Source organism: Lampetra fluviatilis, chromosome 12, assembly GCF_964198595.1.
Source record: "Lampetra fluviatilis chromosome 12, kcLamFluv1.1, whole genome shotgun sequence".
NCBI lineage: Eukaryota > Metazoa > Chordata > Hyperoartia > Petromyzontiformes > Petromyzontidae > Lampetra > Lampetra fluviatilis.
The window spans coordinates 13244424-13476542 of record NC_136286.1 but is presented as its reverse complement, the minus strand read 5'-3'; the positions used below and the strand labels follow the sequence as shown (position 1 = coordinate 13476542).

The 232119-nt window shown below is 44.2% G+C and overlaps 3 protein-coding genes across 10 annotated transcripts; 2 read left to right on the top strand and 1 right to left on the bottom strand.

Moving 5' to 3' along the window:
• The first annotated feature begins 67320 nt into the window (after positions 1–67320).
• PROM1 (prominin 1) lies at positions 67321–125612 on the top strand. Of its 8 annotated transcripts, none has more exons than XM_078861695.1 (28): positions 67321–67561; positions 78858–79317; positions 86238–86296; positions 89874–90079; positions 91431–91551; positions 92272–92335; positions 94520–94609; positions 96436–96644; positions 97520–97594; positions 97769–97832; positions 100162–100321; positions 101961–102113; positions 103303–103426; positions 105896–105993; positions 106582–106666; positions 106961–107107; positions 110198–110269; positions 110768–110857; positions 112881–112898; positions 113365–113418; positions 113737–113817; positions 114201–114269; positions 115109–115198; positions 115613–115728; positions 117755–117778; positions 118588–118656; positions 119088–119179; positions 122587–125612. In XM_078861695.1, exons 2-27 carry the CDS (start codon positions 79086–79088, stop codon positions 119167–119169), a joined length of 2652 nt encoding a protein of 883 aa, XP_078717821.1. In that variant the 5' UTR covers positions 67321–67561; positions 78858–79085; the 3' UTR covers positions 119170–119179; positions 122587–125612. The 8 variants fall into 8 exon arrangements, with proteins under 8 accessions (XP_078717821.1, XP_078717820.1, XP_078717819.1 ...); XM_078861694.1 differs by having other exon boundaries at positions 119088–119182; XM_078861693.1 differs by lacking the exon at positions 122587–125612 and having other exon boundaries at positions 119088–120501.
• A 2099-nt stretch (positions 125613–127711) lies between these two features.
• On the bottom strand, positions 127712–133157 carry HPS6 (HPS6 biogenesis of lysosomal organelles complex 2 subunit 3). The gene has a single exon (XM_078861692.1). The coding sequence runs from the start codon at positions 132278–132280 to the stop codon at positions 129359–129361; it is 2922 nt and encodes a 973-aa protein (XP_078717818.1). The 5' UTR covers positions 132281–133157; the 3' UTR covers positions 127712–129358.
• A 1575-nt stretch (positions 133158–134732) lies between these two features.
• ARMH3 (armadillo like helical domain containing 3) lies at positions 134733–223900 on the top strand. The gene is made up of 27 exons (XM_078861681.1): positions 134733–134782; positions 138455–138538; positions 143022–143157; positions 143819–143875; positions 145283–145429; positions 146659–146766; positions 150481–150573; positions 153210–153284; positions 156827–156913; positions 158376–158432; positions 159878–159921; positions 161769–161829; positions 162452–162498; positions 169062–169137; positions 175167–175269; positions 176990–177091; positions 186215–186273; positions 186603–186668; positions 190164–190233; positions 193765–193825; positions 194364–194452; positions 197125–197207; positions 200888–201014; positions 203444–203519; positions 205235–205313; positions 214243–214359; positions 223016–223900. Exons 3-27 carry the CDS (start codon positions 143056–143058, stop codon positions 223106–223108), a joined length of 2079 nt encoding a protein of 692 aa, XP_078717807.1. The 5' UTR covers positions 134733–134782; positions 138455–138538; positions 143022–143055; the 3' UTR covers positions 223109–223900.
• The last annotated feature ends 8219 nt before the right edge of the window (positions 223901–232119 follow it).

Genomic DNA, 232119 nt, shown 5'->3' with positions numbered 1-232119 from the left:
ACAGGGCTACAGTGTACACACATTTATATCCCCTCTTGTAAAACCAACTTGACCTCGGGCAATGAGCCAAGGGCAGCCTTAAACCCAGCCGTGAGTGTGGAGGGGATTCTACACTGGTATCCCACATTCCTCACACCACGTGGAAGCTTACTGCGTTAAGGAAGGAACTGTAGTGTGCATTGAGTCTTAAACAGTCTCATTTGGCCACGCTGGATGTGTACAATATAAAAAAAATAGTGGCTGGGTTTAAGGAATGACCCCAGAACCAGGTGCTACATACACAGTTGTTAATTTTCTCACGCCTCCAGCCTCAATGTCCCCAGGCCTTGGATTTGCGGCTTCGTTTGCCACATTCATCTTAGTCTTGGCTTCACTTGGTTGACTGCATTGTTGTACATACACTGCTCTTTGGCAATGCACTGCTGGATGAAGGTACCACTCTCTGCCGCCCACCATAACGACACGAAGCATGTAAACATGTTGCACGTGGTGGTCACCATGTTGCACGTGGTGGTCACTATATTGCACGTGGTGGTCACCATATTGCACGTGGTGGTCACCATATTGCACGTGGTGGTCACTATATTGCACGTGGTGGTCACTATATTGCACGTGGTGGTCACCATATTGCACGTGGTGGTCACCATATAAACATGTTGCACGTGGTGGTCACCATATTGCACGTGGTGGTCACCATATTGCACGTGGTGGTCACTATATTGCACGTGGTGGTCACCATATTGCACGTGGTGGTCACCATATAAACATGTTGCACGTGGTGGTCACCATGTTGCACGTGGTGGTCACTATATTGCACGTGGTGGTCACCATATTGCACGTGGTGGTCACCATATAAACATGTTGCACGTGGTGGTCACCATGTTGCACGTGGTGGTCACTATATTGCACGTGGTGGTCACCATATTGCACGTGGTGGTCACCATATAAACATGTTGCACGTGGTGGTCACCATGTTGCACGTGGTGGTCACCAATCCGAGCACTTGTCAGGCTCAACCCTTCTTGCCTTTAAGATCTGCCAGGATTTGGCACATTCCGGGTCATTTAATTTTGCATAGAAAAGTTGCCGAGCAGGACCCGTGCATCTGTTAATTGTTGTGTGAGGCGGATGGGAGGCTGGACAGTGCTTCAAAACCTTATTTGGACCATGTTTAAACGATTCTGTCAAATGACAAAGGCGCGTGTGTGTGTGTGGGTCAAGTAAAAGTCGAGGTGTTATCTACTGCAGCTGCCAAGGCGGTGGCATTCATTTCCTTTTGGTGGCCATAAGCCAGTGCGGAAAATCGCAAATGTCCATTGCAGGGTCCGTTCTCACCGTGGGGATGACCACTGTTAAGTTAGCACGATATGGTACAATTTTTTTTTCAACCGTCAGAGATGATGACGGTCTGAGTGAACATCTCAACCTTCTGATTATGAGCCGAGTGCTTTAACATTGGTGCAATGTGGATATGAACGTGTATAATCAAATTCGTTCAGTGGCTTATAGATTACTGTTGCAGATGTAAATAAAATGAACGTTAACATTCCCTTCGTGTGACTTCAGTTGCAGTGCTGCGTTGTGCGTGGGAGTTTGGGATATGCCCGGCTCATAAAACCTGGGTATTCGGGCTGCCCTCCTCATGAACTCTTCAGCTGCCATCGTTCTCTGCTGCTAACTCGTGGCAAGCTCCATTTCGAGGTTTTGACGGACAATGACTCAGACCTGCTTCAAGAAGCACCTTCACAGCCTGGAGCTCAAGGTCACAGCACAGCACGGTAAGGAAAGTCCATCCATTGATACAAACATCCCCAAGCAGCGAGCCCCAATCCCGTGTCAGCCACAACAACTTAGCGGAAGGAAAGACGCGCGTACACGTGCCACTCTGAGGGTTTCGTTTGTTGTTCATACAATCGTCGAGTGCTCATTCAGGACCCAAAGAGTGACCAGTGTAGAAGTAAGAAACGATTGGCACAGAAAAGAAGACCTGATGATGCAGACAGTGATGAGTACGAAACTGGCAGCACTATTTGGACACGTGTGCTGGATGGGCAACAACAGGAAGATTCATCTTCTTGGTTCTTTCGGTAAAGTCACGTAGAAGGGAAGACCTGGTTTTCACCTGAGGACGGCTGCTTGAGTTGTGGCCGAAAAGTCGTGAGAATTGTTTTATTATGTTTTATTTTTATTATTTTATTACTTCCCTTCTACGTGACTTTACCGAAAGAACTAAGAAGATGAATCCCTGCAGTCACGAAAGCTTTAAATCGAAACATGAAGATTATTAAACGTGTTTTCTTTCTTCCGGAAAAATGGAAGGAATCGGAAAGAAAGGAAGACCGAACAGAGAATGGCTTGCTGACATAATAATTTGATGCCAGAAAGACAGAGGAAAGTGGAGACAAATGACGAATTGTGCATTGGACATCTCGGGGCTATCTGCCCAAGGATCATGATGACGATGAGAATACTAATTCCGTGTTCATCCCGAAGCGAAGACATCGTGGTACTCCCACATTCACTCCTCCACCGCGATATCGTCGAGAAACAACGTAGCACAATAATCCATTGTCCTCCAGGCGTTGATATTGCTCGTGTAATGTGACGTCCCGAACGTTTCACTCCAGGTTGAGTCAGTAACTCGTTTAGTGGCGTCAACTTAAAACGCACAACACTAATTGGCACATCGCCTCGATAGGTTTTTCTTGAACACGCATTGCTCGCATTGCCTCTGAAATCCGTGGCACCGATTGGCTAGCCTCAGGACAGAGATGGCTAGATTCGGTCAATTCTAAAGCCACGGTCATGCTGAGTAATTTCTTGCATTCAACAGAAGGGATTTTACAGCTTCAGGGGTGGGAAAAGGGCTGCAGTGGCCACCCAGACAGAGAGCTGCAAGCGAGATTCTTGTGCAGCCCATCCATGCTTTCTGGCCACGGACTCCTAAGTATGCCACGACACATTTATTACTGAGAATGTTCACTCCTCTTCAGTTTAGCGAGGTCAGACCAAGGCGCCCTTAAGCTGTGAACCCCTGGAAGGACTCTGCTTGCGGGGTCACGAGGAGTTGGATTTGGCAGCTCACGGATTCAGTTTATGGAGGCAGCAATCCCCACGTCTTGTTTTCCCTGTCCGAGGCAATGTGGCAGGTAGACTCATTGTTGTTGTACTGCAGAGGCAACGTTTGATAACACTGGTCAACACACTTTTTCTGGCATAAGGTATTCCAACGGGCTTAAGGTACTTTTGGGATGCTGATTCCAAATCTGGCATCAGTTTTTGTTTATCACATCAGGTTTTTGACATATCAAATATTGCATTTTCAATCAAAACTGCAGAAGAAAAATATTAAATAAATGTGGATATCTACATGAAATTATAGTATAAACACACTATCCTAAAAATACAGCACCATATTTTAACACTAAAGCAGTCACTGACTCGCAACAACTTGCAATCATAAGTGACAGAGTTAATTTCGGGTAAAATCAATGAAAATGGGGTATGCCGATAGCATAAAAATGAGATGTGATTTAGCAAATCTGAGATCAGATTTGGAATCAGCACCCTGAAATTAGTCTAAAACAGCTGCAAAAGTCCAGGCCAGAATTTTGTTGTTGTTGTTGACCAGTGTAATCTACCAATGCCGGGCACCCACTATGCTGGGTTTCATGTAAATCTGCCAGGAGAACGCTTTGATGAAGCTAAATGTATTCCAATTCTGCACCCAATCATCACCTGCACTCGTTAACCCAGACGAGCTCATTCGAGCTGCTGGACTTTACGTCTCCTGAAACCGAAGCCGCAACCCATCACCGCTTTGTCGAATGTTGTCCCCCCCAAAACCCATGTATGTAAACATGTTTACAGTAAAGTAAACATGTATGTTTGTGTGAATGTGACTCGTGAAGCAACACGTATCCTGGCCAATTGTGGGACCGGTAACGAGAGACCCAAGACAATGCGTGGGCACGTGGAGCCAACCCACAGATCATAATCGCCAACACCTGTGACGTCTCGTGGAGCCTGCTGAGACACGAACAGATGATAGCAATTATTAATCAGCAAAGCCATTTATACCGGAGAGCGTGATTGTCACGATTGCCTCATCTACAGTTGCAGCTCTGGTCGCTTTAACTCTCCCTTTCATGAATATTTGCAGCTGCCCGCCAGCCATCCAGTGTGAATATCATTATCTTCAAACCAGCAGATGCCTTGATGATAATCACTTTCAAATCCTCACCTTTACTCACCTGCAATGTAAAGGGCTCATCCGTTTGAGTGTCTCCCCCTGCTACGGGTCAAGGCTGCCAGTGTACAGTGCTGTATATGACAGCTACCCCCGTTGCTTGTGTGCGCAGAGAAATACTATTTACTGGTTGGATGCATGAGGAAAAGAGGTGCAGGAGGCAACTTGGGTGGGTGTCATCTCACCAGCATATGGCTGGTCGTAATCGTATGAATATGATTGTTTTCATTCGGGCTGTAGGGTGGTGCAGCTATAACACTTGTGACTCACGGCAAAAAGGGCACGTGTTCGATGTCTGACAGGGGGAGACTTTCTGTGTGGAGTTTGTATGTTCTCCCCCTGTTCTGCATGGGTTTCCGTCAGCTTCTCCGGTTTCCCGCCATAGGGAGAAAAAAAATCCCCATTCATTGCTGAAAATGTACCTGGAAATGACTCAACTGGGTTTACACGCAGCAGCAACATTGTCCCCTGCCGTGAAAACGTAGCAGTACCCTCCTGTAAATGAGTCTCGAGACTCATTGAGTATATATGGCGCGTTGTAAATCTTGCATTAATTGAGTGAACGACATATATTGTAGCAGCAAAGGGACTTTCTTCCAAATCGCAGCAGAGAGACACCAACGTATGTTTGATAATGATCCCTCAACACTTGAACAGCTCCGACCTTTAAATTCAATATAAATCGATTATTCGTGATCCGTTTGGTAAGTGCATTGACCAGAATGCCACGCAGCATCCTCTAATTGATCATTTTCATCGTCACAATATTGTGATGTGCAGAACAAACAACAACATTTGATGACAACTGAATGAACCGTCAAATGAATGAATGAGTGAATGACCATGCAGTAAATCCACAGCGCTGCGCGGCTCTTCACAGAGTGCTGCTACTATGCCGCTTTGCTGATTGATTTAGGGGCCCGCTTGACCGACACTTTCAGTGAGCACCCATTCTGTCGTTAACGAGAGCTGCCATTGATACAGATTAATTATTTACCCATTGCGCTTCTGAACCAGCAATTAAAAGCCCCGTGGTTATGTCTCGCAATGCCCCACTCGGCACTCGGGTGAATGTTTAAACTTGAGCAGCTGTTTTGTGTCATCGTCCTGTGGGGCCTGACCTGTCCTCACCTGCCGTCGATGATGCCATCAGTGACAATTTTACATTACAAAAATAGAGATGTTAAAGAGGTTTTATACTTTACTTTTATTCGTAAAATGTTCACGTTGCAAATTAATGAGAGATTCATACCAGTGGGCGTAAATTTCACTTAAACTAATTCTGTTTCGTTTTAAATGTTTTAAATCGCATCATCTCAGCGTGATGTATGATCTAGATACAAATAGTAAATTGAGATTTTATCACACAGGATACGTTTGATTTTTTTATATATTAGCGCCAAAGCACAACGCACACTGATAAATGATTGCATCACTTTAAATGACTTCGTTTCTTTATTAACAACCATTTGAGAACCCGCGAATACCACTTTAATTATTAGCAAATTAAAAGTGGCTATCCGATAGACAGACTGACTTCTCTGATGACAATGTGGAATTTCTCCCTCTGACTTCAGGATGTTAATTAGATATGAACACTGCCCCGTTGCTTGCTTGAGCTGTAAGACGTTTTAATGATCAGAAACATCGGGGTCTCGTAGCTGTACTGTACTCGTATTATCCTGTACCTGAGTGCCAACCTCAGATGGCGGGTTTATCAGTGAGGCAGGGAGAGGGAATGATTTGTCCCATGGAGTGAGAAGGACGTCTCAGACCTGGCTGACTGTCGGGCGATACTGTAGTGATATAGTACATTTTTTACGCAAATGTTGTATGTCCTACGCTGACGTTACATCGTTTTACAAGACTGACGGGTAAATTACAGGCAATATAGTCCAGGCCCTAGGGTTATAACTGTAGCCCATGCTGCGACTGGGACAGCGCTGCATGTTATCCACTGTTACAGACACAGGAACGCAAGAAAAACAAGTGCGGGTGTAAGGAAAGTGAGACCGGGTGAGTCTATTGAAATATAAATCAGCGGTGAACGTGCGGGATTTGCTTTTTCGAGATAAATCGTCGGTAAAACACTCGCTGTCCCCCCCGGCAGAGCAACGAGGTGAACGTAAATTAACTTCTTCTGCAACTGCATCGAATTGTGCACAGAATTAGAGCGGTGCCTTCAGGCAGCGTGTCACGAATCTGCGTGGCATTACGCAGGGCCTGACAATTGGGCTCGCTCGTTCATCAACGCCGAGCGTGTTGAGATGATGGCACACTTTTGGATTGTTATCTAAACTATGTAGGCTGGAATTTGTGAGTGGGTTGCTAGGAGCGAGGCTGCGTCTGGGTCATTTTAAAGTGGCTGGCTCCCGTGAGAGTTCGCAAAATGGCTACACGCGCAGTACAAACCCTCGGCTACAAAACAATATATATTCTGTAACCCGATCGGTTCTTGAGGGAGCTGAATATCTCATGGGGTCACGATTTGCGGCAAGCACACCAGGAATTCTGAATTTGAGCCTCAGCCACTCGAGATGAATGCAGGCTGTGAGGTGTTTGTAGGTTTAATGGGTTGTGGCTGGCCACAATTTACTTCACAGAAACAACATGAAACCCTTTTATATAAGTTGGTGTTGTACTCATTGTGACATAGGCCATCTCAAAGCGCTTATTTGTGAAATTGACAGAGAGGAAACATATGCATGCATGTTGAACTTCTTTCGCACCGTACGTAGCCAAACGTGCTAATCGGAGTAGCGATTAGCACGGCTGTGCATGGCAGTGTGATTTTGTGTCGGTGCAAGATCGACCAAAAAGTGATATTAAATTAATGCCTATCATACAGTTTATGTTATTTTCAGAACTAAAACGATAGCTGTGCAGTCATAATACATTTTCGAATGGTCGGTTCTCTGTCTGCATCAAAATAACACAACAATTTAGATTCAACTGGTCAGGCAGTACAATGATTGGAATATCACTACTGTATTCATCTATATTGTTGATGAAAGTGACCTGTCTGCAGCAATTATCAATTGGGGAAGAATTCCCTAGGGTGATGTGTTTTAGCCATTTAATTACAATGTGAATCAATCTGTAAGTTTCGATAATAGGGTTTCCTTTTTCTGGCAATAAAACAGGTGTTAGGATGTTAAAACACCAAATACTGTCAGATGATGTTTTTTTGTTTGCATGTTCACCACAAGTATTGTGGTTAATGCAGTAACATGATTCCTTGCAAAAGGTTTCAGTTTGGTGTTTTAACATCTTAACACCTGTTTTATTGCCAAGAAAGAGGAAAACCTATTATCATAATTCAATACTGGCAAAGGAGATCTCATGATGAATCTGTAAATTCACCAACCTCAATAACAGAAGCGGGTACCCCGTTCGCCGCTGTGATACTGCATGTTCCGCAATGAATGGGTCTATCTGTTTAAATGATTCGCGTGGCTTCACTCACACCTGTTGGCAGCTCTGAGTCAGTGGTGCAAATTGCATTTCACTTCCACCACGGTGAGGGGTCGCCATCACTACAGGGCAACCACTAATAATGGGAATAGTTGACGGGTCCCCCGCGTGTTATCTTGAGTACCTTAATTAGCAGCTAATCTACATAGCATGCATTTAGTTGATAAGAAAGAAGACACAACGAGGTATTGAATGGAGCTCGCGGGCCACACTTTAAAATTAGCTGGAAATAACCAATCTTCATCCTTCCCTCAAGATTGCTTTGCCCTGAGGGAAACCATTAGTTCTCCTGAAGATTTTAATTCAGATTTTAACAAGGGCACGGTGTGATTAGTCGCGTCGCAGGATTGCTATGGAACTCTTTGTGTGTCACTGTCTGAGAAGTCAGCGTGATTATTTTTGTTTTCTAAGATTGAGAATGGCAAGAGATTCCACAGTCTGGGCTGAAATGCCTCAGAATGCTCGGCATCGCCTACCGATTCCGTCTGGACACGTGCACATTGCTGCATTAGCTCGGCAGCATGGTGTCTTCGTGAAAATTCAGACTATTGTCATGGCCACGTGAATGTCATGCGCGAGTCCTTTCTACAGTCCGGAATGTCTTCTCTTTTTTATTCATGTGCTATGTTTGTCTATGCCGTCAGGTGTTTTGGAATAAAATTCTATAAAATGATTGTGTCCATACTCATGTGTGAATTAAATAATGACTTCATTTGTGTGGAGAGAGATTAGGGCCTCCTTGCAAAACAATGTCCGGTTGGAAGGAAAATCTGAACGTAAACATTAAGAACCATTGTGCACAAAATCTCACAGCATGCTCATGAAAATAAACAACACGTCAAACATAATACTTCGTAAAATCTAAACAGACCGTGTTGCTTTATTATAAAAAAAAATATTCTCTTACTGATATAAGTAATGGCTTTACATTCCATTACTTAACTTCTTGGTTCTTTCGGTAAAGTCACGTAGAAGGGAAATAATAAAATAAAATAAATCATATTAATATTAAGACAGCGTCTGTCTTTCCGACAGACCTGTTCTTCACCTGAGGACGGCTGCTTGCGTTGTGGCCGAAATGTCGTGAGAATTGTATTTTATTATGGTTTATTTTTATTATTTTATTATTTCCCTTCTACGTGACTTTACCGAAAGAACCAAGAAGAGTACGAATTAACCTTTGCATTGTCCACCCACAAGTGAACATTGGTTCGCTGCAGTAGATTTGAAGCTTTCGTGACTGCAAGGATTCATACTCTTAGGTTGTTTTGGTAAAGTCACGTAGGTAAAAATAATAAAAATAAAATTATAATAAATGAAAATAACTAAAATAAATCACGACGTTTCGGAAGCAACGCCTACGTGACTTTACCGAAAAAACCTAAGAGTATGAATCGCTGCAGTAGGTTTATTTTTTTATAGATTAGATTTAATTTTGGCACAGGTAAACCCCATTGGGCAATAAATACAAATATCCAATGGGGACAGCAAAACATGAACAAAACAGCCCTAAAATAAAACTGTATATGGCCAAGTTCCGAACGGCAAGGTCGTGCAGTAAGTCTGTCGCTGGATATCTTGTGGCAGGGCAACGTGTTGCTACCACCACTTTCACTTCCAAATTTGTGGCCCATTTGTCCAGTGTGGCAGAATAGGCCGAAATTCTCCTAGCAGACGGACTCCCAATCCTGCCCGCAGGAGCACGACCGCTGTGCACGATGGACCTTTGCTTACTTCTAAAGTCAAAGCGTCTTCTCGTTCCAACGAGCAGAGTGGGGGGGGGGGGGCGTCACCATTGGTGTCTTCGAGCCAGTGGAGGAAATTCCCCATTCCGATGACGGGAGTTGCTTCGTCCGTCGGAAGACAATCGTTGACTTCCTGCAGAATGGTAATTATCGTACGGACGGGTGCGATGAACGGTGTCTGTGGGGACCACAAGTAGCAATTTGTGAGCCAGGCTCCTTTGAACACACGGCCGTCTAGAGTAGGGTTGGCATGGCTGTGGGAGCGTGCGTCACAGCGCTATTGAAGCTGTGTAGAGAGGAGCACTCGTGTCTCCTCTCTGAAGGCCCCTTCTACGACGTATCGCTGGTGGTGTTCAAGTGACTGCCTCTTCCCGACAGAAAAAGTAAACAAAACAAAAATAAAATATTCCAAATTACACTTTGGTGATTAATTGTGCGGTTTTTTTTAAATGACATACCACCTATCTGCAGGGTACTAAACCCAATATGATTATGGTATGCATATGTGAGTGTATACATGGGGAACGGTAGTGTAGCGGTTAGCACGCTGCGCTATGAACCTGGTAACCAGTGACGGTTATCTATACAGGTACTGGGCCTCCTCTAGGTCGACTCAGCCACAAATTGAGTACCTGGTGGGGGTGTGTAAAACATTGCCACTTGGAAGACAAAGGCGGCCGGGCGTGGTGCTCGCCACTCACCGCCTTCGTGTGTCGTTCCGGCCTTCATAGGTGCTCGCGAACAGCACTTGCTCCTACAGTCTGTTAAGGCCACACGGGGGATCGTTGTCTTTGAACCTGTTTATCCATTACTTCTAACAATATATACGTTCATGATTATAGGTGAGAGTGTGTGACATTGTGACTAGACCACAAATCATGCGCGTTGCCCTCGGAATCCCCCTTTGCTACGTAATTCGTCATTATCGTCGGCACTGAATATTTGATACCGTGCCAAAGGCTCCCACATGGGCTACTGCTATTTGAATATAACCCGACGCGATTTTGACCATTCGCCGTGAAGCAGATGGCGTGCATTTCACGGTCAAGAACACTTTTATTATATTTACTTATACATGTATTTTGGTAAGGCTCCACCGAGCTATGTAGCTATCACAAATGATAGCTCGACGCAGTCGCTCGTCATCGCGTGGAAATGTGTGGCAGCCAAAAACGCTAAACGCGTGACGTTGATTCTAAATGTGGAGGGGAAAACCCCCACGCGAACACGGCTACACCATCCAAACTCCAAATTGGCAGCAGGCGTCAGGGTCAGGATCGAATCCACGACCTCCTGTATACCAGGCGAGGTGGTTAACATCTCGCCACCGTGGATATTACTCATACATACATACAACCACCCATAGTATTAACCAGGGCAGTTGCTGATTTAAAACTGCGAACCTCTAGCAACGCATGTTGACCATGTCTCGGCCCAAAGAATCAACATGCACACGAAGAATGAGAGGCATGTGAAGATAATGTATGCAGTTTGATTCCCAATAAGGGTTATGAATAATGCTCCCTGCGTTCTTCAAAGGCCAGTCTAGTTCCGAGTACCACCTGGTTCGTATTTTGTAAGTCAATTAGGATATATACACACCCATGGTGAAATGAACCAACACAGACACACATCCCCTATGTATCTGCATGGCTCATAGGAAGAAGTGCTTTCATAAAGCACCTATTGAGGCAAGTATGGTTAATTGTAGATCCTTGTAATGGCTACGTTAATACTTCAAGTCAAAGTTCTCCTATTGAGGCAGTGTGTGCATGATCTGTTTAAAGAATCATATTTTTGGTTGTGTCGACCTAGGCAAGGCCCAAGGACACGTCCATCCTCCAGTCACCGCTGGCGCTGTGCATGCCGCAGACAAAGACAAAGATCCCGCCCCCCGTGCAGCAATATCAGACTTAAGGGGCAAGTGCTGTTAGCGAGCACCTATGTGAAAGCCGGAACGGCACACGAGGGGGTGGGTGGCCAGCACCACGCCCAACCGCCTTTATCTCCCAAGTGGCGATGTTTACACACCTCACCAGGTATTCATTTTAGGCTGAGTCGACCTAGGGGAGGCCCAGGACGGGTTCAGATAATCGTCACCGATGTTGGCCGTGAGCGGGAATCGAACCCGGGTCGCCGGGTTCATAGCGCCGCGTAGCGCTAACCACTACACCACCGCTCCCCACTACTCCTCAAAAGCCTCGCTCACACGCAAGCATGCATGCACACACACTTTATTATGTTATATAAACACATATTGTATAACACAGATGGATATTCACCTTTGCCCTCTCTTATCCAAGTGTTGGAACATTATAAGTCCTCGGTGTGTTGTGTAGGTGCACACATTACACAGAAGCTAATGAAAATAAACAACTTCGGGGGGAAATTACGTCCTCTTCCCGTGCTCCGCTCTAATGGAAATACGACAAATGGCTCCGTGCATTGTCACCAGGAGACGCGGTTTTTTTTGGTTTGCCGGGGCACGCGTGCGGGGATGTGTGCACGTGTAGGAGCAGGTTTAAGGATCCGTGGTTTCACCTTCACCCACAGCCCTCCAGGGAACAAAGGTCGCGTAATCAAGGTTGTTCGTACGAATTAAAACGTGTGTGCTGGATGCTATTATTTCTCACCGCTGGCAATGTCTACATTGCAAGGTGTTTATTTCTCACCGCTGGCAATGTCTACATTGCAAGGTGTTTATCTGGTGGAATGTGTCCCGCAGATGACCGGCAAAAGTCGCGAGAGAAATGTGGAAAAAGTCTCAATTCGCATTCATTTGTATGTTTGTGTGTGAATGTTCAACAATACGCCGGACCTTGGCAGGCACTGTTAGCGATCAGCAAGATTGTAATTTATAAACTTTGATTCGCTACCGAATGCAAATCACGTAGTGCACTAACAACGGTAATATGAACGCGACCACGTAACAATTGTTAAACGCAACATGGATTCTAGATTTGAAGTTTTCGTAAAGTCACGTAGGTAAAAGATAAAAGAAAATAAATGAAAACAACTAATTTAAATCACGACGTTTCTGAGGCAACACAAGCTTCCGTCTTCAGGTGGAACCGTTACAGCGACTTTATTTTGCGCTGGCATTCTAGATGGAAACATAGCCATAGAGTTGTCTTTGTGATGATATAAGTTCATTAATGGCTTGCATGGGCAACTGAGCACTAATTAGTTTATGTTTTTAAAATGCGCCAGCGCGTCTTGTGCCTTGCATTGAGCTCACTTTTGCATCGGGTGCCCAGGATGGAAACACGCCAGCTCCCTACTTGACACACATCACGCACGGTCTAGGGCAGAATGAAAATAACGATGTATAGAACCATCACATCTCAGCGCAGGTTGAGACGCAACGAGTGATCGTTCCGTCAGCGTGGCTGGACCAGGAAATGGCGTGTCGACCCGTGAAGGTCTGGAACACAAACCACCACTTTGTTAGAGCTGTGTGGCCTAGCAATGACATTCTTTGCCAAAATCAGGGCATCGCTGAAAGGCGATCCTGTCTTATTTAACCCTGGAAGATGGCGCGGTCAAACGTGCCATTGTATGGCGGGCAGCGGCTGCTCGAAATTCATGGAAGCAGTTTACACATTTACCTACATTTATATTGATTTTAAATGCATGTATGTGTGTATGTCATCAGCACCCGTTATATGCTTTTGGCTTCACGTCATGAGGCGTGAAGCCAAGACGACCTGTCACAGCGAGCAGTGCACCACCCCGTGTCATAGAAGGTGACATCACCGGACAGGAGGCTTCTTTGTCCACGCTAGGGTCACGTGGTTTATATGCCCTGAGAGCAACATTCATTGCAAGGCATTACACATCGAAACGTTGTGTTTGAAGAACTGGAAATTTCCATGTTAAGTGGAAAAATGTAACGTGATTTTGTATTTACGTGTAATCATTAGTGACCTTGTAGAGAGTTATCTCAAGCTCGCTCTAATATCGACCCTTCCACCAGCAGCGGCATGAGCAAGGTCTTCCAAGGCTGCACCTTTACCTTTGGTGACCGGGGTGCGGATATCAACTGACTCAACTAGATAATTTGTATTTATTTCGATTTAAAGCTTTCGTGACTGCAGGGATTCATCTTCTTTGTTCTTTCGGTAAAGTCACGTAGAATGGAAATAATAAAATAACAAAAATAAAACATAATAAATAATTATCACGACGTTTCGGCCACAACGCAAGCAGCCGTCCTCAGGTGGAGAACAGGTCTGTCAAGACTCTGTCTTCTTGTATTTAATCATGGGCTACTCATGAGTTTTGAAACCGGGATTTCAGTGATGCCCACTCAGTGCTCTGACATGGGCCCTGCTGGGTCTGCTAAGCCACTCAATGTGCCCTCCTGAAGCTGTTTGAATGAGTCCAGCCCAGCCACATGCACCCACCTCCTCGATTCTGTTGTCGTGGAACTCAGAGGAAATCTGAAGGAAGTTCGTGACGTGGAATTGTACGAGGGACGAGTTAAAAAAAAACACTCATAACTGTAAATTCCATTCAGCTCAAAGCCTTTATTACATGCGATGTTATCAGTTAGGTACAAGTACCTCATTTACTAGGCAGTCCTGTCAAGATAGTTATCGTGGAAAAGCCAATTATACACAGGAGAAACAATGCATCGCTGCTCTGAGGTTGTGTATGCACTCCTGCATATACAGTCCTCAAATAAAAAGATCCAGATTGCCCGTGACCTCGGTCAAGCAGTTTGAGTGGTATAGACGGTAACGCACAGTGTGTACGATTATACAATAGCATTGCATTAATGTAATATGCTCTGTGTAGTAGTATAGTAGTATAAAGTGATCGTATGAAGGTAGAAATACACTTCACGTATTTATCATATATTTGACAATAAAAAAAACACATTGATATCCTAAGCAAGTATAGATGTACGACACAGTCGTAAATGAGTGTGAAAACATATCAATTGATCTCCATCACAATAACAAGACGACGCAGGCACACGCAGAGGATTTGATATTAGATTGAGACCAGCACAAACACATTACGGATTACAGTGCAATGGATAAATGTCGAAACCGCATATTTCAATAAACTGTTTCAATAAACTCTACAACCCCCTCCTGGTGTCTTCCTAAGCTCTGATTCTCCTTTAGGAGAACAAGATAAACAGGGACGGGGTGCTTAAATGCCCTAACGAATGTTTTTAAGAGCAAAGGGAACATTTTTAATGACATAGTTTGTGTATTTGTGGCCCCAGCTCTTAATTCGAGCTCACCAGGTTAATATATTGGTTGAGAAGAGTCAGTTCACCCTGTTGTCTCACTCAGATTGGTAAAATAGGGCACCGTTTTGTGGAAAGTCAACCGTGCTTGTCCTACGAATAGACTGCTCCTGGCATGGCACTGTGGAATGTCCACCACAGGATCTGGGCCATCAACAGCGGTGCGCACTGCCTGTGCTACATGAAGCTGGAAGCAGCTTTTAATGGCACAAGAGGTTTAATTTTGAGAATGTGTTCTACAAGCACCACACTGCGGCTGTGTACATCTCGTCGCTGTAGAAGAGCCTGCTTCTTGAGACTGCAATCATCTGTGTGGACACTCAGCTGCGGCTTTCACTCAGAGGCAGTGTTCTCTATTTATATGTAAATGAGCCAACGTGCATTACTCGGTCTGTCTGTTTGGCTAGGCAGACCTCAAGGATTGGAACTTTGAGAAGCTAAAGCCATTAGGGAATAAACAGCAGCAAGACAACTTGGCCAGGGAGGGACATGCATGTATGTATGTTGAACTTCTTTCGCACCGTATGGAGCCAACTGTGCTAATCGGAGGTGCGGGGGAAGGAACAACAAACTTAACACAAAGAGCAGTTATAAATAAATGAGTGTTCAATCTAGTTTTGAAAGTGTATTACTCCAGTGGCTTCCTAATATCGGAAGAAAGAGCGTTCCAAATGGTCGCAGCAGCGCCCCTCTCGAAATAAACATTCATTACAAAGCGAAATTGAAGAGAAGAGTGGTCCCGGTGTGTGTCATGCAGAATCGTGGAGCACTAACAGAATCGGGTGGTATTTAGCATACGTGCATGTGCTGAATAGTATGCACTTCAAGGTAGAGGATTAACAGGGGCGGTGAAAAATGCAATAACGTTCATGAAGCTGAAAGGGGAAAACGAGATACACGGATCAACAATTCTTAGGTAGTTGCTTCACCAACACGACATTTCAACATGAATATATTTGTGAGCAATGGATCATTCCTTTTTCTTAAACCAAGCACCCACATTCCCCAATGCACAGTTTGTTGACGAAGGGCAAACACATATGAATTAAAACCTGGGAGTGTATTTTTTTCTGTAAGTGAGAAGGCAATTTGCTCTGGCTTTATATCTGTGCCCTGTTCCACCTTCACATTGCCGTGAGTGGCCCAGTCAATGTGAATCCAATATTTATGCAAATAGAGCTGCCTTTTGCATGCACGCAGAACCGTCGCTGCATTTAAACACATTCCTGCGGAGGGAGCTGGTAGGAACGTTGAGTTGCTCGGTCAATGGCCAGGGTCAACGGCGGCGTGGTGTATTCCGCCGGCGTGAGTAGGTTAAACGTTGAGTTTTATAAGGGCACCACGGGGTGACCAGCCCCTCCACACCCAGCCCCACCCCTCCCCACCCAGCCCCTCCCCACCCTCCCCACCCAGCCCCTCCTCACCCTCCCCACCCAGCCCCTCCCCACCCTCCCCTCCCCACCCAGCCCCACCCTCCCCACTCAGCCCCTCCCCACCCTCCCCTCCCCACTCAGCCCCTCCCCACTCTCCCCACCCAGCCCCTCCCTCCCCACCCAGCCCCTCCCTGCACGACGGACACAATAATCCCCTGCGGGCTGATGTAACCTGGCGGTTCCTACCAGTAACAAATGTTTTGCTTGCGGTGACGAGGTGCAAACAAATTGATCCTGGAGGTGTTTGGTGCGAGCACACGCGCCGATTTATTTGTAATCGCAGCATTTTTTTTTTGGTCACAATCCCTTTTTTTAATTCATCGTGACCAAGAGGTTAACGATGACTCTTAGGTGAGGCATTTGTGTGGGCAGACTTCCCGGAGCAAGTTCGAGTGGGCCCGTGAAGTGGAACGCGCTGTGTGAAGCCCGGCTATTGAAGCAGACAGCCGGGTAAAATAAGTTTCCTCCTTTTCTTTTAAGGTCATCCATCACCCCGGTCCCCTAAAGGGAGCAGAGCATCGCATAACATCGTGTAATCACTCCCAGAGGGCCAACTTTAGCAAGGTCTCTCTTATCAAGAACGCGTCAGTGCTTCTTCCCTTGTGTGGATGGTGGGCACGTTGCTGCGTGCCTTGCTATCAATATCTTGTCTCGGGAGAGTCAAGACTCAACATCTTTCAGTGATGCTGAAAACCGTCAATTCTCTGTACAGCATTGCAATCTCTGAATTGCAATTCACCACTGACACGTCGCTGCCTGGCACCCAGTCGCGTGGCTTTAATGGTTAACACACGACGCGTGCATTCATCCAGCGATCGCCGGTCCCGTTTCATCTCTTTGCGTGATAGTTGAAATGAGGGTGGAAATGTCTTAAATACCCCCTCCCCCCCGCCGCTTCGCCTTCTTAAGCTCGGTAAAGCACAGCTTGCTGTCCTCCCCCCCGGCACCTCCGACTGGCGCGGTTGGCTACGTACGGCGCGAAAGAATCCCAACGTGCACGTCACTTCAACAGATCATGTGTGGTGGGGCTAAAGTGTGGGGGGTGCGTGGCCAGCAAGGAGGCCAAGCCGCCTCGAGAGGGGCTCTCTCTCTCTCTCTCTCGAGCTCCCTCTCTGGAGGTCCTTCCGCCAGCAGTGCCGTGTGGTCGAGCAGTTTCAGGGGCCGCACCATCTTTAGAAGCGACCGGCCGCAACTCCCCGTTTATCCGCCGCATTGCACGGACGGACGCTGCGTGCGACCAAAATGTTAAACCAGGAAAAAACAAACATTGGACATTCTGTAACGTGCATTTTGCGCGACAATTTTGTTCGCGATTTGTTTGACCAGAGGCCAGGAATTGATTGGAAATGGTACCGAAATTACAACTGGTAATTTGGCGCAATCAAATTCACTTGGAGACGGGATAGTGGTCCAGAGCAAACATTTGTGCGGTTGTTAGTGACAGCATTAATGTAAAACAAAATTGTTGATGGAATGGAGCAGTGGTGGAGGTAGGGGGTGGGGGGGTTAACAATCGTGTGTGATTTGTGACATGAGCAAATTCATGCGATTCGACCCACATTGCCAACCCACATCGCCACGTGTGTAGAGCGAGAGAGCAAGAGAGAGAGCGATGGTGAACAGCTGTAGCCAGTTCTGCGATTCCCAGGCGTAGCGATTGGTGTCCGGGTGGGCAGAGTTCACGACAGCACCTGGAGATGCGTTTTGCGTTCAGTGTCCTTCTTGTTACAGTGGCCGTGTGCTTGTGGGGATGTGGTTTGTTTTACCATCCAGTACAAACAGGTAGACATTCAGACTCGCGGAGAGGTGTACAGACTAACAGTTGGTGTACGTGTGTATGTTGAAACTTCTTTAGCGGGGAATCGTTTCTTTTCCCACTCACATGAGTCCTTATACCCCTGGACTGGCCAGCGACCTCACGGAAGCAGTACAGAGACTCCTCTACTTACGAACGGGTTAGGTTCCAGAGGTCGGTTCGTAAGTCGATTTGTTCGTAAGTCCAACTTTACTCCTGTCGATTCCAAACATGTTGTGCGGCGTGTGTTGTACAGAAGATCATACAACTGTAAAGTATTTTGATCTCCTGTAGATGTAGATGCCACTGGGTCTTCAGGTTCTGCAGATGTAGATGCCACCACCGCCATCTATTGCGCTGCGGTTGAACTTACGACTCTTGGTCCGGACAGGCAATTGGACATACGGAGAGGTTTGTTTGTGTCTCTGAAAGTTCGTAAGTCGAATGTTCGTAAGTAAAGGAGTCCCAGTACTTTCGCATCTAAAACAAAGAGCTTCATAGCTCATCGGATTCCTCCTGCAGTCCAAATACAGATTGTCATTCTGACTTGTTCGCTGTGCCATTAACGGCTGTAATTCCAATTATACACTGAGACGTTGGCAGGGATGTAGGCAGCTGTGGTTACGGACAGCCTCTGAAAGGTTGAATCGATCCTTTTTATATTTTCATGAAACAAGAACAAGACGGGGAGGAAAATCCCGTGGTCATTAGGGCTGCAAGAGTGCACAGTGATAGGGGTTGCTTGTTGTGCAGAGGAAAAGCACCTCTAAGGCACCGGCCATGCCGAACGATGTTTTGTTTTGTGGCCCATTTGTGTGGAGGTGGGGAGGAGGGGGTAAGGGCATGCCGGTTGTCAGGAGAAAATAAAAATCTGCGGAAGCAACCAACATCTAAGCTTTAAGTCAAGACTTAAGTCAAGATCTAAAACCGTACGTACTCAGCATGTGTAGGAGGGAAGGATGTAGCTGGGGTGTGGCGGTGACATGTGCCCATAGTCCAAGAACTTGGAGGTAGAGTTGGTGGATTACGAAGAGATGGAATCTTCTAGTGCTCCATCAACCACAACGTCCCAAGCAAGAAAAAAAAATTGTCTTGAGTAAAGTTTAACAAATCTGGTCACACAGACACACACGCAGCTACCGGCTTAAGAGATTCACGCCCACCTTTTGCCCTAAAACATAGGGAAAAGTGCATCTCATAATCTAGATAATTGGGTATTTGTTGTTCTTGTAATTCGTTGAAAAGTGTGGTATAATTGCACGTCTTATGGGGTCAAATTAACGCGTTGTGACGCGCGCACACAGGCGTGGCACAAGTGCGCTGGCTGGCAAGTGAGTCCAGAAGAGGGCACAGGATCCTGTTGCCTTTCACACTTTCTTTTTTACAAATTTCAAAAATAACAAATCACCCAGCAACAACAACAACAAAATTTTGTTGTGACGTTTTACAGGTCTTGTTAAAAAGTGTGGCGGCCGCGGTTTTTGGGAGAACCAATTTGCGCGATGGCTGCTCGGCCACAAGCTTGCAAGGCGCCGGGGCTCCGTGCATCGCCAACGTACCCGAGCCAGGAGCCACTTGGCACCACAATTACCACGCCTGTCCACGATTTGCACGCACCATGGGAACACGTGGCCGCCCGCCCCCCTCCCTCCCCCCTCCCCCACCAAGATGTATTCCAAATTCGTGCGATCCGCGCCCGACACTGAATAATGTTCCCAGCCACAGGAGAAACGTTACATTCGTGTGGAAAATGAGTGCAATGCCAACGTTGCTATTCGATGTTGACGTCTTTCCGTTCGGAATACTGTGGGCAAATAAATACATTAATAAGCAGACAATACATCTCCTTCACGTAAAATATATATATAAATGATTTCCTCTACAGCCTTCTGGGAGTGTATCATTTCAGAAGCACTGTTTAAAAACAAAATAACTCTGGACCCGTTTGATATGCAGTGTTTCATCAGCAGAGTTGGGGAATTGACAATGCAGGCAACTAAAGTAATGTATGGGAAAGATATAACTGAAAGGTTGATTTGTAATTGAGTGTTCTGGCACGTGTTATTTATATTGTGTTGAAGTATAACATTTTCGATCTAGATCTGAAGTTTTCGTGACTGCAGGGATCCATACTCTTTGGTTCTTTCGGTAAAGTCACGTGGGTAGAAATAAAATAAATCACGACGTTTCGATCGCAACGCAAGCGACCGTATTCAGGTTGAACAGAAACAGCAGGACAACTGCTGTTGTCAGCTGTTTATTTTATACCTACGTGGCTTTACCGAAAGAACCAAAGAGTATGTAAAATATTTTTCTTTCATCTTTGTTTATTTTACGATTCTGTTTATTTATTTTCTGTACTGGGATATGTTTGTGCTATGCACACTTTGTATTGAATTGCACTATACTGTACCTTGTTTGTCTCTTTTGTCCAAATGAGTTTGCACCTGGCCATAAATAATACGTACATATGTTGCAGAAACTAGAGCATGCCATACCGAGGTGGGGCCTTACCATACAAAAACACCAGCCTGGGTACGCTGTGATATTAAATACTCCGCTCCCTTGACTCGACATGATTCATGGGGTGGTTGTGGAATGGGTGGAAATTTTATCAGCAGAAGTCTCACTCCGAATTAGTTGACCACTACATCCTTTTCATCAACTGCATAATGCTGCATGGAAGCTGCCTGGTCTATCATTCCACACAAAACGCTGGGTCTTCTTGGCCGCAGTCATACCTCTCTTCTCTACATTTGGAAAATGTGGATCCCTTTACATGAACACGTGTACTGGCTTAAAATATTTGCGTTGACCTTGGGTTTGACCAGTAGTGTAAAGATTTACTTCTGTGGAGATGTCCCGTAAAAAGATGCCACAGGGCATTTTGGAGGTACTGTATTCAACAACAAAGGAGGGCTTAGGGGCAATGCCCGCCACAATAAGAGTAGTGAGTGGCTCAAACACAGGAAGGCGGCACAGTGGGGAGTGCAGGTGGTGCGTCTAAGTTCATCTCAGTAAGAACCCATAATACCTGGGCCTGTCCCGTGAACTTCTGCCAGCGAGGCTTTGACAATTCACGCTGCCACAAAGTGTACCCAGCCTGGCACAGGCACCATGGAATGTCACCGCCTGTTAGTGGCGAATGGCGTTGTTGTTGCTTAAATATTCAACTAATTGTCTTTTAATTAACCCAGTGAGGGCCCATGTCACACCCATTACCTGTTTAGTAATACAGTCCTAGTTACCCAGTGACTTGAGATGTCATAGTTTTCATTAGTTAAATTAGAATTCTTGACTTAAAGCTTTCGTGACAGCGGGAATTCATACTCTTTGGGTCTTTTGGTAAAGTCACGGACGATTGCTTGTGTTGCGATCAAAACGTCGTGATTTTTTATTATTATTTTTCTGTCTACGTGACTTTACCGAAAGACCCAAAGAGTATGAATGATAATTACAGTCAATCCACTGCTGGATGAAGGCCTCCCCATGCCGTATTGGTCATGGAGGTTGGTTGACCATACTTCACCATGCTGTTCAGTGTGGATTTGGCGAAGGCGGGAGGGGGGGTCCAAGAGCGGTTCGTATATCACTCGCCACCGATATTAGCCATGGCCTGGAATGAAACTCACATCAGCTGGCTCATTGTACACGGCACCATTGCTCCCCTCCCTCTAAATTAGACACCGCAGTCAGTATTCAGAACTCACCACAAGTGCTGTATTTTGAATTAAACTTCAGACATTTCTTAAAATGTGAGATGTATGGCTGTGGCTCTTGCTGTGCAACTGCACCCCCCCCCCCCACAGATGGTGCACTTTTGGCAAATCCCTGCAGAAATTATCGTGCGCGAGCACTAATCATAATGTCAACCTCAATTGCAAGCTGGCTCGTTGTAAAGCACACACCTCCAATGGTTCGGGATATTCAGTTACTAAATTCTATATGAGTCATTACATTTTCTGCTAAAAAGTTAATATTTCCATACGGCCAATATTAATATGTTAAACGTTTGGTCTCTTGAGGGTGGCAAGTCCGAGGTGAAGTTGCTTTACTGGATTTTATTTCACAACTTGTTCAACATCCATCTCATCACGTTGTGTAGGATTCAAGTGATCATCTTAGTGACAGACTGGTATTCGCCACGGTAACGTGGAATTGTCATAACCAACTGAGTGCTGGCGAAGGGAACGAGGACTTCTCAATACTCAGTTGAGTATTGACAATGACATCTTTAAAAGACAATTCTGCATCTTGACAAATTAAATGCCAAGGAGACCGAGTTTACAAAATCCACACAAGGCAGCAGCTTACAAAGCTTCCCAATCCCCTCCCGTACGGCCCACTCGCCATTGAGTACAAACGCAAGCGAGCAAAACGCACAGGAACGACTTGAATGTTCACGCCAAATCCTTTCCTGTTCATCCACTCCGTAGACCTTGCGCGGGCCTGGCCACGTGACTTACGTGCACGTGAGCCTCGCTGTTGGACGACCTCACTTGAATGGCCCACCGTGGGATTCAGCCACAGGTTTCGGCTGATGCCGGCCGCGAGCTGCTGCTGCTGATGCTGCAGCTGATGCTGCTGATGCTGCTGCTGCTGATGGGCCGTGAGGGCAGCTACACGTGGAAACTAACAAACACGACCAGACCCACTTGCCCCCTCGTGTTCCGTTCAGCGCAACCGCATTTCACGTGAACAAATAGATAGTTCCCGCAGGCGATGGGAATTCTCTTGCCTGTGTCTGAAGGCTCGCCGTTGATGACTTATTGAGCGGGCTTGATGGAATGTCCCCAGGAATAGGATGATGTGGATGGCCTGGGTTTTGAAGAAAGGTGTTGGGGGATAGAGGGAGGGTGGGTTGTGAATGGGAATGTGGGGGCAGTGCTCCAGGAAACTACCCCCCCCCGCAAGTGGTCTCAATAAATGACCTCCTATCTGGAGAATGTTGGATGATATAACTTATAGCATTGCACTTTTTTATTATTGCGTGTTTAGTTACACAGCGGAGAAGGACAAACGTTTTTTTTTTCGATTTTCCTTACGGAGTTTTAGGGGCAACCGTTGATGGTGAATGAGCGCTGGCATGTGAGGAGGGCCCTGTCACGGCCGTCTTTGTCTCTCCCGTGCTGATTTTGTCACAAGGCACCGCGCAAAGGTCGCAGAACAAACGACGCATTCACAATTATAACTTTAACCTAACGGACATTTGATGAGACCAGCGAGGGGAGCGGACGAATTAAATGTGTAACAAAAATAATACCTGTACTCCATCAATACACTGCACAATGTCCAATGCGAATGTACATACCATGCAACAGCTAGGGTCAAGGAGGGCATTGGAGGTGAATGTCTCGCCCTCAGTGTCTGGCACCTCCAGACGACGTTGCCTGTGACCTGTGCGGTGTCGTGGGTAGAGCTGTCAACTCAACATTGCGAGGTTGGCAATTGAATCTGGGTTGGGGATTGACTCAACCTATCATCCATCCGGGGATGAGAATTTGGGTGCAATAAATGTCCACGTGGTAAGCCACTTCGTTGAGCTATCATTTGCGGCCAGGTCGCTTCCGAAAACGAGCTATATTGTTCAGTGGGCCGACAGACCTGTTCTTCACCTGAGGACGGCTGCTTGTGTTGTGGCCGAAACGTCGTGAGAATTGTATTTTATTATGTTTATTTTTATTATTTTATTATTCCCCTTTTACGTGACTTTACCAAAAGAACCAAGAACATGAATCCCTGCAGTCAAGAAAGCTTTAAATCGAAAAACAAACATTGTTAAGTTGAATAGATGATAAAATTATTATCGATTTGTGAGATCTCATTGGTTGGCTGGCCTATGAAGAGACTGGCTCCCAACCATGGACTGCTGGCTTAGTGTAGCCAACACAATTGAGCAAGACTCCAACCCTCATGTTCGAGCATTAGACATGTGACTTTGACGTTCCTCTCCACGCGCCCGTCTGTAACACCTTCGTGTCGATGTGTCTGAAAATGAGTCTCGGGATGCTTTCCTGCAGAGTAAAAAAAAATCCCACATTATTATCATTATTGCTTTAAAATATTAATCATCTCGGGTATTGATTGCCCATTGACGGCGCCGTAATGAAGACGAGTGTGCAGTGCTTGCCGTGCGAGTTCATCCGCGTTCGAACGACGCTGACGAACGGCGCGATGAATGGGGTCCCCCCCCGCCCACTCTCGCTCCGCTCCCACTGAGCGTGGCAGCTGTCTCTCTGCTCAGCGACGATCTGGCACGGGCTCTTTTTTTACGATCAGTGGAAACAAGAAGATGCTCGGTGTATTCGGCACTTAGCTTCGTTCATCATTTCGTAATCTTTTTTTTGATTTGCTTTATGTAAACCCCCACCTCTCGCTCACTCTCTCGCTCACCCTCTCACTCACTCTCTCGCTCACCCTCTCGGTCACCCTCTCGGTCACCCTCTCGCTCACCCACTCGCTCACTCTCTCGCCCACCCTCTCGCCCACCCTCTCTTTCGCTCACTCTCTCGCTCTCTCTCGTTCTGCACGCAGCCCTTCTCGCAGTCCGACGGCCCCCGACGGGTAGCTCATATCAGCATGCAGAGCTCCCCGTCATCTGCCACTGGCACGGGCTCAGCGCAACGATGAGCACACACGCGGTGGGGAGGGGGTGGGTGGCATGCGTCAAAGCCGCGAGTGCAGACGCGAGAGAGTCCAGCAAAATAACCGCGGCGTGACGCGGGGCTAGGGAGTTGGGCCGGTGCATGTCTATGTACGTGAACTTTTTTCGCACCGTACGTAGCCAACCGTGCTACGAGTCGGAGGTGCGGGGGAAGGACAACAAACGTAACACGAAAAGCAGCGCTAGAGACATTCGTTTTCAAAGTTCGTCATGACTGGGAAGCAGACCCGGGTTGCTGGGGTCATAGGGCAGTGGACCAGTCGCTGTATCAAAGCTCTCCACGCACAAACACAGAGACACACGCACCTGGCTTCTCACCCACCGTCTGTAAAACAAAAACACCGTTGGCTATGTACGGCGCGAAAGAAGTTCAACATTACAACATACACACGTACGTACAACTAAACCAACCCTTTTTTCGATTTAAAGCTTTCGTTACTGCAGGGAATCATATGCTTGGTTCTTTTGGTGAAGTCGCGTAGAAGGGAAATAATAAAATAATAAAAATAAAACATAATAAAATGAAATTCTCGCGACGTTTCGGCCACAACGCAAGCAGCCGTCCTCAGGTGAAGAAACAGAGCTGTCAGAAAGACAACGTCCTAATGAACACTGCTAAGCTGCCAAGAATAAAAACCAACCCCACTTATAGTTCACACGTAAGAATGTCTGAAATTACTGCTGGCCTAGAGTGCGATAAACACCACTCGCTTAGCTGTGAGCACCCTTCCTAGATCACGAACCCCAACAGCCAAAGAAGCGAGCCGCCAATGGGACCACCAAGGCTCGCTTCACGAACTCCATCGCCGTACACCTTGGGCAAGGTGTGGGACTCTTCACTTCTCCAGATGGCGTTGGGAAGGATACAAATTCCCAAGACGTCAAACAAAAAAGAAAATAATAATTTTAACTGTCCGAAAGTCCCTCGCGGTTAATGCACGGAGCTGCCATCCGGTACGGGGGAAGCTGTGAAGGGAGCCGGAGACACACGGCGAATGAGATCACGAAATGCGGCCCCGTCTCTCTTCACTCAGCACGGCGTTCTCATATTGACACCCGTTCGCTTTGAGACGTCATCGTATAAATGATACAACCCTCATAATAAAGGTTTTTGGGTTAGATCGTGTCAGTATGAATGTGCCGTGACCCTCCACCACCCGACACAGCCAGTAAGGTTTGCCACGTAGAAATTATTGTAAATGTTGTGGGTTTACTGAAGTAGTCGTTTTGTTTACGTGACAAACCTGACTTGCTGTGTCGGGTGGTGGAGGGTTATGACACATTGATACTTACACGACCTATCCCAAAAACCTTTCTTGTGAATAATATTGGTCGTGAAATCCTCCAACGTGTTAATACAACCCTCGTCAGAAGCTTGTTGAAACTTCTATTGCTGATGTATTTAATGTCAAAGGGTCCCGAGGTCAAATTCGTCAGGAAATTAAATTGTGGAGGAGGCTGACTGAACTTGGGAAACTCATCGTACTCGTTATCAGCATTGCTGAGACAACCTCACCGAGGTTTTTATGCCACTATCATTAAAAACGATTCTCAGATGTAGTGATAAGTGATCGCCCTAGATAGCCACAATTGGCTGTGCAAACAAACAAAGTAATAGATGAACTTTGTGACAAGAATTGGCTTGTCAGCTTTTCACAGCTAAACTTTATATATATAAAATAAAAAAAATATCAGATCGCTGGCATGTGGCAAACCATTCGTTTAGGGGAGGAACACGTCAGCACTTCGTGTTGGGCCAGAGGGTCCAACCTTAGCGATCCCAGAAAACACTTTGGTGTTATCTTCCAGGGCTATTCCTCGGAGTGGTGAAAGCCTCTCCTAACTGAAGATGTTGCTGCGGGATGCATTTTTACCTCGTGGCATTGCTTATAAGTAAACGTGAAATGCAATTGGTTACAGCATATTTTTTACGCAGTAATATAATTAAATATTAAACCTATAATAATGAGTTATTATTTCCATCTACAAATGTAATTATTCGAGTCCGTTGTCAATACACTGTTGGATGAAAGTCTCCCCATAAGCGTCTGTTCAATTTACAAAAAATATCTATAGAGTGGGTTGGTGAAGGAGGCGCTCAGAACCAGTTAATATATTACTCTCCGCTGACGTTAGCAAATGTGGTAAAGAAAATCATATAATCAAGCTCATTGTGCAATGCGTTAATCACCGCGCCACCGCTCCCCTACTATTGATATGTACCCTGAAATCAATTGTATTCGCCTCGTAATGTAACGTCTCTGAAATACGACGCACTTGCGTATTTATCAAGCCCTCTTAAAAAACACACACACACACACACGCACCTATGCTCTGTGTAAGCTTGCATAATCCGAGGCACTAATCCCTAATCACGTAATCAGAGATATTTTAGAGTCAGGCAAGCGAAGATGCTGGCTGAGAGGGAAGGGGACATTGGTTTGGGCCAGGGCTCGTATCGTGGGTGGGGCTAATTGTGGGGGGAGAATCCTCAACTGATAAATAAGCTGCATGCGTTGCGCTGTCTCATTAGCTAATTGCTTTATTGTACAGAATGCGAAGCAAGGATGATTACTACATTTTCACGAGGCCACAGAGTCCACGTAACTAAACGTAACTTGTGAAATTGTATTCATCGGGGTGCTGCTGTGGCAGATTGCCCACCTCGTGGCGATTAGAAAGCTGAACGTTAAACTCAGCCCATCAATATTTCGCGGTCGATAAAGTGAGTGCCGCCTTGTGGGGGATATCAACAGTGGCTGTGCCGTAAAACGACCGACCCCCGTGCCATATTAAACGTGGGGGATTTCCATCACTGGGTGAGGGGCTTCTCTCGGCGGACAGGTGCGCGGCACCATCGCTCATTAGAACGTAGAGACACACATTGACTTTTGACTTCTAAATTCAGAGCGCATGTTCAATGCGCCCTTTTGTGTATTTAGGAGGAGACAAACGGCCACATTGTACGACGCGCCTGTCCGTGAGTGAGAGTAATGTTTCTTAGCCTAATAACAAAAGCAGAGACGAAACGAGCAAAGTGGCTCGTTGTTTGTGATCGGTGAGACACAAGTGAAATTAGACCGAGTGAAAACTGTTTCTCGGCAGTCGGTGTCCAGTGCTATTAATGTGAGCTCCGCTTTTGTTTGCCAGCTTTTATTACTCTGTTTGGCAGAATGGTGTATTGTTTTGCGTTTAACTCGAGAGGCTTTGTTTGCAAGCTGGAGTTGAAATGGGAATGTGGCCATAATGGCCAGCTTGTATCCAAGGCTGTATTCCTGCAGAAATTACCAAATATTGACCAACCCGACCTCACTGGAAACCAATCAACTGTCGTCAATTTATAGGGCAGTGAAGTTGGTTTGGTTGGCTTTGAAGTAGTACAAATACATTCTACAGTCTGGATCGAGTTAAATGACTTCAAAGATGATAGGAAATTACTTTGTTGAGGAGTATTCTTAATGAATCCACCTTTGTTTCCATTATTGCTGGTCACAAGCATACCAATGTGGAATTTCCTCCATCCAGCTCTGGACGGCCAAGTGACATCAGTACACTCATTTGAGCATGGAAACACTTTTATTTTACCTCCCTAGAAGTGTTATGAATTTGCAGCATTATGCATATTACAATTGCGCACATAACACAATCTCACATCGTTACACAGTGTATTTAACTGTGTGCAGTATTAATGCATGACCGTGTTATTGCACAAACCATGGCTGTAGGAGAGGCATTGTGAGTAAGCGTTGTCCCTTGGAGGTCGACCCCGCGGGTTCTCGCGTCGCTGACAGGAGCTGTCACTCCGATGCAGCCCGAGCAGCCCGGTGATCAGGTGACATTGGCACCGATCGAAGTGGCCGCAAGCGGCAGCAGCAGTGAAGAGTATCAGTCCTGACTTCGGCAGTGATGTTCACCGGGTTATGCCAAGCCGGCGCCACTCTGTCGAGATGTTAACTACCTCGCCAGGTATACAGGAGGTCGTGGGTTCGATCCCGATCCTGACACCTGATGTATTTTTGGAGTTTGCATGTCTCTGTCCCCGTGGTCGTGTGGATTTTTATCCGAGTCCTCCCGATTTTTCCCTCCACATTTAGAAACACGCGTTTAGAGTATTTGGCTGCTATAATTTACACGCGATGAGCCACTTTGTTGAGCTATCATTTGTGGCCAGGTCGCTTCTGAAAAAGAGCTACACAGCTCAGTGGGCCTTACTTGGTCAAATACAAAATAGTTTCGTTTAATGTTTACACTTGTCAGTATATTCATAACAAATGTCCAGTTGTGATCAGGGCACAGGCAATGGAGAATTACCCTGTATGTGCGTAGATTGGGTTTGTGAACATGTGTTCATTGCTTGTCAGGAAGCTAAACCAAGTGGATGTTCCTTGGTTAGTGGACTCCATCACACTCTCTAGAATGACAGAACGGGTAATTCTCTACATGGTGGTCAACGTTCTCTACACGACCCTTGGAAAAGTGGAAGCGATTCTTAGCGAGATATAACCTGGCACGGTGTCACGCTCCTGCGCAGGCAATACGGGATTGGGTGGATCTCATAGAAACCTCGACTTGGCTAGTAGAACACAGAAAAGCACGTAGGTTGCCGACTCAAACTTGTGGACTTTTGTGTATTATCCCCTCGCATGTGTGGGGGTTTCCTGGGTACTCGAGTATCCGCCCACATACAAAAATTTTACTCCGAAGGGAATTGACAAAACACCCGAAGGAGGATGTTACTGAAAAAATATATATTCTTAAAACTTCGGTGAGGCTCTCCTGGGTTAATAAGCAACATGTTTTTATTTATATGTTTATTATCACGGACATTGATTTCCATAGCAGGACAGTGGTTCGTACCCATGCCTTGATAATTTCCCATGACAATTGTTTCTTTGAATTAACCAGAATGTGGTCATGTCTCGCCGAGATGCCGATCATGGTCCGTTCTTAACTCCACAGGGAACTCTCTGAATGTGCGCTTACCGGCGATGTTCACGTCCACTCGAGTCCAACCCATTAACCCATGCGGGAATATCATACAGCAGATTGCCTTCTTCACATTTAAGAAGGCTGCAACGGGAATAATTGCATAGGTCAGGTGCTCCATTAGCCTTTTGTGGAAAATTATAGCCGCTCCACCGGGATTAAACCCCCGTTGACTTCCAGTGACCCGTGTTCCATGCCAAGCCCCTCGTGCTTCTGTTTGTTTTTTAATTGGACAGAGAATTGTGCTCCGGAGGGCGCGATCATCGCTGACTAATGACGGCACTCGCTCCTGCATCCACGGTGGTGGCGGGGGTGGGTGTCATGGCTAAACCCAGAGCATCTTTGTAAGTGGTGAAAGAGAGAAATGTATTTCCCTTCGCGGTCGACTTTTGAAAATTTCATTTGTTGCCCTGGTTACTCCGCCGTGTCGTTTAGGAGAGGACATTCTGCACGGTTCGCTCATCCGTCTCACTCAATGGCGAAGACAATCCGTGGGCGTGCATTTGCATATCTTACTGAACTCATCACTCCGTACTTGTTCCTTGACCAATATGATTGTAGAGGCATTCACTTTTTAGCATCTTGGTGAATCTCTGTTCTTTGAGATCCCGGTCCAAGTGAGAATGTTTCTGAGCCAGCTCGTCTCCGGGCAAGCCTCTCTTCCTTCTGCCTTCAATTTGCCCCATTGCAGAATTGGGTTCACTAAGCCTGATGCTCTTTTTTTCTATATGGCCAAACCACTTCAGCTTCCATCTCTTCACTGCTGATAACAGAGGCTCATGGGAGCCATTGAAGCCATGGCTCCCAGTGGACTCTGATCTCCCGGCAAACCTGCCAAACCCTCTTGTTGGCACCGGCTGAGAATGATTTTGATCACATTTGCTCCAACACCATTTATCCATCATCTTCCATTACAACGCACTTATATGTATGGTTTTAATACAGGATTCAAGTTTATTGGAGCCATACATTTACACATAATCCATACAATTATACAAAACACATACACTTACACGGGACCCTTACACTTAAACACAGCACCCATATACTTGCAGAGGTCCCATATAATTTAACAAGGCAATATAGACTTACATCGGACAGCATACATGACCTAAGCGACGTTGTGGGTGAGGCCTCGTAACGTGGCCATTTCGTAAGAATCTTCAATCCGAGCACGGCACCACGGAACGAGCGCGTGGCAGCCGGCCGATGGGATATGCAGCAGCTGGGTGAATTTGTATGAACGGCCGTTGAGTGCGGTGCGCGCGACGGCAAGGTTCCACTGCGGTGCTCCTCGGGGCAATTTCGGTTTGACAAAAGGCACGGCAGAATTTAACGTGATTCACGATTATGAACGATCCCGCGAAGCTTCGCCCCCCCCCCCAACAGCGATAACCGTGGTAGAGACGAGTCACACGTCCGTCAGGGCTTGAGCTGAGTCAGGGCAGGAGGCTGTGACGCTGCTGGATTGCTCGTTTTTCTTGGGCTCGGGCAAATCTCAACGCAGGGCTGCACCTGGCCCACAGGGATTCCTCCCCAATGCGATGGTCTATATTTCGTTTTTGGGTTCGGCCACGTATGTATGTGCGTACGTATGTTGGATTTATTTCGCAACCGTGCCAATCGGAGATGTGGCAAAACCCCTGCCATTGTAACGCTCCACCACCGTCCGGCAAGAGTTTCACATTTACAACGGCAACTATTTTTGTATAGGAGCGTTATTGGTCAGACAGGTTGTAAACCCGACAATGTTGTCACACGTCCATTCGTATTGTGTGGTGCTCTCTCTCTCTCACGCTAAATACTCATTTGTAAAACGTCCAAACAATCTCAAGTGGGAGCATCCTGAAAATAAAGCATTTCAACGTGTCGAGGCTTTCTTGAACAAGTAAAAGTTTATTATAACGAATCATTATTCAGGGTCCGTGTGCGTTGTATGGGCAGGAAGGAAAAGGACACTTTGATTTCAGGAAATGGGTGAAAATGAACTGCTTCTGGCTATTTTGAGAGAATTCACTAAACCTTCACATATTTAGGTCGAGTAGATAAACATTTGCAGACTATTTTTGAGAGGTGACTAACACGTAAGCCGACTATAAATAAACACAATCTGCACTGAAATTTCCGCCACTATTGTTCAATCCTAAACACATGCCAAGTGTATGTTTGTGTATCTTCCTTAGACAAACACCGCGAATGGCCAAGACCAGAACTAATCCTGTGGTGGCTGGGTGGCTGGAGTCTGGGTTTGTTTGTCCTCAGACCCGAGTCATTTTGGATGGTAACCAAAACTCAACATGGCACCTTTCTTGCCAGTATCAAAGTATAAGAATTGGTTTCACCCTTTATGGCAATAAAACAGGCGCTAAGATGATCAAACACCAAACAGAAACCTTTTGCAAGAAAAAGTGCACTTAGCCTGGCACAAGCACCGTGGTGACGTGACCACCACTTAGTGGCGAATGGCGGTTGTTGTTGTACTCCTCAAAGGCAAAGATAGCCTGTAACAGACTGTTGGGGCAAATGCTGTTAGCGAGCACATTTTGACTTAAAACTTTCGTGACTGCAGGAATTCATATTCTTGGTTCTTTCAGTAAAGTCACGTAGATAGGACATTTAAAAAAAATCTAATTACAAATAAAAGCAAAAACCACGACGTTTTCTATCTACTTTCACTTTACCGAAAGAACCAAGAATATGTGATAAATTAGTCATGGATCGCTTAATTGCGGCTAATTACTTATTTAACCACGTCGCAAACATTGCTCCACTCCTGGCAGACGTGCCCACTTGCAGCCCAGTGCAGCATCATTCACCATGGTGGGCTGTCACTGAGGGTGCCCTTGGCTAGACTGCAGCAGGGCTTTGGAACGGTTGAGACGAGATGTGAGGTGCTTTGATGTGCCGAGGCATTTCAACGCCATGTTAATGCAAATCCTTATCCTTTTCAAGCTTAAATAAGTGCAGAAAACAGCACATTCCAACATGTAGTAGTAGTAGTATTCTTATTATAAAAAAAATAACACAAAATCCCCAAATCGGAAATCATTAAAACCTTAACATTATGAAACATTAATCTATGAAGTAATCCACTTTATATTTTAAACATCCTTAAACGGTCGCAAACATTTTTTTTAAATCTACAGAAATCAATCTGAGCAGTGCTGTACAGACCGCGTGATGTACAGGCCATATGATTTACAAATCACGTGGTTTACAGGCGAAATACCATACACGTGACATGCAATTCACAAGGTAAGAAAGGTCTCCCAGAGATCACCGTGCCCTCCCTGCCATGGGCCACTGGGTGCAGTTCATGTGGCTGTGCTCAATGCGAATACATTATTAGTAATAGGTTTTTACCCTTTCAACTGGTACAAAAACTGACACCTTTATACAAGGGATCATGTTTGCAATAACCACAACACAAGCAGTCAAAATGCAAACAAAAAGAAACAACTCTGATAATGATAATGATATGCACTGTCCTTGAAGTTGATTGGTCCACACCCGAGACAGCTTTTCTTAGAGCCTAGTCTCCAATCAACTTCAAGGACAATGCATATCATTATCATTATCAGAGTTGTTTCTTTTTGTTTGCATTTTGACTGCTTGTGTTGTGGTTATTGCAAAGATGATCCCTTGTATAAAGGTGTCAGTTTTTGTACCAGTTGAAAGGGTAAAAAACTATTACTATATTTTGCCACTGGTAAAGGAGGTCTCATTGAATAAATTATTACTTGTGCAGAGAATGTCCCACTAATGAGTGTTCCACTGTGCCACACTGAGTCACTGCAACCCAGTGCGTGAGGGCAGTAAAAACAATACTGTTGATTTAGAGATGGTACAGACATATAGACGGATTATTTATATTCGTGTTATGCTTATATTCTGCATATATTGTACAGAAGAGCTGCTTAAGACACAACAAGAATATAATACTACAAATGTTGCATGAACCTTTCGTTAAGTCTCTTTTGAAACCCCAACGTGATGTGTTTATAATTTGTTTACGTTATATGTGACTCTTATGGTAATTGATCATGCAGAGACTGGTACCTGTCGTGGGAATGAAACATTTCCAACACTGGTTCAGGGCCACCAATGGAGATAGATGGGTGAAGAAAATATTTTTATTTTGGCCTTTATCATTTAAAGTAACTACAGTACAGTAAAAAAATATATTTTAAAAGGTGTCTTGGGATTATTTCCACATAAACACCGACACAGTACACATGTTTGCTAGATCATTAGATTATTTATGAAGCAATCAATACAATTATTTTGAGCGTCTTGAAGAAGGCCAGGGATCATTAACGTGCACTTCCACTCCAGCAAAACACAATTATCATGTTTATTTTATTAATAATTAACCTTTAAATGAGCGCTGAAGCAGCAACATTTATTGCAACTACTGTGTACATATATATAGAGAGGGGAACAATTAAATGTGCTATATTTAGTCAGGTGAGAACCAATTTTAATTAATTTTCCGTTGTTCAATGGGGCACGGAACATATATTTTATAATTTTACTTTTCAAATCACGTGCATGTGCTTTGGTTAATGGCACTAATCCTCAGTGACCTCCTCATATGCGTGGCATCACAGGTCTTTTAATTTTCGATTTAAAGCTTTCGTGACTGCAGGGATTCATCTTCCCTTCTACGTGACTTTACCGAAAGAACCAAGAAGATGAATCCCTGCAGTCACGAAAGCTTTAAATCGAAATTTAACCGCCTCTACGGGGAGGGTTTCCACATAACTTTGAGATCCTTCAACAAGCTCCGTGATAAGAAGGCTCAGCTAATCGAGTCTCTCACCTTTCTAAAGAGATGCCGCGACTCTAAGGTAATCTCCAAGCATGGTGCTGTTTCATTCAGACGCTGTCGCCTCGATAGACCTGGTTTTCACCTGAAGACGGCTGCTTGCGTTGTGGCCGAAACGTCGTGAGAATTATTTTATTATGTTTTGTTTTAATTATTTTATTACTTCCCTTCTACGTGACTTTACCGAAAGAACCAAGAAGAAGGTATTTTAATGTCCATTGCACATTAGGGGGTGACATTGACAGTTTATCAGGCAGTGCAGCAACACGAATAGTTGTACTGCACGATGCTCCAACGTCTATGCTCCGGGTCTTTAACCAAACCAAAACGCACTCGGCCAGCACTGGTGTAAGCGTGGTCAAACAACCCCCACGACCCTCGTTCAGCCCTCTTCCAGCTGTGTGTTCACAAAGCACGGTGCATTTACATTAAAATATCTTCAAATGTTTTCGCTCCTTTACCAACTCCCTGGGGGGAAACGGAAAGCCACGACGGAAAAACTTCAACTGCCTCCATGACGACGCCTCATCACATGCACACGCGGTTTCTCTCCTCCCCGCCTCCCTTCTCGTCTTGAGACGTGGCTCCTCCACCCCTCTGCCCCTTGGTGCCTCTTGCTAAGGCGCCACGGTGGCTAGGAGATGTTAACTACCTCGCCTCGTATACAGGAGGTCGTGATTGCATGGAATTATCTCAAGGTTTCATCTTCTTGGTTCTTTCGGTAAAGTCACGTAGAAGGTAAATAACAAAATAATAAAAATAAAACATAATAAAATACAATTCTCACGACGTTTCGGCCACAACGCAAGCAGCCGTCCTCAGGTGAAGAACAGGTCTGTCGGAAAGACAGCGTACGTCGTGAGAATTGTATTTTATTATGTTTTATTTTTATTATTTTATTATTTCCCTTCTACGTGACTTTACCGAAAGAACCAAGAAGATGAATCCCTGCAGTCACGAAAGCTTTAAATCAAAATTTTCTCAAGGTTTTCCGATTATTTTCTCTCTCCACGTTTAGAAACAACGACGTGCATAATAAAGTATTTGGCTGAAATAAAGTTCCACGTGGTGGGGCCACTTCTTTGAGCTATCAACTGTGGCCAAGTCGCTTCTGACAAAATAACTTTAACAGCTCAGTGGGGCCTGACCTGGTAAAATAAAAATAAAATAGTTCATTGTTTTAGTTCAGCTAGCTGTGAGCAGCGACTAAAGCGGGACGCAGTCGTGAAACGCTGTGAAACGACTCCTACATTCACGGGACGTTATTATTATTATTTGTTTTATTATTCATGAGAATGCTGCCAGTGGTGTAATGGCTAACTCACTGGACTAATGTCCCAGAAGTCGTCGCTTTGACCTCAGTTGAAAAAGCCCCCCGCCCCCCCCCACCACCACCGAGCAGTATAAATAGGTACACACACCACGTTTAGTCAATCGGCAGGTCGCACTCACGGCGGGGTCAAGTGGATACTCACCACCATTTCTAAGACGTTTGGCCAGCCCGCATGATACTCTCTCGGGGGGTATTTGGCCTACTCTTCTCCTGAGCTCTGGGCTCTGGAGAACCCCTCTAGCGGAGGCCCTTTGGCCAGCAGTGGCGTGAGTGTACGTTGAACTTCTTTTGCACCGTACGTAGCCAACCGTACTAATCGGAGGTGCGGGGGGATGGACAACAGCAACATGTAGGGCTGCACCTTTACCTTTGTACCCTCTTACGAAGAGACTGGCGATTGCCTCCCTTCGTGGCCATGCGAGTTTCCCCAACTCGCTTTGATTCCGGGCTGCCAACGGAGATGGGCACTGCCCAACTCCATCAACGTCCACGAAATGTTTTTAGTGTCCGCGCACTGAGGGGGACACTTCATCAGCGAGTCATTAGGGGCCGTCCATAAATGACGTCACGCACCTAGGCAGGGTCAGACATTTGTGACGATGTGTGACGAAGGGGGGGGGGGTTGAGAAATGTGACGTTACATCAAAATGCGCAACTTTAAATAAATATAGACAACACGTTCTACTTAATTAAATATACTTTTTAATAAATGTTTTCTCCTACAACATCAGAGTGCAGCGGCACATTAAATACGCACTACAATGACAATAGTTTAAAGCGATTTGAAGCATGTTTTATTTTTTTGGGGCACTCTAACCACAGCACCACGTGGTCTTATATCGGCACACACAGCTAATTAAGGCACGCGTGCCTATTACATGAAGGTCCACTCAGGGAGGTCACGATTATGTGTCCTCACGTGTGACCGTGTGTGCTCAGACTCAACATTTCTGGCTCTAGGATTCATCAGTAGCGGTTCTTATCGAGCGGTCTGATTCCTCCGATAATGATAACGTGCCACTGGGAGTCGGGTTAAATGAGAGAGCACATTTTTTTTTGCTGGAGAGGTCAGCGTTGTTGTTGTTAACTCCTGGAGCTGATGAAACAACAACAATCCCTTTGGTGTCACGTTCAAAAATGTCGACCATTGTGCGCGAGTCGTGAAACATTTCCTGTCGAATGTTATTACCTCAGTCGACCGAGAAAGGGTCTCGTCAATGGGCTGTACGCATGCAAAATAACGAATAGGCCGTCAACGATCTCCTTCACATACGTAATACATGCAGATGGTGTAAATACAATTTGCACATAAATATAACACGAGATAAGAGATACAGTATTAGAAAAAAAAACTTTACTGGCTGGATTCGTGCTTGGGATACCTATTCCTTCCATTCCACCTTCAACCTTGGGCCACTATCATGCTACATTAGAACAAAGTTTTTCTCGCTGGCTGGAGGGGTTAAGCAACGGCTGCCAGTGTAACATAAAATTCAGTGACGACGCGGGGTTTGCTGTGTGCCTGCTTTGGGAGGCTGGGATTGATACGCGCGTAGCGCTGATCTGGCGAATGGCTGGGGTCTGTATTTGTGCATGCGTCAGATAACCCTGGCACCGTCAGTCAGTCCGCTGTATGCACGAGGGGGCGTGATTTTGTTCCTGTCTCAGATAACGGGGCATATCGGCACCTCGTGCTCAATCAGCAGCGCCGTTCGTGCGTCTCGTCTTGGACAGCTTCGGAGAGTGACTGAGACATTGGTCGGTGATGAGTCGTACTGACAGACAGATGAAGGTTACGGCTGCCTTTTGAAGGAGAATTTTGAAAAAGGACCCCCAGAGTTCTGTTGTAGCTAAACGTAGTTTTACTGTTTCAGTTATTTGGTGTAGCCCTGTGAGCCATTCGGCTCTCGAATCGGGTGCAACCGCAACAAACAAAAACATGAACAAGAACATCTTAAAGTGCATACGCGCAAACAGAAAGATCCAGTTCTAGATTTGAAGCTTTCGTGACTGCAAGGATTTATATTCTTAGGTTTTTTCGGTAATGTCACGTAGGTAAAAAATTTAAATTTATAAAATTAATAAAAGTAAATTAAAAATAAATAAAAAATCACGACGTTTCGGAGGCAACACAAGCGTCCGTCTTCAGGTGGAACCGTTGCTGTGACGGTTCCACCTGAAGACGGAAGCTTGTGTTGCCTCCGAAACGTCGTGATTTTTATTTTACTTTTATTAATTTTAATTTTATTTTTTTACCTACGTGACTTTACCGAAAAAACTTAAGAATAGAAAGATCCAGGACAGAACAGAGATTTCACACGGGCTCGGTAAGCATTGCAGCCTTCAGCGCCTGGTGCTCCCAGATGGCTCCTCTCATTGCAGCCACTAAATAGGCTCGAACCTGCTTAGCTTTCGAGTTCAAACCAGGGCACAGCGCCTGCAGTGCCAAAGGCTCACTTCTAACTACAGAGCGACGTCCTTACTCGATTGCAGTGGTTCTCAACATTGTTTGGCCACGACTGTGACCCCCTTGTTGAATTTTGTTTCAACCATTGCCTGACCAAAACATGCTTCTCAGAAATAAATGTCCGAATAATGAACATCAATATTTTAACCCATTGTCAGTGTTGCGGGGCATCCCAACTAGTTAGTAACCGCAAGCGAACTAAAAAAATCAACGGACGCGTGACGTCGTTTGTTTGGGCTCGCCGGTAACTCTTACACACCCCACATTGTGTCCGATCAGTACGTTAAGAAAGGGCTTTTAGATCGTTCTCCGTTACCACCTGGATGGAAATGTTGTCGTAGATATTTTATATTGGCAGGTTCACACGTGATTATTCACCAATGACTCTCGTCAGTTTGACACGGAGGCTTTTGCGACACGCTGGCTGTCGCCTGATGAAGCTGGTTGTAATTACTGGCGAAACGTCGTACTCAGATTGTAAATGTTGTGGCTTGGCTCTTCAACAAACCGGTTAGTGCTGTACTAGTGACGAATTGGCACGTTCTGTTTACGTGACAACCCTTACTATATTTCGATTTAAATCTTTCGTGACTGCAGGGATTCATCTTCTTGGTTCTTTCGGTAAAGTCACGTAGAAGGGAAATAATAAAATAATACAAATTGAACATAACCCTTACTAGTTGGCTGTGTCGGGTGGTGGCGGGTTTAACGACACATTTATATATTTATGCCATCTAACCAAAAAAAAACCTCTATTATGAATGACTCCCGTGTATGATATAATTTCACACAAATCACCTCACGAAACCCCCTGGGATATTGCCACGTTACCCCCGGGGTTCTCATACTCAGATGGCATATGTCACATGTTCGCCTCCATCGGCAGACCTGAGCACGTGCTGTAAATGCCACAATACTGCCGTTGGGAGCGCGCATCTTGTGTGCGCGTGACTTGTCGCACGCAAATGTGTGCGTGTTGTAACTCGGACGTCAAGAATATAGCTTTATGACAACATATCATTGCGTGAATGACCGTCACAAATCAGCCCTGACAAATTCACCGCCCGTGTACACCCAGCGCTGTGTCATGTGCAAGGTGTAATGGTCACGTTCAACTTGCCGTGCCTGCCGTGATTCAGAACTTCACGTAAACGGGCAGGCACACTTATATAAGAGGATGTTTATATTTAATACTGCAATTGTGCTTGTTGCGAAATGCGCGGCATGTCAATTATCCAAACTCTGCGCATGCTGTAATATACGCCTCCATCTCGTGTATATCCGCTTGCTAACAAAGCACAGTGCAGCCGCGCATATCCCCGTGTTTAAAGCGGGTTGCGATTCATTTTTGGCCCGTATCTTATCTGTGCATAACATAACAACCACTCAGTGGCGGTGACGTAACCACGGCGCATGTGCCAGGCTAGGTGCACTTCGAGGACACGTGCAGTGTCCAAGGAACCGTTGGCAGGAGGTCACGGAACAGACCCTGCAGGTGTCATGGGTTGACTGACTGAGATGACTGGCAGATCCACCAACTCTGCCCCCTAACACAACCTGCAACAAACGCAAATTGCTTCATTTTAGCCGCACGAAATCCCACTGCCTCCAACTGCCAGTAGCTTCCTTCGCTAATAAGAATGTGTGTGTGTCAAAGTGGAACGTCTCTATTTGAGCATGCCGTCAGTACGCTTGTACTAAATTGCCGCACCAAACAGAATAAACGACACTCCTGATTAAAAAAAAACGTTATTTTTTATACTCGGCGCAGGCTTTCCTGGATGATCAAATTCCGTCATTAGTAGCACTCTCATCCTCATATCACGGTAGATATCCCAGTAAGCATGCTGACGTTGGCATGCGGCCAGAATCGTCGGACCAACGGTTGCATGTTTACTCGGATGATGTTGATAGGGAATGCGTTTTTTTCAAACTTGTTATTTTTAAAATACTCATCGATATGTGGATACCATCTACGTGTACAACATACCGATCCTCATCATCTGCATTGCAATGTCTCCATTGCGATTCGTTATATAATGCGCGTGTGTGTGCCCATCGCATTAATAAATGAGATTTGTTTTATTTTAATTCAAGGAAATATTTGTGGTTGTTGTGAAATGAGTGGAATTTGAGTAGGTAGACCACAGCTAACTTGTTTTCTTAAAGGTTACTTAAGTTATTTGGTGATGACATGCTGCCAGTGGTGAACCGGCGTAATTAACCACAACAACAACACACTCAAAGGAATTAATCAACAATTGTGCGTTTTCATTAAAATTACAGGTCACATTATGGGCAATGACTTGTCTTCATAGTACATAAAGGTTTTCTTAAAATTACATGTCGAGATATCAATAATTGGCTTATTATCAAGTTCTACTTAAAAAAATTCCATGGGGTGTTTGGCCAATACCTATTATAGTATGCTGTGCATTTGATATGAAAATACCTCTAAAACCCATTCATTCAAACCGCTCTATGGATAGGTCAGCAACTTAATTAATTTACTATACAATACTAATTATAATTATAAAAACATATAATACGTCTCCTTCACGTATCCACCGCATGTCGAAACAAAGTCAAGCTGCTGTTGAGACGATTTATTTCGAAACGGGTTCAGTCTTTGCCTGTATTGAAACAATACTGCTGAAATGTTCCGGGGCTGATAGTTGCGTATTTGTTCATGTTTCATGCGGAGAGACATATACATAGTGTGTGTGTGTGAAGGAGACGTGCTGTTTGCTTGTCAATTTTACTATTTGATTGACTGCATTCTTCAGGCCCTTGTTGCAGCAATACAGCTTGGGAGTATCCTACACACGATGACCTCTGCTGAAGTAAAAAAAAGCGGTGCATGCCACGGGTAGAATGTGCGGTTAATCACTCGACTGAACATTTTTTTTACAAATCCACAGGCAAGTGAAGCTGATTTGTCATTCTACAAAATAACTTTTGCAAGATGGAAGGCAGGCACACCACAGCCCCTCGTGGGCCCTCCGACTCGCGCGTGAGCTCAACGTTCAACCCCGTCGACGGCTAAGCGTGGGCGACAGCTGCCGTGGGAAGGGCTCCGTGCCCGTTCGTAGCCTTCTGACGGCGAGTCGCCGCTGCTGTGCGTGCCTTGCTGTGCGGCGATGCACGTGCGACCTTAGTGGCGTATCCCAAGGTGCCGCCGCCCGATCGTCCACCGGGACAGAAAGCAAGGCGCTTCCAAAGGCTCGAATTTCTAAGGTTTTTACCCGGATACAGACTTAAGTGGCAGAGCGCAGCAAGGGTCCGCACCGGTAGCAGCCTGCGCTTGTCGTGTGACGAGAAAAACAAATGCACCTCGCCCTTGTCGTCGCAGGCGACGCACGCCGGTGTTTAATGTGTAACTTTAACGCAGAGGTGACGTGCGATAATAACGAACAACATTGCACAAAGAGCGGTGTTTTCAACTGGACTGGTTGTTTTCCCGCTATGAAGCTGAAATGATCTCAATGTGACTGTGCAGTGGAGAAGGCCTTGTGGGAAATAAATCCACTGACATCGCACGTGGATGGGAGTGGGATTGGAGTCAGTGGGGTGTGTAACTTAGCGAATGGACCGTGTCTGGGCTCACCTGACAGTCGGCCTTTGCTGGAGTATTTGTCTCCCCGTGTGTGTTTCTCTGGGCTTTCCAGGATCCACCGAAAAAAAAACCCTCTTTAAAAAAAACTCAATAAAGTAATTGGCCAAATATTCCAATCGCCAACCACTTTCAAAAGTCTTTAAATTCAAGTTCTCATCGGTAAACAGGACAATACTACTACTGCAGTAGATGTATTAATTTGTGTTTAAATATGCTGCCTACACACATTGCCTATTGAGGCGAGGAAACCTGAAGTAAAATGTGTTGCCTCTTCAGAGCGCCCACACCCCAATCGTGCAGCAAGGGACACTGCAGAGCCGTTTAGCTTCTCTGGGTGAAGGCGTTGTTGCTGTGAAGTAGATTGTGCCAAAGGCATGTTGAATTGCCAGCACTGACTGTATTCTACTCATGAAAATGAGAGCACTGCCTACGGTTGACACCCCTCTGGATTTACCCAGGATCATTCTGTTTTTAAGTGGATGTCCCTGGAAAGGTGCGGTTTTTTTTTGAGACGTTGAAAGTCTGGGTTTTTGACAGTGGCACAATAATCCACCATAATAATCCACCTTAATACATCATAATAATAACACACCGTTCAAGACAATGCACTTACACGTAGTTCTCCGCTCTCTTGCTATTGTGAGATACATTTTTTCCCCACGAAATCTCCCACCTTTTGGTACCTCAGAAGTGGCAACTCTAGCGCTGCCCACGAGGTCCATTTGAGAAGTGAGCCAATTTTGATTTGACTTTGATTTTTTTTATAAGAGTTAAGACCAAGCCCACAGAGCCTTGCATATGCAGCGGAGCGAAATAAACCATTCACGGCCTAATGCCAATCCCAATCCCACCGAAGGTGCTGGCGCGGTGGCTGTGACCTCACCCGCGTGCAGAGTGCAAGGTCACCTCATCCCTGATGCGAACACAAACGTGCACATTTGCATGCGCGCATTCACACGGCCACTCACAGCCACTCCCCAGGCAACCGCGACGGCTCTTTTTGTTGTCCTAGTAATTTCTTGCATGCTTACTCATTCCCACCACAAATCTTCCACGTCTGCCTCTTTATATATCTTAAGGTGTCGTTTGAACTACGTGGGTCCCGCTAGGCCAACGCTAACGGCCCTGCTGCATTGTATCGCCTTGTCCCGTTAATCACAAGCCTCTTGGAAACGACTCCCTCGCTACTGAGGTCTGTCCCCCCGTGACCCGCGACCTCACAGGTGATGAGCGACAAGGCCGATGATTCTCTCTGCCTTGCGGTGGGTGGGTCAGCTACCAATGGGCCGATTGCCACGGTTTCTCTCATTGTGTTAAAATGACAATGTCACGGGATGTGTCACGAATCAGGAAATAAAGCGTGCACATTGCAGTAATACGGTATTATAGTGTGCTTAGACAATGATTATAGCTAATGTGGACTCTAATAGAAGCGTGAATCTTCAGAACAGCTTCGGACAGATGACAAAGGCGAGTGGTTAGGAGGTGGCCTCTGATAGAGGACACGGAATGGTGAACTCTTTTAAAGAGTCAGGTAATGTAGGTTGCAATTGCATTTTGGACAGCTGAAATAACAACCAGTCTGAGTTAGAGCGCGCTCAGTTGTTAGCATCGCAGCAATGAGGTCCACTCAGCAGCCACTGCTCGTGAACGTGGAGCGAATTTTGCAACCACTGAAAAGATGCCCGTAGTCTTAAATCACGCTTGATTTGCAGGCTCCGGTTCACCGGTCCGTATCGGAAAATATAAACCACCTCAGACACTTGCTCAGCTGTCAATGTTAACTTCTGGGGAGTTGAAAATAACGACGTCTTTGTGATTTGTCAACTCGGATGTAATTTGCCACGCCGGAGACATAATGGGTTTGATTTTGGGTGACAAACGGCCGCCACCGCACTGCAAGTCACCGCGAGCGTCGCACGGCTGCCGACAGCGTCACACGGCTGAGTGTGCGACATTCCGTCCGTCCGTCGCCTGTGTTGTGCGAGCCGCTTCTCACAGTTCCCGTGGTTGGGAAGACAGGTGTGGGATGAGTGTTCTAACGCAGCGTAAAAATTAACTGATTGGCAGAAGCCAAAAAAAACTGCTACTGCACCTGCGGTGGGTACATTTCATGTCCCAAAGCAGAGTTTTGTGCCAGTCAACTTAGTTGCAAAGAAATATTTTGTTTACGTGTTAACAAAGGCTGGATGTGGCTGCATGTTTATATTGCAGTATAAAGTCTTGAGCTGCCATAGCCGCTAACAAACACTGCCTACCTTGTCACTGAAAAGTATATGGCAAGGTAACATTTTAGCCGGTGTCCCTTTGCGAAATCCAAAGAAGCCATATGCTTTCAAAGTTCAATGCCCTAATTTACATTTGAATGGGCTAGATTGTATAAATGTCAACCAGGATCCATTGGGGGTGGCACGGTTTTTTGGGGGTGGTGGCAGGGTACGAATGAAATTCATGGAATTTGGGAAGCTGTGCTTAACCCATGTTTGTTGTATTCAAAATGTTGACTGTTGGACATTTACGGCCGATGACAAGTAACTCCTTGTTCTACGCAACAAGCATTCACCCAGTGGAAAAGTACCACAGCTTTTCATATTCACAAAGGCTATGTTTTGTATGAAGCTGAGATAAAAAAAGGTTTCCATAATAATTCAATGACTTGTAACTTATGTAAAACAAAAGATAATCCCATGCCAACTCTTGGCTTTTCAAAAACCGGTCTGAGCAGGTAGCAAGTGTCATTGCACTCTCATCACGTAGCCAGTGACGAGGTGAGCAGTCTGTGATGCCAGGGGATTGCAGACTAATCATTGCAGACATAATAACCTGTTTTTCAGTAAAATCGCATGAATATAAATGTGGCATTAACCCACCACCACTGACACAACTAATTCAATCAAGTTTGCCACGTAAACTAAACGTGCCAATTATTTACCACTTCAGAAAATGGGTGTGTTAGAGATGAAACCCACAACGACGTTTCGCTGGTGGTTACAGCCAGCTTCATCAGGCGATTTGCCAGAATTGTGAAGAAGTTCTGTTTCGGGCTTAAATAGAATAAAGGTGATGTCATCACTGTGAGATTATCAGGTGCGAAAATCGGTGGGGGGAGGGGATGCGGGGTTAATGTAGTCAAATACATCACAATGGACCATGCTAGTCTGAGATTATGCAGAACCTATTTATTTTCGGTTGGGTCAGTCACAGTTGGTCAACATAACGGTGGACTGCATTTTGTGTTGAGTTTTCAGACAGTTTACAAAGTCAAGTTGGTGGGCAGTGACCATTCATTGAAGCCTCCTGCCTATCAGAGGCTTGTCCACAGCCACATAATCCGAAGCCTTGCCCCTTGTGTGACAAGTGGATAAGAATAGCACCGGCACGTTCCGTGTTGTGGAGCTGCAACTCCCGTGAAGCAAAATGTGACCCTGTGTTTTAGTCGCGTCACTTGGCTCTAATTATACCCCTTAACTCCATGCATAGTAGATATAATTAACCGTGAGGAGTGGCGCAAAGCCCCCGTATTGGGTGGTAGGTGTGAGTGTTTTTTTTTTGCTATTAGCGATGGCCGCTGTCTTTGGGAGAGTCGTCTCACGAAGATGAAACACACACACACACCCAGCACGATCAACTCAGCCAACTCATAACACTCACACCTGTTTCGTGACCTCCTCCTGCCAGTGAGCCTTCGCCACGGTATCTCAAAGTACACCCAGCTTGGCACATGCCGTGGTGACATCACCGCCACTTTTTGGCAAAAGCAGTTTTGTTTGTCTGTGGTATAAACACAGCGGTCTATCTGGATCAACAAGAGGAATATTTATCTTAGTATGTGTGTGTAAATGTGCAACTTCGTGGCATCTGAACGTGTTCTTGCCCTCCCCTAAGTCAACTCAGCATCGAGTACCTGGTGCAGTCTGTCAACGTCAGGACTTGAAGAGACAAAGGTATCCGGGCAGAGCGCTAGCCACGGCTATTCATCGCGACGAAGACAGAAGGCATGACATCTTCTGACCTGGATTTGAACCCGTAACCTTCTGACTTGTAAGTCGAACGCTCCAGAGCAGGGGATCGGGTAACCAAAAACAACAACAACAAGAGCCCTTTTTTCACTTTCGGTAAGAAACTCAATATGTAAAGAGCCGCCCAATGCACTTGCATACGAGACGTCCATTAACGAAACACGTCACGAAGTAGAACTTTAAAGAGCCGAAGCTGCGGCTTTGCCGAACCCTCCAGCCACCTGGGCCGGACATCTAAAGGGCACCAGGTGGCGGTTGCCGAAACTGGTTTGATATTTGGGCACGCCCGGATGGGCTTGCTGTGTCAAGAACGGCGAGCTAGCCAGTGGGCCTGACCCATTTGTCAGGGCAATTGCGTTATTGTGTAACACTCACGGTCATCCACACCCCCACGGGCTTAGCCAGAAGTTCGTTCACCCGACTGTGTTGCATGAGGTGTCCTAAGGAGAGTCACCATTTCGTCATACAGTACTCTGCAATAACCGTGTCATTTAAATAGTTGAGATCTGTTTACAGGTGATTTGATTAGTGACGTGCAGGGAACAACTATATAACCGCAGAGAACGGATGTGAGTTTTCTGTGATAGATTGACAATTCATAATATTGTACATACCAATATGATACATCGATGAAAAGCCATCTAGTTTCTGACACTATATGTATGCTGTATTGTATAAATCCGAATTGACAACGTTTGTACACCACGGTCAGGTTATACATCGTGGGAAGAAATAGGTGTATATATATAGGGGGTTTGAGTTTGTATCTTGAGCGAGATAGTCAGTCATAGGCAGAGGATGAAAAGAAGGCCCTGGACCTGGACAAGGACGAGATCCGGCAACGGGGATGGAGCCACTGCCTCTGCTGCCCCTGCAATGAGGAATGTGCGGAATGTGGAATTCCCACGACCGGCTTTACCGCACATAGCACCGCATCACGCCCGTTTGAGGAGTGGACAGACAAAGTTTTACCTTATGGGTGTAAATATCAAGCTGCATCGACAAGGGTTCGAACTAAATTCATAGTGGAGCACTGTATCATTAAAATGAAGAAGATACGTAGAAAAAATTCTCGGGAATATGATAAGTACGGTTGGCTAGGCTACGTACGGTGCGAAAGAAGGTCAACGTACATACATACAATCCTCGTTATTTTATTTTGCTTTTGTAATTTCACTGGCCCAGGTCACACCTGCAAACGAGACTCGAGCCGGGTCTCTGGAGTTCTCACCTGGGTTAAACTAATACTCGTGGTCTGACCAGAGAGCCTTCCAGAAAGATGGTGTACATCTCACATGGGCGCGTCAGTGTTGTCCCCTCGCTCGTGTGAGCGTGTCTCCCATGTGCTCTGGGTTCCTCCACACTTATTCGTACTGGGCTGAAAACATCTTTAAACGAAAACAAAAAAGCCAACGCATGACCTTACTGAAAAAAAAGTCCTGCAACTCAGTGTGGCCTTCCCGGATAGATGGAAAGTAAAGTGCACGTACTGTGAATGTATCGGTGTGTCATACGCGCACCATATATATGTGTGTGTGTTTTTTAATATGTGCAGATGCAGTGTTCACCACGTAGATGACTAGATTGCTCTTATTCTTGGTTCTTTCTGTAAAGTTACGTAGAAGGGAAATAAAAAAAAATATATATAAAACAATAAAATTCTCACGACGTTTCGACTGCAACACAAGCAATCATCATCAGGTGTGAAATCCACAGCAAGAAATAACCAAGAATATGAATCCCTGCAGTCACGAAAGCTTTAAATCAAAATTTAGACTGCTCTTGTTGCATTATATAAAAAAGCTAAGGCACCACACAGACTTGGGAACGCGTTTACTTGTTCAAGTAAACGCCTTCAAGTAAACGCGTTCCCAATGTACTGCACGCCCAGCCTGCTGGCGTACAACGACACGCAACACTGACTGCGTGAAGAAGAGGTTTGTATGTGTGTGTGTGATTGGGCGGTAGTGTAGCGGTTAGCGCTACACTGCGCTATGAACCTGGCGACCCGGGTTCGATTCCCGCTCATGGCCAACACCGGTGACGATTATCTGAACCGGTCCTGGGCCTCCCCTAGGTCGACTCAGCCTCAAATGAGTACCTGGTGCGATGTGTAAACATTGCCACTGGGGAGACAAAGGCGGCCGGGCGTGGTGCTGGCCACCCACCCCCTCGTGTGCCGTGCCGGCCTTTACAGGTGCCGCTCGCTAACAGCACTTTCCCCTTCAGTCTGTTAAGTCTATACGGGGGATCTTTATCTTTGATGCCCGTGGATCTGCCTGTCACTCACAGCAACTCCTCGCAGAGGCTGCGAACGATAACAAATCGTGCAGCCGAATGAAGCCAGAAGCGTTCTCAACTGGTTTCATGGGCGAATTCAAAAGCGAGTAGCTTCCTCTCGGATCACTGGCGGGCTTGGCCTTGCTCTGGACTGCAGCAACATTTCCTACAAACCTTCCACTTACATTTCATATATACAGTAGGCGATGTGTGTCACCTGTTTAATGTAAATGCTACCATCAGCAGTATTTCTCTGTCTGCCACTTTTTGTTAATGTGTCTATCAGAATCATCGTGAGACATTTTCTATTCGCTATTTGATGCCCATCACCATCTTGTCGCTCCTTCTTCCCATTGGCCACCCTGTCCGGCGTATTCTCTCCTCCTGCAGCCACTCCATCGCCAGTCTCACCCATTGGCCATCCATCCATTCAATCTATGACGCTCTGCCCATGCCCAATTACTTTGCCTGGCGGTCAATATTGCATGTGATCAGTGCTTGTTCCCTGATATGCATTGGTTGAACACATTCATCTTTGGGGACATGAGTACGTTGCTTTACATTAGTTTCCAAGAGCGAGCGCTCCATCCTGCGTTTTTTGTGTTATATAATTTTGATCCAATCCGCCTTTAAAAAAAAAAAAACGTCCTATGTTTATACATTCTGTGACAATTTTCTAATTGTGTTCCTGCAGCAATTGTTTTTTTGTTTGATATTGCTTCACTGTTGTGAGTTATTTGTGACACAAAGAACATATTTTGCACAGCGATATGTAAAGTTAATTCAATATATGATCTCAATATTCGCAACAGTCATTGTACAGCACCGACAGCCCACGCGTGCGCTTCAATGCAGACTTCTTCATGGGGGCGGAGGGGGGGATTTACGGCGATTACGGACACTGTGACGTTGCTACATAGCAGCAAAGTCCTGGGATTACACCGTTTAAACTGCGCGACCTCGGCTTTGGAGGCGACCGTGGTGCATCTGAACTCAACGTCAACATCAGCGCATGAGGTCACGAGCAACGCAGCAAATCACGCGATGTGAAAATAAGGCACGGGGACGGGGTCAACTCGGATCATCATCCCACTATGATCAACAAATTGAGTACTACATTGTGGAAAGACAATCGAGACGTTTGCCTCCACGAGTCTCGGGGTTGCTACCCGGCAGAATATGGGTAGGGCTCCTTTCTTTTATGAGGATGAAGGCATTTTTGTTTAAAAAATTTGGCTTCGCAGTGTTCACGTGAGCGTGCCCTTATGTTGTGTGTGGCAGTGTGGATGCCGCAGTGTTTCCAGCGGGGTAGCGGTGCTGTCACGTTGCTCTCTAGCAGCCTCGACTGTTGACGATACAATTCATTTGGTCCCAGGTAATCGCAAAGAGCCATGGGCCAAAATAATTACATCTCTCCGTTACCATTCATTTTCTTGCGCAGAATCAAGTCGCGTTTTTTTGTTTTGTTTAATTAAGCCCCATTACCTTGTGACGCCCCTTAGAATTGGCACCAGGAGATAAAGTCGCTGTTTTCATGAAATTAGAAGCCACCTGATTTTTTGTTAAAGAAATAAAAGAGAGCTTTTTCAGGAACCTTAATTATTTTGAGTTGCTCTGCATGCTCTTCGGCAAGATGAGTTCTTCAATTCAGCGCCTGGAGAAGCTCCCAGCACGCGGAGCGAAACGTTGGACACCTCGGCGAACAACACGGGGTAACGTCCCGAAAACCACATCTGGGAGCCATGGTTCTCTGAATATTCTTAGGTTTTTTCAGTAAAGTCACGTAGGTAAAACATCAAAATTAATGAAAATAAAATAAAATAAAAACAAAAATCACGACGTTTCGGAGGCAACACAAGTCTCCGTCATCAGTCTCCGTCATCAGGTGGGACCTTTTACCGAAAAAACCTAAGAATATGATTCCTTGCAGTCACGAAAGCTTCAAATCTAGAATTAAGGTTCTCTGAATGTTCAGCGCTGCCGGTGAACCCCAAGAATCTGTCCGTACAGGTTCATGGGGTCACGGGACGCGCTATTGCGCTTGGGACGTTCGCCCACTAAAACAATCCGATGGGCGTTCCAACGTCTACAGGTAGCGACGTCGGCGGCGGCGGGGGTGAGGTTACATACCGAGGGGATGGGAAGAGTGCGATTTGTTGTCGTGTCAGATTTAGTCTCTACACAATGGGCTTGTGCTGTGACGCTAGCTTTGACGTGTGTGCGTGTGTGTGCGCGTGTGTGTGCGCGTGTGTGTGTGTGCGTGCGTGCGCGTGTGTGTGCGCCTGTGTGTGTGTGTGCGCGCGTGTGTGTGCGCTTGTGTGTGTGCGCGCGTGTGTGCGTGCGCGCGTGTGTGCGTGCGCGTGCGCGTGTGTGCGTGCGCATATGTGTGCGCGCGTGTGTGTGTGCGCCTGTGTGTGTGCGCGCGTGTGTGTGCGCGCGTGTGTGCGTGCGCATATGTGTGCGCGCGTGTGTGCGTGCGCGTGTGTGTGCGCGCGTGTGTGTGCGCGCGTGTGTGCGTGTGCGCGTGTGTGCTCTGACAGCGTTTTTATTTATCTCCCGTCTGACGTGTGCATTTGGCGTGAGAGAGAATCGCGTTGGCTCGCCTGGCCTGCTCGCGCATTCACAAAGGATTCGCCTTTTGAACTGCGTACTCCAATTGCACTTGAATTGCACGTGGGATGACAGCAGTGGTTGTCATCCTGTGGACAGCACGCTTCCACCACCGTGGGGAATGGTGGTGGAAGCTTGAATGGTGGAATAAAGAATGTTGCCAGAGGTGGCACGGTGGCTCAGAGGTCAGAGCCACGAGCTGGCACCACTGAGGTCGTCCTGGGTTGGAACCCAGGCGACCACCTGTGGTTAAAGCGGGTTCTCAACTGCAGTAAGTTGATGGTCTCAGCCCTGTCACCAATGACTGCATGACAAAAAATAAACATCAAGTTTAAACATAGTTCTGAACATACATGAGCAAAATTCCAGCTCTAAAGTTTAAAATATCGGTCTGTCACGCCACAAACATTACTCTCGTATGCAGAGTGGGCGAGAAAGCGCTGCTATCTACTGTGTGTGGGCCAGATGTCACTAAAAGGGATTTCAGAGGTATTATTTGTTTCTTTCGGTTAAGTCACGTCTAAAGATAAAATAATAAATTAAATTAAATAATAGAATACGACGTTTCGATTGCAACACAAGCAATCATCATCAGGTATAATGAAATAGCGACATAAAATCTAACCAGAAAACTATAGACAGACATATTAGCAGACAGATATCACCAAGATACATAGCGAGAGCAACACAGGTAACAGAGAGGGGTGATCGTCTCTGTGTGGTGGCCTTAAATTTAATTTATTATTTTATCTTTAGACGTGACTTAACCGAAAGAAACAAATAATAATTCCTGCAGTCACGAAAGTTCTAAAATTAAGATTTCAGAGGTAATTCTGTGATAACTACTTCCACGGGCCCATTCTCCACAACAAAGAGTTGGATTGCTCTGCGAGAAATTAAAAGTTTATTTTTGTGTCATGACGTGACACCAATGGCACAATTGGAATACACTCTAATATAAAAACTGTGCACGAAAAAAGTTAAGTGGAATACTGTGTACGCAGCAAGCTGCGCGGTTGATTTGATTTCCACCGTGGATTCAAACATTCCTCGGGTGTGAGGTCAGTGATAAGTCCCACTGAGCTGGCACGGATGCGCTGGCATCAATCGGCCTCAAGGCACTCGTACTGACAGTCTGTCCAGGCTGCGCTTGTACGTTAGTTTGTGTGTGTGTGTGATATCACAAATCCTTGAAAGATCTGGGCAAAGTCCCATCGGTGAGCTCCTCCGGCAGGCAAGGCTGCGTTGGCTGGGTCATGTAGCCCGCATGCCCAGCTACCGCATGCCTAAACAGCTATTGTTCAGCCGGATCGAGGGGGCTAAACGGGCGCGGCACGGGCTAGAGAAGAGATGGAGTGATGTTGTACAGGAGGACGTGGAGCTGAGTGGACTTGCCGATGACTGGTACCAGCGGTGTCAAGATCGGCCTCTGTGGAGGAGGCTCGTGAAGGACGCTACTGGGCAGTTGGAGGCAGTCGCCCTCCAACAACAACGGAGGGCGGATGAGCGACGCTCACAACAACGAGCGGAGCGCCGAGTGGCTAAAGCACAGCAAGTTGGCACAGTAGGGGGCACAGGTGGTGCATCAGCCAGTCATCTCGGTCATCTCGGTCAGTTGACCTATGGCACCTGGGTCTGCCCCGTGACCTCCTGCCAGCGGGCGTTCGACACTTCACGTGGCCTCAAGGTGCACATGGCCTGGCACAAGCGTCGTGGTGACGTCACCGCCACTTAGTGGCGAATGGCGGTTGTTGTTGCTGATATCTGTGAAGGCTATACGGGGGGATCTTTGTCTTTGATAGCGTGGTGTGGGGTGCGGTGGTGTCGCTGTTCGTTAGCACGCCGAGCTACGAACTCGGCCACCCGAGTTGGATTCCCGCTCACGGCCAAGACGCAGTGACGATTACTTGAATCGGTCCTGGACCTCCCCTAAGTCGACTCCGCCTCAAATGAGTATCTGGTGTGAAGTGTCAACATCGCCACTAGAGAGACAAAAGCGGTCGGGCGTGGTGCTGGCCACCCACTCCCTTGTGTTCCGTGCCGGCCTTCATAGGTGCTACTCGCTAACAGCACATGCCCCAACAGTCTGTTAAGGCTACACGGGGGATCTTTGTAGTGTGGGGTGTGGTATTGTAGCTGGTAGCACGCTGGGCTACATGCCCGGCGACCCAAGTTGGATTCCCAACACCGGTGACGAATATGTGAATGAATGATTACACTGAATACATAACAGATGAAACAGACAGCACAGACCAGACAGTAGAGACGTGGCATGTAGAAACACCACAGACAAAATATGGATAAGATTGTGCAAATACAGTACTGCGTAGTGCGAATACCAAACAATACACACACGACAGACATTGCAGACAAGACAAAAACAATAAATTCTTGATTGAAATCGTCAGCCTGAATGAATCATGACAATTCAGTCAATTGTGGAGGCATGGGGTGAATTGTTACACGTCCATATGTCGTCGCATTGTGATTCTATTCCAACGACCTTGAATCGATCCTCGGACATGATATACATAACACGAGTGCCAATTGGTGTCCAATACCTGTTTCGGATCTCTCCTAGGTCAACTCAGCCTAGAATGAATAACGCGTGTGGTGGAGCTGCTAACATGCCACCACCAATAATTGCTCACGAACAGGATTTGTGCTAAACTTATATGGATGGGCATGTGTATGTGTGCGTGCGTGTCTGGCTGTGTCTCTATGGGGGAGCGGGAGTGCAGCGGTTAGCGCACTCCGCTACGAACCCAGCGGACCCGAGTTCAATTTACGCTCATGGGCGACACCAGTGACGATTATCTGAACCGGTCCTGGGCCTCCCCTAGATCGACTTGGCCTCAAATACGTACCTGGTGCAGTGTTGTAAACATCGTCACTCGAGAGACAAAGGCGGCTGTGCGTGGTGCTGGCCACCCACCCCCTCTCGTGTGCAGTGCTAACCTTTATAGGTGCTCGCAAACACAACTCTGTCTACATGGGGGGCCGCCGTCTTGTCTCTGCTGTGTTATGAGGGCTCCCTGCACTCTGTGTGTTCTGTCTTCTCTCGAGAAGCACCTGTCACCCCTCGGGGCATCCTCGCGTGTTTACCAAGCACCAGGTTTTCATCTTCCCACTGAGCAAAGATGCCAAATTGCTTTCTTGACCGCTATCCACTGGCTGAAGGTTATATTGGAATTTAGTGCGTATTTAATGGACAAATGGGCCCCTTTTGCTGCTCGCCTATAGCACACACAGCTGAGCCAGGAACGCTGCCGCTGATGACAAATAGGGCTTAGGTTGCTGCCACCAAGGTGCGCGGCAAGTTACGAAAAACATTATGCAGCGATGCCACAATAAATAGCGTGGCGGGCTTCGAAGTCTTATGAGCGTGCCCTGAATGACAGCAAATTGCAGAGCAGCACATCCAAGACTCTCACCATGTTATAGTCACGCGATACGCCTTAATATATTGCGTGTGCTACAAAGAGTATATGTGAAACAAAAACTGCGGGAAGTCGAGGAGAAGTGATATAGGTTCATAAATCAACTTTTCCTAAAAACTCAACTCTCCCCCCCCCCTAGCTGCCGCTGACAGCTTGCCAAGCAGCAAGCGGAAGACTTCTGATGCCGTAGCTCGTGGGAGCTTTTTTCTAGTTGAACCTAAAAGATCTTCAGCGAAGAAATGCGCGGCGCGAGTGATGTCGTAGTTGTGATCGCGTGCTGCGACTTAACGCTTTGCACGTGCGGTACATTGCGCCGCTGGCAACAAGCGAATGCCTTGTCTATTTAAGGCCACCACACAGAGACGATCACCCCTCTCTGTTACCTGTGTTGCTCTCGCTATGTATCTTGGTGATATCTGTCTGCTAATATGTCTGTCTATAGTTTTCTGGTTAGATTTTATGTCGCTATTTCATTATACCTGATGATGATTGCTTGTGTTGCAATCGAAACGTCGTATTCTATTATTTAATTTAATTTATTATTTTATCTTTAGACGTGACTTAACCGAAAGAAACAAATAATAATTCCTGCAGTCACGAAAGTTCTAAAATTAAGATTAAGCGAATGCCTCTTTCCCCGCTGTGCGCGTTACGAAGTGCTGCTGCTGATGTGCCGTGGGCATGAATAACGCATGAAGTTCTGACATTTTTATTTTTCCCGATTTCGGCATTGATAATGTTGTGATAGGTTTTTACCCTTTCAACTGGTACAAAAACTGACACCTTTATACAAGAGATCGTGTTTGCAATAACCACAACACAAGCAGTCAAAATGCAAATAAAAATAAACAACTCTGATAATGATAATGATATGCACTGTCCTTGAAGTTGATTGGTCCACACCCGAGGCAGCTTTTCTTAGAGCCTAGTCTCCATTGGTGTTGGACCAGATGACGCCAAAAGGCGTACAACTCAAAGACAATGCACCATCAGAGTATGAGAGCTCGGGGTAAGCATTTACACCATTGGAACCTCATTTGCATTATGACTGCAGGTATTGTGGTCTATGTAAACATGACTCCTTGTAAAAAAGGTGTCAGTTTTGTTGCCAGATAGAAGGGTAAAAAACCAATTATCATCATCAAAGTTGTTTCTTTTTGTTTGCATTTTGACTGCTTGTGTTGTGGTTATTGCAAACATGATGCCTTGTATAAAGGTGTCAGTTTCTGTACCAGTTGAAAGGGTAAAAACCTATCACTATATTTTGCCACCGGTAAAGGAGATGTCTCATAGTGTAAATTGATAATGTCGTTTCCAGAAGTTGTCATTCAGATGTCTGTATGTGTGTACGTTGAACTTCTTTCGCACCGTACGTGTCCAACCGTGCTCATCGGAGGTGCGGGGGAAGGACAACAAACCAAACACAAAAAAAGCAGCTCTAAAGGAATGAGTTTTCAATAAATATTTAAAAGTGCATAGCTCCAGTGGTTTCCTAATATCAGAAGAAGGAAACATTTGCCCACAGGGTCTCTCTGCACTCCTGAATCTGTCCATCCGCTCCAGCACGGCTTTGGGTTATTTCGCAAAATGAATCTCTGCAGAAAATCCATGAAATCACAATAGAAGTCGAACTCTGTACTGGAAATGTGTTCTTTGTCATGAAATATAAAAGTGCGTTTAATTCATAATTGCTTACACTTACGTATTCATTTCGCATTTCTCTTTCATGAAATAATGTTATCTTTGGTGTATTACTACTTTTGGGAATACCGTGAGGGCGGACCTGGGAGGCTGGGTGTCTACGGCGCAACATGTGCTGCGGCATCGAGCAGGAGGAAGGCAAAATCCGTGAGGCTGATGACCCCTTGACCTTTTCAACCGATAGAGATTCGATGTTGGATAAACGCTTTGCCTTTCGTCTGACGAGACGCAGTCGACAAACGCAATATTGTCATGCCGAACATTGTATTTTCAGGGTGCACGGATGTTCTCAGAGTGCACGATGTCATGTGGCTCAGGCATTCGACCCTGATGAAGTAGTGTTTTGTTGTTGTTTTCGACATATTATACACGAGGAGATAATTGAATCAGTATGCTAAATGTCAGGAGCATTTAAAAAAAAATATCAAACTCCGCATTCATAATTGATGACTTTTCGGAATTTAGAATGTATTCAGGTCACTGGCAATGCCATTGTGGACATTTCTATGCAGGATTGAGCATTTGCTATGTTAGAGTGGGGTCTATTATTAATACGTATCTGCGAGTGTCCTTCTCGTTACAGTGGTCTTGTACTTGTGGATGTGATGTTGTGTTTTCACCATCCAGCACGAACAGATAGACATGCAGACTCACAGACAAGTTTGCAAACTGACATTTGGTGTATGTGTGCTGAACGTGGTCTGGGCTGCCCTGGTATGGTGGCTAACGCCACTCACTACATTTATGACACGTAAACAGGAGGCATAGGAACATTGCAGCTTCACTGCAAAATCCTACGCACATCCACAATGTCTCGTCATGTCACACACCAGATTACATTATTTGCCACTGAGGCAAAGTGATAGTTTAATACATAGAGATGGAGACACAGACACAGAGAGAGACTATCTTAAAGAATGACGTAAAATTATAATGGCGAAGATAAAGATCGTGGGTCTTCGCTGTTTCGAGGACAATGCCGTTGTGACATCGGTGACCCCATTAAAGAAGATAACTGCTAAAGCATTAGCTGATCATAATCGACACTCCTGCTTGAATCCAGTGTCTTTCCAGGTTAACTTTTTTCACCTAATGGAGTGTTTGAATTTCTGTCAATATCGTATTGCTGCGCCTGATGTGACGGCTACGTAAACGGCCGTGAAATGCTGCAAAGAATTTAAATTCTTGAAGTCAGTATTTGTCATTGAAACGTCACGCCTCCTTGTGAATCTGTCGCTTGAGGTCACACGATTGGCACACCGCTCTTCTGCTGACTATGCACTATGTAAGATTGACTTCCATGACTCTATTACCCTTTGGGCAAAAAGCACGAGTCATCACTATGACACCTGTCCATCGGTCTGCAGCACAATGAATATAACGATTATGGTGGAGGTGCAGACACCCACAGGTCACCCCACCACAAGCAATGACATACATGAGTGCACACACTCCTACCGCTGGGAGGGCAGAGGCAGGCTCACAGGAGGCCCAAAGTGCAAAGCGGACAGCAACAGACGGCACTATCAAAGTCGTAATAAACAGGAGTCAACACGTTTCTCGAATCGAGCAAGGTTATTGTCAGACCTTGAGAAAGGAGAGACGATGGGAGGGAATTCGAAAGTCAAGGAGTGCGGAGAAGACGCATAAGAGAAGTACTTTGACCTGAAGTGTGGTGGTTGAACAATATGTCACGGATGTCATCACAGTCCAATCAGCTATAGTACTCGAATATATATACTCGCCGAATTAATGATATATTCACAAGTAACTGAATGAGTCAAGTGAATGTCCCCGAACTGACAAGCTTTATTATATAACAACAAATCATTGGCACTCCAATGCCAATTTTGGGCCTTCTTTCGACACGGGTCGCATCACCACCACAAAGGCTCACACGAGATGAGGCTTCCGCAAGCGGAGCGTGAAATCGCGAGCCCCAGTCGCGACGCCTTCGATAGCCGCCCTTCGTTATTTATTTGTGAGGCTGGCGAGGCGTGTGTGCACGCGTGCGTCTTCAAGGGAGGACTACATTTCAACGGGCATCCCGGTTCACGGCCCACGGAGTCGGGGCGCGCCAGTGTGTGAAGCCCCATCGCTCGGTTCACTTCATCCGCCACTAGAAAAAAAGTTGAGCCGACCCAGTTATCTATGTCACTGTTCTCAGAGGTGCCAACGTCGGCTGTGTCTCTGGGGGATGCAATGAATGGCATCGTTTCTTGTGTGACTCACTTTGAAACCTTTAAAACTATTGATAACGCATTAGTGGTCTCGATTTGAAGCTTTCGTGACTGCAAGGATTCATACTCTTTGATTTTTTTGGTAAGGTCACGTAAGTAAAAAATTCAATAAATGAAAATAACTAAATTAAATCACGACATTTCGATTGCAACACAATCAATCATCATCAGGTGTGACAACCACAGCAAGAACATTTATTACTGAAGTGTCACTTGTGTTGCAATCGAAACGTCATGATTTAATTTAGTTGTTTTCATTTATTTTATTTTCTACCTACGTGACTTTACCGAAAAAAACAAAGAGTATTAGTGGCCTCGTTATGGAAATGTAACATTATCAACATATTCCACATTGTTAATTGAGTAAGGTGTTTTCCCCATTCAGAAAGAGGGTCATAATATGTTGAATCTCAATGATGGGCTTCAATCAACAATTTTGCGTATTTAGAACACATACTTAGCGTACAGCCGGTATGCTTGTGATACGTAATTCTAAATTTCGATTTAAAGCTTTCGTGACTGCAGGGATTCATCTTCTTGGTTCTTTCGGTAAAGTCACGTAGAAGGGAAGTAATAAAATAATAAAAATAAAACATAATTATTTTATTTTATTATGTTTTATTTTTATTATTTTATTACTTCCCTTCTACGTGACTTTACCGAAAGAACCAAGAAGATACGTAATTCTCTTTACCAGTGGCACATCATGGGAAGGGGAATAGATTTTAGTTGACAGGGCAAGATGCCCGGGACAGGAAAGGGATGTAAGGACAGAAGCTCTTTTGACAAAGAGGGCACGGCTCAAAGTACGCAGCAGGAAGAGAGAAGGAGGAGCCCCGGGCGGGAAGGGGACGAGAAGAGGGAGACAGCATGTCCGGGCCGTGATGTCGGGGACGAGAGGGGAAGGAGGAGATGGAGAGAGAAGGAGCGAGCAGAAGTTGGGGGGGGGAGATTCAAAATTGGTGGAGGTCGGCCTTCAGCTGATTTAGATGCTGTATAGATGTTAAATGTTGAATGATCCCTAAAATTCAAAATGAATAAGCTGACAATGCACCTCCATCCCAAAACATTTTCCGTCCACATAAAAAAGGTATATTTTAAACGTACCACCAGCCGCACAGCCGTCTGGGAAGCGCATCGTTTGAGCAAAATTGGTTCGACACAAGCGAATTCTGACCCGGGTTTTCACATTCAGTGTCTCATCAAGAGAGTCAGGCTTGCTTGAGCCAATGCTGGTGAAATTCCAGATTTTTATGGGCAATGATCCTCTATGTAAGATATGGGTCCTATATTGACACAAAAACTAAATAATGCACAACACAAGTTTGTTTCAAAAAACTTAAGTGGCTCACCGTCAGATTCCTGGAAAGAGAAGTGGCCATTGACTCTGAGAAGAGTGATCAGGGCTGGGGCTCGTAAATGCGCCTATTAACATATACAAATGACCCACACGAGGCTGTGTACAGCATGGGTACGTGGCAGAGCTGTTGTAAGAACACAATTGAAGGCACGCGGGTCTTCCGTTACCTCTTACTGGACGATCCTTTCGTTGTGCTCGAACCTTTCACTCTGGCCTGCGCCGCTGATGAGAAGCCTGCTGTAGGTGTGTATTTGTGGAAAGAAGCACAGCCAATCGAGTGAACAAATGTCCCACCATTACTGAAACTGCCCACTGTAAATAGCAAATGCTGTTTTTACCGCTTATGGGCTCTTGATTGATAGTTCGCCAGCGATCTGCAGTGAGCACGGCTCATGCGGCCGACTGCACGTTTTCATAATTCATGACCCGATGCTGGAACCTGCCACAGAAGAGAGAGAGTAGGCACGTTTGGTGTAGAGCATTTGTGTTTCGCTGAAGCGCCAGTAACTCTCAGCTGGTTAGGAAATTTTGGGAAACGCGCAGCTGACAACAACAACAATATTCGATGAAATTGACACACTCTGCATCAATGTAATTCGAGAGACTTTTCACGATGACTTCTCACCATCATTGCATTCCTGCCTTACACAAGCATCTGTGCCTCTGGTGTTTTTTGGAGTTATAGACCATTTATCTGCCACACAATAATTCCGAGTATTAAGGACCAGTGGCGGCTCCTGCAAAATCTCTCAGGGGGGGCAAATGTCTGGATGATTGATAAGGATAAGGTCCACCCATGCAAAGGATAAATTAACAGCTTAAGCATGTAAAGGCAACTTCACTTCTTTAATATTAATGAAAAATAAAGTGACTCTTACAATACATCTTGTTTGTTTCTATACTCACTATTAAAACAAACCACTCATGTTTCTTTTATTAAAGATTCCACTAGGTGGCGACAAATAATTTTGTTGGATGAAACGTGCTTACGTATGATGACGTAAGCACGTATGATGACGTAAGCACGTTAGGGCGAGCCCTCCCGGAAGCCATAGAGAATGCATTGCAGCGCCCCCGTTCGAAAAAAAACATCTTTGAATGTAAGTCTATGGGACCACTCGGGGCGATTCTCAGCTGGAGGGAAATCGCCCAAAAAGAGGCGGTACTCCACAGAACGTAGCATGACGCTGATTGGACTATATCCAGAGGCACAGTGACGGCTAGCGTGACTCTGTGGTTGAATGACATTGGTGGTGCGTCGCCCAATCGCCCTAACGAAGAAACCGCCCCTGTTAAGGACGTATCACCGCATGCCTTCCATACCGTGATGTAGATGGGCTGTATCTGGCTGGGTAGCACTATTATGGCTTGTGCAATCACAATTGGGTGTTTATGAGTTCTAATCCACATCCGCGGGTCACACTTTCATAACATAATTCCCCAGCCGGCTTCCATAGAATAAGTGCCATGTTGCAGAAAGTTAACAGTCGTTCATTTGAAATAGATTTGCCCCTGACTTGGAAATGTGGCATTTCCATCACTGGTTCGGGGATGTAAATGAAAAGAAGCAACAGTCAATGCGTTGACCTTTTCTCTTCTGAATAGAGAAATCGATTTCATTCGATGGCATATATTAATACAGACCTCTGTTGTCTCCATATACAAGTAACATACTTTTTGATCATCTGCCTGTTAGATCTCCAGACTAATTATCGATCGATTTCAGCAAGCATTCGTTGAAGAAAACTTTTGCAAACATAATGGTTTTATTCGATGTATCAGTTTCGATGCCGTACCACTGTGCACGCGTGTACAAGGTGTGGGACTCGGGTGTGTGCCGTGCGCTTGTCTCAGATAGCTCAGCAATAGAGAAATGTTCCGTTCCATTACAGCGGTGACATTTTGCTCCTTGTTAGTCAGTCAACCAAATCCAGGTGGGTGTTAAGCGTTTGGTTTGTGTTCCTGGCTTTCAGTGATTCATTCCCACCCTGTGTATTCACGTAGCGTCACAGTGCCCAATGGATACACTGCGACTCTGCTCCAGAGTGCGGCGGCGGTGCGTGCAAGGATTGTGCTGAGCCACGGTGTTTGGAGACGTCGCGATCACCACTCTCTGTTGACTCCTCTTCTGTCACACTTGGGGGAATTGCGGAACTCAACATCTTCTTTTTGCTCTTGACGATACCAGTGGAGAAGTCGCTGCTCTGCAATGGAAAAACAAGAGACCGCTGTCATTTGCATGCTCTTCTCACAATCCTCCTGTACTTGGAGCACTAAAAGTAATCTGGTTGCTTTTGTAATAAAATGCCAAGATGATATGTATTGTGAAATATATATACTCAAGGATTTAAATAATATTCTGGATAAAGAATGGCGGTAATAGGAGCACGTAGAAAAGTTAGAGCAATTTCAAATGAATCGTGTCAGTCTTCTGTAATTGTTACTTCTGCCTTTACGGTGTTGCGAACTATTATTTATTCCGAATTTTTTCCGCCATTTAAATTGGAATTGAATGTTTTATTGTGACGTGGAGAATCCCATTTAGCCAGTTACCCAGATAGTTTTGGTGGCAATGACCCGCATCCACTAACAACAGTTATTTTAACACGTAGGCTTTCGCGACCAATATTATTCATAATAAACGTTTATTATGACCAGAGTTATTGTTGGGGTGGTGAGGAGCCCAGCCAGCAGCCAGCCAGGAAATTCGAGGCATAGATTGGTTAATTGTAGTATGGTTTCCCTGAGACAAATAATTTAACGTGTTTTTTGTATTATCAATATCGGGCCAAATAAAAACAAAATCTTTATATTTTGGGACTACCTCCCTTCTTGGATAGTTTACAGATCTGCCTCTGGGTGGAGGCCTCTCTCTAACTAAAAAGAGCAGGCCGAGCTCCTGCGATGGCCGACAACCACATTCAGGGTGGCAGACGGAGTCAAGCAACACTGCGAGCTGAGGAGCAACACGCTTCACGTCAGGCGCTGAGACTAACCTGGCAAAGTCTGCACGCAAGCCGTGCTCGCTGGGAACGGGCCAAGTGAGTGACAATAAAAGAGCACGCGCAGCCTCCTGGCATATCCGCAGAGGCCATGCGCTTGTGTGCACCGATGTGCGTGTGTGTGTGTTTATTGACGAGTGTGAGAAACAAGCTTGGAATAAGGGTTGTATGTGGTCTAGGTTGACTGATATTGGAGCTTTCCCAGCCCATGCGTGTCTATCAAGCCCTATTTGACCGAATGTTTCCAAATACAGCTGCCTGCCCTGGCGGTTTGGTTATCTGATACGTGGAGCTAGACCTTAGGTTCCATGTAATGGCTGACACATGTGAGAGTTCAGGGTATGTATCATACATGATTACACACACACATTCATTATTTAACCTTACAGACTGGCTGAAGCTAAGCCGAACAGAGCCTGGTTAGGACTCGGATGGGTGACCAACAGGGCTTGCAAGATGTTGTAGGCACCGGGTTGCATAGTGATCAAGAGCTGGCAGTGCTGAGTGTGTGACCTCTCCTACGCACGGGTTTTGTTTTGGATTCTCTGGTTTCCGACCACGTGCTGCACTACTCATTAATGGAATTGGCCAAACACTCTAAGGCAGGACCCTCCTGCCAAAGAGTGTTGAGACTCAGCGAAACGTTCCCGAGAAAATAATTGGCACTTAACAATTACGGTGCTGTGTGCAGTACCCATTAAGGCTAATGTAGTACACATGTGGATGGTGGACCTCTCCAGTGGTGGTGTGCACACACAGCACCAGGTATTCATTTGAGGCTGAGCTTACCTATAGGAGGCCCAGAACAGGTTCATTTTCCACTTACCATGGATGCTGTTTCGAGTCAGACATACACTAATCTGCAAACCTAAAAAAAATACAATTCTGCCTCTGCTGTTATTTCTAAGAATTCATAAAAAAATAAAATCTAATATCTATCTTACAAAAGGAAACCTTCAAGTAAAGGAAGCAAAATTAACTGCTTCTCAGTGATGCAATTGCCTTCAATAGGTACTCTAATCACCTAAGCAGTGGAGCTGCCCACAGCTATAACCTACTCACAATCACCAGTTCAGAGATTGCCTTGAATAACAAAGGCTTATTTCAACTTAATTAGGCCCAGAAACGTATTACACTCATGGTAGTGTAATCAAAATCATGAGTTTAAACCTTTCTTGTTTTACAAAAGGCTTAAGCGTTATATAACACTACATTTGTCAAGATCATCGCCAATACCTGTTATTGGCAAATCTAATGGAATTGCCTAATTATTTTAATTGACATCCTCAAGGCAAAGCAGTTTGTTGGGTGTGGTGTCACAGAATTCGTTGCCTGAGACACTCACCTGCAGGGGTAGGATATTTACCAGTAGATGGTAGTACAGTCAGTAGGCTAATGACCGGTCTGTAGACACTTGTGAGCATGTTTTAGAGCTTTAGTGCCCTTGTAAATGTGGGGTTCTCCAACAACAATACTACTCAAAATTAATTTGACCAAACATCTTCTGCAGCAGGAAGCCTGTCACTGGGTGAGACTTTTTCGTCTAACTATCATGAGCAGTATGTTGGATGTGACACGACAGTCATGGACGTAACTTTAAATGACCCAATCTTTCATCACGGTGCTGAGTTCTGCCCACTGAACGTTAATCTCATCTGCTTAGCTACTGTAGAGGCTGGCGGAGCTGAACACTGAGCACAACACGAGATTAAGTCTTGAGCACATGGATGTGTGATCACTCTCGTGTACTCGCTGCGTGCTATTTCTTCGCAGCCCGATTTCCTTACCCTCAAAACCACCGCCACCCACCCACCCACACACCCACCACCATCTGCATCACTCATCAACAAAGCCTGCTGCTACAGGGGCCTTGTGGCTGGAGGTCACCCCTAGAGACACGTAGGGACTAAATTAATAATCGGAACAGCATCTTCAGGTTTGTGCATAGTCACTTAAGGAATCGCATGAAATCACTCTGCACAGTACAGTATAATGATGTTATATAACGAATGCATTGTTGACAAATGTGGTGTATTTAGAACGAGAACGACCGCTGTGGAGGGTAGAGGGCAAGTAGATTCGTGAACCATAGCCCCTCGAGGATTTAACATGTTTATATAGTCATGCTTATAATTAGCTCTAATGACTAATTAAATCACTTGGCACCACTTAATGATTCATGTTTTTTTTTAAAGATAGTGAACAATTCGTTATTTTCACTGGTAACCAAAGTGTACACCAATCCAGCCCCTTCTGACGATTGAAGTGAATTCCATACTCCCAGCCAGGGCTGAACTTCAGCCAAGTTTGTACGGGTTGGTGACCTTTCGCACCCGGCACACCACATCACGTGTACCACTCGCTATGGCTGTGGCTACTCGTTGTTGCTCTCCATCAACATCAGCCATACGAAGATGAAGACCTGCCTATCCCAGTCTACCAGAGACACGGGGGATACTCAGTGAGAAGATAATTCGCGCTCCCACCCATCACACACCCTTGAGTCTACCGCAATCGCTCATCGACCACAAGTTACTGAGAAGTCACACGATGTACACGCTCCAGAGTTATCCCAGATCAACTGCACTGCTTGACGTTGAAGGGACACACCCTAACCATGTGCCTTCTGCATGCAACTGATGCTTCGTTCGTCACTAGCTCGCCAGTGAACATTGGTGCTGGTTATGCATTGACACGTGTCATGCACGTATAATCTACCAGGTCAGTGGCTTGATAAACTGTCAATAATGTTGACCATTAACTCCTGACTAAAGACGCTGACTTTACGACACCAGAAAGGCAAACCAAGTCTACAGGATGTAACAATAATCCTTTGCACTACAGGGCTGCCTGTGTGGCCCAATTTAGTTCCGTGCTCATGTCTGGTTTGTGTATCTGCCTCTCTCATTCAATTTATGTATTCACTTGATGTAGAATGTGAACGTCAACAATTCTCTATTTGAGTTGACCATGCCTTAATAATACTCAAGAGTTGAAGGGTTTGACTGCTTGCATGAACAATTGGGTGACACGTATCTGTAGTGTTTGCTCTTTGCCAGTCGTGGACATTTTACACTCATCTCGCAGAGGGAAAGTATTTTTCCATGGAATGAATGACCCTGTTCAATTGCCACAAAGTGGAAATTTTAATTTGCCCAGGAATGTAATGGAATGCAGTCTGGTTAATATTGGTGGGTACGCGAATAACGCGTTACATAACAAGACACGAACACGCAATCGGCACGTTTAATGCAGTTCGTGATGATTAATGAACATCCACCCAGATCCACTACATTGTCACAATTCAAGGGTGACGATTCGATCACAGGGTTGCTTTGAATCGCTGAATCGCTACACAGTGATCGCGCTGAGAGTGATGATTCCGTATGGCCGCCAATGTGATTTAGCCATATTCAAGCTCCTGTGTGAGACGGTGCCTAACGTTATCATGGGGGGTGGGTTAATATAGACATTAGAAGTTCATCTCTGCAATTTATTACCAAACTATATTTTTTATTTCACCATGTAAGGCCCACTCAGCTATATAGCTCTTTTTTTAGAAGCGACCTGGCCACAAATGATAGCTCAACGAAGTGGCTTGTCGCGTGGAAATTTATAGAAGCCAAATACTCAACTACTCGTGATCTGATCCCATCTGTCAAGGACAAGATTCCTGACATGCAATACCCCGGCGTCTACAAACTAAGTTGTATCTGCGGCAGCAGATACATTGGGGAAACTAAGCGACATGTCTCGGACCGTGTTCGTGAGCATATATACAGCAGCAGGCGTCAGGGTCGGGATCGAACCCACGACCGCCTGCACACCAGGCGAGGTAGTGAACATCTCCTAGCCACCGTGATGATGATGAAAGAGACACGCAAACTCCAAATATACAGCAGCAGGCGTCAGGGTCGGGATCGAACCCACGACCTCCTGCACACCAGGCGAGGTAGTCAACATCTCCTAGCCACCGTGATGATGATGATGAGAGAGACACGCAAACTCCAAATATACAGCAGCAGGCGTCAGGGTCGGGATCGAACCCACGACCGCCTGCACACCAGGCGAGGTAGTGAACATCTCGGCATGAGGGTGGCGGTGGGTTGGCCTACTCTTCCACACTGGGAAGGTGTTTTGGATCGGTGCGCAAATTAAGTGGTCGTCTCCGCCATGGAGCCCAAGTCTCACACACACATAAGCGCACACAAAAACAAAGATGTTTTTGTTTTGAACACTGAGCTTAACATATTCAATTCAAATTAGTATGCTTTGTTGCATTGATTGAACCATCTCTTGTTTAAAAAATATTGTTTTATTTGGTCTGGTTTTCATATAAACTCTCTTGGGTTTCCAACCTCACCTGCACCACTTTTTTTTACTTTGTGTGCTTTTTATTTATTTGCACCGTTCGTCTTTTGCTTTGTCTCCTCTTTTTTTATTTGTGTGTGCGAATAAGTACATTTAGAAAAAATCAAGTCCAATGTTCCGTTAGCGGCCTAACGAACGACGGTGCATACATTATCAGAGTTATGTTTTTTGTTTGCATTATGACTGCATGTATCGTGGTCTATGCAAACATGACTCCCCTTAAAAAAGGTGTCAGTTTTTGTTGCCAGATAAAAGGGTAAAAAAACAATTATCATATTTTTTACTGGCAATCGAGGTACCAATGGTGACGGCCGTTTTGCCTCAAGAGAGGTGGGGGGGAATGGGGGACAGGGCACACGGGAGAATGGGGGCTGGGCGTGGCTTCACGACGAGAGGCGTGGCTTACGAGTGTGGGCGTGGTGAGCCCTGCAAGGGGGTGGGGGGGGCCGTTGCAGCTCCTCGCGCTCGCAGTTGAAGGCGAAGCGCGGCTCGCGGTGCCCTCGCGAAACTCTCCCCTCGTCACTTGCTGCTGCCGCACCCTCCTCCTGCACCCTCCGCCAACGAAAGTCGTCCACTCTCCATCCTCATCCATCCTCCTCGTCTCGTGCAGCCGTTACCTCGTGGACTCGACCCCGCGTGCCCTCGGCGTTGGCGCTTCGACTCGACCCAGAGACGCGCGGTTCGGGTGAGTTCGTTCGCGTCGCGCGAAGCTCCTTTGAAGACAAACGAGACACGGCGGCTCAATGATGGGCGCTGCGGAGTGAGTGGGTGGGTGGGTTGGTGAGTGGGTGGGTGAGTGAGTGAGTGGGTGAGTGGGTGGGTGAGTGGGTGAGTGAGTGAGTGGGTGAGTGAGTGGGTGAGTGAGTGAGTGGGTGAGTGAGTGGGTGAGTGAGTGAGTGGGTGAGTGAGTGAGTGAGTGGGTGGGTGAGTAAGTGAGTGAGTGGGGGGTGAGTGAGTGGTGGGTGAGTGAGTGGGTGAGTGAGTGAGTAAGTGAGTGAGTGAGTGGGTGAGTGAGTGAGTAAGTAAGTGAGTGGGTGAGTAAGTGAGTGAGTGGGTGAGTGAGTGCCGGGCGAGGGGGTTTGTTGTTTCATCTCGAGCCAAGAGTGTTCGTTGCGAAAGCTTCGTTTTGGAGCGAGGGAGAAACGAACAGCGACTGAAGTTGTTGGAAGGCGACAGGCGGCCACGCGGGTTCTCAACGTGATGATATTCACGCCGGCTGGAGGAGCAAACCTCGCGCCGGTGCTGATATAACAAAAAATTAACCCGTAAAAACAAAGTTTTTCACTATAAATCCTTTATATGCGTGGCGGCTAGAGTCCTCTCGTCCTCTGGCTTGAGATGGCTACCACCTATGGGTCAGATGATTGCCTGCCACCATTAAGCAATTGGTAATTAAATATAAAAATGTTTTCCTAAAAAGTGAAAAGTTATGGAAAATGTTTTTCACGAAAATAAATTGTCACGCACAACGAGTCTGTGTGCAAAGTGTCAGCTCGATTGGATCACGGGAAGTGGGTTAAAAAAACGACCGAAAGATTTGCACGGTCGTAAGCGCGCAAGCAAGCAAGTGAACTTAATATAAAGGATTTAAAAATAAGTGTTTACTTTGTCACGAATGAGGCTTCACATTCGTTTGTAACGGTGTCGGGGCTCCCACAGCCTGGCTCTGTATCTACAAGACATGAGACGTTTGTTTCTGGTTTACAGATATAAGTAGAACATGTCCGCCTTTAACCCTAAGTGTAAATTACACTTTTAGTTCGTTGAGTATTTTTTTTATCAAAATGTATTTATAATATAATTGTTATGATGAGTGTCTGCTGCTGCTGTGTCCCTGGTACCAGCACTTAGAGATTCCAGATGAAAAGCCGCTGTATAAATATTATTATTATATACACTCTGGGAGCAGTACTCAGTTTTTACGGTTCACAAAACGAGTGCATCCCTTGCGATTATTGTAAAACCCCTTTGGCAGCTGACTGCTGTATTGGAGACCAACTCACGACCTCTCACGACACACCACCACCCAACAGGGCCCTGGCGGTCATTGCCAGGGTGGAGGGAGCGGTGGTGCAGCGGTTAGCGCGCTGCGCCACGATTATTCGAATCGGTTCTGGGCCTCCCCTAAGTCGACTCCGACTTAAATGAGTACTTGGTGCGGGGAAACAAAGGCGCTCGGGCGTTGTTGCTAGCCACCCCACTCCATTGAGTGCCGTGGCCGGCCTGAACAGCACTTGCCCCAACAGAATGTTAAGACAATACGGGGGACAATAGTTGTCGTTACGGTGTTTGACCATACTTCACCACGCTCGTCAACACTGTAATTCAGTACTGTACTCGGCTTGGACTTTCAGGAGAGACCAGGGGTCTCTTCTACCCCTTAGAACAGATGCCAAAGTCGAGGTGACCGAGAAGAGGCATAGACTCGCATTTCAATGATTCGATTTTTGTCCAGTTTTTACCCATCCTATTTGTGTTTCTTGTTATGTTTCGTAATTTATTTGTAGATATTTGTCCACTCCGGTGGGATAAATGTAACAATTTGGTGGTTTCTGCTTGTTGGGTACGGTCTTGGCTATTATAATGCTGCTGTTTGTGTTCTCGTTTGAGTTGTGGTTATGTAGCAGTCATTGTTGTGCTTATATTGTGACTAAAATTGGAAACTAGTTGTACGCCTGTTGCTAATATTTATACACGCGGAGTTGATGATACCGAATTCACATGATAATTATTGTTGATATCATTGTTGATATTTATTTGTTGTCGATATGAGCAGTAAATACATTGTTGATGTTAACATGTCATTGTGGATGTTATGTCAAATCGCTGATATTTATGGTGATATATTTCAAAGTATTGTTGTTTTCATATGTTGATGTCGATTGAAAGTTTGGCAAGTGTGTGTCGTGGGCGGTACTGTTTGCCCTATCAATGTCGCTCCAGCCACACTCAGTGCAAGTCCTCACCCTTGTGTATGTGTTCGTGATATTTCCCAGGGCTAACAGTCAGACTAGGGCACTTTATCATTGTATATGACCAACAACCACACAGAGACAAAGAACCCAGGTATTGTACACATCCTCCAAAGTGACTAACGTGGTTGTTAAGTGCAGTCTCCAACTCGTATCCACTCTATATCTGGTCTTGTTATTGATGTGCAATGAAGAAGGGCCATATGCCAAAACATCGCCTATTATAGTTTTTTCCTTTTAAGGCTACTGTGTTATTGACAAATGTGTTCAGTGTTTTTGTTCACGTGTAGACGAAGGCATTGTTAGGATTCTCAGGAATCTCTGCTGTTGCTCAAAGCTCACAGAGCCAGACGTAAGGCATCTTGAGCATTCTTAGGGCTCAGTGTTTACGCACCAGGCGTGGAATTCTGAGGTCTCGCTATCGGACACAATTTATAATGTGGAGATTTGCTGTTTCAGGTTGTTAGGGCCTCCGCTGCGAGAGATTAACAACTCCGCTGGAAGACAGAAAGTGGTGAAATAAACTTCAAGTAGACAACAACGATGGGGTATCAGCATCCGATGGATTTTGAACAAAATTATATTTGAATTTAATTCGCACGGTTTTCTCTCTCGGGCATTTTTACCTTTGAAAATGATTATTATGTCTAAGTTTATTTAACCGCTCGCTTTATTCCAGTGGAGTTGTACATCTTTTGCAGTGAACGCTGCAGTAAAACTCCACGTTATAAACTGCGTCTGATAGCTTTGAACGGCATATTGGAAGTGCCTCTCTGTTGTGTGCACTGTGTATAATGTTTATTTTTCTCTCGTGTCTCTAAGGCATCTAGTGTCTTTGGTGTTTCTTTTGTGTATTTCCTGTGACAAGTGAATATCTCTGGTGTCTGTCATAGGGATGCTAATGATGCATCAGTTTATTAATGTGGATTCTTAAGGCTCATGATGCGTGTATGGGATCACATTCGTTAGGATTGATGCTTTTTTAATTTAGCAAATTAAACACATGGTACGCTCATGGTCCATTTAGGTTGATGGAGCGAAGAAACAACCGCAAAAAACGAAACCAACAGCATGTTTAAAATACAGACGAGACGGTAAAAACGATTCAAGCAGAATATAATCATGAATCGAATCCCAATTATTAATTGTGATCATTTGTCAAATTGATGAGCGTGTAGGAAGGGGTGGTTAATCATTTTCCTTTAGCCTTTACAGCTGTGCCGAGAGTGTCTTGTGAATGCAGTCCCACTACCTAAAAACTAAACTACTTTTTATTTTCCCAGGTAAGCCCCACTGAGCTATATAGCTCCTGTATACCGGGCGAGGTAGCTAACATCTTGCCATCTGTACAGTGTCTCGTGTACATCTCGCCTTCGCAGTGTGTGAAGTGTCATTAGTGACTGGTCTCTTGTGTGTGTGGTATTTATAGTGTCTGCAGTGTCTCTGGTGCATGCAGTGTATCTCTTGAAGTGTTGTGAGGAGCGGTAGCTTAGTGGTTAGCGCAATGTGCTATGATCCGGGTTACCCGAGTTCGATTCCTACTCTTGGCCAATGTGAGTGGTGAATATCTGAACTGGTCTTGGACCTCCCCTAGGTCGGCTCTGCCTGAAATGAATACCTGGTTTGGTATATGAACCTTATGGCGGGACCCCGGGGTCCCATAAGCCCCCGGCTCTCGCATAAACATTACATTATAATGTCAACAAAAACTTTGCTCTTTTTCACCAATGGGTTTGAAGGATGGTGGCACGTGTTGTCTTGTTAAACTATGCCTTTAAAACTGAAAACTACTTACCTGCAGTACCTCTATTTAAATACACTATCGAAAAAGAATTTGCACCCCTCTGTCAATCATCGTGTTTCTCAGTGTGGATTTGTGAACACACTTTGTAAACAGTACATAAAATAGAACGCGTTTTCAATGTGCTGTTGATATTGTAACAAGCGTTTATACCAATGTTACTCTACAGAGCAGTGGGTCGCCGCTCCTCTTATCCGCATTGATACGAGCGGTATGTGGGGACTATGGCTTAACCGCAAAAAAAAAAACCTATCTGCACAGATGCATACGGACAAGAGAAGTATTATCAAACAGGATGAATTAACGGTGCAACGCATCTCATCTGTTAAATATTTGCAGGTAATAGGATTGTCATCGAGTTATCCTGGCTGCAGACATTGGTAGGTCACAACTAATAATGAAGATAAGAGAGCTGTTTCACTGTAGTATGCATACCGTGGTGACAAATAAAGGACTTGAGTCGTGTCGGCAGTTTGAGCAGCTTTGGATAAGACTTATGATCCTGCCCATACCCGAACATGGAGTGCATTCGCTTGTTCAGCTCTAATTCGCATTGGTAATCCTCGCCGCTGCGCTTGTACGACAACCGAATGATCCGCACCAGGCGGGTCGCGGCGTTCATGTGCACGGTGGGACCGAGTCGGCAAAAATAAATAAGTTAATTACGATTTTGACTTCCGTTTATTCGGGACCCCGGGGTCCGACCATAAGGTGCATTTGTAAAACTTTTGCACCGGGGAGACAAAAGGCTTCTGACCACACCATACCTTCTTGCCAACCTTCATAGGTGCTCGCGAATAGCATTTTCACCAACAGCCTGAAAAGCCTATATTTTCTTTGTCTCTTGTGTCTGTAGTGTCTGCCTATTCTGTAGTGTGTAAATTGTTTATCTTGTGTTATCTCACTCATGCGGGTGTGTTCTTCCTCGCGCAGTCTGGTCCAAACACCTGAGAGAATGTGTCCCTGACGAGTGTGTGTACATCATCGCCAAGCCCATAGATGAGCCGGAGAGAGAAGAGGGAGGGGGGCAGGAGCCGAAGAGGCCAAGAGAACGTCTGAGTAGACGATGATGGGGTGCTGGAGGAGGAGTTTGGTGAATAAGTTTGTGCTGGAGAGAGAGGGGGTTGATGAGTGGGTATAAAATATGTTGGAGGAAGGAGGATGTGGACGAGGTAGCAGAGGTGTGGACTCGAGTCATGTGACTTGGACTCGAGTCAGACTCGAGTCATGAATTTGATGACTTGCGACTCGACTTGGACTTGCATAACAATGACTTTGTCCCACCTATGAGATGTGGACTCGAGTCATGTGACTTGGACTCGAGTCAGACTCGAGTCATGAATTTGATGACTTGCGACTCGACTTGGACTTGCATAACAATGACTTTGTCCCACCTATGAGATGTGGACTCGAGTCATGTGACTTGGACTCGAGTCAGACTCGAGTCATGAATTTGATGACTTGCGACTCGACTTGGACTTGCATAACAATGACTTTGTCCCACCTATGAGATGTGGACTCGAGTCATGTGACTTGGACTCGAGTCAGACTCGAGTCATGAATTTGATGACTTGCGACTCGACTTGGACTTGCATAACAATGACTTTGTCCCACCTATGAGATGTGGACTCGAGTCATGTGACTTGGACTCGAGTCAGACTCGAGTCATGAATTTGATGACTTGCGACTCGACTTGGACTTGCATAACAATGACTTTGTCCCACCTATGCGAGGTAGTAATGGATGATACAGACACAAGGAGGATAATGGGGTTTTGGCTAATGGGGGGGGACAGAGTGAAGGATGAGGATATAGGATTGTATAGGTTAGATGGAGGCATGGGAAGAGGGGGTTTCTTGTTGTTGTGTTGTGGAGAACAATTCGTGCGTGGTGCATTGTTTACCTGTAACACATTGGTCTCTTATTCGCTGCCCTGACGGCACAGCAGCACTTCACGGGGCATTCTGTGTGTACAAATATACGCACTTGCAGTATACGCCATACGTGCACGTACTGCATGAGAGGCCTTCATTAATCGACTGCTGGATGAACGCCTCCCCGCGCGGTGACATTCAAGGTTTAACCCTATTTCACAATGCTGGGCATTGTAGGTTGGTGACAGATGTCCGGAGGAGCGTTGCTAAGGACCAGTTCGTATGTCGACTGCCACTAACGCTAGCCGTGGATGTCGGGTGGCCATGGATGGGCATCGAACTCGGGTGGCCGTGTTCATAGTGCAGCACGTTAACCACTGTTCTATCACTGCACTCTACATTTGACATATAGCACTGGAGATGTTTTTCTATAATATCCAACCAATACCAATACCCGCCATTTGCCACTAAGTGACGGTGATGTCACCACGGCATCTGTGTCAGGCCAGGTGCACTTTGAGGCCACGTGCTCGCTGACAGGAGTTCTCGGGACAAACCCAGGTGCCATGGGTTGGCTGACTGAGATGACCGGTACATGCACCAGCTGTACCCCATACTGTGCCAACTTGATGAATTTTAGCCGCCCGGCGCTCCACTTGTTGTTGTGAGCATCGCTCCTCTGCCCTCCGTTGTTGCTGGAGGGCGACTGCCTCCAACTTCCCAGTAGCGTCCTTCACGAGCCTCCTCCATAGAGGCCAAGTTCACTCCGCTCCGCATCCTCCCGTATTGCATCAGTCCATCTCTTCTTCTGCCCAAGTCATGCCCGTTTAACCCCCTCTATGCAGCCAAACAGAAGCTATTTGGGCATGCGGTGGCTAGGCATGCGGGCTTAATGACCCAGCCAATGCAGCCTTGCCTGTCGGAGGAGCTCACTGATGGGAATGTGTCCAGATCTTTCAAGGATTTGTGAGCTCATCACACAATCCAGCCTGGTTAAACCCAGGATGGATTATAGGCATGCCAGCCTGAATGTTTCTAACCGGCAAAGATGTTATATTAGAGGGGCCCACGTTTCACAAGCGTAGAGAAGGGAGGACATTACTGGCCGAGAAGACCCGAAGCTTCGTGCGGAGCGACAGACCAGGTAGCTTCCAGACATCATTGCGCAGCCGATGAAAAGATAATGCCGCCCGATTGATTCGTAGTGAGATCTCTCTTTTCAAACCGGAGCTGGTCAAAAGCACGCTGCCCAGGTATGGGAAATTCTCCACTCCATAACCAATGGTGAGCTGAGGGGGTGGAGTGTCTGGTGGCACAAAATACCCAGGAATAATATCCAACGCACAGAGAAACACAATGCCTTGAGAAACTGCCCAAAAAGATCAAACCTGAAGTTATCAGTCTGCTTGGGAAGATGCTTGTGTATATATTGTATAAAGGTGCACAATCGTTAGCCGCGTTGCTATATGGAAAATGCAAGGTAAGATAATGCATTGTCTCTGCGCCTGGTACCGCGTCCACACACACACACTGCTCATTGGGGAGATGAATACCCCTCTCCTCCCCCCAGTGGAGCGTACAGTTTGTGGGAGTATCACCTTGGTTGTAGATAATTGCGTGTTTCATCTCGAGTGGGAGTCCGACTGGGATCGCGTTGTTACGAACCCATTGACCCGAGTTCAATTCCCACTCACGGCCAACATCGGTGGCGAGCAGGTCGAATGAGTACATGGTGAAGAGTGCAAAGTTCACCACTGGGGAGACAAAGGCGGCCGGGCGTGGTGCTGTCCGCACCACCCTCTCGTGTGCCGTACCAGCTCGCTAACAGCACTTTCCCCAACAGTCTGTACAGGCTACGTGGGGGATCTTTGTCTTTGTGTAGTTGGCCCTTTCTAATGTTGTGGCTGATAAAAAGTAGAGGCTTGCACAAAAAATAAAGTTGCTTACTACGTAGCTTGCAAGTACACTGCTTATATGCAGCATATCTTATACAATTATACAATGGCAAAGAGTAGGTACTTTTAGTCGTGTCTATAGGTGCACATATGCTTACACTGTGTGGACAATATTTTTTTTGTCCAAATGATCCAGAGCCCATGCATATCAACATCGGAAAGGTTCCCATGAATATCACATCTGTTTACTGGTGTCAGTGCCCAAATCCCACACGAATGTTCGTGTTGTCATTTGTTCTTCTATTTTTAATTCAACAAATGCACAGTTTAATACCACTGCACGCCGCCTGTGTAGTCCTCGATTTAGTGACCTTTGTTTAATCAGGGACAGCCTATACAAGCATTCTGTCTTTACAACAAGTGGCACCTTTTTAATTGTTGTCTTATTGAGTTCGATAGCTGTATTTTAATTTGCATTTTGTTGGATGGAATTTATGAAAAAACTGAGCATTTATTTGGATTGCACCATCCCTTTCGAAGCGGAAGTCTCCATTTGTGTTCAATATGTTTGGCCACGATGCATTTTAACAACTGTTAGATATGATTAAATGTTATAAATTTGAAGTCAATTATCTCTAAATTATCTCTCGCCCCAATCTGCACCCAAGGGCCTGCCGTTCACGATGGCGGGAGGCCAATGTTGAAAACAAATCTTTTATGTCTCAGCTATTTCCACAGCTTCCCTTCCCGCCCGCGTTGGCTGAATTGAATAATTTCGACTTTCCGCCCAGTCCAATTACAATAACGAGCTCAAGACAAAGTCTCGGCGCGTTGCCACTTGTGCACTCCGGGCAGTAAATGTGAAGCTGTGCGCACTGCCGTCGTGGCGTTGTATATGAGGCAGTGATGTTATCAGCGGCAGTTCTAGGAATATTGCACTGCGGGCCTGAAATGTTTGCAACATCCTGTTGGGGATTAGTGTTGCCATCTCAAAGAAATATTTTTTAAGGTCGATGTGGTGAGCGGGGCGTCGAGCTAATTGGTAATTGATTCCGCTTCTAAAACTCCAACTGCAGGGTTGACATAACTCTCCTCCTTAGTTCTCTGCGGTCTCTCTGGGGGAATTCCCTCGGGAACGTTTCATCCGACTCGGATGAAGGAGAAAATCACTCCCCCTCCTTTGTCGAGTTCTCCACTGAGGGACGGGAGGAGGTTGATGACGATGAGGAAGAAGAGGAGGGAGATGAACTGGCTTCTTTCCATGCCCACTTGGTCTTGGTGGCACGACAATTGGCTTGCCTCTGGCCTTTTTATTCCTTCCTCTTAGGACGTTCTAGGTGCATCTGCAGTGCCTGCTGGATCTGTGTATTCAGCTCTCTGGAGCCTGGCAATGTACCCTGCAGCTCGACCCTGACCTGTCCTCTAGGCACCTGGGGGACACGGATAGTGCCTGGCATGATAATAATAATATGTGTCTCGGCGGAGGGCAGCCCGCACTGCTCAAGCTTCACAGGGTGTTGTTGTTGGAACATAAACACAACTAAGGAGGAAAAGTAATCGCTCAACTTGACAGATTTTGATGAAGGCTTATTGGCTAAAATGTTGACTTTAATAAATGACTCACTGCACAGAAAATCATTTGATTTGAGGAGGGGGGGGGGTGGAAATTGCCAGCCCAGCCTGCTGCAATCTTGATGGTACTTGGAGTGTTTGTGGATTAGGCATGCTGATGAGAATTTGACAAATTCTGCAATTAAATATTACTTAAAATTTCTCCCCATGGGGGCCTTTGCTAGTGCTTTAACCCTTGCAGTAAGTAATTTTCTTTCAGTATTACCTATGCCCAACCAACGAATAGGTGATCACGAAGAATATTCCACGAGAGCAAATAAATGTCATTGCTTTCACATTTAAACAAAGCCAAACGTGCTTGCTTTGTGTTATGTTATAGATACATTTTTTCATGACATCAGGAACTTAAACATACATTTGTCAGTGGTACAAAACCACATTTAATTTCATTTTTTTTCATCACATTGCACGTGTATCTTTAGGCGTTATGCAGGTTATATTGCGTCGATGAATAGGCAGCGTTTCAAGATTGGCTGTGACATTGTCTGACAGTGACCTTTGACTGAACGTACATGGTCTATAAGGCGATGAGACAAAACATTTTACTTTCACCTGTAACAAACAACAAGCCATGACAGTGTTGTGACTACTGCTGATGCAAGCAAGTAGTCAAGTTTGAATATAAATGAATATTTTATTATTATTATAACTAGCAACCTGCATGATATAATAATGATAAGAATAATAAACGCAAATTCAGGCGCGTGCATGCATCACAAATCGGACGCAAAGTTCGACAACTCGGGAGGTGCTAAGCCAGAGCTCGGGGTCACTCATAATAGCAGCGTGAACGGGCATAATATAATGTACCAAAGCAAACTTTGTTAGACGAGCCAGTGGCAAATGTTTCAAAGGCACTCGATTGTGCATTCAGCTGAATTTGTATTCATCGCAGTTGTGTGCTGTCATTTGAAGTCATCAGTGGAGAAGTATGTGCATGGTCATGCGTTTATTCTTTTTTACTCGTGTGCGGTGTTGGCTTTACTATTTTTTAAAGCCGGTGGTTATTGTTTACGATAAAAAAAAGAAACGTTTAACGCAGGATTTGGATGTATTGGTGTCGTACATCATCTCAAACACTATTAAAATCGTAATTATAAGGCAATACGAGCAATTAACTTTCTTAATTTCTTATCCTTTATCTGGGACTACACCGCTAAGATGCAACATCTCCTTTGCCGCACGGCCCCAGCTAATGGGATAAAGTAATTGCAGATGTTCTTGTAAATACTGATAAAACGTGTCGGAGCATCTGATTATTTTTCGTTGCAAATCTCAGATGTACTTTTTGCCCTTTAAATGTTACCGTTATGTTTTAACTGTGAAAATAGAATGCAGTCTTATTAAAATAAAATCTAGGCAAATATAGATTTGTAGTCTTTCGTTGCAATATAATTAACCATGAAACGTGTTTTACTCGTATTTTTACTGTATATAAAAGGCGTTCATTTGAGTGGCCAATAACATTTTCGTTGCGATAGAAAATACTTGTTTCAATTGCGCCTCCAGCGAGCCAAATGGCAATCCAAACAAGCGAAACGTATTACGATTTTAAAACATCGGCGAACCTTTAAATTACCGTGTGGCTGATTTGATTGGAAAAATTCGTGCAACCAACCAGTGCCTTGTAATTGGCTGTGTGAACCTTTCAGATAACCCGGTGTGATTTCCTCTTAAGTGCAGCTGCAGATTATTTATTCGGTGAACTGGTATATGGCAGCCGGCTTTTTGCGTATGTGCGTTCCTGTAAAAGTGTTTAAAGTGTGTGTTTAAAATACCCTCTTAATTTTTGATCTTGTCTTTCCAGATGTCACAGATATAAACACTCCCGCTACCCCACAGGACTACGGGAGGTGCCACGGCCATGTGAACGTATGCGTACCATTCATCTGATCGTACGATGAGAACGAGAATCTGGATGTGAGCGTTGTTGGGACCGTGTTCGCTGGCACGGTGTGCGAAGCTTTCGCGCGGAAGACGATGGTGGCGCACCACTCCCTTGTGCGTTAGCGTTCGCAGCCTTCCCACAGCGAAGATGGCCGGTGGCATGATGGCTTTCCCGGCGGTGTTTTTCCTGCTGGCGCTCGTCCTCCTGGCGAGCTTGGCGGGAGGTCAGTCGGGCGTGCCGTCCACCACGCTGGACTACGGGCAAGTTCCTACGGCCACGTACGTGACCGACACGAACTACGACGCCGGCGCCATCGGAACGCTCTTCTTGATGGTGCACAAGTTTCTGGACCTCGTTCAGCCGAATTCATTTCCTCACGGTGAGTGCTTTGTGAGATTTTGTGACTATGTTGAAGTGTTGGTGTATATATGCGGTTTATATACGTTTAGCCAATATCTTATCAGGTCATCCTTTCCGTAGATTTTAAAGGGTAAATGTGCAGCCCCGTAATAACCTGCTCACGCCACTGCTGGCGGAAAGGCCTCTACTTGAGCGAACTTTAGAGGGTTCCTGTAGAAGATATTTTGGTCGACTCTTCCATAACGGCCAAAAGTCTTGGCATAGGTTTCAGCACCCACACCTCACCGCACAACACGCGACCTGCCGATCGACTAACTGGGCCCAATAAAACAAATACTTTCTTGCCTGAAGTCGGCGGTGGTTTAGCTCGAGAGAGAGAGAACGACCCTATGCATGGAAATGTGGAATTTCCAGATCTGGTAGCTCCTCCTCAAGCCTGCCAACGGAGGTGAGCACCACCCAACGGTCATTTGGGTCTGAAGGCGCGATAGGAGACATGTTTGAGACATGTGTGTTTTGCTTGACATGCTCGTGGGGTGTCATCGCTTTCTCCATGTTTTTGACATTTGAAAGAAAAGTTGACTCTGAAAAATAATGCAATAACGTTATCCTATTTTTACATGCTTTACATCTGAGGATTATTATATCCAATTATTTATCAGTATTGGATAGGTGCCTTTCATGTTTTCTCCTCTGTAAGCTGAAATCCATATATCCCCACTAGCCTGGATTTTTATCTTTTCCACTTGGCCATGCCCTGATCTGTGTGTGCATTTCCATCCTTAGATGATTTTGCCCTTTCACTCCTTGGTGGTCTATACATTTACTGTGCACTAATTAACTTGTTTACATTAAGAATAATTTGGATATTTCACGTTTTAGTTCATCCATATATTCTCTCACCTGTTCCCATTTTTGTAAGTGTCAATAGTTTTATATATTTGTAACAATAACATTTTTTCTCCATATGTGCCTTTTTTTTGCTCTGAATGAATATGTATGTATGTTGAGCTTCTTTTGACTGAACACAATCCATCAGAGCACATATATTGGTGGCCTCGGCATTGTACTACATATGACGGAGGCCTGGCTCAGGATTGGATTGGACTGCTCTGCTGGCTGTGGCAGATTATAAAATATCAACGATAGGATTTCTCTCCATAGCAACATGTCACAGGCTTGAGCATTAGACTGAAGTTAATTCACTTGATGGCCTTAATCTTGAGCCTCTGCCGAGTGCTGTTGGTAGGAGGCATCTGTCCTCTTAATTTTAATAATTGTTTTTCCCCCCCTCCATGTTGTTGTGTAAAGAGCTGCACGCTTCTTACGCGTAGCCTGTAAATATGTCCAGTGGACCGTTGGAATTCACGAGTTTACGGTCGCGCACGGCCTGTGTTGTGTGGGCATTGGGTCTGCCTGCCTGCCTAACATCACAAACTCCATTGGCAGTCTTGTGCATCCTGTTTTCACCTGCTCTGCTGTTTATATTCAGGCTTCACAATGGTGTTTCCTTTGGTTGCCCAATTTCAAATCACATCGTTTATGCAAAACCTATCCGCATTTACAGTTAATTAATCGTTTTCCATTTATTTTATTTATGCAGTGGGTTTCATTTCGATAAGCGGCAGAAGTAACTGCCTGCCAGCTGGCTAGTTGAGATTTTTGCGAGTACACGTCCTACAATTGCCGTGAGCACGTCAATGGGCACGGCTCTCCGTGGTACCATTCATACGCCGGCGAAGGGCGTGCAATATGAGCCGCTTCCATCGCAACTGCGAAAGGGCAGCGCAACAAGTGCGTGATTGTGATGCTGGACAAAACAAGTTCTGTTGCCGAGTGGCTGGGATTTTCGGAACAGGATTTCTGTTGATTTTTAAACCGATTTATTAGGAGGCTAAGACAGCCTGAGCAGCCACTCTGGCTAATTACAAGACCAGTCCAAAACGGTGCTCGGATGCCCCGTCGTTGATAATTTAGTGGCCATTAATATCCACGGCATGCGATGGGAATGTCACTGTTTTCAACACGCCATTGACCTTGTTGCTGCTGCTTTTTTTTTACATTGTCATATTCAAACGTCATTGTACGGTGATTTTCGCGAATTTGCCCGCACCTTAAATTGTCCTTAAAAATAGTTTGAGTTTTGCTTACTTTTTTAGTTGTCAATTACCGTTTACATCTCACGATATTGGTTTTGTAACAGTTGCCTTTGTCAGCCAACACCGCAAATATGTATTTTATATGTACATTTTAATGCAGTGCAGTTATTAAATGAAAAAAAAAGCTGTAGATTTTCATGATTAAAACTAAAGGGCCTATCAATAAAAATCACGTTCACAGGTGGCGTTTTTTGTGTCCAGGCTCTGTGACTGTGGAACACTCTGCCTGTTTGCGTCAGGTTTCACCTTTTAAGTCAACGACTAAGATCTATTTCTCAAATGTAGACGTCTTATTTTATTTTAGCTTCTTGTGATTATATTACTGTTTTGTTCATTTTTCCTTTTTACATTTTTTCGTGTTTTTACAAAGTTTGTCTCTGTAAATGTTGGTTTTATCTTAACGTGTGTGAATTGTCCCTGAACCTTGTGGTACAAAAGGCACTAAAAAGAAATAGTATTATGAATAGTAAACTTGATTAGAAATACATGGAACTATTAAAATTTACATAAATAGTTGTTGAAGTTTAAAATATTGCCATGTATTTCAGCAGTGAGAATGAAGAACACATCAGCATATCCATTTAAATGATGTATGCTACTGATTGTGTCAGTGCCATGATGATGTATCAACATACATATGCCCGTGGCTTAAAATGACAATTCACTCTTTACGACACTGTCACTCTTCCTTGCGAGCGTGAAGAGTCCTCTGACCTATCAGCCATCCCACTTTGCCACTTTAGCTCAGCGATGAACCAAACAACTGGGGAGAAGTGAATTATTTTGCAAATCGTCAACAGCCCTTTTGCGGTGAAATGGTGAAAAGTCTTGTCGGACATGCAGTGTGTTTTTAACTGGCTCACTGATGTGATCTCGAGACGTAAGATTGAGGATGGCATGTGTACACCAGAGGATCTGTCAGTGAATGGTTGAAATGTATAGCCCTGCGCGAGAATCGCAGTGCGACTGAGACGCGTTCTCATCATAGCATGTGGATGTGTGAATGAGTGGGCATGTTTGTCTCACGTTTTTTGGTCGTTTCAAATCAAACATGTAAAACCTCGCTGTGTGTGCATATTGTCGTCGTGAAACAATGGTGAAGATGCTCGAGTGTGAAAACTTGAACATATTCGTTAACAACATTGCCTTGAAAGGAAAAGTAGTATAATATAGGTGATGTTTCAGTCAGTGGCCCTTCTTAATAGCACATGGTATGGCCCGAATATGAAAAGTGTGTCAACTCCACAAAGACCAGTGTCATTAAAATTGCATGAGTGCTCGTTAAAAATACGTTGGCTACGCATCCCTATTTCAGGAGATTTGTGAAAGAGTCTTAAGACTCCGTAGAATGTCCTTATAAAAACAAGTACTATATAACAAGCACTATTTAAATGATATGCAATACGGTACAATGTTCCGTGCTTCGTTCCAAAATGCATCTCGTTTTCTTTTCATTTAAAACGCAAAAATATTTAAACGTGTGCTGAGTATTTTTTTTAACAGAATACATTTCCATGAGTGAACCATAATGCTTAGAAGTTAATGCGTGTGAGCCCTTTGTGTAATACCAAAAGCAGAGCTGGACACCGCTGCTGTGGACACCGCTGTGCGAGGAAATAGCCGCGTAGTCTTTTTGTTAGCGGTGGAAACTGTGATCAGTCATTTTAATTAGGCCGTTTAGGTACAACGGACGTCCTTGTCGCTTGCTGCATACAGTAAATGCGTGAAGATTACATTGCAGTGTTCTGCATGCGTGCAGTGCACACTACGGGATTTGTCGCTCTTTTAAAATCGAATGGCGGTCAAATTGTGCTTCCGGTTCTGACAGCTCCACGGACGATGCACGAGATTGGTGTTTTTGACCTCGGTTCACGGAATATTTCCGTTTTAATCTGGAGCAGCTGCATATTTTATAAAGAGTGCACTCCTGTTCAAAACGTTGAGTGTGCCCTTGTGCGGGTCATAACATTGGGTTTTGCGTCCTGCAGATAAAGGTTGATTGTTTAAATATGAAAACAATTTATTTTTTATATGCAGAAATAATTGAACACTCAAGGTAACACGCTTAATTTCTCAAGTTTTGCTTTAAATCTAATGTATAAAAAAGATCACCTTGTTTTGTTTATTGGGTTGATAAGTTAAAATAGTAATAAAAAATGTACAGCTCTTTGTCACTGTGCGGTTGTATGACAGCCTCTCCATGCTGTGTGAGTTGTCGGGGTCTGGCGCTGGCCAGTGTGGGTTGGTGAAGGAAGGGGCCCAGAATTGGTTCAGATGTCACTCGCCACTGATATGATAAGTCGTGGCTCGGAATCGAACTTAGGGGTTCGCCGGGTTCAAAGCACACTGCGCTAACAGCTGCTCCATCACACCACCACGATGAACGCTGCCATCAAACGTAATTGTTTATTATCTGAAATAACATTGAGCAATTTCTTGTTTTTTTACCTATTTATATTATTGCCTATTACTGATGAGCAGCTTCATTACTTACATTGACATCTATCCTGTACATTCATGGCAATGGTAAGACTGTAGTGTGTGGGAGGCAGTGGCACCGTGAGTCTGAGCACTTCCCTGAAGCCGGTGACCTGAGTTAGATTCCCCACCACGGCCAACATCAGTGGCCAATTATATTTGACCTGATCCAGTCATTTATACCATGTCACCAACCTGCGCAGACCGGCGTAGTGAAGTATGGTCAAATACCTCCTACCACTGTCACCGCACGTTGAGGCCATCGTCCCGCAGCAAATTGCTAGGGGTCTGTAAATTGCCGTATTATTTGAAAATTACAATTCTCTATAAACTATTTGTACATTTCTGTTCTGGTTGCACCAGTGAGTGAACGTATTTATGTCTGTATGACAAAATTAGTTTAGGTGAAATGTGTCTTAATACAGAGGTGATTTACGTATTGCAGATCAAAAACAGAAACATAGCGAGAGGATTGTTAGCGAGTCTGGATGCGTTCCCTCCCCCCGCTGTTTTATGTTCACGATATTCGGGAAGTGTTTGGGAGCCCAGTTTGCTGTGCGGCTGCCAGGCCTGTAAATCCCTCGCGTTGTGTAGTGCGGTGACCTACTTTCACGGAAGCTTTTCGCAGGTGGCATGCGAGAGCTTAGTGTGCAATGAAATATTTGATAATGATTTTTTGGGTAATCTGGCCAAATAGATCAGTGGGTAAACCTCTGTCACCTGCTGTGCTGAGCCACGCGTACAAATACAAATTATTAAATTGCGTTAATCCTGTCGGACGTTTACTGCACAATGTCACTTCTGTTAATGCTCGCGTTGTCATTCTAACGAGACACATTTATGTGAAACTGTTAAACTGGAAGTGTGTATTGTGTCATTAACGTATATCACTGCACTTTGAGTCAGTGCTAAGTGGTCATACAAAACATTTTAGGAGATTATTATAAAATGTTGCAGCTGCTTGATTAATGCTTTTTAATTTCAGAGCAGTGCCCTCTGCATTTGGTTTTGGACGCTATGCAGCAGTTTACAAGGTTCCACATTGTTCTCATTATTGTTTTTGTGGGTTCGTGGGCCTGCTCGTTTACCGCCTACCAGACCTGTCAACTGGCCACATGCCCATACCAGCATATAGGCTGGCCTTTGGTCAAAAAGAAAAAAAGTCTGCATTTTAATTACATTTACACATCATTAGCAACTAACACATTTAGTTTAAGCTAAATAACAGAATATAACGAACGATATATATTGACAGTTTAAGAACACATACAAAAATCACTTTGTATATTCTAAGCCGAGTTATCACCCAGAAGCAGAGGGCTACCACTGAGCTTCACTGGATGTGGAATGTTAATCATATTTTGGAACAGACTTGAAGAATTTACTTCGTGTATTTGGAAAATAATTGTGATTAACGAGAGGGAGAGAGCATGAGTTAGTAGAACAGTGGGTGACCGGGGTGTCCCAAGTACACGGGTTTGCCAAATCATAGAACAGGTAAGTGTACGTGGTGCCGTGGTGGCGAGAGATTAACTCGCTCACGTGGTACGACGGAGGTTGTGGATTCGACCTTGACACGTTGATATTTGGAGTATATTTGGAGTTTTCATGTTTTCCCTGTGCTAGGGTGGATTTTTTTCTCCAGGTCCTCTGCTTTTTCACTCCACATTTAGAAACATGCGTTTAGATGATTTAGATTATTTTGCTGCTGTACATTTACACGTGATAAGCCACTTCGTTGAGCGGTCCATTGTGCCCAGGTCATTTCTGAAAAATAAACTAATAGCTCAGTGGGCTTTACCTGTTATTTGTATATATTTTCATTGATTTGTTTATCTCTCGTATATTTGCCCTCCTGTCGTGTTTTTGTTGTAACGTTCTGACCTCGTGCCCCTACTGGACATCTGTGAAAAAGAGCTTTGTAGCTCATCGGATTCCTCCATTAGAAATAAATATTCTGATTCTGAATTGTCTCGCGTACCCCCTGGAGATGTTTCGTGTAACCCCACGTGGTGACCTTGCCACATGCAGAAAACCGCTGCTCCAGAACAAGTTTCGGCACAGTTTACGTTCACCACAAATTTGTGCTAAAGTTTCTACGCTCGCGTTAGATTTTGGTTTAGAAATATTTCACACGGCACTTTACATGCTCTATGGTTGCGTAGAATATGTGCGTGTATATCAAAGCAAAAATTACGTGATGCACACCTTTGAAAGCGTTTACCGGGAACAATCCATGAATTTGTTTTTATTCAAAGAGATTGTGATGTTTACATTTTTTTGCGGCATTTCTCTCTTGCAGAGTTACTCGCCAAAGCTTTGAAGCAAGGTTTTGGAGTCGTAAACAAGGACTATCACCAGGTTAGTTTGCACGGTTCATAATTTTCACTTGCGCTTGTGTCTGCTCTGCAATCACGAGCCACTCATTTGTGTCGCCGTGCATCACTTTCACAACCTAAGTGTTTCCCGCGAATCACTGTCTTTGCCGCTGCATTGTTATCGTCGGAAGTTCATTTTGTAATGGCAAGTTGCGCGAATTAAATGAACTCAGTACTTCATTTCACCTGTTGCTCTGTGCTTGATTGCCTCACGATGGACGTGTTTGTTGTTGTTGTTGTTCCACGCTGCATGCCTCATTCGCCACGTGCATGGCACCTCAGGCTGAGAGAGTAGTCTTGATGCTCAAGGTAACTCCACCGCCGCTTTTCATTTCTCATTCGCGTCGATTTTAGCGTAGCTATGCGCGGCCGCTCTCTGGTTTCGCCGCGCGCCACGCGTGAAGATCCAGCACGCTTGCTGCTGCTGTGTGCCGGCTTTCTGCAGCATTTTAGCCCCCCGCCCCCCCCCCCATGTATCTAGGTTGGTTATAGCCACCGGTTTGAAGACTGTGATGGCGGCTGACACGAGGTTTTGCAGTGGCCGATCTCGACCTTGCAGGAACGCGCCGCGCTCCCTAACCGCCGCTCCTTGCCATGTTTTTTGTGTTTTCATGGTCACGTCTGATGTGGCTGAATGTCTTGCCCGATGCCATTTTGCCCAGGAAAAATGGAACGTTAAGCAATTTTTGCCGTGAAGGTTTTCTGTTATGTGTTATAAGTGTATGGTACATGTTTGTGGGGAACAGCAACGTAGTGGTTAGCTCTGAATCCGGCTACCCGACTTTAATTGCCAATCATGGCCAACATCAGTGGTGATGATCTGAACTGGTCCTGGGCCTCCCCTTGGTCGACTCCACCTTAAATGAGTACCTGGCGCAGTGTGTAGTAAACACCACCCCCTTCGTGCTCAGTGGCGGCCTTCACTTGCCTCAAATGTCTGCATGGCTATAAGGGGGATCTTTATGTATGTGAGTTTGCTGGCAAAGGCAAATATGAAGGCGCATGGGAATAGTGGATAGAGCATTGCACTAATTCCAACACTGCTAGTTCGATTCTTGACGATGTTGCACAATTCCGGAAGGAATTGAAAACTGAAATTATTATTGTGAGACAAAGGTGGCCAGCTTTTCATAGTACTGTACTGGCCACATGTTTCCTTTAGACTGCCCTTTTTGCCTAATAAGTGCTCGCTTACTGAAATGTCCAAGATGGTCTATATGGGGAGATGGGGGCTGTTTGATTGCTGGCAAATCAAAATCCTCACGTGATTTTCTGTTTAGTTTATTTTCCTTCACCCACACCTCCGATTAGCACGGTTGGCTATGTATGGTGCGAAAGAAGTTCAACATACATATATGAACCTCTGTGTGCTTGCAAATAGCACGTGACTTCAGGTCTTGTGGGGGATTATTTGTCTATGTGTGTGTATCTACGTGACCAGAATGTTGGTGGACTTTTAAAAAATACATCCAGAGGCAAGTTTATTCGTATCACAGCCATAACGGCAAAGAGATAATTTACGGTCTTAGACTCGGGTCAGGGTATAAGGTCTCCGCAGCCACAGGGAAAACATGCCTAATAGATTATGCATGTTGAGGTATGTGTATCTGTGAAACAGCATTGCATGTGCTCATTAGTTTTGAGCTGCCCTGGTAATAAACCCCGTTTTATTTAAAGTAAGGCACTGATGCTCCTTTTTTTCAACGTGGGCCTAAAACCACAGCAAGGAGACAGTCCCGCCATTATGTATGAATCCTATAACGCGGCACCATTTATTTCTGTCCCCAATGTATCGTAAGTTTAACCGTATGACGGCTCTCTTAAGATTTGGCCTCTTTCCAGTGGTGTTCTCCCGGGTCGGGTAAGTTTTGTTGAATGACATAAAACTTGCCAGCGAACCGCCAACAGAGAGTCAACTTCAGAAGGTCCCTATTGACTAAAGCTGTTTATCAATTCAGATTTCCAAACGTCAGTGCTGGTCTCGCTGTTATAACAGTGACAGCACTATTACCATGAGTGTCTCGGATATTTTTTCACTCCGAGCAGTTAATACGAATACGTTTTTGAATGGACTCGCTGTGACTTAGTTTGGACAAAAAAACTCCTTGTCATTGTAAGCTGGGTATACCCGATACTATTATGTCTTGATGTTATCAGATTCTAAATAAGACGTTCGCACATAGTAATGAGCCCCATTACATCTGATACTACCATGTGCGATGCTAAGTCTTGATTCCCAACAAGGATTCATGACACGCACACAGCATTGTGCGACCTGGCGCGATCTGTTACTCAGGCTTGGGCACTGCCCATTGCAAATCTAACTCGGTTGAAATGTTTAAGAACAGAAAAGATTTTGTCTGCGTTCATGAGCCAGGAGTGAATATTTTAAAATAGCCACTGTCCATTCATTAGTGGTCTTGCAATTGTGTGCTTTTCATGTATGTAATACGCATCGGTATTTGATGGGTATTTCAGAGTGAACTGTGTGTTAAATGCTTGTAAAAATAAGTCTTTCTGTCTGTCCTGTAGGTATGCTCACCCAGTATGCTGACTCCATTGTGATGCTTTTTTTTTTTTGGCAAACCTGTCTGGATGTATAACAGATGAATGTAACTGGCAACAAGTTGGCCATTCAGAGTGGTATACTGGTCCAAACTGTCGAAGAAGATATTAAAATATCACTTGGAAGAGTATTTCAAAGGATTAATGTTTAAAAAAAGAATATGCTGGCCATCTCTCCGCGCCATTAGTGACGCCTGCCAAGAGCTAGTCTGGCGTTAATTTTCATCGCATATTCACTCGTTTTATCACATCACGACGGCACATTTCCAATTTTAACGCCTTGGCATTTCACTAAACCTCGCCAACAGATGTCCAAGCTTTTTATGCTGTACTCCGGTAGGCTTCCACGTAACAAAGCCACCCAATTCCCAGAATATTACACACACGCTGGCTGTGCGCGTGACCCTGGTAAAAATGTTGACGACCCACAACGGTTTGTCTGGTGAAACAAGAGTGGCATTGTCGGAGTAAGCGTGCGTTTGTGTGAGAGGTGATGGCTGATATTGTGTTTTTAAATATTTTAAACACAGTTGCTGAGTTACCCGGCTTGAAGTGGCCTGAAAATTGTAATAGATAATAGTTATCACTTTTTTTTTAAATGAGCACGCTTAAAAAAGCAAGTGAACAAGAGCTTGAGGCGAGGAGAGACATTGAGAGGGAATTCCAAACTGGAGCAGTGCGTTGGGAACAAGGCGCACGCCTGTACACCAGCACTGTGGAGGCGAGGGTTGGTGGATCGCACGAAATGTTGATAGAGGATCTCAGAGCTTGGGCATTGGTTGGTGCTGGCCAAACCTGTGGCTGCCTTCCCGCTTGTCTGTGGTTCCTCATACCTCTGAGTTCTATCTCTATGGTGAATGCTGTGCAGCGTGTTGCACCTCATTATTAAGTGTCGTAACCTGCAAGTGTGGCGGTTCAATTCGGCGTGGATGGGTCGGTGATGTGGCCGTGCGCGCTCACGTTGTGCTTTCACCGGACCCAACCGTTGCCCTCAGATCATCTACTATGAGCTCGGCTTCATCGTGTGCGCGGCATTGGGCGTCGCCTTCCTGCTGCTGCTCCCGCTGGTGGGCTGCTGCCTGTGCATGTGCCGCTGCTGCGGGAACTGCGGCGGAGAGATGCACCAGAGGCAGCGGAAGAACGCCGACTGCAAGCGCAGCTGCTTCGGCGCCACGCTCTTCCTCGTCACGCTCGTCATCGCGTACGTCGTCTCGTCCCGCCGACACCTCTTGTCGCAGCGGCCGCTCGCTCGCTCGCTACCCGGTGGCGGTCGCGGTTGCCCGCTTGCCGGTAGCAGTGGCGGCCGCTTGCTCCCCGGTGGCGGTGGCGGTTGCTCGCCTGCCGGTAGCAGTGGCGGCCGCTTATTCGCTGGTGGCGGCCGCTTGCTCGCTTGCTCGCTTGTCGGTGGCGGCGGCAGCAGTGAAGGCGGCGGCAGTGTTTTTGCCGTCCCATCGCGCAATGAGTGTTTGCCAAAGTGTCCTTGATCTCATTAGGGGTGAAATGTTAGGACCCCCACGTTTGTGCATGGCGTAATAATAATTGCCAATTAAATAATTGCACGCTAGGCATGTATTCCTCATTTAATTAATTGCTCACACCTGAAATCGCAAACTTGAAAACTCGGCCCATTTTCATAATTAGTTTTTATATAATACCACGCCTTACATAAGCATTGTAGAAACGGCACTGACGTCGGTGTTTTTGGTCCTCGCTCGGTATTGTGCACGATATCGTGCGGCTTGTTTTGCGGAGCGTGTTTAAAAGCAGAGGACAACATTGTGAAACTTGTGGGGAGGGATTTGAGACGGACGCGTTCTGCACAGGGACAGCCTGGCGGCGGGGCTGCTGTCGATTGTTCACTGTGGGTGGCTGCCACTTTCGTTTTCACAACAGCTGGGTCAAAATCCTCGTATTACATTGGCAGAGGGAGGGTGTGAATATGTAAGGTACAAAAGAGAAGTAGTCACTCACGAGTGTAGGAGGCACGTGCATGATTGTTTTGTAGTGACCCAAATTTTCTGGTTACTGAACTAGGCACTGAACTAGCTGTAATGCAGTTAACATACAAGGAGTAGATTGATGGCGTTATCTTATAAATACATGTATTTAATAACAACAACATTTATATACACTGGAGAGCATTTCGGAGTCTCAAGACATTTCCATATGAGTGAGCGAATCATGTGACTGTAATTGCCGGCCTTTTCGTTGTCTACGGTATAGGGTAGCGTATGATCTGATCTTACTTTTAGGGCACAGGTCACTTGTGTAGAATAAATATTGAAAGGTTTCGTGCTGTCCCATGAAGCTGCAGTCGCTCGCACCATAGCATCTGGTGTTATGGAATGGATGAGCTTCAACTGTGTGTTTTTTTTACCATTGGGAAAAGCAGTCGATTCGGTAGAAAATTGTGGCGACTTGTACATTTTTCTACCCAAGAGTGATGAAATATTAGTATTTTACCAAAAACATGAGTTAAGCCAGCGGTATTTGTGTGTTCTCTGTGGTAATTCAAACATGTTTTTGCTTTCCCTTCGTGCGTCTCCGTGCAGGGCGGGCATTGTGTGTGCCTACGTGGCCAACCACAACGTGACCAACACCGTCCGGCAGTCGGAGACCCTGCTGTCGAGCAACTTCAAGGACGTCCGGACCCTGCTCAACACGACGCCCGGTGTAAGCCGCAGCTGCCCCAGCCTCACGTCCGCGCGGTTTCCTCCGTTAAATGTTACCGAAAACCACGCGCCTTACGCACCTGTGGATGTAGATTAAAGTTTAGCAAATGATTTGCCGATACCGCATTCGCAGTGGCACACAAAACAAACAACAACAACAAGTCGACGCATTCATCAATGCCACTGAATTAATATGAAAAGTGCAAAATATATTTTGCTTTGAGTAATGGCCCTTCTCCATAGCACATACATAGAAAGGTTAATAGGGAGGCCAGATTTAAAGTTTAGGCTTTTTTTCCTGCGGGTCACAATTTGCACCGCAGCAAAGTCAGCCGCTGCGCTGCAATGATGCGGCAATGATGCGGCAATGACGCGGCTCGTTTTGCTTTCATTACCGGCGTGAGTTGGACCTAATTAGAAGCACATGGCCGGTGTTGTCTCCTTACCACCAAGAGCCCTGCCAATAATAAACAGCTCATTTGCACGTCGCCCATGTGGTGTGCACGCTGCAGTGGTTCTCATTAGGGGGCTTTGTGCAAATTGCAGATGAGCATTGCGGCTAATTTGTAGAATTCCACTTTTCGTGAAATTTAAACGAAAGGGGGTTTCCAACTCCAAATTAGTCTACAGTGCAACTCGTTTTGTGGCTGTGACTTCGCATATAAAAGCGTGGTTTTTGAACAGGTGACTGACTTGAGTGTGTTTTTTTCTTTGTCTTTAGCAAATCGACTACATCGTTGAAAAGTACAACATCACGAAGGACAGGGCGGTTTCCGATCTCGACCGTGAGTGTAAATATTTAGGGTTGTTGTTTGTACGTTTTGGGGTTTTATGTATCTGTAAATGTTTAACTTTTTGAATCCTAGTAAGTACTTGTAATCGCAACTCTTGGCATTACCGGCAGTGCCAGGTAATAATGTCATTTCTATTAAGGCAGCATTTCACAGTCATCATATCTTTTAGTTATATTCCGGTGCGGACCCCGTTGGGACTAATGCTTTGTTTCCATGACCGCTGGCAACGGGGCACAACATCAGCGGCATGGCCCCTGTCCGTGTCCCCACACTCGTGAGCCACGAGGCTGCGGGGAACTCTGACCATCAGGCTCCACGCCCCCTCCCCCCACTGCCCTTTTCTACACTCCACGGCCTTCTGGGAAGCGATCGGTGGAACGACTATTGCAAATCGCGTTTCAACACAGGCTACATTAGGACGATTACCCCAACTAATGTCGCTGTCATGCTCATACGTTCCTGCTGGAAGCTGAACTAAGTGGTGGTCATCACCGGCTCCGGGTTGATATCCGGATGTGACACCGTGACCGGCTGCGAGGGTGGTTTTGGTAAAGCCGCCACGGTCCCCGTTCAGGAAGGGGAGACCCGTGAGGCCACCGCCCGCTTGACGTCGGCTCGGCCTGGTCAGGGCTGCCGTAGGAACCGTGGCCGAGGCCTGTTGTTGGTGCTGGACCAGTGTGCGGACGACCGAGCCGGCTCGTCCCCCCAGCGGTCGTGGAGGCGCGGCAAGACGGTGTCTGTGTGTCACGCTCAATTGCACGTGCGGCCTCGCTCCCCTGAGCCGATAACGTCGGTGTCCATACTACCGTTATTCGTTCAAACGTTCAATGAAATGGGTACACATTGTGCACCACGCACCTGGTAATTGCTAGAATTTGAAACCCGAGGGGAGGGGGGGGACACATAGAGTTTGGGCATACGTGGTTTCATGTTTAAAAAAAAAGTGTGTTTCTTCAGCCAGTGATTATGTATTCAACATTGTGCCAACATATCTTTCCAAAGACACATATCACTGGTATATTTTGTACAGGCGAGCGGCATGCCATGAGTGAATAGAAACAGGTGGGATAGAGGAGGAGTAGCAGCCCGGCCGAATTGTGGGCACAAGCTATCGCGCCGTTTGCCTTCCTGTTTTCCAGTAAATGCCTATTTACTTCAGCACAGACGCCACTGGTATTTGTATGCAACATACAGGATGCAAAATTCGTGTATTTTCCGACAAACAAAATATATTGTTCACCGTTCACTCTTGCCAAGGCCTACAAGTTATGGTACATGGAACATGTACGTGAGGTCATTTGTCCGCGTGACTGTTCCCGATATGTGCGCTATAAGAACTTCGTACTGAAACCTTGCCTTTAATATTAGTCTGATTTAAATACAATTCATGGTTTAATATGAAAAAATAGTCGCAATGAGCAGGAAAAAAATGTACACGCGACAATTTAATGTGTTTGGCTGTGTCCGTTGGTACGACAGAAATTTGACCAGATTATTACGTGGCCTAACCCAAAAGTCAATTATGAATATAAAATAAACACTTTAACTTGGTTGCGTTGTAGCACTTGCTCCAGTGCACGTGGAATGGATATCCCGTCGCTTGTTGGCCTCACAAGGGCCTGATTCTATCAGGAGCTGCTTAGAGCACGATAGTGATAATGGTGGTGAGGCATGCCAAGGGTGGTGTGGCTGCTACCAGGTCATGTAAATATAAAGTGAGATAAGAGATGTTTGTGTGGCCAGGTGGCCAGGCAGCCCTTGAGTGGGTGTGCTTTGTGCCCCTAGCGGTTCGTTTCTAATCTATGCTCATCTGCTGGGTCCTGTGTGATGGAGTGCAAACATACAGAGGAAAACAGGAAAAGCGTCTATTTTAAGAACATTCGGTTGGTGTTTTGAAAGGTCTGTGGCAAGGGCTTCACGTATGTTTTTTTTATTAGCACAATCCCCCCCAAAAAATCCATCCTAAATGTGAACTTACATCTGATGATAAATATATTTTGGTCTTTAAAATGCTTTATCCAGTGTTAATGCTATTAACGTTGCAGTTTTGCTTCACAGTGTGACTAATTGCTTTTTGGCCTCAGATTGCCACGCAAGTCAGTAAGTGTTCGGGGGCATGGCGTTCGCAGTTGCTTTACATCTCGATTCGATCCGTGCCGGTTCGGACGTTTGCAGAGGTGGGACCATTGCTGGGCCAGAGGATCCAGAGCCGGCTGGGCACGAAGGTTTATCCCGCGCTGCAGGCTGCCCTACAGATGGCCAACGGTCAGTGTCCACACGGCACCTTGATCACCGGCGACGAGCACGGTTGGCTGCGTGCAGTGCGGACGAAGTTCGACGCAGTGCATATGTACATCGCACACAGCTACGCGAGAGCAAAGGCAATGGAGTGAAACCGTTTTATAAAATAAAAATATAAACGTTCACATTTTAGGTTCCAATCATGCCCAGCTCCAGTGGTGGTGGGGGGGGGGGGGGCAGTAGAGCTGTTGCGTTGGGGGGTGAGGTGCAAAATACGAGTGGTGGACAGCAGAGGAGAGGGAACGCTGGCGGGGGGCACAAGGGACACTTGGTGGTGCGGGGCCAGCCCCAGAAGCCTCACAACCCCCGCCCCAGGTTCCCATTAAATGCGATGGAAACTGTGTTCAGGAAGAAATCGCTGGGGTGAGGGCATGGGGGGGCTCAGCCCCCCCCCCCCCCCCGAACTGGGCACCTTTATTAATTTGTTTTCAGTAATTTACAATTAAAGTTCAAATTAAATCAATTATATTTACCCGCGATAGAAGTCAAACTCCACCGATGAGAAATTGTTATGTTACATGTAAAATTATTGTACATATTTTGGAATCTTAAATAAGATGCGTGTCCTTCTCCTCGACAAACTGTTTGCACTTGATGATATTTGCGTTTTAGAAATCTGATGTCATTGTTTTTCATTCCATTCCTTCTCTGTGTTGCTTGAGCTAAACTCTAATTTAATGTGTAATCGTGGATCTGATTACCTGCTTTGGTTTTCCGTTTGCTATTTCTGTTGATTTTGGCTGCTGAAATGCATTCACTAACAACACTGCTTTGCTTTGCTACTGTACCATTGATCTTTGGAAACATTTGTGTCCCTATTTCGCTTTGTTCCAAAGTCACTGGGGGGAAAATCACCAAAGGTAACGCAACACTTGAGTGACCCTTTGTGTCTGTCCCGAATAAATGTTATTTTGTTTGGTACACTTCCATTCAACGTGGAAATTAAAGCCGCAATTCGAGTGCAGCTGCCATTAGTAGTCCGTTGGCTGCATAGCAGCGTTCCAATTAGTTTCACAAAGTGCGTTGATGCGTGTAGTTTATACCTTATTTTTCCCGATTGCTTGTCATAGCATTATGAATTCCCTGTAGTGAAATCTTGGCCAATGTTTCCAGAAAACGATTTGCTGTTTGAAATGTCCGCACTGTAACAAACTTGCATCTGGTGGTGTAGCTGAAGATGCCCATTGCAATTGAAATGATGCCCACTCTTGGTGCCGTTTTGTAGTTTAAGTATACAGGCAGACCACGCTTAGCGCGACCCCACAGAGAACACATTCGTTACGGTGCCCTTTGTCCTGGAGAAAGTTTTTACTAAGAAAAAGAAGAACATTAAAAACTAAAATGTCTACAAAGTGCTTTCGAGTGAACACGGAGCAGCCCCCATCATTGACTCAGCCAATGAGAGCGACGCACACTCTCAGCCAACCAGACCCCACTTCTACAGGAACGCATCTTGAGGACTAAGCGAGGCCTGCCTGTATGTACATTGTTTTCCGAATACCATTTTGATAAGACAAGTCTAATGATGGAGTATATTAATTAGTGCACATCGAACGTAACGGACGTTTTGCATTTCGCAAAATAACATTGTGTTCTCGCAAAAATGCCAATCGTGTGAAATTTAAGCGGCCGTCTTTACCCGTTTCCAAAGCGCATTTGGCTGTGAGAAAATCACACCGTTAATCCGCCGAGGAGATGACAAAGGTCGACCACGTGACCAATGGCGATGACCGCAACGACGATCGCTTGCTTGCTGACACTCTCCCCCCCCCCCATCCTCGAACGGGCAGTGATGTCGGCGACGCGCCAGGCGCTGCTGGACGTCAACACGTCGCTCTCGGTGCTGCGCGACGGCACCGAGAGGCTGCAGAGGAACTTGACGACCGTGCGCAACAGCCTTAACGCGACCCTCAATGACCCCATGTGCCAGAGGGCACAGCAGTGCGCCGCCATGTCGGGGCAGCTCGTCGTGCTGGATATCCACGCCGACTTCAGCTTGGTACGTGTGTGTGTACGTCGCACTTCTGTCGCACCGTACGTAGCCGACCGCGATAATCGAAGGTGCAGGGGAAGGACAGCAAGCTGGTGAGCGCCAGCGCTGCGTGTGCTGTGCCCCGAGTGCCCTGGTGGCTCCTCGCGCGGCCTCTAATCCACAGCGAGGGTTGGTGGATCACAAGCACGTTCGGGAAACTCTCAAATCTGCTGGGCTGCGAGGTCGCCATCTCCTTGTTTTGCCAGGGCGCGGCAGTACAGCAAGTGGGCTCATTTTCATCTGTATTCCATCTGTACGGGGATTGAGTGTTACCCCCCTCCATCCGTACATGTGAATTGTCTCCGAGGGCTCTGGTTTCCTGTATAAGTACTCAATGGAGATGGTCAAACATCCTCATATAGAGCCATAGAGCTTGGGCAATTGTTGGCGCTGGTTCTGGCTGCCTTCCTGCTTGTCTGTGATTTGCCATGCCTCTGAATCAAACGCAAACCTCCTGGGTGTAAAGCCTTAGATATACGCATAAGATGCAACTGTAACCAACTTCCCTCCCCTTAGTCAATAACTCAAGCTAAAATGAGGAGCTTCTATGAAATGAGGCTGGATGTTGTCTTTCCATGGCAGCCTTAACTGCCCTCGCATAACACTAAACACAAGAGGCCGACCGTCTCTACCGTGTGTGCATGTAGATTACTTGAAATTGTGTTCTTCCAGATAAAAAAGACGGAGCTTAACCGCTGTAAATGTTTAATTAATGCATGAGCTTAGAAACAATGTAAGTACAATGAGCACTGAAGAACAGGTTTACTGAACATGAAAAGGACCGGGTTTGGTTTAGTTTGACAGTGCGCAGAGCTGATGGTGGTGTTTGCCTTCCTGTGCAGCTGCACGACGTGTCCCGGGAATTGGAGCAGGTGAACAGACTGCTAGACACCAACATTACAGCAATGGTTGACAAGGTATGTTCAGTTTTTTTTTTAGATCTTGCAATGCACAAGTTGTCGTAATATGTCTGAGACTTATCGGGTTCATCATCGTATGTACAGGTTAAGAGTATTGGTGACACGCAAAATAAATCGTAAATTTACTACGTCAATGTTTAATTTTTGGTGGTAATTTTTCCCCCTGCGCAGGGCTACGCAACTTTTAATGACACGCCTGAAATCATCACACAGCAAACGAGGAACATTGCTGCAGGTAAGATAACAAAGCGGCGATGAAGTCTAATAACACGCAGCTGGTTTTCTCAAACTTGTTCACACATTATTGATGAGCATGGAATTCCTCGAGTTGACAACTGCTCTGTGTAATGCAAACATTTCTTTGTTCGGATTGCTTTTGCCTGGATCATTAAACATTGTCCTTTCAGGGAAGTTGCGTAAGTGCAGTAAACACAGCATGCATAGCAGCATCTTGTGGTTTCATGAATTTGAACGGAATAGCCAAGGGTCTGCTTTTTAAGTGCCTCACTATTAATGCGTTTCAAATTGGCTCCAGATTTGAGTACAGTTAGCTCTGGATAGTCCACGGGTGGATAATCCCGGGTGCGGATTAGCCGTGCTTGAGAAAACACAAATAGAATATCTTCGTTACGAGTTGACAGGTTTCATTAGAGCAGCTTGTTATCCACGGCCCATCGGCCACGTGACCGCAAACATGGTGGCAAGTATTGAAGTATTGCACTATCAGTGTTATTAGTGAATCTAGTCCATCCATCACTCTGGACAATTGAGAGTTGGCTGTATAGCATGTAGCATATTGCTCTATAATTTAACTGGACTTAACACTGAACAAGAAAACGCAGAATTAACCCCAACACATTACGTACACTTTATCACAAGAAATGCCCCATCGGCCCCATGTGCTGTAGATTTACATTTTCTAATGGGTGCTTTGCATGCATCAGCAGAGCATTTACGAATAATGTATGCCAGGCATTTATGGTTATTAGTGCTGGAGTGAAAGGAAATAATTGAGAAATTACCCAAGTAATGAATATTTTTGACAATCACGAGGTAGTTGATTTCCAGATTCATAACAGATATATGACTACGGTTCATAACAGATATATGACTACGGTACATGGGCTTTCGAGGGCTCATCAAGGTGTGCGTCCGTTTAAATTGGATGCGGTGAGGTTTTGTAAACTCACGGAATGAATGTGAGGACTAATTTGGTGGCAGCCCGTTATCTCGGTCACCGGTCCTCAAGGCTATTGCTCGGTCCACGTTGTTTCCTTCTGCTCATAGGCAGATGCAATGCAGGGCATAGCATCCGTTGATTGGCATTGAAAGTGTACGTGGCCGGAGATGATTTGTGAGCATGGAAATGTAGAAACGGACTGCAGCCCTGCGAGTTGAAGTTGGCAAACCATGAGTGGAGATGATTCGGGCTTGAGGACATTTCAATCCACTCTTAAATAGATCAACATTTTGTGAAATAAAAAGTTTATCGGCTTTTGTCAGACTTGGTCTAAGATAGTGAATTTAAACTGGATTCCAATAACGAATATGTATATTTAAACAGATTTTTGATTGCATAAATTATTCTAGATACATTCTCTGCTGAAAATAAAAAAAAAGGGTTTGCAGAAGATATCCCTTAAACATTAACACATGAAGCCACTTTGTCAATTCTAAGCATTTGGCTGTGTGGGACTTTTAGAATGAAACCTCAATATAGTTGCTTCTTCATCAATTCATTTTTCCACAGCGTTAGCAGGTTTTTAATGAGTGACCAAAACACTGTTTTGTTATTGAGTTGCGAAACTATTTTTTGCCACTCTTTTCCACAATTGCTTCTCATTGTTACTGGGCTCTAGAGGTGACATGAATGAATAGTTACTTACGGTGCAATCATCTTAATGACTTTCACATTTGAAATGCACAAGAGGCCTCTATTTCCTGTGCCTAAATTCCCGAGGATTGCTGATAGATGAAGTCCGGTCACCATGTTGTGCTTTTTGACATATACCTCCACACACAAAAAAGGACAATTTTACTTTTTAAATTGAAAATAATTTAGCTTTATTCTAAACAATGACGACACGTATTTTCTTCTACGTGCTTGTGAGTTAATTGTTAATTATTAAAATGTATTGGATTGATTTAGCAGCATCACAGTGATTTGGGAACCATTTTTATTACCTCTTTATTGTTAGTATGTAAATTGTATAAATCACTCCATTTATACATAGACGTTCACATTAAAAATGAGAGTATTGTGTTAGTCTTCAAAGTCATTATGCAATGTTGTGGTGCATTATGGGTTAAAACATATATATGAGCAGAACTCCATTCTGTATTTGAAAAGAAATGTTTTAGTCCATCGGCATATTGTTCTGGAAATCCACGAGGCGATGGGCTAAAATATTAATGTATACGTGGAGACGCGAGATTGGAGTTCTGCTTCTAAGGTGGTTGGTCATGTCTGTAACATGGCCCCACAACTTCTAGCAAACTGGCGGTGCCGCACTGCCAGTGCTCATTGCCGGCCTGTGCGTGCGTGCGTGCGTGCGTGCGAGCAGGCGTGAAGGATCTGCTGGACAACGTGGGCGCTAGCATCAAGACGACGGCGAAGCAGCTGCCCATTCAGCTCATAGTGAACAACGGCACCCAGTACCTGGACATGGGGCAGGCGCTGGTGCACAAGCACCTGCCCACGGTCGACCAGTACGACTTCTACAGGCAAGCGCAGCGCCGCACGGTCGGAGTGAAGCGCTGTCGGGTGTGACGTGACGTCTCGGCTATTCCGCGGGTCTGCTTGCCGTGGCACGACTCTCTCTAGTGCACAGCGTAAAGCCCACACCGTTTTACAGGAGTGGAAATGCTGAGCATGCTTGTATACGTATCACTAATGACCACAAAGACAAATACTGCGTGAGTATCTGGGCGAATTGTTTATTTATTTGTGAGTTTTATTCATGTTACAAATCAAACCATCAAAATTGCAAAGTAAGCAATGTGGCAATAATAATTCCGTGTTCGTGCACAAATGGGGAAGCTGTCTATAAGAAATGAGAGATGAAAACGTTGTTGTCGGGTGTAGAAACAGTCAAAGGCTCGCCTTTGAGAGCGCTCGGTGGACACATCCTCCTTGAGAAGGAGCGGTGAGTTCAATGGAGGTGCACATCAATTTTGAAATTAATTTGGTCACTCGCCTCAACATTCCGACCCAACCTTCTATAACGGCATTGAAGGCGTTGCTTGATGACTACGACTGCCACACTTGCCGGTGCCGTTCGTGAAGCCATTTGTGACTGGAACTTTTAAGATGTAATTTTTAGAACTTCCTTCAACGTAGGAAATGCAATTATATATGGGTTCATTTAATTTAATTAGTGTCATGCATAACGTGGTAATTTGGGATTTCTTACTAGATTTCCTTTGTACATAGTTCTGGTTATTTACTGTATTATTAGTCACGTGTGTATGTATGTTGAACTTCTTTCGCACCATACGTAGCCAACCGTAAACCCTCTCATGTACCATGCTTGTTGTTTGGTCAGGTCGCCGTTGAGAGAGAACTCAGTGGGCCTCGCCCAACACACTGGCTGACCGACTGATGTATAGGATGCTAGAAGGGGGGGGGGGGGGTGGTTCACGGGTAGGGAGAACCAGGGCAGGAAATTCCCACCCGCCTAAGGGTACAGAACTAACAATGTTTATGATCATGTTTTTATTGAAGATCTATTGTTTTTTTCCCGCTTGGCTTTTTTTCTGCATTGCAAGAACACCACTGGGAAGCCATCGTTTATTTTGATGGGCCCCATCCACATGCTGATGATGGCAGCTTGGTGGAAGGGTTGAGAGCTGTTGTATATAAGTGTACTTGCAAGAAGGGCCCCAACGTATTTGTTGTGCACGTTGCTGCAGGTTTATGTATTAAACGAGTAAGCACAAACTCTTGACGTTTACGTCGTACATACAGTTGCTGATTCGTGAGTTGCATTTAACGACATGCATCTTCAGTGTTACACAACAATTTGATTTAAAAAATAGTTGCGTCGACTTGTTTGGTTTTTGTAAATATGCAAAGTGTATTGCCTTGGCCGGTAATTTTCGCCATCAGGCCATTCTACAGTTGGACATCGGAGGCAGAATTATCTGTTGGTACTTTTGGAGCGTCGCTCTAATTACCAAGAATACTGCAGGTTTTTCAAGCTCGCGAAATATAAAATCCGCATCGAGGAGATGTCTCTGTGTTGGCAGGGGTAGGGGGGGGAAGGCCCAGCAACGTAGGTATTGGTGGGGGGCACACTCACTCGCGCGTGCGAGAGAGAGAGGCCCACTGATGCGAGCGTGCCGTGCGTCCGCTGTCGCGCAGGTGGCTCGTGTGCATCGTCCTGTGCTCGCTCGCGGGCCTCGTGGTGCTCTTCAACCTGCTGGGCCTGCTGTGCGGGGCGTGTGGCTACGACAAGCACGCGACGCCCACCACGCGCGGCTGCATCTCCAACACCGGCGGAAACTTCCTGATGGCGTGAGCGGCAAGCGCGCGCACGGCCGGCGCGGCGGAGCGATCCGGATTACGCGCTGGGCGGTGCGGGTACGGGGGCGGCAGCGACGCGGCCTGCCCCCCGGCAGTAGTGAGCGGCGTTCGCCGCTTGTTGTTGCGGAGGTCCGCGGTTCGAATCGGCCGGGCCACCTTTAGTTATTGTTGGCGGGGTGGATTTAGCGTAAGCTTAGGGTGGCCGTGTGCTTTCACGGTGGACGTTAAAGATTCAATGAGCTCAGCCGAATGGGCTTTACTCGGGAAATACATTTCTGATTTGAGTCGGACATTGTTTGCTCGAGTCATAGCCCAAATTTGGCAAGTAAATTTTTTTCCAACAAATGACTCGTGTGATATGCGTAGCTATCATCGCCCCCTACTGGCAGATGAATGCAGGCCAGGTGATAAGCCACCTTGTGCAGCACACGGACAACTGTCACTGGGGGGGGGGGTCCCTTTAAAAGTTTTAGACAAGACGCAAGTCGCTTATCACTTGTAAAGCACTCCGAGATGCTATGTGAAAAGCAAATTATTATTGTTATCCATGAATGGTTCGGACTGAAGGAACTGCATTATTACGTGCCTTGCTGGTGCCATTAAAATCAAGAAATAAGGTAAAAAAAACGCCTTTTGCAACCTCACCCAACCTCCAATGAGCGTAGCGTCGCATGATGGCGTGACGTGCTTTTTGGAAGGCTATGCCACAGAAGTCATTGTCACTTAAATATGGCTCTAATTCAGTATTTGAAAGCACCACTTCAAAGAATTTTGTTTGCATGCCGTTGATAAAGGATGTTACTATGCCCTTTACTGCTCAGGGCTTTGGCGAGACGAAATTAAGTGAAAAGCCGTATTCATTTTGTTATTGTATTCATTGGCTGCTGGGCTGAGACGCATCAAAACAGGACAGTTAAAAGCCTTCTTCAATCATGAATAGTCGCCTCGATTTCAATTAAGGATGTCTGTAGCACGAGCTCGGTGCTTTGCTTTTTTGAGCCACGTGTCCACTTGAAGAACACTCATGGAGTGTATTGTGCAGTATGGAAAAATGAAGTGTGGGAGCACCAATCCTGGACTGTCGTGGGGGGGGGGATGTGTAAATGCACAACCCTGTGTGTCGAATATATGTATGTTTGTTTAACTTATTTCGCACCGTGTGTGTTTGTGCTGTGAGCAGTGGCGTGGGCTTCAGCTTCATCTTCTCGTGGCTGCTGATGCTGGTGGTGACGCTCACGTTCGTTCTGGGCGGGAACGTGGAAAAGCTTTTCTGCCAGGCCTTGGCTGACAAGAACCTCTTTAAGGTCGGCGCACGCGCGCTCTGCTCTGTGGGGGAGCGATTCCGTGAGGTTGTCCTTACGGGGTTTTGCTGATCAAGTAAACTGGGTGGATTGCCCGACGTTCGACGAAGACGTGCAAATGAATTGCATCCATTTAGATGAAAAGTCTCACTCGTGAGTGCGTGTGTGTGATGGTAGAGCGGTGGTTCGCACGCTGTGCTATGAACCTGGCAACCCGAGTTCGATTGCCGCTCACAGCTCACATCGGTGATGAATATCTAAACTGGTTATGGGCCTTCTCTTAGGTTGACTCGGCCTTAAATGAGTACCTGGTGCGGCGTGTGTAAATATTAGTATTGGGGATACAAACGCGAATGGGCATGGTGCTGATCACGTAACTCCCTCGTGTGTCATTCCAGCATTAATAGGTGCTCGCAAACAGAACTTGCTCCAACAGTCTGTTAGAGGCTCTTTGCGGAACCTTTTTACGTGAGATGGAGGCTGATTAGTTGCTCGGTGTGGCAGTAGAGCAAGCCTGCTGCCGTGGGCCACGTGTGACGCTGATTCCTGTCGCCGCCATCCCAGCAACTGATTTGCGAGTTAGGTGTAAAACTGTCTCGTGAATTTGGCAAAAAAACTCATGTGCAATTTCGGATAATGCCAGAATTCCACAAAAGTGTGGAAACAAAAACTACCAGAATTGGGCCCATTTTGTGTCTTTGCTCGAATATGTGTGGGGAGGCGGTCGTCTTCCTGGAAGGTTCTGCACCAGTGGTGGAAACATTCCACATTTTGACACGGTGTACTCTCTCCGCAGGAGCTCCCACTGTTGACTCCCCACTAGTTGCAGCAGACAAACCAGTTGGTGCTTAGATTACAGACCCCTCAGGCATGTTGCATGTATGTATGTTGAACTTATTTCGCACCGTACGTAGCCAACCGTGCTAATCATAGGGCTGGGTTGGCTATACTTAATGTAGCGTTATGAATGCTACATTGCGAATTGAGCTGCATTTCAGTCTGTAGTATAGAGGTGAATATTGAAATAGCCCAACGCTTGTGCGAATGCGTTCATTACCTTTGGGTAAAGGAATAACTTTGTTTTATTGGTTCTTCCCCAGAGATGCCGTGGGCACTTAATTGACAATCGAAGCAAGAGGTTCCCACTTGGTTTGCACGCTTGATTCATTTGTAAGAGTTAACGCCTTTTAAGTCAAATGGGTTTAAGACTAAAAGGGGCTACAGAGGGCTGCCGTTGCTGGACGATGGAGTGCTGAGAGTGCTCCAGTGGGGCCTCCTGGTGAGAGATGATTTACTGGGTTCATTACCCTGGGGCATCACGTGACTTGGCTTTGTTGTCTTCCTTCCAATTATAGCTGTGCCAAATCGTAGTGCGATGCATTGAACCGATATCGATCCATACTTTATTGGTTGGCAAAAGTATTAATGTGGTGGCATCCTAAATATTTTCTTCATTTGTGTTGTGACTTTTTTTCATGTGCGAGCGCATGTTATCTTTACGCATTGTCCGTCTCGATCACTGAGATATAACTTATGCCGAATAGAAAAACCCAGCTCATTATGAAAAATGTTCTGTGGCAACAAACAGGTGAATATAACAGCCCTGTTTACGTGGAGTCATTGGTAAGATACACCTTGTTCTTTTCACAAAGGATCAAAGAGTGAGCTGTGTATATTTTTTCCCAAGTGAATAGTTTGTGTTTTCCCAGTCCATTACATGCATTGTGTGCTTTGTAAGCGTGTTGAGGATTTGTTCGACACAAAACAATAAGAGTGCATTGTGGAAGGCTCAAGTAATGTTGGTTGCCCAGCTCACGACATATACAAAATAAATCAGAGGACAATACTGCTTCCCATATCTGTCCCTCCACATAAAAAAAAATACAACTCCTTTATGCATCCATCAGCCACGCGGACCTCTAGGAGTGCATACGCTCGGCAGCGTACAAAGCCCTTTGCTCCGTTCAAGTGGGTATCTCGTCACGACCTACCGAAACCCATAAGTGACTGAAAGAAATCGCCGCACAGGGTGCTTGGGAGGCCTTTTCGGTGTAACCTTGTAACCCGAGTTTAAAGATGAGGCACTTCCTGACCCACTCCGGTTTTAAAGTGGCATGTGGATGCTGTATTCTTACTTGTACCGTACGGCTGTTTAGGTTTTTTTTTAGTTTGTTTAGGTTGGCACTTGTGACCGTAACAAAACTCTGATCAAAAGAACGATAAAAAAAACTCACGTCGGCATCACTGTCTGGTTCAGCTGTCCCTATCCTTTTAAAATGTCCTGAAATCTGCTCTAAAGCCACCACACTCGATCCATTAGGCTCTGTGTTTAATCCGGCATCTTTGGGAGCAGAGCATTTGAACTGTCTATGAACCCGACTACCACCACCCCTACCCTCCTCCCCCTCGCGTAACTTTTCGTGTTTCCCACTTTTGACAGTTGAACAAAAAATGTGTTCCTTCCTTTCTTAGTTCTTCGATACGCCCAATCTGTTCAAGCCGAAGTATCTCTTGCCAGGAGTTCTCTTCAACAAGCCAGACCTGAACATGACCATTGAGGGCGTATACAGGCAAGTCTATTGCTGTGCCACGGCCCGCATTGTTGTACCCCGTTTCATGGTTCTCTTTTGCAGAGAGATATGTGGAATAAAAATGTGTTAAATGTATTCAATGATTGTTTTGATGGAGTCACTTAGTGTGAGCGCGTTGGCTGTAAACGGTGGATACCGCTGGCAGATATGCACCTCCTGTGCCGATTAGCACGGTAGGCTACGCACGGTGCGAAAGAAGTTCTACATACATACAGAACCACTGCAGTTGGAATGGTTCCGTGCGAATTAGTCCATTGCGGTACACAAGTTGTGTGTTTTCTTTATCCTGGTGTATGTCATGCGATTCCATGAAAGAGTTGCATTTACACAATTTATGATTTCAAATTGGTATAATAGTCTTGCCGATGAAAATACGTTTGGGAGCTGAATATCAATGTCGATGTCTGCTAGCCACGAGAGGGCTACAGGAGAGTGCAAATACACCGTGTGAAGTGTTTTGGAGGTACTGAGAGACAGAGTTGTATCTTGAGCCTGCCTTCTCTGAGGTTGGCTTAATACGAATGCGAGTGTCTAGAATCACCAGGGCCTGTGTGTGTGTTTTTACAGTGATTGCAAAATGAACAAAGGGATTTATTCTGCTTTTCAACTCTCAAATCTATTCAACTTGGACAGCCTCCTGAACATAACTCAGGTAAGAACATATTCACGAAAATGTACCAACATATATCGCATGTAGCAGCACAATTATATTACACTGTGATTTGGAATCCTTGTACGAATCGGTTTATATTATTTATGTGCAGTTGAATTATTTATGTGAGAATACGCCATGTTATCTTTTCCTCGGGATCGGAAACACGATTGCACGCTCGCCGTTGTATTACTATTATAAAGGCTTCTTGTGAAACGTAGTGCGGATCAAAATTACCCGCCTCATTCTGGTGTCCTGTCTTTTTTCCACACCGCCACCTGAAAACCACTGTAGTATACGAATGACATCACGAGCAAATTTGACCCCATCAATGTAAACCTGTCGGACATGAAGCTGCTGGAACCCAGTGTCAAGCAGAGCCTGCTGGACTTCGCCGCGACAGGAATCGACAAAATCGACTTCAGCGCATTCACCGCAGAGGTTCTGTGTCCGTGTCATCTCTGTGTGTGTCGTCATCTGTGTGTGTGTGCGTGTGGGGTTCGCTTACGGTGTCACGCTCCCCATGATCAATTTCTCATTCATGGTCATGCATAACACCACTTTTACTCACACTAATGACCTCTGAAGATCGAGAGAACAAAATCGTTCTGAACCCCCCCCATAGGTTGACTCAGCCTTAAATAAGTTGCCTGGTGCAGCATGTCAACATCATTGCTGGAGAGACAAAGGTGGTTGGGTAGGTGAGGTCCTGGCCACATCACCGCTTCTTGCGCCTTGTAGGTCTGAATAGGTGCTTACTAAGAGTACTTGTTTCTATTTATAGGACTAAATGGGGAGATCCATATGTGTGTGTGTGCATGTGTTCAATATTGCATGCCTCCGCTATTCTTGCTGAGGGGGTTGGTGACTACCTCTTGAGAAACTTGTTCATACGTAGCAGTCCAGCTTTTATTGTCTGCGAGCGGTCTCCAATGTTAATTGTGCAAAGTGCAATTGCGAGAATGCGTTTGCGCTTTCGTTCTTCGCGCACTGCCTAGAGACAACACCACTGCAGCCAGCTGATTGGTTGCAGTGAGAAACAAAAGCCCCTGAACTTTTGAACCTCGGTGTGTAGGCTGATTAATTCATTACATTAAAGTAGCCAAAGCAAATAGGTGGATCAAAAAAGCTGAGCACAGTGGGATTTATCAAAGCGAGTTGCAGTAATGAAAACAGACCTTTGTCAAATGTTCAAAGCAAATGGGCCCATGAAGCTGATTAACATTAATGTCCCCCGTCCTATGTGGTGTCTACGTTAAGGCTGACAGCTCATCATAGTCTTAGGTTTTTTCGGTAAAGTCACGTAGGTAAAAATAAATAATAAAACAATAAAAATATTTGAAATAAAATAATAAATCACTATTATTTCTATTATTTTTATTCTTTTAATATTTATTTTTTAGCTACGTCACTTTACCGAAAAAACCTAAGAGTATGAATCCTTGCAGTCACGAAAGCTTCAAATCTAGAAAAAACAGCTCATCATAGGCAATAATTGGGCAGCGGGGTGGCAACGGCAAGATGGGCCTGTGTTCGATCCCTCACTCGGGCACCTGCCCATGGATACTTGTTCGATGGTCTCCCCCCTGTTCCATGCATGGGTTTCGCCCGGGTTCTCCGGTTTCCTTTCAGTTACAAACAACACGCGCAATGTGACCGGTATTAGCCAACCATCCCAATGCTGCTAAAGTTACGAGCAAAGTACTCGATTAGGATTACAAGTAGCAACATCGCCCCCCCGACTGTGAAAACTTGGCAGGACCCTCCTTAAAAGGAATCTTGAGACTCAGCAAAGCTTTTCTGGGTAATCAAGCACAGGTATGATAATGTGCTTAATAGGCTTACGTGATGTTGCACAACCACCAGTATCCACATTTGGCCATGGAAATGTCTAAAGTGGCACAATGTGGAGTTGATTTGTTAAGTGGCACGGTGCCAGTGCGACTTTGTTGCATTATGCAAATGTTGCGCAACATCTCACGTTCGATGCTGCAACTTCCTTGCTTCTGCTTGTCAACACAGTTGCATATCACATTGCCGAGCCATTATTTAGTCGGCAATTAAGTTTATTGACCGAAAGGCCCAATCCTCGCCCTCCTCTCGCTTGGGCAGCTTGTCCAGAAAAGGAAAAGCAGAGTGCCTGCTTGATCTAAGAAGAAACTAGCCATGTTCGGAACCTAAAGAATACACAAGAAGCTAATATGAGGACGATAACTAATGTCAGTGTTTTATTGTAATCCATGAACACACCTATTATTACATTTCTAGCTTTCATCATCAACATCATCGTCATCCACTGCTGGATGAAATCCTCTCCACATCGTGGTCGTCCCTTATGTTTTTGCAGTGTCACAGTTCATCTTGCTCTGAGCAAGGGTCCTCCTACCTGTGTACCTTAGACTCGTAGTACAGTCTATGGTACACAAGTCTGACTTTCCACCACTCTGGTCACCTTGGTGATGTGTAGTGGTCCATAATTAAGCGCCGCACCATCTGCTTGTGAAACACAAAGCTGCCACACGCACCGCAAGTAGGGGTCATCGCAACCTGATGTCACGCTGATGATTAACAGCCTGCGATGCATGAGAAGCATTTATCGGTGCAAGGTGGCATGTTATTAGATATTTTTAAAAACCTTCATATTCTACTGGGTAAAGCTGTGTAATGATGTTGGTGTTTGTGTACACATATAATGCAGTTTTTTTCAAAACGTAGCCTTCCATTCTTGGAAAAATACAATTACACGTGCTCATCCGTTTTTGGTTTTGCATCGCTGCTTTGAAAGGATTCGGGGTGGGGGGGGGGGTGGAATTATAGCCGCTTTCCACAATGAAACATTTGAAATATCCCACGGCAAGGGGTCCCAGGCAGTGCTTCTCATGGCCATGAACACTGCGGGAGGAGGATCGTGGTTGCTAAGTTAGGGCAATTAAGACGATATGATGCTGGTCGTAACAAAGTATCAGCGTGAGGCCTTCGCTCATAGTCCCGGCTCATCTGGCTGTGAACAACAGTGACCCAAACGAAGGGGCAGTTCCTCGAACCCACCCTGCAGTTTAACTGCACGATGTATTCGTTGAGAAGGACAAAACACAATGTGGAAATTGCACCGTGGAAATTGTTTCGTTTCGTAAATTACAATCAGAAATATAAACGGGCGACGTCTGCACTTTGTTAATTAAATGTCTTTTTTTATTTGAAATAACTCACTGAGGTGGTAAGGAAGTATTTACAATGAATGCCTTTTGTAGTGTGTGGAAAATACCCCAGCCCTGGTTGGTGGGAGCCATGGTCCATGACTGGACATTTGCACTACCAAGTTGAGCAATAGCGCTTGGCTAAAGCACGCGTTTCCAAATCCCCTTGAATCACTGCATCATTTAAACATCGTGATATGTACCTTCAATGATTGCGTAATGTCTAGTCGGGAATATTGTCCTGAAATAGTCTGGTGGGTTTATCTGCGGTGCATGTAGTGCCCCCTGGTGTAGAATATTGCACATTAAAGTTTGTGTTTTTAATTCCTTACAGCTCAACAAAGGCATTACCAAGGTTGATCTGCTTCTGTTTGCCGATAAACTCAGTGAAAAAGCTAACAACCTGGTGAGTTTTGTCAAGCTTGCACGCTTTCATTTTCTCAAATATATTTCTATTTCAATGCTTTGAAAAATCTGCATGTGGTTTAATTCAGGTTATCCCAGCTGAAGTGTGGAATGAGCCAAACTAAAGTGTGCAGACGCCTATGAACTGTCATTCACGGGCTTTTAATCATAGCTAACGTGTTATGTTTAAAAAAAATTCACCGGGCTGCAGTGTAAAACCCAATTTAATACTTTCATGTACATAAATGTGGCCTTTCTGGTAAGACCCTTAATGTATCTATTTAAAGTTAGCCTAAATGGCACGAATGATTAAAGTTGCGTTTTCTTAATCTCAGGGGGGGGAGAGTTCTGGGAAAAATCATGAGTTTGCTTTAAGAGAGTTGTGTTTATTTTTAACGCACGAGGGGCACTTGTTTGGTCGACTCTGTTCGGTTGTGCACGATGATTTGCGTTTGATTCACGATGATTTACGTTTGCGTGCGACTGTTTGTGGCTGCAGAGCGGGGCACTGGCTAACGCGCTGCGGGGACACGCGGCGAGCATCCGCTGGATTCATTATAACCAAGTGGTAGTTCTCAACAGCAGCATGGTGAGCACTGTGTCCTGCTGGTAACCTGCCTTGGGCCCTTTGCTCCACCAATGTTCGGCATTGTACACTTCATCGCAGCGGCTTGGGTTGTGCACTTTGTATGTATGCATGTTGAACTTAATTCTCGCCGTACATAGCCAATCATGCTATTCGGGTGTGTACACCTTACCAGTGGTTTGTGCTTTACTTATTGCTGGCTTACACACCGTAATATGGCCTGGGTTGTATGCCTTGCCAATCAATGGGTTGTGCACCTCACCATTTACCGCATCGTATACCACCACACGTACACTAGCAGCGTTACACACCGTAGTGGTGGCTGGGTTCTGTGTACAGCAGAAGCTGGATATGGAGTGATGACATAGCCCAGTGATTCCAGCGTTAGGCCGCCTGTTCAGGAGGTTCGCGGTTCGAATCTGACAGGCCCTGGTTCATTCTGCGGGTGTATACATCGTAAGGTACGCGCTGCCTGCTTCACAGTGGACGTTAAAGATCCCTTGACGGCTTTTGAAAAGAGTGGGCCATACGTTATGCGCTGGCGTCATCGTCTAAATTTGCCAAATTTTAAAAAAAGGATCACAAAATACTCAATTGGAATTACACGTAGCAATTACCACCCCCACTGGCAGACTAATTCCTACTTTGTAGGCTGGTTCTGAGTCACTTTTTTCCATAGAGGGACAGCTGCTACGGAGGGGTTCCCCTTCTAATGTTCGAGATGAGATGGAAGGCATTTTGTTATTAAATAATTATTAAATAAGCACACCTCTTGGGAGCAAAGCAAGGTTTGCTCATATCTGAAGTGTGCTTGTATCAGAAGTTGCCCTTGGACTCCCTCCACCAGTGTAATGTTCGATATTGCTTATATCAGAACTGTGCTTATATAAAGTGTGCTTGTATCCAGCTTCTCCTGTATAAATATTTTTCTTGCACAAAATACGGTCTAACAACAACAACAACCTTGTCGATCGTGAAATATTAATTGTAATAATGTGCGCTGTGCATATTGCTGCTGAACCCACGACTAACCAGAGTTTGGATCCACAGCCAGGTACCGATAATCCGGTCGTGAGGGCCCATAATGGGGTACACCTCACTCAGGCCAGACTTGTGTGACGGATGGAGGTGGTGGTGGTTCCCCACTCTTCAACAACACCTCCATTGCTACAAATTTAAGCACTACGCGTGGGACACGGCGTGTTCCCCTTGTCTGATACAACAGCCGCTATTCGCCACCAAGTGGCGGTGATGTCACCACAGCGCTTGTGCCAGGCTGGGTGCGCTGCCACGGTGCAAACACCCGTGTATAATCTAAACCTCCGTCGCCAGTAACAAGCCTCCACAGTCGTTGACATTTCAAAATGGAGGCGTGAATTGTTTGCTTATTAATGATAAAAATTAATGTTTAAAGATGTTTGTTATTGTTGTGTTTTGAACATGAGCGTGTGTTCCGATTTGACATTGTGACTCCAAGGTAAATGTTTAAAGAGTAAGTGCTTTGATGTTTATGTTTAAAGTGATTGGTGGTGGTCTACTGGGTGCAATTGTGGGGCTTCCCTTACCAAAAACTGGGGTTATCTTGGAGATGACAGTGTTGTTAATATTTCCTACAAATACAACTGGGTGTTTTGCCTCCATCACAGCGTATTTGGCTTGTGGCCGAGGTTATCTTGACCTGTACAGTTTCCAGTCTGGGCAAGGGCAGCCGCGTGTTGTGTATACCTCCCAGTCGCAGTTTATGTTGATGTATATTTTGTTACGTGTGTATTTGGTTTATATTTTCTATTTTTGTGTTTATTTAAACATTCGTCAATTTTCACTTTTGTATGAATTCTTAAAAAAAAATTTTGTCTTCATATTTCCTTCATTTTCATTTCCCCCTCCCTTTCAAATGTTCTTTCTGATTATTTTTTCACCTATTTTATATATTTTTTACAAGGAATGTAAATTAATGACAGTGCCCACTTTCTGACTTGTACTTTTCTCCATTCATGCTGCGCTCTCATCCAATACACTAAATAAGAAATATACTGGAGCAAGGGTAAGAGAATCTTTATTTTTCTATCAACCTTACTCCGTCTCCTTGTCTCTTAATGGAAATGTTACAATCTCTCTCTCTGAATCACAATCACTTCCGTTTGGTGTCCTGTACTGTGAAGGGGAAGACTCGAAGTGGAAGTTGATGAATGTTCATACTTGTAGCTCTCCGAAGCCTTTCCGGCTCGCACCACAGCGCTCGACGTTTCCCTCCACGTGCCGGAGAGCTTTTGAATGAACCAGCACGTGGAGAAAAACGTCGGTCTTTGAAAAAAAATTATGCGGCGCAGCCCGAACGCATACCGGAGAGCCGTATGGCACGGCCGCAGAAAACTTTTACAGTAACGTTCATACTCGTGCATGTTGATGTACCCTTTAACATGGTGTTGTACGTAATAAAATATTTCTTTAATTTATTGTTGTTGACTAATTCCGAAATGAGTGCTTAACATTTCTGTTGTTGTTTTCAGAGTACTTTGAGCAAGAGTTTGAACTCTCTCCAGAGGACATCCCTTGCTCTGCAGGTTGGGACTTGTGATCACATTCACACTGAATAGCTACTCCAGTGAAATGAGACTTAATTCACCACGTAGAATATTTTACTAGAGTTTGATCACGGACACAAATTGATCCAGATCATGAAATAATGTCTGTTGATGGTTATTGTTGATTGGAATTTGCGTACCAACGTCACTTTACATCTAACAATAAATATCACACGTATGTGTGGGCCCACGTGGACACACACGGGCTTGTGACATGCTTATCCACACGTGCACTTAACGCACTTGCAAAAGAGACAAAAAAATGTGTTAAATGTTTTGTGTGTGTGTGAATCCTAGAGTGAGATTACAGAAGTCATTGACAAATTGGACATCGCCCAGAGTCTCATCAATAACAATGCCTCACAGGTTATCATTGGGGTAAGTTGTTATGTTTGTGTTACTGTCTTGTCTATTTTCCTTCACTATGGAATAAAATGCCATGTGTATCATATTATTTGTAATGCGGAATGTTGAAATAAAAGTTTCCTTCGAGAAAATGTGTTTTAGGAAATATTCCTCAATTCAGTCAGTCAATTTTGGGTGAGGTCCATTGAGCAAAGAATATCTCTTTCAATTGCTTCAGTTTTGTAAGAAGGATTTGTGTTGTACAGCCAAGTAATTTGAGTTGCAAGCCTCGTGGATGCATTGGTAACAAATGAGACCTTTACGAACAAACATTTTTAGGGAAAGCACCTTGCAGAAAAGTTACATCGACCCTTTTCAGCAATCGTAACACATTGCAATATTTGTCTTTTTTAAAGGAAACGAAGACCTATATGAAGACTATAATAGGATACTTTGAGAGTTACGTTACTTGGACAAAGTTTTCCGTGAGTACATGAGAGCTGCACAAATTATACAATGCACACCTGTTAGTAGCCCACTGACTTGACTTATTATGTGCATTCTTAATCACAAACATATATCTACCGTGAAACTGGGAACATTATTAAGTAGGTGCAACACCGCATGTTTACCACTCAAATTGAAAGCTGGAGTCCGGTTTAATCGAAGTCGATTGGAAGGTGTGGCACAGATACCCACGTTTGCATGCAAGCGCTGTGTATAGGTTCTTTTGTAAACGTACAGCCCATTTGTATTGGATGTCCTGCAGTTGACGCCTTCACCGTTTTGCCAGGGAGTGAGGGACCAGGTAGTGGCTTTCTAACCAGTGTCGCTCGCTTGTTAGAAGCCGCCCCTCGAACTGTTGGGGCAGGGGTGACAGCGCCCCAGACCTGTGCCCGGGTGCTGTGCTGTTGAGCCCAAATACAACCCGCAGGTCGATGTTGCACAAGTTCGTGTCTGGTTCTTCTTGTCTCTTCCACCGATACAACACCTGGTGCCATTCAATACTCAGGCCCTTAAATACGTTGATTGTGGGGAGCTATAAGACCACTCGGACGGATATCGATTTACGTGTCCGCTAAGTTCCACTCTTTTAATCTTGATTTCAAGCTCACACATATATAACCTTTTGTTGTAACGGCTCTCTCGCTGTGTTCTGCCTGGTTCAGCAGTTCCACTGCTGGATTCTTTTTTCCGCCTGAGGACGACTGCTTGTGTTGCGATCTAAACGTCGTGATATATTATTTTCTATTTTATTTTATTTTTCTACCTACGTGACTTTTCCGAAAGAACCAATGAGTATGGCTTCCACTCTTTTGTGCAGATTTCCAACAAGGTGGCCACCTGCAAACCGGTCTCCAATCTGGTCGACTCTGTGGACATCATTGCGTGCAGCTACGTGATGGACTCGCTGGTGAGAGACGCCACTGAGTTGTGTACCAGAGAGTAGCATTTGGCACAAGGGTCCTGCATTGGGACATTTTCTGAATAATTAGACATTTTGGAGGAAACTAGATTTCTTCCTGTGGTTAGCGCACTGCGCTACGAACCCGGTGACCCAAGTTCGATTCCCGCTTACAGCCAACATCAGTGACGATTATCTGAACCGGTCCAGGGCCTCCTGTTGGTCAACTCAGCCTTAAATGCATGCCTGGTGTGGTGTGTAAACATCAGCACTGGGAAGACAAAGGTGGCCCAGCGAGGCATAGTGTTGGCCACCTATCCACCTCCCTCGTGTGCCATGCCAGCCTTAATAGGGGCTCGAAAATAGCACTTTCCCCGACAGTCCGTTGAAGGCTAATATATTTGTTTCGTCTCTTTTTTTCAGAACGCGTTTTGGTTTGGCCTCGGTTGGGCGACGGTGTTTTTAATTCCGAGCATCATTTTTGCCGTGAAGCTGGCAAAATACTACCGGCGCATGGACACCGAGGACGTGTACGATGAGTGAGTGCCGTGTGAAATCTGCTTTGCCGTGTACGTCCAAATACTCGTAGCACGCGATCAAAAAAAGTCGTGAAACCACGGCCACGTTAAGAGCGAGGCAAAACGGGCACTTGTCGTTCTTAGCGAGTGGCTTATCCTCGCTGCGTGGCCCAGGTAGTTTTATAACTGTATAAATTGTGAAGCCAGTGATGCTGGTGTACGGTGCTTTTTCTGCAATATTTTGCTGTCTTTTCTTGGATTTTCTGTTTGCACATAGTCACATAGTCACTTTAAGATGTTTTCTTGTTCATGTTTTTGTTTGTTGCGTTTGCACCCAATTCAAGAGCCGAATGGCTCACAGGGCTATACCAAATAAATGAAACTGAAAATGAAAAACTGCAACAGATGCTTAATACAGTGGAATGTACCTTTTGCCCTTCTATATAAATGATTTACATCCTGTATAGATAGGTGCTGCTAAGGCGTAGTGACTAACTGTGCTTTTGTTGCCTCTGATTTTACTAAGTAATGGACACTTGAAGCTAAAGACGAAAATGGTATTCGGACAATAGACTGACAGTCCTATATCTCGTCATCGGCTTTACCTTAATAATTATTAAACCAATGTGTGTACATACCTCAACACCCGCATAGGGCAATGGACGTTTACCTAGGTTTCAATTCCTTCCGCTGCTTGTTACTTACCCTTCCAAAGCGATTGAGGTTTCCCTGTCTCTGTTGTTATTACTGTGGTGTGCACGGTGTGTTTGTGTTTTGGTTTTGTTCCTCCTGCCGCTGACTCTTAAATGTGAATCTTAAATCTTCTTGGAATCAAGAAGCATCAGCTTAAAATGGTCTCATCAAGGGGTCCATGTAGATTTAAACAATGTACCGTACGTTAATTTCTCAGTGATTGGGCGAGGTGTTTTAAGGGGCATTAATACAGGGACTTGGTTTACACACGGCTGACAGAGTAGGCGTAAGCGTTGAAGGCAGGAAATGTCAACGTTAATTCCATCCACAGGAGTAGACACAAACACTGATTGCCTGCGGTTGGCCTGGAACCCTGCTTGCCCACTTGTCATGTGATCTCATGCCTGCCCTGTCTCTCTTTTTCGCCTTTTGCAGTTCATCAGTGTCGGGGATCTGGCATTTTACCTTCTGATAACCATTCCTACTTTTTAAGTCGTGTTATTTTTTTTGTTTGTTCCACTTTGGAATTTTTGCCTCTTCTCTTATATTGCAAAATTCTGCATGCATTTCTCATCGCAACTGCACACTTTTGTTTTGTTAGCAAATGTAAAATTGTTGTGAGCCTCTTTTCTCAGTTTACCATCCGCGCTAATAACGCCACTCTACTTCTCTTACATTCAGTGATATGATAATAATACACGTGCAGCGCACAGAAGTTCACATTGTTTACGATTTGGCTGTGGGAGTTCTAGCACATTACGAATTTCAATGCTGTGGGTTTTTTTTCTATGAATATCAGGCCATTTTCTAGTAAAATTTATCTACGAGTATTTGATTAATGCGAGATACCGAATTTGTTTCTTATGTAATACGGAGACTATTGAGCCGTGTTAAAGGGTTTAAGTGGTGCTATAGCGAAGCACTCGACTCACTATGAGAAGGGTGCAATGAGTTATAATGTCGGTTGGGGGGTCGACTCAGCCTATCGTCCCCTCCAGGGTCGAGACGTTGACGTGGCAGTTTCGTAGTAAATTAAGATTGTGCATCACATGGCCCGTTTCTCGTCGTTTGAATGTGGAATTTCCACCTATGGCTCAACAGGAGCCAGTAGAGATGAGTGGCAATCCCATTATTATAATTGGTAAGAATCTACTAATATGGGGGGATTGTAACACAGTAATGATGGATTCTATAAGAGTCCCATGTGATGGGGAATAAATACCCTTGCAACAAATTAATTAATGTCATTGGTTTCTATGTTCTTGTTTTTTTTTCAGTGGTATAGACTGAACAATGCACATTCTCACAGTGTTAAAAGATAAAAAGTAATCATTAATTGCCTTATTTTTTTTAGAGATGAACACATACCTATGACCAAGTAAGATGTTTTCTTCTTCAGTTTAGTTTTTGTAAACTTCTTTTTGCAATTGTCACACGTCTAAAATAATAATTTACCATTAAGTCTAACCGCTCTTTTGTACAAGTAAAATGTGAAAAATATTTTTTATTATTAAAATTATTATATATAAAGTCATTATACTGGACATGCAATGTAGATTGCCATTTTATAATTCAATTCAAATATTTTCACACCACATGAATATGTACAGTAAAACAGCTGTGATTTGATCCATATAATATAATACTAACTTCCATGGCTTTTTCGTCTTCTAAAATATGTTTTTTGAAGTATTTTTTGTCTCAGCAGACTTGTAACTAAAAGTCACGCGTTCAGGGCGAAGTCTTAATTTATCCTGCCAGTGCAAACAGTAACCAGTGCTGTGAAGGATCTGCCGCTGGCAAGTGCTTCCCACAAAAAAAATCTTCAATCAATTGCTGCATGTCATCAAATCTGCTGTCCCGTCATTGTCGACGGCATACGCCTGATACCCTTAAGACATTCTAGAGTTTCAGGTTTCTTAAAGAAAAGGCCTCCCAGCATGGAGCCCGATAGGAGTAACTTCGTCAGGCCAATGTGTCTGCCCCCTAAATCGGGGCCAATGCGATTGCCAATCTAAAGCCTCTAACCCAAATACATTGGCTCTTGGGCTTGAAACAGCTCCGACTAAGCCTATGAACGCTGTGGCCTTGAGTGCATAGCCTGCATTAAATACAGAATTTTACACGTAAAAAAGTTTTGCATATTTATTTAAACAATTTACGAATCTTGGCAATGTTTTGTTTCAGTATGGATTTTGGTAGTAATGGTTATCAGACAAGACAGTCCCATGGCATTGACAATCCTGTTGCAAAAAGGTAAACGGAAAGACTTTAAATTTGGATATCAAACTCACATGGCTGTTCCATTCATTCCCTCATCCACCCTTTTATTAACGCACGTTAACAATGTGCATGCCGGACAGTGTCCATCTCCTGACTTGTAGCGCTGTTCATTGGGATGCATGCGTTAGTTCAGTGGCAGGTAATGACCAGTACGTGAACATTTATATAACATTTTATAGCGAGCAAGCGGGTTTAAAACGCGTTTTTGTTGCATATCATTTCCTGTTGTGACCTTAATAACCTAAGGAGCATATAAGCGGTACAATCGCAAAAAACACCTCGACATACGCGTAGAAGTTTTGATTTCGAAACAGACAACATGCACGACTGATAAACGTGTTGCGTTTGGAACTGAGCCTCCGTCATGCGCCCACGCTTGTCCGCTATGCACAACGAACCTGCAGCCCCTACTGTGGAGAGAGCTGGGAGCGTTGTCCCCGAGCCTTGACCCCTCCCAGGCAAGCTGAGTGGGGAGAGCAACCCTAAGATAACCAGGGTAGTAAGTACCAACCCCGCCGCTCAGTCCCAACACCCTAACCGTACTAACTAGCCAACGCATGGTGCATACTAACAATGCTCTAATACGGATTTCATAGCATCAGCATGCGGACTGTGTGTGTTTGCGCACGTGCTTGCCCTCGTTTGCAATGTGGTTTCTTTCCACACGTGGTTGCACGTTAAATGTTATTTAGGAAACTCTACCGAACCGCGTGCTTGCACACCCAGTGGATGCTGTTTGGCAAGCCGGCTGTTTGGTATTTCTTGCACCGATGTGCTTATTGGATGCAGCCTTTGATTGGCCACGAAGAAAGGGCTGGGCTTGGAGCATGGTTTAAACGTCCGTACGAGAAGGTGGAGTCGTTTAGTTTTGCTCCTCCATAACAAACCCATCGAAACTTCATCCTTATCGGGGAAGCGATATATGAATTCCTTGTACGCAGTACGGTTTCTGTGGATTCTGTGGATGTTGATGTTGAGTAGAGTGAGACTCTCTAAACACCATGGCAGCAATCTGTCCAGGATTGAGTTACACTCAACTTGCCTTGGTGCCACTTTTGTTTACACATCTCTACTCCCAAGTTGTGTTTTGCAGGATGTTTGACTCCCGGTTAGCACACTCTTGCCTCTGTTACCTTTGGAATATATTATGGCCTGTTTATTTTAATGACTGTGTTTCAATTACACACACAACAGTTGAGACTGCTAGGAATGGCTTTAGCATTCATTACATCCAGGTTTTTTCCCCACATGTTTAGTTTAAAGGTGGTGGATGAACTAAAATAGAGTGCACATTTAAAATATATTTCCAGCGGAAGAGTGGTAATATAGTCGTGGTCCTCGCCATAGAGCTATGAACACGGTCACCTGGGTTAAATTCTTGGCCACGGTTTACATCAGTGACGAGTGATATCTATATATCCTGGGCAACCCCCATCGCCAACCCCCAACGAACCAGCATGTTTAAGTACGGTCAAGAAACCACTGAGACTAATACGGTGTTTGGCGTGGGCCTTTGTCCGGCAGTGGATTGACAGCAGCCTGTAAAACCGTGCTTACATCACAAAGCAGGAGGATGCATCGCCTTGGGACATTCTTTGCATGTTGGGTAATTTCACTGCAGAATTAAACTGGGGGGAAAAAATCCCCTTCTGTTTTCAACGAAACTGGCTTGTTAGGCCCAAGGGAAATCCATTTGTCTCCATGTGTGTGCATCTCGATCGTGTTGTTGTTGTTTCAACATTGTCCTTGTTTTTTCATGTGCTTCAAATTATGTGCTTGTGCTGCTCGGCGTAGGCACAGAGCAGTATTTATGTTTAGTCAATCACATCACCATCTGTACTAATCTCAAATGTATTCATTGTTTTGCCTTGTGTCAACAGATACAGCATAAAACAATTGAGTCATATTGTGGTATTAAAATGTCACTCTGGGGATTTTTGGTACTTTTATATGTTTGACCTCGATTAATAATTTTGCCCAAGTAGAGCACTGATCCAGTAACATGTTTTTTTAATTGTTTAGCAAGTGCTGTTGTAACTTCTACATTGGCTGCTGTGGAGTGCATTATTTAATATACCACAGTATGGCTCTATTGATTTCGGTGTAACCCACTTAATATCAGACATTACACAAAGGGGCTGCTGCTTTAACAGGCTTCTTCGTGACTTAAATGCCACTGGTTTTCAGTCTTGAGCATATTAAGTGGGTTACGTAAAAATGTACATGTTGGCTCTCATTTAGCTGCTTGTTCATTTTCCATCGATGGACACCCATAATGCAATGCGCATCCTGCATTTGACGTGACACGCCGCCACCTTTTCAGGCAGGAAATGCACAGTCCTGGCTGGGCGAGTAACGTGTGAGAGGTCATTGAACACGTGTTGGGGATTGTGTTGGGGTTAGGGTAGAAAAATCGTGGTGCAAATTGCTACAATGTGGCATTGCACGCACGGCGGGGTTTTGCTCCCAGTCTTACTGTGCATACGCATATACACGCATGATGGCAATTGTGTTGTTTTATATTCCATCTGAATGTTGCTTCGCCAAATAATTTGTAATGACCTTATTTTGATTTTTGTTTTGTTTGTTTGTTTGCATGCCACTTTTAGTGGATTTGATTGACCAGCCAATAGTGTAAGTGTATTCTTAGGTTTTTTCGGTAAAGTCACGTAGGTAAAACATCAAAATTAATGAAAATAAAATAAAATAAAAACAAAAATCACGACGTTTCGGAGGCAACACAAGTCTCCGTCATCAGGTGGGACCGTCACAGCCGAATTAGCTGCATCAAATGAGGCAATGATTCAAGAAGTAATCCCTTATAAGCAAGTTGAAGGGGGGAGGAGAGGGGGGGGGAGCTCATCAGAATGTGGTAGCCAATGAATGGAACGTATCGGGAGGGAGGGGGGCGGGGCTCAAAGACAGCACGGGGCGCCAAGCACAACGCATCGGGAGGGGGAGGGGGGGGGCCAAAACAATGGACGACGGCTTGGACGCGGTTGCTGCTGCACACGCCAACACAATGGACAGAGAGGGGGGAGGGGAGGTCTGATACACATGATAGACAAAAGAACGAAAATGCCCATGTTTATACCAATGCTGGCTGAACAATGAAGAGAGCACTGCCAAAAAATAACTGGGGATGTGCCTGTCAGATACACTTTTTTGGACCATCTTATCTGACAGGCACTATTTTACTTTACTTTACCGAGTGTTAACATCCCCAGTTATTTTTTGGCAGTGCTCTCTTCATTGTTCAGCCAGCATTGGTATAAACATGGGCATTTTCGTTCTTTTGTCTATCATGTGTATCAGACCTCCCCTCCCCCCTCTCTGTCCATTGTCTTGGCGTGTGCAGCAGCAACCGCGTCCAAGCCGTCGTCCATTGTTTTGGCCCCGCCCCCCTCCCTCCCGATGCGTTGTACTTAGCACTCCGTGCTGTCTTTGAGCCCCGCCCCCTCCCTCCCGATACGTTCCATTCATTGGCTACCACATTCTGATGAGCCCCCCCCCTCTCCTCCCCCCTTCAACTTGCTTATAAGGGATTACTTCTTGAATCATTGCCTCACTTGATGCAGCTAATTCGGCTGTGACGGTCCCACCTGATGACGGAGACTTGTGTTGCCTCCGAAACGTCGTGATTTTTTTTATTTTATTCTAATTAATTTTGATGTTTTACCTACGTGACTTTACCAGAAAAAACCTAAGAATATGATTCCTTGCAGTCACGAAAGCTTCAAATCTAGAATTAGTGTGTGTTTGTGTGCACATGAGGGGGGTGGGGGTGTGGTAAATTGGGTACACATTTATATTGCACACCGCCTAAAATTAACAACCGTGCAAATAAGCATTACCACACTTTTTAAATATACGCGTTATAAATGCACTCTTGTCTTTGTTTAGGTAACGGGATGAAGATGGCAGTGAGGAAATCGGTTCGTTCTGGCGGTGGTGTGGAATCGCGACGAGAATTCGACATGTTCTTGAAAACTGTAAACTCTCCACTGTGCTGCAGTTTGCCTGTGGAGCTATTTTAATTGCTTCATCATTGGCTGGATTTTTTTTATACACATTATTTTACCTGACAATGTAACTTTGTTTTTTACCCGAGAATGTCAACCCTTTAGCAGTAAAGTAAGTTGAGTGTAAAATAAATACAGCTATGCTTAAGCACTCTAGCGCAAGCTTACCCAATAAATAACGTTGTTGTTTTCCGCACGTCAAACGTTCCTCTTTCCTGGTGTTTTGATACGTTGATTTGTTTTGTTGAGTCTGTGGGAGCGCCAACACTGCAGCCACATCGCGTTCAAGAAGGATGAAAGCAGTAAACAATTTCTGTACATTAAAAAGCAGTAACATAGATGACATAGTTGTATTACAAGTACTGCTATGACTTGTTCCTACGTTCTTTGATGCTTACCTTGTTTTTAAGTCCTGCAAGTCCCTTGCCATGTAACCAATATTTGGCAGACGCTGTATAAGCTTGTCTTGCACTAGATATATTGAATGTGTAGCATGTATATTTTTGTGTTATAACAACACCATACACCTTACATTTGTACAGTAACTCACAGTCGTAGTTTTATTTTTTATTGATTAAATAACATTGCTCGGTTTATTCTATAAGGAAAAGATGGCAGCCTTCACTACCTAGCTCCGTCCTTAAGAGTCGGCAGTTGAATTGCCTTGGGGCAAATTGAAAACTCATTTCTTTAGAACTGCGTTTTGTGTTTAGTTTGTTTTCCTTCCCCCGCACCTCAGATTATTATCACGGTTGGCTACATACGGTGCGAAAGAAGTTCAACATACACACGTTTATACACATCCACTTGCAGCACATCGTGGCATCCCCACAAGTGTACATTGGGCTTTCATTAGTTTTGTACTCATGTCGCTTTTTTTTTGTTTAAAAAAGGAAACTGGTTCAACCGATTTAATCGCCCTGACAGCACATGATGAGGCCAGTGTAGTAACTCCCAACTGCCCCCCCCCCATGTACAACAATCTAATGCAGTGCTCGCCAATATAACTTGAACACTCTCTGAGTGTGATTCGGATTTTTAATTATTTCATTTGGAGCCCTCGTCGTTTACATGTTTAGCGAAGTCCTGAGTCCAATCCCTCTCGCTTGCGATGGACAGATGTTCCGCGTCGAAAAAAAGTCTGCTGTGGAACAACAATCAACAGTAGGCAAAGATGAATAATATTTGTTCAACAACTTCTCAGACGAATTAATTTATATACTTAAGTTGTTTTATTTTCATGTATGCTAAAATTATGTTTTCATTATTTCGCTTGAAACATTAACTTTCATTTTATTGTTGATTAACGATTTTATTAAGGTTGGTTTTCCTGTGTGCGAGTGGAAGGATACACATAGAGTGCAGATTATGTAGTTCTTATTTATTTTACTAGACTATATAAAAGAGATTTAGAGTTTTATGTCATCTATTTATATTTTTAAATAGAAAAGTATTTGTCATATGACTACTACTACGAAAATGTATGTTGATTGTAGGTATACAAAGTTCAAGTGATGGTCGTGGAAATTTTCTATCACGGTTTAATATTCGTACAGTGCACCATTAATGAACAATTTATATTTCAAGTTGTATACAAGTACTGTCATATGAACACACGCAACCACATCGTATAATGTGGGTGTCTGTGCACCATAGCGAATTACCACGATTAACTGTACACTGCCACATAAAGAGAGCGAAAACTGTTGCTTAAAATTGCTGCCTACATGTATACACGTAGCATCACAGCGCGAGTTTTAAAGTTTTAAAAAGTATAAAAGTTTGAACAAAAATATTAAACCGTTATAACATTCGCATACGCGTGCACATGCATTATAAGAGCGCAGCGTTCTGCCACCAAACGCCGGTGGGTTCCACTCCCAAGTTTGACATCGCATGTTATGGGCCCCCACGTTATGGCCCCACTTGGCCAGCTTTGTGTACCGTTGTGTTCGCTTTTACTTTTGAAACGACGAATGTGAAGACCACGTAGGTCTAAGAGGGGTGGGCAAATGTATTTGTATGAACAAACGGACAAGGGTTGTCGGTGTTCCCACTTTTGGGGGGTTATTGCCCGTGGAGCAGCCATGGGGCACGATTTCAGCCCATCTCGAATCAACCGACCACAGCACAACTCCCCACCACCACAACGGGCTGCTGTCGTGTTCATTGCCTGAAGAAAGGCAGCCACATTCGTTTGGCATTTATTTTTCAGAGGTTATAGAGGCACGGGTGCATTTTTGTATTGCCGGCGGAAATTACCGTACGGATGAAACTATCTTTTTTAGCTAACTGCGTATGTAATGTAGAATCTTCTGCTTACAAAATTAAGGCGAGGTTGGCAGGGGGGTGGTTGTCATATGACTGAGCCAGTCACGTCTCGAAAATGTAAGCGGTTTTTTTTTCACTCCCGAATTGGCAACTTTGACGAATGCTGCAAATGAAAATTGACATTGGAAGTGGCAATAGTTGTAACGTTACAGCCTTTGCATCCTCTATTTTAGAATATCTTTGTAATATACACCTTTCAAATGTTCCACTGCGTACGCGGGTGTGCTGCATGGCTCTCCGATGCGTTTGCGGGTTGTACCACGAGTTATAGGGCGAAATGTCCAACGTTTCGTTCCTAGCTGTGGGAGCTTGTGCAGGAACGATCGCACCGCGTGGTGGGAGAGCTTCGGCATAAATGTGTTAACATTGGAGAGCGATGCAAATGTTCCCGCTTTGTAGAATACCTGATCTGTACTGTCATCTGTAACTCCTTTAAAGAACGTACAGTCTGAGTTTACAGGCGTTTTACATTAACACGTTGATATTCTACACCCGGCGTTCACTTTAAAGACCAAGTTTTGTTCTGTCTGCACCCAAGACCCGTTGAATAAATGTGATGATCATCTCTTACCCATGTGTTCAGTGGTGATCGCCGCGTCTGTGATATCACGTGTCGTGGTCGTGTGTTTAATATGCATTTTTGTAAGATCAAGACTGATGGTTTCACAACTGTTCTCAGATTATACAGCAGTAACAAAAAAAACCTGCTTCAATGAGCAATGACAGAACTCATCTCTTGGCCCTTAGTCTCGAAATGTCACATTCTCATGGATGGGGGATGTCAATGCACGGGACCACCACTGTACACTTTCCAAAAAGTGTTACAGCACTTATCATTCCTGGAGGGACGGCAGGCCTCGATGGGGATTGGCTTGGATCACACCTTCTAACCACTGATATGAGATACAACTATTGTCAGGTGTGCAGTTTCGAGATCGTTGCAATATTTTGTCAAGATAAAACGTAATTTAAAATAATTGTTTCGCACGCTTCACACGTCATTAGCGAGGTTCATACTGAGACGAATGTCGGTTTTGAGATATCACAAATGTCCCGACTAACCAGGCCCGGGAGGAGGCAACGGCACAGCTTGCATTATTCAACGCATCTATCACGTAACTTGAATAAAAAGTGGTCAGAGTGCACTTTACGTCAAGGTCAGACTACAATCCGAGAATAGCACATCAAGGAGAAATGCTCAAACATTCAGCGCGTCCAGTTGAAAATATCAGTGTTTAATTCATGTTGTTGAAAGGATGGTTTCTAATCGGCCCAAAAAAATACCGCCGTTTGTCATGAATCAGTCCCATTCACAGCAGCCGCACCTTTACATCAGCCGCACCTTAACTCTTAGAACCTCCTGGTTCAACCAGTCTACACAACAAAGACTCATTCCTGGCAGCGGTTTCAGCCGCACCACCTCTACATAACAAAAGGCTCAGTCCCATTTACACGCACCTTTACATCAGCCGCACCTTAACAACTCTTGGAACCTCCGAGTTCAACCAGTCTACACAACAAAGGCTCATTCCTAACAGCGTGCTTGAGCCGCACCGAACCTCAATAATAATATCCAGGGCCTACCTTGGCTCCTCCCACCCTCAAGCAGTATATATACAAGGACTGTTTTCTTGGAATTTCTCTTACTTGATACAGCTATCGTGCTGTGACGGTTCCACCTGAAGACGGAAGCTTGTGTTGCCTCCGAAACGTGATTTTTATTTTACTTTTATTAATTGTAATTTTTTACCTACGTAACTTTACCGAAAAAAACCTAAGAATATGAATCCTTGCAGTCACGAAAGCTTCAAATCTAGAATTAATCCACCTGTGGATAAATGCCCCTCCCCCAAGTGGTTGCCATCCGCCACGGTCCAGACACGAAGCCAGCACCTCCACCTGCACGCTGCGACCGGATTTCATCGTCTCGCGCCCACGCACGCCTCCTCTGCTGCGGATGGCTTCGAGAGGCGCATTCCACCCTGAGCCGCCGTCCCTTCGACTGACGGCGTCCTGCTCAAGTCCATTTCATAAACGGTCCAATGTGATTTCAAGAAGGCGTCTTTCCATACTTGTTTGCACACATTTGAGCTTTTTCCATTAAAAAAAATCATAGCACTATGCACTGGTTAAACGTTTTCTTCTTTTTGAAACATTGATACACTACTTTTCGTTATTCGATTTAGCTTTCCAAAGAAATTCGGCCATATCAGCACAAACAATTTTTGGCACCACGAATTTGTTCCTTTCTTAAAAAATTCAAGATTAAATCCAATTATAGGAAAACATTTAAATGGATAGTGTGTGAAAATATCAGAGCTATTTTGATAAAAGCAAATCTTGCACGCAGTTTTCCTGTGCATTGGATTACCATTTAGCTAATATTAAAAAAAAAGTAATCACGGACACCAACACTTATCTTACGTAAAGATGTTCTTTTAATAATCATCGCTGCTTCCTGCACATCAGAAGGCGTGGAAACTCTGAGCAACTCGTACATTCCCACCCCCTGTAGAAAATCCACACGCAAGTGAGAGGCCATTGAGCCATGTCTTGCCCGTGCCTCCTGCCAGGGCCACAGGGGGGTCTCGAGGGGAGTCCCGCAGACGGATATTCATGCCACAATGATTGCCCCCCCCCCCAATGGTGATATTCAATCAAATCTGCTTATTTGTGGGTGCTACCTTGGAAAACTGAAAGTGTTGTGCAGTGACGTGGTCACGAAAGTAGAAGCGGCGGGAGTTCACGTATTTAATCAAACATTCAAGCGGACACTTTTTAAGCGAAAATAACTTGAAAATCGAAAAAAGTAAAAACATTTTTGAAAAAGGAATAGTAGTCGTTACATTCTGCTTCATTTTAAAATAATTTTATATGACAATACAGCATCTGTTTAGCAGAGGTGGGACAAAGTCATTGTTATGCAAGTCCAAGTCGAGTCGCAAGTCATCAAATTCATGACTCGAGTCTGACTCGAGTCCAAGTCACATGACTCGAGTCCACATCTCAGAGGTGGGACAAAGTCATTGTTATGCAAGTCCAAGTCGAGTCGCAAGTCATCAAATTCATGACTCGAGTCTGACTCGAGTCCAAGTCACATGACTCGAGTCCACACCTCTGCTGTTTAGAAACCCGAACATACATTCCACAATCTTAGACAGTTGTGCTTCATCTAAATCGTGTTGCCTTGTAGAGCAACTAGGTACAGACCCACTGTTATATATCGGATGTGGATGGCATAGAATCTGCCTTGCTGGCAACATTTAGACGGGTCACATTCATTTGGAACATTGAGTCCCCTCGAGTATGCGTGGCAAACGGATCCCACACTTTTAGTGCCACGCACCGAACCGTACATTCTTGTTCATATAAATACTGACAATTTGTACCAGAAAATAAATACCTATTAATGTTTTTGCTGATGTGGCATTATTAGCTGAAATACTTAGTGTTATTATTTTGCTTGCAAATTATTTTTTTGCTTTTTGTAAACACCATGGCAAGCTAATGCAATGTCAATAATGTACAACTTTACAACAATTTATTTTATATTAACAAACACATTAACAAAGATTATTTCCAACCAAATACCACTGCACCCCCACGATTATGCCCAGTTTGAACAATGTTGAGGTGGAACACAATGGGTCACGAACATTGGGCTGCTCCGTATATTTGAAAAGATAAGCATGGTCGAATTACTGCACTGTAGTTCGTACATTTGATACAGAACCAATAGTGAAACTGAACACCATGGCTTGTGGCAATGGTGATTATGTAAATTCGCAACAAACTCAAAATAAATTAATCACGATTGTTCATCGAATACAATATGCACTGCTACAATCTTAAGAGAACAGCACTTTTGTTAATTTATAACAGAAAATAAACAGCAAAGAAAAAAACGTTTAAATATTACCGCATGAAAAAAAATGGTGCAATTTAGGCATCATGCAAAGTGACCGATCTGAGGCAGCTTTTTGTAACACGAAGACAAGGCGAGCCAGGCCACGACTTCTCCTGAGGGCCCAACGAAACACGCCCTCAATAACACAAGGCTGGCGCCGCAATTCAAGCACAATGTGAATGTGCAATGCAGCAACAAGCACTTCAAAGTTTAAAACCTCTTCAAGTATCTCCACCTCTGAATGGAGTGGTGCCCCCCCTCTCTCTCTCTCTCTCCAACCCACTTCCAGAAGCGCTGTGCCACAAATGCGCGTGCGCCGGCAATGCCATGAGGTATATTCCTTAAATGTTATTTTCAAATCACGGCCTACCACGACACTTTGTACCGTCGCTCTGCAACTAAAAAAACCACGCCGTCACATCTCGAACCGTGCGCTCTCCTTGAGCAGCAGCCGCGTCAACAGTGGCCGCAGCAGCTCGATGGTGATCTGCGCGTCTCTCCGAACGAAGGGCTGCGCCTCGTCGTGCGAGTTGGGCAAGCGGTGCAGCACCGTGGCCAGCACGTCCGTGGCGGTCATGCTGTCCGGGCACAACTCCCACACTTTGCCCACGTACGGGTCCAACCCCCGGCTGCAGGTAAACGCATCGAGGAAGGTGGTGAACACCTGGGCCTGCAGCATTTGGTTGTCGATGCGGTACCGGCTGGCGGCCGCCACAGCCTGCTGCCACATGCCCATGCTAAGCAGCAGCTGGATGGCCTGCGCGGCGTCCTCCGGCGAGCCTCTGCACAGAAGCTCGGTGCGGATGAACGCCGCTTCTTCGCCGCCGCCGCCGCCACCTTTGCTCTCCGGCAGCACGAACAGCGCTCGCAGGTGCGGAGGCGTGGCGGCACTGTCGGCCGACAGACGTGACCTGGGCACCGCTCGCTGACTTTCCTGTGCCGCTCCCACAAAGGGAAGCAGATCCTCGGGCCGGTGTTGGTACAGCGCCACGCAGAGCTGCTCGTAGACGGGTGGCACGCAGTCCCGGTCCGTACTCTCCTGCATCACGCACCGCCAGGATTCGTTTAGCCCTCCTCCAGCTGCTGCTGCTGCTGCCGCTCCATCATCGTTGGGCCCCAGGATGTCCCAAACTGCTGACAGAGTTTCACTCAGGAATGTGTCAAGGAGACTCTGGAATCGCTTAGGTGTGTCCATGTCCCTGCTCTGCAGCAGCCTGGACACCTCCTCTTTGATGAACTCGGCGTATTGAATTTCTGCTTCATCATCCACAACAAATGTACGCTTGATTTGTTCAATTTTTACATAGCTTTCGATCAAAGGCTTCAGTGCATTTTCCAGATTCACAGAAAAGGGTGCGGCCTGTGAATTGGTATTTTTGGGACACACAGCATGGGAAAGGATGGCCACAACAAAAGCAGCTCCTTTTCCAGCGCCACCTTGTTTCAGCTGCTCCGGTGTAATTTTGTTGCCAGTCAAACTTCGTTTCTGGTAGTAACTGCAGGCCTCTTCATAGACCCAAGCCGATAAAACGTCCTGTGGTCTCAAGCTGCCACTGCCGTGCGATCGTACTGGCTCCGTGTCAGCTCGGTAAATTCCTTTTTCAGTCAGAAAACGAAATTCATCCTCGTCCCTGTCCGACGTGATGCTCAAGATGCAAACGCCGCCCTTTATTTTCCTTATCAGATGCCCACTCCGAGTGTCGAACATTTCCACGTCCCTATCAGAGGCAACGGCCAACGCGTTTTTGACAGCCAGCATGTCCAAACGCGAGCCGCGCCGCAACAGATCGCAGCGGCACAACACGCGGCACGCCCCGTCGCGCTCCACACGCCACACCCGGCCGTCGGAGAGGCCCAGCAGCAATCCCCCTCCGCGGCAAGCGGCGTGCGCCACTACGGGCTCGCTGGTGGGCGGCGGGCTCACGCAGCCCAGCGCCAGGCCCTTAAAATCGGCGTCCGAGTCCGGGCGCTTCGCGCAGACGACGCCGCCGCGGCGCAGGGCCACCGCCGACACGGTGCCATCGCGCGGCGACCACAGCGGCAGCAGCGACTGCAGGGGCACGGGGTTCCGCTGGAAGGGCACGAGGTGCACCACGTCCGCCGACGGCACCACGTGCAAGGCGGGACAGCCGTGGAGCAGCACCTGCACGCCTCCCAGCGTGACGGGGCCGCCGGCGGTGGCCTGCGACACGGCTCGCCTGCACACGCAGTGGCGCAGAAGCAGGTCCCTGCTGGAGCGCGGCGCGGAAGAGGAGCGGGCCTCGCACCACAGCAGGCACGACGAGAGAGCGGCCGCAGACAGCACCCTGGCACGAGGGCTGATGCACAGGTTGGCACGTCCGGCCGGTGACATCTCGTGCCGCTGCCGCCGCACGTCACTCCTCCAGAAATCCACGCGCCCGCTCTCGAACACCACCGCCACCAGCGCCACAGCAGGAGGGGGCGCCGCCGCCGCCGTCGCCTCCGTGGACGATTCCTCCTCCGGCTCGGGCGCCGCATCGTTCGTGGCGGTCCCAGGCGGCGGCAACACGAGCACGTCCACGATAGCGTCCGACACGTCGGCGTACCCGAACCGGTCGGCGTGGTCGAGGGTCACCAGCGCCCGTCCGCTACGAGCCATGGCGAACGAGCGCCCACAGCGAACCTTGGCCAGGACGCCATCGGACAGAATCTGCTCGAGTGGCCCCAACTCGTCCACCTCGCACACCGTGTCCAGCGCATCCAGGTCGCACACCTGGCCCACCTCGTCCAGTCCACACGCCCCATCCGGCTCGTTGGCGTCGTCTCTCCTCAACACGGTGTCCACCTTGGCAGCGTTGGGCGACTTGCACATCTTTGGCACTTTGTCTCTCTTGGCCTTCCGCGAGACCTTGTCAACTTTGTTCATCTTCACCAGCTCGTCTCGACCTGAGCCCTTGCCTCCCTCGTCTGTGTTCTTTAACACGTCGTTCGTACGCAACACCTTGTCCCCATCTTCCACCTCTGCCACCTTACTCGTACACAAATCCTCGCCTCTCTGATTCATCTTTAACGCCTTGTCCAAGTCCAACGCCACGTTTCCATTTCCCACCTTTAACGTCTCGCCAACGCCAAACGCTCCACCTCCATTTGCCATCTTCAACACCTCTTTCCCACTGCTCCCATTTTCCATCTTGAACGACTTCCCCACGGAAGCTTCGTCTCCGTTGTCCACCTTCGTCGCCCTGTCAACGCACAATGCTCCACCTCCACCGTTCATCTCCAGCAGCACGTCTACACCAAACACTCTCGCTCCATTGTCCATCTTGAACACTTTGAATTCGCCCTCCGCCCTCAACGCTTTACCTCCAATGTCCATCGTCAAAACGCGGCGTCAACCTTCCACCTTTCACAAGTCGTCCACCTCGCTCGTCTCCGCGCCGCATCCACCACGCCTCGTCAGCAGCCCGCGGCGCCCGCTCCACCTCGTCGGCCGATTGTCCATCTCGCGTCGCCCCCCGACAAAGTCCACCTCCTGTCACCGACGGATGGGCGTTGCTGGATAAGTTAGCGAGCGCCTATTAAGTCCATGTGAGTGTGATTGTGTGAAGTTAGTGAGCTCCTAATAAGCCCATGTGAGTGTGATTGTGTGAAGTTAGTGAGCTCCTATTAAGCCCATGTGAGTGTGATTGTGTGAAGTTAGTGAGCTCCTATTAAGGCTCTGTGAGTGTGTGAGTGTGAAGTCAGCGAGCGCCTATTAAGGCCCTGTGAGTGTGTGAAGTTAGTGAGCTCCTATTAAGTCCCTGTGTGTGTGTGTGAAGTTTGCGAGCACCTATTAACACCCCTCGTGTGAGCGTGACGAGAGGGCGATGTGAGAGAGGCGAGTGGAAGTCGCCTGAGCCCGTGAGTGAGCGAGAGGCGAGCTGCTAGCGAGCTCCCATTGTTGCCGCTGATGTTGTTGCTGCTGCTGATGATGCTGCTGATGTTGCTGATGATGTTGGTGCTGCTGATGATGTTGCCATCGTTAATCCGCGACGAGCGGCGTGGGGAAAGCAGCAGCAGCAGCGGCCGCCTCCTCCTCCTCTTGTCGATGTTGACGAAGGCTGCATCAGCTGGGAGGAGGAGGAGGGGGGGGGGTCCGCGGCAAATTTGCGTGTAAGGGAAGTGGCGGGCAGAGTTTGGTTGACAATCACACAACCCCCTCCCCTCCCCTCCCGTGGCCGCCGATCGCTTCTTCTCTCACGGTCGCCCCTGCACACTCGGCCATCACTGCCCGGCACTCTCGAACGGCGACGCTGCCAATTCTGCAGCGATCTTAATTGATAAGCTAATGACACACGCCATGTGCCGGTTATTAAAACGTCTTGAGGGTGTGCGCGTTGCGACCACGTGTATGGGGTGTGTGTTGCTCTGTTGCACGCTCGAGGGGACGTGAGGCATCTTTTTTCTTCTTCTTCTCCAGCTCGAGTCGATGCGATTGAGCGCTGGGAGGCGGCACGAGTGAGCGAGACGTTTGGCGTGCACGGCGGTATTCGCCGCGGTCCCCGGGCAACGCGCCTCTGGGAGTCACGAGGGAGTCACGAGATGTGGTCACAAGCGAAAGTGACGATGGTGATGGTAGTGATGGTGGTGGTGGTGATGGTTGTGGTGGTGGTGGTTGTGGTGATGGTTGTGGTGGTGGTGATGGTGGTGGTGGTGATGGTGATGGTGGTGGTGATGGTGGTGGTGGTGGTGATGGTTGTGGTGGTGGTGGTGGTGATGGTGGTGGTGATGGTGGTTGTGGTGATGGTTGTGGTGGTGGTGATGGTGGTGGTGGTGATGGTGGTGGTGATGGTGGTGGTGGTGGTGATGGTAGTGATGGTGGTGGTGGTGATGGTGGTGATGGTGGTGGTGGTGATGGTGGTGGTGATGGTGGTGATAGTGATGATAGTGGTGGTGATGATAGTGATGATGGTGATAGTGATGATAGTGGTGGTGATGATAGTGATGATGGTGATAGTGATTATGGTGATAGTGACGATTGTGAAAGTGATAATGGCGATAGTGATGATGAATTAATTGATGTATACATTATATTCTATGTATAGATACATTTCATATGACAATGAAAACTGGAAATACAATGACCTTTCGTTCCCTAAACGAGTTCCTCCCAGGAGTTACCCAGTGAAAACTGGAACCTAATTAGCGACGCATTACAAAATGTTTGCTGGGTTGCACTGCCGTAGTCACGAAATGGCAGTGATTCAAATTGTGATGGAGATGATTAATGGTGATAAGAATGTTAGCCGCTTATTTTGTGAATGTATTGCTATTTTATTGTGGTGATCGTGATGTTATGTTAGCATTGGTAAAGTGGTTCAGGTAATATCTGATTGTAACGATATGATGACGATGGTATTGGTCGTGATGTGATAAGGGTTATTATGATGGTAGTCTAAGCTATAATTAAGGTGTTTTTGATGACAGTAACACTGATGATGGTATTAAAGGAGCTGGTGATCATGTACGACTGCAGTGGTTATATTGACGATTTGATGATGAAACACGCGTTTAGATTATTTAGCTGCCATACATTTCCACGTGATAGGCCACTTCGTTGACCTATCATCTGTCACAAGGTCGCTTCTGATAAATAACTAATAGCTCAGTTGACTTTACCTGGGAATTTTTATTTATTTATATTGATTTTATACCTACGTGACTTTACCGAAAGAACCAAAGAGTATGTTTATTTATAGTGATTTCCTTACCTTTCATATACTTTGCATTCCTATAGTTTTTTTGTTATTTATTTTTACTTTCTGACCCGCCCCTACAGGAGATCTGTGAAAAAGCTCATCAAGGCTCTCCAGGATAAATACAGTTTCTCATTCTGATGGTAATAATGGTGGTTGGTTGTGGTGGTGCTGCTGCCCTCAGCCCCCCCGGGGGTGTTGTTTACACGGCGTCACGTGGGCTTGGAGTCGTGACGGAGTCAGGGCACAGCTGTGTCCGAGCACGTTCCCATGACCATTTAGCCAGAGTCTTGCCCGCTATCTTAGCCGGGATGCTGATGATCGCAACTTAAAGGTCAACCCTGGTACATCGGTGGATGTGTGCAGCACACTGCTTCTTCTGCCACTGATTTGAATTGGGACACCAATCAACACGCGTGGTCGCAACATCTGCTGACTTTTGCAGATTTTGCAAGAGGGATCCTGCCTATTTGTTCACCCGTGTTGGCAGTATACTTCTGAATAAAACTAATTTCACGATTTAAAATAAACGTAAGTGTCCTGTACCTTCACTCGGAAGTGTGAACTGGCTCAGTTTTTTGCTGCGCTGCACTTAGGAAGCCTGAAATAATGAGTATTTTGTTCTGAAAATTGACAGCACCACGCAATATAGTCATCGATTATGGACGTCAAATAATTTACATTCAAGTACTTTACGACCATAACCCATTGAGCCACAATGCGTTACGAAACAGACATCACAAACAATACTGCCGACGTATGATCTTGCGGGTTAAACATTCGTTGTAATTGGCAACGGTAAATTGCACACACTATCGTTGCCATATGGTTGGTTTCGGTTCAATGCGGTTGTATCCAGAGCTTTGCGATTAAACATTGAGAGCTTGGACTGTGAAGATAAAGCAATGGAGTTAGCAGTTTTACTCAAACGCAGCTGCATTCACAATGGTGAGCGCCGGTCACCATCTGCCATCGGTGAGTATCTTGTAAAGCAAACGCATTAAGCCTGGGCTCTCATTTAGCTAGCTGGTTAATGAGTGTTTAATCACTGTCAACATTAGGTTTCAGCTTAGAGAGACTGACAAAACTAACACAATGGGATGTATTTTTTGTTTACACATTTTAAGCAAAAATTGGTTGGGCGGTTTTGTTAAAGATTAATACCAGATAATATATATAATCTTCATAGATGGATACTGTATTCAAATTCACTGCCATCTTTTGCATCAATCACCACATTTGGGGATTGTGTTAGAAACCACTTTTAGCATTTCTTGTAAACATTAAATTCACACCAGGTGTAACTCAAAACTTACTCGCTTGTTTATACTGCAAAATCTTGTGACACTTCTCCGAATGGGGAAAATCCCACCACTGTAATTACTTCTTCAAATACTTTTTGTGGCCAAATCCCACCACTGTAATTACTTCTCCAAAGACTTTTTGAGGCCAAGAGAAAGTCTTAACGAAACGAGTCATCGGATTTGTTTGGGTGCTTATCAATTAAATTGTCATACTCTTTGGTTATTTCAGTAAAGTCACGTAGGTATAAAATAAATTAAATTAAATCACGACGTTTCGATCGCAACACAAGCAACCGTCATCAGGCGGAACGGATACAGCAGGTCAACTGCTCGAAACGTCGTGATTTAATTGAATGTATTTTATTTTATACCCACGTGACTACCGAATGAACCAAGGAGTATGGATCCCTGCCGTCATGAAAACTTCAAATCTAAATTAAATTTCCGTTGGAGACTTTGGTAAGACCCACCTAATTAAAAAAAATGTCTCCACAGTGTCGTCTCGTCAGTCGTTCTCATGTACACTCTTGTTTAAGGGCATCTTATTGATTAAGGGTGCTGTAACAGGATAAAAGGAATCCGCTACCGAATCAATGATAACTTATGTTAATGTTGAAGGCATCCAATCAGGAGTTTTAAGATCCAGAAATTATGTGACAGGAATCACTTATGAGAAGAGGTTTTCCTCTTTTTTTCTGGCAACAACACAGGTGTTAAGATGTTAAATCACCAAATTTTTTTACGAGGAATCATATCTGCATTAACCAAATACTTGTGGTCAAAATGCAAACAAAAAACGTACTCTGATAATATATGCATTGTCTTTGATCCACACCAGAGACAGCTTTCTTTTGAGCCTAGTCTCAAAACCAGAGGACGCCAGAAAAAAGGGAAAAACCTATTCTCATTATCAGAGTATGATTTTTGTTTGCATTCTGACCACAAGTATTGTGGTTAATGCAGACATGATTCCTTGCAAAAAATTTCAGTTTGGTGTTTTCACATCTTAACACAACTGTTTTGTTGCCAGAAAAAGGGGAAAACCTATTCTCATATTTTGGTGCTGGCAAAGGAGGCCCCATGATGTAGCTGCTCACCCCGAGCTCTCATTACTCTGATAGTGGCTTTGTCTTTGTGCTGTTCGACTTTTGGTGTCCTCTGGTCTAACACCGTGTGAGACTAGGCTCGAAAGAAAGCTGTCTCTGGTGTGGGCCAATCAGTTTCAAAGACTGCATATATTATCAGTGTTTTTTGTTTGCATTCTGACCACAAGTATTGTGGTGAATGCAGACACGATTCCTTGTAAAAGGTTTAAATTTGGTGTTTTCACATCTTAACACCTGTTGCCAGAAAAAAGGGGGAAACCTCTTCTCATATTATGGTACTGGCAAAGGAGGTCCCATGATGGAGGAATCACTTTAACGATTTCATTTCTAAATATCACAGCTGTCTGCTCGGTAGATTCCCGTTTAATCGAGCATTGGATCGTTAAAAACCCGTCGATTCCTGTTCCAGTATTGCTTATTGGGTCAAAGCCACGCCCGATGACTCCAAATATGGGGCCTAAAACATTAAACATAATTTCTCATTCATTCTGTCGCCAATTCATTCGTCCCTGACAGCGCTCCCGCACGATTTAAATCCGCGTCACGTGACGGGGGTGGGGGGCTGGCTGAGAGTGGGCGGGGCGTCGGGGTTGAGAGTGGGCGGAGGGTGAGAGCGGGTGGGTGGGGGCTGGCTGAGAGTGGGCGGGGCGTCGGGGTTGAGAGTGGGCGGAGGGTGAGAGCGGGTGGGTGGGGGCTGGCTGTGAGTGGGCGGGGCGTCGGGGTTGAGAGTGGGCGGAGGGTGAGAGCGGGTGGGTGGGGGCTGGCTGAGAGTGGGCGGGGCGTCGGGGTTGAGAGTGGGCGGAGGGTGAGAGCGGGTGGGTGGGGGCTGGCTGAGAGTGGGCGGGGCGTCGGGGTTGAGAGTGGGCGGAGGGTGAGAGCGGGTGGGTGGGGGCTGGCTGTGAGTGGGCGGGGCGTCGGGGTTGAGAGTGGGCGGAGGGTGAGAGCGGGTGGGTGGGGGCTGGCTGAGAGTGGGCGGGGCGTCGGGGTTGAGAGTGGGCGGAGGGTGAGAGCGGGTGGGTGGGGGCTGGCTGAGAGTGGGCGGGGCGTCGGGGTTGAGAGTGGGCGGAGGGTGAGAGCGAGTGGGTGGGGGCTGGCTGTGAGTGGGCGGGGCGTCGGGGTTGAGAGTGGGCGGAGGGTGAGAGCGGGTGGGTGGGGGCTGGCTGATAGAGGGCGGGGGATAAAAGTGGGCGGGTGAAGAGACCCGGAAGTGTCGCACCGCGAGAGAGCGGAAGTGGTGCGCGTCAGTGGCGCGCGCGAGGCCCAGCTCTGTCAGGGGGAGCGCGCGAGACCCCCCTAACAGCCCCCCCCTCACTCCACCCTCGCCCCCCACCAACCCCCACCGCCTCTCTGTGCCCCCACCGCCTCGAGACCCCCCCCCCTTTCTCTTCCCCCCTTCTCATTGCAGTGACAGCGCCCCGCCCCCTCACTCGCCCGTCCCGCCCCCCTCTGTGACCCCGTTGTGACCCCGTCAGTCAGCCACTGGACCCAGGTGAGTGGCGGTCGCAGTCGCCTGGCTCCTGACGCGTCGTCGTTGGCGTGCTTTTGACACGGACGAATTGTGCGTCAACCGGCCCTGGGCCTCCCCTAGGTCCATTGAAGCCTCAAATGTGTTGCCTGGTTCGCCGCGTACACGTCGTCTTTGGGGAGACAAAGGCGGCCGGGCGTGGTGCTGGCCACCTTACCCCCTCGTGCGCCGTGGCGGCCTTCATTGGAGCTGCTCGTTCGCAGCACTTGCCACCACGAGTCTGTTGAGGCGATACGGGAGGATGTTTGTCTTTTGGAGTACTGTACAGGACTGTGGCGCATCTGCCAGTCATTCGGTTCGCCCGTACACGTGGGGGTCTGTTTCGTGAATTGCCAGCGAAAAAGTGCACTTAGTGGCGGACGGCGCCTCTTATTTTCGTGGGGGGGTGGTGGGGTGTGTTGTTTAAAGTCGAGGCGGCCGCCCTGGTCACGCGAGAACGTTGGCGAAGCTGTGTGGGTGTTGAGGCTAGCATTAGGAAGAGGTTTGGGTTTGTTGACGAGTGTCTGGAATTTGGCAAATGGACAGGAGGGCAGGATGCTAGCAGGAGAGGGCAAGTTGGTAAATGTGTTGCAGGACACGGGGCACGGTGACGGTGAGGATATGGGCAGCTCCCGATACAGGGCACGGCGCATGGGTTGCTGTTGACGAGAGAGCCTGGGGTCACTTGACAAGGCATGGGTTAGTCTTACAGGTCATATGCTGACAGTACAGGGCACGGTCATGATACTCGCACCAAAAATTGCATCAATTATGAATTATGATATTAACTGAAAAATGTACGTGTTAAGTTAACAGGACATGGTGTTGATACAGTGTATGGTATATGGATTGGTGTGCTGACAGCATTGGGCATTGATCAAGGTGTTGACGGGGTATGGAGCATGGTGCATGATCAGGGGTTTGATGCAAAACAAGAGGGCATGGTGTATGCTGACAAAAGACATGCAATCTGAGCGAAGGTCCAGTAGTACTTCAACAGGGCAGGAAGCGGTAGCCATTGAATAGGAGTGCAATACAGGGAAAGAAGCATAGCACAAGGAAGCAGCGCACTAAAACGTGGCAATGGATATGGGCATCATTTAAAATAGTTCTGCTCATGTGAAAAGTGGTGATTAATGTTGTGGTGGTGGTGGGAGGGGCGAGACAAAGACCTGGGTTATAGCTACAGGAGATGAACACCACCCCCCGTGAGACACGGGCACTTATACTTTCATGCGCATTTCAAACTTTCATACTCAAAAGTTATATTTGCAGAAACCACAAGAACATGTGTATGCACAGGTTTACTTATAGCCATTACACAAAATCATGTAAAGTTCAGAGAAAACCCCCCGTGTCACCAAAATAATTAATAAGGAAGTCATGAATTGCATATCGTGAAGCAATAATGGACCACAGTCGCACACTTTCCTTATAACACCAGTTAAATCGATGGCTGCATGCCGTTATTCTTTCTGTTCATGGGTTTTGGGTTGAATATCCTAAGTCAAATTTCCAGCCCTTGTTAGCTGGTTGCCATTACAGGGTTTTGGCAATGTTGAATCCCCATTACGCTGGAAACATGCGTCTTCGTGTGTTTGTTGCACAGTTGCATATAAGGGCAGCCATTGCAACAACATACATGACACATGGATGATTGGGTTGGTGATGGGTGCATCAGACTGGCACTGCAACTGACAGCAGGGCCTCAAAGCGAATGTATTAATTAATTATATGACATTGCAGCCTAGAAAATGCCTCCAAACCCTGGCTAAACCGCGAGAGGCGACGGCTACATGGCATTTATCTGCCAGTGGATAGATAATTGGTAAAATCTTCTTTGAGCATAATTTACAAAATATTTAAGTTACAGTGATTTGAAAATGTTTAAAATGTTATTTAGGACACGATATGGATCTGATATTTGTTCAATAACATGATGGCAGCCCTAATTCAAGGTGTAAACACAGTCTGCCATGATACACTTGACTGCCGTGAAGCAGTGGTGAGACCCATGAAGGGATCTCATCTGTAGTATATTCAGATATAAAAAAATGAATTGCAAACTTTTAGAATGCAGTAATTTTTTTCGCATTGTGATGCTCATACATTGGTGTTGCTGTTTTGATGCATTTATTTAATCCCATGTCTGCTTTGAAAAAGATAATGTCTCAATAAAGGTCATATGTACTGTATGACTTTCTCTCGATCCGAATGTGGATTTCTGTAATTGTAGCTTTCTGAATAATGCACAATTACACTTTTTCTAAATAATTGTAATTTTGTCACTGAGACATTGGCATTGTGCAGCGTTAAGTGCAATTACATGGAATCTGCACAATGGTAAATATTGGTGTACAGTATTTCTGGAATACTGTACTTTGATTTGCCACATTATGTTCAATCGTGCTTGCAGGTCAAAGGTCATACACAAGGCGTTGTTACATTTTACAGGACCTTTGAATGGGAGTGGTGGAGCCAAGTCCTTTGCGGTATACACGTGCAACATTGCATTAATCTGGAGCCAGATTCTTAAAGAATTATACAGTTTTTGTGTACTCACTGTAGATGCACACCTTCACCAGGTGTTGCAAGGAAGACGATGAGAAATTATCCGTTGTACAAATACCAGAAGTCTTCGGCTGTGCCGAAAGGAGGGAGGCGAGATATTTGGCTAACGGATTTATCATATTTTTGGGAGTCTACGTAATGCGGCATGTTCATAATTCACATTCTGACTGATTTATTTTAAAAGGCTGCTGGGTTCGATCTTACAAAATTATTTCCTCAACGTTGTCCTTATTATTGCTATAATCTTTGCATTTTTTTTTATTAAGTGTTTATGTTAGCATTATCGCATAATGGTTTGCTTTTTTCAAAACAGTTTTTTGTTATAGTTTGTAAAGGCTTATGTGCATTGTACAAAGATAAGTTAAGACAGATTCAGTTGCAATGGATCTGCAACATGCAGAGAATATTTATAGGTTAAGTCAAAGCGACAATGTGAGTGGCTTGAATATTTAAAATTCTTAGCAAATATTGGTAGAGTATTAAGTTTAGTTTAGCTATAAGAATAGGTTTTTCCCATTTTTTTCTGGCAACAAAACAGGTGTTAAGATGTTAAAACACCAAACTGAAACCTTTTGCAAGGAATCATGTATGCATTAACGACGTATATTTGTGGTCAAAATGCAAACAAAAAACATGCTTTGATCAGTTTCATAGACAATGCATATACTGTCAGAGCATGTTTTTTGTTTGCATTTTCACCACAAGTATCTGTGGTTAATGCATACATGATTCCTTTCAAAGGGTTTCAGTTCGGTGTATTATCATCTTAACACCTGTTTTGTTGCCAGAAAAAAGGGGAAAAACTATTCTTATATTTTGACAGTGGCAAAGGGGAGGTCCCATGATTTAGTTTAGCTATTGTAGCGAAATGGTGGCAAATATTGCATTCTGTTGGTGACAAGGGCTGAAGTTCTGTAATATATCCCTTTAAATGTAAATGTATTTATTGATAAGAGTAAATTCATTAATGTTTAAATACATGACTGAAATGTGCTAACATTTTAAAATGAATATGCCACTTGAGTAAAATTAACACTTGTGCATGGGGCTTTTGTAGGACGTAACATTTGTGAGGCTTTTTGCTTTCTAAAATTAATTAGAAACTATGATATGCTACAAAACAAGTAAGTGTAAAGTAAAACATTTACATAACACACATGTTAATCAAGTGTTCACATGCGAATATAATTGTGCCGTGGTAAAGTTCAACTTATGGGTGTGCCAAATCACAGCATCTATTATCGTTTTCTCCTGTCGGTTATGTCTTACCATGGGAAAGGCTGCTGTAACATTTGGCCACAGCACACTATCCTGCCAGTGCTCGTCACAATTCTCAAGGATCCTTTGCTGTCATACTACAATACTTATCAATCACATTCCTGCGGAGGGAGCTGGTAGGAACGTTGGGTTTCTCAGTCAATGGCCAGGGTCAACGGCGGCGTGGTTTATTCCGCAAATATGCCCGACTGTGAGGGCGGGCACAAGCCGACGTGAGTAGGTTAAACGTTGAGTTTTAAAGGGCACCACGGGGTGACCAGCCTCTCCCCTCCCCACCCAGCCCCATCCCTCCCACCCCCCACCCAGCCCCACCCTCCCAGCCCCTCCCCACCCTCCCCTCTCCACCCAGCCCCACCCCTCCCATTTTTGGATGCACGACGGACGGATGGACACAATAATCCCCTGTGGGTTGGTGGAACCAGGAGGTTCCTACCAGTAATATGTGCACTGTAGAGTGTAAGCAATGATCGTCCGAAGTACGTTCTTGTCTGATTCTGTTACTAGAGTTTATTCATGTGCAAATATGCAAGCAGTGTATACATATACTTGATTACCGGGCTTAAGAACATGACAAGTATTATAATGCAATGGGATCGCGTGTGTGTGTGTGCCTGCACAGAGCTGTGTGGTCCGGCTGCGCTTGGCCTTCAACCATGGCACAGCCTGAGAAGAAGGCGGGCCTCCTGCGCAAGTCCTCCAGCGCCAAGAAGATGCTCAAGGAGAAGGTGGTGCTCATGTATGACGAGATCTTCAAGGTACTGTGGTGCACGGAGAGCACATTGGTAATGTGTGTGGTTGCAGTGGTGGCGATGTAGACCTGTTGTAAAATTACCTTGAGCCAGGATAGGTGGATAATATAGCATTGGAGCAAATGTGGCTTGGCAACAGAGGTATTATTTGTCAGAGGCAGTACAGCAAGTAGGTTTCCAACGGGCTGGGTGGTAGCTGTGTTTGGAGTGCTTGACGAACAGTTGCAAAGTTCTGATTTCATATCCCAGTTTGAGGGTCCACTCAGGAATTCATACCTTTGAGGTCAATGACATGAGTACTACTTTGATATATCACGGAGAGACTTTTCGCCTTCAAGAGAATGTGGAATTTTTATCACTGGTTTAGAATCACCAAAGGTGCTGAGACACTTGAGATTTTTTTTACTTTCTTTGAGTTTGATTCCAGGCAGTTTGTTGCCCGATACATATATAAGTTAGAAATAGTATTCCATGATTCACTATTATTTGAGGACTTTTTAATGTTTATTTATAGTGTTGCAAAGCAATGATTTTCAGTGGTGAGACAATATTTAGAAAACATTGTAAAGTATGCTGCATCAGTTAATGTGAGTTGGTCTGATTATACTGACATTGCTAAGTAATACAGTGGTGTCAGTATGATCTTGTTTATATTTTGTGGCCTTAGACTGAGGATCCAGCTCAGAATAATCCTCGATTCTGGGAGGAGCTCTTCTTAATGAAGGTGAGTTGTACATTTTTGCGCACATCCCTATATGCCATGTCAGCATTGTGAAATTTGATCAAATACCACACTTTGCATTCACCCAGGGAAACTTGCACTGACACATGTCATCATATGTTGATGTTTTCCCCACCCAGCTGGTGATAGTTGTACTACTATTTAACCTCTTTTCAGCTTCAGTTAGCAGATTTATGCAGTTTTTCTTCATATGTATGCTCACAGCAGTGGGCGTGATGACTTTTAAACCAGCTCTGTATTATTTTGTCACCTTAAGACAAATGTTTTGTGTTCTATTTGTTTATGGTGGTTATAGTAGAAATAAATTTCACCAAAACTAACATACTGTCCCATTGGAATATGGCAGCATGATGATTGGAATTTTGATAATTTTATTGGAATAAAACGGTTGATTCTTCACAATGCCATGGCTGCTCTTGCCAAATAATTCAAGACTGTGTACTTGACACACTGTAACATGCGTTATAAACCGCATTACATTCAACAATTTGGATTCTCTGATGAGATTGCCAAATACATCTGGAATAAACTATATTTAGAAGTTTTGCTAAAAAAGGTTAAATGCGTTATCTTAACTGTCCAATTTGTGGGAGGTGCTGACCCAGAGGCATGTTTGATGCCCAAGGGTTTTTAGGTTTCAGCCGACGGTGGAATCAGCAGTAACGTTGTCAGGGTTATTGCTGAAGCACTGCTTGTTCACTTACAATCAGACTTGACAGTAACAGCTTAGCCCTTCTTCTGACTCTAGTGACTTGTAGTTGGGGTCGGTACTTAACACGGAGACCAAGTCACCATGTGCATGAGACCGAGCTGCAGGGCTTATAGATGGTGCCTCTCGGATATAGTAAAATCACGCAAGATTTCAAGATGATATTTGCTTGGCTGTGCCATAAAAAGACTGCATTTTCCATGTCAACAAATTTTTTTCCCATTGCCTTTTGGCTGCCACTGGGTATGAATAAGTACTGACTAAAGCTCATTGAACAACAAATTAATCCAACCTGGATTAGAGTTGTGGAGCTGTGGGGGTAACAGCATGCAGCAGTCAGACCCCAACCTGCCTCGATGGTGCTGGTGGCAGGGCATTTGTCAATTTTTATGCACCGTCATGTAACCAGCTTCCCATTACAACTTATGTCATGCATTTCTACGTAAAGTTTTAAGTCAGACCCCAAATCAGGGCTATCATGAGTTTTTAATCCCGATACGGTTTTTGACAAGAGTGTGCATGCTAAGTGGATTAATGCTGCTCTTGGGTGAATTTTCACAACTGGGGCAGTTTGACAGCTTTGTATAAAATGTGTGAAAGATGTATGTACTGGAAAGTGCCTTCAAGTCGTTTTTCAATTTAGGTCACAGCATCAATGTAGTTTGTTTGTTATTTTTTAGGTGAACTTGGAGTACCTTGAGGGGCGGCTGGAGGCTCTGAATGGGGAGATGCTGTTACAGCTCAAGGACAACATCAACGGGCTCTTCCACCACAGTGTGCTGGCGCTGCGTGAGGAGCACCAGATCCGTGTAGTAAATTCCCTGCAGGTGTGTGTGTGTGATGCACCCCACGCATGAATGTGCCCCAGGAGCATGCTTAACACATTCCTGCGGAGGGAGCTGGTAGGAACGTTGGGTTGCTCGGTCAATGGCTAGGGTCAACGGCGGCGTGGTGTATTCCGCAAATATTCCCGACTGTGAGGGTGGGCACAAGCCGGCGTGAGTAGGTTAAACGTTGAGTTTTATACGGGCACCACGGGGTGACCAGCCCCTCCCCACCCAGCCCCACTGCTCCCACCCCCCACCCAGCCCCACCCTCTCCACCCTCCCCACCCAGCTGGATTTTCACTGTGTTGGAGCATTGTATGGTCTCAACCCACTTTAGCAATACAGTAAAACCTTGCGAGTAACTTGGTCTGCGAGTGTTTTGCAAGACGAGCAAAATTTTTAAATATTAATTTGGTAAATGAGCGAGGTCTTGCAATACGAGTAGTACGTGTATACGCTTTGTCTGCCGAGCGTCACGTGATCACAACTGATATACGAGTGCTTTGGATTACAAACACGTTTCCGGAACGAATTATGCTCACAATCCAAGGTTTTACTGTATTGATATATGTACAGTGTATTTAGTCCTGCTTTGTAGGCAGTCGATAGTTTTTGACCTGTGGATTGACTTTATCCAGTAATGCTGATGTGGAAATTCCTGCACTGACATAAGGCCACGGACAGAAAGATGAGCTTCGTCTAATTTCTCAAGCAATTAGGCTCCAGGGAGACATTGCGCAAACCCTGCATTTATAGTGCCACAAGCATTTATAGAGCTACACATAGTCAACTCTCAATTGTCTGGGGTCGTGAGGAGAGAGGAAGAATGGCCTGGATAAAACAAAAGCACGGATAATGCAAAACATTTAAATCGGCTATAGAAACATTTATTGTTTATCTGCTAGACTAGGGATGCAGACGAATAAAACAAGGTAATTCTTTCACACAGCAATGCATAACACACATTGCATACAGCAAATAATACACCGAGGAAAAACTGTCAAGTTGTCCAGTTTTTTTAATTGAATTGTTAAAATGATTCTTCACCATTTGCTTGCAGACATTTGCGACCACATGGGCAGTGAGTCACTGCTCCCCAACAAGTGGGGAGCAGCTCGCCTATGAAGACATTAATGTTGTCAGGCACGGTCAATCCTCAACCCACATGAGCTGCCCACGGATAATTATCAAGAGGTATAACGCAATATTTAAATTGGTTTGTTCCCCAGACGCTGTGCGGCCTGTTGCGAGGAGTTCATCAGAAGAACATGCCCAACACCGGCTTCGATATCATCAACATCCTCATGGGCTTTGACAGCGCCGAGGAGGAGATGAAGGTCATTACCACACTTTCACTTTGCCAACTCAGTTCAGTGGGATTCGCTTGATTTCAATGGGGTATTAATTTGTAATAACAGATGGGGATAATGTAACATTGTATCACAAAATGTGACTTGCAGGTGGGGTTGGTGTGTGACTCCAACAGACACCCCCTCTCTTGGAAAATGTTGCTTTGGTTGTCCGAGACAGTACAGCAAGTAGGGTTACGATGGGTTATTTTCCGAGTCGGGTTGAGTATTCGGTTGTATTTATGGTTTTCTTTTGATGCTGCAGATTATTCCTGGTAAAAAAAATCCCCAAAAATACTTAAACGTTTTCAACTGGTGAGATGTCATCTCCCTCACCTGGTATGCAGGAGCTCGTTGGTTCGATCCTGACCCTGATGCCTGTTGTATATTTGTAGTTTGCGTGTTCTCTATCCCCGTGATCGCATGGATTTTTTTATGGGTTCTTTGGTTTTGCCCTGTTCTTTTAGAAACATGCGTTGAGATTATTAGGCTGCAACTATAAATTCCCACATGATGAAAAGCCACTTTTATGAGCTATTATGTGTGGCCAGGTTGCCTCTGAATAATAGCTCATAGCTTAGTGGGCTTTACCTGGTCAATTAAAATCGTTTATTCCAAGCAGAACCCTCATGGAAAACCACTTTTGCCTTGTGGTAAATTAATCATTTGAATTGTTACCGCTGTCAATTATATTATCTCCACCTGGTGAGGCTGTGCTTCTTGATGGGAAGTCGGCATTAATTATTCCTGTGGAGACCTCTGTCCTTGCCATAGGGGTGTGGAGTTTAAATCACTCATTCATGGTGGTCGGCATGCAAGCGCCAATGAATGTCTTCTTGGTTCTTTCGGTAAAGTCACGTAGAAGGGAAATAATAAAATAATAAAAATAAAACATAATAAAATATAATTCTCACGACATTTCGGCCACAACTCAAGCAGCTGTCCTCAGGTGAAGACAGAGCTGTCTGAAAGACAGCACTCCAATGAACACTGCTAAGCTTGGCAGCGTATTTTAACCTGGGTGGGAGGAAAAGAGCGCCTTGACAAAGGAGTTTACATATCAACAGATAAATTTAGCATTGAATAAGCTGTGTTAATGTGAGAGAATTAGCAGGATGTTAAAGTCAGAAATTTCCATGATGCTTACGAGTTTCCTCAAATACTTTTCCAGGGCAAACCGTACTCTATAGTTGCTTGTCAGAATTTAGCAATTCGAAATGAGCAAGGGAGAAAAATAATTATTCCAATACTAATGAGGCAATTTCTCAAAAACGTAATTCTGTAAACGATAGTTTTGGAGCACTTATTGACGCTGCTGTTACCTCCATGTCACCACTAGGTGTCACCGTACACATTCTCTGACTGGTTTCCAACCTTTCGCGATCCACCGAGCACTGCTGACCATCAAAATGTTTTTTTGCGAACCACGATGCATCAGTAGAATGGACATTAAATTATGAACTAGTTGTGCAGTAGCAAGTAAAACACATGGTGTTTTGTGAAGAAAAACAATATCGCGGTACGGCATCTGCAACAGACCTGCATGCCACTTGCCACGGTCTTGTGGGACACCAGTGGTCCATGGAACTGCTGCGGTGTGAGATTGGATAATGCCACGATGTCTGAATAAAATGCACCAAAAACTAGTTTCCTGCAGCTTTTCCATGATGAGGCATATCAGGTGTTAAATTGACTGTCTTTAAAGTGTATTGTTGATCTAGTTGTGTTGTTGACTTTATTTTGAACAATGGGCAGCCTCAAATCCAGAGCCCATCACAAGATTTTAAATCACTTATTTATAACACTCTTTTAATAATGTTTTCTCTGGGTCTGAAATAATCTGGGTTACATTCCATATTTTAAAAAGTTTTCTTTAAGAGCTGTTCTGGTCATATCTTGAGTTGTGCTTTGCAAGGAAGAATATTGATGAAAAATTCAATGAAGACATTTTCAGAGGCTGGATAACTATGAATTATTTGTTAAACTTTTAGTTTCAAAACACTTTAATTATGAATCATGCTCCTGCTGTCATATCATTTTAAAGAAATTATCAGAATTTTTAAAATTATATTCTTGGTTAATTCAATTTATCCCAACACCTCCCTCACTTTCATATTGTGGTCATGTTCAACATATAAATGCAAAGATTACAGCCTTGCAGCCATGATGCACTCTTCTCTTTGGCAATGTTAGGCATGGTTATGTATGATAAATAAAATGGTTAATACCTGCTGCACAAATATAGCTTTGTTACTAACACATTACATATAATTTATATCAATATAATAATACATCCTAACCCATCATCAGTCACAGGACATTTAGTGAGTCCTAATCCACTTCTACCAGTTGATTTTATTGCAATTTATATTGAAGCCTTTCCAGCACAAACATTGCATTTTGAAATCAATATTAATGTAATTTTATCAAAAACACTTTTTGTTGTTGCTCACTGGATGGGTTCAGTCAAGTGCAAAAATCAGTGAACGTGACAGTTTTTGCAGCACCTGTGTCTGAAATATTGTACTAAATGCATTATGCTCACAACTAATATAGAGCTCGCATTACATATTATGGAGCCATATTACACTGCCCCAGAGGTCCTTCAGAGTTCCATCCGGCTTGGCACAAGTTTTGCCAATAACCAGTGACCCGTGATTCCTCTGCAATAAATCTTCTTCACCCTTGTGCCTCACACTACCCACTGCTTTCTCCCAACGCCATCCCTCTGCTGCCTCTGAGCTACATGATTTACTACACGGGGGCATCGGAGCGTACGTGGGTGGGAGCTGGAAAAACACGTGCGGATGGAGGGCACTGGGCTAAAACGCTGCCCCATAGCTACGCATACAAGCCATTACCCTAATTGTTGCCTCATGCAATTATTCAGTGTCTCCTTCCTCTAATGAGCATTGGAGCAGTGCTCATCTTTGGCTGCTTTAAGCCAGCAATGGATATTTTTCATTCAAATTTTTCTGATTAAAATAGGACAACCGCTGTTGGCTTTCTGCAAAGTGGTACCTATTTTTTGACCTTGGAGAAATTATGTCCTGAGTTGACTCCTGATCAAAATACTGTGCTCCTTTGCCAGAATTCGTGCAGTCTCACTCTGTATTAAGACTGTTTAAGAGGATGTTACATCGGCTTCATTGGCCAAGTGTTTTGCATGCAGAAACAAACCACAGAGCCCATTAAAATCTTAACATTTACGAGGGAATGTTACCTTATACTTTGTCATTGTACTCAGTCCTTTGCTTTTCCAGATGCTATTTCGTTTTTAAATATTTTTATTTAATTCTCCTATCTTGGCTTGTTCATCAGAGCTTATGTTACTGGACTCCCTACAATAGCATAAACCCAATCTGGAAATAATAATGATCCACGGCCATGTGCCGAGGTGAATGTGCGATGGTAGGAAGTGTGTGAATTGGATTAACTCGGACACCTGCAGCAGTTTCTTAAGTTCTGCAGCAGTTGGGAAGCGGAGAATGGTGAAATCTCATAACTTTAAATCGCATTACAAGAGGAAGTGATTTAGTGTGAAAACCTGAGACCCGGTAATATGACGGATATTGACTTTGGCTCGATGTGCATTGCATGGAAAGTGTACGGCCGTTAGATGTACGAGGGCGGGATGCATGGTGGCCGCTTAAGTGCTGTGCTTTGCCGATTGTTGTCGTGTGTGGTGTGCTCGTTACCCAGAGTCTGATGGAGAGCCTGGACAATCTGCTGTGTGGGGACGGCTCTCCCAGCCTCAAAAGTCTGTGCCTCAAGCTGCTGCTCTGCCTGGTCACTGTGCGTATGCATTGCTTGGACACGCACACGCTGCGCATCCCAAAATAAGCGTCCCTACCCCAAGGCTCCTAAATGCTGATTGGACAAGCGCGTTGAATGAATTAAACCATGTACCATTTATATTACATTGAGAAAACATGTCACGATTGTTATGGATACCTGCTGTAATTGTGTGAACAGTATGAACCGGGTTTAGTAATGCATAAATTAATAGTTTACGATTTACACTTTCATATTTGGGCCAGGTGTTCTTGATAACTGCTTATTGTGACCAGCATGATACAAGATATTGGGACCAGCACCATGCCTAGGTGCATCTACTTATGCCTGACAATTGACCTCTAGCTTCAATTACTGGCCATGCACAATGATAGCAGCTGATGGGCCTGGTTGATGTGTTCCTTTTGTATTGCACGTGCGGGTGTACCCGCTTGCCGTTTAATATCCGTGTGCACTCACAAATTTTATTCTGCAAAGATCCCACTGCGTATATGCTCCTAGACCTGGTTTCAAGCACATGTAACTTACACACAAATACGCGCATGCCAGCAACTTCACGCACCTCTCATGGTCACACTGCGTGCATGTCCAGGAGCGTAGAACCATTGTCCTCTACACAGAGCAATTAGAAACATGCCTCGCAGGTATGGGCTACATGCCTGAATCGGCTGCAAGGTGTGTGTGTGTGCGAACATGGAAAGTCAGCATGTCCAAACTGCTCTGAAAATAGCCCATCCCCTCTGGGCACTGGGCACAGTTATAATGTAGTAGGCGCTAACTTTGTTCTTCCATGGGCTTCCTCTGGAGGCACAGAAGCATTTTCAGATTGGCCTACGCAAGACGGGAGTAAATCGATGAATGAGGCTACAACTACATTGTATTTACTTTTGTTTCGTGGTTAAATCTCCAGTGGGGTTTAAAAGGTTCGTGTCTCCCCCCAAGCACAACTATTTTAATTGAGCTCGATAAAGTAAGACTTACAAAGCACATTTGTCAATAACGCTGCCAACAACACAGTATCAAGACAAATTAATCTCTTATAATTGTACGTGTAGTGGCCTTTACTTTGTCAGAACTTGTCTTTTGTATAAAATACAGTTCTATTACTGATCTTTCCCAAGTGCCAAACAAGTCATGGGCTGTAATTAATGAGACGCTTCTCTGCTTAAGCTAATCAGGTGTGAGGGTATCCCAAAATACGCACTGCCTATTTACGACAGCTGTGAAATACATAGCTTTTGACAATTGTGTGTGTGACCGCTGCAACACACTTGGACCTCAGTGCATAAAACATATTAGGCTAAAAAATCTTCTGGAATTTGATGTAAGTTAAGGGATTTTTTTTCCTCGTCATATGCAATGTCCACTGATTCGATCAGATGTGTGTTTTCTGCTTTCCAATTGGCAAAGGAAGTCATTATTTTAGTTCCTGTGGCCATGTCCGTTGGCATGTGTGGTAAATCTTGTCAATCTTGCTTTTTTGCCCGTCTAAGGACGGGTGTATAGTGCAGTAAATCTGAAATATTCAATAGAAAAATTGTTCAGCTCATGATTATTAATGAGGAGGCGGGGTGTTTCTCCATTTGGAGTGATGTCACCTGCTAATGGTTATTGTTGAGGGGTGCGGCACGTGGAGTGACGTCACCCGCTCATGGTTATTGTTGAGAGGTGCGGCATGTGGAGTGACGTCACCCGCTCATGATTATTAATGAGGGGAGGGGTGCGGCATGTGGAAGTGCGCGACCTTCTTGTGCGTTTGTGTAAATTTCCACGCGGGCATTAATATTAATAAAGGAGGGGGGGCTCTCTTTTGCAGTGACGTCACGCACGGATGTAGCACTGTGCTGCGTAGATTTATTTTTTACCGTCACTTTCTGTAAAGAAACGTCATATTTGAAGCGACTTTGCGTAATAAATAATTTAATTCAGCTCGACCTTCCTCTGCGTTAGTGTAAAAATCCACCCACTCATTAATATTAATGAGGGGGGGGGTGGGCCTCATGTGGAGTGACGTCATGCAGGGGGGGTGGGCCTCGTGGAGTGACGTCACACGCGGGACGGACAGACATTTCTGGGTGATTATCGTAGGTAATCTCAAGCTAAGCATGGCTGAGCCTGGATAGTGCTTGGATGGGTGACCACCATGCAGAACAGGTGATATAGGTTACAAGACTACATTGAGCAGCAGAGGGAAATGCAGCAAAAAACATTTCTGTACTGTACTGCTAGACACTTTTACACAACCTGCACTGATCAGCATGGTGAAGTATGGTCAAATAATCCTGACGACCTGCGTGGTATTGGGGAGGCACATGGGTCCCAGATAAATATGCAAAAATTCGATGTCACATCCTGCAGTGAATGTGGCAAAGGGCTGTGTATGTTCATGGTGTTTTTAATTAATAAATACTATTAGTCGTTGGTTGAAGCGACATTTAAATGATGCAGAACCCCAGCAAACACACTGATTTATAGATTCTGTTATAATGATTTCCATTTGTTTAGCAGTACCGCTTACGAATGTCCACAAACACATGCCGCATTTGCACTCTGTTTACTCTCCAATTGGTCAGCGTATGGGTTTTATATGGAAATTAATAAATTATGTTGTTTAATTATTGCTGTCATTTACACAGGTCACGGACAACATCAGTCAAAACACCATTTTGGAGTACATCATGATTAACAGCATATTTGAGGCGATTGTTCAGGTAAGACATTTACTTGTTTCACCATGAGTGTTGCATTACGAGACCGTGTTTGTTGTAGATTATGCATTGGCTAAAGTGACGTTTGGTGCGTTTAAAGTGAGAGGCGGTTTTTGTGTTTCTGTTTGTGAAGCCATGGATGTACAGTTTACACTGTCCTGCAGAGAGGAATATTGTTGTTTCATATGCTGCAGAGGGCATTATTACTACTACTGCAGTATTCCTCTCTCCATTACAAGAATAATGTTCCAGTGCTGTGGCCAACATAACCATCTGCGTGGTAAGCAGAGGCTCTCGTAAATGGGTGTCTGAAAGGTTGAAATGTTTAAAATAATTTTAGGCTGCTGTAGTATTTATATGGAAACTTTTGTGTAAATGCTCCAGTTATTGCATCTCATAACACAAATTAGCAGGCAAAGACGTGCAAGCCTAGAAATATCACATCCTCGAGTTAAGGAAAATGTAATTCACACAGTTAAACATATGTAAAGGAGTTTAGTTTTCAATCGTGATATAATTCCAGGTTTGAAACGTGGAAGCAAAATTTAGAAAAAGCACAATTTAACTTGGAGAAATGTTTGCTTGGGACTATACTGGGAGATAGGAAGAGAAGCACATGGGTCTGAGATTAAATGCAAATAAGTATAACCCGTAAAAACAAAGTTTTTCACTATAAATCCTTTATTTGCGTGGCAGCGAACTGAATATAAAGGATTTAAAAATATATATTCGCCTGTGGAGGACGCGGGGATCGATCCCGCGACCTTTGGCATGGGAAGCGAGGGCGCTACCAACTGCGCTACTCCGCCACGGCCTGTGGAGGGGTTACGCTCTGGGCTCTTACACTGTTACGTTCAGCCAAAGCCATGAATGAGTTCTATTTGAATATATGTAAAATATTTTTTTTTGCCTAAAAAGTGTACAATTTTGGGAATTTTTTTTCACTAACATTAATTGTTTCGCACAACGAGTCTGTGTGGAAAATGTCAGCTCGATTGGATCACGGGAAGTGGGTTAAAAAACGACCGAAAGATTTGCACGGTCGTAAGCAAGCAAGCACGCAAGCAAGCAAGCGAACTTAATATAAAGGATTTAAAAATAGACATCAGAATGACAGTGAAGAAAAGTAGGTGGATTTGGGGCAGGTCACATAGCTGGAAGGAATGATGGATGTTGTACGAGATGATGTATGAATGGAGAATGTGCCTGAAAGGATGATCACCTTAGAGATGAAATGACGAAGTCGGTAAATGTGTGAGATTGATTGGAGCATCGCAGTAACATGAGGGATGGTGGCAGCATTGGAAGGCCTTAATCTATCATCGGACTGGCAATCGTTGTTGATAAATAATACTGTTTGCAAAGAACAACTTAAAACCACTCAAATTTCATACCGAGTGGTAAACAACTCACTTGTTATGCTGCTATATGCTGGTTACCTTGAAGTCCTGCAAGTGGAAGCCTCGTGAACGGGACGATCTCTCTGTGGTCCACCAATCCCGCCTCTAAAGCATTGGCTAGAGCCACGTTCCACCGTCCCTGAGATATGCTAAAGAAATAATAACATCTCTTGTCAGAGTACAGTGGGTTGGAAGTGTGCATCTGTAAATGTGATCAAGGCAAGCCATTAGTTTCATTTATATATATTTTGTGTTGGTGGAAATTTCATGGGTACTATATTTTTTCCCTCACTAATTTTTACTTAAATAGGTGCTCTTCAAATAATGTATTTGGCACAATGTACAGTGCTTATTAATCATAACAACAACTTGCCTTGTCTAAGTCCTTCTTTGCTGGGCTTTGTTTTGCAATAATGATCAAAATTGTGTCAACAGCGCATTTATCACCACTCAAATGGTCAGGGTGGCACACTGAACATTTGTTTAAAATCGCTGAATAAGTTTAAACACTTACATGCTCTCTCCAAATGAATTGAGAAGCCTCATTCCCATCCATCATATCCCTTTACTTGTCACTTTACATTTTATATTGCTCTTCATGTCTGTGTTTAATGGTTGTTGCAATAGCTTACTTGAGAATGTTACCATGAGCTCACCGTAGGGTGAAAGTAGTGTGCCATACCTCGTAACGATGCGTCATTTTGTAAATACTATATATACAATGATGCAATTGGTGATTTATACGTCTTGTGTAATTCTGTAACATTTATTAACCCCTATTACTTGAAAAGGACATTTTCCTCCATTCTGTCCATGGGTTGCCACTTAATAAGGCCGAGGTTGCCTTTTAAGCATTGGGTGACTAATCTTTCCACGAAAGAAATGTGTGCACATTTGTGGTGTAGATAAATATAGTTCGCTTAAGGTTGTGTTTTGTGGGAATCGGTGTATATAATAGGATACAGTAAATTGCTGTGGTATTTGAATGTTTACACAGGGTAGTTATGCTTAAAACAGTTGTACGCTTTTTCAATTGGCATATCCACTTTAATGCACAGTGATTTAAATCTCGGCAATTGCTCTCCCACAAAGTGCTTGCCATGTGTCTGAATGCTGTTTATCCAACTTGCAATTGGAAACACAGATGATATATCCCAGGCCAGTAAATGTATGCCACAAGGGTCTTTACCAAGGCTCCTGCCGTGTTTGTGGTACCTACGGATGCATTGAATTATCATAGCCTTCAAGCCAACCTTTGCATGATGTTGACAGTGCACTCTTCCTTGCAAATAATTACTTTAGCATTGTCAGCTAAGCAGTGCAGAAAAAACCTGGAATGGTACGTGGTGTTATTGAAACACACAGCACATCGTGGATTGCATCAGACTGGAGTGTGATTATGGTAACTGTCGGTATTGGAGTGAACTAGTTCATTCAAGAGTAGGTTATTTTATTAAAATAACTACTTCTCATCAAAGCTTGTGGATCTAGTTTGGCAGTATATAAAGACATTCAAAGACAAGTATCTGCAAGCGATGCTGCATCAAATGAATGTCACACTCATTACACGCAAAATGCTTTTCACAAATTAACTACAATACCTTGATGATCTCATGAAGTTGCATTAACCATCACGCGAACTCCAGTCATCCTCGCAGCAGCTTTTGGCTGGCCATCGAATAAAGACGGTCACCGCATCGCGCGCTTTCAGATGTGCTTTTGTGGCCGTCTGGAACGCTCTTTTGATATTAGCAAGCCATTAGAGCTATGCACTTTTAAATCTAGATTTAAAACTAATTTCATTGGAGCTGCTTTTTTTTGTTTAGTTTGTTGTCCTTCCCCCTACACCTCCAATTAGCATTGTTGGTTACGTACGGTGCAAAGAAGTTCAACATACATACAATGTGGCGAATGGTCGAAACCTTTAATGGCTTAACACGCACAATCTGTCAGGACTTGTTGTCCAAGTGTGCACGTTCACCTGTGAACGTCATCGCTTCGGCGGATACATGGTTAAACGCGTGCGGTGTTAACGAATGATGACGCGTGCGGCGTCGCGCCCTCGACGGTAGACTGCTCGAGGTTGCCTTCTTCGCCACTGGCTGCTGCGGCTCCGTTCACAGCGTGCCACTGAAATGTGCGCAGATCCTGTCGAGCGAGCCCAGCCGCAAGCAGCTGGGCCACGATGCCGTCGTGCTGCTGGCGCTGCTCGTCAACTACCGCAAGAACGAGGTGCGTGCTCCAAGCCGGGGCCTCCACAGAGGCGCGAGGGGATGAGGGGCGTGGGGGGGTGGGCAGCCTCACCAACAGCGACAGCAGCAGTGCTTGCATGGCAGCCCTTGCCTTCGCGAGTCTAATACAATCTTCGTGCCTTCATGTCATACAGGTGTTCTGTCACCAGAGGGCAGTGCAGAAAAATAATTTGTTGTACTGTACTATGATGCAATGTTTATGCTTCCCACCTTCAATAACCCTCACTGACCAGAATACACTGCAATAAATAGGGCTGAGTGTGTTATTTTCAGGTAAGCAACACAAAAATCACGTTTCAGTCAAATTGCACTGCTTGTGAGACATTACTAACTGCAAAACCGTCAGGCTCAAGGGTTATCTGTGAGGCTTGGCATGTGTCATTCACCTCCCGTAAGAATGTGTTTTTCTCACGATGAGTTGAAAGTCCATAATAGAGGTTTTTTTGGGTTAGATCGTGTAAATATGTGTCATTTAAACCCGCCACCACTCAACACAGCCAATTAGCAAGGTTTTTCACTTAAACAAAACATGTCAATTAGTTCCTAGTTCAGCAAACCAGTGTGTTGGAGAGTAAACTCAAAACATTTCCAATTCGAGTACCGTGACGTTTCGCCGATAATTACAACCAGCCTCATCAGGCGACAGCCAGAGTTGTGGAGAAATCATTTTTCCGTCTTTATTTATAAGAGGGATAAATGTGATGTCATCACTTGTGAGCCAATGAGGTGCTTGGACCAGAGCGGGGCAGGGGGGGTTAATGTGTTCATATAAAGTACAATGGATATTCAAAGTTAATCAACATACATAATGCATGTACATTATGCATGTGCATTATGCATGTACATTATGTATGTATTATGTATCTATATTATGTATGCATACTTTTACAAGTGCCTGGGATATATTGGTGGCATTCAAGAGTCAACTTCGGCCAGTTACTTGAGTAACAAATTCCGTACTGCTTCTGAACCATCAATGTTTCTACACTGCATGATATACATAGCATATTTAATCACGTTTTTATCAAGCATTTTATCGTCTTTAATTTTCAGCATACAATTGTTTTTGTTGAAAGGTTGCCAATTTAGCAGTGATAACATGCATGAGCAATTCGTGCAAAGCTTTTAAACTTATTAGCATTTTTGGAACATTAAATGAGTCATACGAATGGACAGAATACCCTGGAGCTATTAAATGTATTTACGTACTATGTAAATGCATACCATTATGATAATTACGCATTATTTTCAGTAAAACATTTATTAGGGGTGCACTTGTGATTTTGAAAGTGCCCAATTATGCGTTCTTCTCAAGCGGAATCGCCCTACTGGAAATCTGTGAAAAAGAGGTTCATACCTCATCGGATTTCTCTAGGATAAATAAATATTCAGATTCTGAATGTGTTTGGCGTGTGCTCATGCGTGGAATGTTCTCTCCACAGTCGGCAAACCCTTACATCGTCAAATTGTCCATCCTGGATGATGAAATGGCGCTGAATGTGAGTGTCACGAGTTTTGTTTACATTTCCACTGTTAAACAAAAATTCGAGCCGTCCCACGGTGTCCTAACGCGCAATTGGGAGGCTGCCAGTTTTACTTCTTCGTCAGGGTTTATCTTCATCATCATCATCTTCCCTCTTGAATTATTAAAATGAGCACTACTAGCTCAAGACCGTCACCCCTTGCTCTTGAGCCAAAATGTCACCCTGTCCTATAAATCTTTATAAGACAGGGTGACATTTTGGCCGAGGGCTATTGAAAAAGTATGCCTAGCTCACTAAGCTAATCTCTTATTAAAATAAGTTAATAATGCTTGTAAAATAAACTTGAGAAGAGACTGATTATTAATCTTCACATGGGCATTCTCATTCCAAGTGTAAAATGAAATATCAAGCCGCCCTTTGAAATTGACACTCTACTTCAGTTGTACATCTTTATTAGTTGTTGTACATGGTCTGATATATTTGTTGGGTCATGGCCACCTTTTTAATCTCAATAAATATCACAGCGTAAATAAACTTTACTTAGTCAAGCCATGTTTTCTTTTAAAGTGCTACCCCACACTGATACTGCTCTTTGCAAACCCAGCAGGCACAATGAGCTTTGCATTGTTACAAAATCATGTCTGGAAAGTATATAATTAAACGAATGATCAAATTTTGACCTAAAGCTTTCGTGACTGCAGGAATTCATATTCTTTGGGTCTTTCAGTAAAGTCACGTAGATAGAATAAAAAACATATCACGACGTTTCGACCGCAACAAAAGCAATCGTCATTAGGAGAAAAAAGGAGGGGGAAAGCTGCTGAGGCAGGATGTTTTAAAGGTTTGAAATGGGTGTAGCCCAAGGGTCATAAACGAAGTGGGCAGGGCTAGTGATGTTAAAGTGAGACATTTGCAAATTTCTCACTTTAACAATTTGCAAATTTCTATCACTTTATTTTTATCTACGTGACTTTACCAAAAGACCCAAAGAATACGAATGATCAAAGTTTGGCCGCATGTAACATTCATTAGATGGACTGTCCTGTATTTATATGAATTTGGTAATTAGCATAGTCCATTGGCATGAGAGCAAAAGTGAAAATGCACCATTATGTGAAAGTTTGCTCAGTTTAGAAGTTTGGTTACATTCGCCTGAGCACCAGCACAAATATATATTAAGCAGAAACCACGGTGTTTCGTCCAAAGCGTGCTTGATCCTGTGCCGTCCTTACCACAAAGTGGGCTGGGATGGTGGTCATTGCCCTTTTGGCCTTTAGAGTTGGGGGCCAGCATGTGCCACCTTTGAAATGATTCCTGCTTTTACATTTGTATTCGTTAGTACACCCGAGTTTCAGTTAGACCTCTAATGGATGCTTCAATTGTATATCTTACATGTGCACATTGAGTAGATGAAATTAGGCTGTTTACTTACGAAATAATTGTTGTGTTTTTTTTTGCAGGGGGAAGGGCTTGTCATTTCTAGGGCTCTCACAGAATACAACAGGTTGGTGTATATATACATCGTGTGACATTACATGCCCAATGAAAACACATGATCGAGACTTATTGTGCGTGTATACATATTTTTATTTATGTATGCATGTTGAACTTCATCATGGGACCTCCCTTGCCAGTAGAAAAATATAAGAATAGGTTTTACCCTTTCTGGCAATTAAACAGGTGTTAAGATGTTAAAGCACCAAACAGAAACCTTTTGCAAGGAATCATGTCGGCATTAACCACTAAGGCTTGCATGCCTTGGTGTGGGTGTTTATTGCAACTGCAATAACAACTACGCATACAAATCTCCCCGATTACCTATTATTGTATCTCCCCAAACTTTTTATTCTCATTAGTTTTTAGGAGATATTAATGGTCTATAGCAATTCCTTTAAGTTTGTAATTTTTTCAGTGAGTGGTTTCTTTTCTACCGCTTAATGGCCCATTTACTTGCATACGCTCCACGTGCAAACCTCAATGGGGTTTTGTTTTTTATATTTATGTTCTCGCGATGGTCTTGAGAAGCCTGCACGGTCTTAATTTGTATGCAATGCCAGGATAATAAAGTGTCACTTTTAAAAACTGTAATTTATTGGCCGTGTGAAACTGACCCAGGGGAGAACATTCCTGGGCCTTGGAAGGGTTACAGACCAGAAGCAGTGCATGCGTCGCAAGTGGCATAATTACGCCCTGGAGGCAGAACCAGTGTGCTCTTAATTAATCACAATGTGCCATTGACTGTCGCAGTGGCCAGAATGTCGACTCGTTATCTAGATACCCTTGCGTATCATTCCTGATTCTGAATGATCAAGTTTTGGGCAAATCAATGCATTTGGCATTGACTGCAGTAACAGTTAAGCAGCCATATAATGGTGCTGTGTAGTGTACTGCGGTGGGGTATGTTGTTGGAACATGCACAATTTGAATTCCACATGGTCAGTGTGCAGAGAGGCTGTACACCTGCCATGGATTTCTCACCGTGTGTAAAACATGTATTGGGTTCACTAAACTACCCCTGTCAGAATATGTTTTGTGAATCGGGTCCGTTCTTGTCAGGGATTAACTCCTCAATGATGTCACCTATTCACTGTCTACTAAATGCATGACATGTATACACTTGTATCACGTGCACATAATTCGGTGCAGTAGAGACAAGGTTGTTCCATAAAAAAAAACTTACTCAAACCATACATTACCAATCATTTTTCTTTTGTATGGTGGGATGGAAATGCAATAGTTCTGAAGTGTGTTGTAGAAGCGAAGTACATTGAACCAATACAAGGAGACAGCAGTAGACGCTGTGTGGATCGTAGTGACACCACCAGGATGTCGTACGTATGTTGAACTTCTTTCGCAACTTATGTAGCCAACCGTGCAAATCAGAGGTGCTAATGTTACACGGACGGCACATTCGACGGTGAGGCGCTTTTGTAGGGTTGGACTTCACCTCACGGTCGCGGTTCGGCGATTCTTTGATCGTCCATTTGTAGAAGGTGGACGCGCGTCTGCCACGCTGCATTCGAGCAGCGCGGTGTAGCGAGCTCCTCAGGTCCCCAGCGAGGTGTATGTTGACACCATCTATTTCTCATTACGCTTGACGAATGACTGATGTTGAATGTTTTAGTAATTTGCGCTGTGCCCTTGTAATGGCTTGCCATGTTATTAATGATCGTTTATCGTATTGCTAACTTCACTGATTTTCATGCGCTTTTTTGGAAAAAGCGGGGAAAATGTTGTGAAGTCTTGCAAGCAGCAGTCGACGCTCATCGGTGCCACTGGTAGAAGGTCACCTTGGCAGTGTCGCGTGCGTCGTGTTGAATTCCTTCTTCCCTTGCTTCCCATGTGCCGCAGACAGTACAAAGCCAAGGAAGAGGAGCACCAGGGAGGCATCTTCTCGGCCATCACAAACATGGTGATGTATTAAGCATCACACATATGCAGAAGTAAATGATACATTTCAGGGAAATTAAATACTAGACTAGGGCATATTTCACAAACATGGAGCTCTAAAACACCTTAGAATGTATGGCTAATTCCATCGTAGAGTATTGTTTACGTGTTGAAGGACACTTGAATAGCTGGTGAAAACTTACGCGCATGAGGTGATAACACCCGCACATCCACACAGATAGGTCGGCCAAGCTACCTTCTGTACTGCTACCACAGTGGCCACATTGTCGCACTGGCAAGTAACTTGTGTGTATTCGCACCCTCCTCTCGATGAAAGTGTAATTTAAAGCTGTGCGAAAAAGGTCAAAGTCGGCAAATGCTGGCCTTGTAAATGGCACTTGTGGGCAAACGTTAGTTTTAGGAAAAAAAAAATCTTTAAAGCTGGCCTGGCTGATATTCTGCGTTGTCCTGATGCTGCGTTTTTCTGGTGCACATGACCCAAGCTCACCTGAAAAGAACCTCTCGAATTGTCTCATTATTTAAACAATAATCTCTCAGCTTTACTGTGTGGCTGTGACATCATGTTTGGCTTCGGCTACATATATATCAGAGGTTTTTCTAACGTGGGGTCCTTTGATTTGTAGGTTGGAAGTATGTTTGTGGGAGACGGAGAAGAGAAAATGTCTGTCAAGTAAGTGGGTTGGCAGCTTGCTGCGTTACTATTGCATTTGATCACATATCCCTCAAGATAGGTTATTATAGCAGATAGAATGAAGCAATAAGGGGATATAATGGTATCGGTGGCATTGTAAGTAACAACGTTTTGACCTATAAAGAGCTAGAGACAGATTTGTGAAGATGCTTTAAACTCCAATAAAGAGATGCATGTTTTTATGCAAGATACACTATTACAAATATAGGTATTAGGTACAACATGATAACAATTTTTTATACTTTAACATTTAGTGTTACGATGCATATATGCATCAGAATAGTTTTAACCTCATTTTGGAGTACATTGAGTTTTTCATTAATATTTAAACAGAATAATGGAATGCTGGGATACATATGTTTGCCTTCTTCCAGACCCATTGTTATTTAAGTGAACCTCGATATATCTAAATAACCTCAAACCTCCCATAATTCACACGATTCATGTGTGACCACCCCCATTATGAATCCATCCCCTCTCGCCACCCCCTGTGATAACAATGCGCTGCTCCATGCAGCTCCCTTCAGCTTGCTATTTCTCCCACCCTCTCTTTCCTCTCAACATCATCCTCTTCTCATCCCGATATCTCGGCCCAGTCATTCCTTCTTCCCCTTCTCCACTTCCTGCCCGGTGCTCCTCTCCTCTTGCTGCCGACTCGTCTTGAGCCACCACCTCCTCAACCCTCTCGGTGACTTCCGTCCTGGCATCCAGAACCTTTGCCAATCATCTTTCTCTGTCTCCCCTTACCTGCTCGCTTCCCTTTCCCATTCATTTAAATTTTTCCATGCACGATATCCTTGACTCTACTCCTCATCCTGTGGTACGCCACGGGTAAAAAATGTTACGGCTCCCTCTACGTGGTGCACGCTACAGAAACATGTTTGCCATTCAACCATTTGAATGGTACAATACCAATCAGATGGAATAACATGGTTAAATGACCACTGCTACAATCGTTTCTTTGGAATAGCTCACGAATATAGATTTCTGGTCTCTTATTTCAAGTGTGTTGTGACTTGAGGGGAGGCATTTACTTGGCACAGATTCCAGCTAATATTGTTGGCCCTGAAGGCTAGCATTAAAGTCAGGTCACTGGAAAGGATACACAATGCATGAAGGGAATTGTTGGTAGTTGGCATGTCATGTGATAGAACAGTCCATAAACCTGCCTCGGAACAATGTTTTCTGCTGGATTAATGTGCTTCAAATTCCAGAGTTTGCTCTTAAAGTAGAAAATTCCGGAACAAACCTGTCTGTACTTTTTAAATGGGAAAATTCTCCAACAAAACTGTATTCACATTTAATGTATGTAACACTTATTATCTATATTGCCTTTCCACTGAGTATTGTGACGCTTTGACAGTGTTTGGATTGCATCTGCTTCTACCAAATGTTTGACTTTTAACTGTATCAGTCTCTTGAGAGAGGGCTACATTACATGCTTTCCTGTGTGCAATATGTAGTTAAAGTAATTGTAATCAGCCAGATAGTTAAACTAGATTTTTTATTGTAACTAATTATGGTGTAATGATCTTCTGCTGTGGTGTAGAGTTTGTCTTTCTTTAAACTAAGTTGCTGCTCAAATGTATCCTGCTACATGCTGATATAGTGTTATGTTCAAACCAGTATCTGGTGGCTCTGTGATTAGACTTCTCGACTCTCACTTCTAATGTCACAGGTACTCTGGACATTTACACTGCTCACTGCTCAGTCAATACAGCCCTATACAAAATATACTACTTCCAATACGGTGTAGTAATACATGCTTTCTCACATCCTGAAAATGCAGAGCATTAACTCGCATACAGAATCAATGTTCCAAGCAATGGCGTTAATAATACGAGTACAGTAACACAAATAATGAGCGCCCTTTGATGGAATGGGCAGAGTAAGCTAAAAGCACAGCACTGCAGTAAACTGTGTTGACAGTAGCTTGCGGGCAACATGTCTGTTGGTATCAATGAAGAGCTTTGAGCCTGAAAGGCATTCTATGCTGGCCTTTACCCAAGATCCTTGATGGAAAGTAACTGGCTTCCTTTGGCAAATGCTGTGCAGCATCCCTATGAAATTATATAATTGAATTTTATGCCACAGCAGTTTCTGCCCACTAGTAGATAGAATAAGCCTGCAGCTTATAAATAGAATTCTTATCAGCAGGATATCAACACCGTTGCCATTGATGTAATCATCATACTTGTGAATAATGGCTAATATAGAGTTTCCTTACCGAGAGGGCATTTAGTGCAGCAAGATTCCAGAGAGATGTGATGTGAAATTATAGCAAACACGTAATGTTAAATGATATTTGAACTTAAAAAATGCATTTGAATTTATCAAAGCCATGAAGATTGATAGTAGACTAAATATATACTAAAGTAAATAATTTGCTTCTAAGGAAGGCTAAAGCACATTCCAGCATTGAATACAAACGTAGGTAAAAGGAGCAGAGATTAGCAAGAGAGATGAGACTGAAAGTATTAGAGTTTATACCAAAAAGGTAATAAACACATTAAAAAAAGGAATCGGGGACATGGACCTGATTCTAATGAATAAGTGCCAATATGCGAGAGATGTCCAATTTCAGCAAATTCATCACTAGAAGGGACCACAGACTCTTTGCCATGCAAGTGACACACTTCAACAGAGAGGATGAAATCAATTACAGGAGACTCGACTATCCGCGCTCATGACGGGGAGGACAGCCGCGGATAATTCAAAATCGTGGATAATCCAAAAATATAAATTTTCCGTGGATCCCCGTACCAAAAACCACTAATATAGGTATAAATACTGGTTAAATGTATCTGCCATCACACAGTTTCATAAATGAAAACTTGGATTATAAATTATCAGATAAATCACTCAAAATTAAGCACAACTGACGATTTCGATTGTTACTCTTTCGATTTAGAACGAATGTTAACGATCAGCTGATCGATGTGCGTACTCGGTGATCACACTTTCCTGCTCCGATGCAGAAGACTGTCCACTAAGTCTATAGCAGAGCCACTCCGATAAAAATCAATCAAACTCTGCCCACTGTTGTAAATATATGGCAACTACTGTACTGTAGAGGTGATCATACAGATTTCGGATTATCCAGCGAATATATTTGTTTGGTTTAAGCACGTGACTTGTAATAAACATTTACGAAAATAACAATATATAACTGTTTTTAGATTATTTATTTGGGCTTAAGGGAAAATCCATGAGTTATTAATTTATGTCAAAATCTCAGGTGCGCAGTTAATTAAAGCAACCGGAACACATGATCTGAAACTGTCAAAATATGAAGAAGACGAGATGAAAAGGGATGGTAATATCAAATGAAAGCCACAAAGCATAGCGCTGTGTAAGAAGATCAGATCATTTTTGAGAAGAGAAAGAAGAAGACACAATAAATTTTTTATTCAATTGACAGTGTGCAATGGGAGTTTAAAATCACCGAAAAAGAGGTTGATGCTAGATTCGAAGCTTTCGTGACTGCAGGAATTATTCGTTGGTTCTTTCGGTAAAGTCACGTTGAAAATTAAACAATAATGGAATACGACGTTTCGGTTTTAACACAAGCAACTGAGACGTATTATATTATTTGATTTGATTTTCTACGTGACTTTCCCGAAGAAACCAACGAGTCAGAGGTTGATGATTGTTAATTTACCAGTTGTAGTCCTTGGCTCATTAAGATGAATCCATAACACATAGCGGAGAGAGAATATTGCAATGAGTACAGGAATTTTATACACATTTTTATAGCAAAAAAATCCATGAACCCTAGCAGTAAAATCGAATTTAAGAGAAGTGTAAGAAGTTCCAGATATTGCACTTGAAGTGAATACTGCCCTTTGCAGTCTAATCAAAGCTCCGAGACCAGATAGCATAACCGAAGATATTTTTGTTTACAAAAACGGCACCAACTGTTGGAAAGTGTAATTGTGGACGTCCACCACGGAGTTTGAGCAATGGGATTGGCTCGTGTGCAGGAGCCAGATCGATTGTCGCCTCTGTGATGCTGAACGGATGCAGATAACCTGGGGAGGGAGGAGGCCTTCGTCCCCCGGTGGATGAATAATGATGTACTCTTAAGTACGCTCGTATAATCGCCTGCAAAGACAGATGTTACCAGTGGCATCAGCAAGCATTTTTAATTATCTTTTGCAATCAAATATTTGCGTTTCTAAAGCACATAGCAAATATGTATTGCAAATGTGTTACAAAAAGTTGTCAATGTACCACAGGGTATTTTGTACTTGAAATAACTTTCATTGTATTTTAGTTGTCAAATTTAGGATGACAGTTTTAACCTTTTATTTTATATGATGTCTTTGTACCTAACACACTTTGGCTATTTTGGTCGGTAATAGAACTCCCACAGTTTCATAACAAAGAAAAAAAAACTGACAACTATTTGCCATTTATGTTAGATATGTATACCACGCAGTCTAACATTCTAGTCACACACAGTGGTGCTGTACAAACGCACAGACTGTGGCTTTTTTAAAGCGGGGGCATAACCATTGACTGGCACCATAGACATTTGGAGAATTACACTGGAAAGACGTTTTGAAAGTTGAATCACCGGTGCATTGCAGACACGTATACCCATTGCGGCTCTTGTGACTTTTGTGAGTCGCTCAGTCCTGTATTGAAAGCATCTGCGTTGTCCCTGAGCATCTACGTGTCTTCCAGCTAGTTTTTCGCAATGCAATATATCCGTTGCCTATCTTACAGATAGTAGGATGGGACGGTGTAGTGCTAGATGCCTTTGTTAGAGAGTTGTGCACCTCAGGCATTGGGGGGGGGGGAATACTTCAACGTAATTAGAGATGGTAAAGTGGAGATTAAGTTTGTTGTTTCCCTTGTGTGTCTTTTGTACACGACAGTTATTAAATGCTTGAGCTGCTTTGGGTGTAATCTTCTCATTTGTGTGTGCGAGAACATACCGTCAGGCCCGCAGAAATATTTTCCTTTTTATTTGCATCTGCTTGCATCAGCACTCGCAAAAGCCTGAGAGATGGTGCATTATGAGCAAAGATTTTCAAAATTGCTTCACAGACCTTGTTGGGTTAATTAAACTACTTTAAAGTCAAATCTTGACTTAAAGTTTTCGTGACTGCAGGAATTAATATTCTTTGGGTCTTTCGGTGAAGCCACGTAGATCAAAAAAAAATTTTCACCTGAAGACGATTGCTTGTGTTGCGATCGAAACGTCGTGATACTGTTATTATTTTGATTTTTTTTTTCTATCTACGTGACTTTACCAAAAGACCCAAAGAATATTCTTTAAAGTCATCTGACAGACGTGTCTTTTCTTTGCAATGTGTGAATTAATTTTGCCTTGCTAAATACTCTGGCTAAACTGGATTTAAAACAGTCTGCATCAGCAGCAGGCCATGCTTTCCCACCTGATGACGGACGCTTGTGTTGCGCCTGAAACATCGTCATTTATTTTAATTTTTATACCTACGTGACTTTACGGAAAGAACCAAAGAGTATATAAACTGGATTATTGAGGACAAAATAAAACGTCGTACCGTGGCTTTTATTAAAAGTCTCTCAAATAAGGCAGTTTATTTTCCTTAGACAATTGACAGGTATACATACACTGTAGAATGATAGCAAATCAAAAGTGTTTCTTTATAAATCCATAGGTTATATAAGATAAATCACTGTTAAAAAAAGTGCTCAGATGATGAGATGTTTACTTGTTGAGCAAATTCAGGTTACAAGTCGTATTCGTTATAAATAATATATTGTGTCTTGCAGCATTAATATGCCCCAACCCAGAGCTATGTACCCATTATATATGTTGGGGCAACCTCTGAAGTTGTCTCGTTGAAACTGAAACCACATTTTTACGTTAAGGCACACAACAATCGTGTTTGTGTCGGTAATATTTACCTGGGTCCTATGAACTTGCACATTGAAAATAAAGCAACGATTCAAGTATTCGACAAGACTCCTGAATGCGGGTAGTTTGTTAAACTACAAATTATGTTTGAAAGAGAAAAACAAACCAGTCTTTGATTAGCAGCAACAATTAGAACAAGTTGATTTGTGGTTTTGAAGTTGAATGGATTAAAAGTATGTATGCATGTATTAGAAGCCATTTCATAAGCATTAAAAGCACACTTTTTAATTGGAAATTTAATTTAGGTTATTTATGCAATTGCAATCTCAAACGAGCAATAGGGGCACATCTAATTTGCACAGACAGCCACTCAGCTAGCAATGGAGAAATGACACATTGCAATGGCTGGGGTTTCTTCACATTTTGAATATCATTGACTTCCTACAAAGTTGTATTTATTTCATCTGGCCTGGAGGGAAGATGAATTGATTCGACCCCTTGGCTGGCATTTTAACTTGTACTCTTCCGGCTTTGAGTCGCGTGTTCTTAACACAGCATCACCGTCCTGGCTGAGATGGCAAATGGCTATTTTGTGTCTTTAACTTTGTGAATAATTGACATTCCTTGCTGCTGCTGATGCTACTGCTGTTAATATGAATAGTAATGGTGATGATGCTATGTTTCTTGTCAGGACGAATGAGTCCATTCTACTGGCGCTGTACGAGGCGGTACACCTCAACCGGAACTTTGTGGCAGTTCTTGCTCATGTAAGTATTTTTACATTTGATGTGGCTCATGGGGCAAAGACGCTCATTGAAGTCTGATTTGGTTTTCAAATATAGACCTACGCTGGTATTCTCAGAGCGCACAGGCTTTGACTGCATCAGATGGGTTTAATGAGAGTTTCTGAATGGATTTAGTTGTAATTTGGGCTGGCTGCTGCTGATGAGTGAGTGGTTATGAGTTCACATTGGTGTAAGATGTTGTTCTTGCATAGAAATGTACTGCCCTATGTTGTTTGAACTCACTCTGATCATATAAACTGTAGCTCTCCCAAAAGGGATTTTCTCATTTGGTGCTATACCATTGAGTTGTACATTACACGGAATTAAAATTACACTGCCTTTATATTCGATGTTGCATTAGAATGGCATCACGTTGTTTAATGAAAGTTCTGACAAGGTTTGACTAGACACACTCAACAAAAGCATTATACAACTGCAGAATATTATATGTAGGAAGGCAGAGTAACGTTATATTCACGAAAACCAATATACAGTTGTAGATAAAGGTTGTGATCTTCATCCTCCACACCAGGAACAAAGTAACAGTATAATGCTGTGCTATGCTTATGTCATCAAGGCTTGCGTGCCAGTGTATTACGGGTTTGCCGAATAACGTTCCCCCTTTGCAGTGGCTGTGTCTGCTGCTCAGGAGAGCGAATTGTTTCCTACTGTGTGCCGTATCTGATCCTGTTATTCACACACCTACAGTCCTGGTGTTCTGTAAATTGGAGACGGCATATCTCACTGAACATACCCCCCCACTATCGGGGAGCACTGGCTTGCCATGTTGATCCCCAACCACTACCCCCGCCCCACCCCACCATTCCTTCTGAGCAGCCAGCTCCACAGATATGCATCGTGGCAATGCAGTAACCCTCTTTGGTAATGCCCCTGAATCTTCCTGAGAGCAAAACTGGCCGATGATTAAGCCGTGGCTCCAGATGATTAAGCCGTGGCTCCGGGTTTAACACTGATTGCCACGCACGTTTTATTTTTCCCAAGCACACTGTATTGAAACAAAATACCGTACGTTATTTCTCTTATGCATACAGCGCATTTTGGTATTTTAACTCGACGTTTGTTATAAGTGTTCTTGGGGCTTGCATTTTGCGTACACCTCTGAGGCTAACAATTCGTTTCTGTAAACTTGCTCATTCCCAGATACTTTTATGGCAGTTAGAAGCTGCTGAGCACTACAGAAATGTGTGCACACGTCTCGTCGGCTTACATTTATGTTACGTTACGAACTCTGTCGCTCAGCCCTGTGGTGCAGACATGACGGCACCTTCTCCACGGTGTAGTTTCCACCTGCCTTGAAATACAAAGCCTCGGGAAAAGTGAACGTCAAACAACCAGCTACAATGGGACCTAATTTATTAAACTGCTGCACAGTTTTGAAAGTCCTTGCTGCCAGGTTTTCCTACCCACTCGCTCTCTTGCCCATTAGCAAGTTTCAGTTTGACGACATTATACAACTTTGCCGTTTGGTCTTTGGCGCTATACCGCAGCTTGATGCGAACTATCGTTCATCATAAACCTCTCGACAGTTCTTCCGCATAGAAAAAGCAGATTAAAGACTGCATGGAAATCAACAACAGAGTTGGAAGTGGACCGATGTCGCAAGGCTGATGTGTAACAAAAAAAGTTTCTGTTCCTGGGTAGTAAGGGTTATTTCCTAATTGCTTATGCCTCAAAAGTATAGAAAATGGCTTTTATTTCCCACAAACTTTGCTTTTGTGACTAGTACACGGATATTTTGAAATGTACCTATTTTCAATGAGAAAACGTGTGCATTTGTGTCATTCTTTCACATAAAGGTCACAAAAGCAAAGTTTGTGGGGAATATTGGACATTTTCTATACTTTTTAGGCATGATCATTAAAAAATGACAGTACCCAGGAACAAAAATAGTTTTTTACATATTCATATTATCTAACCCCAGCCCCGTGCATCTCTCCACCGCGGTTTTGCCCTCGTAACCCCATCAGGGTAGTGGAATTACAGCAGAGAAAACTGTTGGAAAGGCTACTTTGTCACGGTTGAGTTTATTCTTGGCTAATACGCCAGCAATATACTTTCGGTGTTTGCTTCCATGTGGAGTTGTAATGCATTAGATGATTGTTGTGGGAATTTTTTGTTGTTGCGCTTTCGTGACTGCAGGAATTCATATTCTTTGGGTCTTTCGGTAAAGTCGCATAGAACAAATTAATTCATTAATTTTAATATTCTACGTGACTTTACCGAAAGACCCAAAGAATATAAAGCATTGGTGTTTCATTTTCAGCTTTAGACCCCTGTCGAGTTTGAGAATTTAAAACAGTCTAATGCCTGATTATAAAGATGAAAGATAAAACCCTCACTTCTCTCGTCTAAAGCTGTGTGATATTCCGTGCCATATTTATTTTGAGGACAAAAGGAAAGACCTTTACATTTTTTGTTTAAGCAAACTGTACTTCACGTGCAGTCTCTGCTTTTCACGAGGAGATTGATGGTGTATCGTTGAGGTACGATACGTCTTGTGCACCTGCTGGTAGCTCCCTCAGACATGCATCCGAATGCCATTTGCCTTTTACCTGTTGGAAATGATTGTGATAATTTTGGATGGTTTAAGGTGGTTTTCTAGTGAACTTTGGCCGGGAGGCTGAGCGAGATTCAGGCCTTGGTGCTTCACCAGGAGAGCGCCGTTCTCCGCTGAAGGATTCCCACAATTGTCCTGTCTGGGTTTGGAGAGATTGTTCTCCCTTGTTTGTCACACAAAAGCATTCAGATCGAAGGAGGAAGGAGTGGAGTGGATAGGCGTGGTTTGTACCTCGTCGTTTTTACTTAAAGGAGGCAAAGCTGCTTTGAAGTTGTGGATTTTGTCGTACAGGTAGCATTGAGACTTTACGGGTTCTGGCGTTTGATTTTGTGGGGGGTGGCGGTGGGGGGGGACACGAGGCTCATTCTACGACAGTGGTTCTTAACCTGGGTTCGATCGAACCCCAGGGGTTCGGTGAGTCAGTCTCAGGGGTTCGGCGGAGATTAAGACACACACCCGACTCATGATTGTGCACCAGTAAAACATATACCTATGTTTTGAATTTGAAAAAATCATATTTTATTTTTCCAATTAATAAAGGTTCGGTGAATGCGAATATGAAACTGGTGGGGTTCGGTACCTTCAAAAAGGTTAAGAACCACTGTTCTACGAGATCAGTGGTGATCTCAGAGGAGAGCCGGTAGGCATGTCTCTTATAGAGACACGCTATGAAGTGCGGCTGCTTAGAGGCTGAGTCTTTTGAGTGGGCTGTGCTTTCCGCACTAGCTTAGTGAGTGAGAAAGGTGGCGTTTGGGAATCTGGTGGCAGATTCTTGGCCCCCGTTCCTTGATGTTCATCTACCCTCATCTGTGGTCGTTGATCTTCGTCTGGCCTCCTCCTTCTGTTGTTGGTGTTTTGGCAAAAATTCAGATGTCAGGAAGCCTCTGGAGGTATGCACTTTTTTCCCCCCAAAGATTCGTATGAACAAGACGATTCAGTTACACACCGAGGATATGAAAGGAGGTTGACACCAGCATAAACACATTATGGGTTACAGTGCAATGGAAACCTGTCCAACCTGCATGTTTCAATAAACTGTTGCAATAAACTCTACAACCCCCTCCTGGTGTCTTCCTAAGCTCTGATTGCCCTGTAGGAGAAGAAGAAAAAAGGGGAGGGAGGGGGGAATGCACATACGGTGCGAAAGAAGTTCAACACACATGAAAGTGTTGAGAGCTACTGAAGGGTAAACTAGGGTTTAGTCACTCCTTGTTAAGGCTGGTGAACTGAAGCGGCCATCGGCACGTTCTGTTCCCACTCTGCTCCCCACGTTCTGAAGAGGGAGCATGTTGGGCGTGGAAGTTCTTCTTGCACGGCTCTCTTCGTTATTGTCCTCTGCTGGTGGGCTGGTTTGTGGGGTTTCCAATGTTGGTCGTTGATGTCTTTTTCTAATCGTGCTTCAGTGCACGGGTCACTTGCCTGCTCCGTTGTCTTCGTTGCGTTACTGATGCTCAGAGGCGCTGTTTTTAACGTGCATAATGCCCTGAAGGGAGCGTTGGGTGTGGGTTTTACTTTAACTGGAGCTTTCTTGAGGCCATGGGCTAGAGTTTGGACGTTGACGAACGTGTTTATGGCCACTTTAAGAAAACAAACCGTGCATAAGTGCTTTAAGCCTGGCTTTTATATACGTTAAAACAGTTTTTATAATATCCGAACTTAAAAACTAATTGAAATTTGCTATTTTCTTCTCTATTAAGTGTAACATAAGGGAAGCTGTTATAAAGTGGTTTGTGCACTACGTTGTTAATCTGGAGAGCTGAGTTGATCTTGCATTCGTGTTAAGTGTATTGAGTCTATTGAGAGATATAAAATAAGGGAGGCTCATTGTTACCAGCCTAATGGCTAATAGCTTTTCCATTAAGGTTTATATCATGGGCTTGACATTGAAGGGACCACATTTGTTCTTTAATTCATGGGAAGTTAAGTTTAGCACTTCTGTCAACAGAATTTTTAGCATCTTGTAAAAAAAATATACAAGAGCTGGCTGCTGTTTTGTCAATAAAATGGTCCCCATAAAATTGCACATTGTGAGACCGTTTAAATATAGTGGATGGAAGGTTTCTCTTGATGTTTGTGACTCGTATCAAGATGAGCTGCGCTCAAATCGACAGTTTTTTTTTTATCTTCGGGATAAATTACTACTACATCTCATTTCGGATGGAATTTGACAGTATTGTATTTTTGCCTCACGTAATTTTCTGCTCATCGCCCGGATTACATGTTTTGGTTTGAATAATGTTTTATTGTATAAAGGGGCAATTTTCATTCGTGGCATGTGCTGGCGATAGCTCGAGACGTACATCAATTTCACACGGCACCTGTTTTTTTTATGTCTGACAAGTTCGTATTGATTAATTGACAGGTCCTTCAATAAATGATGTGAGATTTCTCTTTTTTGTTACCCTCGTAAATGTATTAGCTTGTTTTCTTCTCTCTGGTCTAGTGACAATGTTTTGATCACTCAACGGGGATATTTTTTACTGCTGACCATCAGTCGTTTCACACGGTGCAACGACTGAAATTTTAAAGAGCACCATAGAGATTATTCTTTGGTTCTTTCGGTAAAGTCACGTATAAAGATATAATAATAAATTAAATAATAGCATACGACGTTTCTATCGCAACACAAGCAATCATCATCAGGTATAATGAAATAGCGACATAAAATCTAACCAGAAAACTATAGACAGACATATAAGCAGACAGATATCACCAAGATACATAGAGCGAGCAACACAGGTACAGAGAGGGGTGATCGTCTCTGTGGGGTGGCCTTAAATAGACAGAGGGGGGCGGAGGCAGCGAGAGGGAGGGGTTAGAGACAAAATTTACATGTCAATGAGTACGAGGAGACGCGTAGAGAAGTACGCAGGCTTAGAGGGAGAAAGAAACACACTAAAATTAAATAACCTAGCAAAGTATCGAAATGTTATGTAAAACGACACAGAGAGTCGGTCAACACACAATTAACGCATAGCCTGGTCGATTACGTATTTCAAAGATTGCTAAGTTAGAATTTAAGTGTGAAAATTCCAAAGAAAGACAAAAGATAAAAACGAGGAACGGAGACACACAGACAGAGCAGAACCTATAGAGATATTGATAGTTGAGTTAATAAAGATATACATATGATGGGAACTGGTTCAATAGACCATAACTCCAAAGAGGATTCAGATTTGACTAGAGGACAATTATCTTATAGATTATTATCCCAACTATGCATTTTCTTGTCATGAAAAATTTTCAATGATGAAATTGAATGTTTGTACATACAATAGCTTTATGGATTGTTTTGTAAACATGTGTGTTTGCGTGTGTTGTGCGTATGTGCTGTCATAAGAATAGTGCAATGTTTGCATTGTGCTGCTACGTAGCATGCAAATGCATTAAAACTATTGAATGTGTGTTCATAAGAAGGTGATGTCATTTCCAGAGTCACCCAGAAATGGGAATCATCACCCCACCTCCTACAGCACCCGCATCACCCACCACCCCGACCACTCCGCAGCCAGGCACCACCCCTCCTGCCAATGACTGTGAGTGCTTCCAACACGCCACAGCCAGAACTTATCACCCAGCACCGGCTAGCCAGAATTCACGATGCTCGGTCCACCACAATACCTTGCTGATTTCGTCAAGGAGCATATAAACCATCGCGCAAACTCCAGTCACCCTCACAGTGGCTTTTGGCTAGCCGTCGAATATAGATGGTCACTGCATCGCGCGCTTTTAGATGTGATTTTGTGACCATCTGGAATGCTTTTCCTCTCTATTCGAAAGCCACTGGAGCTATGCACTTTTAAATATAGTTTAAAACTCATTTCATGAGAGCTGATTTTTGTGTTTAGTTTGTGGTCCTTCCCCTGCACCACCGATTAGCACGGTTGGCTACGCGCAGTGCGAAAGAAGTTCAACACCTACATATGTACACGCTCTTTTTAACATACGGTGTCCACCAATGAGTAACAAACAAAACGTCCACCATGGACCTAAAGTCGACCATTGTACTGTGAATGGTGGAGTATCAGCGCACCGGTTGACACGCTGCACTATGAACCTGGTGACCTTAGTTCAATTCGCGGTCATGGCTAACATTGGTGGTAATCGATATCTCAACCGCTGACCTGCCCATACTGGACACATGTGAAGAAGTGCTTCATAGTTCATTGGACTCCTCCAATCTAAATAGAGTTTCTCATTCTGAACTGGTCTTTTAGGCCTCCCCCGATGACCAATCTGCATTGACCAGCATGGTAAAGTACGACCGACACAACTTGGGGTGACCTTCGTCTAGAAGTGGATTGACAAAGGGCAATTTAAATGTACCATTCAGCATCTGAGATAGACTTTAGAACGCACACAAATAAATGTCCAGCCTTAAGCACTGTTTAAAAACCATTCACTGTGCACTATCTAACTACTAACTAACATGCATCATGAGTATCACTGAGCATGCAGAAAAGAGCATCCAAAATGCACCACCCAGCCTGAAGCATTTAGCAGCGAAACACCCTCTGCCAATGACCTAGCCTCCAGGAGGGAGCAGGTTTAGTGTTTTATAAGTCATCAGACCGTAAAATGTATTGATTGGTTGAAAATGATTTAATACTATTTCGACACGGTGGAGTATTGATCTGCTCATGGAGCTGACATTGTGTGTGTGAACTCAGACCTCATGTGATTGTAGCTTTGACATACTGGTGTGATGGCTCACAATGTATAGAGTGAGGTTAGGGAAATCAGTCTGTATGTTGCTGGGGACATTAATATTTTGAGAATCTGTTTTAGAGGAAAAGAACACCTTCATGCTCAGCCACCCTCAATTATTTGCTAGTCATTGTGCATTTGGCTTAGATTGGGGCAAGTCTGAACACATTATGGTATTGTGATTCTAAAGTAGTACCGTTACATGATATATTCAAAACAGAACAGCCCCATGACTTAGGAAGGCCACATAGGATGTTGATTTCAACTTGTCATTGTGTTGCATAAAGACATGTTTTTAATATCTACAGTGGTAATCTCTGCCAACTTATAGTTGTTCTTCCCCCGCACCTCCGATTACCACGGTTGGCTACGTATGGTGTGAAAGAAGTTCAACATACATGCATACAATCACAAACTGTAATGTCTATTTTTATTCCTGGCTCTGTCAATAATAAAGTCTACTAAGCGCTAGCACGCCTGAAGGGCGCACGTTCTGTGTTCCCGCGGTGCTTGTCTGATTGCCGCTTCTCGCGGGTGTTTTTGCTTCAGCACTGAGCAGCACAGAGCTCCCACTTGATCCAAACATCCAAACCAGCAATCTCCTCATCACATTCCTCAAGTACAGCTCCATCATCATGCAGGACACCAAAGGTGAGAGCTGTGGCTGAGAGGGAGATTTTGTTGTGGCAACGTTGGCCCCCTGTGAGTGAATGCGTGAGCACAGCCAGCCACCGAGCAGAGCTCGTTCGGTGTTTGATGTGAAACCTTTGGTGTGTTTTGTCCGAGTGAACGTGCGTGCACTTGTCTTTTTTGTTCTCAATGCAAAAGCGTGGATGGACGACGACGACGACGACATCAAATTGTAATGCAATTATGGACGCTGCCTCTTTATCAACGCGTAAATCAGACCCATTGTCTCCGTGGGTTTGTCGCCTGGGTATAAATGAAGAGCGTTTATTAAATTCAATAGCAATTGCTCTACATCAGAGTCTGTTGATTTAAAAACACTTGTTTTCCGAGGATAGTGGTGTTCGAGATGGAATGGGGAAAACTCTCACGTCAGTTTTTGCCTCCGTGCTCAAATGAGCCATGGAGTGGTGTTCGTCTCATTTGGCAGCCTGAATATTCCACATTGCAGTATTCGGGGCCCATTCTGTCCATGCTATGACCACTGATCACTTCCAATAAAGTGATACCTACTTGTACTCTTTGGTTTTTTCGGTAAAGTCACGTAGGTTAAAAAATTTAACAAATAAATTAAATCACGACGTTTCGGAAGCAACACAAGTCTTCAGGTGAAACCGTCACAGCAAAATTGATGTATCAAGTGAAGAAAAGTCCCAAGAGACCCGACCTTTCATCTTCTTGGTTCTTTCGGTAAAGTCATACTGGTTAAGGGGGGAGGAGCCAGGATGGGCTGCGGGAGAGGAGGAGTTGTGAGATGGTCAGTACGGCTGCTGGAACTGAACCTTTGTAATGTAGATGGCAGAAGTAGATACGCAAGCTAGGATTAAGCCGCCTTTTGTTATGCTGCTGAGTCTAATACTGAACGAGAATATAACTTATAACCTTACAATTGCGAATTAAGTGTTCTAATCATAACACCACCTGGCCATATAGAAAAACTCACATCAAAATTAGTAATTAGGGGCTTTGTGCCCATGTGCTCTGGTCTTTTTGTTAATGTTGCCAGGCTGCTATTATGGGAATTGTCATGCTGTCAGTATATCCCGTATCTGCAGATACATAGTTTATCACCGTTGAGAACAGGGACGTTAATCACCACCCTTCAGGCTTTCAGTGTTTTGTGTAAATGGAAAAGTGTATTGAGCTGATTCTAATTTTCTTTCTTTTTACATCCGTGCAGTAATCCACAAACCGAAATGTTGGGTCCATTGCATTTATTTATTTTGCTGTAATATTCTGCAATTTTGAAAATGAATCGGAAACTATTGCAAAATAAAAGTATGCGTTTGTTCAATTTGAGACGATGCAGCCATGCTGAAGTGCATCACTGCTTTGATGTTAGTATATGAATAGAATGCTATGTCTTGTGTTTGGCATTGAAATGTTAACTGCAACAGTTGTAATAGGATTGCTATGTAGGGCTCTTAAGCATTTTGGCTGGACAGTTATATAGACCATTTCTGGACGGTGAAATTAAATTGAAACTCAAATTTGCCTATTCTGTGACCTGGAACGTGATGTGTTAATCCGCGTCTCATGGCAACAGTGAATGTTTAACAATTTAAGTGATTTATCAATTGATAACAGTGCTGCTGTCATTTGCAAAAACTTGAAATAATGGAAGAATAGGTACATTAATGCCGTCAGGCCATTCATTGAGGCCCTGCAAACTGCTTGCTGTATGGCCTGGACTCCCCTTTACCAATCGGCATTGACCAGCATGCAGTATGATCAAACGATCGCCAATCCAGCAGAATGAAAAAGGGTTGTGTAAATTCTCTTCCACACTTAAATTTACAGCATACCCTTGGTTCTTGCTTGACAGAGGTTTTAATTAAAACAATTGTTGCATTGAAATGTTGACACTTAATTTTCTCCCAGCCCAGTACTGGTTTGGTGTTCTGCTGGAAAGATAAACTAAACGTGCTCCTGGAGTCTGTAAGGTCAAATGAAAAATAGTTTGATGATAATTTGAGAACGATACTGAGAAACCCAAAGCATTTACACTGAAGAGTTGTCTCGAGAGAGACCAGATGTGGTAAAGACTGTGAATAACCAAATAGATAGAGATTTCCAAGATTAGTAAACATCTGGGAGTCTAGTGTAGTAACAGGTCTCCTTTCCAAGGGAGGCCTTTTACAGGTACGAACAACAGTTCCACACTGCCCACCAGGGATTATTTGTCTGTCGTGCATAGCCCCTCCCAAACATGTACGCTCCCGGATTGGTTGAAGTGTGTCACGTGACCGCGAGCTTTCTGTCGTGCACGAATGCGCTGTCCAACCAAGTTCCTACCTGCCCACTCCGAAGGAACGTGTTATATTTTACCCAGAAATATGAATGAGATCCTGCTGGGCACTCAAGAGTGACACCGGCTGGTTTTTATGCTGAGGAATCACTCTTTCATGGCGATTTTATTCTTACATCCTGACAATGAACGATGCCCTCTCTACAGTGGTCTAATTCATCCTATTTCTGACTTAATAACTTTAATGAACTTGAAGATTTTATTCTCTTTACTGTGCAGACATCACTTTCCCAGGAGAATAATTCTTGCAGTTTCCATGTTTTTAAGTGACGATTGATGCAATGGCATTTCATGCATATTCCTGTCATTTGATTGTTGGGCTACAAATGAATTGTGATGCCTTTCAAAGACACACATTATTGTTCTTTACACATTTCCAGAAACACGCTTCACATTGAAGCCGTATGGCAGTGTGTAATGGATTACAGGCATGCAGATTTGTAGAGTACACTGATAATTATAAATGCGTTATCAAATCTATCAAAGGCAGCCACATTCATTTTAAGCCACACATTTTATGCACTGCATACTAACTATGTGTTAACTTGTGTACTAACTCGCCATGGTGTGTTCTATTTGGTACTTTCAAGAATGATTGATTGAGACTTGGCCTTATTATTGTCGCTTGAATTGCAGATCAAACCTACTGGCCATTCTGGTCTTCAACAGTTGCTGCGAGCTTTAAGTAGATGTCAAATTTCAAGACTTGGAAGCTTATTATTTTTGTGATACAATATGTACCTGAGAAGAATCACACCATTACCAAAACTGTCAAAAATAGTCTTTTGAAATTACAATATCGGAGCGTTTCATTACAAAATTAATGGACAGTGAGCATGTCTAATACCCCACGTTCTATACAGCTGAACATTAAAAAAATCTCATTTGAAAGGAGTAATTATCTTTTACAGAATTTCAGATTCACATGGTTGGGATCATATGCCTGGGTCAGTTGAAGCCTGTTTGATTCTATCTGGGGTTACACGTGTTTCTCCCACATTCCTCCTTTTGGCATGTGATGTTTAAACAGCATGTCCGCATCCATTGCTGATTGTAGTCTATCCATTTGGTCTGGTGACAGAGTGATTGACTTGCAGTCAGAAGGCCATGAATTCAAATCTAGTTCAGAGTTCACCTCAGAAAATCTTTCTTCTCCCTAACCATAATTAACCCTAATTAGTTCAACTTTGTGGGAAGTAAACAGTGGTTTGTCAAATAGAGAGAATAAGCTAAACCATATTAATGTGGAATCTCCATGACCGGCTCCTGGCTTCTCATGTACGAGAAGGTCACACTCATTACACACAAAGTGCTTGCCACAAATGAAGCACACTACCTTGCTGGTCTCGTCAAGGAGCATAAACCACCACGCAAACTCCGGTCATCCTTGCAGTGGCTTTTGGCTATCCATCAAACAAATACGGTCACCGCATCGCGCGCTTTCAGATGCTCTTCTGCGGCCGTCTGGAATGCTTTTCCGGTATTAGGAAGCGAATGGAGCTATGCACTTTAAAATCTAGATAGAAAATTAATTTCTTCATAACTGCTTTTTGTGTTTTAGATTGTTGTCCTTCCCCTGCACCTCCGATTAGCATGGTTGGCTACGTACGGTGCGGAAGAAGTCTTAACATGCAAACATATACATACATACAACTTCAGCTTGAAATTAGATTGGGCATGGAGACTCACATCTACCCCTCTATTTAAGGAATGAAACAGGAGGACTTCTCCACAAATTTGGCTGTCGCCTGATGAAGCTAGTTGTAATTATTGGCGAAACGTCGTACTCCGATTGTGAATGGCTTGGCTCTTCAACACACCGGTTAGTGCTGTACTAGTGACGAATTGGCATGTTCTGTTTACGTGACAAACGTTACTAATTGGCTATCGGATGGTGGCGGGTTTAACGACACATTTACGTGATCTAACCCCCCAAAAAAACCTGTATTTTGGAGACTTAATTAGTGATATTTTGTAATTTGTATTTCTTACGGTAATTCCGATTGCGCTAGCGGCATCTTGTCGGGAGACGAAGAATCCATTGAGAAAACTGAGAGAGCAGCATGCCCCATTTGTTGTCAGAGCGGACGGAGATTTTACACCGGTCTTCTCCCAAAATATGAAACTGCTGATTGGATCTTTACAGAGTAGAGGGCACATTCCCACGCGCTGTGCGATGAAATCGTTTGCTCACTTGAGAGTAAAATCAAGTGTCAAAGCAAGTTTAATGTTTATGTTTTGCAGTCACTGGTCACGCAGGTGAGACCACCACCTCGCTCCACTTGATAATTCTGTTTAATCACAGATTGCTTCCCAGATTCAGACTCAGGATCTCAACCATGACAGCCACCTGGTTATCTCCGCTTTTGTAAAAAAATTTAAGTGCTTTTGCAGTCAATCCATGTAGCCTATTCTCATTTAAGTAAAATGTAATTAGTGTGAAGGAGACGTTGCTTATTTATTTTGTTATTTCATTTAAGGTACGATAAATACAAATGTGGGCATAAAAATGAATAGTATGCAATTGAATTCCACATTAATGCAAATTTTCACGTCTGAAAACTTTAGGCAATTGAGCTATCATTTGTGCACTGTTGTTGTTTTCACAGTAAACTTGGCCTTTCTGTTTGACTTAACATCAGAACAAATTATTCCAGACATTAAGGCCTTTCTGAAGAGACATGCACAGCTTGGCCTGCGAGCATCTTGTCTGTTTCGAAGTACATTATTTATTAAAGTGGGGTTTTCTTTACTTCTATTTTTGCCAATTTACAGCGCAGTTCCACGGGAGGCAGCAAGTAATGGAAGGTCCCCAGCTGTGCTAAATCGCTTCAGTGCAAAATGAGAGCCCTGCAGGAGGCTGCGTCACCCCCCTGCCTGGCAGCGAGTTGAGATGTGACAGGCAAGGGAGGAGGAGGAGGGGTGCTGTATGCCCATCTTCCTGCTTGAACGGCACGGGCGCCAGTCACCGCGAGCGTAGACCAGCACAAGCCCCCCACAGTGCCCCCCCAGGCTCGTTACTGCGGCGGGCGCAATTAATATTCAGTCTCGTTTTTTTATTGATGTCACAATTAAATTAATCAAACCAAAAGGAATGAGTTACTGGTATCGACGCTGCGGTATGCTAGATATTGGAACGGTTTTTTTTTTACCCACAATTGTGTTATGCAGCGTGCTGTTTATAGATTTTTCTAAGTCTTGTTGGTAACCTTATTCCGTGATCAGAACGTAAATGGCAATAGTGATTCGGTTAATAATTGTAAAGATGAAAATACTAATGTTAGAGCTGCAGAGGAGTCCTATTCGTAGTAATACATCGACTGCACAACCAGTTATTGATAATGCATTTGGCAGAAATGCTAACATGATGAAGTAATTTACACCATTGGAACCTCATTTGCCAGTAAAAATATGATAATTGTTTTTTTACCCTTCTATCTGGCAACAAAACTGACACCTTTTTTACAAGGAGTCATGTTTACATAGACCACAATACCTGCAGTCATAATGCAAACAAAAAACATAACTCTGATAATGTGCACTGTCCTTGAAGTTGATTGGTCCACACCCGAGACGCCTTTTGGCGTCATCTGGTCCAACACATGTGAGACTAGGCTCTAAGGAAAGCTGTCTCGGGTGTGGACCAATCAACTTCAAGGACAGTGCACATTATCAGAGTTATGTTTTTTGTTTGCATTATGACTGCAGGTATTGTGGTCTATGTAAACATGACTCCTTGTAAAAAAGGCGTCAGTTTTGTTGCCAGATAGAAGGGTAAAAAAACAATTATCATCATTAAGTCATTTTGATGAAGAAAGTTAATTCAAACCTACTGCACATACTAAGAAAAGCCCCTAAGTAGGGCTGTCATTTCGCATAGAGAGCTTTCAGTTGGGCTATGTGGGACAATTCCTCCTCGCATAGCATCAATCTTTCATGAATCCAAATCGTGAAAACCCTGACATTGTACCTTTAGCGTGGACATGGCTAGAAACAAGTGGTGACAGAAAGTAACGACTGCTCCATGACACGTATGGGATTTGTGTGCAGTGGGGAGGGTGTTTTGTACGCAGATAAAATGCAGTCGGCTTGTTTCGAATGTCATTGTTTGATTCTTTGTCATCGAGAGGTGAAATTTTATGGCCGTTATCAGCAATTTTTTTTTAAAAGTGAGAACATTTTAAACAGCACAACTTCATTAATCAACCTTACATCGGCCAATAATAATACTGCTGTAATGTCGTTATTGATGCCTTAAAATAATTGATGTTAAAAATACACCGAGTTATATCAGTTGGCAGCCAACCATTGCCTTAACCCTACCTTTGGCACGAATTGATTTTATATATATACAATTGTTGGTGTAATTTGTTTAATTTGGTCCGTAAAGAAACGTTTTGATTGAATTAAATCGAACGATATATATTGCAAACATCTCCTGAGCTTATGCATAGATTGTGAAATTCGGGATCAGAATCAGAATCTTCAATTAGACTGGAGGAATCCGATGAAATATGAAGTTCTTTCTCACAGATGTCCAGTAATGCTTCCCCTCCATAGGTGAATTTAAAAATCTGTGACTTGGCCCACCACATTATTCATTCACTTTCACATCCACGCAAGGAGCAGTTCATTTTGTACACTCTGCAGCTTTACTGACAAGTACTTTTGTTCTATCAGCAGATGTTCCTTGTTTAAGGTGGGGGGGGGGGGTTATGCTAAGATACGACTGCACAGTTGGTGGTGTCGTACGCGAGGAGTGTTGTTGTGCCTCCTGCATCAACGAGCCTGCAGATGGAGTCGGCTGTATTTAGTTTTGGCCCCGTGCCCGTACTACGGCACTGGGAGATGGCGTTAGCACGTGAATCGTCATCCGTCCGATCCTTGGCGGGTAAAACTTGTTCTTTGCGAGCTGTCCCCGTGAGAGATGAAGACATAGTGCTGGGAAAGCTTTCGCCATTGACTTGGCCTTTCACTACGGTTGTCGTAGCAAATAGTTTAAAGGCAGCGCGTATGGCAAATTGTGTAGCGAAACTGTTCAGTAATGTATTGGTTCAAAAATAAAAAAAGCATCAATTAATATATGTTATGTTTCCAAAGTAACCATTGTCAGATGTGTTGTGGTTAGAGTTCTTAACTGATATTCATATGTTTGCGAGTTCAGAGTCCGGTTCGGACATCAAAGCCCATTTTCCCAATAAAATATGTTCCACCATTGTAAGAAGTTGAAATTAATCGTTGTGTGGTGAGGCTGCCAACCCTCCTTTGTGCGCCACCAATGAAGATGAACGCTGCCACAATGCCTGTTCTAAATTGGAAAATCGAGAAACATTTTCAGTGTGTCCTTTTTAACGACAGGGTCCGATGCCTTTTTACCCGACTCGGTGCGAGTCATATCAGTCATGAGTGTGTGCTTGATTGATGTAACGTCATGTTGTCTGAACAAGCTACTCATTGTGTTTCGACCATTGACGTGTATTACACAATGGCCTTGTTCTTTCAGAATCACATTGCAATCAGTGCACCTCACAAATGCCGTGCCAAATAACTTCAACATCAGAATGACTCACAATGCTGGGGTAGTCGGTACCTGAGACTTGAAAACATTGAGCCCTTTTCACTGCTCTGCTGCTATTTATTTTCTAGGAGTTAAATTAATCTTTTATTTGACGAATGTGCACACAACACATTGTGTTTGTGTTATATGTGTATATAGCTCATCGGGAGCAAGAGTGCAGTGCTTAGCTGCTACAAACACAGCGATCCGAATTCCAATTCCCACTCATGACCAATAACAGTGGCAAATATTTAAACCGGTCCTGGGTATCCACTAGGTCGACTCAGCCTTAAAGGACGACCTGATGCGGTGTGTAAACATCAGCACTGGGGAGACAAAGGCAGCCAGGTGTGGCGTGCTTCATAGGTGCTCGCTAACAGCACTTGCCCCAACAGTGTTGAAGGCTATACGGGGGATCTTTGTATTTTATAGCGCATTCATTTTTGTCATTAATTTTAAATTGTATCGTTAATTTTAAACGTAAGCATGCATTACTCTACATCAATTACCAAAAGGAAATTTATAGTTTCATTAATTGGTTTATTTTTTAAATACCACTTCTGCTTGTGGTTTAATACTGCCACATTTGTGAGGGTTGTTTGACTATACTTCACCACACTGGTCAGTGTAGTTTGTTGAGCGCAGATTTTTACAATTGAGTAATAAATGCAATCTGAACGACATCGGTGGATTATACACGAATTGGTATATTATTGTTGGGGGTATGTTATCATCAGCCATAATATCTCCACTGCCGGATGAAAGCCTCCCCAAATTATCACAATCTGTCACCACGGCCTCATGGTACAACAATGGATCTCGCTGCTGCACGTGGTCTGATCTCATCTCCATAACGGACGTCTTCAAGGGCGTGTGGGCCTTTGGCTGCCATTCCCCTGCTAGTCTCGACCGCTGGCCATCATTGTGCCTTTTAGCAACGTGTTGAACGCCCATTACAAGATTATGGATGAAAGAGTATGGATTCCTGCAGTCACGAAAGCTTCAAATCAACATTACAAGATGTTTTCAGAAAATTGGATTGGCGAAATAAAGGCATGAACACAAGTGGAAACACTGTTAACCATCTCGGACCTCTATGCTGTGTGTCCTAAAGTACTAACAATTTTATTTAGGTATGCCTTTGTATATGGTGGGTATCGTTATAATAACTGTACATATTGCTGTGCTGGTCTAACTGGCAATACTTATTCTTTTGTTGCAGATGAACACAGACTGAACAGTGCCAAGCTCTGTTTGATTATCCTCACCTGCATTGCAGAGGTACACATTTAAGTAATCAGCTTTTTGGCAGCAGCGATGAGTGACCTTTAAAGCAACACAGCTGTTATATCCATAGATTTTCTTTCTTTGATTAGCTCACGCATTGAAATCCACTTGACAACCTACCTGCCTTTGGGATTTCACAACCACACAGCGCTGTGAGGAATTTATATTAAAAAGAGGCGGCCTAATGCACTGCATGTTACGTTCTTGCGTGCCAATAAAGCACCAGAGTCGGGGTATTGATTAAGAATCACCACGGAGTGAGGCTACAAGTTGGAGCATTCATAATTGATGCCGTTGCTGCGTGATGCTCTTTTTGTTAACAGGACCAGTACGCCAACTCTTTCTTGCATGACGACAACATGACTTTTCGTGTTCATCTACATCAGATGGTGAGTGTGTGTGTGTTGCTGCCAACAGGGATGCATGTGCTGAGAACATGTGTGAGCTCAGGGACGTGGGTTGGAGAGCGGATCGACACGCGTGCGCGTCGCTCATTCCTGCAGGTTTTTCCCATTTCGAGGGCTAGTTCTTGCTCACTGCCGTGGCACTGCGTTCGACGCTCTTCACAGACATTGAGTCAGTTGAGTAGACAATGCAAGAAAGAACTGTTTAATTGAGCTCACAATGCATGAATATTCCGCACTAGGGGTAACCGAGGTTATAAGAGTTGAAATAATAAAAGAATAAAATAAAAAACATAATAAAATTCACACGACGTTTCGGCCACAACACAAGCAGCTGTCCTCAGGTGAAGAACAGGGCTTTCCGACAGCTCTGTTCTTCACCTGAGGACGGCTGCTTGCGTTGTGGCCAAAACGTCGTGAGAATTTTATGCGTATTATTTTATTATTTCTCTTCTACGTGACTTTACCGAAAGAACCAATAATATGAATCCCTGCAGTCACGAAAGCTTTAAATCGAAAGTTATAAGAGTTGTGCGTTTATAAATATACTTGCTTGCATTGCTTCGAGGTGTGATACATTGTTGTATGAAACGAAGCAACCTAAATTGCGTTGGGTTATCAAACCCAATATCATGTACATGTCCTTATGGAAGGAAATAAATGATCTCTGGATATGTGTTTGCATGGGAGGGCTTCTTTCAGTAGAAGGCATGGATAATTAATTCCACTTTAATAAATAGTCTCATAAAGCTACACACAGCTTGATATTACCATAGTGTGCAATAATTGTCAAATTAGGTACTGTACTACAAGGTTATGTACATGCACCTATATGTTTTACATGAGCTCATTAATGTGGTTGTCATAATATATGTACCAAGACTTGTATAATGCACCAGTTAGGCTCAGAGGATTCCTGTCAAGATAAATTTCAGGGCATCTAACCCTTCAAGCATTCATTGACACATAACTCTGATGGTATTGTAATTGTGAGTAAATTGTCCATTACAATGGGCACACATTGGCCTGCACACATGTCTAATGTTAAGTTATTTTTTTACTTTAACACAAACAAGGATAACATGCTTCTCTCATGATAACCCACGGTGTCTGAGCACGCAGGTTGGATTCAGTCCAGCGAACCCTTGATCCCAACGTCAAGCACAGCAATAACCACTTGGCCACCCAATAATCAAAACACATACACTCAATGGCTTGTGCGTAACATTGTAAATTGGTTTTCTTTGTAAACCTTACTCCTCGGCTTATTATGAAGCCATCATCCATATCAGACTTAAGACCAATGGGATATAAATGGGCAAAGTTCAGTGTGTTAGCTCAGCACACTCGCCTATTATCTCGCACATTCATGTATATCTCGAGCATGCAACAACCTACTGGAGGTACTATGAACACACCAGCACATTAAACTAGCACACACTGCGCCTTTCACGCACGTGTTTATATACAGCTGCTTGAAAACATGTCAACTGGTAACTTAATGGCATTCCTGCTTTGATTTCACTTTCATTATAAAACATTTTGTACTATGCGTTACGCAGCGCGAGTTTGAAAATATACGTTTAACACGGAGGCTTTCGCGACCAATATCATCCATAATAGAGGTTTTTTGGGTTAGATCGCGTAAATGAAATATTTACGCGAAATATATAAGTTCGTTTTTTGTTGTTGTTCCCAACAACTGCTGCTGACGCGCACTCTCTTTTAAATGAGTACGAAGCATTTATGTTTTAAATGAGATGCAAATTTCCATCGCAAAAAAAAACCTTTGTCCCAAATACACAGAATACGCTGGCGGCTGTCACCACTCCATGCTGTTCAGCTTTGCTGGGAGCCAACATTGCAATCGGACGCCTCATTTTTGGGTTTCAGTTCAGTCTGTGCTCATGAGTGTGGCAATAAAAAATTGCTGACATTTAGCTTCTTGTTTGTTCCAGCACGTTCACCAATTAGATACAAATGATCTGCCATCTGCTTTAAGTAGACCTAAAGGGCTCATGACCATCAGGAACGTTATGCCATAACCCGCCCCATGCTACGCCCTATATTTTATTCGTTTCCACCAGCACTAACATACCTTTAAAGCCATCCCTGTGTGTATTCACACTGGCTCATGTCATCAGAATCCTCGGTGGATAATATGCACAGTTTTACCATCCTGTAACTGTGGGGTTTACAGCTCCTGTAGGGATATAGGAGCGACATAACTGGATTTATTCTTTCTTTTTGTTCCTCCTCTCCCCAAGATTGTGGTTAACCGAGTTTAGTCGATGCAAAGTCTAATGTCTTGTCCCTTTTTGATATCATTGGACACTGCCTGCTGTAGTAAAAAAAATAGATGTGGGTATTTTGCGTAATGTTTTGTTTTGTACTCAAACTTTGCCTCCAACCCCAATGCCAAAGAACGACATTTTATTTTCAAATTCATTATCAGATCAGGATTTTTTTGTGAGGTTAAACTCGTGTAAATTCAAAAGATGCTCGTGTCACTTGATGGAAGTCACGGCATTCATGTTCCAACTGGTATGTGCATCGACTGACGATTTCAAATCCAATTATTACGTATTTCATACTGAATTGCGCAGATTATTTCTTTTTAGTTAGAGGAATTTTTGGTTACTTTGATAAGGAATTCCATGCCGCTGTGATGTTCTACGGATATGTCACTTCATGATACTATGCTGTATATTGCCAGAATGCACAGCTCTGCGCTCATCTGATGATGAATGCTAACAAATGTTATTTATTGTAACATTGTATTTTTGACAAGAGCTTTCACTTTTGCATAACTCACACCCCTGAGCCTTTGCTCATTTAATTCCCTGATTATTACTAAATCCAGCACATATTAGATAATCAGCATCTTTTTTTAACAGGATATATTTGGAAGTGATTTTCTTATGCAACCACCACCCGTCCTTAGGATGTGACCGTCCGTCCCTCCCAGTGATAATCCGACATTCTGTTATGTGGATGACTACCCTTGACTACCGACAAAGTCGTGCTAACATAATCTTCCCTAAATTTTTACTTAAAACTTTCGTGACTGCAGGAATTCATATTCTCGGTTCTTTCAGTAAAGTCAATTAGATATAAAATAAAAATTAAAAATAAAATAAAAATAATAAATTGGAAATAATAAAAGCATTATTTCTTATTTTAATTTATTTTATTTTCTATCTACGTGACTTTATTTTATTTTCTATCTACGTGACTTTAACCGAAAGAACCAAGAATATAATCATCCCTGGATGGATGATGGCTGCGCTGACCCCCAACAGTGATGTGAACTAACGATCTTTCGAGTCAAGCGCTCTTAAGACCATGCAACACACAGCTGACTAGACTATATAGAAAAAAGGTATTGGATAATCAACGCCTACTAAACATAAATAAACAGTTTAGAAAACGATACCATTAATCATCCCCCTTGTGACCCACCTTCCCCATCTCTTGCAGCCAATGCGTCACCGCAAGAAGGTTGTGGACAAGAATGTGCCGTCTCGCCCACTGGCGTGTGCCGTGCTCGGTAATTCCATCTTGTAATGTTTTGTCCAATACAGTCAGACCCTTCTGTGTATTTTTTATGTGTGTGTGTGTGCGAGACATGAGGGGAGCGGTAGTGTAGCGGTTAGCGCACTGCGCTACGAACCTGGCGACCCGGGTTCGATTCCTGCTCACGACCAACACCGGTGTTGATTATCTGAACTGCTCCTGGGCCTCCCCTAGGTCGACTCAGCCTCAAATGAGAACCTGGTGCAGTGTTTAAACATCGCCACTGGGGAGACAAAGACGGTCAGGCGTGGTGCTGGCCACCCACCCCCTCGTGTGCCGTATCGGCCTTCATAGGTGCTCACTAACAGCACTTTCCCCAAAGTCTGTTAAGGTTATATGGGGGATCTTTGTCTTTGTGAGACACATGAACACATGAAGCACTGCATTTGAGTGGGTCATAATGCACGGTGGTAATTATGTATACCTGCAACTTGGAGTTAGGGTACATGGATCACACCAAGATCGAATGAAATGTGTTGTCTTAAGTGTTTTTGTGTGGTGCATGGGAAGCGGTAGTGTAGTGGCTAGCACACTGTGAACCTGGCGACCCAAGTTGGATTGCTGCTCACAACCAATAACAAACTTGCGAATGTCTTCTATGTTGAAACCAAACCTGGAAATACAGTAAATAAAAAATAACAATATTTATTGCAAAGGGATTTTGTGGCCACCCTTTTAGTTTCATTCTCAGCCACAGATGTGTAGGAATTGCCATCTGAACTTGTCTTGGGTCATGCCGAGGTAGACTCAGCCTTAAATGCATACTGTACCTGGTGTTCTCCATTGTGAGGGTGGTATAGGTCATGCCACCATCTTGGTATAGGTCATGCCGCCATTGTGAGTGTGGTAGAGGTCATGCCACCATCTTGGTATAGGTCATACCACCATTGTGAGTGTGGTGGAGGTCATGCCACCATTTTGGTAGAGGTCATACCACCATTGTGAGTGGTAGATGGTCATGCCACCGTATTGGTCACTGGTGCCAGGCTCGATGGGTGTGCTCCACAGCAGCACGACTTGGGGGGATGTGAATTGAGTATATGCCTGTAGGAGGCAATTCGTAAGATCTTATTGTTATATCTTTGCACTTTCCTTAGGTATACCAGTTCTCTGCAGACAAGAATTCTATAAAATGCCAACAAAATACATTTCTTGAAAAAAACTGTGAACAAGTATATTATTATTGTGCCTAACAGAAAGTATCAATGTTGAATGAAGTAGAGTTGATTTTATATTCAAGATGTTGTATAGCCAAACAAAAATGTATTGTCACTCCCCCTTGAAACCTAAATCGTTGATATGCCAAAATTGATTGTGTAGTGCTCATATTTTTTCTTTTCCAAAGTGGCACTTTTGACATGGGGAAGACACCCAATAAGTAATGATTCATGCAGTGCCTGGGCTGAAACGATGAGCAAGATGGGTACAGATCAGTGCTTTTTGTTCCAAAATAGTTTCCAGCTTGGAAAAGCTCCTACATTTTGAAAGCCCTTGGTCATTAAATAATTTTTTTATATGTTTGTTAGCAACACATGACTTCAAATTGCATGTAATTATGTATTTGTTCTGCACACAGCCGATAGTCTGTACAGGTTAATGCAAGGAAGCATAGTTTTCTAAGCATTTAAAAAAATTAGATATTTCAAAAGCATGTAATCACCGCAGGATCTATTGCTTGATCTGCTATTTTTCCTTGCCGTAAGGCGTGCGACCGCCTCACGTGATGCACGATGCACACTAGCAGGTGCCAATTGATATATATTACAAGTTTCAAAATACATTCATTCCACGGCCACAAGGCATGCCTTGACGCTGGTGTTATGCAAGCAGCAAGTTCACCAACTGTTTGTCCTTTTAATTCGTTTTAAACCATTCTTTCCTGTGAGAACACTTACTGGGACGGTTAGGTTAATGAGCGGGATGCGCTCTCTGTCAACTATCTTGATTTGAAGCTTTCGTGACTGCCGAGTCCAAATTGTCGATGACATTATGATGTTCCAGCAGCATACAGACCATGCTTCAGGTAAGATAGGTGGGAAGCATTCTCTCGTTTAGTTAATGGTCAGTAACAGCAGCAATGACAGAATGGGGACAGTAATGTAAAAATTGGTTCTCATTAAAATGTGTGGATGTTTAGAGTGTAATATTAACATTGGCATAAAGTATCTTATCCTGCTACGACTTCAGTGGAGTGTGTATGTTTGCGCATGTCTGAGTGTTTGTGTAAATTGCACGATGTATACCTTTCAATGGGTAGTGCTTCGTGAACAAAGTGTGATGGCTTCTCAGTAAGTCAAGATAATGAATTCTGCAAGCGACAGGATATGTGCGATATTTTTTGGTAAGATTGTGTCGTGCATGGGGAATGCTCCGAGTACCCACGTGAAATATTCATGTTTGCCGCTGGATAGCAAACACGTTGCACATGCATATATGTTGGCGCCCTTGCACAACTGCATATGCATAGTGGCGAGCTAATTTTTTTTTAGTTTTTTTTTATCCTCCTCGTAAGTACAAGCGAGTGCAAAAAATGTTGAGAGAAAACCATGAAGCAAACAGGTTTTCATGTCTTTCGTGCATTGTTGGCCTGCAGCTCACGCTAAGCCAATACACTTTAATCTCGCATCATCAATGGCAATGGAATTTGGGTCTGCCGTTATGAGCCCGAGCCGTGAATCGAAACACGAGGGTTCTCGATTGAAGAAACGTGTCACGTCACAGACTTGTGTCAGAAAGGTAATGATGATAGTCTTCTGGGATGTGCAAAGACTGATAAGAATTGCTTTCCAGCAAAATCTATAGATTTGTCACCCAATGCTTCATGTTGTGCCTTGTTGAAAAACAAATTGAAGCGTGAGATTTATTATAAATACCATGGTCTGTTGGGAAAGAGTGGGGTTTCAGCACAGTAATTAATGCAACATTTGCCTAGCTTGGATGTGATGTTTGGAACATCCGCATGCAGTCTGCACCTATTCCCTTTTGAGATTCACAGCCAAGAAGCATATACAGTAAAACCTTGGATTGCGAGTAACTTGGTCTGCGAGTGTTTTGCAAGACGAGCAATTTTTAAAAATAAATATTAATTTGATAAACGAGCGAGGTCATGCAATACGAGTAGTACGTGTATACGCGTTGTCTGCCGAGCGTCACGTGATCACAACTGATATACAAGTGCTTTGGATTACAAACACGTTTCTGGAACGAATTATGCTCGCAATCCAAGGTTTTACTGTAATGTAATTGTTGTTCTGATGATGACACTGTTGCTTGACATGCTTATAGGCACGTTTTGTCATCTACCTAACAGAGGAGGCCAAATGTAGCTGATTACATTTATTTACATTTGACGTGGTTATAGCACTGTCACCCTCCTTTGGGGAAAAACAAAACCTTCATTTGATAATGTATCCATTGCCGCAGTGCCTGCAGCATCTTGTCACTCGGTCTTGGCATGGCGCTGAGATTCTCTGCAGTCGGTAATTGTTTTTACGTTTCTCTTCAGACCTGATGGTGGAGTTCATAGTAACGCACATGATGAAAGAATTCCCGATGGATCTCTACACGTAAGTTGCCAGTGTGTTTGTCCTCTGTGGCAGTTTTTGCATTGTCATAGTCATTGCCACTTTTGTATCGGGGTACCACGATGGCGAGATGTTAACTACATCGCCTGGTATACAGGAGATCGTGGGTTCGATCCCGACCCTGATGCCTGTATGATTGGAGTTTTCATGTTCTCCCCGTGGTCGCATGGATTTTTCTCGGGGTCATGCAGTTTTTATCTCCACATTTCGAATCAGCGTGCGTTTAGAGTATTTCACTGGATGAGTTGTATCTAAAGTAAATGTTTCTCAGTAAAATTAATCTGCGATGGATTCAAACGTGACATTCCACTCTTACAGAGCACAGCATTACCTGACTCGGTGGGTGATGATGTATTGTAATGGAGCACAGGAATTTAAGCAGTAATACACTTCCATTTTGCGTGACATTTGTCGTAAAGTCAGCTCACATGTGCACAGTGGTGCTGGCAATCTGCTGCACCCTGCCAGTTTCTGCCATCGCTCTAACACGCCAATTCCCCCCCCCCCCCCCCCCCCTTAGGCGCTGCGTTTCAATCTCGCACAAGCTCATCTGCTATCAGAAGAAGTGTCGCGTTCGTCTGCATTACACCTGGCAGGAGTTCTGGGCCGGTGAGTTTCAGCCAAATTCTTGCCTTGATGGTCAGTGACTATGTATGTGGAACTTCTTTCGCACCGTACGTAGCCAACCGTGCTAGTCGGAGGTGTGGGGGAAGGACGACACACTGAACACTAAAAGCAGTTCTAAAGAAAATTAGTTTTCAATCGAAAACTAACTGGGTGAGGAGGGGAGGGTGGGGAGGGGCTGGGTGGGGAGGGTGGGGGGTGGGAGGGGTGGGGCTGGGTGGGGAGGGGCTGGTCACCCCGTGATGCCCTTATAAAACTCAACGTTTAGCCTACTCACGCCAGCTTGTGCCCGCCCTCACAGTCGGACATATTTGCGGAATACACCACGCTGCCGTTGACCCTGGCCATTGACCAAGCAACCCAACGTTCCTACCAGCTCCCTCCGCAGGAATGTGTTTCTGACTTTTTTAGAAAAGCGATTGACAAGATGCTTGGGATACCCAGCAATGATTTGTTGTTGATCGATTTAAAATGTGGGAAAGAATTGGAAAGCCTGGATAAAAGTCACCTGTAATAATAATAATTACATTTATATAGTGCTTTTCATCCAGGATCTCAAAGGGGTCGTAAAATGGGATGACCCTCAAATTCCACGCAGAATTGCTCAGACCCTATTTGCTGTACTGCCTCATACAGCTGACTTCCATGTGGTGTCACACAGGATGGCTGATCTCTGTGCCAAACACATAGCATGAGTGACTTTCGCACATCGAGTACCTTCGTCCATTTTGCGATGTGTTTTTATGCAATAAATTTATTTAGCAGACGCTTGAGTTTGTAGGCATCGTTATATTGCTTTGTTTGTAATAAATAACCCCTTTGTACCATGTGGGGAAATTGCTACAATTAAGTATCGATCGTGAAAATCTCATCATTTCCGAGTTGTGACAAAACTAAGATTTTTGTAATGTCAACATTGATGGGAATTGATTGGCAATTCGGTATGTGACATTTTTCTAATTGCAAATTTGACTGCCCAATATAGATAAAACAGCCCCCCCCTCCCTTATGTCGACATGGCTCCCAGACACCAGTGTTGATGTAGCTTCTGATGTAAGAGCGTTCGACAGAGTGAACCTCCGTATTGGTAGTCCGAATGCATTTCCTGTGATCGATTTGAAACCGAAAGACATTACAATGCTACTTGAAGCTAGCACTGCACCAGATAGCCATAAGCTACATTTGTTTTGACATATACAGCCACTTATGTTTCACGTGTGTATAAATATAAACTTACACAGTATATATTAGTAATAATAATTTTTTTAATCCTCACTCGCAGAAGGTCATGCAATTTTCCCCAAGTGTCATCGGTTAATAGACCAGGGTAACTGGTACGCACCCCGATACACACACATATACACAAACTTGCAATAAATGAACCAAGCACACATGCATCATGTATAGTGCACAGTGGGGGAGATCATTTGAAATGTGATATTGCCCTTCGGCAAATCTGTACTGGTGGTAGCCTTGCATCTGAACACGCACGGTTGAATCGGTCGTTGAGTTGTAGTCACTATGAACGTTTTCAGACAACATGTACACAAGCCCCTGATAAACCATAAACACTGTTCCCATTTTGACTTTTTCCATGCAATGTGAAAATCCACGCCACTTTAATGAATGTATGCATGGCATGCTTACGTTTTGTAAACATGTCGAGAGGGCAACATATTTTTTCAATGGAGACATGGGGTAAATTCAAAACACTCAGGATGTGCAAAACATTCCATTTGCCCATTGATTGCAACCGCTGTAAGCTAATTAGCACATGACACTTGGTGGGCCAAAATTTTGGTATGCCACATTTTTTCAACCCATTTAGCTATTTGATCCTGAATGGCCTTTAAAAGGGAGGGCACACACATTCCTCGAATATATTTAGGGTGCTGCAGAGGGGACAAGGCACCGATTGATCTCTTCCGTCCTCTCCGCTCATCTGCATTTAGGTACCATGCACATTCAGGTCGCCACTGCCTCGGGCGATGAATATCATACCCTGTAAAGAAATGCTGTCAAGCATCCAAAGACAGCCTGCACGCAATGCCCCACCTGCCCTTTTTTTGATTAAAAAATGTCACCACATGACAAGCCTTGCCATCGGTTGTCATCTGTGTTAAATTGGTGGGGGCAAGTAATTTTGTAGCTCGCTTTGATGTTGTTTTAGATTTTCGTGGCAAAGCGAAGCATGTGTATTTTAATGTAGGTCGGTCACAAAGGCATTCCTTTGTCATGGGCGCTATTAACATTGCACTGCTTTGTATTATCGCTCATAATTAACGTTGTTTTCATTTGCACAAGCACGGTATGAAACATGAATATGTTATACACATCATTAATACTCAGATTGTATGATGAATGTTGACTGAGTTACGGTGTAGAAACACGTCATTTTTCCCCAAGGACACGGACACGTGCGCGTGTGCACGCGCGAGGTTTACGTTTGATGCGTCTGCTTAGTCAAAAGCTTCACAAGATGCCAGGAAGGACCATACAACGATATAATTATATTTTGCTGAATGGATGAATTTAATAATATAGCCAAGTGAAGTATGTCCTTTGTAATTGACTTCCCTTGCTGAATTGAGTGATGATGTGCATGTTTATGTTGTAATGCTCGGTGCTGTGTCCGTGCGTTTTTGTTTCTGGGACAGCGCTGATCAGCCTGCTCAAGTTCCTCCTGTCCAACGAGACGGCGCTGTTGAGCAAGCACAACATCTTCCCACTCGCCCTGCAGGTAGCGTACCTTGTCCAAACCTCCCCTGCTGCTTCCCTTCCTGTGCAAAGCCACATTCATGTCTGTATGTGTTCAACTTCTCTCGCACCGTACGTCGCCAACTGTGCTACTAATCGGAGGTGCGTGTTGAGGGAGACAGAGGAGTGTTGCGTGGGAATCTGGCACTTCATTGGGCAAGTATGCTGACATGTACCAGCTGGAAACATCGTGCCCTGTCCATGACAATGGAAACTAGCATCATAATCTTTAAACAGTTTATGGATTCATCAGCAACTTTGCTTCCCGAGATTTTGATAAAAGAGTAAACAGACTTGCAATCATTTTTTTAAAGTGCGATACAAATGTCTAAGGCCACTTCGGGCTTGAGAATACATGAGGACATTACTGATGCTTAGGCTGACAATACTTAACCGCCATCATGATTCACAAATCCTGTTGTATGACTGAAAATGAGTGAACCAATGTTTCTGACAATGGCCTTTGTTCAACCGCCCTTCTTCACTGCGATGAAGGACCATTGCCGGAAATTTTAGGTCGTGATGTGTTTATTTCATTTGTAGATCAATATAAAAAAAATGCCGATGGCAATAAAGTGTTTTCAGCGCATTGTCTTTACGCCATAGCCCAATTAGTCCCAGAAATGCTATTTAAAGTTGAACTATATGCATGCATTTGCTCAATTATTGACTCAAGTAGGACGAGTTTACACCAAGGGTACAATTCTGGTGGTAGTTTTTACAATTAATGTATTAATATAACACCTTTATGTTTTCTATGGCAGCTGCTCGTGTAGCGTATAAATATAACCACATAAACAATGGGCATGTTTATTTTCTAAACAGAAAAGGTTTCAGTTTGGTGTTTTAACATCTTAACACCTGTTTTGTTGCCAGAAAAAAGGGAAACACCTATTCTCAGAAAGAGGAAGTTAGTAATTTAATTTATGATATTTTCAGCCATTTAAAAAAAACCCATTTATGAATGTATTTCACCACGCTGGCCACTGTTGATGTCAGCCATGGCCTAAAATAGAATGCAGATTGCTGGGTACAGAGCACCAACCACTGCGCTTCACCACGCCACCACTCCGGTATACTCGGAGCAAAAAAAAAAGGAAGATCTTGAACCTGGACCTCAACAAAAGCAAGGAATCTATATAATGGGGCAACACAGGAAAATTAGCGACTTCCCAATGAGCGAGGCGTCAACTTGGCGCTTCGACAGAAAGGGTTTATTGCTGGAGTGGAGAGTACGTGGAGGGGAGGAACGTGAGTTGAGAGCGGAGAGGTAGGAGAGCACGTGGAGGGGAGTAGAGTGACACGAGAGCGGACGAGAGTGAATCGAGAGGGGAGAGGTAGGCAGGGCCGAGTGCATGAAGGACTTCGATGATGGCCAGTACATCTTGGAATTGATCCAAGATGGGGTTCAGAGCAAGTGTATGGGATTGGGTTTCGAGCGAGTATAAGGGATGGGATATTGGGGGGGGTGATGTGGTCTCAATTACAGGTGTGGGTGAGAAGTCTGGCAGTGGAGTTTTATCTTGTTATTTTAGTTACAATCTTGAAATCACGGTACATTTGAATAGTTTTTGAAAGTCACGTGCATTGCAGAGTGTCAGATTTAGCGAGGCACAAATCAAGAAACATGATGCTCTAAATTCACTGCAATCTCAAAGGGAACATGTCAGGCCCCAGAGAGAGCTTTCCTTAATAAATTAATTAGACTTTCACATCATCTAGTGCTCACGTTGTTGTCGGCTATCCTAATCAACGTTGAAGTGTAGGCGCATTAATAAAGATGCTGTCAGTCATCATCCACATTGTCCTGTAAATGCATTGTGAAACTTGGAGCAGTTGCTTAATATCTCCGTATGTTGTGGGAAAGGAGCCACTCTTGAGTGACAGCATGTGACGGAATGCCATGCTTGTGAAACTGGCCCCTTTTGCCATGGTCTACACTCAAATTGTCGATGCACTCTTTCATAAAAATTATTGTAAAAATTTAATCAGGTAATATATATGCTGTGTTTTAGTTTAGTATAAGCATGGCAAGATATATGCTTGGTATGACGTTAGAGACAGCAAGAGGAACAGGTGGATTAGAGAACCACGCAGGTTTAAAGACAACATTCTGACCGTTAGGCAGGACACATCAAAAGAAGCGATTTGAGGCAGGTTGTCAAAATTTATGATGACGTGGCAGCCAAGGCGGGGAACGCACCGAAAGGATGTCCAGTGAGGAGATAGAGTAATGAAATCCGCCCGTGAGCTGGGCGGATTTCATTACAGGACCATGAAAAGTGGCGGTGGCTTGGAGAGAGACCTTAATTCAGTCATGGATTGGCCATGGCTGAATATGATGAGAGCGATTTTAATACTGTGTTAGCCTTTTAGATTTTCCATTGTCCTTTGATGAGACTAGGGATGGGTGCTATAGCTGCTGCTGGTGGTGATGGTGGTACAATAGGGGCCACAGGTGGCGCATCGACCAGTCATCTCAGTCAGTCGACCCATGGCACCTGGGTCTGTCCCGTGACCTCCTCCCAGCGGGCGTTCGACACTTCACATGGCCTTAACGTGCACATAGCCTGGCACAAGCACCGTGGTGACGTTACCGCCACTTAGTGGCGGTATGGCGATTGTTGTTGTTGATGGTAGTGAAAAAATGGACTCGATATGAAGAAGACAGAGAGAGATGGCATTGAGCCATCACTAGTGCTGAGTGAATGGCAGTTCTATTTGAATGCGATTAGATATTGATTGCTCTGAAACAATGCCAGGTCAGGGTATACCCAACTGCAAAGGTTTTTTGCAAGCACTTAGTTTCTGATTGCTTTGAATTCTTTCCAGATGAGATTTAATCCAAGTATTGGGGATCTTCCATCTTGGGGGGGGGGGCTGATTATGTTTTAATTGCATCCTGGTAGACACACTTATAGAGTTGCATTGTGCAAAGTGCCGTGTTACATTAACTTTGACATTTTATGCACTAAATTGGCATGGGGATTGGGGGGGGGGGGGGTGCATGTGTTTCGGACGGCACCTGGCGTGACAACATTTGTGCCCAGAACAACATTTCTTACCCACAAACCAGGTGCAGCATCTTTGTACTGTGATGTCAGAGCTGGCTGCTATAAAACTGAATTGTTTGTGGTCCATCCCAATTTGAAAGAATTAGCCCCATTAAATTGCAGCCGTTGCCTACGAATGTTACTATTTTCCCTTAATTGGTGGGCTCTGGTTCCGTCGACACAGGAATCCGACCCTTCATCATTCATTGAAGTTATTGAATATGATTCACTATTATTTTATCAACGGTTTCACTTGGGGAACGTTATCAGTCCATTGCTTTCTCATGCGGATGTGCGTGTGCACGTATGGGAGCGGTGGCTTAGTGGATATCGCACTGTGCTATGAACTTGGCCACCCGAGTTCGATTCCTAGTCACAGTGAACATCATTGGTGAACGTCTGAATCTGTCCTGGGCCTCCACGAGGTTTACTTAGCCTGAAATTACCATCTGATGTGCAAATATCACCACTGGGGGGAAAACAGCGTCATCCTGGCATGGTACTGTCCACAGCACTTCCTCGTGTGCCTAAATAGGTGCTCCCTAACATCATTGTCCTCAACAGCCTATTGGGTACACAGATGATGTTTTCGTTGTTTTTGTATGCCCAGGTGGTGAACCTGTTCAACATGTTCATCACGTTCGGGGACACCTTCCTGCCGACCCCTGGCAGCTACGACGAGCTCTACTACGAGATCATCCGCATGCACCAGGTCTTCGACAACCTCTACTCCATGGGTACGATCTGCACTCATTCCTTGCAGGCCAATCCTGATCGTGGCACAATTGTGTGCTGAGTAGCGGCACACAAACGCAGATCGGGATGGCACGGGCCCGTGCTCGCAGAGATCGCAAAACACAACTTAGACTTTAACGTAAGTTATTTATGTAAAATTACAATGTGAATTATATACACGTTTCTGGGTGCCCAGCACAGAGATGGGATTCGATTGTATTTGAGCCGCAGGGTGTCGGAGACCACCTATCAAAATTTGGTTTAACGTACCAACTAAAGCTCAGTTGTATTATTTAGCATGCTTCGTTAGTCCACGATGCTCAAGTCGGTATTCGGTGCATGTCTGTATCTTTATGTGTGCGCATCTGTGTGTGACATCTCACAGATAATATCATTGATGGATTTCTGAACCCATCCTAGGTCTTTCCTTTGTCGACTCGGCCTTAGAATGAGAACCTGGTGTGGTGTGTGAACATCATCATTGGGGGAGACAGAGGCATGGTGTTAGCCATACCAGCTCTTTTCGCGTCGCTTATTGACTCGTAGGACGCTTTTCACAAAGTCCCAGTATGTCATAGGTGCTCGTTAACAGCACTTGCCCCAACAGTCTGTTAGAGCTTTATGGTCGATTTTTGTTTTGTGCGGTGAGGGATAGTTCAATTGGTCTATGCATTGCACCAAAATCACAGTGACATGAGAGCCATTTCTGGCCATGGATAATATATTATGCCCTAGTCCGCTCATTGATCAACTTTAACCCTAAATGATCAGTTGTGTTACTTAAATATCAGCATTGGGGAGACATTAAACTCAGCACGGCACAGCCATATCACCTGTGAGTGCTGTGCTGACCCTATTAGGTGGTCACTAATAGCAGTTAATCTGCCGAATCAGGATGGTTATTTTCTTACGCGCATGTATGTGTGTGTACGTATATACAGCACTGGCTACCTGCCTCTTGAATCACTCGGTCCTTGAATGCAATTATTTTACCGTATGATCTCGAGGTCATCTCTGCACCGTATGTGTAATAACACACGGGCCATAGTCTGGTGCTAGGATTTTGGTTCGGATGGGCAGAGTGTTAAAAGTAGTGTGGATTAATTTATTTATTTAGGTTTTAAATCTCCCCCACCACCTCACATCGTGGCGCATGTGATGTGCCGTGCTTGCGTCGGGCTTATTATAGCGCTGCCTGAGGTGCTCATTAAAAAGCAGGGTTCGTGTGTGAGACCAAGCAGTGAAACAGCTGCCTAGGAACCTGTAACTCCCAAGCCCAATGTTACACGTATTTGGCTGCTGTTCAGATTTTTTTTACTTTATTATTTCCGGTGCAGTATTTACTTATTAGTGTCTGCACACACACACAATGTTATTTCTTTGCACGTATAAAATCAATCAATAGAAGCCTTTGTGCTTTGAAATATTTTGTTCTTCTTTACATTTACAAATGAAAAATTTGTCTGGCCATTAAATGTACCATTATAATAAAAACAAAACATAACAAAATAAACATAACAAAACATAACACTAGTTTTCTGGGAATAGTTATTATTTAGATTGATTGTAACAGCTTACATCAAGGGTATACGAACTGCCACATATTTCTTTGTGTTCCGAACGTGTGGGTTATTCTCACATGGAGAGCTTTGTTATCTAGTTGTGTGAATAGAGTCGATGAGTCCTCCTTCTTGAACAACGTGAAAAGTGCAGCTCCTCTTCACCGGCAGTCGTCAACCTTTGAACCTTTGGTGGATATTCCACATTCACATGGCAGGCACCCATCGCTGCATATGCCAACTGTTAACATGGCAAACGATGAACAGAATTGCTCTAATTAAATTCCTGCTTTTAGTACAGCATGCAGACATATGTCAAGTAGCAGCGTTTGGTGGAGTCAACGCTGTAAAATATTCACCAGGAAGGTCCATAAGACGGTGGACTTAAAATTATGATGACGTTATTAGCTTTATTTAATTATTACATGCAGTCTTCCTCGATAGCTTCATGAGTTACTGGAAAATTATATCCTTATCAATATATCCTTGAATATAAATGAAATATAGTTTTTTCATAGATGCATCACATACTCATATTGGTATACATAGTACTGTTAATATTTATGTATGCTGAAAATATGGTTAATACTTAAGTATACTTATCCGTAGTTGTATACCGTATAGTCTTACAAAGGGCCTTCAATGTAAAATTAATACATCATGTATTTGTAAACTTTTAGGCAATTGATATAATACAAGGTAAACAGCAATACCACTTGATAGGAGAGGGCTTGCAGGCTGGAGTGTGCGTGATCCTGTATAAACATATACATATATATACAACTGCATAACAATAAGTATGAAGCAATATTGCATCTATTGTACCTTGATGGTGCATTGCAATGGGTTGTGTGTGTTGTTTGTGTTCTCAGTGTTGAGGCACTCTACAAACAATGGGCAATGGAAAGAACCTGCCAGCAAAGTAATACAAGCCCTGGTGAACATCAGGTGAATGTTCACATTGTTTGAAATGAAATGTCTTCTCTGTCATCTCTCTGAACCTCTCACAGATCATATGTCGGCGTGGTTTTCCTTTGTTCCAGTTTTTTTTCTGTGTGTGTGCATACTCACAATTTTTAAGGGTTTTTCCCCCCTGTACTGTCCTATACACTGGTGGGGCAAGTGCCATTAGTGGTCACTTATTTGGGCTGGTGTAACACATCTTGCAGTGGTACAATCAGCATCATGCCTAGCCTCCTTTTGTGCTCCTTGGTACTGATGTTTTGACACATCACGTTAGGTACTAATTTTAAACCGAGTTGATCTCCGGGAGGTCTTAACCAGGTTAAAGATTTCCATTTGTCACTGGTATTGCACAATATACAGCTACTTGCAAGTGTACTGCAACCGTAACGTAACGAATGTCTCGGCACAGAATGACCTGGAATTGGAACTCATTGAGCTGAATTTAAATTGCTCTTACACCCATGACATCCTTCCCAAATCCACATGTATGAAAAAAAAGTTTTGGGTCAAAACAACATATCTCCAAAGAAGATACTTTTTTTCCTTGAAAATTTCTTTGTAAAAAAAGGCAGAGCTCGAAAACCAATTCAGTTCAATCTGAAGAGGCCTATTCTCTGAGCTAAGTAATCTCAGTTCTATTCTCCACTACTACCAACAAATCATGCGGTACTCTGAGGTAAGGGTCGTGATTTGTTCCCTGATCTCCAGAGACAGTGAATTACTTTTCAGTACGTAGAGATAGGCATTCGTGATGAAACGATGCAATAGTCCATTATTATTAGCTAGTCAGCTAGCGTATCTAGCTGGGTGGTAATGTGGTTGGAGCACTTGACTCGCAGTCAGAGGACTGCTAGCTCAAATCCCGGGGGTTGTTAAATTGAGTTGTACTTTGTGGGACACCCGAGAGCCATCATCCGTGGAAATGCAGAATTGTTACCACTGTCTCAAAGGCACCGAAATAGAGGAGCAATAACGCATTGCCGAAATGAGCAAAGAATCACTGAGCCAGTTAAAAACTTTGCTGTTTAAATCGAAGTATGCGGTAGCTTAAAATAGGGTTGGTTAAAGCTGCATATCAAAGGTAAACTTTTCACAGTACATTTTTTTTCTTTTTGTAACAACGATTACACGTACAGCCAAGCCAATACCCTCTGCTACTGATAAAATTCACCATCAAGGAGAAAAAATTTAGGCTGCTGCATGGCCTGAATCATTGTAAGTTCACGTAGCGTTTATTAGTTGACACTGGAACAATAATACAACTTATCTCGGTGAAATTATTCCGTGCTAGCAAGACACTGAGTGTAGGGAAAGAGGGAAAAGGTGGCTAAAGCTTGTGGCCTTGGATAATGGCATTAAAAGTCACTCGATCCCTGAATGGCAATCCGTAAGATGCGTGCAAGCATCATTGTCGACCTCGCGTGTGTTCCGCCCTGGACCATGTGGGCATGAATCATTGTGGTGGGTATTGTACGGCAATGTTGATGAGACTTCAGGATGTTCTGCGTGAGATTGACACGCTCTCTTTTTCGCTTCGTTCTTTTTAGTGGCCTCTCACTGCCGCCGCAGCTTTGAAAGCAGAGTATTTCACACGTTTACATAACGGTGCAAAGTTCACACGAAGGCACGCATGTATGTTACGCCATTTTGAATTGTAATGAGTTCTCAATATGTGTCTTGCAATTTGTCTATTTCAGAGCCATCGTCAATCACTTCAGCCCGAAAATTGAGTCATTTGCTGCTGTGAACCACATTTCCCAGCTCTCTGAGGAACAGGTAGGGATTGTGTCTCTCCGTACCTCTCCTCCTAACTTCACCGTTATTTGTTAAAGCTACCTCTCTCTCCCACTTGCCCCACAATTCCCCGTGGCTTCGGCCTCATCCCTTCCCTGTTTATTCCAACTCATTTTTTCCGCCTCGAAGATAAACACCTAGATAATCACGTTGCTCAGCTCAGAATTAGAAGATGACAAGTCAAAATTATGGTTGGAACACAAACTCGGTCATTCCTCCCTAGAGATTCATTAAAATTACGACATCATATATATATGGAATTTTCACAACTGGCTGAGGACCATCAACGAAAAATGAACGATCAGGGAACAAATCACGATCCTTGCGCATGTGTTAATGGAGTCTTTGTCACAGGCATGGGTAAATATATAACTTTAGAAGGAACACACATAATTTAGTAAAGACTGCATTCTGCGTTAATTGCCAACAGTGCATTTACAGTTCCTATTTTTCAGCGTTTCAGAGTAAATATTTTTTTTATTTTTAGTGACATTTTTATACCACCTTACCTCTATTCATCTTCCTGTTTTGTGACCTCCTTCGCCTAGCACTCAATAACTGCACCCTCCTTTGCTTGTTACAGCACAGTGATTGATGTACAACGCACTGCCCTTAATCCTCATCCAATAGTTAATTTTAGCAGGGGCTGTGTTATTTTTATCTGCGGCCCAATAATATATTTTAGAGTTGTAAATTAATGGTGGAATTTGCTTTGGTTACGGATGAGTTTCTTTTCATTCATCTGAAGAAGTTAAAAAAATCAGAGATATTTTAGGAATGTTGGTATTACAAAATTGTCTACATGTAAAAGCCTTAGGAGGATGAATTGACATGTAACACTTCATAACAATTCATTAAAGATCATCCTTTAGAAGTGAGGCCATAATTTAATCCCCTTTTATTCTCTTTTATAGTATCTGTTCTAACCACTTTATGAGTTGAGTAGTTAATGATTTATTATTTCCTCACGGCACACATTTTCACAAGCTGAGAGGTCCAATTTTAACAAATTAAAGTTATTTATTTTGTGAAGGACTTTTTTTGGGATATATATAAATACGTGCTGCACACCCGAATAAAGCGAGAGAAAATGTTCTTTTCTTATAACAGGAATGTTTCAGAAGTGATGCAGGCTATGTACGTACGCTAAACGTATTTTGCGCTGTACGTAGCCGACCGTGCTAATCGGAGGTTATTAATGGGCAGTGGCAAAATAATGCAGTGAGAGAGACCGAAATAGTGGAAGGGCCATACAGCTATGGGTGTTTGTTTCACATATGGTGGGCCTTGTGACCCACTGTACACCAGCCATTGATATTAATTCTGCAATGTGCAGTTGTGGTGGTCAGAGGGAGACCTCTCAGGAAGCAAAAACAGTTGAAAATCAAGTGCAGGTGACTGGATTCGTACGCACCCGACACTGACCAGGATGCCTTCCGCTTGTGTCGCAAGTGTAGTTTGAGGATATATCCGGCTCACTGACGTATCACAACTCGTCATGATGATTGGCTCTGCCGGTCCTGGTCTATAGCCAATGGGGGGAAGCCTAGGGGCGTGGCCCTGACGTAATGGAAAGGTGACAGCTGTAAATAGAGGATTGGTTCTGCTGGCTTTGGCCACAGCCAATGGGGAGATGAGTCAGGAGCGTGGTCGCGGGAACTTATGAGGGAGCCTGGACCATTCCATGGAGGCTAACCAGGATTGGTGGAAACGTACCACGTGACCCGGGTATTAAATAGGGGTGGAGACGAACGACACGTGGTCAGAACGGGAACGAACAGAGGAGGGGGGCCACGCGGGAGCGGGGCTCCGGGTTGCCACGTGGCGGTGCGTCTCTATCTGTCCCTCTCACGCTGCCTGTCAGCAGCGTGAAGGAAAGCTGTAATACAAGTTGAATAAAAGACGGATTCCAGAAGTCGCCTCAACGACCTTTATTACACAAGCAACAGTGAGCATAGCGCGCGTATATAACACAGTCATGTTCCAGCCATTTAAATGTAAAGGCTGCAGGCCACAATGATGCAGGTGATAGTAAGTTGTAATAAGTCAAAGGCATTGCGAGGGAATTGTGCGTCACACAAATGATGCGGCATATTTATATCCCCTCTGTGATTTGTGTGGGTGGGGGGGGGACGTGAGGAATTGCAACAGCCCCAGGGTTTCAGCATTACCTGCCTCTTGTCACAGCATGAAGAGTATATGCAGCGAATCGATTCATGTTCTATTCATCACTGCTTGCAACTGGGCCATACCTGTTTGTTTTGATAAATAACTATCTGCTAATTTCCCAGGGCACCAAAACCGTAACTGTTATTTTGAGCATCAATAACATTTTGGCATTTTTTGGGGCCGGGGGGGGGCAGTATATTAACATGGTTTGAAAGTACCTTACATAATTAAATTCGTTCCATCTTCATTAACAAACTCCACATTTTATTTTTTTCTACAATATCACAAAATACCGAGGCACAGAAGAGAATATGTGATTTAAAACCAGATCTTACAGTGCAGCTCGGTGCACTTATATTAGGATGAGTTGGTCTGGGGATGACGTTTCACTGAAACTTGTGGCAATGTGCTGAAGCTGATCCTCCATAGCTCAAATTGAGTCACCATCACTGTTATGAAAGTGCATTTCGTGAACAAATGCTCCAGATTTAACCTGAATGCTGAATTTGACCTCGAGGACACTTTTATTATAAATGTCCCCTCCAATGTGCTTTGATAATAATGTAATAAGATCTCCAGCACCTATTCTTTTTGTCAGACGTGATACTACGAGACTGACATTGGCCTCTTCACCCATTGGCCACAACATTCATCTGATATCTCTTCACCCATTGGCCACTGCATTCGTCTTGATATCTCTTCACCCATTGGCCACTGCATTCGTCATGATATCTCTTCACCCATTGGCCACTGCATTCGTCATGATATCTCTTCACCCATTGGCCACTGCATTAATCTGATATCTCTTCACCCATTGGCCACTTCATTCAGCCGTTATCAAATTACAACAATAACTCAATTGGTGGTGGTGTATTTTACAGCTATAAACATTCCACTGTTATTTAAATAACAAAACAATAGATTTGTATATTTATTCTGTGAGATTTCACGGGTGGCAAGGACGTTTGTTTACTTCAACGGCTGAGATCCCTTATTCAGGCGCACTTGACTGTAATGGCAAGTGTTGTTCTCGCTCACGAGCACACTCGCACGCCCACATGGCAAGGCATGTGCACACGAGCGTAGATGTCTGCACAGTCAGACCTAATGTGTCAAGAGCGTCAGCTACCACCACAGCTTTGTTCTACAAGGACTAAAGGTCGCATGTGATCTCTGCATAATTTGTCTCTCCTGTCTGCTTGAACACCATTGGAGGGGATGGGTACATTATTGGCCACTTATTTGTTTCTAATAATGTCACCATACTTGGCTGTTTAACCTGTTCACTGCCTAATGGCCTCGCCTAAGAATAGAGTTAAACGTTAGGAATTTATCCTATCAAGGGCTTGTTTATCATGTTATTGATTCTAGTCTGCTAATTGAGCACTTGCCTGTTTAATTTGCTTACGCTATTAATGCACCCTATGAATAGATATGAAGGCCAGATGCCATAAACAGCAAGTAATGCGACTATTCATTTGCACGCTGAACTGACAATAGACTTTAGTGCCTACATTAACCCTGGTTTACATAGGTAGCCATCAAGACGCTCCAACTCATTCATACAAAAGTGCATCGATCAGGCGTGCTGCTAATGATGATCTGTTTGATTTTTGGCAGTCCTGGGGCACATACTGAGGTTTAGCAGTCAACAGCTGGAGTGTGTCAATGGCTTCTACAAAAAAAATGCTTTTTAATTTATATTTAACTTTCATTGCTGTTGTGATGTCAAGCAGGAGAAAACATAGTCAAGGTGTTCTTGGTTCTTTCGGTAAAGTCACGTAGAAGGGAAATAATAAAAATAAAACATAATAAAATAGTTCTGACTTTACCGAAAGAACCAAGAAGATGAATCCCTGCAGTCACGAAGTGCCCGGCCAATCAGCCACGCATCCTTTCAATGCATCCAGTCAGCCAGGCAGGCGCTTGCCACAGGCTGCGGTCAGTAGTGTTTTGTTGGAATTTCTTAAAGAGGTTCATTACATTCGTGTTGTCGGATCAGCACGTCATGCCACTAGCTGTTTGTGAGTAGCTGGGGCTGCAGAGCCGCCTAGAGGGTTGTACTCAACTCCTTCAGTTTGCAATTCGATTCACAACTGAGTAAATTTGACTCTGTGCTCAAGGGTTTTAATGCTGCCACCTTGCCAGCAGAGTAATATTCTAGGCGTTATCAAAGCACACTACCTGCCTGTAAATGAATGCTCTGGGAAATGCAATGTGCTTATCATTGTATAAAAACAATACACTGCATGAGACCGGTATATAATCTGTTCATGGTTCCATAATCTAAGTACCACATTGTGGGACATCAGAAAGGTCATCCTGTGGATAGACTGGTCCCAGTCGCAGGAAAGTGAAGTTCCCACCTCTTACTGAGGACTGCCAATGGAGATGAGCGCCTGCTAATTTGTTATTGTGGGCAGGGAGACACTCAGTTTGAGTGATGTCAAGCTAAGTGAGGCCAGGAACATTAGTTTGTAAAGTCACAAACTGTGTTCCAGTGCAATGGCAAAATTAATGTTACCTGACACTAATGTAGACATGAATATTCATTTGCTTTTCAATTATGCATATAGTTAAACAATGATATACCCACTCTTATAGACCCGAATACATTTAAGTTCAGTACTATTTGGGATGACGTGTTTTGAACTACTGAAAGGATATGTGAGAGGCTAGTCAAGTGGCAGTACATCATTAGATTACAATTTTTACAAAATCTAATTTGTAAGTTCCAAAAATGTACGTGGATTTTTAAAATAAATTTCCCTGCTTAAGGGTCCCACGAACTAATCTTTTTCTACACGTCTCTAGAATATTCTATCTCGAGCATACATTTTTTTTGGCATAATTCTCTACTTTTGTAACTTTTTAGAAACCACAATTTGCACTCCCATGTGGGTGACGTGCTTGTGCATCAGCTGTGCATCATCGCGACACTTAGCGATGATGCACTTCTCTCACTCAACGTCTTTCTGGCTGTGTCTCTTGCTTCTCTCACTTGCGTTATCTCCATGTTGTGCTCCCTGCTTCTCTCACTGAACACATCAGAATCAGAACATTTATTTCGACTGGAGGATTCCGATGAGCTATAAAGCCCTTTTTCACAGATATCCAGTAGGGGCAGGTCAGAACGTTACAACAACAAACAATACAAAAACACGATAGGAGTGCAAAGTATTTTAAAGTAAATAAATCGCTTAAAAATAGACAAATAAAACGTAACTTTTTCTGTTACCAGGTAAAACTTATTTTTCGGAAGCGAACTGGCCGCAAATGATAGCTCAACAAAGTGGTTTATCACGTGGACATTTATAGCAACAAAATAATCGATGCCTCTGTGTCGCTCCACACACCCACTCAGTGCATATCTGTCTCCACTTGTCTCTCTCGATCTGGCCCAGTACTCAGTAGTGTTGCGACACCCTGCGTACCCCGGGGTGGGTTGGTCCAGTCTTCCACTAGCCACCGTCGCAAGAGCTCGGCGTGCAGCGTAGCCCGGCGTGTGTAGGACACGCTGGAAGGGAGGCTGTCTCTCCCGTAGGCTATCGGGTAAAGGGGCCGTATCCCTTCATGTTAGAGTAGTGTTTAGCAGAGCAGTGTTTAACAGAGCAGTGTTTAACAGAGCAGTGTTTAACAGAGTGTAAAGAATTGTTATAATAAACTCGTTGCCTCCAGCCGACGTCTCCGTGTGGTTAGTTGCAGGACACAACAATATTAACGTGACCGTGATGATGCATTATTAGTGGGCATTGGGCCACGTGCAGTATGGAGTGAGAGAAGCAGAGAGAGACGTAGCACGGATATGTTCTCTATTGAGACAGAAGTAGCCACACCACGGGAGAGGAACGTAGTGTGAGAGTATCTCTGAAAAGAGAGGTATGCAGCATTCACAATGCAAGATTTCACTGGGGCCAATGGTATTTAAAAAGTTACTTACCTTCGTTAAATATTGATGTTAGGGGTTGTCTGGTATTGAGATGTGTTGAGACATTCTATTTGGGTACAAAAGGGACAGAAACTGTGGGTTGGAGTGTTCTTTCTCTGTCTATTTATCTTTTAAACACAGAATAGTCTTAAGGACAATGTATATTCATCTATGTATTAGCACGTCATCTTGATACTCTTAAACTTAACGGCATTTGAGTATATATCAGAAAGGGCTCATCTAGGAGATGTATGGTTAGCATGTTGAACTAGAGGAACAATATTTTATTCCCTCAATTGCACTGCAATGTTGCAAAACTCTGTTAAATATCTGCTGTTGTGTGGACAAAGATCTTAAGACGTGAAGACATTTGATGCCCTCAGAGATCATTACTGCAAATTGCAAACTGTCTTGTTCAAGTCTCAATTTTTTAAAACAAATATTCACATGCTCATTTCAATTCAGCAAACAGAAAGTTTAAGCGTTCACATGCTCAAATATAGCTTCGTGCGGTGCTCATTTGCTTTCATGGTCTTGAGTCATTGATTTTCATTCCATGTTCCTATGGCTGGGACCAATCACTTTTAACTTTCCACAGAGCCAGCCACACAGCCTTGCCTCGTGGTGTTTGTTCTGATGCCAGTGTGTTAAACCTGCCAAAAAATGAAATCTCAACTCTGTCATTGGGAGCCCTGCATTAATTAATGGGAATGTACAGATATATACGAAACTTTTCTAGACACGAGAGTTATTCAACGAGAGCCTGAGCAGTCAACTAAAAATGTCTTATTTTGCATGATTGCCTCTGTGTGGTCTATGTTGTGTCTCGACCAGTGTGGAGTTGATTAAAGATTACTCATTGAGAAGTACATGCATTTTTCTGGAAGAGTACAACCCGCTCCACTCTGATTCGTGAAACGAGTCGGCATGCTTTTGTGTCTCGAGTTCTCCATTCAGTGTGTAGCTGCTATATATTTAATTTAATTCATGTTATTAGGCCACATTTCAGGTGGGAACACGAAGCAACACAGGCTGTGCGTAATTTACAGATTAAAATGGAATTGAATTAAGATCCCGTGGTGTTGGCGAATGCTCAACGGCAATTACAAATGGCCTTGCTGCAAAGTAAGCCTGTGTTCATGATCGTGCACTTGAAGCATGCTAAACGATCCACGGCGAGCATCATGCAGAGTTTAGCCCCCATTAATCCGAAGCAAATGAAGATGTTGGGTATGGGGCTAACGGCTCGTAATTACATGAAGCCGCAGTTCCCAACCTGTCGTAAGCATACCCCTGGAGCTACATGTGGCATCTCTTGGGGGTAAGTGAGACAAATTATGTGATTGGCAGTGGTCTACGTATGGCCACTTGCAATTTGAAAGCTGTGTGCTCATATGCCAAATGGAATTTGGTGAACGTGTACACATGTGCTCTGCTTGCACTCTCTTTTTCGTTTTCCCATGTATTCTGCATTCATTTACAGATGAACTGAATATATTATTCTAAATCTCGTTAGCATTTCACAGCGAGCGAATATCAGCTTTCTCTCGTAGTGTCATCGTAGTGTAACCATAATGATGACTTCTGATTAGCACGGTTGGCTACGTACGCTGTGAAAGGAGTTCAACATACACATATACATTGCTTAAATGGTAGAATACATGTGATTTTAATTGTTTTTAAAATATAAACATTCATTTTGAAATATGTAGTTCATTTTCTTAGTTTTTTTTCGGTAAAGTCACGTAGGTAAAAACATTAAAATTAATAAAAATAAAATAAAAATCACGACGTTTCGGAGGCAACACAAGCTTCCGTCTTCAGGTGGAACCGTCACAGCCACGACAGCTGTATCAAGTACATTTTTGATTTTTATTTTATTTTACTTTTATTAATTTTAATGTTTTTACCTACGTGACTTTACCGAAAAAACCTAAGAATATGAATCCTTGCAGTCACGAAAGCTTCAAATCTAGAATGTAGTTCATTGTACATTGATTTAGTGTTTCGTAAATGTTTTACGTTTTAATTACATACTCTTTGGTTCTTTCGGTAAAGTCACGTAGGTAGAAAAATAAAATAATATATCACGACGTTTCGATCACAACACAAGCGGTTGTCCTCAGGCGGAAAAAATAATCCAGCAGTGGAACTGCTGCGATCGAAACGTCGTGATTTATTATTTTTTAATTTCATTTTTTTACCTACGTGACTTTACCAAAAGAACCAAAGAGTATGGATTCCTGCAGTCAGGAAAGCTTCAAATCAAGTTTTAATTACAGGTAAATGTAATTTTTCTTTTTCGTAATTAAATATAAAAGCTGTATGTTGGCAAGCACAGACAATTGACAGGTACATGACAATAAAAAAAGGTTGGGATCCACCACTGACAAAGAGAATCTAGCCCTTTGTCCTTGGTAGTAATCATAATTGATGAACACATAACAGAGAATGGTTTAACACATAGGCTTTCGCGACCAATATTTTTCATAATAAAAAGTGTCACGTTGTCTTTTGTCAACGTGACACTTTTTTGCTGATTGGCCGTGTCGGGTGGTGGAGGGTTACGACACATTTATAAATAACGCGATCTAACCCAAAAACGTTTATTATGAGTAACAGAGAATGGCTTGCCGACGACATAAGAGATTGGTGCCGGAAAGATGTGGCACTACTTGAGCACACCGACAGGACCAAGGAAAGTGGCAACAAACGACGACACGTGCAGTGGTCACGTACGGGCTATCTTGTCCCATTGATCGTGATGACGACTGATGGCAATAATAATTGTTGACGTGCATGCACACTCTCCAGGTGCTGAGTGTGGTGCGCTCCAACTACGACACGCTCACGCTGAAGCTGCAAGACAACCTGGACCACTACGAGCGCTACTCAGAGCAGCCCAAGGAGGCAGCCTTCTTCACACAGCTGGTGAGCCAACGCGGCGCCGGTTTTTCCACACTCGCGCCAGGGGGGGAGGGGGCAGTGCAATCTTCCAACAGCAGCAAACAAAATCAGCTTAAATGTCAAAACTCCCAAAAAATAGTCAAATGTGATTTCAGGATCAAATGAGTATTGAGGCAATGCTCATCTCCCGTTGGTAGGAATTCCACGGGCAAGTATATCCACAGGACAACTACTGTAGGCTTCCCCACAAAGTGGTACCTATTTTATCGATCCCAGAGGCATGATGGGCTGAGTCAACCCCCAACCAGGACTTTAACTTGGAATGTTTTGGTTGTGTGCCGCTCGCTCTACTTCTCAGCCACCTGGCCGGATGGCTCAGCCAACACCAGGCATGTTAAGATGCATCAGTTCATTGATTACATTTAAATATTATGCTTACAATGCCTGCATAGAATCGTGTGAGAATCGGTTCTGTAAAATATACACAAATACCTTGTATGTTACATTGAGGCTAACTTGAGACGGAAAGGGGATAAACGATAACCTAAATAATTTCGTAAAAAGGAGACAATTCATACAATTGCTGGAGGCTGAATAATTGCATGCCTCGTCAGAACCGTGTCATATCCAACACATTGTCAACACAGAGCCACCTTTCAGCAAAGTGTCAGCAACACTGCACGGTACCGTATACCAACACAAATACACTGTCAACAATCGTGTCATCTACGAATGCAGTTCCACTTCTGACAGCACCAACAGAATTATGTTTAAAAAAAATTGTCTAGGTGCAGTGATACCATCTCCACCACCGTACCATTGTATTCTTGATAAACTGTGAACACAGCACTATCTTTCAACACATTGCTAAAAGTAACAAGTCCCCAAACAATTCAATTGCATCAGTTATTCACCCGAATGTAATTTTTTGTCGTAAAATATTTTGCTCGTGCTGTGCGATTAAATCAACAAGACCCGTGATGCATGCGGCAGAAAAATGTTGTGCCAATGAAGGAGATAAAAATTATTGTGAGGTCGATGTGTCCATGTCACATGTGGGATGGGCTCAGGTTTGTGGGTGGGCCCGATGCGGATGTCATTGGTTACGGCCTCAGGCAGAGTTGAATAATATTTGTGATTCTGCAGTATAGGGCAGAAAAATATAAACCATCAAGCTCCTCTTGATTATTTTTGACAAATCATCATGATACATATTTATATTATTTAAGAAATGCGACTTTAGGTAAAAACAGCATCACATCCTGATACTTCTTCGTCTGCTGTGTCTTTGCACGATGTTTTCCATGAAGTGTACTCGTGAAGGAACATCTGCTGCGTGTGCCCGAATCCCGTGAAGTGTGCAGTTGCGTTGTGTGCACATCCTTCAAATTGTGCAAGTCTTTGTGGCCTAATTCAATGTTAAACAGAATGGGAGTTAAATATTTAGTCCGTGTTTGCAATGAGTCCAACACTAAAGCACATTAACAATTAGGGTGAAAGGTATGAATGCTGCACAGCCAAAGATACCGTATTTCCAAAAGGACATGGAACAAGTCCGCTTAAAAACATGGTAAATGTTTTAATTTCACCAAGTTAATATGTCGTGGTATGCTTTCCATTGATTTTTAAATGTATAAAACTGTCTTTAAAAAAATACTACATCCGGGCTGACTACATGGCTTCAGCATGTTATCTACTGAAATAATAAATAATGTCTGCCAATACATGTGATAATTACCAATTTGGATCGTATTAAAGTTAAACTGTAGCTCTTACAATATTTTAACCTGAATTATTTAAGTACAGGAAAACCTTTCAGAGCGGAGGGGTTATGTTAATGGGAAACCCCGTGTTGGGCGAAATTGCATTCGACTAGTGCTGAACCTTTATGGGAAAAATAGGGTTGCGTTCCTGGGTTCGAAATGATCACCCTCTCTCTCTCTCTTAAACTAATTCTACAAGATTTCCCCCCTTTGTTATTGTACTTCGGGATGCTGAGTCACTCTCCATGTCTTGTGTGTGTGTACTATGGTTCTTTTGGTATAGTCATGTAGATAAAAAATAAAAATAAAGTGAATTTAAATATTAATGATAAAAATAAAATAAAAATTATACGAATTAATGTAGACTGTAGCCTGGTTCTTAATCGGAGTGAGTGTACTGGCAGTCTATAATGTAGACTGTAGTAATGGTTATTAAGCTGGGTAAGTGTACTGGCAGTCTATAATGTCGACTGTAGCCTGGTTCTTAACCTCGGTGAGCGTACTGGCAGTCTATAATGTAGACTTAGCCTGGTTTTTAAGCTTGGTGAGCGTACTGTAATTCTATAATGTAGACTGTAGCAATGGTTATTAAACTGAGTGAGCATACTGGCAGTCTGTAATGTAGACTTATTATTGGTTCTTTTAGTAATAAAAAAAAATAAAATAAAAAATAAAGATAAACACACAAACAACGTTTCGATCACAACACAAGGAGGAAAGAGGGAGATGGTCACCTAAGGCCACCGTTTATAAAGGTTTAAAAAATGGGCGTGGCACAAGAGCAAAAGCGCCTGCGGTGCAACGAAGTGGGCGGGGCATAAGTGCCTTGGGGCAAGACAACAATAAAACGACACAAATTAAGCCATGACTTGACCTGTGCTCCCCCGACAAGAAAACACAAATCAAGTCACGACCCAAAGTGGTTGATGACATCTTTCCAATGATTGCTGAGTTTATAACCATCCTCTCGGTTGAAATTGTGTCTGTGTGTACTCTTTATTTAATATTTCACCTCAACACAAACCCCCCCCCCCCATCTCTATTCCTCTCCCCGCACCACGACACTCAACTCGCGCCCAACGCTCGCCCCCTAACGCCGTCACGTGAACGTTGACGATTCGCCACCTAGGCGTCCGTACGACTCACGCCCTCCACGACTGGACAGCGAGATGCACGCGGCAATGCGTGTCAACATGTGCGCTGTGCGTTAGCGTGTTGAGTAATACAGGTTTTGAGGGTTAGATCGCGTAAATATAAATGTGTTTAGGTTTTCCCCTTTTTTCTGGCAACAAAACAGGTGTTAAGATGTTAATACACCAAACTGAAACCTTTTACAATGAATCATGTCTGCATTAACCACAGATACTTGTGGTCAGAATGCAAACAAAAACATACTCTGGTGTATTAACATCTTAATACCTGTTTTGTTGCCAGAAAAAAGGGGAAAACCTATTCTCATATTTTGGTACTGGCAAAAGAGATCCCATGATATAAATGTGTTGTTAAACCTGCCACCACCTGACACAGCCAATTACTCTTTGGTTCTTTCGGTAAAGTCACGTAGAAAATAAAATAATAATAGAATACGACGTTTCGGTTGCAACACAAGCAACCATCATCAGGTAAGAATGAATGATAAAACACAGACACGTGAACAGCATAGGCAGACACATTCAGAGAGAGACACACACAAAGACACGCCAAGCGAGACACACACCAAGACAGCCAATTACTTAGGTTTGTAAATGTTGTGGATTTGCTCCCCAACACACCAGTGTGCTGTACTAGTAACGAATTGCATGTGCTGTGTACGTGACAGACCTTACTAATTGGCTGTCGGGTGGTGGCGGGTTTAACGACACATTTACGCGATCTAACCCAAAAAAACCTGTAATGGATGGGTATAGCCGAAACACGCGCTCAATAAAACCGAATTTGGTGAAGTTTTCCCGCGTTTAAATACTGAATTTGCATAGAGATGAGCGCTACACATCAGATTAAATTTCATCTTATATGATTTCCCTTGCGCAAGATTATGATTAAGGCGCTACGTTTCACAGACGGGTATAGTTTGTCAGGAGTCTGCCAAGTTGCTGCGTGGTATTACTCAATCAATTTATTTCCGAGCAAATTATTTTCTATTTGCAAAAAAATGGGTCTGTCGTGCCGGCACACGTGCGGAATCTTTTTCGAATATCCTTTGACGTCCATTGTAAAACAGCTGGCATTTCTCTTATGAATCACACTACGCACGCAGTATTATCCAGGGTGGCTCATGGGCTCAAACTGTAAACCTTTGCCACTAACGGGATAACGTGCAATCGCTCGGCCATGTCAATGCCCTGGTTTAGAGTTTTGTAAGTTTTTTTTTTTAAACATCTAGGAGAGGAAGCTAGACTTATTCTTATCATTTATAACACTTAGCGAAAATAATGAAATGAAAGGTCTTCACTTGAAATAAAATGTCAACTCGTGTAGCTTGCGTGTTTTTTGGCTGCAAATTGGAATATGCTTGTCCAGTCCTGTGGAATAAATTGGGTCAGGTTCTAATGGGCAAGTTTTGGGTAATATGATTATAAGGAAAATAAAAGAGTCATTGATGCAAGGCTGGATAATTGCTTGCGTTTTCCCCTTTTTTCACGATATTTTACCGCCACAGTTTTTCACGACGTTTAATAATTTATTTCTGTAACGTTTATTTAACACTTCAGATTCATTAATTAAACCTTGGAATTGGCAGTGGTGGACTTTGAAAGCATGTGCTGTCACATGGAGTGATTGTGGATCTATTTACACCTCCCTTAACAATACAGCAGCAAGGTGAGCCTTCGGGCGACCTGATATGTGTATGAGCAAAACTGCTCCACAAGTTTCGATTTAAAGCTTTCGTGACTGCAGGGATTCATCTTCTTGGTTCTTTCGGTAAAGTCACGTAATGTTCTACGTGACTTTACCGAAAGAACCAAGAAGATGCTCCACAAGTATTCATGACACACTCTCAAGTATTGCTCCCGACAAAAAAAAAAATGATGACATGTATTCTTATATTCATTTACAAAATACATTTGTTGTCAAGGGGGGTGATGTTGCTGTGTGCTTCTTATAATTAAGTATTTAATGAGTAATTGACCATACTTGGCAAATTTGAACCATGTCACCTGCCCACATGGCCTACTTTATTTGATTGTTCAAGGATCTTTAACTTCTGCTGTGAAGGAGAAGGCGTTGATGTGTGGTTTAATCCGTCTGCAGCATTCACCGGTGTGACCGCTGGGGCTGAAACCTGCGAACATTTGCAAAACTAGTGGCAAATGCGTTACCGCACAGACAACTTAGCCCATTATCTCTCACCGGGGACAAATAAAATGATAAATGCTTTGTGGGTTGTCCTCTGAAAGGGCTGGTCCCCACTGTGGCACTGTAGAATATTTTACCACCTCAGCTCCGGCAATGGATACGAACACCTGCTCTGTTGTTCGTCTGAGCTAAATAACATCAATATTTTAGTGTGTGTGTTTTGTCATTCTAGGTATATGATCATACATCTATTGTGGCTGGCATTAAAATGAAAGATGTAGCATCTCTCCAAATCACACTGCTACCCATTAGAGCATTAACTGTCTGGCATTTATTGTAAAATGGATGTGCAAAGTCTTGCAAAATCAATTGCAAAAGTGGAGCCATTGTGTATGTGATTGTTATGTCGACAAATACAAAAAATACCCACAATTAGTTTGTTTTACTTAATAGTTACAATCTTTGCATGTGCACTATAATTTAGGTTAATTCATTCATAATAACGTTTTAAAAACAATTGCCAAGCGTATGAGGAAGGAATCTGGCTGTTTAAAGAAATCATCATTCCAAGCTGACTTATTAAAGTATGAGCCACGGCCGCCTGCCCGAGCAGCGCTTGGTCGAAATCCACAGTGGTGCTGTCATGTCGGTGCTGTCATGTCGGTGCTGTCATGTCGGTGCTGTCATGTCGGTGCTGTCATGTCGGTGCTCTGCCAGTGCTGTATGATCGCTCAGACTCCTCGCCGGTGTGATTCACTGGCCTGTAAGAGCCCGAGGCCCGAACTCGCAGCACTGAGAGCTGCGTGTGGGCGATGGGACATCCACCCAGACAGACCCTGGTGACATCATCCATCACACTCACACACCTACATCATTCCGATGGCGTATGAATGTGAAACCGCTGAATCGCTGCGATTTTTTTTTTTTACAATAGTTTAACATGTGCAATTAAACGCACCTTGGGTAGCGTACAGAGTGATTTATTTTCGCCAAATGGCAAAGCACTTTGGGTTGTACAGGTTGGAAGGTTTATAGGGCCTTAACTTGCTGTCCGTTTGCAAGAGGATATTTTCGCTTGCATAAAAATTGTGATGACTTGCATCCATGCCCTGGTTTAATTACAATGCATTATGGCCCACGTGATGGGATTTCACATATTAGACGAGATTAAATTTGTATTCTATTTATGCTAAAATGTTACTATGACTTATATGGAAGACAGTTATTTCTAGGGTTAATCGCTTTTATTTACATGGAGAAATAAATGCTGTCTTAGCATATATTTAACAAATTACTGTAAAACATGCATTTGACTTCATTCTATAAATAAGCTTTTTCTGGAATTTTGAGTGTTTTTGGTTGCTCGGACACAATGAATTGGGGACGACATCAGTCCTTGCCATTTTAAAGGTAGTTAATCATTCATTCCTAATATTTATTTTAAATTATGCGACGCTAAAACTCTAAAATAACATGATTTAAAAATTTATCAAAACATCTTTCTTAAGCCATCACTCAGAATTTTTGCATGCAAAAGTCAGCCCTGCCAATGTTTCCACGTGCAGTGCTGGCTCTCTGTAAAAAGCATGCAGACAGAAAATTGTGTCGCACCACCAATTTGTGGAATTCTCACGGTTCACCGTGCTATTAATCGATGCAGTGCTTCACGCTGCCGTATTTTTATTTAGATTAAAGAGTTTGAATGTTTTTTCCCACCCTATTAATGTTTCTGTATCTTAACAGTTATAGGCTTGCATTTGAAGGCAGTAAGTAGTGCATGAGTAGTGTTTACCGTTCAACTCTTCGAGGAGGTGAATAAGTGTGAATTGCGCTGTCAATTCTCTGTGAAGTACATCTGCCTCTGCTTTATTTTCATTGTGCATGCTTGGATTATTTAGGCCTAAGTTTGGAAGTAGTCTCCATATAAAATATGTAATACCTTTCCACGCGATTTTTAAAACATTATTTATCATTGCTACGGTTAAAGTAATTTCCTTCATTAGAAGCCTGGCTTATTTTACATGTGCAGAAATTGTTCCCTGGTGGCAAAGCTTCAGGCCGTATAAACAGAAGTTATGTATGTTGCAACATATTTAACGTGCATAATGAAGAACCAGGCTACTTTGCCGTGTTTGCAATGAAGAATTTACAATTGGCAAGACTCGTAGTTTTGTAATCTTCCAGCGTGCATTGTTGAGCGTGCAGCGAGTGCTTGTAGTAATGTTTCTATTGGCTTCATATACTCAGATTTCACTTTTCCTTGCTGGATTTTACATCGATATCATTTTTAACGATCTGGCTCCAGTGCTTGCTGTGTCTCGGGGGAGGGAAGGGGGGTGGGGGGTAGCTTGTGTGCTCATGTACCCTATCACAAACATGTAGTGACCCTTGTGTGTTGGTGATTGCCAGGGGTCTTAAGGCAGCTGGATAGCCCCTCGATTAGCACGGGTTGTCACCACCCTGTCTCTTTGCTATGGAGTTGACGGTGTGATTTAATTGCTGCAGTCGCTCCGTGCTCCGTAGCACGGAGAGTAAACGGCGGCACCCTGGGACGCGATTTTTGACAGTGGGGACACCCTTGTATGTCCCATCGGTATTGAGGCCCAAATCCCACATTTGTAAATTCACGATATGTAAAGTAAATAATGTACAGCCAATTGGCAATAAAATGTGAAAATTACTCACAAATATATTGTAAAATGCAAATCAATGCCCTTAATTCTATCATTACCCACATGACTCATTCAAAGAATGATGAAATATTTGTGGACTTCAAAAAAGTACATGAAAAACTCTATTTGAATTCTTCAAATATCGACTTCATTAACATGTCAATTAGTATTTTTGCTATTTCAACAACGCAATGTGAAAATCTCAAATGTTTTATATTTCGCTGGTGAGATTTCAGTTGTTTTACATGATTTGAAAACTGAATTTAAGAAATTAGTCTTGCAATTGTACAAGGCAGAGCAGAGCGTAATTGCTATTGCACTGCACTATGATCTTGCATCCTGGCCATGATGCACAATTGGTACGTGGTCATGCCTTGTTGGTCCTTCAGGTTGGCCTAGATTAAAATGACTGCTGGGTAAAATGTGTCAGCATCCTCACTGGGCAGACAAATATAGTCCAGAGTGTGTGATGTTGGCTCTACCTGAAGGTGTAGTACTGTACCAGTTTAATGTAGATTCTTGCTGACAGTTCAGCACCCTATAAAGACACTTAAAAAATCGCACTTTATCTTGTGTATAAGCATGCATGAGCCTGTGTGTGGAAAGCAGTGGCTGGTGCACTGCTCTGAATCCAGTGACCAGTATTTTGAGTCGCAGCCTCAGATAACAAAAGTATCAAGCGATGCAAGAACCTGTCCGAGGCCCACCATAGGTTGACTCGGCCTGAAACGAGTACCCTGGTAGAGTGTATCTAAATATCAGCACTCGAGAACGCAAAGGCGAAGTGTTGGCCACTCCTCGCTCTCGTGCACTTGGCGTAACTTCATCGGTTATCGCTAAAAGCGCTTTTGCCGCAACACTCTGTGAGGTTATACGGGGGACGTGTGTTGATCTGTGTGCACCCAACGTGAAATACTCACCCGCGCGCGTGTGCGCGTGTTGCCCCAGGTGCGATCCATCAGCACGGACGTGCGCAAGAACCTGTCCCTCTACACCCTCAGCCAAGAGATTCTCCTCAAGGAGTTTGCAACCATTTCCTGAGCCTCCCCCTCCTACTCACGTGGTTCAATACAATGCCGGGTACACCTTTTTTTAGGACAACCGCGATATCAAGATTGCTTTGCACAACGAAGCTTTGTGTAGCATTAATACTTAATTGACATTTCTCTCTTTCTTCCCGATTTTTTTGACATTTAACATCCTCTAAAAAGTATGTTTCTCTACTGAACAGCATAACATTCATGGAAGTTGACAGCTTTTCCAGTGCTTGGAATATGGAAATACAAATTAATGGTGATAGTTTAGGGAAAATAGCTTGAAGTTTCACTGCTATCACATGTAATTGTGTGTAATGCGAATGCCGTTCCATTAACCAGACGAATGCGTTGGTTAACAATGTCAGCGTCGATACACTGACAATTACCCCTCCTTATCAACGAAATCCCTCCTAGAGGAAACATGAACTATGATGGGATGAAATTGTCCACACGATGTCTTAACCTGCATTGCATGCATGAGAATGTGTTATCCAAACGTGCTACGAAACAATTAAAATTCGCGAAAAAATTTCCACGTTTCAACATTGAAAGTGTGTGTCCGAGGCCGTCACGTCCAGGAACATGAATTTTTAAAGTGACAGGAATTTTCTGCGAAGCATTCACCGTCGATGTGCGTCATTGGTTTAAACCGACAACCTCCCCGCCAGCCTCTAATCCCTGTGTCTCCTCCGTGGCGGCATTACAGACTCTGCAGCACCTCACGTGGCTGTCGTGCAGTGGTTGGAGGCTTACAGCGAATGCGCTGCACTGACACCAGTGTAACTGACGGTGGCCCTTCATAATGGGGAAAAGAGCGAATCCATTCCCTTTATCATCAATATTGTCAGCTATGTGTACCAAAGATTGCTATTTGGTAGATGAATCGAACATGCTGACGTTTTCAATTCCAAATAGATGTTGTTCCTCCCGTAAATGACGACTTATTTTGATGGCGAAGTGCAGCACCGCCACTCTTTGTTGTGTAGTTCTCGTTCTCGATGACCGAGTGGAAAGGAATTGACGAGGCTGGCATTGAGGCATAAGTGCATTTTTATGGCCACGATCCTGTGAGCCGTATAAATACACGGAGCTCTTCTTGGCCATGAAAGCCCTTTGAATCGTTCAAGTTGGAGAAGGGGACAATATCGTGACCAGGCGACGGAGGGCCATGTTCTTGCAAAATTAAGAGTGTGTTCAAAAGGTCACACATCACGATATGAACAGGATTCTGTATGATCGGCAACATTTTGTTGTGTCGTAGTGATATATTTGCATTATTCTGGAATAATAAAAGGCTGCCCACCAGCTTAGGGAAGAATTCCTTTGTCTATACAATCCCTACTAAGTCACATGCACTCGAAGTACATTTAAGAGGATCTGGTACACATAGTGTATCACCCGCAGTCTTCTTCTGCAAGGGTTAAAAGCCAAGATAATGATCCTCAGTTTACCGTTGTGCACGTAGAGGATATGCATGATCAAGCTCTTGCAATTCTGACACGAAGCTATGAACCATATAGCACAGTGGGCTCAGCTTGACTTACACAAAAATACGTAAGAAGTACACAGCCGTTTGTGCAAATGCAAGAATCACATCAGCATTTCCTGTAGAAATGCATTGTGATTCTCCTGTTTGTCTTCGAGCACCAAATAAAATGTGAGCAAATATGACCAACTGGCAGCAGCAGCAGCAGTGATAGACATCTTTATACCGTGATCATCATTGTTAGAACTCATCAGCACGACAGTATCGTCACCAATGTTCACTGCTGCAAAGTCTGCCTCTGGGAATCATGCATGTGGGGTGCCCACACAATCGGTTATGATGGGTTTTCTCGTAATTTACAGATTTCATTACTGTTAAGTTTTATTTTGTGGCCTTTTGATTCAAGGCATTGTTTGAGTGTTCAAATGTAATTATAAGGCCTGCACATCTCTGTAAAGCAATAGCTAGCATTGAAATAAGCTGACAAATATATAGAATATACATTTGAGTTCATTGTTTCCTCCTAGGATTAAGCTGTACAAATGTATATGTGTGCGCTTTTTCAGACTCTTGTAGAAATAGGGGTGTTAAAATGATATGTAGAAGTATGTGCTAGAATAGTGTTGGCAATTTGGTTTTATGTTGATGTTTCTTCAAAAATGGTATTTTCTCTGAATGAAAAGGAACTTCTTGATACATTTCCACCAAGGGGTTCGTTGTTCAGGGTATGGTGACATGCCACATGCACCCTGATCCAACCTGGCTTGAAGAAACGACCCCATTGTTTGTTCTTTATATAATTTAGTCTATATATGACTTTCACATGGTGGACACAACTTATTTTAAGGTTTTGGCGGATCTGTATATATATGTTCAATCTGTAATCATTGTCAGCTGTTATCTCTCTACTGCTGGATCAAGGCCCTCCCAAACGCCATCATCTCTCGTGGTCTTGCGATTGCAACGATTCATCAAGCACCTGAACAAGAGCTGATTGCATCGCTCCATTTTTGCAATGGATGTCCCTTCAGGTGTTTGCCTTTGCCGACGAATAAATAAGCAATCATGTCTATTGGCCATCATCCCTCTCCAGAAATGCCTTCATCCAACAGTGGAGAGACCTTGGCTCACGATGAAGATGACAGTACGACGTTTCAGTTTGCATTTCTGTGTAATCTTTACCGATGAACCATTTTTCCACAATTTACGAATAAATCGGCATGCCTGCTACGTCATGGGCCACTCAGCACAATGTTGTCTGAGCACTATGCTTGATTGTTTACTGGATGATATTCGCTGATATGTCACCTTGCCTGCCGATCCACAATCTTGGTAATGCTGATCCCATTGTCCGTTCTGCCTGCTGCTTCTATCTGCAAACCTATCAGACGCTGTCCTCCCACATCTGTCTCCCCAACTCCCGTTTTCGCTTAGAGGAGTTGGTACTTCTTTTGTGGCACGTACCAATAATTTTCTTGTTCCGGATTTTGCAGACAGCTGCAGTGACGAACAGCTGCCATCATTTTTCTATTTTGGAATGTTTGCTTTGGGGTCCTTGTGTGCTCCGTCTGCTCGCATCACCGCACTCTCCTCCCCTCCAAGGAGTTTCTATGATTTATGTGAGAATGTCATCTAGTCCAGGACAGGGAGAACAAAATGTGAGGTTAGCCATGTATTGGCATTTGTTGTCGGCATGAAAAAGAAATCCGTGGCCTCTTCATTGTTTGTGGATTTCTGAAGTGTCCTAATTTTTAAAAAATATTTATGGATTTTCACAATCATGTAATCTCCGTTTTTGTAAATAATGAAATTTCGTTTTCCCGGTATTTAATTCCCACTCCTTGCAATGTGATGACTTAACTTCAGTCAGGGTTGCAAATTCGATTCGCTATTTTTTTCACGCACAATTGCGGTGAAAGCCAGCGGCCTCCTGTCAATGCAGGGTTAACCAGACATTATGTAAACTTTATAAAATGAAAAAAATGTATCTGTTTACACGCACGATGCAATGCTTTCATTGAGACGTAATAAAGATGAATACATTAATTGATGCGACTTCACACCCCTACAATTAAGACAATAATGAACGCCTCTCAAGCCCTATATAGTATTTTTTTATGCTCGTCAGTGATGAGAGTCAGTTTCTTTGCATTCCCACTTCCTGAATACTCTCGACACTGACAGCACAACTCAATGATCTCCAGCTCAAAGGACAATAGATGATTTTTGATGTCTCTCAACTCCCAATCTTTCAATGTTTCAGTATGTCCTCACATACCTCCACGTAGTGCGCTGAAAACAGTTGGCATTAAAGTGTACGATTCCTATAACTGCCCCCTTAAAAGCGAGATCCAATCATATTGGGTGGTTGTGTAGAAGTAAAAAAATGAAAATAATCGTCAGCCATGAGCTGTCCACTGCTGGATGAATGCCTCCCCAAGTCGTCATCCGTCACTTGTGTCGTGATGCAACAACTTATCCAGCTCCTTACATCACCTGATTGCATCACTCTGTCACCGCAGAGAGTAAAATACTGGTCTTATTTAAATCTGATAATGTGGTGACCTTTATTTCTGTATCGGCGTGAGGCCATGTAGAGTGTAGTTGACAAGACACCCTCGAAGGGTGACCTGTTTGTATAAAAAAATAGGCAAAAACTCCCTTTGTCAAGATTTTAATTATTCATAATGGTAGATTTTTTTCTTTCTTGCTAAATGGAGACTTTTATCTTGCATTAGAAAGTGGATAAATTCGGTCCTTGTAGAGCAGCGGTCCCCAACCTTTTTGGCACCAGGGACTGGTTTCGAGGAAGACAATTTTTTTCACGGACCGGGGGGGGGGGTCATCATTGGGTCTTTCCCCCTTTTCAAAGAAGCTCTCCAGCGACGTTTGTTTTTTTATTCATTGTGGCTACTCGGGGTTAGGGCTTGTGGGCTCACCACAACCGTGACTGAGTCAAGTGCGCAGTGCGGGAAAGAGGCACGGATGGAAGTGGTCAATAATAACACAATGGGGGCGGGCCACGCGCCGACTCACCGCTCTCACCTCCTGCTGCTGTGCGGCCCGGTTCCTAACAGGCCACGGACCGGGGGGTTGGGGACCCCTGTACATGTAGAGGATTCCTGGTGTGTTGCGGTGTGCTTACCCAACCGAGCTTCATTACCAGTTGGCTCGTACCATCGGAGTCGACGGACAGAGCGAGCAAGTGCTGTGCAGTCCATTCTGGCACTGCTGGTGCCGGGCTCTGGCAATGTTCCAGTTTCACAGCCAAACCGCTCGCGTGCGCATTGCTCCTCACGTCATCGCTTCTCTTTGTCTGACTCCCCTTGTCAAGTCTTGCTCAAGTCGAACGATTCACGTTAAGCATCCCAGACTTGCCCACGTCGTTAATCGTGGGCTGAGGGTGCAGTGGAGTGTCACCACGGTGGCGAGATGTTAACTACCTCGCCCGGTATACAGGAGGTATATAGCACGCGTTGAGAGTATTTGGCCGCTGCTATAAATGTGTCCGCATGTAAAGCCACTTCGTTGAGCTGTATAGATCAGTGGGCCTTACCCGGTGAAATAAATTGTAGGTGTCCAGTTATTCACGTGGATTGTGGATTTTTCATTTGTGTCGTCAAGGGTGCGGAGGCACATTGTGAGCACTTCTCCCTCTTATTCCGTTTTTTTATTGACAAGAGTTGCACCATTGACAGTTCTGTGGTCATTCACAAGTGAACATTTTTTTTAAATTTACGAATTTTTGATCGATGTGCAGTGGTGCGATGTTGATTTTTTATTAACTCTGATGTGCAGCTTGTGTTATTTGCCACACCCATGAATTCCCACATGCATCTACTGATTACAGGTCTACAATGAATTAGCACATACTCGCCGTGTGTTTCACAAATCGTGCGGTCTGGCAGATACTGCACGGTGCAATATGACTGATAAAACGTGGGATGGATAACAGCTGGGAGTATGAAAAAATAAGAATAAGTTTTACCCTTTTTGGCAACCTATAATTTTTTCATACTTTGATACTGGCAAAAAGGTCCCATTTTGTCGCTGGTAGTAGCTCTCGAGATCCATGAGAATGCATACAATAGTACTCATTTTAGATGTCTTTATACACGGTGGCATGAACAAAGCTGCATAATGCAGGTCTGCTTTTGGTTATACCAACAGTGTCACAACGATTCAACAGTGAATTTACAGATTAATCTTCTGCAGACTTGAGTTTGAGTCCGAGTAGGCTGCCAATGTTAATCCACTTTTCTTGAAGGATATTTCAGTATGGCACTTCTCCAAATAAATAGATCACTATTTACAATGATTAAAGTCTATTATTGGGTTGTTCGGAGTCGATGACCATGATAGAAAATTTATTATTTAGGTCACGTCAACTTGACCTCTGCCATTCTTGTGGACGCCCACCAGCAGCAGTTTAATCTTTGCAGATATTGCTGTCTGGATAATTGTATTAACAGGGGTTGGAAATACCCGTTCAGTGGCAAACGTCGTGCAAGCACGTATTGATTGGCTCCTTGTGAAAACGCGATTAGATCTGTGCTTGTGATTGGTGGCAGGCCAGCCGCATGAGCCGTGGTGCACCCCGACGCAGCCCGAGTAGAGACGGTGGTGTAACGCAGTCAAGCAAGTGACTCTCTTCGTTTAACTTGGGTGATTCTTGTATCCGCAGATTCTGTGACCCACATCGGTGGCTGCTATCATCGATACTTTCCATTGTCTGCACCTTGCCGAACCAAGCAACGAGATACTGTTGCTGTTGCAGTTTATAGAGAGAGCGTATTGTACAACAGCAAAATAATTAAAGGTTCAATGGAATGAATGAACCGCGTTTCGCTCTGTGTGCTAGACGAATACAAATATTCGCTTGAACAACGTAATGCATGCAAAATGCGCGAGAGTTTGAAAGTTACATGTGTGTACATTCACTAAATGTGATTTACGCACGTGCACTTATATTCACAATGCTGCTCAATTCCATGTTACCGAGTGCCGGGAGCTCATTGTAAATGCAGCAGCACGTGCACCAACGGGCAATTGAGACGGCAATATGCGTGCGTAGTGGGACGCTTTTGCATTCGCTCTGTTCGGAGCGGTGGTGTTGTAATCCAGATGTTGTCACCAGCCCGAGTTTCAGTCCCAATAATTCTACAGCACCGAGCGGTCCCCGTTTGTGACTCCTGAATGAAAATTACCACTTGGCCCAAATGATGTCAAAACGAGAGGTTTTGTTTTAGCTGTTGACATGCACCAGCAGGAGCTGCCTGCAACACGTCTTCATTGTGGTCTCACAGGATTCGATCAGCTAAACTTGCATCTCATTGCTGCTGCGCGGTTCCAGCGATTAGATATCTGTGATTACATTTGCAAGGGTTGCCATTAAAAACAATTTATGGTTGCAAATACAACCGCCCTGCAAACTTTTGCAACCGTAACTGCAGTGCAACGAAATATATTTAACGTTCAGCGAATACATTTATTATACACAGGCCTGTGCGTTTATATGATGCGAACAGAATCACTTTCATCCTTATCTGGTGTGAAAAGTGTTTTTCCTTAAACGAATGTAGACGTAGTCCGTTCTTTCATGTGCGGCATGCACAGGTAACGATGCAGATATCCATGTATCGCATGCAGAGTAACGTCAGGCCGAAAATCATCATAAATCGGTGATGATGGGGACGTATGCTGCCACTGCCTTGGATTAAAATTCAGTAGAATGCTTCGGAAAGCCCCTTTTGGCATGAGGCAAAAAAAACACATTCGTATGTGGTGATCAGTGTTTTAACTTTGTAGGCTATTCGCGAGACTTTTATCCTGATCCGCTTTGGTTTGATCCCCAGCCCCTGCACAACACGGATATGCCTCAAGAGTAATGGCCCCGTGCGGTGCTGCTGCTGCTGCTGTTCTTGATGTGCTGCATTCAATGTCTGTGGGTGAAGCCAGGAAGAGGACACCAGAAACAGAGTGGAACAATTAACAATCCAACCCTTCACTCGCCCAGTACATGGGGTAATGAGAAAACAGCTGTGATAAACTTAAAGGTAAAAAGAAACCCACAAGATAAATGTGTTCGGTGAATGAGTCGTGCGATTTGTCTGGTTGCCGTGCTAGGGTCTCGTTTGCTGTGCGGGGAGTGTGGGGAGCGGTCGTGTTGTGGTCATCGCTCTGCGCGACGAACCCAGTGACCCGAGTTCGAATCTCGCCCACAGCCAACGTCAGTGACGATTATCTTAACCGGTCCTGGGCCTCCCCTAGATCGACTCGGCCTCAAATGAGTACCTGGTGCCGGTGTGTAACATCGCCACTGTGATGGAGGCCACCCACCCCCAAGTGTACCGTCCCGGTCTTCATAGGTGCTCGCTAACAGCACTTGCCCCAACAGTTTGTTGAGGCTATTCGGGGGAATCTTTTGTCTTTTGCTTACAGTGACTGCACTCCCGATTCCAGTCACCCAGGTTCACATCCAGCCGCTGCCTGGTGAGGACTCCCCGCGTGTCAAGTCGGCCAGAACGTCCAAGTGTACCCAGCTTAGGAACGAGTGAATGAATTGCAGTACCGCGCGGATAACTCCGTGCGAGCAGGCTGCTGATGCATGTCCCAGGTGTGACAACTGCCGCTGCTGCTGCTGCTGCAGCCTACGCAGTGGTGCAAAGTAATTGTAATGCATGTTAGACTGCACAGCCTGTACATTGCCAAGAGAACTCCACATTGTTGTCGTGTTCAATGCGTGTGCCCATTATGTTTGAGAAACGGCCGTCTGTAGTTTATTAAACGGCGGCTTTGAGCGGCGTGCCCTTGTGGCTGTTGATTTAACCTTTTTTAATTAGTTCGTTAGGATTATTATTTCATACGGTGACTTACGTTTTAGCGTAGTTCTCTTTTCAAATTGTTATTTGTGTTTGAAATAAAATGGGGCTCGGTCCACTGTGAAAGCACTTTGCGTTGTTTCAATGGGAGCGTTCTCGTGCGGAGTTGCGGCATATCGACAGACACGTGGCGAATGACAACGCCCTGCTGTACATGAAGTCATTCTTGCTATCCTCAGAGCATCGGTTTCAAATCCAACATCAACGACAAAGATCCCCCGTGTAGCGTTAACATCCTGTTGGGGCAAGTGCTGTTAGCGAGTAGCACCTATGAAGGCCGGCACGGCACACGAGCGGGTGGGTGGCCAGCACCACGCCCGACCGCCTTTGTCTCCCCAGTGGCGATGTTTACACACCGCTCCAGGTACTCATTTGAGGCTGACTCGACCTAGGGGAGGCCCAGGACCGGTTCAGATAATCGTCGCTGGTGTTGGCCAATAGTGGGAATCTAACTCGGGTCGCCAGGTTCGTAGCGCAGCGCGCTAACCGCTCCACCACCGCTCCCCCTGCATTGGTTTCGAATGCAACACCACCACCGCAGACACTGGCATTGTCAAAGTGAACTGTGCATGCGGTCGCTCTGAGCTAACACACATGGGGATGCATGTGGATTGTAGTTTGTGGTTTTTTGTTTTGGTGACATTTCTT

Coding starts and splice junctions, on each gene's coding strand:
- ARMH3 (XM_078861681.1), top strand. CDS start 143,056: ATGGCACAGCCTGAGAAGAAGGCGGGCCTCCTGCGCAAGTCCTCCAGC. Junction 156,914..158,375: donor TCAACTACCGCAAGAACGAG/GTGCGTGCTCCA, acceptor TTCTCTCCACAG/TCGGCAAACCCTTACATCGT. Junction 201,015..203,443: donor CGACAACCTCTACTCCATGG/GTACGATCTGCA, acceptor TTGTGTTCTCAG/TGTTGAGGCACTCTACAAAC.
- HPS6 (XM_078861692.1), bottom strand. CDS start 132,280: ATGGACATTGGAGGTAAAGCGTTGAGGGCGGAGGGCGAATTCAAAGTG.
- PROM1 (XM_078861695.1), top strand. CDS start 79,086: ATGGCCGGTGGCATGATGGCTTTCCCGGCGGTGTTTTTCCTGCTGGCG. Junction 105,994..106,581: donor ACCATTGAGGGCGTATACAG/GCAAGTCTATTG, acceptor GTGTTTTTACAG/TGATTGCAAAATGAACAAAG. Junction 113,419..113,736: donor GGACATCCCTTGCTCTGCAG/GTTGGGACTTGT, acceptor TGTGAATCCTAG/AGTGAGATTACAGAAGTCAT.